General features: G+C 38.8%; 4 protein-coding genes across 14 annotated transcripts in view; 1 reads left to right on the top strand and 3 right to left on the bottom strand.

The window, feature by feature from the left end:
* Positions 1-6,286: 6,286 nt before the first annotated feature.
* On the bottom strand, positions 6,287-18,348 carry COPS5 (COP9 signalosome subunit 5). The gene is made up of 8 exons (XM_086740907.1): positions 17,929-18,348; positions 17,554-17,788; positions 14,823-14,951; positions 13,980-14,045; positions 12,449-12,534; positions 9,883-9,994; positions 8,913-9,061; positions 6,287-6,687 (listed from the first exon to the last, which is right to left on the bottom strand). The coding sequence occupies exons 1-8, from the start codon at positions 18,087-18,089 to the stop codon at positions 6,603-6,605; spliced, it is 1,023 nt and encodes a 340-aa protein (XP_086597033.1). The 5' UTR covers positions 18,090-18,348; the 3' UTR covers positions 6,287-6,602.
* Positions 18,349-22,911: 4,563 nt separating this feature from the next.
* Positions 22,912-83,019, top strand: CSPP1 (centrosome and spindle pole associated protein 1). 11 transcript variants are annotated; one of them, XM_086740917.1, is made up of 32 exons: positions 23,702-23,764; positions 24,043-24,110; positions 24,475-24,508; positions 25,112-25,208; positions 28,699-28,799; positions 29,488-29,511; positions 31,959-32,039; positions 35,081-35,182; positions 38,725-39,170; positions 43,345-43,443; positions 44,093-44,175; positions 46,046-46,139; positions 47,370-47,427; positions 50,462-50,634; positions 51,532-51,650; positions 52,810-52,888; positions 53,224-53,341; positions 55,229-55,376; positions 58,002-58,154; positions 60,444-60,556; positions 61,663-61,812; positions 63,071-63,226; positions 64,049-64,153; positions 65,246-65,312; positions 66,771-66,891; positions 68,160-68,305; positions 68,851-68,991; positions 71,922-71,962; positions 73,886-73,949; positions 77,867-77,976; positions 78,157-78,307; positions 82,187-83,019. In XM_086740917.1, the coding sequence occupies exons 4-32, from the start codon at positions 25,148-25,150 to the stop codon at positions 82,411-82,413; spliced, it is 3,531 nt and encodes a 1,176-aa protein (XP_086597043.1). In that variant the 5' UTR covers positions 23,702-23,764; positions 24,043-24,110; positions 24,475-24,508; positions 25,112-25,147; the 3' UTR covers positions 82,414-83,019. The 11 variants fall into 11 exon arrangements, with proteins under 11 accessions (XP_086597035.1, XP_086597036.1, XP_086597042.1 ...); XM_086740909.1 differs by lacking the exons at positions 24,043-24,110; positions 24,475-24,508 and adding an exon at positions 22,912-22,931 and having other exon boundaries at positions 23,660-23,764; XM_086740910.1 differs by lacking the exons at positions 24,043-24,110; positions 24,475-24,508 and adding an exon at positions 22,912-22,931 and having other exon boundaries at positions 23,660-23,764; positions 68,163-68,305.
* A 1,579-nt stretch (positions 83,020-84,598) lies between these two features.
* Positions 84,599-182,477, bottom strand: ARFGEF1 (ARF guanine nucleotide exchange factor 1). The gene is made up of 39 exons (XM_086740920.1): positions 182,339-182,477; positions 150,136-150,166; positions 145,566-145,722; positions 144,338-144,484; positions 133,389-133,568; positions 131,682-131,955; positions 131,026-131,139; positions 130,228-130,400; positions 128,983-129,116; positions 126,027-126,261; positions 122,439-122,538; positions 122,179-122,318; positions 121,967-122,075; positions 120,748-120,949; positions 119,574-119,685; positions 118,146-118,351; positions 117,963-118,047; positions 116,986-117,157; positions 115,650-115,801; positions 112,036-112,164; positions 108,666-108,824; positions 108,142-108,292; positions 104,616-104,706; positions 103,387-103,427; positions 103,117-103,286; positions 102,325-102,476; positions 101,991-102,163; positions 100,789-100,949; positions 99,982-100,112; positions 98,279-98,408; positions 97,495-97,630; positions 97,269-97,407; positions 92,325-92,394; positions 90,255-90,384; positions 89,273-89,412; positions 88,795-88,963; positions 87,818-87,956; positions 86,762-86,879; positions 84,599-86,043 (listed from the first exon to the last, which is right to left on the bottom strand). The coding sequence occupies exons 1-39, from the start codon at positions 182,460-182,462 to the stop codon at positions 85,879-85,881; spliced, it is 5,541 nt and encodes a 1,846-aa protein (XP_086597046.1). The 5' UTR covers positions 182,463-182,477; the 3' UTR covers positions 84,599-85,878.
* Positions 182,478-202,290: 19,813 nt separating this feature from the next.
* The window catches only part of CPA6 (carboxypeptidase A6), an 89,210-nt gene continuing 3,142 nt past the window's right edge, over positions 202,291-288,358 (bottom strand). The window contains exons 2-11 of the mRNA XM_086740921.1: positions 250,566-250,641; positions 237,009-237,133; positions 233,163-233,277; positions 232,110-232,211; positions 231,129-231,233; positions 216,320-216,430; positions 215,979-216,069; positions 210,431-210,633; positions 205,270-205,354; positions 202,291-203,673 (exon numbers count right to left, since the gene is read on the bottom strand). Of these exons, the coding sequence (XP_086597047.1) occupies positions 203,486-203,673; positions 205,270-205,354; positions 210,431-210,633; positions 215,979-216,069; positions 216,320-216,430; positions 231,129-231,233; positions 232,110-232,211; positions 233,163-233,277; positions 237,009-237,133; positions 250,566-250,641 (1,201 nt within the window). The 3' untranslated portion in view covers positions 202,291-203,485. The remainder of the gene's footprint in view (positions 203,674-205,269; positions 205,355-210,430; positions 210,634-215,978; positions 216,070-216,319; positions 216,431-231,128; positions 231,234-232,109; positions 232,212-233,162; positions 233,278-237,008; positions 237,134-250,565; positions 250,642-288,358) is intronic.

The raw sequence follows: 288,358 nt of genomic DNA on the forward strand, positions 1-288,358 counted from the left end.
AAAACTACAGCTCATAAAAAATGCCCCGAGGAACAAGATACTTCATTAATTCCTTAAAGGCTTAGCATAATTGTTTTTAACTCCAGAAAAATCCTTCAACTAACTGGAGGCTCTCTGATGTTAGTTCTTCAAGACTTGATACAAGAAAAAAAATTGTACATGCATGCAATTAATCTTATGTATTATCACCCCATATTTTAATAATTTTTACCTCTTAGGGACTCGCACTCTTAAAATGATGCTAGCTCAGCTCTGTAGTATTTAGATTTTGTTTGGTTTTGTACCTTTGAAAGTATTTGTTTTTATAATTTTATCTTAACCTAGTTTATGGTATGATATGCAAAATATTTTATATTGGTATTTCAGTAAATACTTTAAATACTGTAAATAGACTTATTAATTAAATGTTAGTAGCATAATGAGAGTTCAGTTCTGATTTGGACTTTTTGGGGCACAGCAATAAAACCAGATAAATAGTATGTTTATCAAAGAGTAAGTAACATGCCAAGCTTATTTTAAAACACTGACCAAAAATTTAAAAATCTCCGAAATTTAGCAGAAGGGACAAAATAAGTAAGATAATTAGTGTTTAATTATATTTAGTATATTTTAAACTTGATAAACAAAATAGTAACATGTCAGCAATTAGCTTTACATCTTGGATTCTTGCATTTTTAATAATCAACATCAAATAGACAACTGGCATTACAGTTCGTAATAAATGGGGCAGTACTATAGAAACACTGTGTGTCTTGGGGAAATTTACTACGCTGTGCGGGAGTGATCCAATACCCACGTTCATAGCAGCCTTCTACAGCTACCGTATCTGCAGGAATAGCCTTCTGCACTGAAGTTTCATGAAACAGGACAGGCTGAGGTAAAAACAAAATATCCAAAACCAGACGCGGTTGAAACTTCGTAAAGGCACAAGTGATAGAAATGCAAGAAAATGATGGTTCATTTACTGAACAGCAAGTTTAGAAGAGCTCGTGGTATTTAATCTGAGCTCGTGTGCATGAATTGCCACCAAAGACAAGGAAAACAAGAGAGTCCCTTGTAAAACAGGGTCTTAACAGAGGCATTGTGGGCGTAAGGGGATTTTTCCAGGGAATATCAAAGATAGATGGTGAACAGAGCTGCTGCAGCCAGCTCACAGCTGCCTGTTATTCCAGTACTAGAATCAAAGATAATTTATGAAAAGTTCAAGGAATATTTCTTCTGGCCCAGCATAAATGTGAGGTAAGGGACGACTGAAGAACCTGTGATGCTGCTCAAAAGCAAAATATTAAGGTTAGCCTTTTTATTAGCTTTTTCTAAAGCAAAAATATTGCTTGACCTCTGTGAGGTTGTTCATACAAAGATTGCTAATAAAAGTAAAGATTACAGAGTTTGTAACAAAATCCAGATACTGGTGGCTACAATGGCAGAAAGTGTTTTTGGGAGCGAAACATTTTCTAAAATTTGGCTTTTTTCAGTGCATCGAGATATTGCTTAAAACTCCTAATTAGGGCTAATCCTTCAGAAAGGCTCAGCCTCCAGTATACCTCTAATGTAAAAATAGCTAGGGAAACGCTTAACATCCAGTAACTCCCATTTTCACTCTGAAGAAGTGTGAAGTTTTTGAAAATCTGGGTGCTTGGTGGTACAAGTTGGGGCTGCTGGATGCAGAATTCTTTAGAGAAAAATTTGCCCTAATAGACTGATCATCTAATTTAGCTTTTTAGAGTTTTGTTAAATGCTATCCACAAACATTGCTAAAGCAAATGCAACCAGAGTTAGTTAATTTTAAAATAATCCAGGCATACAATTTTCCAAGTTTCTAAACCGCTTATTTTCAGTTGCATATACATATATGGCAGTGAGATACAGTGCAGGCATATGCAAGATAAATGAATAATTGTGCATGCATGAGTCCTACGTCTGCACCTCATCATTTATGCCCTAGTCCAGAAACCATCTACTTCTCCAGTGTAGAGCCTTTAGAGAGCAAAATATTTCTCCCCAGAGTCACTGCAATTCAATGTTTGTTCTCCAGTGTGCTTACTTTCAAAAGTTTGTCTTTTAGTTGAGGTACTATTATCTGTGCAGTATTCTAGATATTCAGAATATAAAACAATGGTTAGACATTGTACTGAATTATAAAGACAATCCAAGCTTGAATTTTCTTATGGACTGCAGAGTATTTTGCATTAGACTTTAGTCCAAAAGTACAGCAATGTATTATCAATAACAGTTAGTATTGTTGGGGTAAACTCCTCTCCAAAATGAGAACGTCAATCAAATGAAACCCCAAGCACTTCAAGATAACTAAATATCTCAAAGTTCTCAGCTGGTAACTTGGATTTTCCAAGTAGTCAATGCTGATGGTGAGGAACTCCAAAAGGATCTTACAAAACTGAGTGAGCAAAAATGTGGTGGAGGAGCTTCAATGTAGAAAAACGCATCTCGGGAAGACCTGAACCATGCCTACCTACCTACACCATGCTTTCCAGGGTTGTACCTACCAATTCAAGCTTAGGCAGTTTTTAAAGATTTTGAAATCATCAGCTAAATGTGCAGCAGCAACCAAATAAGCTAACAAAATGCTGGGTGTCACCAGGAAGGGTACTGAGAACAAGGGAGAACTATTTTGCCTCTCTGTAAAACTTTGGTCACCCAGATCTTAAGAGTACAGCTCTGGGCTCTGTGTGTCAAGGTATTCTGGTTTTGTTGGGTGAGGGGGAGGGTCTAAGGTGGTAGCTTCTGTAGAAAACTGCTAGAAGTCGCTCCCCTTTGTTTAGTGGACTCGGCCGGGCCTAGGGCGGACCCGCTGCTGGCCAAGGCCGAGCCAATTGGTAGCAGAATGTCCCGTGATAACGCCTCTGCGATAACGTATTTAAGAAGGGGAAAACAAAAAAAAAAAAAAAAAAAGAAGAGAAGATGTGAAGCAGCTGAGCGGGGGGCAGAGAGGGGGAGGCGTGAGCCTTGTGGGCCTGGCAGGCCTCACCCTCTGGCCTCCCACCGGGCGGCCGACTGGGCCCAACTCTGCCTGGCCTGGCTGCAAGAAGTGGAGAGGAGATGAGAAGTGAATAAGATGTAAAAAGGATCCTGAGAGGCATCTACCAGCCTGTTGTGAGGAACAGCTGCAGACACCAAGGTCAGTGAAGGAGGGGGAGGAGTAATGCGGCTCCTGGCCAAGATTCCCCTGCAGCCCGTGGTGAAGACCATGGTGGAGCAGGTTGTCCCCCTGCAGCCCATGGAGGTCCACAGAGGAGCAGAGATTCATCTGCAGCCCATGGAGGTCCATGGAGGGGCAGAGATCCACCTGCAGCCTGTGGAGGACCCCACGCCAGAGCAGGTGGAGGCCTGAAGGTGGCTGTGGCACGTGGAGGGCCCGCTGGGGCAGCCGTTCCTGAGGGACTGCACCCCGTGGAAGAGATGACCCACGCTGGAGCAGTTTCACGAAGGACTGTGGCCCATGGGAGAGACCTCACGCTGGAGCAGAGGAGGAATGCGAGGAGTTCTTCCCCTGACCATGAAGCAGCGGCGTAAAACATCGCGTGATGAACTGACTGGACCCCCATTCCCTCTTCCCCCCTGTGCTGCTCGAGGTGGGGGGAAGGTAGTAGAGCTAATGTTAAGCCCGGGAAGAGGGAAGGGTAGAGGGAGGTTATCTTGTTCCCTGTCTCGTTCTCCTGCTAGTTTTAGAAATAAATGAGTATTTTTCCCCAAGTCGAGTCTGTTTTGCCCGTGACGGTAACTTTTAAGGATTTTCTCCCCGTCCTTATCTCAAACCTCGAGCCGTTTTTCTTATATCATCTCCCCCTGTTCTCTCGGAGGGTGGGGGGAGCGAGAGAAAGACTGCGTAGTCTGGTCCCCATCAGGCCTGAACTACGACACAAGGGCAAAGCAGGATGAGACATGGTATGGAGGGCAACTAAAATGATCCAGTGGGCAAAGTGGCAGCTTTATAACAGCAGCAGGAAAAAGCTGAAACATCTCTATTTGGAGAGAAGGTTGACGTAATGATACGATAAAAGCTAATAAAATCATAAAGGTGGTGGGTAAGGCAAACAAAACTCTTAATTGGCACATCCCATGGTATTAGAACAAGGAACACTCTATAAAGCTACTAGATCCATTCAAAACAGGTTAAATAAAAGTACTTTCTTAAACTGGAGGTGAACTAGAAATTGTTGCTGCAGGAGGTTTTGGAAGCAGACAATATCAACCTCATTGAGGTTCAACAAGGCCAAGTGGAAGGTCCTGCACATGGGTCAGGGCAACCTGTGCTATCAATACAGGCTGAGGGATGAAGGGATTTAGAGCCACCGTGAGGGTACTGGTGGATGAAAAGCTGGACATGAGCTGACAATGTGTGTTCACAGCCAACATGGCCAACCACATAATGGGCGGCATCAAAATAAGCATGGCCAGCAGGCTGAGGGAGGACATTCTGCCCCGCTATTCTGCTCTGGTGAGACCCCACCTGGAGTACTGTGTCCAGCTCTGGAGCCCTCAGTACCAGAAAGACATGGACTTGGGGGAGTGGGTCCAGAGGAGGACCATAAAAATGACCAGAGGGATGGAAGAACTCTCCTATGAGGAAAAGTTGAGAGAGTTGGGGTTCAGCCTGGAGAAGGCTCCAGGGGTACCTTATTGTGGCCTTTCAGTACTTAAAGTCGGGCTTATAAGAAAGATAAGGACAAACTTTTAAGCTGGGCCTGTTGCAATAGGACGAGGGGTAATGGTTTTAAAGTAAAAGAGGGTAGATTTAGACTAGATATAAAGAAGAAATTTTAGTGATGAGGGTGGTGAAACACAGGAACAGGTTGCCCAGAGAGGTGGTTGATGCCCCATCCCTGAAAATATTCAAGGCCAGGTTGGACGGGGCTCTGAGCAGCCTGATCTGGTTGGAGATGTCCCTGCTCCTTGCAGGGGGGTTGGACTAGATGACCTTTAAAGGTCCCTTCCACCCCAAACCATTCCATGATCCTATGATAGTGAGTGGAACAATGACTGTGTGCTAAAATTTGAAGTCTCACAAACACCTGTGGAAGAAAACGGATAGGAAAAGTTACTGGCCAGGTACACTTGCTGTGTCTTCCTTCAACTTAAAAGGTACTGCTGTGAGCTTATGTTCTGCGCTTGCTTGTACAGCACTCTGCTGCTGCCACTTCCAAGAAAATTAATAGCCTTGCCTTGCATATTAAAATACCACAGCTTTTCTCCTGCCTCCCCACCACCACAGGCATGCTGGAAGAAGCATAAAATTGTTCTCCTATCAAACTGCACATCTAAGTATCTAAACTTTACTCACTCCAACTAAATATATTTTTCCTATGCTGTTGGATGCTGCTGCTTTAAAACTCTTGATGAATTTCTGCTTCAGGGTATCTACAGTTCCCTGCTGAATGAAATTTCCATTGTATAACTTGCATTCTAGCTTCAAATACACTGGAACACATTTGGATGGAAAGCCCCAAATGAGTAATAGCTATTAAAATTTCCAGACCAAAACAAAAACAAAATCCACATGAAGGCAGAGTTAAGGCTGAAAAGGAATATCAGCTACTTAAGGTATAAAGCATAATGGCATATTGTATAAAGCATGTTATAAATTATCCCAAAAGTAAACATTCCAGAAACCCCAGGAAACTCAGGATTAAGGATAAAAACGTAGAAGAAATCCAAACATCTTGAATTATTGAAATGCAGTATGAAAGTCTCCAAAACAAACTTGAATCAGCCCTGCAGCAGCACCATGTTGTAAGGCAGCAATTATGATTAATGCATTTTAGTATCTGTGGCCCTAAATTAAGCTAATGCGTATTTCAGATATAAGGATTTTTCATTTGGTTCCTTTGCATGCAACAAGTGACTATGACAGGCAATAGAAGGTGAGCAGGAGAAAAATATAACATATTATTAGTTTCACTGCGTAACTGGTCATTAGGTGACTACTTGGAAATATAAAATGTCCATCATAGTGTGAAGCTACAGGCAAAATACTGTTGTGTCATGCACGAATGTTTCATCACTGGGAGAAGAAATAATTTCTGGCTTGTCTACTAAAACCAAATCAGGAAAGTCTCCATTAGATTTAATAAATTTTTAAAAGATAAGCAAATGAGATTTCATATCTTAAAATTAAATACAGAAATGAAAGTCTGACAAACAAACTTCTTATACCACATAGGTAACCTATCTAATCTAACTGAGTGGACAGAACTTTTCTATGGAACAGTAAGAAAACGAGTAAGAGGAGACAGATGTTTCCAAAAAATTCAAGCCCCAAAACATTCACTCATTTTCAAAATTGTTTTATTGCAGTTGGATAATAGAGATAAATACCTAAGAGCAAAATCCAGTAAGTCACATTTATTTTTCTTTTGGAACAATTCTCCAAACTGGTTGTGTTTTATGCTAAAGAACAAAGAGTTGCACTACATTTCAGAACATTTTGTTCTTTAAAACTGGTCAGACAGGTGGGAAATATTAAAGTACTACAAATTAAATGAATAATTTTCCACTCCAGCTTCATTTCCCAAATTGAACAAGTCCAAGCGAAAGAAACCATGACTTTTTCTGCTTTGCAGATGCATATCAGCTGGTGATGCACTTCAAGCTATATTAATTTGATTAAAAAGTTTATCCTTAATAACCTGAGACATCAATCCATGTATAGCTTCTATGGTGGTCTTGCAGCTGAAAAACAAGCATAAATTCAACATTGGCCAAACACTGAACTGAACTGTCATTTTATTTGAAGATATTCAGCTGTTTTGGAAGTTCAGGGTGCCCATAACCCCATGAATCTTAACAACTGTCCAGAAAGGAAAAGTCACACACAGCAATTTAACCATTGTTGCCAAGAGCTTTTTGTTACTTAAAAAGCAAACTGATGAGCACTATACACACAAAGACCAATTCCAGAAGACTTCTTTGTCTGGCAATTTAGGACATCTTACACTAACAACAGCAAGTGAGCTCTATGGTCATCTGAACCAAAAATTAAAAAAAAAAAAATGCCCAGGAGAGGGAACTACCACCTTTTATCAATACCTAAAGGCTCTCACTGTTCTCTACCTTATCTCCTTCGCCCAACCCCAGGCCAGTAGCACACAGTAACCATAGCTCCTCTGACAAACCTTACAGAGAATATTAAAGGAAGAGTTTACAGAGCTATTCAGTTACTAGTTGAAATATGCAATATATATATATATGTGCAAAACCCCCAGATAGCTGAGAGGATTCCTATGGATCCAACTTTCAACCAGTGTGCCTGGCTTAGAGGGATCTCACACCAAACTAACAAATAAAAATGTCTCAAAACAATATACAAATGCAAAAGATGAATCAGCTCCGAAGGCATGGAGAATAGGGACAAATTACTACTAGACAGATAGAGGAATCCTAGGCAAAGGAAGCTATCCTGGAGCACAATTTGGCTAATGCGTATGCACTCTTAGAAAACTGCTCTTAGAGATGTGTACGTAGAGTAACAGAAGATACCATGTAGCCAAGTTTAAGCACCTTTATGCCAATGTTTTACACTATTGCTTTTCCTGAAACAGATACACCCAATAATCCCTTACCAAACTTTGCAGCCTTATTTTTTGAAAGTAATTTAGCTGCCACCGAATCAATTGTCCTGGTGTCTGCACCAGTCTTCTATTGTCTTTTGTCTTTTCTTAGGAAAGATTATTAGCTGAATAAAAACATGCATCTGTAAAAGGGTTACAATCCATTCTGGGTATTACAGTAGCCTCTGTTACATAGGAAAGTAGAACAGATGACAGCAACAATCCCTTCCAGTCTTACACTTTATAAACGAACTACTAATGATGACTAAATAGAAAATAAAAATCTCTAGAAACACTGCAAGAAATAGTAGCATGATCAGAGAAGGAGATAGTTCTTAGAGTAACTGTAAGAATGTGAGAGTAACGTAAAAATAAAATGCCATCAGTATTATAGGACACTAAACAGGGATCAAAATCAAAGTAAACTTGTCAGCAACTCCATCCTCCTCATGTCTTCAAAGCATTGCTGTTGTAACTGTTTCACTAGATGAACTGGGAGTTTCACCTAACTTGACTGTTCTGAGTTAGCAACAGCCTTAATTCCATTGCAAATGTATTCTGCAACTAAAATAGTCTAAATTGTTATTTCCTTCTATAAAGTCAACTCCTTAAAATGCTTGATCAACAAACATATAAGGAACACTGAGGGAAAACATTACAACTTCTTTGAAACAATGCCGCACGCCCAGTGATTATAAGTTCATTAACTGATAATAGCAAGTATTTGCTAACAGCCAGGGTGGCTAAAGGCCAGAATTTCTGTAATCTACTTCTTAAAAACAAAACAAAATACAAACCAACAAAAAAGTTTCCTCATTTGTGGAAAAAGGATTTATTATTTGAGAAGCACAAAAAAAAAAAAAAGGAGTTCTTAATTTTTAAGTGAGTGAAAGAGTTATACAAGTGTAAATTAAACTTGCTGGGCTGGTAGCACTAGTTCTTAAAATCATGTTCTATATAATAATTTTATCTACTCTTAGTTTTAACCTGATTAACCACATAAAATATGCTATTTTCTAGCAATAATACCATTTTGCGTTTGACAGAAAACATCTTTTTTGGTTTGTCATATACTGATGGAATTTAACAAGGATTTTTTTGTTTAATAAACTATAGAGTTGAATTTATTCCAGAAACAAAGACTGAAAAGCCATTGTAGGCTTAATAAAGGCAAGATTTTCTTAAACTTTCAGAAATAACTATCATTCCTATCTGTAATCTAATAATTCTTATCTGTAATCTTGGTAGGTTACAATTTAATTGGTAGGTTACAATTAAAGGCATGATAAAAGTTTAAAACAAAGGAACACTTTTTACAGGGAACAACACAACTACGCATTATCTTACCTGTCTCTTGTTGCTTTTGCAAGTTTGTCTTCTGATTTCTTATCATGAGTCTCTAAACCCAGCATGAAACTGCCCCTTCCAAGCTGAGCTTCTGACTGTTCTAATTTTTCAGACAAATCAAAGACTTGGCCAGTGGTGTAGTCAGCATTCTTAGGAGAAAAAAGGCAATAAACATATTGAATTCGAAGCTATAAATTCACACATCTATAGACAAAATATACAAAATCTGAAAAGAGCCTACAGGACTGCAGTATGGCATATGTTAACCTGTATCTGCAATTGAAGTGACATAGAACACGAGTGGCATGAGTGGTGGCAGAGAGAACAGAAGCCGAACATCTGACAAATACTCAGTACCTAAGGCCTGAAATGGGCACTCTTTATTGCTTTCCATTCATGCCCTAAGTTATGAAAGAGTAAGTAAAACTCAGTTGCTTTTGACCAAGAGAAAAAGGTATAAAATTAGCTTTTGCAGAAGGAAGGTTTTGGCGCTGAGCTGAGCTGTTATACTGAAGGTTTACCTGCAGTATTTCTGTTGCAACCTTGTTTTAACAGTTCTATTAGTTTTTTGAGGTTTTGTTGTTGGTTTTGTTTGTTTGCTTTCTTAAAGTGTTTAATTATTCAATACCATTATTTTAAGGCATACTACTCATTACAGTGCTGTAAAGAGATATAAGGTTAAAAGGTGTTTAAGACAAAAATCTAAGCACATATATATATTTTTTTTCTTTATCTATAAGATATAGAATAACCTAAGTTATTCCCACCTTCTACTTTTAAAGAGCAGATATAAGGAACATTACAGTATTTATGATTAGGAAAACCTTCCTTTTTTTGTTTAATCTGACAACACATTCTTAATGTGGGATCTATATCTATCAGTGTCCCATTAAACATTTTACTGTAGAAGGTCTGTCTTTCAGCAGTAATGAATTAATATATGCACATGATAATATACTATGGTACTTACAGTAAGCAAACTAGAAGAACTGAGAGTGTTCACCCAGTACTTGTTCCACAAAAGCTCAAGCAATTTGCGATCCAAAGATGATTTAAAGTAGGAGACTTCTAAAGCATAATACCTTTAAAGGCAAACATGCAAACAAAATAAGCTTCCATCTAAATATGTTCTGTTTGGCTATGATGTGTACACCAAAGTACATGCATCTCAAAAAATCCTTATCAATGGCCAATACCTTGAAAAATTCAAAGCACTGAACAATAAAAAGTTACCCCCAGTTCCAATTCTAGCTCTAAAAGATTTTCCCTAAGTATTTCATATAGAGCTTTAATACAGGTATACATAATCCCCACACATACCGATGTGTTGTGTTTAATGAGATTGCAAGATTTTTTTAAACTATTCTCTTAGAACTTCCTGTGCAATGCAATTCAGTTAGGAATGCTTGACAACAGCAAACATTACAAACAGGCAAACAATCTTACATTCTAAAGCCAGGCTTTAGTAGTGCTACAGAATTCACAAGAGATGATAAAGCAGATAGAGAGCTGAGCTATGCAAAGTCATTAGTGTAGCTGAATTACAGCAACATTAAAGAGCTAGATTAAACTTCATTTTGATCAGGAAATTCTTGAACAGGTCATCAATAATCCTATTATCTCTTTATTTCCCTGGAAAGTTATTTTGCTTGGCATTTCTGTACGAAATTCCATCTGAGATAGCAATGCTTTAAAATCCACCAACACACCACACTTTAATACTTCTGTGATAGAACAAATACCCTTATTTCACGTATGCTAAGAAAAATGAGGTACTAAGTTCTTCAAAGAGATGTGTGGCAGATTCAAAATCAGAAATCCAAGTTGTTTGAGGAATAGTGTAATAACTTACTGAAAAAGATTAAATGGAAGCAGTTTCACATTGGGCACTGAACACCAATTAAAGGAGAGAAGTTTGACCAAGATTATCCAGACAATTACTATGAAGCAATTAGTAGTCACTGACATTCCAAACAGACAGGATCATTAAGGGTCTAGAAAGCAAGTCTTCCAAGGAACGGCCGAGGGAACTGGGGTGGTTTAGCCTCGAGAAAAGGACGCTGAGGGGAGACCTTATCGCTCTACAATTACCTGAAAGGAGGTTGTAGTGAGGTGAGTGTCAGTCTCTTTTCCTACATAACAAGCGATAGGATGAGATTAAATGGCCTCAAGGTGGGCCACGGGAGTTTTAGATTGGATATTAGGAAAAATTTATTCACCAAAAGGGTTGTCAAGCATTGGAACAGGCTGCCCAGGGAAGCGGTTGAGTCACCATCCCTGGGGGTATTTACAAGACGTGTAGACGTGGCAATTAGGGACATGGTTTAGTGGTGGACTTGGCAGCGTTACAGTAACGGTTGGACTTGGTGATCTTAAGTGATCTTCCAACCTAAATGATTCCGTGGTCCTATGATCATCATTCAAGTTCTCTAAACTTTTAATTCTTAGACTGCCCATACTACTGAGAGGACACCACCACTCTAGTCTTTGTATTATCACTAATTCAGTAACGTGACGGATTTCTAGTTTCAATTCCCTCTCTTTGCCTAACTGCTGTTTCCTTTTAGGAAGGACTGGAAAATATTTCCTTGGTTTGGATGGAAAGAAATGGCTTGTACAAGAAACCAACCTCCAGAGACAGAGGTTATAGCGATAACTATTAAGCACTCAAAAAAAAAGACCAAATGAACTCTCCCAGATCTACCACCTCTAAAACAAAAAGGATAAAAGGTATCCTGTCATGCTTAAAAGCGTGGATTTATGGTCAATGCCAGACTTATAAGGACTACTCTGAAATGACAGGAACATTGCAGTTCTACAAAGATTTCTGTGTAGCTACTGCTCTGGATTTTTCCTCATAGGAAGACCAATTCCCAATTGCTCTAATTTTTTCATCTCTTCAGGGTCAGACTTTGCATGCAACTATAAATGCACTGAAGAACAGATATCCATGCGTCAAAACCAAGAAAAAACTACACAACAGCCTACAGGACACATTGGTGTCAATGAAATCTTCAAGTTCTCTGTACACAGATGCTTAAGCTGTAGTAGGTAGAATTGAAACCAGGCTGTTATTGAAAGAAGTGGTCTCATCTTTCCTTAGCTGTTCTTTGCAAACACTGTGTCTCCAACATCTGTCTCTACTTTCCACCTCACCTTAGCTTAATCAGCAAGAACATAAAGAGATGTACAGCACTTGCCACTACTCAGAAGAGCAGACAGATTACAGTCTCCCTGCTGCTAAATCTACATCTGACCCTTTCCTCCCTGCCCTAGGAAAGCACCACTACTTAAAGGTGTTCAGGAATCAACTGCTAAAGGTTTTAACCAGGTTCGTTTTCATCTAACAGTTCTCCCTTAAAATACCTCCTGATAAAATGACACAAATACTTTTTCACAAACCCAACAGTGCTAGAGCAACAAAGAACTTCAAGATTTGAAACACTCCAAGAAATGTACTTTTCTGTACTGAATCATTAACCTAAACATAAAAAATGAGAACTTGCGCTAGAGTTAGTAGTTTTTATGTTACTTACTGTTTACAATGTACACCAAAGTCTTCTATTTTATTAAGTGGAATAGTCTGGTATTCAGAAGGACCTTCATCTGGAGGTTTATAACCCTAAAAATTCAACAAATGGCAAAGATAACACAGTATTTTTGGGACTTTTAAAAATGCCTAAACTCTTTCAAAGCACTTAACAAAAAATCCAGTTTATGCAATTCTAGTTTATTTTTCCTAGGAAAAATGAAATTTCCCCCAGTAGCCTGAAATTTGGGATTTTCTTGGATCTTAGATTTACATTTGGCCTTACTAGTAGTTATTACCTTTGCAGGTCTATCAAAAAGCATGTTGCAAGCAATCTACTGGTCATAGTTGACATTTTTCAAACAAGCAAGATGATCACTCTTAGATCAAAGAAAGAGCAAGCTTCTTCTATGATAATATTTCTCCACCTATTCTTGGAAGTTATTTCAATCCTCTTTTGAGGGAAAATAGGAGAAGAGGGAAGAAATATCCGTGCCTTGGATATGCCTTAGGGATACCTAGAACTTATTCACCTATTTAGTCTGATTTTATTTACTTATTTAGCCAAGATTTAGCCGCTACTGACAAGCTATTGACAAGGCAAGAGCTGCCAGCAGACCACTGTGAGGACTCTCTAAAAATACGACTCTAATGTGCATTTTCTATATATGATTTGGTTTTCAGGTGTAGGATTCTTTTCCCTGCTCAAAATTCTGAAAGTATTTATGAGGTGGTTTTGCCTACAGAAGTAAATATTCTCCTGAATCACAAACTGTTCTAAGAAGATCTCTTGTCAACACAAAATGCTTGAATGCAACTGGGAACCTCTCACAAACAAGTTCTTGATGCGTCAATAATAACTGGAAATTTGAAGGATATACCTGAGCTTTATTAGATTGAAATTAAATAGCAGTTATATCTCTGCTAGAAGTCTAAACAAAATATTGCATTTGGAGATACAGATCTCCAATATTAATGTGATTTCCTAGTTTTTAGCCTAGCTTTTTCATGTTGTTTAATTAACTTGGGTTTTTTTTACAGTATTTTACAAAGATTTATAATATTTATTTGAAAGACTTAAGTAGATAGTTTCGAAACTTGCTTTTCTAGAATGAAAAGCAAATTACAACATATAAAACATGATATTAACATTTGGTTATTGGTCTAAAAAATGACAGAGAACAATTAACATAAATCTGTTCTGATGAATGCTACCTACAAGTATATCAATTTAAAAATTACTATATTGATCTATAAAATTTTAGGACAGCTCCACTATCTAGACAGTCTATTTGATTTAACACTGACAAAAATCTATGAAAACAAAACTAGAATTCAGACTTTGTAAATGTAATCAATATCCAAAGACACACAATAACCAATACATCAGCACATCCTTCTTTTAGAATGAACAATGACATACAGCACAGCACAGCAGATCGAACTGTCAGATGATGAAACTGCAGTAATCTTTAGAACCAATCTATTAATTTAAAGACAGTTTACTGATCATGCACTAGATAACTTTAACTCTTTACCTTAGGATATGTCCTAAATGCTCCAAGATTTACTTTTCCTGCAGATATTGTTCTTGTTGGATCAATCTGTAGAAACACAGATAATGCTTGTTACATGCATTTTATAAATTATTACAGGCATAAATTAACTTTATAGTAATTGTATTTCAGAAACATAATTAGTGCAAATTGTGTTAGTTTTGTCATAAACAGTACTTTTTTCAGTTGGCACCTGTTGGTATTCTGAATAATTTCAGTCTTTTTTCTCCTTTATTTCCTTCAGTAGCAATGGTTACACAAGTAGTATCTCAAATAAGGCTTACTTTTGATTTCAAATGTGATCTGAAGCCTGGAAGACCCTGAAGGGCCCAAAGAGTTTCTTCAGAGTTTTTCTTCAGATAGATTTCCTACTGTATTTTACCTTGTACTATGCCATTGATTTAATTTAAAAGGCATTTTACATGCAAAGTACCGGAACTCTGTGAACATGCTTTGGTCTATTCCAACAGAAGAAGCAATGAAGAGAACAAAAGAAACAGATTTTTGTTGTATTGCAAGAGGTTGAATATGGATTGCTCAATACATATTTTTGCAAAAGTACCAAGTAGAACTTTAAGTTAAGAGTAACATATGGATTTGTACAGAGCTACCACGCCTGGAACAATGTAGTGAAAATGGCCTCAGTAAGCAATACTACTGGTTTGATCAGTATGTGACCAGCAAACCAAACAGTGCAATACTCATTTAAAATTTGGGTCTAACACTTTCATCATGCAAAATGCACACTAGAATGCTGACAGAAATCTAAAAATTATTCCTCCTCAACATAATTTGCAGTTTTATCAACTATCAGCCAGTACTTACAACCACCGCTACAAAGGGTTCTTGAAATTGCTGATTAAGCATCTGGGTACTGACGTCGATCCCAGAGAGCCAGCAGCCATAGCCAGGGTGACTGTGATACCAGCCAATTGCATTTTCTAGACGACCGACCTAACAGCAGTGAAGGAACTCAGTGTTAATCTCCATTCCGAAAGTAACAGCTGCCCTCTATTGGGCCTTCCTCATACTACAACACGGTGAGAGGATTTAAAAAAAAAAGAAAAAAGAATACACACACAGCCCGTGATGCTAACTTACTAATATTAAACACACACCTTATTTTGCTAAATTATTTTCTAGAAACCATACAATCTGTAGTATTAGCATTCTCTGTTATAGCTACTACCTCAGAACAAAGAACTTCAAGGAGCCAGGAGCTCCTTCAATGACAGCTGGGCTACAGATGAGATTCCACATGGTGAGATGGCAAGCAAGCTGCGACTCTTCAGTGTGCAAGAGGTATTTCTTAGGGTGGATAAGACATAAGTATATATAATCTCATATAATGTATGGTATGTCAGTAGAGAATGAACATTCATTATTTAGTACAGCAACACATCTCAGAGGCATATAAAGAGATTATTGCTAGGTTTCAAAAATAACTTCAGAGGCATGTTTTAGGATCAGAAAAACTCAAAATAGGAGTTTCCAAATAATACCCCTGGCTACCTCTACGAATACTGGAGGGAAAACAAACAAACAAACCAAAATACTGCAGGAGAACAAACACCCATTGCACCTAATTTTGTAATACTCTCTCAGGTTGCTCCATACTGAGTTGAATAATTTTGGCACAACCCTATATGCCAGTTCTTAACTGAGAGCTGTGTGTTTGGATGCATGACCTGGTTGCTTTTCCTAAATACTGAGTATGTCAGGAAGGTTAAATCAGAAAAATGTTAAGATAAGACAGAACACACAAACTGCCTACTGAATGGAAGATTTATTTTATTTCTGAGTAATATGTTCTTTACATCTCCCATAACAGAGAAGGAGAGACCAACGAAATACTAAAGAACATGTTATTTTTCAAAGCTAAATAACACATTTTGACTGTATTGACACCAGATCCTGCCCATGGAGAAGCAAATAACTGGAACGCTGGCATCTGTAAAGTACTCATGCAGGGGAATATATCAACTTGCAAGCTAATATTAAAAAAAGAGTTATTCTGGGAACAACTGCTTGCCAAAATAAAATGTAGAACAGCCAGCATGCAAACTCTGCCAGAGCACCAGTAAAGCTGATTCATTGTATTTGCACACAAGTTCAATTTCAAAGTTGTGAAACCAACTATAGACAAAACTGTACAATATAAACAACTAGAAAAAAAAAGTTTCCTGCCATATGAGTACTCCTATATAAACTTGGACTGTTTTAAACATAAACCAAACTAACTACATACAAAAAAATACTAATTTTATGCTACATACTTACTATTTTGAAACTCATTATTTCTACCTAAGAACTGGATAGTACGAATATAACTTTAGATAGACCTCTTTTAAAGTTATCTACTTTTCTGCAACAACAGTATTAGCATCATGACATTAACACAGTTTCCAGATAAATGGAACTACACTAAATAAATTATTTCTAACTTTTCCCCAAAACAGGGATGAATTATTTTAAAAAGTCCCAGAATATACCTACTTCTGGATTATGTTTACTCTTTTCTGATGTTATGATCCAGCCTAATTCACATCTATTTAAATATCTATAACTGTGTATAAGGCTGTGAACAGAAGTACAGCTCTCCAGAATAACCCAAATACCGTTCTGTTTATCTCCAGTGAATAAGTAAGGGGCCTCTAACTTCAGCTGGCTTAAAACATTTCTAGGATTAAAGAAAAATCAAAACTATTTGAGCTTGGAGAGTTAGTTATTTCAGTGCTTATTTGCAGTATAGGATTGCCCTGTATTGGAAGAAGCACGTCAGCAGGTGCTCTGATGCGCTGTGCTGGTTTCTACACCAGCCACAGAGCAGATTCATATTTCTGCTGTCCCTCTGCATGTGAGAATTTTACCGCATAGTCAGGCTTAATATGACATGGATCTCTGAATACAGAGTGACAAAGAGCGGGAACAGATATCTGAGTCAGTTCATCTAAATTTCCACATTACAAATATGAATAATTAAGTAGCACTGGAACTTATTATTTATTCATTGGCCTTTTCTTGACAAATGTATTTTCTTTATTTTTGTGGAAAACAGCAGCATGGCTATGCAGTAAGTCTTCAGAAAGCGAGAAGGCAAGAGTAAATGTCATATTCCTCACCTACAAATAGTAAGTATATCTGACACACATGTATTCTATATTTAATTTTGCATACTGCTTTTAGAAACATGAATTATATCAGTTATTTTAGAAACACACTCCCTCCTTGTTCCCCCTTGCAGCCACAAAAACACTTCCTGAGGAGTGAAAATAATTTATAAAGGAAAGGAGGATCCAATATTTGATCACCTCCTGCAAAATCTGGAAATATACAGGTGAAAACGTTTAAAATGGTCTGTGTTCTTTGCTGCCAACACAGGCATCTTAGCCATGTTTGCAAAGAAACAGGGCAACTAGGCAGCCACTTTATCACTGCGGGAGGAGGGAAGGCGGGGAAGCCTGCGCACCCCCGAATATGTTCCCGTGCGACTGCCTTACAAGACCCACAGCCTCACCACGGAGGGAAAGAAACACCCTCTGCCACGTCTGCTTACCTGCTTGGCGTTTTCAATGTACGCAGCCATGTACTCGTAGGCGGCCGCCTGAGCGTTGACGCGAGTCTCGGTGCCCTCCACCGGCAGGGCGAAGCTGTCCATGATGATCATGGTTTCCCCGTCCACCTTGCCCAGCATCAACCCCATCACCTCTAGGTTGCCCCCCGACCTGGCGTGCATCACCATCTTCAACAGCGCCAGCGCCGAGATCTTGCAGTACTTGAAGTAATGGTGGCTGCAAAAGAGAGGCCGCGGAGGCCGTAAGGCCCCGGCGCCCGGCCAGGCCCGGCCCGGCCCGGCCTGCGCCTCAGGCCCTCACCGCCCGCCCGCTCGCCCTCCGGCGCCCGGCCCGGTCCCGCTTCCGCTCTCGCTCACTCTTTGGTCCAGGGCTTGGCCGCCAAGATCTCCTGCTGCTGCTTGCGGTCGTACTTGTAGATCTCGTCGATGCTCTGCGCCTCCTGCATATTGTTGGCCAATTCCCACGTCTTCTGCGCCATCCCGCTCCCGGAGGCGCCGCTCCCCGCCGCGGCCGCCATCTCCCTCCCGTACCGGGCCGGGGCCCCACCGCCGCACCGACGGAACCAAGCGAGGCGGCGGAGAGGAGGGCGGGGGGGTGCGGGGGGGAGGTGGTACGGTCGGCGCAGGCCCGGAGCGGGCGGCGCTGCGCCCCCAGCGGGGGCCGTGGGCCCTGCGCTTGGGTCGGCTCAGTGCTGGCGCTGTGGGAGCCTGCGGGTCAGTGCGGGGCTGCTGCGGTCACAGCATGGCCTGACAGGAGCGTCCGGGGGCCGCGGTGCGTTCTCCCTCGCCGCCGGTCGGCCGGCCGGCCCAACGGGCGAGCCGCTGGCAGAAGGGCCGCCTCGCGCCGCCCTCCCGAGCAGCAGGGGGCGCTGCTGGGCGCCGCCCGCCGGTTTCCGGGGAGGCGGTAACGCGCGCGGGACGCGGAGAGAGCTGCGGCCGCCGGCGCCGGTGAGCGGTGCGGCCGGGACAAGCGCTCCGGGAGGCGCCCCTCTGCAGCCCGCTCTGCCCGCGCGGAGGCCGAGCGGCTGCCTTGTTCACAGTCTGGGGTGGGCGCTGCCGCTCTCGGCGGCGGGCAGGGCGGGGGCGGCTCGCCGGGGAGCGGGACGCGCGCGGGGAGCGGACCCGGGCCGGGGGCGCGCACCGGCCGGTGTTCGAGCTACGGTGCCGGGCCTGGGCGTTCCCGCGGGGGGTAGAGGGGCTCCGCGAGGCCCTTCCGGCGGGAGCCGTTTGTTGTGCGGCCGTTGCCTGACAACGGCGCCGCGCTCGTTAAAGGGAGCCGCCTCCCCTCCCCTCCCCTCTCCGCCCCGCCCGGCCCGGCCCGGCTCGGCGCGGCCCGCTCCGCTCCCTCTCTGCGGCCGCCGTCTCGGGCGGGCGGCAGCGCCCCACACCTGGCCCGAGGCAGGTCCGTGCTTCTGGGGCTGCCTGAGAGGTGCTGGCAGGCAGGCAGGCAGGGAGGGAGGCGAGGGCGGGCGCTGCAGGCCGGGGCCGGGAGAGGCGCCTTCCCCGAGCTGTCACGCTTGGAGGACTAGATCTGATCTGGCCCTGAAGGTTTTCCGAAATTATCGTCGTTTTAGATCAGAGTCTATGTTCTGGAAAAGTAGATAAGCCCTTATGGCGAAGGGAAGTAACCCACGAAGCTTTTTGGTTGGTTGTTTTGAGAGTTCGTTGCCTTCATGGTTATGAAAAAGTCGTGTTGTTTTCATCGGAGCTTATTAATTGTGTGCGTCCAGACCCTGACATTTTTTGTGCTTTTTCAGATAATATTTTGAAAGAAGCGAAGGTGAAAGGTACAGGAAGCTTGTCTCTGACAGCCAGAGCTTATTCTAAATGCCATTCACGGGGTAGAGAAGCAGCCAGTACTGGCTGTTATGAAACCTTAGGAAGTTTGGGTGAAACTTTGAAAAATATGGTCACATAATTGTGTTGTTCAGAAATATGATCAGTAAATACAATTACTAAACATGACATATAGCTGCTTTTTAAAAGCACTTCCCTCCTTGCCACCCTTGCTGCAGTTCATATGGATAGGAATTGCCATTTTTCTGGATGTTATTTTAGTATTACGGTAGCACAGAAGAGGTGAAATCTGTCTACTTTCACATGCTAATTGTACGTTTTGTGCCCTATTTTCCTGAACAAATAGGAGGGGAAGGGAAAAAATAAAAAGGAACGAGTGTCATGCTTTAGGTGATAGATACACAATACACAGCTAGATTTAATACCTATGCTACACTACATCTGCACATAGATGTTTTGAATATCTTGAATACAGAGACATGCATTATTAACTGTATTTAGGCATAGATCAAATAAAATCTCATGTTCAAACTTGATGTTTTCTTGACTATGTTTTCTAATGCCTGATGTATTTAATTAAGTTGAAGTCTACCTAGCTGACTCTGTAATAATTCAGAGCTGCTTTTGCGAAAATTTCCAGTTTAAAAGGGAAATAAGATTATGAAATCTCAAATTTTCTTAAAAGTAAAAATATAGGAATTTTTTTTTTAATGGGACATTTTCAGACAGTAATTGAGTATATAGCAGCAGTATGTTTAGTGGAATTTCACTTTGAGTAATACAGTGTTTTGGGAATGCAAATACATCCAAGATTTAAAGATGCAAGAGCTAAAGGAAAGGCTGATAGGTCTATACTATCAAACATTTTTAAAAAACGTCCCTGGAAGGAGCAGGGACATCTCCAACTGCATCAGGTTGCTCAGAGCCCCATCCAACCTGGCCTTGAATGCTTCCAGGGATGGGGCATCCACCACCTCTCTGGGCAACCAGTTCCAGTGTTCCACCACCCTCATTGTAAAAAATTTTTTCCTTATGTCCAGTCTTAATCTACCTCCTTCTAGTTTAAAACCAGTACTCCTTGTCCTATCACAACAGGCCCAGCTATGAAGTTTCCACTCATCTCTCTTGTAAGCCCCCTTTAGGTACTGGAATGTTGTTTGCACCTTGTAATTTTGGGATGTATGGTTTATCCTTGCGTTTTCAGATGTTTACAGCATGTTCTGACTTTCCCTTTTGCTCTATGCACGTGCCCATGGAGCAGTGTCTCCAAGCTTAGTTCTGTATCTGCTACTTTTATTTGTAATTTCAAGGGTCTAGAAATGCACCAAGTGCATTCAGACACATTGCTAAACTGACAATAGCTTGTTTTGTTTTAAATTGAAGTGGTTTTGTAGTGGCAGGCTTTACCTTGGTGCGTGTGTGCAGTCACATGAAGCCAGTTTGAAGTTATTGGTTTGCTGTGAGTCTAGCGCTGTCACCTTTGAGAGAGTTCATTGGGTAACTAGGGACTGCGATAGCACTCTTTTCAGATAGAAATGTAATGTTTCTTTATTGTGATTACTCATGATCTCTTCACTTGAAACAGTAGATGATAAAATTGATTAATATTCAGTAAGATATTTACTTACATACTGGTACATTTTCTGAACTTACCAGTGTATGCTTCACATTCAAATTGTTAGTCTTTTGCTTAGAATATGCAAGAATTCTTTTTTCTTTCTCTTTCAGTATAATTTACTGTTTTTGCTTATCTCATAAAGTTTGCACTCATGCATATTTTAAGCAGATCAACTCATGTATATTTTAAGAAGATCAACACAAATTGTCTAGCTATTTTGTAAGAGGCATTTGCCCACTTTTCCTGGCTGTTTAGCTGTGTTAAAGGTATGCTGAATCAACAGCGCTGTAGCATTAGTTGTCTTAGTGCTCTCCAAGGCCTGGAGTTCGTGAGATTACTTCACATCAATTGAATTGCCTGTGGAGTTAAACTGTAACTGTTTTGTCTTTGTTTTTTAATTAATTATGTTGCCCTTTTGAGCGATATGATGGGAGCGGAGAATGCTAGAATATTCATCGTGTTCCTCGCACTAGATAGAAATTATACTGCAAATATTCCTTTCCTTGTACTGTGTCTCAGAATAGGTTTTGGTACCATTCTGATACAGTGATTTGAAAACAGTTATAGAGTTTATAAATGTTATTGTAAATAGCGGTAAGAAATACAGATGTTACAGTCAATGAGCTTTTGGAACGGCTTCTCACAGTGCCTCCTATGTGCTGTGATTTTTCTCCTGGTGGCTGTGCAGCACTGGATAGGTGATGAGACCGACTTTTAAATTCTGTAATATGACAAGTTGTTTCACCCATTCAGAATAGTTTTTTCATTATTCTTGTGTAACCTAATAGGCTAGATAAATTTTATCAGTGCCTGGAAACTTACCCTCTTTTAGATTTCTTTTATCCTTTATTAGTGTGCAAAACTAATGAGATTAAAGATTTAGGACAAATCAGGTAGGGGAATTTATTTTTGGAATTGCTTGTCCTGTATTACCACTAGGAGTTGTAAATAGATTGTCCTAGTTCTACCTCCTTTGTATCAATATTATAATTTTAAATTATGAATCAAAAAATGGCATTAATGTAAGAGAAAAAGTTTAAAGGAATATGTTTTAAGAAATACATCAAGCACATGTATTCCTTCCATTAAGTTAGCATGCGATTACTTGAACTTATGTGATGTAATTTTGACTTTTTTTTTAATCTTAATTTTACTTCTACTAAGTATATATCTCAGTCTCTCTGGACACGTTATTTTATGTTTACCTATGTAGTATCTTATTCTGCTGGTCTTTGATGTGGGTTTTTTTTTTCTTTGTCTTTTTATAAAATTCTTTGATCCTCTTCCTGAAAGTGTTTTTTAATATACCTTTATCATTGACCTATTGTTTACTTCGTACAGTCTGTGAGGCTATAGAAAGATACTGAATTAGCCTCAACAAATCTGCTGTACAATCTGAGTTTAGATATCAAATGTGATGGGATTGCTTAGGAACCTGCATAAGCAATCCTATTGCTGAAGTTGTGTGGGTAGTACTGGAGGGATTTGAAGGTCATAATTTTGTTCTCAGTTTCGCGCTTCCTTTAAGTGTGGATTGTAACATATCATTTTTTTTTTTTTGTCTGTAGGCTTGGTTTTGCAAAACATCTCCAGTGGAGTTGGTAGAAATGCTGAGTGGAGATTAGGATGAGTAGGCTTACATGCAGTAATTCTTCTTGGTTTTGTATTTCTTCTTTCCATGGTTACTTATTATGCAGCTTTGCAGTATTTTTAGTTCTGATAAGACTATTGTAACAAAGAATATTTGAAGTCTGTGTGCCTTAACTTCTGTACAGTTCCATTGTCATGAATTTGATTCCCTTTAGTTTTTATTACGAGGTTATCTAGGAGCAGCAATATACAATAAATTGCACAAATAAGATGCTAAAATTTCTGCTCTGAAGAGCTTTTAGTTAAATAGGCAAGATGCACAACTAATGGAAGAGATGTAATGAGCTGTTCCTCAGTATGTGTTTTCTTACAGATGAGTGGCTTGTCTGGTTGCAAGTTAATGCTGCCCGATATCCATGATCTTACAATTATTGCAGAGTTGTAGCTATTCTTACTGCCACTGCTGTTTTATTGGTACGGGAGCTAGTGGTACACCGTTGGCTCCAACTCCAGAAACACTATGCATGTATTTTGTGTTTTGTGGTTTTTTTTGCTTTGTTGTTTTTTGTGATTTTTTTTCTTTTTGTTTTGAATAAGCTTGATGATTTTTAAGACTTCTAAGTTAAGCACAGAACTGATGGTATGATTTGGTCCTTATTTTAGAGTATATATGTATTTCGTACTTTTTTGTCTGATGATGCTTTTATCCTGTTTATTTTTTAATATTGTCTAATTTTGATTTTGTAATTCACTAACAATAAGCTTGTGCTAGTGTTTAGTGAAGGGCCATTGGTAGATTTGCAGTTAAAAAAACAACCCCAAAACACTTTAACCAAGTTAGAAAAAAACATCAGAGAGGTATCTTCAGTGTTATAATCTGGAATCTTTGAGTTTTTTCTCTAGTGAAACTTTAAGTAATCTCCTCCATGGATGAGTTTCCTGAGTCAAACATCTTAAGGCTTGTAGTTCTGAGGGAGAAATTTGAATATTACTTAACTACTGTCTTAAGCAACTGTAATTGAGCTTTAAATTTTTGAGGTTCTTATGTAAAGACAATGTTCTATGTCTTTTCTATAACTTTAGAAAATGATGGTGGATGATTTAGACAAATTTATTGAAGATCAGAAGGCCAAGTTGGCACAAGATAAGGCAGAACTTGAAAATGATCCACCTTACATGGAAATGAGGGTAAGAATATTAAATAGTTTTTCTGAATTTAAACACTTGTGTTGCTTGGATCTTGATTAAAACTTGCTGTTACTGTGTTTTTAAAACTGTATTTGTTGTTAAAATATATATTAAAGATTTATCTATTCAAAGTAATTTCTAACTTAAATACTTCATATCTGTATTTATGCAGATTTTAAAAAATCTGTTTGCCAGCAGGCATACACAGTACCATTTGTATTTTACAAGTGAGAAGACGCTTGTAAATAGTTATTGTTGTTCTTTTCCCCCCTTCCTAGGGATGCTGACTAACAGGGATCTGCGCTCTGCCCACTCCAGAGCATGGTTGTTGGGGGGGGGATGGAAGGTATAAATATCCTCAGAATTTCTGTTATGGAAACTAGGAAATATAAAAGGCAAATTACTTAATCCATTCAATTAAATAAAATCTGTTCTTATCACCATTTCCTATTAGAAATTTTAGTACTTAATTCTAAGCTATAAAGATTTTATAATTTGCAGATCACCATTAAGTTGTTTAATAATGCCAGTACCTGTCAAAAAGCTACATCTAAATAATTGAGGCTAACTAAGTGTTCTGGTAACTAAATAAAGTCCTAGTAAAAAAAAGGAGTTTTAATTTGCCTATTTGACTTAGAAAGCCTCAAACAGCTTCAGCTTTTGACAGCAATTATAATACTGAATTTTCACTCCCTTTTTTGTTTCATCAGCAGGTTATGAGAATTCATCTTTCCCCTTCTGTGGGTAATATATTTCTACCTAGTTATAATAATTATCTCCAGAAAGTTTTATTAATTCACTCCAGAAAGTTAATTGTTAGGGAGCTATGAGGAGTTGGGCTTCCTTTATTTTTACCTTCTCTGCTCAGAGCAAGTTTAAAGAGGAGAATGTTTCCAGCCTATAGTTCAACTAAAGTCCTAAGCTGTATGAAGAAAGTTTAACACCAAGCAAGAGGTGTTAAACTTGTCCTGTAATACCCTGTAATTCTTTCATAGTTTCGAGGAGGGTACAGTCAAATCGATTCCCATAAAAAACCAGAGAGGGTATATGTAAACTATGAAACAATTGTGGGTTATGACATAAATCATAATGTATATTGTCAACATATTTCTTGACATGAAAGATATTGAATATATTGAAGTACATGGAACTAATAATTCCTATGTTGTAGAGGAGACCTACTTTTTTGATAGTACTGGTGAAATGTATAACTTGCTTAATGTGTTAAGCCAGCATCATTTCAATCTCTCTCTTATCTGGTGATAATAATTACGTTAATAAAGTTGTTGTTATAGGTGATATTTCTTTTACCTTGTGATGCAGCAAAGTGTTTTGCTTTGTTTCCAGAATAAGGAATTGGAGAAGCTTTCTGAGACTAGCAAAATGTTCATCTCCATGGCTAAAGAAAATATACCTCCCAATAGTCAACAGAACTATTCTTTAGGTATAGTATATTTTTTTATGCTGTGTCTTCTAGATTTAAGTGGCATTTAATTACTTTTGAGAATTTTTGGAAGGGAATTACTGTTTTGGATTTTTAATTATAAGAAGATCCTTGTAATTCAAGTGCATACCAATTCTTGAGTCTTCCAAACGTCTTGGGATTGTGTGGAAATTTTTTTTATAGTTAAGATTTTTTTTGAATAAGGAAAATACGGCAGGCACTTTCTTTTTCTTCTTGTAAAGGTAGCTCCGTTTAAAAAACAAAACAAAACCCCAAAACAAAAAGCTGCTTGCCAGTACTTGATAGATGGTCTGTTCTTTCCTGTTGTATTCGGGTGGAGCAAAATGTAATGTGCCAGCTTTCCTTACTTGTCCTAGCATCTACTTTCTGTAGGCACTGCTGTTTTTCCTTAGTTACACTTGTTCAGCTCGGGTTTGTCTTGACAGCTTTAGAGCTTTTCTGTGTCCTACTTCTTGTCGGTAGGTAACTCTTCATGTGTAGACACTTTGGTTTTGTACCTCATTAATTTTCATTCTGTGCTTACTGTAATTCTGGTGTAATTCTGTGGCTTCCAGTGAGAGTAAAAACTATCCTTTTCTTTTAAAGAGGATAGGTCAATGGATATTTGATGTTGTTTACATAATGCTAATCTAATCGATCTTTTAAATAAATACTCCTACTGTGCTTAACGTTATGTCCCCTCTATAATTTTAGCAGAATTTGTGAACAGAAAAGTGCATGTCTTAAATTAAAAAAGGAACCTGAGCTTGTGAATCTGGGAGCCTGGACTGATCTTGGCTGCATAAATAAAAACATGGTTTTTATAAGTATATTTTGTAAGTAGAACTTCCAGCTGTCAGCAAGGCAAGCTCCTTTAAAATCTTTACAGAAAAACTTCACTAAACATTACCTGAAATGGCACTTGAATATTGCTTGCTGCCAGAAGTCATAATGGATAAACTTGGTTAGAGGACAGCGCTTGAATAAGTATTTACCTCACATTTTTGACAGTTGATGATTAGCAGGTTAGTCCTGGTGTTGGTAATTCTTTGCTTAACTCTGGAAACATACGATACAAAAAATAGAACACAGTAGGTAGTGTCCCAGTGGCTGTGACAGACCATTGCATAACAGTTAAGCTATTTTAATATTAAAATAATTTTATGTTTTGTTGGAGAGCTATAATAGCACATTCCATGATGTATTTATTATTATAAATTGCACTTACAGTTGACATCTAAATATAGTAACATGCATGTAATGAAGTATTACAGATGAGAGGTGTTCAGATGGTCTTCAGTGAAAAGCAACAAATAGATATTGCTGTAATAGTAATTTGGGCACTGAACACATTTGGGTATCAGTGATGTTTGTTGATATTATTGGCTGGTTCTGCTTTAAAGCAGTGTCATTTCCTTTGGATTAAGTTAGGCAGAGACTTGTTCCTTGGTAGATGCTAAGTATATTCTGTACTTCTAGCAGCACTGTTGAGAATTAAGCTGAATGAAGTTATAGTTATTTCTCAATATATTAAATACACGCAAACTTTTATGTAAAAATGCATTTAAAATTTTAACTTTTTTTCTAAAAAAAACCCCAAAACCAAAGTTGTCCATGTGATTGTGTGTGATTAATGGAGTGTGAAATGTCAAATAAATACAGCAAATTCATAATAAACAAAAGCATAAAACCAATGAAAAGGAAACGATATCTCTTATTCTGATTTAAGAATTTAGGCAGATTGTGCACAAAATTAGGATAAATGTATGTTAACTGGAGGATTTTTGTCCTATAAGTGAGTTTTTGAAGTAGGTAGCTTTCAAATATCTCCTAAATTACTACCCATAATTGTTTTCTCAGTGCTTTTTTGGTGGCCAAAAAAGGGTCTTCTGTAATAAAATTAATTTTAAACTCTTTTGTTTGAATACTTCACATATTTGAATCAAAGCACTTGATTCGCACTGATTTTTTTTCGGTACTGAATTTTACTGGCTTCTCTGAAGTTACTGAATGAATCTTCACTCTGATGTGTTAGTTGCTTTTGATTTTTTTCTTGGTTTCCTATGGCTAATCCAACAATCATTTCATGTGGAGGTAAAAAGCAAGAGCAAGTAGCTGAAACAAACCATTTCCTCTTGGGTATTCTGTTCCTCTTTACACTTACCCCCTTTTTGAGATGGTACATTATTTTTTTAGCAGAACTCACCTTATGTGCAAAATTAGGAGAAAAGTAACTTGCAGATTGGAGACTGGTAGTAGCTGAACCTGTCCCATGTAGCTGGTTAGTAGCTGAACTCTGCAAGCTCTGTCAAAATAGTGTATGACATATTTAATCAGGTATTAGGTCCTTTGGTTCTACAGAACAGCAGACTGGCTCCTGTTTTGGCTCGTAAGGATACATTCTCAAGCCCAGCCAGCTAAATGTATTTTAACTACATATGTTTCAATCTTTTATCTGCTCAGTAGCAGACTGATTCCCAAGTTAGCAATTTACATCATTTATATAATGTTATTTTTACTGCACAGACACTGGTTAATGCTGTAAACGTTTAAAACCAAATTACTATGCAATAAATCGAGACTGATGTAAATCTTGAAAATTCCTCTCTTCCCTCTTACTCCTTGCATAGACCAGAGGATGTAGAAGCGCTTTCAGAGAAAGAATAAGAAAACTAACCAGTTGCAATCTATGTCTCTTACTGTGTGGTTCTGTGGAATTCACTGGCTTTCTGTGGGGAGTGGTGAAAGTAGCTGCAGAGGTGGGCTTCTGGGACAGAAAATATATCTTATAAAGTGCTTTAGAATGCATTTTGGGAACAACAAACAACTTGCATAGCATTATATTTTACAGTGCAGCTGTTATAAGACCTGACAGTAATCTTAGAAAGGTACTAAAGGTGTGTTTTGGGTGCACTACAATTAAAAACACTGAGGTGGAAAGAAAAAATTATTATGATACAGTCAGGTTTGTTTGAGTTGTGTGGAAGCCAACATATTTTTCACGCGCTTCATGCTAAACAAATAGCTTGTTGCTATCTAGTTACAAAGTATGTTCTCTATTGTGTGATAAGCACAGCTTAAAATATCAGAATAATTTAGAAACTAACATGTCAAAGGAGATTCCCTTTTAAACAGACATTGACAAAAGAAATAATCTAAATATTGTGTGTTTTGTCAAACTATGCAAAAAAATTCAGTTTGTTGCTTTTTTTTTTTTTTTTCCTAGTGGGGAGAAAAAGCACAAGGGCTAGAGGAAAACTAACATCCAAAACCCAATGCTTTTAGAATGCATTTTTATAGAATGCTTTTCACACAACTACTAATACAGAGAAAGTGGTTTTTATTTCAGCTGGTTTGTAATTACTGATTGCATAGTTAATTTTTTTTATTGCTAATGTCTAATAAAACTCCAGATGTAGCTTTTGCAGGATATGGTTTATATTGATGCAAAATAGTAGAATAATAATATTTAACGGTGTTAAACTTTCAGGTGACTATGGCTTGAGTTTACCTCTTGGAGAAGAATACGAACGAAAAAAACATAAACTCAAAGAGGAACTTCGTCAGGATTATAGGCGATATCTTTCTCAGGTAAAGCTTCTTGTCTAGTTGCCTGAGTTTGGTGAGTCTTTTAAAATGACTCTCTCATTTTAACTGAGTGAAAATTAATAAAATCTGTGGAAAATCTTTATAAGAAGGCACTAATTGTGAGTAATGGCTGATTTCGAAGACCCGAGTAAAAGTAATTTCAAAATGTTGCTACTAGGAAAGGTTATGTATTTTAGACTTCTACAGATCTCATTGCCGTGAGACCACGTATTACTTAGTACATTTTATTCTGAATACTTTTATTTAATTGTCTCTACTTCTTTCATAGTTTCTTCGTAAGCATTTAAAATATAATCTGTTACTTCCTTAACTACTTATGTATTTTATGGTCTATAATTCAGGTAAGAATATCCCTATAATTAACTTGACTCCATTTGACAGGTTCTCTTCAATTTTAGAAATAAAAAACTTTTATGTTCTGCTTAGCATGAATTATTAAATGTCACAGTAAATTTCTAATTGAAGTAATATGTATGAAATGTCATAATCTTGGAAATATTCTGTATCCCTTCTTAGTCAAACAGGAAAAAAGTCAGGAACCAAATAATTTCTGTTGTCTGCAAATGCTGATTGTCGGTTATTTGCCTTAAGAAACAAAGTCTTTTTTGTTAAGTCAAATATTTTTGAACAAAAGACTCTTTTTGAATAGTATCTTTTCCCTGACTTTTAGGGTATTTCACAGGCAAAAAGAAAGGTAGGGTGCCTGCAATATCTTTTTTTTTTTCTTCCTTCAAATTAGTTGCTTTTTGCTTTGTTTGAAAGCTTTGCGCTTTTTGAATTAAAAATAAAATCATTACTTTATTTGTGCTTTGTGTGTTTCTGCATGCTGTAGTGATTAGTTGTGATTAACAGCATTGTTTGCTTCATGCAAAATGATTGCTTATATTTATTATTTTCCATTAGTAAGATTTTAAAACACTTGTTGGTTTCTTCTTTCCTTTGCAATTGCTATTGTTGCTGTCTAATGCTGACTTTACAAAAGTTTTTATTTTAGTAGACATTTGCTTCAAGGCTTATCAGTTACATAAACGTTCTGAGTTCAGATAACTTTTTTCTTGATACACATGCTATATAAAACTGGAATAAAATATTAAACTCTGAAATATTGTAATATGTCATCAGAAGCAGAGTCGGGACTTTTTTCTTTCCTATCACTGCGAAATCTCGTCAGTGGTACTTAGGAAAGCAGCAGAGCCAGTTATTCAGCACCTAGTGGCCAGAATGCAAGAATACAAGTTTGAGGAAAAAATAGTACCAGAGGCGCATCTTTGCAGGCTTTATTCAATTACAGGTTTTTTTTTGTTATTTATATCATTATACTGTCATGTATATATAATTTTCAAATTTAACACTGCCTATCCAGGTTGTTCAAATTAAGCAACTTCAGTAAAAGACCAGGAGCTAACGTGGTAGAAATACAGCATTCTGGTTTTTTGGAGACTTTGAATAACATGCATATGATACAAATTAACTACATTAACATGCACTAGAATTCCTGAATAACAATAGCAGCAGCAGAATTAACTGACTTCCTAACCTCTAACCAAAATGATGCTTAAATAATTGTTACTTCATGCTTAAACTTCAGATTATTTTTGAAGTTACAATATTGTCTTAAAACTGAATGTTTCATAATTCTCAACAAAGTACCCAAATAATATAACTGTTGCATTAATTTCTAGTTTTTTATTAATTGAACTTCAGTTTTACAAAGTTAGGTTTACAAGGTTGTTTGTTTTTTTTTTTTTTTGTGTAGTACAAGTTAGCTACATTAAGCTTGTAAGGCCTGAGGAAAGGTAGGATAACAATCTCTAATTTATTTTACCTACATAAAGAGAGAGTGCAACTTTTATCAGCTTTCACAGAGATAGTATTTTGGTTAATAACTTGTTTAGTCTCACTTATGTAGAAAATGCAATTTCCATATCAGCTTCTGATTTTCGGCAAATACCTCTACAGATGTGTTCGAAGTGTGAAAAGAATTACATAATAATTAAGATTACATTTTATTTACTTCTGCTAGTAAAAATAACTTAGTTCTCCTTATTAATCCAGTTATCTCAGTGCTTGAATATCAAATCCCTTAAATCTTTTAATGGGTAGGTGTGAAATATAATACATAATGATGTGATTTTGTACTGGAACAGGTAGAACTCTTACCTGTTGACATTCCTCTAAGCTTTTAAGCCACGTTATGACCTAGATAATGGAAAGAAACAATGCCTTATCTAACCCATTCCCCTCATCAGCCCATGCCACACTCTAAATAGATTAATTTTTTATTAAAGGTAATCTGATTTATAAAACATAGGTGATTGAGAATGACTTGGAGATGCTTTTAGTAAATGAGTGATGTATGAAGAAGCCGCTAGACCTGGAAGCTAAGGACCTATTCCAGCATTGGTGTTTGATTTGAAAGGCTGATACTTTGACTTGCTGTGCAGCCCAGTTCCCAAGCTGTGGTCCAGGGAGCTGTATGGAGCAACAGCGTAGTGTTTTCAGAGGAAAGTTCTGTTCTGGAAGTGGCTGATAGTCTGTAATGAATTACAAGATTTGGTGATGGGTCATTATCCTGAAAAGTTTGGGGGACTGCTGTTGTGGAAAACAGATAGTGTTGTGATGCTAAGTGGTGACTGTAGTAGCGTTGGCATGGATTCAATCTATTAAAATAAGAGGTAGACAAATGTTTTTTTTTGCAGTTAGAAAAAGCAATTTTTCATCTTAAGTAAGGTAGTGTCTTGGAAAATTCCTCTTATGCTTGTACAGATACTTGTGCTCATGCTACTTGCTTACTGAATTGAGTAATGGTGGGAATTTTTAAATAACAATATACTTTTTTAATATACAGAAACTAATTTACATAATCCTTGAAGTAGTGTAACAAAGAAGACGTAACAAACACTTTCAAACTCAAGCTTAAAGCTTGACGAAGCCCTTTCCTTTCTGCATTCCTTGACTTCACTTCATTTGTATGTTCCAAGAACATTCTGCATTTTCAAAATGTGAAGGTTGTCTTCAGTCTTCATTTCATTAACTTGATCAGATTTATTTCAGAAGATATAATTCCTAGCAACTATTTAACAAGTAAGATTTGGTAATTTAAAACATATTGAATTATTATTATTATTTTTTTAAATATAGAAAAATTATCTGACTACTGGTGAAGTAGATCCGTATACTCAGGGATTATCTCTTCCGATTGATGAGCGAAGATCTGCCAAGGTAAATATATGGAGGAAATTAAGTGGTGTACAACTGGAAAATGAACCTGGATGTTTAAACTGTTGTGGAAAAATTATTTCCACTTAAGTATTTTTGTTCGGTTCATTTTTTTTTTTTTTACACTATTTACAAATGAACATTTTTGGAGGTGATAATTTGAATAATTTTCAGAAAAGTAAAGTCTTTCAGTTTTGTTGATTTTAAATTTTTAATCCTAGGTTACCTATACTCTTAAATTTTAGATAATTAGATGTGTAATTCTATACTGATACTAGTTTCAGGTTTGCTACTTCTAATTCACACCTGCAGGACACTTGGTGTGTTCAAAAGCTGTAGTGCTTGTGCTTGGGTTTTGTTCAGCAATAAATATTAATCTAATAAAGAACATTGTTTTTCTTTAATTATATGTATACTTTCCTAATTTATTACTCTTCTTACTGCAGCCTGGCGATAATTTAAAAAATATTTGCTTGTACTTGTTTCTACAGTGATAGTCTTATCAGTTCCTGTCAGAACTGAAGGAAGTGTCCTTTCTGCTGTACACAATTTGTTTTGATGTCTTTGTGTATGCTTAACCTACCTGCTTATCTTTTTGTGTTGCTTTGTTTTTGCTTTATTTTGTTTTGTTGGTTTTTTTTTTATGAACAGACAAATCTAGGAATGTAAACAAAAGCTGATCTCATGTTTCACATACTGTCTGCTGTTAGTATAGGAATCTTCCCAGTTTCCAGTCTTTCTTGGAGAGTACAGCTACTGGTGTGTTTTGTGATAGGAGCACATATTCTCTCTCTGCGTTTAGCCCCTTTGATCTCCCTGACGTTTCTTATCTATGTTCTTGCTTTCATATGTTGGAGAAAGATACCAGCCGTAACAGTCTCTCTGCTATTGGAGGTTCGTGGAGGCTAGAATGTGAAGATGCAACATGCATACATGGATTTTCTTAACCTCTGACTTGTTCCTCTGATGCAGTGTAATTCTATGAAAGCCTAATTTAGTCTCTGGGAGTCACCTCTCCTCCTGCCCTCATGATGTTGGCCTTATATTCTCTGTTCCTTTCTTATACTTGCTTCTAAATTGATCCAGGAGGTTGCATCAGCAGAAACATTGTAATTTAGCAAATATTTTTCCTGATTCAACAAACACCACTGATTGGTTGTTAGGATGAGTCAAACCCCAGCAGAGATGCAAGGCAGGAAGAGGAACTGTGTTGCTGGACTGTTGCACTCTTGGGGGTTTTATTTGTTTTTGGTTTTTTAACCTGTGTTGCCTTGGAGTTGCATTGTTGCTCTGTGTTTAAGGCTACACTATCGTTATAATTATCACAAGACTTCTGCTATGGAATGTGTTGGTCTTGTCCTTGCTATGCTTACCTATACTTTCTGCCTCTCTTGTGCTGACAATAATGTTTGACCATATGAGGAGCCAGGTGAGAACTCAAATAAGTGAAAATTGCTATTATTAAAAAGCCCCAAACTCCAAATCATACTAGTATTTAAAAAAGGGAGGCAGCAGGAATAAAATGCTGAAGAAGGGTAGAGGACTCCTCCTCAGTGGCAGAATGCATTTGTGCTGAGTTTGTTAGTTTCAAGTTCTGGTGAACTTTATTTTAACCCTTACGAGTATGTGAGCTGGAACAGTGGAAGATAAAGTATCTTTGATTAATTCTGTGGAAATTAAAGACTTATCTGAACTGTCTAATCATTGATGGGTTTGTATCATAGCAGCTCAACGTTTGTTGAGATTTTCTCAAGTGCTGTTGCAGAACCTAAAAGCTGCCAGAAGATGTCACACTGTGCCCTGCTAAATGGTTCGCTTCTGAGCAGATAATGATTAGAGGTTAACGTTTGCATTTTGGGTTCCTCTGTTAGGTAAAATGTGCAGTCACACAGCGTGTTGAATTTTCTGCTGAATGTTAAAGACAGTGCTATTTTCTCAGCTTTGGAAAATACCCCTCAGGCAGCTTTCATAGCTGTCTGCAAGTTTTATATTGTCACTGTCAGAAAAAGTATAGATGCAAATTCTGGGAAAAAAAAAAAAACCAGTTTTGGGGAGCATTGGTCTCATTTGCAAAGCTATTATTAAGCTGGTATTTCCATCGTGACTAAGATATAAATTATTTTTGTTTTTTAATTTGTCATGGGAAAGAAAATTTATAGATAGTATTCAGATTTTTCAATACCTTTTAATTTAATTGGAAAATACTGCAGTGGAGAAGAGCATGATTTGTAAAATAATTATCTTTTTTTTTCATTTTTATGATGACTTGAATGAGGTGGTATAAGAGGTGACCCATGCTCTAAACATAAGGTACTAATATCAGGAAGTAATGCAAATTAGAGTTTGCTTTATCTGGATACTTTTTAAAAAAGTATTATATTACTACGCTATTGATGTACAATTCCTGCGTATTTTTAGACCTGAGCAATCTGGTTATAAATGTTGTCACCTTGCAAAAGCAGCTAGGACAAAGTGGATAGGTCATGTTTTTCTTAGTTTTCCTTGCATTCTTTGTGCTTTTGATTCTTTTTGCAGTCTGCTTAACTGCTTTTTTGAATTTGTCAGTTCAAGTTATAACCTAAGCTATAATTGACACATCTTGTCTATACATGTATTTGTTGTCCTGTTTTACTTATGTTACAACTAACCTTAATGCACACACAAAAAAATTAGATGTTTAAAAATAATCTATAAATACATTTAGATTGGAAATTAGAATGTGATTTCTAATTGCCAAAGGAATGAGGCTTTGGAACAGTTTTGGAATAGCAGGAGGAAACCTAAATGGTTTTATGGCAGATACACAGTAGTGTTACTGGGAACTAGATTTCATGCCCAGGAAGCTGACTTCTACTTACAGATTTCGGATTAAGAGAAAGTACAGAACAAAAACCTCAAAGCAATTCAAGCCCTATTTGTACATCCCAAAGAAGGGGGAGGGCAAACACACAACTTGCATGTGTTCGTTGAATACTACAGTTCTATGAAGTTAAAAGCTACTCAAACATGCAAAATTATGGTATTCTTTTCAATGCTTGTTTTAGGAGAAGCTGCGGCTTGAAAGAAACAAGGAGTACAATCAATATCTCAGGGATAAAGAAGAATGGAATGAAAGGCTAAGGAAATTAGGGAAGAAAAACACAGAGGTAATACAGTTTTACTGAAGCTGATACAAAGAAAAACATAAATGATCTTGTAAATTGTTTTGTCATTGCCTGTTAGACAAAATAAGCAAAGAACGTCATTTAATTAGGCCATGGTTTTATTAATATATCTAGCAAGTCCTGGTTATGAGTCGTACAGTACAGTTCTTGCTTCCTAGTTCAGTCATGTCTATGTACAAGGCTGTCATTCTTCTGTGTGTCTGAAGCAAGTCCCTGGATGGTTCTTGGTGACAAAAGTGGTGGCCAAAAAAGCTATCTCTTTGGACAAGATCTTGAGCTCCACACAGTGTTCCTTAGCATTTATTTGTAGCTGCTTTTTCCTTGGTCTGTGTTCAGTTAATGAGAAAGCAAGGCAAGTGCAGGCAGCTGTCCAGTATATGGTGCTGTGTGTTTGTGAACTGAAAAAAAAAAAAAAAGTCTTTACTACTGAAAGTGAGCTAGACACATGCATAATTGAGCTGAGATTCTGAGCTGAGGCCTTTGATGTGTATGGCAATAAGCAACTAAGCACCATGCAACTGCTTGCTCACTCCCCGCCTGCCCTGGTGGGATGGGGGAGAAAATCAGAAGGGTAAATGTGAGAAAACTTGTAGGTTGAGTTAAAGACAGCTTAGTAGGTAAAGCAAAAGCTGCACTTGCAAGCAAGACAAAATCAGGAACTCATTCACTACTTCCCACTGGCGGGCAGTTGTTCGGCCATCCCCAGGAAGGCAGGGCTCCATCACGCGTAGTGATTGCTTGGGAAGACAAATGCCATAACCCCGAGCACCCTCCCTCCCCCCACTTTCTCCTCCTTCCCTCTGCTTTTATCGCTGAGCATGATGTCATATGGTATGAGATATGCCTTTGGTCAGCTGGGATCAGCTGTCCCAGCTGTGTCTGCTCCCACCTTCTTGTGCACCCGCAGCCTACTCGCTGGTTGGGCAGCATGAGGAAGCAGAAAAGTCCTTCATGCTGTGTTAGCACTGTTGAGCAGTAACTAAAATATCCCTGTGTTACCAATGCTGTTTGCATCACCAATCTAAAAGATAGCCCCAAACAAGCTACTATGAAGAAATTTAACTATGCCAGCCAAAACTAGTACAACAGTCAACAGGGGATTTTTGGGTCTAATTAGCATTGTTGTGAGACCCTTTGTTTTAGTAATCTGGAAGCAATATATTGTTCTGAGAAGGTCTTTCTACTGCTTGTTAATTGTAAAATCTTGGGTAGAATGGGTGAATTTTCTTTTTAAAATATTGTTGCCTTAGTTTAGTGATGGACTGCAGTAGTGTGTAACTTTCATCTAATGCAGGTTTGATTTAAGAAGGCCTTCCACTTTTTTTTTAATATGGAATTTCTTAAGTGTACAGTAGGGTGAAAGCTAGATCCTTCTGTGAAGGGACTTCTATTTGTCCTCACAACAGTTGAAAGTTTATTATCTTTCTTATAGTGGTCACATGTGCAAATGTTCATGTATTTATAAGTTCTATCTAGAATAATGTTTCTTGTCTGTCTCCAGAAAGATTGGTTTTTTTTACGGGAAAGATCGTTTCCTCTAAGTGCATTGGAATGTCATATTGAAAACTATTTTAATCTGTGAAGACAGCTATAAGGCAGTACTCAGGCATCCTTTAGGTGTTGGAATTCAGTATCTGATTCTTATTGGCTTCTTCAAGGGGTTGGAGTGCTACACAACAGTGATCCCTAGGGAATACATAGCAACAATGTAGCTTGTGTTTGTGTAACTGAGTCTATAAACCTCTAAAGATTTTTCTGTATGTTTGGGCATTTATGTTTCCTCAGGTAACTTACCTAATGACATCTATTTAGAGAGTCAAGGGTTTTTCTTTCTGCTTTGTCATCTCATTGGATCTTTACATTATATTTTTATTATTCTTGTGTGGAAACAATTGTGCTGTCATAAAACAACAAACAAACAAAAAAATTGGGAAGGATTTGTTGAGGTTCTTTCACCTTTGAGGGATATTTGACTTGGAGTGAGAGTTGAACGAATGGGTCTCATGATTAATATATGTGACCTCAAAAGTTTGATCCAACAGTTTGGATAATCATAGGATGAACTTCAGTTGCAAGAAACCTCTGGAAGTCATGTAGTACAATGGCTTGCTCAGGGGTTAACTTCACAGTTAGATCAAGTGGTCGGGCCTTATCCGGTTGAGTTTTGAAAGGATGGAGAATCCACAGTTCCTCTGGGAACCTATTCCACTTTAACTGCTTGATCTGAACTTTCCTTCTGTATCCTATTGGAATTTCCTTTGCTGCAGCTTGTGACTGTTAATTCTTTGAAAACCAACATCTTTCTGTCATCTCTGTAATCACCCATTAGGTCGAGACTGCAATACTAGTTCCTCGTGCCCCCATACATACCTTTCTTAACCTTCTTTTTCCAGGCTGAACAAACTCAGCTCTGCCAGCTTCTCCTTTATGAGCTGAAGTGCCATCTTCTGCACTTTCTCCAGTTCCTCAGTAGTCATGGGGAGGGGAGGAAACTGAGCAGACTACACGAGAACCTGGATACTGAATAAATACCGAACAGAAGAGAAGGATCACTTTCTTTGACCTGCCTATGACACTTGCTAATGCAGGCCAAGATGTGGTTGGCTGTCATCACTGCAAGAGTGCTCTGCTGGCTCATGTTCAGCTAATTGCTCACCACTAATCCACACCTTTTTCTGCAAAACTGCTCTTTAGACAGTCGATGCTCAGCCTGTACTGGTGCATGGCATTATTCTGTCTCAGATGTAGAATTCTGTATTTGCATTTGTTGATCTTCGTGAGTGTTTTGTCAGCATATTTCTCCAGTTTGTTGACACCTTTCTGAGTGGCAGTCATACCCTGTAGTATGTTGAACCCTCATCCCAGTTTAGGGTAATTTGCATCTTTAATTTATTTTCATTACGTTTTGTAAAGTATGAGTTACTGTTATCTTTATTACACACATGAAAGATTAGTGCACAGAAATACTACAGGATTTATCCAGACCCATGTTGTTTGCTAGAACTTTGTGTTGAACACTGGTCCAGTGTGTCATAGGTTTGTTCTTTATCTACTAAACTATCCTTTCTTGTAGTAACATCTCCTGGGGAGCAAAGAAATAGATTAAGAAATGGTCAGGTTAAAAGGTTGTGCTCATAGGTAAGAAGTATTACAGACCTGCCTGAATCTGGATAGAATAAAGGTATCAAGTCTCTTGATGAGGTGTAAAGTTCAAAGTGTGTTTTGATTCTTTGCACCTCTGAATCTGAAGGTCAGATTGGAGTTTGTAAAGGGCCTGTCCAGGATTGACAGCCATCATCAGATAAGAGAAAGAGTACTTTTTTTTTTTTTTTTTTTTTCCTTTTTCCCCCTAAAGAAAAAGAAATCCCTAGCTTTTAAACCCTCCTTGAAGTATTTTTCTTGCTCACTTTTTCTATTTTCTTCAGTACCTCCTTAGGGATTGTTTGAAGAAATACAAACCCAAGTTTTTGCTCAATGTGATTTGTTTATATTCAGATCTTTTCATATTTTTTTTCATTAAACAGAATGAGATGGACAGGAATAAAAACCCTATTGCTGTTACCAGGCTCCAGTCAGAACTACATACAGAAGTACAGCCCTGTAATACAGGTGCAGAACCTCCCAAGAAGGATGCCTTTACTTCTACAGAAGGTTATGAAGAGCTGCTAAATAAGAGACGGCTGGAGGAAGACAGGTATCATAGGTTAGGCGATGAGGTTGAATTAAGAAGTCGACTATTAAATGAAAGACTTGATGAAGATTTGGATGTTCCCAATCGAAGACATCATGGATTTGCTAGCCAGTCTGTAATTCCTATTAGGAAGCATCACAGACTTGATGAGGATCGTGATTTTGGTAGAAGATACTACAGAATGGACTATGATCCTGAGATAAGTGAAGAAATGGACCCTAGATTTAGATGTGAAAGCACCTATGACAGAAAAACTCCTCGGGTTTTTTATGCTGAAAGGTATTCTTAATTGCATTTTCTCCTTTATTTCAGTAGTGCTTGTTGACAGCCATGGTTTGCTCTCACTGAAAATTAGACAAAACACCTGTGAAAGCAGGATTTTTATACTTACTTTAAAAAGGAACTTTGCAATAATTTTTAGAATAAATATTTAAAAATTAGACCAGTACCTAAGACTATACATCATACATTAGGGAGCATTTTATATATTATGTCAAACCAAGGATACTAGGGAAATTATCCCAGAAAAAGAAAGCCACTGTTCATTTATATGAAGAGTAGTTTGCCAGAAAATATTAGTATTGGAGAGCACACCCCTGCACTGGGAACCCAAGATTACATGTATTTTACTTGTAATATTTATAGCAAGTCAACTTTCAATTCGAATTCCAAAGTTGGTTTGAGCTTCACTTTTTAGTATGTGCCACTACATACTAAAACGTATTAGAAATGTAAAAATGTATTTTTTTTTACATAATCTTTTTTACTGCATGTCCTCCTGCTTAATGGCAGACTTTAAACATATGCATAGTTGAACCAAATCCTGATGGTGTTAATAGGTGCAAATCTCAGTAATAACTACACAATTTGAATAAACATTTAAGAAAACCCAAACCAAATAAAATAGGATATTTTAGATAAATCATTCAGGAGGAAAACTGATATTACATACTATTCATTATTAAATAGTCATTACTGTATTAACTGATAAATCAGTTTGGTTACTTTGACATAAATTGTTAATCTTTCTTTTCTAGCTTAGTCATCTAAAAGCAAAAAAAAAAAAAAAAGTATATCCTTCCCAATCACTTAGGGTTTGGCAATCTGGCCAGCTTTGGTTATTCCAATGCAAGAACCAGTTGCTTTCAGAAACAGATGGGCTGTGGTGTGAAACAGTACCAAACTTGAAACAGATGTGTTTTATACAGCTAAATTCAAATGAATAAAGCAGTAAAGTTTCTTGTAAAGAAATTTTCAAAAGGTGCTTGAAGAGTGTTCATTTGTTCACTTTACAGATCTTGGAAATGTGAGTGCTGTAGATGCCTTTTTTTGTTATTTTTTTCCTTTTGTCTTAAGCCTGTTGCCAAAATTATTTTACTGCAGTTGCTTCAGTGAAGGAAACACCACTGTCTTTCCCTTGTTAGGCAAAATAACCACTTTTTTTCCCCCTAGAATTAACACTTCTAGAAAAAACAGAAGGCAAATTGTACCACTCTCACCAGTGTTAAATGTAATGATCGTGTTTCGTTGTTAATTGCTGGTGGACTGGTTAAATGATCTTTTGAGTCATTGTTTACAGGGATAATTTTCTGGATAGTTCTGCAAATTAATAACTGGGAAAAACAAACCCTAAAATGCTATTCTACTGCAAAAGCACTTTCTAAATTGAATGAAGTCATGCTTCTTCTCCAGTTTCAAATACCAATAGAGTTAAAATAACTTCTCTACAAAAATGGCTTTTGATATTTTTTCTCAGCCTCTTAAAAGAAATCATAAAAGAATTAAGTAACTAAGGAGAAGATGAAATGTCTGGAAGCATCTGGGAGATGCAGACTAAATAAATGGGTTATTTCAGAGTTTCAGATTGTACGTTCAGATGTGCTTCTAAAAGCATATATTTATTCATCTAACGTTTGTGAAAACAACTAGCAAATGGAAACAGTGTTTAAATAGATGGCAGGAAGAAGATCGCCCATTTTCTGCAGAATGAGATTCAGAGGATGAAATGCAAAATACAAAAATTGTTCCATCCTGTAGTGTAATATTGGCAGAAATGAGCAAAGGAGGTTTTAGGGCTGAGTCGTCTTGTTCTATAACTTTTCAGAAAGAAAAATATTGAGGCTTGACTCTAACAAAGATAACCAAAATGTCTGTACTTTTGAGACTAACAGCAAGATTAATCCTCTATGTTAATTAACACCCAGTAGAATGAGTATTTTAATTTTACTAGGTAGCTGTTTGCCACTGTCTAATGCAATTGGACACAGAGTCTAATATTTAAATAAAAATGTCTGATAAAGTTTGAGGGTTTACTTTATTTCTCAAATAATATATACAGAATTATATATGCAAAACGTCAGCAAAAATAGTGTTTGAAACAGCAGTAGACAGTATCGTGTTGAATAGAAGCACACTAGTTCTTAGTTACTCCAGAAACAGCTGAGAGTGCTCATGTAAATGTCTGTGACCAATATATCACTAGGCAATTCATTGCTTATTTGGAGAGGCTTCTGAAAAAGTTTCAGTTCCAGATTTCTTTTAAATAAAGTACAGAAGGTAGTCAGTCTTATCGTTGTTATTGGCAAACTCGGTGCATCTTATTAAAAGTAGTTGCTGAATCATCACCTGAATTGCCTGAACTTAAATTTGTACATAGAAATAAGGTTTAGTTTTTTGGTATGTATTTTCTACTTTGCTGAATTTTTATTGAAAATTAGTTTTAATTGTTTTAAAATGTACTTTTTAATTCATACTTTTTTTTTTTTTTCCTTCGCAAGAAGCTCCAGTTAACCTTTTGTGGACTATATTCAGTTTCTCTTCAAGAAGGAGAAACACATCTATTAGATAATGACAGCTCAACTTCCAAAGAGTTAGCATTTTTTTCTACGTTTCAGGCAAAGTCAACCTTGTCAGAACACATTTGATTCATGACAAAACTAAATTCAGAAGGAGAAATATTTTTATTTGCTGTACTAAAGTTTTTCTGTTTTTTAAATGGGCTTTATTAGTTTGGAGAGGGAAGTGTTTGTAACAGGACTTTTCTGAAAAGGTTTCTGTTTTGATGGAGGCACAAGGACTGTGGCATATTTCAGCAAATAGAAATGGTGACAGGAAACTGAGAGGAAGTGCAAAATGTTTTGGTTCTTATGAGTGGAATACTTTAGTCCATCCCCAGCAGCCAAGTCTGTCCTATAAGCACGATACAACAGCTTCTTGATTGAATTGGGCCAATGTATCTGGGCCTGCAATGCTAAGCTTTGCTGCTTTTTACAAAGAAGGTTGCCTTTTGAATCCCAAGGTTTTTTTTTCTTTGCTTCCTCCCTGCATCCTTTCATCATGCTAGGGACTGGGCTTTCTATTTCCCAGCTGTTTCAGTGACCAGCCTTGTAACTTGCAGATTGAGCATTATCAAAACGATGATCTTGATAATGAAAGAAGATCATGTTATGCCAAGAGGATGGATGTCAATGTTGTTCTTTCATGTTGTGCTTGTGGTTTGTTAAGATGCAAAATCAATGTTTAATAATTTGCTTGCATCCTTTTGCCTTTGATTATTTGCTTTTATTTAAATTACAGAGATGGGCTGAGCTGTGGATCTTTTTACATAAAAGAATAAGTTGGTTTTTTTTTTGTTGTTGTTTGCTTAATAAGACATCTGTGGCTCTGTCCAGCTCTGGAAAATATGTAACTTTGTTAGCATCTATTTGGTACTTTATTTTTCATTGAGTACCTATTCTTGCCTTATTTTATCAAGATAACTTGAAGTCTTCATTAAAGAGTGGTTAATTTGCAAGGCAGGAATAGCCTGTAAATTCAAATACCCCACATTTTTTCAGGAAAGATCCATTGGGTCCGTACAATTTTTGGGGTCTTTGGAATTATTTGAACTTTCAGTTAAGTTACTTTGCTTCATATGTAGATTATTAAAATTTTAGTTCCTGAATTTTTGTGTTCACCGTGTTACCTGTCTTTTATCTTGATCAAAAGTCACCTCTCTCTTTTGAATGGTAACAGGTGCATAGTGAAGGGTAGGTTGCCATTAAAGAAACTTTTCATATCTGAATTAACTGTTTCACCAGACTTGCCCAGTAGCTGTGTGCCGAAATCTGTTGTGGACTTTGTTGGCTCCTGGGGATTAAGAGCAGCAAGACCTGTTTCAATTAGTGCAGTGCAAATGCTGAATGTGCTTCAGCTCTCAAAACTCTTAACCAGGCTCGATAGATAAAGGCTGCATGAAAGCAGGCTTCGGGATTCAAACTCTAGAAAGAGAGCTGCCTTGACAACGCTAGTAAAACAAACTATTTCTAGAAATTTTGTGTGATATTTTCCGAACTGGTTCTGCCGTCCAGTCTGTAGTCAGCCTAAGGATCCATTTGCTTGGAAATGCTAGACCTTAAATTTCAGATTGGATGTTTTTAGGCAAGTATAACTGAATATTTTCTATTTCTTTAAGGCCCTATCTGGATGGAATAGTAAGAGATCTACCTGCAGATTATGAAGAAGAGTTAAAGGAGAGAGCACATATGCAGATCTCAAGAACTGGAAATTCTAGGTGTGGTATACAGTGAATTTTTCTGATATTTGTACTGCAAGACCACAGTGAAATGAAAATGTTTGTTTAAAATCCCTAATATGTTGTCTGAAATGGCTGGTAGTTTTTCCTGCAGCTAGGATATAGTAGAACAAGAAAAACATATTTCCTTTGAGAACAGCTATTGAAGCTTGCATGCCAGTTTTCTTTTTGAAACAATAGATCACCTGTTCTCCAACTGAAGACTTTTAATGGTTAAAATAACATTTAATCCTTTTTTGATAGTAGTTTTAAAATTCCTTTTTTTCCCTCTTGTCTTGATTTTGCGAGTCCTGAAGTGATCTAAGTGGATGAGGCAGAAGCAGAACACTTGTAAAGCCCTTACATAAACTCTTAACTGACACCACTCAGTCTGTCAACATTGTTGAACCGCTCAACTGAGCCAGTGTTTCTGATGGCTTCAGAAATCACAGGCAAATGAGAACTGTGAGAAATGCCTTTTTGCCAGGTGGTTCCTTCTTTTGCTTGTGATTTTTTTTGTTTGGGTTTTAGGAAAGCTGTTTGTCATAAATGTATCAAATACTGATGCAAGTACATCTATCCTGTTTCACACAGACTGCAACTAAATTCTCGAGTTTGATATTTCAGTTTTCTTTTTTGTCTTTGCCAGAAATCGGGTACAGATTAGTTCTTCAGCTAATGAACAGGCCAAGTCTGCAGCTGAAATGCCGTATGGAACAGGCCTTGTTCTTGGTACGTATGAAAACCTAGCTAATGACACTGAGTTAGCCTTTTTTTGCATATTTTATTTTTCTTTGGAAATAATTAAAACTAGAAAAATTAGTTTTTGTTTGTGCTAGTTGTCCCCAAGACTGATAAATAAATATTATACATATAAAATATATACATACATATAAATATATTTACATAGAGGAAAAGAAAGAAAAATATGTTCCTTTTCCCCCTTAATGTAACAGGACTTTCTAATTAATTTTGAAGAGCCCAAGTTTCTTCGTAGATTTCATTAACAGTTTAAGGTGCAGATACATTCTCAAGTTTTTTTTACAAAGTGAGGTATAGGAGAAATGTTAACCTCTATATTGTTAAAGACACGACTTGGTATTGAATTTTAATTGCAGAAATATGGGTAATGGTACTATTCACAACCTTGTGCAAGAACAAATTATTCTGATCATTTCTTACTGCTTAAATATAGCCATAAAATTTAGCAGGGAACATTATTGAGCGTAGTAGAGAGAAATACTGTTGAAAACATAGCATTCCTAGCGAAATTTAGAAAATTATAAGGCAAGAATAAAAGAACTAGTAGTTCTTCAGATGGGAGCCTTTGAAGGCAAGCAAGGTTTGAATTGTAGAAAAAATTGACTAACAGTTGTCAGAATAATTACTATTTATTTTTACATTTCAGCTTACCTGATCTTCAGTGCTATATGTGGCAGGTCAATTTTTTTTGGAACTGTTTAAAGGCAGCATTAAAGCAGTGGTGTTGTAATGGTCAGTCTCTCTGATCTGTTCAGTGATCTCCTTTGTAGTAACTTGAGTACACAAAGTTGTGAATTTGTATTCCTAGCAGTCCTGGTTAGGAGAAGAATATTGTTAACTATGTTGTATACAGATTAAGTAAATTAAAACTTGAAGTTTTTGGAAATGAGAAGTGATTTCAGACTCCCCAAAAACCACAAAACATGAGGTTATCTTGCACATTTTGGTCACTTTACATTCCCAGCACAATACTTGAATAAAAAATACAGTCAGTCATGCATCATGTTGGATTTTTTTGTTGTTGTGTTTTGTTTTGTTTGTTTTAGTTTCTCTGGAGTTTCCTTCACTTTATTGTTCAGATCTACTTCACTGGAGAGCCACAGTGACTTTGTGTATGGAAATATGTTAGGAGTCCTTGTGTCTGATAGTTATACTATGTAGAAAGTGGTGATGATGTATTTTTCGGTTTTGTTTTTTTTTTTGTTTTATTTGTTTGTTTTTTAAATCATAGAAGACTCCACACTAATTGTGGGGAGCTACCGCAACTTGAAAGTTTTTTTTGATTCTTTAAAATCTATATGAGATGTTATCGGAGTTTCTTTTTACATATATATATTTGCCAATGCTTTGCTAATTCTTAGTAGTCATGAGAACCATCCTAAAAGTGCAGCAATTTGCGTTCCTCCCTATGGGTTTGACTCTCTTCAGTTTTAACTTTCATTTTTATCCAGAGCAGTGCCTCATAATTTTGCAGTGCCATAGTGTATCTTCCTTAGTTGAGCATTAGGGGAAAAAAAAAAAATTAAGTAACTTTTTTGAGTTTCTGTTGTATCATGTAGCTTTGAAATTTGTAGCTTCCTGACTATACAAAACCAAGCAAACCAGGAAAAAAATAATGAAAATTTTAGTAGTTTTGATAATCGTATTCCAAACAAACTGTGTATTAAAACTAGATTTTTTTTTTTTGAGTCAGTAAAGGTCTAATGTTCTTATGCATATTCCCAGATCATTTACTCAGCTGTGTTTCATGTTTTAAATTGACTGAAATGCAATGTTTTTATCCAGTACCTTTTATGTATTTTGTGGAGCATTTATGCAAATGTATGGTCATGTCCATCAGGTGGTCAGGACCGAGAACTTCTCCAAAGGAAAAAAGAGAAATACAGGCAAGAACTAATAGAACAGATGGCTGAGCAACAGCGAAATAAGAGACGGTAATAGAAAGTTACTGTATTTTAAAAAGATAATGGCTGAAATTTAAAGGAATTTCATTAATTGAATGTGGTAAGAATGATTTTCATAACTAAGCTAGGTAATATTGCATCCATTTAAACTCATTGACATGAGAGCTTTAGTTTGTAATAAAAAAAAATCACCAGCTTGCACTGGAATGAAGGAAAACTCAGATTTTTCTCATTTTTAAAAAATAATTTTTAGTTTCTTAGAGGGTAAGGGAGCTTTAACTGAAGTTTTTTTTTTTTTGCTGGTAGAGGAATGTCTAATTACTTTGCAAAGTTGAAAATAAATCTTATTTTGCCCTCCAGCTTAGGAAAGTAACCTTTCACTTTCAAAGCACTTGACTATCTGGCTTATGCAGAATAATAAAATATAAATTTCTTATTTACCTGTTAGTAGCTGCCTTCTGAATGATAGTATGGATACATAAAAACGCACAGTGAAAGGGATAAGGATTTGAAAATAAGTTACTACTGATGGTTTCGCTGTGATGAAAAATTGTACATGCTGAAAAAGCCTGAGCCCTGAAATTGCCATATAGTACTTATTGCTGTACTTTCGAATCATTATTTTAAATATATTTATTATAAACTTCTTACTGTAACGTGAATTAACATCAATTTTTAAGAAATATCCTGAAAGGTTGTACTAAAAAGCAATGTAGTGATTTGTCCTTTTCTGGTAGCTGGGTTTTTATTAGGGGGAATGGATGATAGCCAGATACTTCTTGCGAGTTCTGTATAATTACAAATAATATACAGTATCCTTCTTCCCTGACTCCAGAAGAAATCATAGAATGGTTTGGTTTGGAAGGGACCTTAAAGAACAGCTAGTCCAACCCCCCTGCCATGGGGAGGGACACTTTCCACTAGACCAGGTTGCTCAAAACCCCATCCAGCTTGGCCTTAAGCACTTCCAGGAGTGGGGCATCTACAGCTTCTCTAGGCAACCTGTTCAGTGCCTCACAGTAAAAATTTTTTTCCCTAAATCTAATGCAAATCTACCGCCTTTCAGTTTAAAACCATTACCCCTTGTCCTATTACTACATGCCCTTGTAAATCAAGTGGAATCATATCTTCTGTTATCCTGTATTTTCAGACTTCTTTTAACTATGGTTGTGAGGTCTGTGCTTTGAAAGAATGAGTGTAGTTGTTACTACTTTTTAACTTGGTGTCCCCCCTTTCTTTTTCTTTTTTAAAACAAATCAGTGAGAAGGAACTTGAGCTCTCAGTTGCTGCTTCTGGAGTTCGAGACCCAGAAAAGAAGGTGAGGAACTCAAATTTTCTTTCACTTATATAGATCTTTTTTTTAATTACATGTGTACTGTGGTTGCTCAGTCACAAAAGTCTGTAGGGCTTTTATAGAATGTTAAATGTTGTGATTTTTTATAATAGGGCATTACTGTAGAACAAAATTGAAGCCAAGGATGATAAGGCTGTATCTCATCACACATTCTTTCAGCTTAAGAGTATTTTCACAGAGTTTATGGAAGTTATTGAACATTTTCTTTTGCCGTGACCATGTAGAAATTTTGTGCAAGCAGTGGCTATTATGGAAAAAATACTTAGTGTCCAGTGGTAACCTTCACATGCACACACTAGTAGTCTTTCTTTGGGAATGTAAAGTATGCTGCAGAAAGTTTTTGCTCTTTTTCAATAAAAAAAAACCCAAACAGTTGTTTTGCTCATGAGTTGATCTCACTGTAGCAATTTTTATTTTAAATTTGTAAATTTTTTTTGAAACTATCAAATGCAGTGTTCAGGATTACAAGCATTTTTATATGGTTTTGTAAAAAGCAAGATGTTTAATATTGTGTTCCTTGTAAGACTTAATGCAGAGTTACTACTGTCTCCAGTTCCTTAGCAAGATGATTATTGTACTAAGAATTTTGATTATTGTATACGTAGGAGTAGATTGTCAGTACTAGGAACACTGGTGGCGGACTAATTGTCACATAGCTAGTATGACTTGCATATGTATGTTTGCTAAGTGTCTGAAGCCAGTGCATCTTGGGTGCTGTAGAGGTCTGCTGCTGGAGATGTAGCACGGGTAACTTTCTTAAGCAAGGCTAAACTGGTTAATAATTTAACTGGTTACCAGTTTAAATTATCAATAGTGCTGGTTTTTTGGGGGAGGCTACAACGTAGAAAGAAACTTGTGCCATTTCTGGAGAGTTCAGCAGAGGTTAAAGAAGCTCATATTGTCTAGAAAATGAAGATGAATGAGTAGCTGTAAGATGCTGTTAGTCAGCATGTGAGGCAGGAGACTGAGAATGCATGTAGGCAGGCAACAAAGCTGAATCAAAATTCTTACTCCTAAATGGGGAGGGAAAACACTGACAAGTGGGCTGGTTGTGTGTTCCTGCCCTCTCTGCTTGAAGTATCTGTGGCTTATTTGATCCCTTTTGTGAACTGATTCAGCTTGGTTAGCTGGCAAAAGTCTGAATCTTTTTCACTTCTTTAGTTGGCTTAGAGAGGTCAGTTGGCTAACCAGAGATTCAGATGGTGAAAGGGAGAGGGATGGAGTGTACAGCTGGGAGCCAGGCAGAAGAGGAAAAACTGAGCAGAGGATACTGGTTCTTTTGGCACAGCAGGCTGTGAGGTCAGTGTAAACAGCTTGGTCTAATCAAAGCTGACTAGGCGTAAGCATGCTGTGCTGCAGCACTCCATATACTGTACGCATCTCAGTCAGAGACTGAAAAGTGCCTGTTGTAGGAACAAAATTATATCCAGAGCAAGTCCAGGGCATGTATAATGTTTTAAAACCATTAATTTAGCTGAAAGCCTTCAGTTAAGTAGAATTGCTACATTCATTAAGCAGCAGTCACTGTTCGCTTTAAATTGCCTCTTGGGAAGGGATTCTAATTAGGTGGATTTCTTGATTAATTACAGGTTGGTTAAATACCAATGCCTGATTAAGAGTCTATAAAAGTAGACTGTTGTAGATACTGCTTGTTTAAAAGAAAGCAATCTCCAGGATGAATTGAGTACCACGGGCACATCTGAAATTGGCTGCAGAGCTGAAATCTAGGGCACTTTGGGAACAGTTCACATTGAACTGTTAGTGAGAAAGGCTGTTTTAAATGTTCTCCTGCTTAAGACACTGGATTTGAAAAGACAAGTTAAAAAAATAGTCTGTAGACTGCTTTGTAATTTCAAAATGCTGTAGCTCATATCTATTATCTAATTTCATATTCACATCTAGAAATCTGAAGGTAAATGTTATAAACAAATAGCCATGTCTAGTAGCTTTTGAGAATTTTAATCCTAATACTGTAATTCATGATTAGTGAGTACTAACTGCCTTATATGTACTGTCTTGCAGCTAAGTGATGAGGAGGTAAACATTTAATATTTTACTGAAATACTTCCATATTTATTGTAGGGTGTACAGTTTGCTGTTAGATATTTAATATTTAGCTGGCTGGTGGTACTACTTTCTCTGAATGCATGTTAACTGAAGCACTACAATCTTAGGACTAGTAAATTTGGAAACAAAATCTGTTTTCAGTTAAACAATGTATGATTTTTTTTTTTCCTGATCTTCTATTATGTTGACTCATTTAAACAAACAAAACATTTATGCATAGCAGCTGGTGGAAGGGCTTTCTGGGTGTGATTGAGTGGTTCTGAAACTGACTTGCATGCCTTTGCATTACTTGCATGTTGCATTGACTTTCTTCTGAGGCTGCCAGTTATCAATAAACATTTGATACTTTTATTTAAAGAAAAAAAAGCGCAAAAATTTGTAATTATTGTGGTTGCCAAAGCTAATAAAATCAAAGGAACTCAAAAAATGAAATAACAGTATTGCAAGGAAATGTTTATTGGAAAAAGTCTCAGTGTATGTTTGTTTTTATTTTTACTGATTATGAGCTATTCTAGTTTTGGGAGGCAAGGGGGATATGTATTTTAGAAACTTTTTCTATTAATGATATTGAGAATACTGTCAGTGTAGGAAACTGATGGCTGTAGATAACAACCTATACTACAGACAACTGTGTAAGTACTTCCCCGCGCCCCCCCCCCCCAGATAATAACTAAAACAATATACTTTGTGAAACCTGCCATAAAGGTTGAGTTTTGTAAATCCATGATAAACATGCTAGATTTCCTTGTAGTATTAGATTTCCAGTAATTCCTTTGGAGAAAAAAAATGCAATTACTAGAGATTTGAACAACTAGTTGGGACCCAGTGAAGTGTTTAATGCAGCCCAAATAGAGGTTCAGAATAGTTCCTAGTCATAACAAAGTAATTACGTTTTTTCTCTCTTGTTCTGTTTTTTTTTTCCCCTCTTCAGCCAAATAGATTGAATCAGTTTGGCTTGACAGCAAGAGCTTCTGAAGAGAAAGTACCTCCCGAAAGGCCTAGGGTGGCCTTCCAAACTCCGGTGCCCATCCCTTCAGCCTTTCCAGAGAATGAAGACTTTCACAGGGGGCTAGCCAGCACTCTTGGTGAAATAGCCACACCCAGGTGCTTCATCGTCACGTTCATTTTGCATATTAAATACGCTTGGTGTTAAGCATGTTATTACAGCTCAGTCAGTGGTGGTATAGATCCTTCTCTGAGGAAGTAATGCAGATAGGAGTAATATTTTGACAATTAAGAAAAAGATAACAGACAAATATACTACTTTGCACTGAAATAAGCTTTTAATGCCTATTTCTTCACAGTTTATTTTGAAAAATCTGAGGAGACTGGATTGTCTGTGAATACAGCTCTCAGTGGGTGTTTGTGTAGAATAAGAGTTGTGCTGTAGAATTATGTCCGTGCCTGTAATATTGAACCGCACTGCGAGAGTGCTCAGGCACGTGCTCAGCAGTGTCCGTATTGTCAGAAGGCTGATACGGCGTGAGTTTGGCCCCTGTCAGCTAAGCAGTCTCGCAGGGCTGAGCTCAGGAGTGAAGGGTAGGCAAGGACAGCTTCCACTAGACACTGCGGTTGAGTCTAAACTGTTTTGGGAGAGAGAAGGAGCTTTAGGCCTGTGGCTGAAGCTGTGCTGTGCTACTTGCCCTTTGACCAGAGACTAATCCTTAGCTTGTTTTATTTACTGTTACTGATGTAGCAGTAAGTATCGTTAAATGAACCAGTTAAAGAAGACGTGCTTGTATTACATTCTTTAGATCTCTGGAATAGTGTAGGTTCATGTACTACCCCCTAAGGGAATGTTAATTCCCTGCTGAGGCTTACTGTATCTTGTTCCTGCATGGCACTAATGAGAGGTCTTGAGCTGAGTTAAATCTAGAATTTTTCCGTAGTGAGTTCTTTCTCTCTCTTTTTCTTTTTTTTTTCTTCTTCTTTCTTTCTTCTTTTGATCTTCTCTTTTCAGTTGTACAAAACTCAAAGAATTGTGTTCCTTTTTTCTTTAAGGCTTGCACCGATGCCACCACCTCCACCACCAGTTTTAATAGACAACTATAAAACACCTTACGATGATGCGTATTACTTCTACGGGGCTAGGAATCCTTTGGATCCCAATCTTGCATATTGTAAGTTGATGATTTTAGCTGGATTGATTGTTAGAGTGATACAGATGACTGCTTTTAATCTGTTTAAAAGATGAATAATGTAGAACTAGTAACAGCAATTTAAACTCATTTCTTAGATGTGCACTGAATGAAAAGTAGGCTTTTTTCAATACTGGTTTTGAAGGAAGTAATTTTCTCTGACTGCAGAAGGGGCTATGGCTTCCAGAAATCTTGTTTGTTTGAACAAGCTCTAGTCTCAGCTACTTAACCTTTACTCCTCCTAGATAATTTTCTTTATGGTTTTGATAATCAAAATATTATTTTCTAAAATGGCTTAAATCATATCATAATTGATTACATGTTTAGTTGTTACAATTTCAGATATAATTTTAAATATTTTTAAAGGAACTACATGAAGTAATCAAACTTTATATTTATGAGCTTTTAAAATCTACCCTTTGCTTCATGATGATTTCACAAGAAAAGAAACTGTGATGTGTGTAGAGAGGGACTAGATTGTGTGGTGTTTGGTTTGTGGTTTTCTTTTGTGTGTGTGTGGATGTGTTTTTGATGTTGCCTGGTTGTTTTTTTTAGCCTTGTATCAATATAACCTATTCACATACAAGAGTTAGGTTTCTTAAAGCTTATTGTCACAAACTGGAATATTGCTAAGTGCTTAAAATTTGAAAGTGTGAAATTGTTTTAGAGATGCATCTCTTACTGTCTTGAACACAAGCAGTAGCATGTGCAGTAATTTCGAGGCCTGCTGTGGCAGAGTGCTGCAGGTCCTATTTTGAGTACAGATGCCAAATGTACTGTAGTTCTGCAGAAGCCAATGGGGTCTCCTCAAAACAGAGGACAATTTGGGAAGCATGAGGACAAGTGTAACATTAAGTGAGTTATTTGGTTTTGTTAGCTTGTGGTAGACTATATAAATGAAGATATTTGTAAATTTTAAAGGGATTTAGTTGAATTTAAGACATAGATTGGTACTTTGGCATTGTGTTTCTTGCTTTAGGGGGCATTAAGGGTTAGCAAAGTTTGTTATAGAAGTTGAAAGTCCTGTTTGTAATTCTACAGTCACAGAGTTTGAGCAGTGAGCTCTGTTCTTTTAAGTAATGGCAAATGTATATTTTTGAGCATTCAATGTTTAAAATAGTAAATTTTTTTTACAATGTAGATGGTACAGGTATGATGGGAATGCAACCCACACCTAATCTGGATCTTCCTTTAGGCCAAGCCCCAGCAGAGCAATCTGTGTAAGTATTATCTATGCTCATTTTCTTTGTTTGGGTTTACCTGTACTGATACACTTCACATGTTGGGAGTATTTTGCTGACAACAGATAAGCCTTTGAAATAAAGTGTGTTAAAGACAACTCTTCAAACTTCTAATTAAGAATTTCTGTCTAAACAATAATTCAGTGAAGTCTGTTTTTTATATGGATTTATGAAAATGTTTGTGATTATAAACTGCCAGGCTGTGGAAAACAACAGCTCTTAAATATTTCAGGGAGGAATTTTTTTTTTTTAAATTTCCCCCCCATCTGAACCCTATAATGTTCTCCTTTCATATGTGTGGTTTTCTAACTCAGAAGTAACAATGGACAGAGGAATACAGGAGACAGACAAAGAAGCATAGGAGTATTTTCTGAAGAAAAAAAGTCTTCCAAAGTGGCAACGTTATCTTATCAACAAGAATTACAAAAGCAGGTACTGAGTGACAAAGCTGATGCTTTCTTCTTTTACTTTTTGATATGTAATGATTGTAACTGTAGTACTCTTTCAAATATATTTATTTCCTTTAAAAATAAAAAGCTTTCTTAACTCTCTCCCTTCATCACTTCCTTCTTCCCATTCTTGTGACCCTGCTTTAGCTCATTTAACTCTCCAAGTGGATGATAAGCTCTTCAATTTTTTTTGTCAGAGGCAGAGAGAATGTTAAGACTGACAGCAAACAGATTCGTTCCAGGCATGGAGTTTTATGTAATTATTTTCATAAACATAAGAACCTGCATCCTAAAAGCAATAAGTTGTTTTGCTCTGCTATTCCTATTGAAAGATGGCTTTGGAGCATTATTCCTATAATTATTAGGAACAGTAATTTCAGTAAGTTCTTTGTGATCATTTGGATACTAATTCAAAAGCTTCCCTAATGTTTACTTCCAGTGTGTTTGTAGGTGGTGCCTTATCTGTTTCCAGCTTCCTTTTTGATACACAAGACAAATTTACTGAGTCTCCTGTCTTCTAGTAGACGTCCTAGTTCCCTACTCATTTTAGTCGCCTTTCATGACTGCACCTTGTGGGAGTTTGTCTTTAAAAAATGTATTTGATCATCGTAAGACGTGTTATCTCAGAAGAGGTTTTGCTAGAACCTAGTTCAGTGTCACTCATGTTTTCTTATCTTATTCTTCTTTATGTATTTCTTCAGTGAAGGTAAATAATTGCTATAAAAATATTCTAGTTCTAATTGTTCTGCATAGGGATAAAGGATGGACTGGCAATCAAGGTCAAATTAAGAATAAAATAAACGTTTAGGAATAGTGTCTGATATTGCACTTATGCTTCTCTGAAGGCATTTTCTCACTATAGTCTTAGAATCATAGAATTGTTTAAGAAGTAAATTTTATCTTGCCATATGGGAGACTACAAGATTTGATATAAAGGTCTCATAAACGTTGCACCATACAGTCTTTCAAAGTTGTTATACTATTTACGGTTGAAAGCTAACAGAATGTATTCTGCTTTTTTTTCCTATAGACAAACCTGACTGACCATTTTTGTAAACAGTCAAAGGGGCTAGATGGGTCTTTGTGTTGACTCATTATATCTTACAAAATTGTCTGGCTGCTTGATAAAGGGGAACATTTATCTGATGGACAGAAGAAATAAACTAAAGAAAAATGCAGTAATATAGTTCAGCTACATAAACAGTAGCTAGTGTTTTAAAAGCTTTAAACAGCTGTTCTCATTATAAATGCTACATTAAATTATTAGGTGACTTAGTGGTATAAATTTGACCTGATTTTGAAGAAAAGGAAGAAGAAAGCATGTGAGCAGTTCTATGTTATTTGCATACATAATCATGTATTACTGCAGAAAACTATTTCATGAATGGCTATAGAATTGTGTAGCGTTTTAATAGGTCATTTATTGTTAAGAGTCTTTCTTTATCTCATGTCATCTCTAGTTTAAGTTTTGGTTAAACAAAATATACTAGGTTGAGAGAAGCAAGTGCTGTAATATTGTAGAATTTTTGCCTGCTTAATTTTCAGGCAGCATAAATTTCTGTGTCACAAGATCCAAGGATATGGGACTTTTGATCTACTGCGAGTGTGTGATGTGAGCACTTCTGGAACTTGGAAGTCTTATGCTGCGTATCTGTATGTTTCTCTGTGATTATGCACAACTGTACGTGCATGTTTTGACAGCAGCATTCAGTGCACTGTCTGCAGTACAGGCAGTGAGAGGTTTGCAAGTTGCTTGATATAGATGGGGGAATGGGTAATGATAGCATTCAGCTTGCTCCATTAACTTTTAATTAAAATTATGTTTAATAGGATATTTTCATGCAACTGACTTTGGTTTGTTTGGTTTTAGATAAGAGAGAGAGAGGAACGACGCAGACAAGAGAAAGAGGAGAAGGAACGCTATGAAGCCAAGTTAGAAGCAGAAATGAGGAATTACAACCCCTGGGGAAAAGGTGGTGGTGGTGCTCCTCTCAGAGATGCAAAAGGAAATCTGATAAGTATGTTTACCAAAATTATGGATTGTCTTTTTAAGATGGATATTTTCTTGTTCCTGTAAAGGCTCTATTCAGAAACGTTATTCCTTATTATTCAGATACATGATACCTGCACTGATAGCCCTTTATTGACAAACAGAAGTACTTGTTTCAAGCAGATGCACTCTAGGAATATTTAAGTGAGTAATTATTTTGATTTCAGTAGGATCTTTCAAAGAGTACAAGTTGAACAAAATGGAAGACACAGGATATGTCAGCTATAAATGAATTCATAATGCAGTAAGGGAGAAGGAGGAAAACAAGCTGTTAGAACCAGCTGTAATACAAATATGCTACAGTTTGTTGTGAAGACTTTTATTTAAACATTTGCCAGGAGTAGGTTTTTTTATTGTTTTTATTTTTAAAAATTATTTCTAGACTGAGAAAGCTCTACTTGTGACATGGAAAATGAAAACATGTTTGAATAAATATATAAAGCTAAGTGGAATATTTAAATTTCCCCAAGTAACACTACTGGTAAATGGCTATATAAATAGCAGTCAAACAGCAGTAATATTTTTTAAGATTTTTTTTTTTTTTTTCAAGTGATGTTTTATACAAGATTGGACTGTAGTGAGCTGGGAGATAGCTATGATTTGGGCAACTTGTTCATCTACCCCTCCAGTAAATTGGAGGTAGATGTAAGATTAAAACTCAAGTTCCTGATTCTGGTTCCTACTGAACCCTACAGCAATATTTTATCTAGAATACAAATAGTACTCAGTAGCCACAATTAGATTTGTGTATTTCAAAACAAAATTATTGACACTAAATTCACTTAATTGCCACAGGTCCTCTTTTGTTGAACACTCTCCCATGTAGTCTACAGAATAGTCTTGGAAATTGTGTTAATGGTGACCGTCTCGTTTCAGCTAAGTCAAATGGACTTGAAACTTTTTGCTCTTTCTCCCACCCCCAGGAATTTGAATGCTTCCAATTAATCTCTGAAAAAAGAGAATACTTAATGAATTACCCAGAGGAAGTGAAGTGGGGTCTGAGACAAGCATCTCTCATACGCGTCCAGGGGTATCAGTCAGTTTTCTCTTGTGGAAAACTGAATACACTAGTGGGAGCGGTAGTAGTTTATAGTCTAAAATTAGTAGAAGTGATAACATTTAAAGTGAGTCAGTCTCACAATTTTGATACTATTGATTTCTGATGTGAAGCAAATTACTTTTCTTGTTATTGGAATATGATGATGAATTCAGATTAGATTTTTCAAATATTTTAAAATACTTTAAAATAGGATAGTGTTCAAAGCATGGAACACTTACTGGATAACAGATATATATATAAATAATTAGTTCCTGACACCTGAGCAACATATGGCTAAATTTGCAGTGTAGTTTGAGGGTAGGGAGTAAATCTTAAATGCTTTTTAAAGATTGTGTGCCTAAATAATAAGTTTAGAAAGTTGTGTGTATCCCCAGAGTGGACAGAGGTGTTCACACTGCCTAACTTTAGGCACTGCATGTAAGTGTCTGGCTTCTTTCTCTAGGCTTTATAATGGTGTGAGAGGAGTGGGCCAGAGTATAGATTGCTTACGTTAGCCTGAACTTTGTATATACCTCCCAAGAACCTTATCTTCATCTGTAAACGAGGAGCCAAGAGAAAGGAGTTTCTTAGCCTGTTTTCCCAAACTACATACATAAAGTTATTTTTTTCCACCATAGTTAAGCAGCATGATGGATAAGTTATGAGTCAAATGTCATGAAACATAACATGCTGTTTCTGCTCTGTCTCTTTTTTATGCAGTGTGACTTGTCTTTTTATCCTCTTGAAAATGTCTGTAAATAGCTTTTGAGACTCCAATGTATGCAAAGGCTGCTTTACAGAGAGGGATGTAATTTGAAGTTCTTGGAATCTATGTTTAAATGACTATAGTAATTCATAATTATCAGAAACACAATTTAAAAAGAATGTGAAAGCTGTGTAGTACTTTTTTGTTTTGAAATGGGCCTTCTAGATGTAGTATGGTGAACACTTCGGAATAAGATGAAATTAACATCAGGATTTTTATGGTAGCTGAGAGGCATCACGTAAACTTCGGTGAAAATGTTGAATGACATTGTTTTGCTCACATACAGGAATCTGCGTCTGGATTATTACTGAAGACATGAAGACCAAAATACACTTTAATGGTTCATTGTTGTTACTGCCTTTAATAGTAATCAAGTAGAGATTCAGTACTTAAAATACCAGTGCTAAACTCAGAAGTATTTTGCAACTTTTAAGGAAATAGAAGAAGGGCTGGTTTCTAAATACACGCTTGTCAACACAGACTTGTCAGATTTTTATTTTTGAGCTCTTTATCTTTCCATTTCATAGCGTTTTTGGGTGGTGGAGAGGGGAGAATCATTGCTATGAAGAATCATTCCTGGCAAAAGAAAACCAACAAAGTATTTTAATCAATTTCTGATGACTAGTATGTTACCTACAGCTTCTAAATTCTTGTCTTTGCTTAAATATTTTATTCCCATAGTGGGTATGCCCAGCTGCTCAAAAATACCTGTATTTTTGAGAATCTATGGTGAACATGTGTTTTGTGAGGATAAAATACTATAAACAGTTATTTCCCCTTTCCTTTAGCGGACTTGAATATGATGCACAAGCAAAACGAAGATGCATTTCATAATCCAGAGCCAAGACTGTATGAAGATAAAAGGGCTATTGTATCTGTTGACCTAAGTTTGGCCTCCCCAAGACCTGAGAACACAGAAGCATCTACAAATAAAATAGCAGGTTTTTAAGAACACTGTATTAGAGCTCTTATGATTTATAGGTTTTAGTGATCAAAATTCTCTAGTTTCTTTACTCCTTTCTTATAGTGCTATCATAGTGTTAGTGCTCTCTACCTGCAAAGTCAGTATTATACTTTTCCAAACTTCTTCATTGCTGTCACTGTGTGCACTGATAGTATATTTTCTTATCTGTCTTGTCAGTTGTGATAGATAACTTTTAACACTGAACAGTCAGGATCAGTACATTAGTTTTCCAGGTTCAATGTTATATGATCAAGTCTTTGTACGCATTTGTTTTACTTTAAAATAATACAGTAGAACACAAGAGTACTACTGTTAGAGAAGATGGAATAAAAAAGGAGGCTCTGCAGATGTATGATGTTATAGGTTAAGATTAAATTGGTACAGCAACTAGGTTAACAAGTTCTAAAAAGTTACAGATAAATTGGGTACATATGCAACCCTGTGCACTGTCTTAAAGTTTTAGGGTTTTTATTTTCTTTTACTATTTAAAAACTAGTGCACCTTTCTCTCTATTCTTATGTTTTGTGAGACATATAAATGAGAAAACTGTGGTACTTCAGACCTGTCCCTGGTTCAGGATGGGCAAGGGTCAGGATTGGTGATGGTCTCCTCAAGTCAGCTTAGGTGCTGCTTTTCTCCTGTCTAAACTGTTGCACTTCTGTGTAAAGAATTACATGGTGTTTTGGGCATGGATCTGCTTCATAAGATTGCAATTCGGTGTCCTGTCCACTGGCTACAGAATCAGGTTTTTTTTTTGTTCCCTCTGTCCTCCCTCTTGCTCTTTCTCCCTAGTACACTGTGTATTTAACCACTTAGTAAGAAGTGAAACAGGCAAGGTTGATAAAGCAATAATGCAAAATAGCAAAGAGCCCCCTGGTTAGATCACTTATTTTGGGATCAGAAGGTGGTACAGATCAGCAATGGCAACTTCAGAGTCTTGCACCTTCCAGTTGATTAGTCAGGCAGTAAAATGACTTTGTGTAGGTTTTGGTGGTTTGGTTTTGTATGTGTGGGGTTTTTTTGGTTGGTTGGTTTTGGTTTTGTTATTTTACACCATCCCGTTAAGGAGGAACTTGCAGGTTAGTAGCTGGTACACAGTGAGTTCATTCCTTGATGTGTTCTGTAGTAACTTGTCTGTCTTGTGTCCATGCCTTATAAATGGTATATTAACTTTATTCTGACTTTCTCTATGGAATATATCCTGAGTGAAGTAAATCCATCCTGAAAGAGCCACATACAAATTTAATTGTACCTTGGAAGGGTTCAAACAGTGATTTCACATACGGAAAAATAATACTTAACCTCAAAGTGTACTCCTCGATATGTGAGCATATGCTTTTAAGGCTAGGCTGTAGCAGTAAGCATGTTAATTCCTATAGGAATAAGTGTATGTATTATTTCTGCTTTCATCTGAGCTGGGTGGTGTCACTATACAGGGAAGATTAGAGGAGAAGCATGAGAACGACGACAGCTGTGTTCATCTCAGCTTAATGGAGCAGACATGATATAAAGAACACACTGTGTCAGCTGAAAAGTTAACATAACTTACTCTACTTTTCCTTTACTTACTTCCTTTCTCCTGTGCTTCCTGTAGGGATCCTGTTCTGCAAAACCTGTTCTGTGTAGTATCTGACTTAATCCTCCTTTCTACAGCTTTTGGGACTGTGTGGTTACAATGCTTTTGTAACTTGGGGCTGAGAATAGTTTAGTAACCTCTCCCCAGTGGTGTTGCTTGTAATACAGGGGAGGAAGTGGTTGAGCTCAAAGAGCTAATTGCTATTTTATCTAAAAATTTGTTCTGTTAGGATGTTTTGTTTTTAAAGAGTGAATAAACATAAGGAACAGAACTACTCTGATAAGTCAGAGTAATTGCAAGCAGTAAAGTTATGAGATGTAAAATCTTTGCTATTCTAATTAACTTACAGGTAGCATTTTTAGATATTAAACTGTAGATTGGACAGTTGAATATATGACTTTTATAGGTGTTACTTTGTAAAAAGACAGCTGAGTTGAACATTGTTAGTTGAGCAGTTAAAACCTGCTCAACTAACAGTTGAGCTGAACTCAAAACCAGTACTCTAGGCAGACAATGAAAGAACTTTTAATCACAGCTATTGTTTTCAGCTGTAGCCTTGAATTATGGCTGTCCTAAACTACCTGTTGAAAAGATGTCTCAAATTCCCACTTCTTCTCTCTGTCTTGCTGTCTTAAATTTGGTTTGATTTTTATCTGTAACTTTTTTTTTTTTCTTCTTCTCCCCCCTTAGGTTTTACATTTGCACAGACCTCTCCTTTTGCTCGAGGTAACGTGTTTGTTGAACCACCATCTCCACAGCACCTTAAGCGACAAGAGTCGTACAAGAACTTTCTTCGTCTACAGGTGAATGCACTCACCAGTTACCATCTTGTTAGATAAATTTTTTAAAAAGACAGATTGTAGTCAAAGTAAATAATCAGATACTGCTGGCGTCATCCAATCATAGCCAAATTTTGTACACAAAAAGGTGTACTAAGAGCTATATGGTATTGAGTCTCGGATTTTTGCCTTGCATAAGAAATGCCTATGAAAGTGATGCTATTAATAGTTGACTTCATTAATCTAGATTCTCTCTTCTTTTTTTTTCTAAGTACGGTTGTGTGAATACTGAGCTCTCAAAACTGTGCTGCAGTATGAGTTTACATACATAAATATGTAAAGAAACAAAGGTGATTGCCCTTGGAAGGCAACATGATACAAATGCCTTTTCATCAGAATGAAATGGTGATCAGTGAGACATTAATAATGTAGTTATTGATGAGTATATAAAACATGATTGTTGTTCTACCAGTTTGTCTTCTGCCCATAATACTTTGCATATAATCTTAGATCACAAGATTATTTATTAAAAATAAATTTAATTAAATATCAGTATGAGGGAAATCCTAGATAATTTCAAAGAGTACTAATATCATATGGTAGTCTGATGTGGATCTCTTAAAAAGAAGAGATCAAGGCTTTTTCCATATTTAGTGCTGCGAAAAAGAATAAAGAATGGGCAAACCTTTGGCTTCAGTAAGTCAGTGCTGTGTCTAAAAATATTGTAATTGTGGAAAAGAAAAAGATAATTGCTATGCCTTTTTTGTTTTGGGTTCTCATCTTCCATTATTTTATCAGTGAAGGAAAGCATTATTACAGCACATCCAGAGTAGAGTAAGCTTTAGGAAATATTTAGGTTTTATTAGTAGCATTTATAATTCATGTTCTCACTGGAGAGTAGTTCAGTAAAGAGTGGTCAAAAAGAAACAGTAAAATACCAGCTCATTTTAATGGAATTCTGAGACTGAAATGTAAGATACACTCTGGAATTCTTTCACTTGCTCCATGCAATCTTGCAATTGTGCAAGTAGATACTGTAAAAGTCTTTACAAGATCATGACGGTAAATGTTGTTTGTCAGATTATTACTGGTTTATTGACAGTTGAATACTTCTTTGCTTTATTTTCTAGATTGAAGAAAAGAGACGTAGGGAAGAAGCAGAGCGAGAAAAACTTAGAATGGAAGAAGAAAAAGAAGAAAAACGACTAGCTGAACAGAGGATGAGAATTCAAAAAGCATATGAAGATGAACAAGAAGAGAGAAGAAAGAAAGAGGAGGAGGTATAGTATTTTGATACTCTCTTTTTTTTCATCCTAAACTAACCTTTTGTAATATTTGTCCTCTAGATTAAGAAGGTAAACTGAGAAGTGTCCTGTGAATTGGTCTTTGTTTTTAAATGGGTCTACATTACCCAGAGGAGAGGTACAAAATTGTCAGTATTAACTAGCTCATTCTTCTCACTCTGTCTGGTATGCTACCAACTGTTAATTCTTCTAAGAAAAATAGCAGTTTTATAATCAACTATAAAAAGTGCTCTCTTTTTTTTTTTTTTTTAAAGGAAATTTTTTGTGAGGCCAATAAAAAGCTTTGTCAAATTGGCGATTATTTTTTTTTTTTTTAAACAAACCAACCAACCCAATTTTTTTTTTTTGCTAGCCTCTTAAATCTACTTCTCATGGAATTATTTGTGTTCTGAATGTAGCTATACAGGAAGATTTTTGTAAAGCCTTTGTTGAAGTGGCCAAGATGTGTCTTTGAGATAAGAGTACTACTTGTTCTGGAAGAATGGCAAGCAGATCTAATGAATGCTTTTCATGGAGGTAGATTTGTGATTTAATTCAAACCCAAAAGCTATATTTATCAGATTTGGAAAACTGAATGAATTTGCATAATTCAGAATCTCATAAATAATTGTAGGAAAATGACACAAAGCTGTCAGAGCTGGAAAAATCTTTCAGTACCCTGTGGGATTATGTTAGATCTGTTTAGGATGTAGGATTTAGGATTTCTAAGACAGAATACTTAGTTTATATGCTAGATTGTCTTCTCTAGTATGAGCAGGTTAGTTGGATGAGTCTTACCTTCTGGCCAGTAGAGCCAGACTAGCATAGAGTAGGGAGCTAACTGATATTATCACTTTTCACAGATCTAAGACTGAAATCGAGACTGGATGATAATTTACTCCATCGGCTTGTGATAGGGTGATGCATGTTTGCAGTATGTTTTGTTTGAATCTGAATTTTTGGAAACAACTCCTACAGTTTAGCCTTAAGTGGCAGCAGATCTGGAGACACAAACTGGTGTTTACTGAAGTTTTCAGGAATTCTGTTAAATGGTGTTAGCAGAGCCAGGACTGGAGATGTTTAATATTTCTATGGCATGGTTTTTAATTTGAATATTTGAAGTCAGCCTAATGAAATATGCTTTTCATTTCATACTAATCACTTTGATGTGTAATTTTAACTTCTCAAAGAAAATCAAAGCAAAACTTTAATAATGTTGAGTCTTTTTTATGTACTAATGATGTTTATGTTACAGCGAAGATTGAAAAATAAAGAAATAATTCGATTAGATGAAGAGAGGCAAAAAGATGCAGAAAAAAGAAGAAAAGAAAAAGAAGAAAAGCAAGATGAACAACTTAAACAATATTTGGAGAAAGAAAAAAATGAAAAGATGGAAGAGGAAAAGAAGAAAGTATGCTTCAGTGACTTTCTAAGATATAAATACTTTCTCTTAACTTTAAAAAATAACTGAATTTTAAAGAAATTGCTTGATTTCCTATATCTCTACCTCCCATTTTCCCCTCTTAGTTTATCAAGCTACTGCACACCTAGTGCACACAGAGAGCAGCTGGTTGAAAAACCAGACATACTAGTGGAAACTTAATTTGCTGCTTGAATTTGCATTAAAAAAAAAGTAAAAACAATATAAATAAGAGCACATTGCACTCTATAGTTGATTTTTATATCTGCTGTGAAGTACCGTGGCCTGCTTTTGCTGAGGTCCAAATACAAATAAATATAAAGTTATGTAATTTACAGGATTGGAAGACTATTAATCTTTTAACAATTATATTCTCTGTAATTAAGTTATTCTGTTTTCACCTGAATGATTTAAGAAGTCCGTCACATACAATTCTGATGGATAAAATCTAAGTAAATTACAGAGCTTTTTCTTTTCTAGAAATTTCTACATATCATTTCTCTAAAATGGACAAATACAATGGAAGTAGCTAGAGGAAAAAAAGACATGTAACTAAACCATAAATTTTAAAAGCTACATCACAGGAAAAAAAGTATTAAAATTACTGTAGGTAGAAATTAAAATCACATTAGATAATTTTTGCAATAATTTTATGGAGTTAAGAGTTGAAAGCAAACCAAAATACTTCAATTAAGATAAGCAAAAGTGTTTTTCTGTCAAATTAAAAATACTAACCAAACTCTTCCTGTCCAAAATAATATTTTATTCAGAATCTATACAAATGTGATTTCAGTCTTGCTTTCCTCCTTGCAGTTTTCAAGGCAACCTTCTCCCATCGTTCCAGTACTTCAGAACAAATCACTAAGAAAAGAAGAAAGGATTCCTTCTGCGGAGAGCCATATATCTTACTATGCGCAAGTATGACTTTTATACTCAACATTTACTGGTTTATTTAAGACAGTGCAGTGTATGAAATTCTAGTGAGTTTTTGATGTTTGTCAGTTATTGCTGGAATATCACAAATAACTGGAAACAGTTTTTATATTAGCCAGTCTTGTAGTTCTGAAATTTTATTCAAAGTATTGAAGACATTTTTTAGGGGTGTGTCATTTTAATTTTTTCTTGCATGCATATTTTCTGTAGAGTTGAGCACCTGATTTTTGAGTATAGATACTCTGTCCAGCTTACCAAGAGTTTAAGAATGTCAAGGTTTAGGATAAGGAAGTTTACATCTAATCTAGCAACTCATTGTGTTCACTCAGAGAAGAGCTTAGCTCAGGCGTGAACTTTAATGTTGATTCCTAGGTACAGACATTCTTGGTTTATCTTTATGTTTCTGAAGGTACAAAATAATTATAACTCCTAATACATTTAGCTTTCTTCTTTGCATCATGAATGAGTTACAACAGAGGTCCTGAGACCACTCATTTCTTTCACTTGATTTAATCTTCCCTTTGACAATTTTTTTTTTTTTCTAAATAAATTTCTCCTGTGAAGCATAGATGAAATAATCATCTGTGATATTTGAATCTCAGGCTACACTTCTGACTTTTTATTGGAAATGTTTTTTTACCAACTGTCTGTATGAACTGGGCTAAAAATTTGAAAAATGAATTTGCTATGAAAATGATAGTTCGGCAAAACACTTTATAGTGCAGTTTCAGAAAATGTTTTAAGTAAGACTTTATGTAAAATGTTGCTTTCCCTAAATGTAAAGAATGCTCTGGAGGAAGGTTAGTTTATTTCTGTGTCTTTGCAGTACTTGGTATAGCTTTATCTAGGTCTCTGAATAGTGCATTATAGGTATTATCATAGTAATTTGGATTATACATTTAAAGATCAGATTTAAAAAATCTTACGCATTAACACCCTGTGAGGTTACTGTTCTGTCTTCCGTTAGTAGTGGTAGTTAACATAAATTGGACATAAACTAAGGAAATAAAGTGTACTTATGTCTACTATATTTTTTCCTTGGACATATTAACATTTTGTATTCATTATATTCACTAGGATCCTCCACAACCGAGAGCTCCTTCTCCACCTGTTCCTGCTAGAAGAAATCAATTGCGTGCATTTGGTAGGTATTGTCTTTACTGCAAGTTCATTTTCTATTACAATGAAATTGTTCTCAGTTACAGTTCTCTTTCTTCCCTGCAAAGAAATAGTCCCACAAACTTTGCATTTCTATGTGGGTATTCTCTCTGTCTTAGTATTATTGGTGTATTATTATGGTATCTCTGAAGTATTAATCAAAAATAAAAATGTGTTTATTATTTGTCTTCATCAGGAATTTTTTTTTTTTTCCTAAAATCTCTGATAATGGAGTAGTCTGCGTGGGAAGTGCTGGATCTTTTGGTCAGGACAGTGGTAACTGCTGTGACCAGAACATTGCAAAATGGGAGAGTTTTTGATTGGCTGAGCAATGGATTAGACCAACAATGCGTAGAGCATTGCAGTCCTACCTCTTAAATTCTACTTTCCTTTGTTAATCTGCCTAATCCTCTGCTCATTCCTTTTAGCTTTCACTGATGGTTTTAAAATTCAGACATGCTGGAAGGATCTCCTTTGCTCTTTATATATTGGTTATCTTGGCAATATGTGGGTAGAAAGCAGTCATTTTTCTTATTTTTTTTTTACAAGCATGACAGAAACAACACTTGGAATGTAACAGTGGATGATGTCCTACAAATGCTAACCCCCAGCAGTCAGTACCTGGGTTCCTTCTGGGGAGTTACGGCTCTTCCACTAAACAGAAGGCAGAGTGGTTCTTAATGCAACTCCTGGAAATTGATTGACTCAGACCATTTGTCGGGAGAGAAATAAAGACATGAGTTAAATCTTGTGTTTGAGGATTTAAGTTAGTAAAACTTGCTTGCCTTCTAGGTTCTGGACTCAGAGTAGAAGTCAGTAAAATACAAAATTATTCAGCATGTTATTTGCAAAATAAGGAATTTATGAAACTGCTTTAACTTGTGGAGGAATGCTGTCCTGACCACAAAAAAAACCAGCTTAGACCTCAGGTCGAAAAAGTCAATATAAGTACATACTGAAAATAAGTGTTGAAGTTAAAACTCTTGAACACTTAAGAGAGTGTGCACTGAGCAGGCAGATCTCCCACTTTTGAGTCAGGAAACAGAAATGAGGTTGTGTGCTTGTTGATACCACCTCAATTCCTGTCATCTGCCTCTGGAACTCTGAGGACTGTGTAGATTTGCTGATTTCAAAATCAGACTATTTACTGGCAGTGTCCACTTGCTGGTATTTCATAGCTTTTCCTTTTTAAATACAGCTAAACATTTCAATTGAAGTTTGGATGCTTTCTGCTGTTCAGGGAATCTGCTCCTTGTGCTGTCTCAAAATACAAGCTCTGACCTAATTTCAAGTGTATGAAATGCTGCAGTTCTTGTATTTGTATAATCCTTGTTTTAATTAACAGTTCATTATCTCTTTTTTTTTTTTTTCCTTGACCTTACGAGGTAGGCAGAAAAGTGTCTGTGACACTCTCTGTTTTTAAATTATTTGTGTTAAATTCCAGAGGAAAGAAAGAATGTGATAAATGAATTATCAGAGATGAGGAAACAGCTTCGTACTGAAGAGAGGCGACTGCAGGAACAGTTGCTAAATGTGGCCAGTGATGATGATGTACCGATTACACGGTAAGAAAGTAATTTTCAGTTTTAAAAGTTAGATTTTTGCACAGGAACTCAAAGCTACTGTGTATATTAGTAGCCAGTATTAATTGGGTGATATACATGAGTGAAATAAAAATAGAAGATAAACTTGTGTATAAAATTTTTTAGATTTTTTTTTTTTTTAATGTGTACGGGGTTTTTCCAAGAATCTTAGAAATTTAGTGTAAGAAGGGCTGTACTGGTAAGGCTGGAAGCTGCAATACTCTGTCTTGGAGAGGGGTCCAAATCAGATATCTAAGGCAGAATTTTATCTCATTACCTTTATTCCTAGGGCGTAATTTGTGCCTGTAACCTGCAGTACTACGGCTGATGAGTGTGCTTATGAATAGCATAGTGCTGTGGTAGTACTTTCTTTCTGTTGTGGTTTAACCCCAGTCAGCAATTGAGTACCACACAGCCGCTGACTCCCCCTCCCCAGGGTACGAGGGAGAGAACTGGGAAGAGAACAAAACTTTTGGGTTGAGATAATGACGGTTTACTAGGATAGCAAAGGAAAAGATAATTTTTTATATGTATAATAATGATAATAATAGGAATAATAAAATATACAAAACAAATGATACACAATTTCTCACCACCTGAGAACCCAATGACCAATACAGCCTATCCTGAGCAGCGAACAAAAAAACTGAAAATGATCCTAGAACTATTCAAAACGGCGGGAGAAAAGCGAAGCCAGTTCACGGGCCCACCCCCACTTATATACTGAGTGTGATGGAATACTCTCTTTGGCCAGTTTGGATCAACTATATTGGCTATACCTCTCCCAGCTTCCTGTGCCTGCACATTAGTGAAACCTGGGAATCTGGAAAGTGTCCCTGGTCTCTTTAGCAACAACTCATAACATCAATGTATTATCAACAACTAAATCCAAAACAGAGCAGCTGAGAAGAAAATTAGCTCCATCCCAGACAAAACTAGGACACTTTCTTATTGATAATCATACCCTTTTTATTTAAAAAAATTGGTTTACTTCCAGAATGTATTAGTTAATCATGCCAATTAGTTAGAAAGGACTTATCAGGTCATCAATCTTAGTTCCACTCCACAGAGTATGAGGGTTTTTTTTTGTTTGTTTTAGGGAGGTTATCCCTTTTCATAACACAAGAAGCTGTGTCCTTCTTTTCAAATTTGTTTTCCTGTTTTGATAACTTTATTTAAGGATGAAAGTTATGAGCTTTATATTAATACAATGTTAAATTATATTCTGCTTGTTTTACAAACTTTTCAAGCAGGAGGAGAGAGAAGAATCCAAAGGACATATTTGAGATGGCCAGGCTTCGTCTGCAGGCTCCAGTAAGGCGACCCTCGTCAAAGGAGGCACAAGATCCCATCAATATACAGAATATCTTGGAATTTAATGAACTTAAATACAAAGGCAGGTGGATCTTCTTGTTATTGATGAAGAAAGGTAGTGAAACATCTGTTCTTTTCCTCCATCTTCCATGCCACCCAGGATTTAAAGACAAAAATCAACTTCTTCACAGCTACTGGCCATACCCAGCATACTCTGTGAACAGCTTTTTGTATGTGTGTATATCTCTGTGTGGCCATTTCTACAAGAGCACACAGTTCACAGCTTTGCAATATGGAGTTATTACTCGGAGCGCTCACCTAGCTTCCAGGCCTTGCTGTTTAAACTTCTTAAACTTCTTGATATTATGATGTTACTGAAAGTAGAGGGTTTTTTTACCCACTAGCAAAAACATGATTCTGTGTAACTTTCTGTTTCTCCTTTACTAGAAAATATATTTTTTAATATAGTAAAATTGTAACATCATTGCTAAAGTGGTTCATCGTCTTGGCCATTGTCACCATTCTTTTTAATATTTTTATGACTTTATATCTCTAACTAGTTCCTTAAAAATGTTTCTCAGAAACATTGATTTAGGGAAAAATTTAAATTTCATATCTTTGCTCTAGATTCTGAAACACGTATGGGCTTGAGGCACATGTACCCTGATCCTCCAAAAGATGACCAGGCTCTAGAGATTCAGCAGCTGGCACTGTTGAGGGAGCAGCAGAAGAAACTTGACAGAATGAGAATGAGGAGAGAAACAGAAGGTAAGGAATGAATGGTCTGAGATAATTTAAATGACTTTTGTTTATTTGTTTTGTCTTTGATAAGAATTAAAAACAACCAGCTCTAGTTTTACTTCTTTCAAGTTCCATGTTTACACTGCAGTATAAAAGACTAAAACATTGGAATGCTGAAATTCTGTCATAATGTAAAGCATAAAAAAGGGAATACTTTTTTTTTTTTAAAAAAAAAAATCACTGTGACTATTTCTCTTTGATTTCCTGAAACTAATTTAAGTAGTGCTTCATACTTCAGAAAAAAATGAAAGAGAGAATTAGTTTGGTTACTGTTTCTTAAAGAAAACTACAGAGCAGTAAAACTCCTCAGCTGATCTGTGATAAAAGCATTAGCAGGTAAGTTCCTTGTGGCGTTTCTTCCGTTCTCACCGAGGAAGTAGATGGCTTTGAACTGTGATTTAGTTAAAATGCAGCCAATGTGTCTTCACCTTGGTCTCCTTGTAATGGACTAAGTTTCTTTTATTTCCATAGCCTTGGGTGAACTATTACAAAGTTTCAGAAATCTGTATCTGTAAACAGGCTTTGTTTTAGAAACCACATGTAAGATATCATAATTAGTTTGAAGTTCCATAATGAAAATGCTGCTTGTATCACTTAACAAAGGTAATGCTAATATAGTAAAATATTAACATCCTAACGTAGTAAAATATTTTGTCTGCATATTGCTGAAGCAGTGAAAACTAAATGTAATGCCCATTTTTTCCATGCTGCACTTAACTTCAGATGTAATGTTCATTCAGATATCTTTTACGAAGTCATGAAGGAGCAGTGTCTTATTTTAGATGTTACTTAAAAATACCACAACAGTTGCTTCAATCTTTCCAAAAGTTACAGTTGCGACTATACAAATGAACTCAATTTTGAGTGCAAGATACAAATTTCTTATAAAAGTTTTTGTCTCTGTAATTCAGACCAGCCTAACAAAATTTTTTAAGAGAAAGTAACTTTATTTCTGTGATGGGCTAGCCTTGCCTAGCAGCCGAACTCCCAGCTGCTTGCCTGCTCGTGTCCCCTCACTCATGCCGCTTGGCAAGATCATAGAATCATAGAATCATTTGAGTTGGAGGGGACCTTTAGAGGCCATCTAGTCCAACCCCCTTGCAGTGAGCAGGGTCACTTTCAACCGGATCAGGTTGCTCAGAGCCCCGGCCAGCCTGACCTTGTTGAACGTCTCCAGGGATGGAGCATCCACCACCTTTCTGGGCAACCTGTTCCAGTGCTTCACCACCCTTATCCTAAAAATGTGTTCCATATGTCTAGTCTAAGTCTACCTTCTTTTAGTTTAAAACCATTACCCCTTGTCCTGTCACTGCAGGCCCTGCTAAAAAGCTTGTCCCTGTCTTTCTTACAAAGCCCCTGTCAAGTATTGAAAGGCCACTGTAAGGTCTCCCCAGAGCTTTCCCTTCTCCAGGTTGAACAACCTCAATTCTCTCAGCCTTTCTTCACAGGAGAGGTGCTCCAGCTCTCTGATCATTTTTTGTGGTCCTCCTCTGGACCTGCTCCAACTGGTCCGTGTCTTTCTAGAGCTGGATGCAGCACTCCAGATGTGATCTCAGCAGAGCGGAGTAGAGGGGTAGAATCACCTCCCTGCTGACCCCACTTCTTTTGATGCAGCCTAGGATACAATTGGCCTTCTGGGCTGCGAGCGTACATTGCTGGTTCATGTCCAGCTTTTCATCCACCAGTCCCCCCGAAGTCCTTCTTGGCAGGGTGCCTCTCAGTCCCTTCATCCCTCAGCCTGTATTGATAGCAGAGGTTGCCCTGACCCAAGCGCAGGACCTTCATGAGGTTCACATGGGCCCACTTCTCGAGCTTGTCCAGGTCCCTCTGGATGGCATCCCATCCCTCAGGCGTGTCAACCACACCACTCAGCTTGGTCTCATCTGCAAATGGTGTTGGCAAGAAAACTCAAATACTTATGCTATGGAAGGGAGGATAATCTTTATTATTTTAAGAAGGCCATCAACTTTGAGTTCTTGGGTACACTTTGGAAAGTAGGTTTCTATTTAAATGCTGTTTCATCTGAAGGTACTTAACTTGTGTTTTCTCAGTACCATGATCCAGTTGCATTAGGATTGAGCAGTGTGCAGAACATATGATGAAAAAAACATTTCTTGATAGCTGTGTGACTGGGTATTGTTTAAGATGCAGTAATTCAAATAATTAAGATCTTAGGGTATCAACAAACAAAACACAAGAGGGTAAAAGAGAGAAACCAAGTATTCATGCAGCAACCTTTTGTGCCCTGATGTGTTTGGCCCTGATGTGATGGCTTAAACCATGCTGCCTTCCCGCAAACTGCTATTGTTACATTATTCAGTCAACACTTGGACATGACCTTTCTATAGGAAGTGTTTACAGTGTTGTTGTAAACACAGCACAAAAGTAGTTCTAACTGTTGCAGTATAGAGAACTTTTTCAGAATTCAGCACAATTTAGTGCAATTTTAGCATTTAACGAAGTGGGATCTTAAAAAAATTGGTTTTCAGTAGCCACAAAAATAGTTATGCTTCCTTTTGCTGGATAACAAATCAGGTTTTGAACAAGATGGGAAATGGTTGATTTTTATTAGCGAGGAACAACATAGTTCTGAAATGAGAAGTGTGTTTGCTCTTTGGGAGAGACTGATGAATCCAGCCTTAGAAATAATATACTACTGAATTCTGTTTGAATTCTCTGATTCTACTTAAATTGACATAAGGAAACTGGTATAAACATTGTATTCAAATGTTTAAAAAACACACACTTTAATGAGTATAACTTTAAAGTACTAATATATAGTGGTCTTCATTTTTATAGTAATATGCTGATAAAGCTTTTAATATGTTTTACTATTAACTGGTGTTGTGTCAATACTATTGTTTTGTCCCTTGTCTATGTGGCTTTTGTTGATGAAGATGATTCTGCTTCTGGCGATAATCCACAAAACATGGGACTGGTAAGAATAAACCATTTTTTTTTTTAATTATATTACTTTGCCCTGTTCAAGTGTGAGAAATACTGTTTGTTATAAATGAGTTGAGTCCCAAAACAGGATTCCAATTATAGTTTCCAATTTATTGAATAGAAGCAAGCAAACAGCGCTGGGTGCGCCGGGAGTCTTTGCTCCACCAAGACGCACACCCCTTTGTTTACAGTTACAGTATTTATAACCTCTCCCGGTCCCCTCATCGTGCCTGTCTCCTTTTTTTGGGGAGCTCACAATCTACACTCCATTGGTTACTCACACCGTTCGTGGCAGGTACTGATTGGCCAAGAGCGTATCACTAGCCTCTATACAGGTGTTAATTGGCTAAAAGTACAGAAGCGGCGGGTCCCATCTTTGGGGTTGTTTACGTGCCCGTGGTCATCAGCCCCCAGCCCGCCTGGCCTGCCTTTTGTTCGCTCCATTGTCAAGTGTCCTTCTTATGCAAACAGCGCTGTTAAGCAGGTAAAATACTTAATTATGTCGAACTACTAAGGCAGGAGTGTATCCTGCCAAACACATTTTTAATAACTTTAAATAAACCTCCCAAATACGTTTATAACTTTAAACAAAACTTATAGAACTATGTACATATCTTCCTGTTTCCCCTAAGCCTGTGGCTATATAAGAACAAACAGGATAATCAAAGATTCCATATACAGAGAGGGTCACATTTCACCATGCAACCCTAGTATTGTTTCACATTAACACGAATCAGGTGAACATATCTCACACTGTTTCTTTGGATTTGGAGAAAGGAATTACACTTAAGTAACAAGACAGTAGACTTACTTCTCTTGCTTGTCAATACAATGAGTAACAGCTTATTTAAACTTGACATACAAGTTGTTTATCTTTGTGTATAGAGATGATTTGATTCTTTAATTCCCTTCTTTTTATATTCATTGATACTTATTTTATATTTAGATTATATTAGATTGATGCTTGGGGTGGAAATTAGTAGAAAAAGCCAAGCCAGAAGCAGTTGCTTTGAATTTGAGTGGCTTAATAGATGCACACGACAGTCAATAATTAGATCTGTTGTCTCAAATGGGACATTTATTTTCTGAGTTGGTGAAAAGAGCGAAATACAGTGCTATCAGATTGGAATTCTGCACTAACCCAGACTACAGAATACCAGAGTTCAATTGTCTCATGGGAATGTGAAACCATGCAAAATGGAAGACTGTACAAGAGCAAAGTCCTTAGCCTCAAGGATAACAGGCAGAAATGAAACATTCTGTATAAAGAAAAATCACCTTAATGCATTTTGTAGTTGTAATTTATTGCGTGGAAGTCTTCTTCAGAGCAATATTTTCCAGTAAAGAATTTGTTTTCTCTTGTTCTGTTTCCTCTGATAGTTTCTGCTGCTTTGATTTCAGACTGGTTTTCAACACAAATTATTCCGTAGTAGAATTTCTGTAAGAAATGGTTACAACTATGCATTATTACTCTTACTGCTTGTACTTACTATGAAGAAATTGGTTATTTTAATGCTTTATTATCGAAGATTGTATGTGGTGGGATAAGTGAAACATCATTCTTCATTTGATTAATACTTCACACAAACCTTAGGTGCAAAGCTCACTTCTAGTGCTGACTGTTTTGAAAATCAAGCAGAGTGACGAGGATGTATTTCCTGATGGCAAAGTCTGTGTTACGCAAGTTGCCACCACAGTTGCCGTATGTAGGCAACTTCAGCAAATAGGATTATTACAGAGAAGTAAAAAAAAAATGCCTATTGCTTAAATAGAACATGAATTATATAAAAATACATAGGTTTTTTTATACCCATAAAGTAAGCACTGTAGAGCTGCTGTTTGCAGAAGTTTGGCAATTAATTTACATTGATATTGAGGCATCTGAATCTGCATGTCTTCTGTTTCACTTTTGTAGGTCAGGAATGAATCAGATGAATTTTTTAAAAATTCACTGTTGGAATCGGATAGTGCTTTTATAGGTGAGTTTATACCTCCCCTTCACCATGTTCTGAGTGTACAAACATGTCACTTAATCTCATAAAGTGTCTCTAAAATGATTATTACTGTTTTAAAAGTTGCAGTGGGTGTAGCTATGGTGATTGTTTTAAAGTATTAGAAAATTATGCCTCCAAATTAGATGCAGATCTTTATGGAATTGTACTGCAATAAATTTGGGTAGGTCACACCTAAAATTAATGATGCTGCTCGCTTACCTTATACCACTTTGCATCTTTTAATGAGAAAGCATCTTTCCATGCTCATTGTGCTCTGACTGTGATGTTTGCCTTGTCAAGGAGCGTTTTTTGACATCTTCCCAGCTGTGAATAAGGAAAAGCTAGTATTTGTTCAGCAAATGTGTTACAATGGTAGAACATGCAATGCTCTTCTATTCTTCTGCAGCAAATAAAAATTTATTAGCAATCACAACTTACAATTACGAGCTGTCCATAAAGAAATATAAAGGTGTTGGGCAGCCAGTGATTTGTTTCATTTTTATTGTTTTGTTTTACAAGCATGCTTCATTTGAAGTATGATTATATGGGTATAAAATAGTGATTCATTCTAAATTACTCACTTTGCTGCTGCTTACACATTACTGCATTTCACATAACTTGCAACACCATACTTCTGAACATTGTCACTCCTTAATCATCCGAGGTAAATAATTTTTAGGCTTTTTAAGAGTCTTATATAGAGGACTATGTCCCACGTTGTCTCATGTGTCTCTTTCCAACCCTTACATGCCTGTATGTATCAGTGCTGTTCCAGATATTTTCTTTTCAGTCCCTAGAAATAATAAGGCTAAAATTTACCTTCTCTTTTTTAAAAAACCCAACCAGCTCAGGGCTCTATGCATTGTTTTCCCTTAGTCGACATTGCAGTACCTTGACGTTCTCTTTAATCATCTATGGGAAATAATCTTACAAGGTTTTATTGTTTGCTGTAGGGGAGATGCAGTAGATCCTTGCAAGTGCTTACAGTGTTTCTGTATAGCGATGATTGGTATCTCTGGTTTTGGTTAAAAGCAGAATTTTTAATTTCAAATGTATTTAAGCTCATTCTGTTAACGTGCAAGTCCTGGAGCACAAGAGAGAACCTGGTGTTGGGAGGGGCTTTCAGGCTTCTTTAATGCAGTTGATACTCTCTGTAGTCTGCAACACATTCTTCTTCTGGTTAGAAAACACTATTATTGGTTAGAGCCCAAATGGTGGAAGGATGCTTTAGGAGAGTCCATCATCCAGAACCTGGCCAAATACGCTGTCTCTAACAGTAGTCAGAACAGGTGCACAGGAAGGAATACTGGGCAGAGGGCAGACGTGCAGCCACAATGCAGGGTGCTCTTCCAGCCCCCAGTGACCTGTAGCTCAGAGGCTTCCTGACTCAAATGCTGTTTACATTTAGTGAGTCTTGCTAAGCTGGGTCTTTAATAGGTTGTCTTTTGTGAGTTGGAATTAGCATTTGTGAAACCCTCTAATTGTTTACCATCAGCAGTATTGTGTGGATAAATGTCCACGCTGTGCCCTCTGTCAACTGTCTCCTTTCATCTGCTCTGAATCTGCCAGCTGTGTAATGGGGTGCTCCTTGGTTTTATTCACTGCTTTTACAGGGTTCATGGTATTTATAGTCCTCTCTCCTGTTTACTCCTTATCCCCATCCAGCTTAGTGAGGTGATGAAGTTAGCTTGTGATACGATTCATCTCCCTTCATTTTCTTTTTCTTTTTTTCCCAGATCATTTATGACTGCGGTGACAAGCATGTTCCCCAATACTGAGCTATAGGCGCTAACTAAAACTTTGTTACTCTTTGCATTATTTGGGCTTTATAAATAGCTATTAAAATTCAGAATATGAATCTGGTGACTTCCATCCCTGAGACGAAAAATAAAACCTCTCATTATCTGTGGGCTGCCTCCTCTGTGAATTGTGCTGCTCATATTGTCTGAGGGTCTTTTGTGGAATACTTGTAGAATATTTTAACAATGTTTTTCATTTCCTAAGAAGAGCATAATACTACCCTCTGTTTTGGTTTCTTTTTGAGATGGGTTTAAAATCTAACTCAATTTTGTAATAGATGTCTGCATTACAAATGAATTACTCTTTATCTCATAGGGCTCAGAAATTTTAAGGCAATTAGCAATAAAGAGGTTTATCAATTTCTTTTTCCCTTTTTTGTCTCACTTGAAACCCTAGAATTCGTTAGTGTTATTGCAGTGATTTGAAAGCATGTCTGCATAGCAGTATCTGAATGATAGATGCTGAAACACTGAAGGTACAAATAAATTCTGCCTTAGCTTGTACTTTACTTCTGTTGTGATAAATTCACATGATTAAACAATTTTTTTTATTCTGAATAATAGCACTCTTTTTAATATAATGAAGTTCAACTGATCTTGTAACTAGAATTCCGGTGAGTGGATTGTTACCCATATACCATTTCAAAATTATACTTGGATTTTTTTTTGCTTGAAGCATTTGTGATGACAGCATGAGTATCTTTGGTGAAACTGGGGTAGGGAAAAGAGGAGAGGGGAATAAAATTTTTATTTCTAGGGAAAAAACAACAGGTAATATGAAATAATTTTTTAAAATACATCTTTGTTTCTCTGAACTTCCTTGATGTCAATCAAATTTATTTTTCAAACCTGAGTGTTTCAATTTTCAACCAAAATAATAGTTTATTACTTTAAAAATTTCATTTTAAGATCTTTGAAACTTGTGAATGATGTAAAATATTTAATTAAAATTTATTTTCAAGTTGCTAGGAAATTAAAAACGCATTCTTTCCACGGCCATGGTTTATTTTTAATGTCACAGTATGTCATTTCAGACAAATGCTGCAGAAGTGTTCAGTACTCTTTGTGTGTATATAGGTATTTCCACTCATTTATCTTTGTTTGTTTTAACTGAATGTGTCATACTGCACTAAGAGCCTTTCCAAAAGGTGACCTCATTGTCACAAAAAGTAGTTGGTGGTAGTGGACTCTGTACTGGTTTTGCTAAGCAGAGTCCTTTCTTTTTCTGGGAGGCTGTGTTCATGGAGATACTAGAGGGACTGAACTAGAAAACAGAGCCCACTGTCTGCACCAAGCCAGCAGCAAAGCTACAAACCAGTCCCCGCGCAGTAGTTACTGGTCCTGGAGAGAAAAAAAGTGTCTGTTTGAAACAGTTTATGTTCGAAGCAGTTTCCAGAACCAGCAAAGGGAGGGGAAAGAGACAGAAGAAGTGTGAAGCAGAGACATTGCCTTAGGGTTCATTTATAATATAAAAATAGATGAAACTCTCCCCACTGTAATGTAATAGAGGTATGGTAAAAATTTTATTTACTTATTTTTGTATGAACAGATTCTAACACTTTATTACACGAAAAGGCTGAGATATGAATATGTGATTAAGACATGGATTATGTTGTTATAGTCCATGTAATGTTACTATATATACCATGTAACATATCTACATACATAATTTATTACATGATTGTATGTTTTTATGCCTTCAATTTGCCTAGAGTTCTCTCTTTCAAGCAGAGGTATTATACTCATTAGAGTACTCATTTTCTTTAAAGGTGTAGGTATAAACAAGGTATGTGAAGTAAGGGTGGTGGATTTGCAGGATGTGAAATGCCTTATCCTCCAGATAAGAGAGATCTCAATATATATCTTAAGATATTCCTTGCCTTTTCTTGAAGTTCATCCCTTGCTGCTGTTGTGGTACCTTGTTCTTTTGTCTGCATCTGGATTATTGCTGGCTTCATGCAAGATGCCCTAATGAATACATTGTTTTGATTCCTGTGATTAAATCAAGTACAATATATTGGCTCATTTCAAAAACATAAACAGGTTTGCACACAGTCTAGTATTTTGATTTCTCTGAAAATGATTTCACCTATGTTTTTACAGGTGCTAACGGGGAAACATTTCCTACCTTAGGAGAAGTTAATTTACCACCACAGCTTCCACTTTCTGCAAGGGAGAGGAGACGAATAAAGCAGAAAGCGTTGGAGTGTGCTGTATGTATAACTGGATTGGCTTAAATACCAAGGTAGACCACAGATGTAACGCTGTCAGGCAGTTCCTGTGGTTCCTTAGTGGCTAAATGCCATGGATACTGAGAGTGCGCATGTATAGCTATTTGGCCTTTTTAAAAGGATGCTGTTTAACTAAAGGGGTTGGTTTTGGATTTTCTGCAGGAGGATGTTCCACCAGGCCAGACGCCGTTGCTGCAGCCTGACAGCTTTTCTTTGCACTCAAACTTCAGCCTTGATGTTAATCAGTTGAAAGGCAAGAATGAAGAACGATTGCGCAGACTGACTGAGCTCCAGCAGAAATCTGCTTACTTGGGTATGCTCTGTGTAGTAGAGATGATGCAGTGATTACTAATATAAAGTAATTGCAATAATTACAGGAACAAATATTAATAGACTGCCTGTAGTTGAACAGTGAGCAACTGGCTGAAACACAGGAATTATTTATAAAGTTCTGTAGCTGGTGCAAGAGATTCCCCAGCAAACTTCAGCACAGCTCTTTAGAATAAGTTTAGAGGAGAGTAATAGGAGAAGATACTCAAATTCCTGGCTGATCAGCCACTCCTACTTGTCCTTTCTCTACCACTTAGAATCATAGAATGGTTAGGGTTGGAAGGGACCTTCAAAGGTCATCTAGTCCAACCCCCCTGAAAGGAGCAGGGACATCTCCAACCAGATCAGGTTGCTCAGAGCCCTGTCCAACCTGGCCTTGAATGTTTCCAGGGATGGGGCATCCACCACCTCTCTGGGTAACCTGAGAGTTTTAATATAGCGGTGTGTCACTGCTGGCAGTAAGATGTGGATACCCAGCTGCACAGCTGAAATGTGAGTGGAAAGAAATGAAACTCCTGACTGATTAATGTTGATGGTGTGCCTGTGTTTATTGGCATTCCAAGGAATCGAATGTCTGTGGTTCAACCAGCACGAAGATATGCCAAAAAAAGTAGTGTATAAAGAAGTGCTTCAATTTCTAGTTAATTTGGATTTTCTATTGGTTTGCTAACATAAGTGATCATTCAGTATTTGAGGTTGATACTGATAGCTCTTTCACTATACACACCCTTGAATTTATTATGTGTGTCTTGTGACCATGTAATACATCAAACTCTGGGAGTTACCTCAGAGCTGCCTGCCTGATGTAGATCCATTTTGTCTAGGAGGTACCAATTATGGCAACCATTAATGGCCTTTAATTTTTCACATGGATTATGACCCAGTTGATACACTCTGTGCTAATGATTCTTTCATATGAGTCTGAAATATTTTTTTTAGGAGGCAGTTGCTATGCTGTCTAGGCAATTACAGTATCAGTATCCTTTTTATAAACTTAATGAGAGTACAGATGCTGACAATTTTTCTGAGTCTGTTGCTATGGGTACTCTTACAAGCACTTCATCCTTTTTTTGTTTATTTTAACCATCTCACTGTGATTTTTAAGTCGGTAAAAAAACCCACCCCATTCATATTCATTTCTCCTACAATCTAAACAGATGCTTTACTAATTTTACTCCACCCAAACAGTTTTGCTATATGAACTTCTTTTACTTCTCTGCCCTTGTTCTATCTCGCCTCTTTTATCATTTCACCTCATATCGTGTGAACGACACTTTATATTTTGTTTACCTTCTGTTTGTCATGATCTCCAGAGCTTCATCCTTTAGATACATATAATTTTTGTGTGTGTGTGAGTACATATATATATATATATATATATATATGTGTCTGTCTGTAGCTTGTTCCTCGAAACACATGGGGACCATCACTCATCTTTAGCGTGTGTGCCTCTTGGAAATGTAACAACAGATCCTCTTGCTCAGCTGTGGTCGGTAGGGCTGCACGACTGCCTGTGCTCCTGTTCCATCCTCATACTCGGTGACATTACCAAAAAAATTAGTAAAGCCAAATGGTTTTATTCATTTTCTCTAGCAGTTTGACAGAACCTTCGTGGCATCCTTTTGCTTTCCTAACAGCTAGGACTGTTATTTCTTCTCCACCCTCAGAGACAGTGCTGGGAGAAAACAGCACTGTCATATAAATAATAATATATATCTCTGTCAGATACATAACTATGGGACTCTGACTGGTGACCTGCCCTTTAAATGACTAGGAGATGGCAATTTACAGGCTTTGATAAATTTTAAGAGCTGATCCTGTTGGCACAGTAAGGAGGCTCTGTTCACAGCAGTTCAGTTTCCCTTCTGGGACTAATGTGGGAATCCTAAAGCCACCCTAGAATTATTTTCTTAATTTGAAAATTAGTGCATATTGGAGCCAGGCCTCCTTCTCTGTTTTTACCCATCCAAAAAAAAAACCATTCCCATCAATGTGGACTTGGTGAGTATGTTGGGCCATGAAGTCTCTGCCAGCCAGCAGCTGCTTTCTCCAGTGGGCAGTATCTGTGCATTCCTCACTGCATAAACAAGAGCAGACTCGGATACAGAAGAGAGAATTCTCACAGCTTTGAGCACATTAGATATGTGGATCAGACCCTGCTATATGTAAGAGAAGTTGTGTAAATTGCTGGGGACATTTTAGGCATTCCTCTGTGCCTTTATGTAAAGGAACACTGGAGCCTGCGATGATCTACAGCAGGCAGCAGCACCGATTCCTGGTAAGTGCAGGCTGACAGAAGACAAACACGAATCTCCACTGCAGGGCGCTGGAGGAGCTTGTTCTCATCTAGGGGCAGGATGTGCTGCAGTCAGTGTTTGTTGGGAATCCAGACTCCACTCAATTTCTAAATCAGTATTTCATGCGAAGGGAAGAGCTCTACTTATCCCCAGCCTGCAGGTACAAACTGAATGATCAAGTGGCAACTCCAAAGAAATTTTTTTATATGTGGCCCAATTAAGAACAGGGTGTTTTTATGAAGTTTACAAAGTGTTGAAGTTCCTGATGAAGCAAGTTTTGTACTGTAACTGATTTGTTGTGCTTTTCTAAAAGCAGCACCAGATGAGTCTGACACAGTGATGTGCACTATGATCTGATCTCTGACAAAACAGTTGTTGTTACCTCTGACTGCTGGAAGACCGAATGCCTTTGTCTTTGAAGGCAGTGGTAGTTAAACTCGGGGAGATGCAGCGTTCTGGCCTGAAAGTACACTGTCTCTAAACAAATATATTATTTTTTTTCTAAATATCTTAAAATCTTTAAAAAAGTATCAAAGAGAAAATTAATTTTCTTTAGGCATTGTTTTTCTTGCCGTGTACAGCTGTTAACCCCACCGTAACTTCAGTACATAAAAACTGCACGTTCCAACCCGCAGGAGAGTTCATCTGGCCCAGGATTTAGGAGACAGAGATTCACTCTGCCAGCTTTAAACCCAGCATCAAGCAAGGGAGATGACAGGCCCTAGAGAGGGAGGTCTGTTTACACTTTTAACATGTACAGAGAAGTTTTGTTTTAAGCAGACTGAAAAGGCTTGGACAATGATCAGATCACCGTCTGTATGATGTGACAGAACTAGTGGATTCACTGCCAAGTTCTTTTTTAACAAAAAGTGTTTGGCATTTTGGTTTAAAACCTGCATCCTGCCTTAGGCACTAAGAGGAAAACTGAGCCTTTGCTCCCCGTGTGTGTGGGATTGTGCGGTTTCTGTCCTTCCCTTCATGTCTGCACACCTGGCTGCTGCTTCTGCAAGACTCCTCAGGCTCTTACACCCATGCTGAGACCATCAGCTTTCAAGTTTTAATGAGAAATTTCAGAGAAGCTTTAGTTTAAAATCAAATTTTGAAAAGTTGTCATTTTTTTCCCCAGAATAAAAAAATGGAAGTTTGGAAAAATCATCCAGATGATACTTAAGTTACATGACACTTGCACTTGCACATTTCCACTGTGCATATATGCACTGACAGATCTGACTTCTCCCTGTAATAAGAGGCTTTGGGAAAGCAGGAACCTGCTACCCAGTCCATCTCAGTTTGCCTGTATCGCCCCCTTCTTGATTTGGCAGGGGGAGGAGCTGTTGGTGTTTGTTAGACATAAAAAGCTTGGAATCTTTAGCTGTTGGCTCTAGATGGGTGCAGGCCCTTGAAACTTTAAAAAAGCGTGTTAAGTAGCAACAAATGTGATTTAAAAGCATTATTTGTGCATTTATTGCAGATGAGTAAGCCTGTCCGATATAACAAAATGTGGGAAGATGTGGTGAGTTTTCTGCCGGCTTTAACATATGTACGTTGCTCTCCATCTCTCTCAGGGGATACCGTTTCCTTAGGAGAAGCTGATGACCTTCTGAAGCGCGCTCCATCCAGCGCCGGCAGACGGTGCAGTTCTGTTGACACAGTTGCAACAGAGCCCTGGCTGCGCCCAGGAACCTCAGAGACGCTCCAGAGGTTCATGGCTGACCAGTCAAGCCCAGCAAAGCTTTCACCCGAAAACACGTTACCGCTTGGTTGGCAAGGCCTCTCCACGGCGCACGGCTGACTCCAGCCCCCTGCGCCTCACCGGTGCCTTGCAGCAGCGGAGGGACCGCTCAGCACGGCTGCACTTTCCAGGCTCGCTCGTCGGGGTAGTTCTCTTCCACGGCTGTGGTGTGGAGTTGTGTGTGTCATTTAAAATAGCAATAACAAAGTAACAGAAGCTGCTGTGCGATGGAGATGTAGAGCAGGGACGTTTTGGATTACGTGACACGGGAAGTGGAAGAATAGCTTAGCGGTTTTTGCACTTTTTATACAAGTTACGTTTCAGCCTCAGAGCTGGGCTTACACAAAGAGTGAGAGTGTGTGTGAATTTGATATTAAATTGAAGTTAATTTTTAGCTTTGTTTATAACCAAACGGTCTGGAACTAGAGTAACACAACAGCAGAGGTGCATTTTAAGCTTTTACCAAAAGAGTAAATAACTTGGAGAAGGGCACTTCTCATACAGTGATGCGTGTTATCCCGCATGAAAGCTCAGCAAACAGTTTAATGGAAAAAATGACTATTAGCAATGTTACATTCCCTAACCTGTTATGTGCTGGAAATACAGAGTGTTGCATATATTTAATTTATGTTTCTGATCTAAGAGGTAATAAATTATTTTGTTACTAAAAATGTGAAAGCAGACTTCAATGTTTTTTAATATATGATTTGCTTCAGCCTACATTTACTTGTGACAAAAACAATGTTCAGAGCAGGAAAAACACACGGAAATGCTGCTGAATAAAAGCAAGAAGGATGTGTGGATGGAAGCAAGAATTTAGGACTTCAGTGAACTGAAACACAAAGGTGAAGCAAGGGAAAGGCTGTGACTTTCCTCATGGTTAGGAATTCCCGGCCAGAAGCCAAAGCTTTGAACAGCTGGGGGGGGGTGGGGGGTGTGTGTGAAATAGGGAAAAAAAAATGGTAAAAAAAATTTATTCTTACTAAAATGTCTTCTTTAAGCTTATGTCTACCTACTTGGCAGTCATGGCAGTTCTGTGATGACAGCAGGTGCTGAGATAAGATGCTTGCTGAGACAACACACCAAGGTTGTGTTGTTTAGCTGCATCATGGGTTTAGCCTGTTTCTTCCCAAAGAGGAAAAAAAATTCCAACGGCCTGGCCAGCAGGGAACGCAGGCATCTTAGTGCAATCCCAGACCTAGGCTGCAGCATGTGGTAGCTACCTCAGGGCTGCTTCATCTTGCGTTTCCCAAGGCCGGGAATGTCAAAATAATTTTAAGCAGGCAAAGGTTTTTATAATACAGTTACCACCCTACCACAGAACCTCTCCTCCTGAAGCCCACCTTTACGTATTTCACACTTTCCTTCAATTTGTCACCTGCCAGCCTTCCCTCTGTTTTTGATGCATGGTAACTTTTCAGTGGCTTCATGAGTTGAGTTGAACTCGTCTTTTTTTTCCTCCTCTGGTGGCCGACATAGTTGATTAAAAGTTTTAGCTCCCAATAGAAGCATAAATTTAGTGTTACTGTAAAACGCTAGCCCCATTTAACTGCAAGTTCTGTACATGTCATGGACCATCACAGGCTGGCATTTGTTTCCTCCAGTTCAAGACAGCCCTCCCTTTCAGTGGCTACCTTCACCTCTGCAGTGACCTGAAACCACTAAATTATTTTAACCTCACTGCTCAACAGCATTTAGCACAGTCAATTACACTCTTCCTTACACCTACCCTCCCTTTGGCATCCAGGCTGCTCTTCAGTGTGCTCTCAGTTCTTCACATCTTTCCTTTTCCAAATCTTTCCTTCAGCTTTCTCCGCATATCCAAAGTTCATCTGAGGGCTTAGCTGGCTGCAGGTCAGCAGTCAGATGCACTGCAGTCCCAGCCTTTCCCTCCCATGGCTCCTCACGCCTGGTCTGTATCATATGAATATTTTAATCCCCAGAAAGCAAAATGCAGTATTTGAGCTTCTATGTGTGCAGCACTACATGGGCCATTTCACTGGTCCACCTACAAGCACTTTTCTTCTGGATTTGGTTTGTGTTTTTTTGTTTTTTTTTTTTGTTTTTTTTAAACTTAGAATTCTTTTTCTAAGTTTAAAAGAGAGACATATTCCAGTCAACCAAAGGGCACCCACCTTTCTGTCCCTGGAGGCTGCAGTTTGTTCCTTAGAAACCAGAGCATGAGAGGCAAGGGGAATTGTAACACAAGTAGCTGTGGATTAGACGGGTTTTGATTGCACTAATGAAAGAGTTCAAAAACTTTATTGACCTATAACCTGATTAGAATATGCCAGATGAGAACCAAATATTGTACAGAAAGTTGTACAGAATTTTTTTTACATAGAAAACTTTACATATCTGTACCATATACATTTTGTCCATCTGAAAAAAATTTCTACATCCATTGTAATACAGAATGCTTGACAATCTTGTCTTTTAACCATCAGAGCACAATTCACAGTATGAATACATTTCCAATAAATTTAACCATCCCCAAACCATGCCAGATTTGTTACTTGAATATATTCAACATTAAATTCTGTACATAAGAGTGAAATCTACATCAAACAAAAAACATGTGACAGCAGACACAACCTAGACTTGTTTGCAGTGATTCAAGTTCCAGTCCTCAGAGGATCATCACTTCAATGGCTCGTTATAGTTCAAAGCCCTAAACCAGGTATATTACAGGCAGTTATGTCAGTCGTGGTATTTCTACCTCTGTTCTCGACAAAAGTCAGCAACACTAACTTCTGGGCTACAACGAAACCAAAGGGAAAAAAAAAAAAAAAAAAAAGGAAAAAAAAATCACAACGCAAAAAAATAAACCCAAACTTCTAGTGCATATGGTAAACAATGAAGTGTTATGGGTTTTCAGCAAATCAATAATACAGAAATAAAACAATTCAGGAAGAACTGTATAGTGTTAAAGAGTTTATATTACAGACCTGCATCTCTGTACATTTTTCACAGAAGGATGATTACCAATGTCTCAGACAGCCTGAGTGTGCAAAAAAATCTTAGAATATCAGACATAGTTGCTAAATATCTTTTACCATGAACAATAATCTCCATTTTCTTTTCGCTATAAACATTTTATCCTTCAAAATACAGCTCTCCTGAGTTGTACTTCTTGCAGAAGCTCAAACCTTTACATATATAGTTCTTTGGGTACAGTTTGCTTTCACACCCGCCAGAAACATCCGTTGCTATACCGCTGTCCAGGACAGTAAAGGATACTGCAGCCCGTGCTGACAGGAGGACTGTGCTAAAAACTGGCTCTGTGCTCAGCAGGAGCCAGGTAAGAGAAACTGAGAGAGATAATCCATCAGGAAATAAAGGGACTGGAGTGTTGCAAGCCTTAATTACAGTTGTAAGCATCTGTACTGTTAACCCTTGGATACACATCGCCATACAAAGAAACCATTTTAATGGATATCCAGGCAGAATGGCTCAGCTACCTGGTCCTTTTCTTCAGTTGAGGAATATAAACTTTTAAAAGGAGCAATACTCAGTCACTATCTGCTACTGCTTGCTTATTCCAGACTCCTGTTCTGGTGGCTGGGATATTTGGAAAACCACACCAATCCGCAGGAAAAACCGTCGTAGAACAGCTCGAAGTTCAGGAATAAGGTCGAACTGCATGATTTCACACAACAGAGGATAGTAGAATGAGGCATGAGCCTTGAACTGAGGAAAAAAACAAACAGAAAAAGTTATTCTATTATGTATCGATACAGCATGTTGCAAGTGAAGAATTTTAAGTAGGGTCCCAAGTCAAGGTGAGAAACCCACAAAGTGACAAGCTGAAACATCTTTGTAAGTGAAGCCAGCAGTGCTAGAATAAGGCTAGGACAGCTGGGATGTACTCTGACTGAGCTCACTAGCTACACACAGCTCCTTGCTAAGGCTTCTTCTTCAAGAGGAAGAATTTTCGTATTATCAGCTAAGCTTTTTTTTGTTGGAGTTGGTCCCTTTCACTTAATATTTCAGCCAAGTTTTGTTAGAAATAGAGGGAGATCTAAATAATGGATTTAGTAACTGCAGAATTGCTTTGGAGAATGTCAAGGTGATGTACATGTAGCACTGGAAGCAGAAACAGGAGTTATTTCTTTGAATAAAAGTATCAGCCACTAATCCTCTTCCTCAGCAGCAGAGGGGTAAAAGCAACTTAACACACACTTCTAAGGGATTTTAGCATCTTTTAAATTTTCTCAGACACGTTTTATTTTATCACTCTCTGCACCCTTGTTCTGCATTACTACTGTCAGTATCTGTCAAGTGCAGAGCATCTGCAGAGCAGCAGGAGCTTTTAAAGTCAAGTATGTAACTGCACGTGAAGAACCGGTCTGGAACGACTTCTTACCTGTAAATGTTGTCTTAAATACCGTTCCAAACAGGTACTTACCCTTTCATCACTTATCTTCAGGACTTTAGTCAGAAATAAGAGTAATAGATTAGTCCAGGCTTCCCGATGACTTTCTGATGTAAGAGTGAGGAAGTAACTCAGAGCCTCACTGCAGACACTACAGAGAAAAGACACAAAAAACTGTAACTAACATTTAATTTTGAGCTCTGCTGCAGAGAGGGAGCTTTCGCTTTGCAGCTATACCAGCGCAGAGCCTTGGTGTAGAACAGCATCGTTTTATGAAAGCTACTGTACGCCTGATCAGTAATACAAAGCAGTGATTTTATTCAACTCAAAGCCAAAGACACAGGACTTTGCTGACAAATAGGCTGACAAAACACGATCACGCTGTTTGTGCATATATTTAAAGTGTATCAAGTGCTCTTTGAGAGGTATTAAAATGTATGTGACAAAATGATATGTAGACTTTAAAAATTAATCTCATGCTGATGTAACAAGGTAGTTTTCAGCTCTGCTCCCTGGTCTATAAATCTTAAAATGTGTTACTGCCATGGTTTTAAGCCCTCTATTATTCCAACAATTGCTTGAACAACTTTATAGACTAAAAACATTCAGGTGAACCTTAGTATTCAGAGTAATGAATAATCAAAAAGCCAAAAGCTTCTGTATGCCCACAGGCTCCACAAGCTCAGTGCTCATTTCTGCAGAAGAGAACAAACAGCATCGGTTCCCTAAAATATCTCAGGCTACTGAAAGAAAAAAGCAGGGTTTAGATGACAGTTGCTTTTCTTTTTAAAGAGGAGCTGTAACAATCACCCATCTACACATATGCTACAAAAAAAAAAGAAGGTGACAAAACCTTTGTTCTCTCCTGCAAAACATGTAATGAGAACAAAAAGCAGAAGTAGCACCAGTAGCTGGAGGCACAGCACTCTCCACACACCATAAAAACTCGTAATATTAGCGGTGATCACCACCGTACTGTGTTAGCTCTGGCAAGTTTATTGCAAACAGAGGAAGTCTATCCTTTTAAATAAAACCAAACATTTTTAACATCAGAAATAACATTAACAGGTTCAGCTACATGGACCTTACTTTAGTAGCCTTTGCTGGACTTCCTCCCATGCACTGGTACGGCTTTCATCCATGTACATACGGAACAGAATGCGCAGCCCACAGGCAAGACTACTCGTCTCCTGTTTCAGAAGATTAGGCTTCGATTTGCCTTTGAAACCTAGAGAAATTCCAAGCATCCATTTAGATTTTTGTTTCATCTGACATTTTTCCTTACAGTCCCCCCCTCCTTCTAAGCATCTCCTGCACGTAGACAGTTAGAAGAACCACCTTATGTAATTAATTTCTCACACTGGAGGTCCATACTAGCAAAGTCCAGTTGCTAGTGGAGGTCCGTACTAGCAAAAACATACCCATAAATCCTAACACTACCTCATGCAAGCTGTAGTGGTTCTGTGGATGCATACATCAATGCTTGCTTCATTTTCACACTAGGCATTCAACATTAAAAATACTAAATATAGCTATTTTGGTACAAGGAATAGGTTAAACACAATGCTACAGGGAGTCCATTTTCCATTGGTTTCAGAAAATTACATACACAGAAGGTTTGGCTTGGAAGGGACCTTTAAAAGTCATCTAGTTGCACCCCCCCTGCAAGGAGCAGTGACATCTTCAACTAGATCAGGTTGCTCGGAGCCCCAAAAGCCCCATCCAACCCAACCTTTTATTTGACTTACACGTTGGTAGGTAAAACAACCCCCCCAAAAAGTTCAGGGGTTTTGCACCTGCAACTTCCAAGCACAGGACTCACACCTACAGCCAGGGATCAGCTTGGCAGCAGTAACCCAGTGAAACATTAAATTTTAGGAAATTTAAAAGATATTTGCACCTGCACAGATGAAGTCTCCTCCCCTCAGGGATTCTAGGGTTATAAAGTTACAGCCTGATATTCAATTTTACATCTAGCATCAAAGTACTTTTGCCCTATTTTTGGGTCAATTCAAAGCACAGTTAACACATTCTCACAAAATATTTCTCCAAGGTGACTGACTCACCTGCTTTCCAGAGAGCAGTTCTTTGTTCATTATTTGAATTAAATGCTTTAGCAAATCTGTGAGATTCCAGCAGACAATCAAGAAGTTTGAAAAGCTGCTGTGATGTTAGAAAACGATACATCCCTTGATCTTGTGTATCCACATGGACATCGAAGTCTACTGCATCTCTCTATCAAAAAAAAAAAAAAGATACCCCATTTTCATCTGTACTTGTATTTAAACTTACAACTGGATTAGAAGTTGTACCCACATCCCAGTTATGTAAATCCCTTTGAACAACAAATGTTTTAATCTCTGCAGTGTGCTGCCCAGCACAGCAAATGCAATTTAATGCGAGATGTAAAAGATGTTGACAGTCTGCTGAAGTTCTCAAGTGCTTCTAAAAACTGTAAATTAGAAGATGTTACCGGAGTTTATGAAACTTTATCCACTACAGAAAAAGCTGTTTAAAAGAGAGATACCTATCAGCTCTACTTACTTGTGCTGCTGCTAGGTTCTCTGCGTCCTCTTTTTTGCTAGTTGCTGGGAAGAACACAATATTGTCGATAGTCTGAATGAGTTCCAGTTGTACAACACATTTGATCAAAAGAGCAGCAAATAACTTCTGTTCTGGAAATTCTTTTAAGGAAAGAAAAAAAAAAATGTTTCTTAACTGAAGAAATGCAATACTTTTTTCTTTTTTGAGCTATTTTGGGGTAAGTTGAAGAACAGCTTAACTTCAAGCACATTCACAAACCAAACCTGGAATCTACCTATCTGAACTACTCTTCTAAAACCAGGACTGATCACCATGTTAACAACTGGCAGGTTTTTAAAAACTATTTCCTAACTTTAAAGTCACCTGCCATATATTGGACAAATATTCAATGTTACCTAAAAATCACCAAAACGAGTGGATGTTGTTGTTAGCATCAGTGCAACGGCAAGAACCAGAGGCTGAGACTGTCCACAGGCAGAGGTGGCTTCAGACAGCACTGGTACCACTGGTGCCTGTTTGTGGCAGGTATTAATACCACCAGGCACGGACATTTCAAGCACCAACGTGTAACTCTGCACAAGTATCTGAAGGGTTTGATACACGCTCTTCAAATCACTTCAAATATACTTTTTCAGCTATTGCTTCTGTGGTATTCTGCACAGAAAGAACTTTGCTCTTAAGAAAAAAATATTACTAATTTACATAGCATCATAAGGAGAGTACTATTTTTAATATTTTGCTTTGGGTAAAAAGCCTGCAAGTTAGCAGCCGAACTCTAGATTTTTAAAGCACAGGTGAAAAATATGGACCGACAAGAGTCCAACAGAATTCTATCATACTACATGAAGACAAAAATTTAACCAATGTCATTTTCTTCACATATTTCTAAAGGTATAGCTGGGGCTATAACTAAAGATATCCAACATCTGCTAAATACTACTCTTAACAGATATTAAATGCCAAATCACTATGAAACACGCACTTGCAGTTGGCCTGGATTTACTCATTTCTTCACCTACTGTGGACCCTGCGCTGGGTTGATACAGACGTCCATCTGAAGATCTAGGCTGAACAGAATCATGAATATCTACTGACTTCTGTGAGATTGTATCCTGAAAAGAAAGAAAGAAGAAGAAGAAAAAAAAAAAATCAACTTGCAGAAGACTTCTGTGAGCTAATCGTCGATAGCGTTGTGCTCTTCATAGCTTAAGACATTTGCTATTTCTGCACTGCACTTTTCATTCACTTTAGTGACACTTGATATTAGCATTCAAGAAAGATGTACTAAAAAGATGACCTATAAAATAAGAATTGAAAATGTCACAAGCAACAAATACTTAATTACATAGCAAAGTGAATGAGCAGTATTTTGCATATAGGTTTTTTGTACGCCATCCATGCATTTAGCATGTCAGCCAATGGTTAGTTTGACTTTCACCAGATTAAGTGAATGAGGTTTGCTACAGGGTTATCTGCCTTGATCTACAACAAAAATCTCTAATAGCTTCTGTGAGAAGCTATTCCTTTTCTAATGGGTGAAAATGAGCACATAGCTCTTAAACAACAAGTCCAAACAATAAGACATTCTCAAACTTAAACATTTACTTGCCTTTACTTCCCAGAACCTTCTGAATTATTTCCTACTAACATGTTTGTAGGTATTACAGGAATTTACCACAGTAAAACAATGAGGGAGGAGGATATATGCATATCAAGAAAATGCTCTAATTAAAATCCTTTTGCCAGAGAGCTGCTTTTTTTTCTTTTTTTTTAAATGAATATCTTCCTTCTTGATCAGTTGAATGCAAAGTATTAAAATCAGCTGTAATACCTACTTTTTCATTTTCATTCACTGAAAGAGGGAAATGTAATGAATGTAATTAATAACAAATATGTTATGATTAACTGCAAAGCAGTTATATATAGCGATTGCTGTCCCTTTCAATAACCCAGCATTTCTATTGGCATTTGTTCCACAAGGGCTACTGGCAACTATATGTTAATTCCCTGCACTGTGGTGTTAAGCAAGGTTTAAATCTACACACACAGTTCCTATAAAGCACGTATCAACTTCTCATACCAATCAAGGTTTTAATCTTGATTAAGTATAAATGTACTTCTAATAGGTATTATGTCTATAGATAGCAGAATGCTTCATTATATTTGAACTCTCTGAACAAAAACTAGATGGAAATATCTAAAGCCTGCAAAAATTTTATCCTACCAGAGCAAAGGATCCAAAATGTATCCCCTCAACAATATTTATTACACAAGTTCTGTTAATTCTGAAATTGTAAAGCGTCCTTTTACACAGAAGACAAAAAAGATTTTTGAGAACATTCATGTTAAACTATTTCAAAGAGAAAAGATCTTTCAAATTTATTCATGATTAAGACATTTAATATATTTGCCATGTTTGCATGCTTTTATATTTGACATAAATGGATCAAAAACATAGCCAACATTTAGGTCAAATGTTTTATACATCAAACCACTACAAATAAGTGAATCAAGCTACAGTAAGCACATTCAGTCCCATGAATGTAAAGTACCTGTGTAATGAAACTGGCCCTCAGAAACCTGACACTCTGCTGTAAGTAAATTACGTTAGCACTCCATAAAGATAAATGGAGCGAGTCAGTCTCTCTTAGTAGAGCTGTTTTGGGACTGTATCTTGTGTTCTCTTCAAAGAGAATATTTAGCAAAATGAAACAAAACCCATGCCCGAAACCAGAAAAACTCAAGCCCTAAATACTGTAGTATTACAGACACCCCCAGATACAGGACATTACCTAAAACATACACAGATAATGACCTACAGCCAACTTCCGGATGCCAATTTTGAAAGCTGCAAACACATACACTCTTCTCTTTCACACTTTAATTCCTTGCCAATTTTAAACAGTACTTTATCTGGAAAAATTTTTTCAACTAAATGAAAACTAAAATGTGAGTTTAAACTAACCATACTTTCTACTTATTCTACATCACACAATATTTGTATTAATCTACTGAAAGCTTTTGAAGTAATTTTTTAATCTCAGCAGCTTACCAGTTTTTCTTTTGCATCAGAGGGAGATCCAGAGCCAAACTCCCCACTGACTGGTCGCCAGGTCAGCAGCCTTGAAAACACAAAACCAGCAAAATTCAGCAAGTTTGAAATACAAATCAGAACGGATATTCTAAAAAGGAAGCCACTTAAATATGGTGGGGGTTTTGTTTGTATTAATTTAAATTAATGGAAGCCAAACATTAAAAGAGTTGGATATAGATACTTCCATAAATTAATAAACTAATTTCAGTTTTAAGTATATATTTTGTTCTTTTACACATACTGAAAAAATTAAGTATTGTGGTTTTTGAACTTCAGCATTTCTGCCAATTGCCTATCATGAACAACTGGATTCTGTGGAGGTGGATTAATTTTTCTCAGAAGTATTGGATGTGGCAACAGGCAGAATGCCAGCGCTCTAGTGCCATTAGTGGGTCTTGTTCTCTGACACTGCCTTTACCTGGAATAATGAACGGATCTACCCCAGACCAAATGAACATGAACGGCTGGAGATGTTTTGCATTCTCTGGCTGGGTTTGTTCCAGCATTGCGGTTCTATTTCCACTTAGGATTCAGGTACCAAGCCACTGACAATACTTCTGATCTCTTCCCTGCTTTTTTCCTATAGCATATTGCTGTCTTGAGGCTCTTCACCTTACGCACTAAAAATTTCTACAAGGATTGTAACTTGCCTGCCAAGAATTGAGGGAAATTGGATTAAATAACTTAAGTGGTCCCATTATCTTCTGTTCTATCAAAACTATTGCTACAAAGTAAGACTAAAGTTATTTGTCATTGTTAAACTCTCAAACTATTTAGCCTCAACCTGTGTGAGGTAACGCTTGATGGACGACGTGTTGCATTTTGTGAGATCTTTCTCATTGTGTTAAGAATCCTAAATTCACATATCACTGAGTTCCATACAACTAAAAAGATAAGAAAAGACAAAATCTTGAGGCATGTAACAAATGAAAAAGAAGTAAGAGACAACAAATGAAGTAGAGCAAAGAACTTAATTGATTCTTGAAAGCTGCCAGGACATAAATTACAGGTTATTCTAGATCAGAGGTTGTTAAATACAGTGTAGTTTATTTTGGGCTATAAAGTCTTAAATTTCCATCTGCCACAGGACATACTGGAATAATGATACATTATGATTATCTGGCCTCTGCTGTCTCATAATTTGCGCAAAGAACCAATGCTGATTCCTGAATTTCCTAAACAAAAGAGGGCATTCACCCTGGCTTTCTCAGCACCAACAAACTCAGACTTTCTCTCACTAAGCTTCAAAAAGTTTCAATTAAAAAAAATTATAAACAGAATAGAAATTACATAAAAAGAAGAATCACAGAAACTATTAAAATGATCTAATGAAGCTGGATGAGTAAACAGTGAGGTGGACTGAAAACTGGCTAAACTGTCAAGCCAAGAGGGTGGTGATCAGGGGCACAAAGTCTAGTTGGAGGCCAGTAACGAGTGGTGTACTGGGTCAAATCCTGTTCAACGTCTTCATTAACGACCTGGATGATGGGGCAGAATGCATTACTCGTAAGAGGGAGGAGTGGCTGATAGGCCAGAGGGTCATGCTGCCACCCAGAGGGACATCGGCAGGCTGGAGAAATGGACTGATGGGAACCTCTTGTCGTTCAACAAGGGGAAGTGCAAAGTTCTTCACCTGGGGAGGAACAACCCCAGGCACCAGCACAGGCTGGGAGCCACCGAGCCGGAAAGTAGCTTTGCAGAGAAGGACCTGGGGGTCCTGGTGGACACAAAGTTCAACCTCAGCCAGCAACGTGCCCTTGCTGCAAAGAAAGTAAATGGTATCCTGGGCTGCATTAAGAGTGTTGCCAGCAGGTGGAGGGAGGTGATCTCTACTCAGCACTGTGTCCAGTCTTGGGCTCCCCAAGTACAAGATAGACATGGACATACTGGAGAGTGTCAAGCAAAAGGCGACAAAGATGATTAAGGAACTGGAGCACCTCTCCTATGAGGAAAGGCTGAAAGAGCTGGGACTGTTCAGCCTGGAGATGAGAAGGCTCAAGGGGAATCTCATCAATGTCTACAAATACCTGAAGGGAGGGTACAAAGAGGACAGAGACAGGCTCTCTTCAGTGGTGCCCAGTGACAGGACCAGAGGCAATGTGCACAAACAAGAGGTTCTCTCTGAACATCAGGAAACACTTTTTCACTGTGATGGTGATTGAGCACCGGCACAGGTTGCCCAAGGAGATTGTGAAGCTTCCCTCCTTGGAGGTACTCAAAAGCCATGTGGACATGGTCCTGGGGAAACTGCTCGGTGTAGCCATGCTTTGGCAGGAAGGTTGGACCAGATGACCTCTAGAGGCCCCTTTCAACCTCAGCCATTCTGTGTGATTCTGTGAGATCATCCTCAGCTATTAACACCTCAATGACTTGCTGGAAGCCTGGCAAAAGTACAGCTTGGGCTATTCCAGTAAGTGATTCTTCCTGAAATTGGTAGGAGTAAATATTCTAGTCCTAAGTTTTCCAAACAAGGAAATAATATGATTGTCTCTCTTTGCAAAATGCTAACTTGCCAAGAAAACAGCAAAGGCCAGTACTGCAACTAAGAATTCCTGCAGCCAATGCAACAACTTTTAAATTGAAGAATTAAATTACACAATACCTGGAAGATGTTTTATACAAATGCTAAAAAAGAAGAGATGTAAAACTACTGGATCAGATTAATAATAACCTGATACTTTACTCTCCAGAGATTCATAGCATCTGAATATTTAAAGATAATTAGCAATAAAGTACTTGCCCATAAAATCGTCATATATACCACTGCACAACTTGTCTCTGCCTTCATTTCAACATAACTATTGTGCCACTTCAAGACATGGGAAAACAAAGGTAAAAGGAGTGTTTGCCACCTTCTATAAGTACTAGGGCAGGCTCCAGAACAAGCTAGGCATTAAAAGTGCATTGTCAAAAAGAAGAAAAAAAAATATTAAGGCTGGGAGAGCAAGAAAAGCTCCAGAGCAAAACCAAAGCTAATAGAGGGACTAGAAATACAAGGAAGAAACGCCAGCCAAACGAGGAGTCACAGAAGAAGAACTAAACCCTATAAAGAGAGGGAGGGAAAAAGGAGCTGTACAGAAGGAGAAAGTACCACCCTCCCAGAGTTCAGAAAGAGAAGGAAAAAAAAATTACAAAGTCTCCATTAAAGATACAAAAGAATAACTGTAAATTGTTATCATAATTTTTTCTTACCCATCTATAAGGCTTCAGCTTTAATCAAGTATGGTCAAAGTGAAAAGATGGTTTTGAGCAGTTTGTGTCACCCAGCAATTGCTTGGAAAAGAGCAGGTGTACTTTCACATATGCTCAAGGGATTACTCACTTATAAAACGCACGTAAGATTTACTTTACCCTGCAAAAGTTGGGAACCTCCCCGAAATACAGGAAGGAATAATAGAATGAAGTTCTGAAAGACAGCATAGAAAGATTTAAAAGGAGATAGGAAGTAAACAATGGAAATCTACGGAAGGAGTCGTCAGATGCTCTCCTAGGAAAAAGAAACCATTTGAAAAGCAGAAGTGCCATGAACATCAAAGGGAGTGATGCACATATTTCAAATCAGATACAGCTAAAGGCAACAAAAGTATTTTGAATGTGTCTAAAGATTAAGATATAAAAAATGCTGCTCTAAAAGGGTTTCTAATATTCAACTTTAAGAATACTCAGAAACCTAAGCTTGGATCATATGTGGAAACCAAAGCAAGCGTTCTGCTAGTCAGTATTCACTTAAAAATCTAAGTACAGGACATGGTAAGTTAGGGCCAATTCAATTGGAGTTTTACATTCAGAGATTTCGTTTCAAATCTTATTTTTGGCAGTTACCAAAATGCCAAAAAAAAAAAAAAAAATCTTCCTAGCTCTTAGATATTTCAGCCTTATTTTAGTATTATTATTTTTTGCATGCAATGACTTCATAGTCACTCACATAGAAAAGTAGGTGACACAGTGACATATGGATTACCTTATCTTTTAAGCATGAATGAAGATCTCTTACAGTGCTATCTGATAGGTAACTTTAAAATGAAGGAAAGACAGATACGCAAATGAGTTCCCTTTTGCTTGAGTTTTCTTCAAGTCTGAACTAGGTGATACCCAGACACAAATGCTGTGAACTAGCTGCCAGACGGAGGACAAGTACTAACATAACAGTTCAACATTAAGACTCTTAAGTTTGAAAACAAGCAGTGTTTCACCTCAGTTTCGAAAGGTCAGGAGAAAAAAAAAACCTCGTCTTTGGTATAATGCTGGAAGTGATTTCTTGTTATTCTACTCTATGTTGTAAAACATACTACTCAGAATAGTACAGTCTTGTTACAAGAAACTTCACATAGAGTTATAACATGAAGGGAAAGACAGTTACCAAATATGCAAGATAACTTTCATAAAAAGATTAGGATTGGTAGAAACATATGATGGAAGTTAACCATCAACCACAGAGACTTAAATCCCTAGGACTGCTCCAGTATTTTAGCTAGTATTTCGTGGAAAAAGCTTCCCACATAACTACAAATTGCAAAGTCTGTGTATCGACAGCATTCTTCCATTATAAAAAGAAAACGACCAAAAAAAAAAAAAATCAGATAGCACTTCTCAAAAAAATTTAACATTTTAAAATTGAATCCAGTTATAGTTTGAGGTGGTTTTTTTGCTTCCTTCTCACAGGGTACTTCTAGTTTTTAACATTTTATCATTTACAACACAGAAAAAGTATATTCAGCACCTAATCTATCGTGTTCCAAAAAAGACTGCTTCTATTTGGTCCACTATTAACTAAAAAGCCAGAAAAAGCATAACATAACAGCGTTTTGTTCACCCCACCAATTACATAGCTAACAGTCTGAAATCAGTTAAGTCATCTAGCTAAACTATTTTACAAAGTATAAATATTAATAGTCTTCTTACGCATGAGGGATTGTAGTTTTGAAAATATCCAGCATGCAAGTACAAGTTTTATCCCAGATTTCTAGGGTAAACTTTTCACCATTTAGGATGACAACATTCTCCAAACAGTTTGTACCAGACCGTGCCAGTTGTTCATTGTCTGGAAAAGACAAACAGTGGATTTGTTTATTCACATTCAACATAGTAAAATGTTAACATTGTTTAACACAACTTGGTACACTCCTACCTTGCTGCACACACCAGTACAGCTGTGCAAATATATCATCCAAAAGAACATCACTAAGTACTTCTAAATATTGTGTGAATACATCACATATTGCATAAAGTGCATGGTTGCAAGTAGTTGTCATCCATTCAGCTTTCTAGGAGGGAAGGAAAAAAAAAAAGTAACAACTTTAAGACGGAACTTTTAGGATATACATCCCTGAAGACAGACAGATATACATATTTACTCAATTTGAACTGCTTTACAGTGACATGCAATTTCCTTCCATGTCTCAAAACCTCCAAAACTTGGAGCCCCACTTTTTAGAATCATAGAATCATGGAATGGTTTGGGTTGGAAGGGACCTTTAAAGGTCATCTCGTCCAACCCCCCTGCAAGGAGCAGGGACATCTCCAACCAGATCAGGCTGCTCAGAGCCCTGTCCAACCTGGCCTTGAATGTTTCCAGGGATGGGGCATCCACCACCTCTCTGGGCCACGAAATGACATATCAGATTTACTGTGTGTAAAGGCTGCAGTTCTTCTTACAAACCCTCAATATGTTGCATTTTATGCTATTCTTCTATTGTTCATAGTGTAAACTACTAGTCCTTTTACAGATGGCTTAAAAAATGGGAAGAACGACAGTACCTCCAAGAGAATGCTAATAAAACAAAATAAGGCTACTAGAACCACAGGTCAACCATGCGAGTTTTGAGGTTTGCCTTACGTTACTTGATAAGCTAATCAGGTTTTCTACTGTAACTACAGAACTCATGTAAACTCTCTTCCCCCACTTTTTTCACCTCAGTCTGCTGTTCTGGCAGTTTCATGTTGTCAAATATCCTAAAGACAATTCGAAATAAATCTTGCCACCAGTGTTTTTCGTAAGTATGGCCGTATGTCTTCATTATTTCAAACATTACTGTTAAGCCCCTGAAATGAAGAAAGAACAGCATATATTAAGAGCTGAAAAAAAGACCTGCACTAGACCAAGTATGTCCAACTGCAACTGCAGTAACAAACTCAAACACTGTTAAGAACATTACACATTGATCTGGTATATGTGTGCATCAGTCACACTAGTACACTAAAATTAAGCAGAAAGTTTGTAAAGCTGTTAAGTTACAGGCAATAGCCAGAAAATACTTTTGGTAACTGTGGTAATTTCAAATAAAAACAGGAAAAAAAACTTCTTTACAAAGGACCACAAAAATGAAGGAACCGGTATTTCCGGACACGAAATACAGAGGTCTCCAAATGAGTATTAATCTTCACCAGCTATAAAGGGAATGCAGATGCACAGCTCTCATGTGGGTGTATAGATTTAAAATGACTTGTATACAACCTCCCATATTTAGCATTAGAGATGCAACCGAATACACTTTGTAAGGGAGAAGCCATAAGGGAAAAGTCATAATAAAGGAAAATAAGCAGGTTTTACAGGAAGCCAGAATACAGCTTTCCTTTTTCAATAATTTCTGCAATCCTCAACCAGTTAATGAATCTTGGTATAAAAAGTTTTTAAATCCTCAGGGCATGATGGGCAAGACACAGGAAGGTAGACAAGAATGGGGGTCACAAGTTCAGTTAAAACCAAAAGCAGATTCCAACAGAATTTTGCTGTTGGGCTCTACTAAAACAGAATCTACTCACTGCATGGAGCATTTTACCTTTGTTTTAAACAGAGCAAATGGAAATGTGACACAAGGCTTACCCAGGTCAACTATGACAAATCACTAAAGTGGAATAAGTAACAGGAGTATATATCATGGAATCAAACATCATACATTTATATTTACTGAGGAATAGAGAGGATCAGTATTAACACTGGAAAAAATATAGACTTTTGGTATTAATCCAATGTAACATCTTATTTAAAAACAGAAAGGGATTTACTGCATATTGACCATCTAGAGTTGATCTTCCACGTTAAAATAATGATTGTTTGTTATATATTAGTAAAGTTAAAAGTTGACTTTTACAATTTACTGCATTCTATGCTTAAACTGCCTCCACCCTCATGTGACTGTAAGTTGAGTTGAGCTGTTTTAAACAGTTTACAGGTTCTATAATAAAAAGAAAACAGTCACTATATTTTAATTTACTTAAGCTTTAATTTATTTTCAAATGAACTATTTAAACAGTTCTTTATCTTTGTGATTTCACGGCTACTGATCCTAAACAGGCACTGAAAATAGTTAGAGTATTTGACTTTAAGAAAATGTAATACTTACCTCTTAATATAATGCAATCACAATCACATAAATTCACTATTTCTTATAACTGAAGATTAAAGTTTCTTATGTAAAGAACATAGGCCTAATTTCTACATTCCAACATTTATTTTAAAAGTGTTTTTAAAAAGCCTGGTGTTCTCACAGTGGTATCTCCTAAATTAAATGCGTAAGTCATTATAGACTGGTTACATTCAGTAACAAGAGTTGTTTCTATTCTAAAAGTGTAAAATAAGCTTTTTAAAATTTTAATTACAAATACTGATTGTTACCTGGTTCTTACATCTAATTTGCATCTATTGATGATACAGGACAACTCAAACAGAATTGGGAACCATCCTCGCACCCACACTCTGTCCTCGGGAGCTACATTCATATCATCACTGGTGTATTCCTTGAATGCCTTTGGAAGCAAACACAGGGTTATACAGAGTCCTAAGAGATAGTTTCTTCAAAATAAAACACAATTTGGACTGGAAATAACAATCTCTGCTGTACTAGTATTACACTCTGAACACACTCTGAATTAGGTGAGCTGGCAATCAAAACAATAATACTGAGAAAGTGAAGTGTTTTTCAAAAGTTATGCTTAGTATACTATAAAAAATAAACTAAAAAAGCCCCGAGATGATACATTCAAGCATTAATTTTTGCTTGCAGTTCAGTCTGAGCCTCTTACTCTCTTTTTGAAAAGAAAGCACTGAAACTGAGGATCTACCAAAACATTTTGCGGATATCAGATGTCTTTTACTTATGCCATTACTCATTCTTCACAACATTTCTCAGTAGAGAGCAAAGCCTGAAATATGTTGACCTCCAGCAGCTCTCAGGAAAGCCAGCCACCAGCTGAACTGGGCGGACGAAGGTGGGCAGGGGGAATAAAATAAAATAAAATATTTAAATTGCTGATACTTTCAAAGTCTGTGGTATATTATACCTCTATTGCTTCTGAATAAAGTACATTTCTCACTAATCTCTGGAACTTGAAGGAAAGCCAATAAGGTTAGCACAAGTAATCTTTTCTTTATAAAATAATTGTTGAATAAAGCACCTATAATTTAGTTTAATACAGACTGTACCTGAGGTCTATCAGATACGTATTTTGCACAGTGGCGAATGAGGCGGATCGCTTCCATACTGGTATCTGGAAATGCTGCATTGCAGGCAAATTCAGACAAGCACTTTACTGCATCCTGGAAAGAATCTATGGTTGCTGGGAAGTGTTTTTCGAATACAATTGCTGGGAGAAAAGTGTTAACAGAAAAAAAAAAGTGTTATGCTTTAAAATCTATTAATTCTAATATGAACTGATTGTAATAGAAGTAATGTGAAACTGCTTTGTTGACTGATGCTATCAAATGCTAGAGTATTAACAAGAACTAAAAAAAGAATGTTCAAGAAAAAAAAAAATCACCTAGAGGGCATTCTGTTTTGATAGTAAATAAGCATCTGAAATAAATAAAGGTACTATCTAAAGTCTAAAGGAGGCAAATTTTACAGTTAAGCAAGAACAGAGCACTAGGTTTACTGCTTAACTGTATGGGCGATCAGAGCTTAAGAGGGCTATATAAAGCACTGAATTTTGTTTACAAAAGGACCTCTCTTTCCCTCAGCAATATGGTCCTGTTGCTTTGATTTTAAATAGTCACTCATGAGGCAAAAACCCCAAACATTCTCCATCAATGCTGAAAAAGTTTAGCAACTTGTAGAGACTGAGACAGAGTAAGAGATCCCTTATGGCACTTAGAGCCTGACATCTAAACTACAAGGGAGGGGGGAAAAAAAAAAAAAAAACAAAGAAAAAAGAAAAAAATAGTCCCACCTAGCTCAGCACTTTCTCCTAAACAGAGCAATAGACAAGCACAATTCAAAAATAAGGAAAAATTTAAGAAAACAACATAAGCATAAAGTGACTACTTTTTGGGGGGGGGGGGCGGGGGGGAAGAAAAAAAAAAAGTTACTCGCTGACACTAAGTAAATAATGTAAGGGTCGACTTAGAATCATAGAATCATAGAATGGTTAGAGTTGGAAGGGACCTTAAAAAATGCTACAGACAAAAGGGTTTTTTTTAAAGACATAAAGGAAGACAGATGACAATAATCTCATTGAATTATTTTTGTAAGTATTTTCCCAGAGGACTGTTTGAAAATTGTAAAATATTTGTTCTAAAGCATGAAGGGAGCTTTACTATGCAGGCTGCAGAACCAACAGAAAAACAAAGCTTCTCAGCCTCCAGAGTCACATACACTTTCATGTCGGCTGAAGATCATCAATACTCACTGACTATGTGTCCTGTAGTCTGGAATGCAAGTTCCACTATACTTTCATCCTGATCTGAGGCAGCGAGATGAAATACTGAAAAAATGTTTTTCCAGCCAGAACGAATGTTAGCAGCCTGGGAATTTACCATCTGTGCAATACACCGTACCACCATATCTCTAATAGTAGGAGACCTAAATTAAGATAATAAACAGTAATTGTTTAAACTAAATTACATAATCAATTAGAATAGCATATTTCTCCAGCAAATGATTTTACAAAAGCAATTTGAAACACTAATTGCAGAAGTTGGTGCTTATGATCCTAGGCGATTCAGAGAACTGTATGTTATTACCTGTTTCTCTTCATGATATGTTCAAACGGTCTTAGGAAGTCCTTCTGGAATCGGAAATTAGCAAGTTCTCCTTTTTCCAAAAACTTCATTGATAATTGCCTTAACGAATCTACTGCAAAAATAGCTACATCTTCATTGGGATTGCAGCCAACCTGGTAATGTAGAACAGAAATGTATAGTAAGCTTGCATCAGCATTCTTACAGATTCAGCCCAAGTTGCCTTTACACTTGATAATGGAGAACTAAGCAGTACTAGAAAATTAACAAAATTAAACAGTGGCCAATTCCATAAACCACATGGTTAATGCAATTCAATAATCCCCAACCACTTCCTGCTATTTTCTACATTATATATCCCAGCATTTAAAACTTTCTAAAAATAAGCAAGTTGTCTAGAAAGACTTCAACATGCTGTATTAAAAACGCATGTCAAACATTCACCTGATAAAACGTCAGTTTAGACTTGAAGAGAAAATAACCTCTTATCCCAAGGTTAATAAAACATCCCCAAAAATCAGAACACATAACTAAATGCAGCCAATTCTCGACTCAGGTCATGGCAAATAACTTAATGTATACTCCTGCTTTTATTTATTATATTGTGTAACTCTGCCTTCTTGCAGGCCTTTCCAGCTTTACAATTTTTGTTGTGTTTTAAGCTACTTATATAGAAGTACAGAAAAAAACAGTGTAATTCAGCTGAGCTCATGCTTCTCCAACAAATCCCTAAATAAAAAATTCAGCTGTATTGATAATTCAAGCATTATGCAATATAATCATTAACAGGGATACCTTATTAAAATGATCTCCGATAACTTCCCAGATTCTAGACCACTGTAGCCTTATCCGACCCATGTTGTAGTAAGAAATCTCTACAATCTTCTGCAGACTAAACATTCGAGGGTGGGTAGCAGACAGTAGTTCATCCATAGATACAGCACAAAGCCAGCGAACAAAATCCACTGTTGAATGACCACAGATTTTAATGCAATATTTTTTCAAGGTTTAAGACAAAGTTGCTTTGTAGTTTACAGAGAGGGGAAAAACAAAGATAAAACCTACCAATAGCATTTCCATCCAACCTTGTAGATCCCGTAAATATTCTGTAAAGTGCAGTTTAAGATATCGTTACAATTTCTTTAAAAGGCACCTACTAAACATGTGTTCAAGATTATTTTAAATATATACAGACAACCTCTGACTACTATTACTTATTAAAAAAAACAATAAATGTGGAAAAATACTGAGCTTTGACAATAAAATCAGAAATATTTCAACTATTTTGAGTATCTAGAAATAACTCCCATAAGCATGTGTGGAGACTGGGAGGTGAGCATTGTTTCTAATGCTGTCCACTCACTGGCAGTGATTGATGAACAATGTCAGCAGTTTATAAACTATTCAGCCCTGCTCCAAGTACAGAAGTCAAACTTCTCCAGAGTGCATGACTCCTATTTGCTGTTAAAAACAGATACTTTAAACACTTCCCATTATTAAGTGGGGAGAAACACTGCAAACCTAAAAAGCTATTATGTGCTTGACATTAAGCCTCCCATTTGCTTGATGTGATTTTCCTGCAAGGCAACTTTCACTGAACTGACATCAATCTTGCTGCCTACACTCAATCACAGAAATGCTTGTAAGCCTTCAGAATGATACCACTTTGTGATTGTCAGTTTTGACAACCATTAAGAAAATGATGTTTTCTGCCTTCTTACATGCTGAGAGCGCAAGACCCATTAACACTCCAGTCTGATCAGCACTTTATGATATAAACAGAGAACGTTTATGATCGGTACTATGCCTGATCAAATCCAGTTAGGATAAATATGATTCATGAAAAGGAAGACTGGAATAATAATTTTGGTAATTTCAGACAATATCTACACAACCTAGAGGAAAGCAGGGAGTCAGTAATTACATTTAGGAGAAAAAGGGTCTGTCAATAATGGTCTGTGTGCTACGGCAAAATGATATTTGCTCTACGTTATTATACATAGCAAATCAAGATTCACCAGATAGTACAGCAGTCTTTATTCTGCAACTCTCCTGTAACAATTCTGTATCAGTAAAAAAGGCCTCTTGTCTAATCTTTGTTCCGTTCCTTCTTGCAAAAATACTTCTGCCCCATAAAAAAGTAAAAAATCCACAAAACCAAAAGCACTTTAATATGGTATATTTATGTAGTTATTTCCAAATAGGGGTAAACTAATAATGTCCTCTTATTAGCAGAGGGTATTCAAGTATTGTTTAAAAGGCTTGAGAGGGCAACAGCAAATTTAATACAATACCTGTCTACAGCAACGACAACGCTTTGGGAGCTAGTTTCACCAATGGATTCCTGAATACTTGCAATCTGCTTCCAATCCACGTTTCCACCAACTACAGTGAACAGAATTTGAAAAATGGGTATGAGATAACACAGAAAAGGCTGGGAAGAAAGAGGAAGAGAAGTTGTGCCACTACCAGTATAACTACGTATGGTTTTTAATTCACAAAACAGAGAAGTACATTATTAACTTCCTTTGCATGAACTGGGCATCTCAGTAAACAGCTGCATGCTGGTCTAAGCCATAATTATTTAGATTTTCTCTCCATGTATAAACTATGTTAGTCCCAGAAAAAAATTAAAAGCACAAGAACCACTTTTTTCTCTCCATCTTTCAATGGATCTTTGGTAATTCTGCTACTGAAAATACACAACATATGATAAAGAATACCGCACAGAGGAGAACTTTTCACACTTTATTAGCAGTGAGTAAATCCATCCTAATAGGTTCTCTTTTTAATAATTCATAGGGAAGACCTCCCACCAAAACTCATTCCTAAAGCTACATGTCAAGTACAGCAAAATTATCACCTACCAATAGTGAGAAAAAACCTGTAAATAAAAATAGTAATATTTACTTTGGAGGCTAGAAACTGTAACCCACACCTGGGAAAGTGCACGTTAAGAAAATGCTGACTTCACAGAGAGCAAATTTCTGAAACTTCTGGCAGTCCCTAAGCCCCCCTCCACCCTCACCCAAAAAAAAAAAAAAAAAAAAAGCAGGAATCTCGAAACCTTTCTGGGTAATTCCACCTACCCTGTATTTAGGGGTTTTTTTTCTTAGGCAGCCTATCAGAAACACTGGGGAGAACAGAAAACTGAAAGGTCAATTCTCAGAGCTCTACAGAGATGCAAAGTTCTCATGTTTCAGACTGCCTCACTGAAGCCTGCCTCTGAGTCTTGCTGTGCTCCACGCTTGGAGGCGGCTGGAGATGACTGACTGTCAAATCTAGATAAATTGACCCATCTGAAGTAATTTTCTTGGGCATTTTGTACATAGATGCATACATACATAACCTTATACTAGTACATAACCTTACACTAGTACTTCAGCAACTTACAATACTGTTGTGTTTGATCAAGAATTCTCTTCTAAGCACACAAGCTGCCAGTAGCAATTAGCTTGATCTTGGTAATGCGTCAGCTAAGAAACATATCAAATGAGCACCTGTGTACAGTGAATTTGAAGGGCTATTTCCAAGAAGTCAGGTAACCCTAACCCACTCTGGTAGTTTACATTTGAATTCCTTATTATCATACGCTTTATAATCAATGCTGGAAAACCTAAACAGAGAGTAGATTTATATTCCAACAGTTATGAGATCTTTTACAATGAAACAAAGAGTCACCTATATAATTCTTCTTTATGAAAAACAGATTCCTCAGATTCCTATTTCTGATTACTTAAGCAGTACACTTTGGCCACGACCTACTCACAGCAGCAGGTTTTGGCTTCCAACTTTGTAAACAGAATTTAGAGTAGAAACAAGCTGAACTTCACAGTTACAACTCCAAGTAAGACAACATTCCTACCAAAGAAGCAAAGGAATATAAGCTTATTTGTTTACTTCTAAAACCCACATGCTTCTGATGCCTTGAACTTTCAAGTAAACAAAAAAGGGCCTCAGCAGGAAGATAATGCAAGAGCGATGAAGACATTCACATGTAGATGCCTGAAGAATGCACAACTTAATAATTGTTCTGGTAGTAAATGAGCAAAGGGGTTTTGGGAGTTGGTTCTGTTTTTTAAAAAAACACACGCTACATCAGGAAGAGTGAATGCTGCTGTTGCTGATGTACATTTGATTTAGCAAGCAGGTTTGAAAGATGAAGCTGTAAACTATGTGTCTGTATATATGGATGTATACACTATGGGTTCTTCACAGGAATGTAGATTTCTAGGGAAAGCCATAGTTCCAAAGGATACTTGAGAGTCATCACAGAAAGAAAATTAAAGTACCTGCAACACAGCATTTGTGGAGAAAAGTGAAAAAACTAAAAGAGCTGAGAAAATGACTATCTTCTAACAGCCCCTAAGTGCATGAAAACCAAACTCCTTTGAATTGAGCATTTTCCTGCAAGACTGATATGATATTATTAAAAGAAAATGCTTAAGTTTCCATATGTGCACTGTAACAGGCACTCCAGAAATTAAACTCAGAGAAACATTTTATGTATTTGGGCATAGACTATTTTCCTTAGAAATGTAGTTGACAGACAGGAAAAAAAGTCTTTACGAGCTGGATCTACACCAACTACTAGCAAGTATGATTTAGAGACACCTGACTACAGTTTACATTCTTGAGCTATTGGGACTTAAAATTTTTAAAGGCCAGTCATTTCAGTGTAGAGAAACTGCCAGCATTTGGAAATAGCAAAGCTGGATAGGTCATCAGGGAACACTCAACTGAAGGATGCATATTAGAAGGGCAGGAAGAAGCTCAGTATATGAGACGTTGGCAGACATTAATTTCCAGGCATAAGGTTTCCCTTCAGCAGCTCTTGGCAAGGTGAGGGGAGTACAGACGCAGGCCAAATGAGAGCACAATGGAAAGAAAAGGACTGACTGCAGAATAAGAAAAACTGTCTGAGGAGAACACAAAGCCAGACAATTAGGATCAGTCGAGGGCTAAGATCAGGGAAATGTAAAATAATCATAACCTCTCAAAAAAAAAAAAAAAAAAAAAAAAAAAAGCCAACAAAAAAACTACACAAATCCCCCCCCAAAAAGAAAAATTGAGGGAACACTGACTGTGGGTGAAGCTGTTCAAAAGGGAGGAGATACTGAGCATCATACTAAAACTGAAACTTTCTAACAGTCAAACGGAGTTATATATACTTCCTTGATGTTTCCACAGTTTCCTACTACCCTACAACTGTATGTCTTTAACTGCGTTCCTATTAAAAAAAAAAAATCAACCTTTTTAAGATACTTTAAGGTAAGATTGGTATACTTTTCTAGGAGGATAGGAAACATCATCTCATCTATGGTGTAAATTTTGGCTGTCAGGCCAACCTAAAAAAGGCACTTATTCAGTACCAAAGTAACCAAAAAAGGAGGAAACAGAATTTCAGAACTGAAGCTAAATTAATCTCCCATTTGGTTTGAATACTGTGTATTTCTCACAAAGTTTCACAACAAGATGCTTAACACACAAACCTGCTTGTTTGGTAAAATACTTGGTGCACTATTATTAAATCTGGTCATACCATCAGCAGTCCGTTCTTACTTGGTCAGCTATATTTTATCAGAAATTAATAATGTCTCATTTTCTTACACTTCCCCCTCTCCAATCCTAGCAATAACACTCAGCAGAGCAAAACAAATATTCCAGGAATAGGAACAGGTCTATTCAAAGGCTAAGACAGTTTTACAAGGACTACTTCACAATCTCATCTCTGAACCTCAACAGAAAACTAAAGATAAGCTTTAATATCTGTCTGAACAAAGCCAGTTAAACTAAATACTTCATATCTGCATTACTTACCCAGACCCAGTCCCACAAATTCATCAGGTGCCTGATCTTTTGTTCCAGTAAAAGAACCTTCCCTGCCACGCACTGTCCCTGAGATGTAGCGAGGTTTTACTCCAGTTCCTATTAACTGTGCCAGTTCAAGTTGACTGATGCATTTCAGAATCTATTCCAGAGAATAAAGAAGTTGTTTATCAGTAAAAAGCAGGTTGAAATAGTAACAAATAAATAAAAATCTTTAGGCAGATCATTAGAAGAAAAAAATTCTAACACTCAAGATCAGACAAGTATTTCTGTTCTTCTAAAATGAATATTAATTTAAACACTATTGAATTAGTCTCTTACAATTTTATTCTCACTTGGACAGTTTTGCTCCTTTGACTGGTTGCATAACGTGCAATTTTACATAATGTATACACAGAAGCATATACTTGGCACTTATCTAAAAAGCACTGTATTTATGCACAAACAAGTACACTACTGTGTTCAAAATCAGTACATGTACTTTCTTACAGTTTAAGTACAAATGACTCTGGTACCTCATGCCAGGAATTTCCTAAATAGTTTCCATCGGTATGAGCCACTGTGATGAGAGTTTTAATTGTGTCAATATTCTTCTGCTTCATTTCAGTAATACCAGAACTCACTGTAAGTAACGTAAATCTTGCTAGTGCTTGGACATAGGCGTCTCTTTCGAGCTACAAATGAGAGGGGGGAAAAAAAAAAAAAAAAGTATTTTCTCAGTTTCTTCTTCTTAGTACAATCCGTGTGATTTCAGCAACTGCATCATTTTCTTGCTCTTCCTAGAACTAGATCTCCAAAGCATTCTATATAGTGAAATTCTATACAGTGAAAATATCTCCTGTTCTTCTGTAGTAAGCTGTGGCATAAAATTGGGCTCCCTCTATTCAGGAACATGAAGTGTGATGTCTGACAGCACAGAACACGTAGGTTGTTGTTAGGTTTCTGGGTTTGGTCTTTTGGGGGGGCTTTTTTGGGAAACAGGATGCTGTTACAGAAGAAATTGTGGGTCCTTAGCTAAGCTTTTAGTGTTGTGGTGCTATACCTGGAACCTACTCTGAAAATGCTGCCTTAGCAGACTCTCTCAAGTTGTAGGATTTTTTTTTTGGCAACAGAATCTAAATAATATATCTAAAAGACATGTTTTGCCAATTGCACAAAACTGTTCAAAACACATTTGATTTAGTCTATGCCGTCTGGAGCACCTCACAGGCTTGTGAGGTGAGACTCATGAGTGGGCAAACAGCAAGTGACCTATAATCTAGGCAGAAGAACTCAATCTCACAAAAAAGAATGTTCCACATGTAGGTACTCTTATCTGCACACACCAAAGGGAACTCCTCAGATCTCATAAGAACCAGTTACAATGGTAAAAAAGGGATTACAGCTGAGCTCACAAGTGCATTTTACTCTCCTGCTGTGTATGATCCAAAGGCCATAAATTGAAATGGTTGTACACCAGAGAAACAAATATCAACCATGAAATATATTTAACTATTTGTATGTGTAAGTATGTTTTGAAATTTAAAAAATCATTGAGTACATACTAAAACCAAATATAGAATATATTTTTAAAAAAACCCAGGAAGAATGTCCGTTTCATAGAGAAAACATGACCACCACAACAGTGGGCAACGATGGAAGGATGGATTCCCACAGAGCCACACAGTATGGCTGCCACGTTCAAACCCAACTACTGCTACAGGGTACGCTGGCAAAGACACAGCAAATGTATAAGCACAGAAAAACAAAAGTTTTGCCGAAAGAGTACTAAGCAAAGAAGCTTTAGAATCTACAAACTGTGTATCTTTCTGAGAAGGAAAGTGTTTTGAGTTCTACCTTCCCTCTCTGTTCCATACAGACATTCCCCCTCTGTCCCTTTTTCTAAGCCATCAAAGTAGGAGAAAAACAACTAAACAATGTGTCAATCAACCAGAAAGTAAAACCAGATGATATAAGCAAATCAAGTACATCCTTTTGATGTGTATCTTCTCCCAGATGCTTAAAGACAAAAGCCAGACTGTGTGACACTCTAAGATTAAAAACATAATATTGAAAACTGGAATCTTTAATTGAGGTTTTAGAGGTGAACAAGCATAGCTTAAACTATATTGTGTACTTTGAGAATTTTCTTAAAACTAAAAGCTTGCAGTTCCCTCTACTATCTCTCAAGGTGTGTAAACTAATGTTAACTGTTCTTAGACATCAATCTTAACTTCTATGTGTTTATTGAATGAAACAGAAAAGTTGCAAGCACCAGCTAAGCGCAAAAGGAAAAACTTGGTTCCAACAGAAAAGATCTCCAAGTCAGCTCAAGTACAGATTTGCCAGTCCCCTTCAAACCACCAAAGCTATCTGGCATCTGAAGTCAGAAAACACTGCCATCTAATCAGGATCTTGTGCAATGGAATCATCCTGTAACGTACTGAAATCATCAACAAACCAGTATTGTTTTTAATGGTATCAACAAAACATAATTCCCATAAGAAACCAAGAAAGAATATAACTTATATTGAAAATATATATAAAAAAAGTTTTTACATTTCAGCAAATGAGAAGTGAGGTTTTTGAAACATCTCCAGTTCCACCAATTTTGTCCCAAGCCAATGGAAGAGTATGACTTATTCTGGTATACTCTTGGAGCATGGGGATCTTAGAGCAAACATGTCCTTGCCCTCCCCACCCAAGGGAGACCACTGCAGGACTGCGAGCTAAACTCTGCAGCTGCTGGAACTGATAGTTGTACCAGCTCCATTTTTGCAGCTTAGAAACAAAAATAACAGGAATGTGAATTTCATTGAACAGCTGCAGGCTCCAGGGAAGGCTTTCTTAATCAAATTTTTAACTCTGTTCAGTTCAGGGTGGGGAGGGGGAAAAATGAAGTGGAAAGACAGCGGAAAGAAATCTTACATGATCTCAAATAGGCTTTTTAAAGCAGCTGTATCAGAGGCCCCAAAGTCCCTTTCCACATTAGTGATAAAAAGTTATCTAATCTGCTAAATACAAGTGCAAGGGGAGAGCGAAACAAAGCTTTCACTATTATATGACAGTTAAACAGCTTTTACTTAAAAGTTAGTCTTACAAGGTTGTTGGTTTTTCTGAGTGGGTTTTCTTTTTTTTTTTTTTTTTAAAGTTTTCGATGTAAATATGAAATAATGCAATGTCAAACATATGAATTCTGCTTCCCTGTCTTTTCAGCTATCCCTGCAACGGACTTATGGCACTTATGGACTCCATTTATTAACTAATAGCCTGAAATAACATAGTAGTATGTTCACTACTGATGATTTTTAAATGGAAAAAAAACCCACCAAAATAACAGTGCCCAAGTTTAATCAGAATTACCCTCTGGAGCCAGAGAGTCTGGAATTGTGCTTAATGCAATCTTGGCATTGTGCTTAATGCAAGATACATTCGTGTACTACATCAGGAATGACATTTCCAGTGCCATAACTGCTAAAATGGTATTCAATTATAGAAGTCTCACATTAGTATGATCTCCCTGAAGCTGAGAATAGTATTTCAAACACAGTTCACAGAGATAGTATTTTACTTACGAAACAGGATAGAAAGACTCATTTTATGAAACATCACAACAAAGCTGAACAGCTTTGTAACAAAAAGAAAGTACTTTGACAGAAAAGTAGTCACTTGTGAGGAAACTAATTCAGTACATAGGCATGGCAGCACTTACACAAAACATTAGGAAAAACAGAGGTCACTTTAAATAAAGCACTTTAAGTAAAAGATCAGATGAAGTAGAAGTTGCAGAAGCAGGCAGTCTCTAGGTATTGCAGCACATAGCTTCAGCAACAAGGACTTCTGAAACCCCACAAACATTTTTTTGGTACATAAATCAAAGTATTGGCTCAGTCTTAATTGTTTTACCTGAATGCTGAAAATGCAAGCAATCCTGATTGCACATCGTATACCCTCCAAACAAAGAGAGGCAACTTCTGTGTCATCACAGTCCTGTAGACCCACACTGAATGCAGCCAGGAAAGGTGTCCAAGCCAACTGGAATGTATGCAAAATAAAAATTACATTATCAGCTGTTAGCACTTCAAGGGAATATTATAGTTTCCACATCTTGCTAAAGTGTAAATTCAGTCCTTAACTCACATCATTAACCTTGAAATTGCCTTTTGCCAAAAAGGAAATGAAATAGAATAGACATGAGACAGAACAGGACAGAAGTATGGTTGGAAAAGATATGAGACACAGGACAGAAGTAATGCAGATTGACACTCCCCTCAGAAGAACAAACTCTCCTCTAGCAACAAACACTCACAGCCACTTTCAGATAGCTAGAAAAAAAAAAAACAAACTCCAAAGCTATGCCAGTTAGGTGTGTATTGGAGTTTTGGTATTCCTGGGATAACCTTCATCTTTGCACAATGAGAAATAACGATAGAGTCAACAGTTACTGCAAGAACCAACACAGTGTACAATAGATTCCTTTATGATTAAAAGTATGCACTTAAATAGTTTGTCCTGATAACACCAAAGGGGGGGGAAAAAAGGTAGTGTAAAATAGGGCAGCAAACTTTATTAATTCTGCTAAAATTACAGTAAGAGAACAACAGTAAGAGACAAGACACAAATCTTTCCTTGATCTCTCTGCTCTTAGTTTTGTTGCTTTCAGCCCTCCATCTTTTTGTATCTAAGCTGATGTTTTCCATTCCTCTTGGCTTAGGTGGGACTGAGAGGGTAATACACTCAACAAAGTTACTGCAGGAGAGTTCACATTGTCCTGTTTTTGTGGTCAAGGCTCCCTCTCCCACAGGCAGGAAAACAAATCAGAAGATGCAAAGGATCTTGCCATAACTACAGGTGGTTATGAAGAGGAAACCCTAGGGTACCCAGAATGACTTTAGAAATAATTTTACCTGAAGTCACCCCAGATGAAATAGAGAGTCAGTGGGCACAGCAAGGAGCAACAGATTTCACACTTAATTTCATAATAAAACGGTACACCACAGAGCTTTGTTATAATTTAAGCCAGCAATTCCAAAAGCACTACCTCAGAAAAGTGTTTAACACTTGCACACACCAAACCATAACTCTGGGACAGTACTAAAGACACCAAATGAATTCCTACTGCATGTTCCAGAAGTGTATGTTTCTTTTTTTTTTAACCCCTTCCTAATTTTTCATTCCTATTGAAACCAAAATTGATCTTAAAAATCACAAAACTGAAACACTATGTTAAGAACTATCTAGAGGTCTGCACAGTATGCTTTATACCTAGATTTACACCGTTGTTGATAATAGATTTGTTTTGTCATTAAAAGTGAAAATCAAGCCTCTAAAATAGACAATAAATTTTGAGCTGTTTAGATCGGTGCATAAAGTGAATTTTTGTTTTGCTTTAATCATTTAGCAAATATTTATGTAAATATAATGCTAAATTTTACTCTGGCATCAATGGGTGAAATAGACTTTATAGAGTTTTGTTGAAATAAAAATTAAAAAGTCTAAATAGAAAACATGAAATTAAACATTTAACTTCCACAGTTTTCACTTTTTTGAGAAGACAGCTCTCTATTCAACTTATTACATTGTCCTCAGTACCTTAATTAGTTTATAAACATCCTCAAGACGATTTCTAATTGTTGACTTTTGACAAGATGTTTAGGATGTTAATTTACCCCAATGCATCATATTTTGCTCCTTCAAAAGCAGATTTTGCAAATGTACTTTTCAGATAATAAAGGCTAGAAATGTTATAGAATAACAGGAATTTTATTTTATTTTATTTTAAGGAAAAATAGCCTACGCATTTTACAGATGCCTGCATGCAAGTTATTTAATTTCAGCCTTAAAAAAGTCAACAGAGAGATATTACAGTACGCCTCTGCTAAGTGACACTGACACCCTGAAAGTAGATTTTAAACAAGGGCATCCTTTAGTGTCATTCTGTACAGAGTACTAACCTACCCTTATTAATATGGTGATAAAGAAATCACAGGTTTGCCTCACGGAAAGCAATCTTACAGCTAGAACCCCAGTGTGCCCAGGTGGTCAGGAAGGCCAATAGCATCCTGGCTTGTATCAGAAACAGTCTGGCCAGTAGGACCACGAAAGTGATCGTCCTCCTGTACTCAGCACTGGCAAGGCTGCACCTCAAATATTGTCTTCAGTTTTAGGCCCCTCACTATGAGGAAGACATTGAGGTGCTGGAGCGCATCCAGAGAAAAACAACAAAGCTGGTGAAGGGTCCAGAGCACAATTCTTATGAGGAGTGGCTGAGGGAACTGGGCTTGTTTGGTCTGGAGAAAAGAAGGCTGAGGTGCGACCTTATCGCTCTCTACAACTACCTGAATGGAGGCTGTAGGGACGTGGGTGTCAATCTCTTCTCCCAGGTAAGTTGTGCCAGGGAAGGTTTAACTTGGCTAGCAGGAAATATGGCTTCACTGAAAGGGTTGTAAAGTACTGGAACAGGCTGCCTAGGGAAGTGGTTGAGTACCCCTGGAGGTATTTAAAAGATATGCAGACGTGATCCTTACGGACATGGCTTAGTGGTGGACTTGGCAGTGCCAGGTTTACAGTTGGACTAAACGATCTTAACGGTCTTTTCCAACCTAAACGACTCTACAATTCTACAATTCTTGACCCTGGGCCTGGAGCTCAACCTGATCTCAGAACACATCTCTCCAAGGAACCATTTCTTTATTGTAATGGTAGTGATCTGAGACATTACCTTGCTGGAGCAGTTCAAAAGGGGTTGTATGAGCACCACTGCTTGCACAAGGGCAGTAAATGAGAGCACATGGTAAGGGCGCAACAATTTCTTTCAGTGGCAGTTTAATCAAAATGAGTTAGTTATGCCAAAGACCGAATCTCCAATAGCATACTGAACCATAATACTCAACATAATCTGTATCTACAAATCTGAATCACTAGTACAGAAAAAGCATTTGGGATGCAGGTGGCTTTGAACCTACACAAAAGTGAAGACAAGTATTTAGAATAATGGTTTAATACAGGTCTAGCTACGCCACCCCACCCCCCTAAACTAGACGGCAGGCTAAGCTTTTCTGAAATACTAATTTGCAACAGACAACATTAGACAGAAGTTTGTTCTGATAGTTGCTCCCCCAAAATGCAATGAAGTAATTTCCCTTAGAAGCAGTAGGAGGAACTCAAACAATGAACTGGGATTAGTCACTTCTCAGTTTTAAAAATCTGTTGTTTTGACTACACCTCTATACCTAAAAATAAAAATCTTATTTCAAGTCTTTAACTACTCTTCATACTTTTGTCCCCTCAATATACTTCTCGTAATTCCTCCACTGTATCAAGATGCTGCTTCTATCAGCATAGAAACTTCTTAAATCCCAGAGCAAATGAAATTGGAGTAGAAGGATCAAAATCCCTTCTTTCCTGTAGCAAGTTAAGTAACTTACAAAATGATGAGGCAGAAACAAACATTTAGTATTTTCAACAAATTCTGTCAGTCAGTATTTATCTAAATGTAACTATCTAAATGTGTATCTCACCTTAAACATGGGTCTCACATGCTCCAGGTGTGTTGCACTAGTAAAAGGTGCCTGAACGTGGCTCACTGCCTCCATAAGAGCTTTAGCTGTTTTAGCCATTTGTTCCATTTCCAAATTATATAGGAGTCTTCTCTGCTTTTCATTAGCAACACCTGTAAATGCATTTTTACTCTTATTTGTGCATCTTTAGCAGCAGTGTCTTCAGTCATGTAATAATTTTAAACTTTTAATTAAGTGCCATAAACAGATGCATTTTTTTGTATTATCTTTACTTACTGAAATCACCACAGAAGCATGATATTTCTTTTACAATATAGATACAATTTAACTTAAGGCAAACTTATGTATGAAATATAATCTAATTTTAAACCTTCACAGAATTTTAAGATTTGCACAACAAATATTTCTTTTCCATCACCTCAACTGACAGCATAAATATCACATCCACTAAGCTAAATTCAAAGTGAACAGAAGTTTCTTCGCAATCCATCAGGACAGAAAAGAACAATAAAAAAAAAAAATGGACATCTTTTTTTCTGAGGGAGAACTATATTAACCACCTTTTCATTTCAGTAATGGAACCTCCATCTCATCAAGAATGTGAAACCCAAGCAGAATGTAATAATCAGCTTCTTTAAAATTACAATGAAAACATTAAGTTAATTGAACAAATATTGAAAATAAGAAGCATTCTTTTTTTTTAGATGCAAATTTCCTGTAATCAACCTGTTCATAAGGCTAACCTAGGACAAATCTGACTATGTTGGGAAAAGGTCAAGTCTCTCTTAGTGGTCTCTGCAGAAAAGCTAGAATGAATAGCATCTGAATTGTCGCATTGTGCAAAACACAAAAGTTTTTCTTTTGTGTTTTAAAAGTGCATAAGCTAAGCTCTACAAACCAAATATTGCAAAAGTTTTGAAGATGACAGACTGGTTATTGCAGGAAAACACAATGGTTACCTTAGAAATAGAAGGCACAACTACTGTGTTTGTTCTGCACTATGCTTATCAGCAACACTGCTACTTCATAAAGTCCTCAAATGCATTTCCCTATGTTTCTGTTCGGCAGCAAAACCTGTCTTCTCCATGGCCAATGCACCGAATACCAGGAATTCAGATGTAAAGGAAAGTGAAAATAAGCAGTTGCACTTATCACAGATTTGAAGGCAGCATCATGCACTTATGTTAAAAGAGAAAGGATACGAAATTAAAAGTTGGGACTCATTATGAGTTAAATAAGTGGTGCTTGCTTCATTCCTCTCTCATTTTAAAAAGGAGATTGCTTCATGAAACTGAGGAGCCACACTCTGAAGAGAGCTAACATTGCAACTACTTACTTTGTTTACTGGATTTTGTGGGTATTGTTAATTCTTTTGTTTCTTTCATTGAAATCTTCTTTCCAGCTATTTCATTATAGATAGCAGACAAATATTCTTCAGGGAGATCTTTACTGTCATTGATACCTCTATTCATTTTAATATACTGTTCTTTTGTCATTTTATTCTTAACCTGAAACCCAGAAAGAAGTTATTAATATCAAAAAACGAGGCAAGCTCATAGCAGTTACAATGCTGCCTACAAAGCAGCTAAACAGATGAAAAGTTACCGTCAAGTACAAATCTGCTGATTCAGAAGAAATTTTTAAGTATCTAGCATATGGAAGACTACACTGTCAAATCTACAAAATAATGCAAAGCCACGTGGACATTACAACACTCAGGCATTCAGTAGGATCTGCACATCAATTAGCCATACATTTAAAAAAAAAAAAAGTTAAAAATAAACATTGTTTTATTTTGTCATACAGACCAAGCTATTTATTTTAAACATAATCCCGGAGTTCATTAATCTTTCCAGATTTTGTTTAAATAAATGATGATGGCTAATAACTACAACTCTGAATATTATGCACTGCAGAAATGAGCTGTATTTATCAAAATAAAGCCACATTATTTTTTCAAACTGACTGAAATTAGGAGCAGATTTGTATTAAAAATCAATGGGTAAGTAATTACACAACTTCCAGCTTTAACTATAGGTTAGTTAGATCTAACTGCCAGAATATGAAACCAAATCCATAGAATTCCTATTCAACACAGGGTAGGGAAATTATATCTTGCAGAAAGGTCTAACCAAATCAGCTTAAAAATCTCAACACCCATGAAGACACAACACTGTTACTTAAAAGACACACAAAACTTAAGCTACCATATTTCTGACACACATGTTGAACACCAAGCTTTACAACTACATTGCCACAAAGCCTGAAAGTTAGATGTCTATGGATTACACAAATATTTTTCTAGCAACATACCTGGGGACTGTGAAGATCTGTTGTCAACATGATAATTGAGTAAGCTAAAACATATGCAGTATCTGCACTAGCAAAAAGAGTTTGCCTGAAGGGGGAAAGGAGAAAAAGAACAGCAAATTTCACATATTTGGATTTTTTACTTATTCAGCTTTCCAAAAATTCTGAAGACAAAGTATGGCTTACCCTTGATTACATTCTAAATATCTAGCAGCAAATTTCTCCATTAGGCGATCAATTTTTTGAGCCTCTCCTGGAAGACGAAATCCCTCTAGAAACATGCGCAGAGCTGAAACAAAATCCTTTCCTGAAAAGTCATGTTGGTCTACATATGCATACATGACTTCTTTGTTAAATTTATCATTGTCTCCCAGGAACTCCCCAACCTGAGTCTAAAATAAGAACAGAAAAGACAAACTAGTGCATTTTACACTGGAAAAAAAACCAGTAAGTATAGAGTCATACTGCCTGTATGGCTCACAAAGAGAGGCCTGTAGGCAGTTAACCAAGACATATTCCTGCTTCTCTTCTGCTCTCTAACGGAAAGTATTTCGGCTACATACTCCATCATAATGCTCTTACATGCTCCTATCTGCCCACTTTCCTCCTTCTCTGGTTCTACTCATGTACCATTTCTTCTATTAGATGAATTCCACATGTGCACAAGACAAAACTAATATTACCAATGATTGATTGTTCTCTGCTGTAATGATTTTTGTCATTAGGAAACTTACTATGGGAATGAAAAACTTACTAAACTAAACATTATTCCCAGTAGGGTACAGATCTCAAATATATGTAAAATGATGCTCAAATATAAATAGCTGGTACTCAAATACATCCAAGCCGATCACTGTCAATGCAACATAGTACAGTAAAAAATACTGCGCATTCAGATAACGACTCCTGTATATGTAAACTGAGATTAAAAATTTGTTTTGATGGCTGATTCTAAGTTCTGATATGGAAATTTGTAACTTCAGTCACGGCTGCAAGCACAGGCATACGCAAGCCTTTCCTTAGAAAACAACTGGGGTGGCTACCAAGCACAATGGTGCCAACTGCCGTTTCAGGAAGCTAAGTTTTTCGCGACAATATCAACATGAGATATTCCTGCTCTCCTCAGCCAGATATTGCAGGACCCTTTCAAGTCCAGCAATAGCTGCTAGCTGTAAATAAAATCAAAGAACTAATCTAGATTAAATAACTTTCCTTTGGGAGGCAGCAAAAATGCTTTTAACTTTGTTGCACCACATTATTTTTTAGCTGTCTCTGAAGGACAGTTACTTCTGGCAGTTCCTCCCTGGACTAAAGTATGTACAGTTTAGTAAGTTGCTTCTAGATATACTAGCAACTAAATAAAAGCTTTGAGTCAGCTGAAGTAGGCCAGTCTTTTCTTTTACACTTTGCTGAACTACAGGACGCATGTAGTACAGGGCATAGCTCACGCATACTCCACGTTCCTTGAGCTTACAAATTTTAGAAGAGAGAAAAGTTTCCTTTTCTTCATTGAACAATAATGTCATACACTTTAAAATACCATCATGTGATTCACAATTGATGTAAAAACATCAGCATGAGCAAAAACAACCATCAGGAAAACAGTTTTCTTACTGAATCTAATCTTTCCTCTTGATGCAAGAACTGAGCAATATCTTCAGGGGTAGTGCCAAGCATTCCTTGTTCTTGCAGGTACTGAATTCCCCTCTTTGGTTTCTTATTGAACCTGTACAATCAAGATCAGGATGGAATGAGAGTTAACCTTTTTACTCATGCACAAAGCCTTACCAGCTTAAGTAAAAAGATTCAATAATCTTGGATAAGACATCAAAAATCTATGTATTACACACCTTTCATCAAACTGCATTAGACAGGAATGAATGATTCCCTTCTATGATTATTCCCTTCATCATTGGACAAATTTATGTCTTTTATTTCCCCTGTAAACAGCCTTCTCTTCCTCTTTGCTACATAACTGCCAGTATGGCATCCAAGCAGCTCCCAGTAAAGACAACTTAACACTATCATTTACTCTGGCACTCGTAAAGAAAAAAATATTTCACAGGAATAATAAAGTCTTTGCTTGTAAAGGAACAATTATGCTCTGTTGCTTTTTGTTTTCATCTGTATGAAACAATCAAGAAATACATGAGTTGTCTGTAAAAATGGAAACGTACAAGACAGGAACCAGGTAACTGAAAGAAACTGAAACCCTAAAGGACTAAGGCACCTCTGTTCAGGGTCTGAGAACTATGCTACAGAAAAATTTTATTTTTGCATAAAGGGACCTCACTGAGGAGGTGAGGTGACAAGGCTGAACTCACATAGAAGATTCACGTCAGACTGCACTGAGAAGTTACATTATCCTCCAGTTCCAATTATGACAAGTTAATTAAACAGGAGGGAGCATCAGCTTAAGCATATAGGCACTTTCATTAGTAAAGCACACACTAAAATGAGTTGTATTTAACTGATCACATGAGTTCAATGTTCTTTTTATCCAAGTATTAAAAAAATCTTATTTTTAGACAAGCAGGTCTGGAAAAAAAAGAACAAACATTCAGAGTACTCATCTTCTAGCTGTGAGGAATTAGGTTAACACAAAACACTGTTGACAGGCTCCAAAGGGGACACCATTCAGCACTCTTTCACCAGAGGAAGTGCTGTTACATCCAGAGTTTTTTTCCTAACACAAGATGAGTATCTATGAGGAGAAGGAAGAAAAACCCAGGAATCTTCATAGCTCCAAAAGAATCCACCCTCCCATGGGTGATAAAAGGGCACTCACAAGTCAATTCCTTGTTCTATTATTTCCTTTTGTTGCTTTAGGACCTCAAACTGCTCTGGGTTGTCAGTGCCAGACATCTGTGTGCTGTAACTGCCAATTCCTGATGAAGCGGTAGAATCCAAGGAATTCAAGCTTCCATATCTGTTAATAGTCTCAGGGTGTTTGGTTTCATTGCTGTCCTGTTCTGTGGGTTTTTCTTGGCCTATAAATTGGAAAGGGTTACATATATACAGAACACATACAGTGAAAAGAAATTAAAATTACAGGTTATTCTTCAAATCCTCTCTGAAGGCTTCTAAAAGGAACTAAGGTTATCTTCAATTACCTATTTATTTTTATATAAATATTTTGCTTTTGCTTTGGTTGGGAAAATAACAATCCCCCCCCCCCCGCCCCCCCCAACCCTACAGTGTATTAAAGAGGATTTTTTCAGTCCATTACATACCTAAAATTTAAGCCTTAAGTTACAACTGTAATTTCTAGCCACTTGGAAAAAAAAAGATAGGACGCTCTAGAAAACCAGTTACAGAACTTTCCTTTTATTTTAAAGTCCAATGTTACTTTTGACCTGAAGCAAATAACACTATCCTAAGTTTTTGAAACAACTGTCAAAAAGCGTTTATGATCTCTCTGTTCACAAAGACAGCTGTGCTAACCACCTGTAAAAAGGTTATTACTTCACCTATTGACTTTAAGTGCTTAATGTGAAAACTCTGCCAATAACCTTAGTACTTTTCATCTCAGGTCAAACGGAAACAAGATTAAAACGAGAAATTATTTATTTACTTCACTGCTTACAACATTTAAAGTTCTGTAGCCATATATTAATAAATATAAAAATGCTCCCTGTCCAGCTTGCTTCAGTAGTAACTTAACCAGTGTGAAGGAAGATGAAACTAGGGGAGTTTCAAAGTAAGTTTTGTGGTCCCTTTAAAACTAAAAATACAAAAAATAACAAGATTGTAACTTTCAGTGTAGTTTTCCAGGAATTTGTGCAATTAATAAAAGACAACTTACAAAACTTCTTCAAATGACATCAATCCAAATTTACCAATATGTCTACCAAAGGGAAAAAAACAAAAACGTTTATCCTCTCTTTCTTTTAATGTAAGAGGTTTTACAAATCTGGACAGTAAGAGTATCAAAATACTGGAAAAATACACTAAATTCCTTCAGCATCTCTTTACTAAAGCCAGAAGAAACATGTCTTGTATCTTACCAAGTGTTGTCTGAGAATTGGGATTTACATATTGATCCTTACTCCACTCCACCATGCACTTCAAGATCGATACTAAGCATTCCAATCCTTTTTTTCTCAAACTTAATTCCTAGAAAAGATTTCAAAAGCAATACATCAGTGGAAGGAAGAGTTTACTCTATCCTATCACGTCAAGAAACATGAAGCTTCATAAAGTTTGGTGGAGTTCTTACCTGAACATTGGACATGCCAAGTTCTTGGCTACCCCTTCCTTGAGCAATCTTTGATAGGTCATTAACCAGCCTTTCAAATATATTTGCCGCATTTAAATCACAGTCATAGTTCACGTAAATGTCCACTACACTCTGGGCATCTATAAACAAAGTGACATTGTAAAACTTGTAACAAAAACTAGATCATTCAATGAAAGGCAAGAACAGTTTTGTTCTTTAGCATAAACATGTAAAAACCAGAACCAAATGGTCCTTAGTACCTGCACATATCCTTGTCAGCGTTTGTATCACCATCCATTTATGATCAAATGAGCTAGTAGAAGTTTCCAAGATATACAGGAAAATTTCTTTGAAGAAAACCTAACACATATTCCAGGAAGAGGGAGAAAAAAAATAAAAATAGTTTACCAACACAGTCACTAACTTTGATGGCCAATTATCTGACATATAATTTTACATGCAGCACTTCAGGGGTATAGGAGACGAAAGGAAAAAAAAAAAAAAAAGGGAGGAAAGGAGGAAATACAACTTATGCTCAATACATTCAAATTAGGAATTTGAGTCATTACTTATGTACTTCTGGAGTTTTGTCTAGCTGAAAAATATGATTTATATTCTGATCACTCAAAACCAGAAGAATCAGGAATGATGTGAAGTCCTGAAGGACAACTTAACCTAGCAGTCTAAGCTGCTGTTTGAGTTCATTTGGGATTTTGAAAGGAGAGGTATTACCTCACCACAGATTTATTTTTTTTTTCTACAAGATGATGATATTAAGGCACAAACATAACAAACAGCCACTTATGCCAATTTAAAGTATCAGACCTTCATTAGAAGGAAAGCTTCCTGACACGAAAGAATCACTCTACGATATTATGTTATTAGAAGGGTACTGGTCAGGCACAGCATAAAACACACAGCAGGTCCGTTAATAGGGAAGTTACTCTTCCCTAAAAGAGGTATTTTTTTCCCTGAAATCACTTTAGTACAAGTGCTTTTGTTTGGAACAGAGATTATTTCATCCCTTTTCAATTAGTTCCGCACCAGATCCATTAGTTTTATAGAATCATAGAATGGTTAGGGTTGGAAGGGACCTTTAAAGGTCATCTAGTCCAACCCCCCTTGCAAGGAGCAGGGACATCTCCAACTAGATAAGGTTGCTCAGAGCCCTGTCCAACCTGGCCTTGAACATTTCCAGGGATGGGGCATCAACCACCTCTCTGGGCAACCTGTTCTAGTGTTCCACCACCCTCGTAATAATAAAAAAAAAAAATTCCTAATGTATAGGCTGACTATTTCAGCTGAGCATGCTTAGCAGCTTGGGCGGGCTTTTTCTCACTTCTTCCCACAGCAGCAGCAACTGCTGTAACAGCATATGAACTCAAAATGAGAACTGCTACACGGCATTACATCACCATCCTACACAGTACTACATCACTGTTCTGCACTTCTGAGAACTCACCTCTTCCCAGCCAGTTGTGGCTACTAAATCCACCAACATATGTTTGTTCTACAATGCTGCTGAGTTTCAAGCCATCCAGCTCCTCTTCTCTGATAGCAGGATGCAAATAGCCAAATACAGAACTACTCTCGTTTTTAATATTAGATATTCTCCTATACCACAGAACTTCTACAGATATTTTTATTCTATTAGCCAAGTAGAGATAAGCATAAGGGTAATTTCGTTTTAAGTCATGTGATAAGGGAAAAACTGCAACGCTGATTTTTAAGCAACATTGACGGTAAGCTGTTTCCTCAAGCAAAATATGCAAATGATATTTCCATTTTAATGGCATCTTTAGAGAAAAAGAGGCATACAGCAAAATCCCAGTTACAGTCTTAATAAGGAAAGCAGCCCTATGAAACATAAGGAGTTCAACACATAACAGATCAAAGACTTTCAAGTGCTTAAATATACTCAAGAGTACTAGACTGATTTTAGCCACAACTTTATGTAATCCAAACAGAGGAAGACATAAAATTTTAATAAAGGTCATGCTATGAGCAATCCTTAGTTACATATTTGCTATTTTCTAATTTTTTAGTGAAAGACATTAATGTTATATACCCTCTGGAATCAGGAAAATAATTCTTTTCTGGTAGAGAATTTTAAAAAAGGAGTCACTGATGGGCACACAGAAAAAAGTTTCAAGTATAAAAATTAAACAAAAATGTAAGCTAAATGAGAAATTAGCTGGAAGGTCTGCATACTACAAAGACACTTCAGATCTCTGTGCTTCAGAGACAGAGCTAACTTCTTGCTTCTGGTGTCACCTTTGAACAAGCATATCTTGGAACGAACAGCCTCTCAAAACTGTACTGATTATTTACATTTCAGATATTTCAAAATGCCATCTATCACTCTGTTATTTATTGCAATTCATGTCACAGAGTTGAGACTTTATTCCTAGCTTACGGGAAGAGCTAATTATTTAGTTTGGTCAACTGAAAGTAAGAGTTTCAAGGTAGCTTATTCACAGTTAGGAAAGCGTGGCAATGATAAGTATAGCTAAATGACACCCCAAATCCTGATACCTAGTACTTAATTTTCTGCAAATATGTTCAACTGCCCCGTTTAGAAATACAGTTACAATACCATTAAGGTACAACTCACACTATTTTCACTGTCAGAGGGCAGTGTTAGCTGAATATTTAAGTAAAAGGAGCAGGGAGGGTCACTTTCAACAGAATCTGAAACTATTACTTTAAAATATGCCAAAAATTTCTTACACAGATGAAGAACGCAGCCTCAATCCCAAAATATATAGATTTTGCATATTATAAATCAGAGCATATGGCTCTCCTTACAGCTCCAAGACACAAAACTGAATGTGAAGTTATCTACTTGTCTACCCACATCTTCTGAATAACCTTTAGGATCAGTAGCTGAAAGGAGATAAATTCTTAGCTCACAACCAGGAAAAAGAATAAGTTTCTGGAAATTGCTGTCCCTCATACTTTGTAATAGATAGATACTTTGGCAGCAACAAGCTTTTGGTTTTCATATTTGTGTGGAGAAAACGCAGTCTGCTATGTGGTGATGGTCCTAATTTAGCATATTCTAGAAACTGCTACAATAGCGTAGAGCATCTTATAGCCAGTTTTCTTCAGATATGTCTTCATTTTCTGTTTGGAACTTGCGGAAAGGATGGCAGCAATGGAAGCTCATCAAATTTCTGTCAGGGAAGCTGGATGGCAATGCGTTTACCACCTACACACTGACTTGCAAGCTCTGCGAACACATAGCAAGTCCAGCACTTTCTGGGAAGCGCGCTGTGTGACTGGAAGAGCAGCTCGGGCCAGTCTGTCTGACGTGCTGAACACTGTGTACACACTACAGTCGTCTTGTTTGTCTTGAAAGTCTTCAAAATCCATCATATTTTCAAGGCACGATCAATCAATCACCAAACATGTATTTCTGTCCAAGCTATGCTCAAGGAAATACTGGAAATCCTATAGTTTCTTTCCCCAAAAGGCATCAAAATAACCTGATAAGTGCTCAGAACCTTCTGACACAGTACTGGTGAAATTAGGTCCTTCCTCCAAAACTGTCACAACATACCAATATATACAATGACATTCATAGATGAAGAAATTCAAGGTCCTTAGCAACATTATGAACATTTCTCAGCATCTTTCCACTTAGTAAGAGGGTTTTCAAGGGCATTGTTGCAAGCAAGTCCATTGCCACTAGGTGAAAAAGAGCTTCTATGCATGGGGAGATCTGGGAAGTCTTACGCAAAAGCTGAGATTCAGAAAGGAAAACACATTTCTCTAAGCAAGACAATATAAACAAATATTTGCTTAACAACCCTCTGCCCTGTAAATTAGAAATTTATGTGACATACCTCGATCTGCATCTTTAGATGAGTCTTAAAGTTTGAGAGGAGGGTAAGAAATATGGAAAGTGAAAGTTCAAAAACTTCTGGAACTGATGAGACTCCATTTTTTGACAGTGCAACACAAAGGTACTGCTTGATAGCATTAATAAACATCTCATTTGTCCTGAAGACAGGTCCTGCATTTTGCAGAATGGACAGAAGCAACTGCAACGAAAGAATCTTTGATCGCAGTTCATGAGATCTAGAATAAAACAATACAGCATATCAGCTCACTGTAAGTCACAAAATAAAATATTCTCTTTAAAAGTCAATACACACCACAATGATTTTGCATGTGAAATGTTCATGAAATAAACTCGAACTTGACACAATCTGGTGAAGAAAGAGTCATAACAAGATGCTGATCTTTTTTGTTGAAGTGGTAACTCTTCAGTCAAGAAGATGGGCATGAATAACCTTTTCCAGTTACTGTTTCTCTCCATTCCTATTGAGTCACACTCTCTTCTGCAAGCACAGCATCGCAGAACAGGAGCGAGAGCAGGCAATGCTGCCCATCTTAGCCAGAGGATGAAAGAAGCATTCCTTCCTTTTAACGGATTTTTGGAAGATCCTACCTAAAATATCCAGCCCATGTACAGAACCCTGACTACCAAAGTGAAAATTCCTCCCGCTCCTCTATTTTCACCAGCATGGAAAAAGAGCTGAACAGCCATAAAAACAAGAGCTGTACTGTCTACTTCCCCAACACTGAAATCTTTTCTCAAATATCGTATTTTATATTGTTTATCAGTCACTGGCCTCATCCCACTCCAAGAGCAACTCAGATACATAACAGGCCTATTTTAAGGGTGCCAATAGCAAAGTCAGGCAACTGCAGCGTTGTCAAATGCTCCACGGTAACATCATACTTCTTACAGACTGAAGTAAGCTAGAGTTTGTGTCATCACAGTGGTACTATTTATGCTTTTAAAAAAAAAAAAAAAAAAACAAACCAAACAACAAAACCTCAAACCACATACACAAAAAAATTGTAAAGGAAGCCTGCATATATGAAAATATAATGCAATTTAAATAGCATTCTGGGTGAAAGCATTCCTTCCTCAGACTCCTGATGTTCCTTCCAACTTCTGATCATCTGAAAAAAGACTTCAGCTCTTCTGAAGAGCAGGTACAGACACAAACAGCTTCCCCAACAGAAAGTCCACAGCTTTCATTGAACAACCACCCGCTGTCAGGGGACAGTTATGAAACATAAGGAACAATGAAAGGAAATTTTTCATACAGTACAGTCCAGACACGGTAAGGAGCACTTCAAGACAACATGTGACACACGCAATAGTCAGATATTTGCTGTATGCTGCAAAAATACAAGCTTAATGAAAAAGAAGTAATTCCAGTCTAGCTAAAAACAAAAATGCAAATTAATAACAGTTATGTTGCAAATAAACTCAATGATTGCTGCACACTGGCAAACAAAGTGGGATGGGAGAGGGATCAATTTGCAAACATTCAAACTCATAGAATGTAATCCCAAGCTTAGATGTTTTGTCTGAATACACTTTTGAGAGGCAAAACATAGCCAGTCAAATTAAGTGAGGACCCTAATGAAGGGCAAGGTCAAAGTAAATGCCCCAAAACGGCTCTCTGTAGGAGTTCTTCAAGAAAATGCCTGGCTCTGGACACTGCACAGCTGCATGGAACCTAACATAACAATCTCCTTACATGCAAAAGGCTTGAGTTTTGCATCAAGTTGTATCAAGTTTGCTGACAGCACACGACCAGACCATATTTTGCTATGAAACGTAAGAATTTAAGTACGAAGAGAATTTAAATCATAAATAAAATATTAAATATCATCTACTTCCAGCAAGCATCAGCTTACAACTGAAGTCCTAACTTGTTGGCTTTACCAATTCTGTATGATGTGTAAAGCCCACTTAATTTAAAAAAAAAAATAAAAAATTAAGCACTAAAATTTAATAAGTGAACCTTCAAGACATTTCTCCCCCATCTTATTTCATTCCAGGGAAAAAATGAGATAAAGACATTAAGTAGATTCCCAAGAAGCACAACTCTGATCTCAACTTCCAGCCTTGTAATTTTAAGCTATCAGCTCCATGTCCAGTTACCTAAAATTTAAAAATATTCTCATTAAAGCCTTCATAGCTAATTTCACTGGAAAGATTATTTTTAAACAGGCAGACAAGACTTTTTAAAAATGCTGTAGATATCCTATGCCTTTTCTTCCAATTACAGCATGTTTATAGTAGTTCAAAAAGCCATCAATGCCTTAGAATTACCAATAAATTCTAGAACCTTCTCCAAACACAGGATATCTTTGAACGCCTTTGCAGCAAATTCTTGTTGCTCTAAATGCCGTTTCTTCCAATTTGTTCTATATGAAGAGCTTAATCAGTTCTAATACAAATGTAGAGGACTCCATGGACTCGGAGAAGATGCTCCAAGTACCTCAATAGCTACTGCTGCTCTTCTAGAGGGAGTTAATCCATTAAAGCCTTTAATAAATAGACAGTCTTAGTCTCAGACAACTGACAAAATCACGAGATTTTTATGACCTTTCCTGGAAGACAAATTCTCAAAAATAGTGAGGAAAAACCTCATGCCTCAGTCTTCATTCTTGAATGTCCTAACTTCCCATAGTGCCTCACTAGGCAACACTTTGAAAATGGTTCTAGACTAACCCTTCAAAACCCTTTCTACTGTATCGTATTTTCTTCAGCTTATTAAATCCACAACACGTATCAGTGACTCAATTAAACAGTCTTAAAAGTTACCTGGTTTAAGTTAGACCTTGGAACAGTAAAGCTGATTTTATTTTGAAAATATTGGACCAGCAGCCATTATTTTCTCCATAACTGAGGACTCTCAAAAATATTTAAATACTGTATTTTTATTTTCAAATAGAAAAAAATTCATTCTGAGTACTTTTAATTCTACTTACTTTGGATCTGGCGGTCCATCTGACAGGGGCTTCATGGAGAGTTTACACAGTGACCTGAATACAAGGAAGGCATCCTTTTGTAAAATGTGGGAAAACTTAGCACCAGGGGTAGGTCCTGAAGAATTTCCAGATTCCTAAAGAAGTTAACACATTTCAGTATTCCACTTTGCATTAACAGGGTGTGTAGGGAAATCCCCACCTCCTAGCAACAAGAAGTTAACATATTATACAAATATAAGCAATTTACTATTGCTTTATGGTCTCAAGACTAAGCTCAAACAAATCAAAATATTCTGCCGTCCAGTTAAAACGAACAAATCCACTAACAAAAATTGCCATTCTCAGTAAAAAGTCGTAATTAATTAAAGACTGTCATGAAATTAGGTAGGTCAAGTTTAAGTAAGGTAACTTGCAATGAATTGCCTTCAGACATTTTGAGTAGAAAACTAGTTAAAAAAACAAACAAACAAACTTGACATTTTAGTAGAATGTGAATAGTTACATACATGTGGAAAGATATATTTGGGAAAATTTCTGTGGTACAATAATCACCCCTATTACTAAATTCTTGCAAATCTGTATTATTGTTCCCTATATAAGCAACAAGTTTAATGTTAATCTTCTACTTTTATGGCACATCTGACTGGAGCTTTTTAAGCTTAAAATCTATTATTGCCAAACCTAAATACTCAGTACATGCTGACAGCAAATACCCTGTGTCAGTTGATAGTGCATACATGCTGGTATCTGACACGACAGAGGGAGTATACTTTCACATCAAATCCTCTCAGATATGAAACTTTTTTCCTGAAATCATTGCAGTAAGGTTGTGCTACAGGCTTGAAATTTCTATTTATCATTTGAAAAAAGAACATTGAAATTATACAAGAAGGTATACAATTGGCTATATTCTTCACTATGTATATTGAATGCTAGTTTTATAGTTTCTCAGGAGCACTTCAAAAAACAGTGAACTGATCTCTCTGATCTTGGGAGACTGTACTCTGTGGGGTAGCTAAAAATACACTAGGATAAAAAAAAAGTATCACGTGCAAAATTTACTTCCAGAAATTTAATTTAAATAGTGCATTAAAATAGAATAATGCTTAGAACATGACTTAATACTTGAAATTCATCTGAGTAACTTATTTTACGGAATTACATTAAAACACACTCTGCACAAGTGTTGATCAACACTTAAAATATATTACTTTTTAGTATTTCCTAATTTATACCTGCCTGTACCTGAGTATCATTGGAAGAGACAGATAACCTGTCATCAGGTAAAGATGGCGTATAAGCAACAGAAATTGGAGTCCCCGGAATTCCATTTGCCTGAATGTTTTCACTGTCACTGCCATCCTCTAATGTTACTATCGTGCCATCACCACTTGCACTTTCAGCAGTCCCTTCCACATCTATCAGAAAAGATGTAAAAATTACAAACAAATATTACAAAAGAATACAAGTTAAGAGCTTTTAAATCTAATGCTTAAATACTAAAACATTCAGAAACAAAGTATCATAAGGAGGAGAATTTATATGGCATTATATAACTAAAAAAAAAATCCACTCTTAATTTCCACTAATGAAAATGACAATTAAAAAAATGACTTGTAACTTCACATTGCCAGGGTCATCACTCTACCAAGTTTCCAAGAAGTACCAAGGGGAGAAAAAAAAGTCACTGATTTGACACACACTTTCCACAAACTGTAAAATGGAGTGCTATGCTGCTACTACAGAGACAGGCCCTTTTGTTAAGTGTTTATGTGGAAAGAAAAAAGAAAAATAAAAAGAACAATAATTTGTATTTTAAGAAGAACATTAGTCTCCAATACAGAGAGCGTAAACTAATGTATGAAATCTTGTCCATTTTAGTGTTAAATAATGCACAGCTAAGGTCAGACAACCGAAATAGTTTTCTTCAGCGTGTGTTATTTAAATAATGACATATTTTAGTTAAATATTCAGAACTGTTAAAATAATTCTTAATGTCAAGATTCAGACTGCCGTTGCTATTGACTAGATACATATCAATACCTCCAACTACTATGTTCACCATTTCCTGCACAATACTTTCTACAATTTCTTCTGCCTTCTCTTCACACTGATTGCTTTCACCATCACATGTTCCTCCATCAGCTTTAGAAAGATCTTTAAAAAGAAAAACAAACCCAAACAAATATTAATGAGAACATCAGAAATTAAGTGGGTATTTTACTTGCATTTCATATATAAAATTCAACTACAAATCTATTAATAGGAGAGTATACATTTTAAAAAGCTGTGTTTGGATGCTTTGAAAACAGTGTTTGCAGAACATAAGCATTCCAGTGTTTAACCTGTAAATTGTAATTAATTCACAGGTCTATGCCAACCAAAGACATAATTTTGTATTTTCATGTATATTAAACACTGAAAACTGAGATGTTATTCTCAAAAACTTTCACAATATTACATAGGTACAAAGAGGAATCTTTGCTACAGTGACTACAACAGAGTGTAGGGCTAAAGGACACTCGTTATAAAGTTTAACAGTGGTAACAAGGACAACAGGCATTTTGCGTTAGTCAGCTGTTTGAAAATATATGCCTGACTCCAGATTTAGGAGAGGAAAAAAAAAAAGACAATCCTCCAGTCTTCCTTTTTACAGACCTTTTCCCTCCCTCCATGAAACAGAAATACACACTGATTACTTTCTGCTGCTGTGGCTTGGTCGGCTTCTGTCTGTTCGTTTTCAGCACTAGAAATATCAGATCCATTTTCTGCCTCTATATCTTCTTGAAGGTTCTTGTCCACATCATTTGTGCTGTGGTCAAGCTCTCTCTCATGCTCTTTGTTCAACTGATCAGTCTGTGTTGGAATATGTCTCAACTGAGGTGACTCAGGCTCATGATGGCTTACTGGAGACTGCTGTAGAAGGTGTTGCTGTCTGTGTCTTTCCTTTTCCATCTGTTTGGCTTCCTGAAGCTACAAAAATATTGCAATCACACAAGAATTTCATTATCCAAACAAAACAATGAGCTGTATACATACTGTATACATTGTTTTATCAACATGAAATCCCTATTGTTTCTGCTTACACAGTGCCTTCATAAAGCTGCTAGTTTAAGAAAACTAATACTTTGTATTACTAGAAATAATTTTAATATCACAGGATAAACCTTTGCAAGAGGGCTGCTTCCCAGCTACGCACATTACACTTAACCATACCTTCACTGTGAAAGAGGGACGACTAAACTACACATAGTTTAGGAACAAGAGTTGTCTGTCTGCCCTATAAGGAAGCTCAGCCAGAAGATGTGACAATATTCAAAGACTGCACAGAGAAACAACAAAGCAGATTTTTTTTTTCTTTTTTGAAAGCTCTCACAAAGCGAAATACATTGGAGAACTTAACATCTCCTCTTACCCTACAAGCATGGGGTATTAAGGGAAAGATTTAAGAGGAAAAAAAAAAAAAAAAAAAGGAAATTGACTGAATTTAGTTTTGTAACTCTTTATATTTTTTACTGTTTTACTATAATCTCAGCCCTTCACTCTTCCACTTAAATCTTTCTATACTGTCTCTTCTGGGGTGCTACAGATTCCAAAATAGATACTACTACCTTTCAAATTACAGCTCAAACAACTCCTTTAGCATTTGTTAGCTATCATGTTAAAATAACTGCCCTGCTTGTAATAATACAGCAGAATTACTTCCAGAAGTAATCAGTAATTTAACCAGTTATCAAATCTGGGCATCTGCTTTTTTGTTTGTTTGGGTTTGGGGTGTTTTGTTTTGTTTTGTTTTTTTTTTAAATAGGAATTAGGACAATTACTTGCCTTACTGATCTTTGCTATCAGCGGTAGAAGGCACAGGGCATACACTGGGGTCCCTGCTGACAACTCACAATAGCAACTTCAGTGACATACAAGTATCTCTTAGTTACTACTACACATTAAAATGTCAAAAAAATGTAAATTATCACATAATTTGAAAGGGTTTTTTGTTTGGTTGGTTGGTTTTTTGTTTTGTTTTGTTTAAATAATGGATTACTTCTTTGGTGTTTATCATGACAACATCATGAGAGCATTTCACCAACACCAGTGTATTCCACATGCACTCTTACGCAGGTAGCATGGCACCTCTTGACAGCCTGACAACAGGAGCTGAAGTTGAATACATCCATGACATAGAGGACCACTAGGAGAAGTTTAAATCCTATACCCTACAGACTTCACACCTACTTCAGAGCACAAAACACAAAAAGAACAATATAAGATACCAGTCTTTTTTTTGCGTTTCCAAAAGTACATAATTTAGGAAAACCAAAAAGCTTTAAAAATAACGACATAACAAATCTCTCAAGTTGGTTTGCTTTCAAGAGCCATCTTCTATACAAAGATACCGAGATACTCACTGCTTGATTTTCCATACGTGCAAAAATGACATTCAGCATTTGTGTTAGAGTGGCCTTGGCTGTAGTTTGATTTATGAGATTTTTGCTTGCTAGATAGATATTGTAACATGTTCTCACAGCCTGTAGCACTGTTCCTTCGTGGATTTCTATATGTTGAGATGTTACTGCAGTGAGCAAAGCCTAAATAAAGAAACACACACATATGTATTTTCCAGTCAAAACTTTTCTTGTCAATCAAATAGTTTGCAAATGAATAAATGCCAAATTTGGATTACTTCTAAAATATAACTAAGTACATATCTTGAGCTGCAGTTTAATGAAGTTTTGCTATGTACTCTTGTAGCCATATCATAACATCATATCTACCAGTTATGTTAAATTGAGGGTGTTTTTAATCAACACCTCTAGGAAATACATGTTTCACAGCACATAACAGCAAGAAGTAACCAATGCGGAGTTATCAGGTAGTTAGTAAGAGTCACGCTAGAATTTTCTTGACTCAAAACAGGAAAAACATACTACCTGTTAAAATATGGAAAGCAATCCAGAAGGTCTAAAAGCTGTTTTACAAAAAAAAACGTAAAGGTGAAGAAAAAAGACTAAGTATGAGATTAGGCAGTTATAAGTGGGACAACTACCCTTTCTAAACGTTCTGTTTGGGTAGATGCTATAATAATTGTGTTGCCCTCTGTAGAAATTAACTTCTTTCTTTCCATTTGACCTACTATCTGCTTCTCTCTCTTTTTTTTTTCTTCCCCAAAAGAAAAAAAAAAAAAGGCAAGTAAGCGTATGAAATGTCAGGTAACACAGAAGTAAGCAACACATTATCTTTATGTGAGGCAGAGGTAGGCTGGATTAAAAAGCATAAATAGAGGCAGATGAAAGCTGAGGGTGGGGTGTGAAGACATTGTCAGAGGTGTGCGTTGGAAAGTGGAAGGAAAGGGGAAGAGCTTAGTTCACAATAGAACAAACATGTTTATATTGATTGTTGTACTCCAGTAGAAAAAATTAGGGACTTCTATGCATTAAAAACCTAGAAAAAGTTAATGATTTAATGGGATATTTAGGGAAAGTAAGAACTGGAATCAACAGAAAGCTCATACTTCTTTTATCACAATTAAAACCAAAAGTTATTTCCTAAGTGTTGTGTAATTTACTCATCAAATCACGCCTCATTTCTCTTACTGACATTCTCAGCACCTTTATCCACACATGTCACCAGCAAGTAGACCAAGAGTACCCATTGCTTACTCAAACACTTGAAAAATAACTGTAGAGCTTAACAGGAAAATCAAAGACCCACCTCACTAAGCTGCTGCTGAAGAGACCTGAATTCTACTCCCAGATAAGCAGTCCGTGTGAGGTCCCTTCTTATGGTACCCACAGTGCCTCAGGTCTCTCATCAGTGGACGCAGGGAGGTATATATATGGATGACTGTACTTACGTTTCTTACTGGAACATACATTCTTACCTGCACGACCACTAAACAGCATCTCGCGCCTTAACTACAAAGTTGGTATGGCCTAAATGCACATTAGAAGTCTTTTTTATTAAAAATCAAAAGTAAAAAATTCAGAAAAAAACACCCTACCAAACAAAGAAAAGAAATCATAGAAGAAGGCAAACTGTAGACAATGGCTTTGTTAAAGGAACATAAGTCTCTGAACAATGGTACTGTTCTTTTTTTCTTCCCAAAATTCAATTTACATGTCACTGGTCTCCTAAAAACCAAGATGTGCTAAGCTGAAATACATACCACCATCCTAATTCTTACCCTCTCTGGGCAATGATTCAACACTTCCACAGAACTTTTCAATACCCTGCTTCTGCTAATGGAAACATCATTCAGGGAAGAGGACATATAAAAGCCACAACACAATCCAGTGCCTTATCTGGATGGACAAGTGGTGTCCCTCAGGTGTCCAATTTGCGACCAGTACTGTTTAATATCTTTATCCACAACATAGACAGTGGGATCGAGTGCACCCTCAGCAAGTCTGCAGATAACACCAAGCTAAGTGGTGTGGTTAACATGCCTGAGGGACAGAATGACATCCAGAGGGACCCAGACAAGCTCAAGAAGTGGACCCATGTGAACCTCATGAGGTCCAACAAGGCCAAGTGCAAGGTCCTGCACATGGGTCAGGGCAACCCCTGGTATCAATACAGGCTGGGGGATGAAGAGATTGAGAGCAGCTCTGCAGAGAAGAACTTGGGTGTACTGTTGGATGAAAAGCTGGACATGAGCTGACAATGTGCGCTCACAGCCTAGAAAGCCAAATGTATCCTGGGCTGCATCAAAAGGAGCATGGCCAGCAGGTCGAGGGAGGTAATTCTGCCCGTCTGCTCTGCTCTCGTGAGACCGCACCTGGCTGTAATCCAGCTCTGGAGCCCCCAACTTAAGAAGATGTGGACCTGTTGGAGTGAGTCCAGAGGAGGGCCATGAAGATGATCAGAGGGCTGGAGCACCTCTCCATACTATGAGGAAAAGCTGAGAGACTTGGGGGCGTTCAGCCTGAAGAACAGAAGGCTCTGGGGAGACCTTATTGCAGCCTTTCAGTACTTGAAGAGGGCTTCTAAGAAAGATGGAGACAGACTTTCTAGTAGGGCCTGTTGTGATAGGACAAAGGTTTTAAACTAGAAGGAAGTAGATTCAGGTTAGATATAAGGAAGAACTTTTTTTTTATTGTGTGTATGGTGAAACACTGGAACAAGTTGCTCAGAGAGGCTGTATATGCCCCAACCCTGGAAACATTCAAGGTCAGGCTGGAGGAGGCTCTGTGCAACCTGATCTAGGTGAAGCTGTGCCGGCTTATTGCACGGAGTTTGGACTAGATGACCTTTAGAGGTCACTTCTAAATCAAACCATTCTATGATTCTATCTATGACATGATATCAATGAGTTTGCCACCAAAATCTATTTATATATTTAAACAAACACCTTCTACATTTGCCTGCCCATGTGATTCTGTGTGTTGTATCTTCACGTATCTTTCATTAAATGTTCTATATTCCACCTCCACCTTACAGCTAGGAATTCCCTGGGGGTTTGCGACACTTGCAGGTACTGAGTTAAAACATGTTGAACTCCATTAATTAGAGCTGCACATCTCTTCTGACCAGGTAATATATCTACATCCCCTACACCACAGTACTCTCACACTCCAAAATTTATCCCCAAAGCTATTCCTATCAATTATGGTTCTGCTGACTTCTCCAACTCTTCCCTACATGTTTCAGGAGTAAACACGGTCACCGTGAAGGCAGGCAACTCCTAGTGATTAGATTCTGCGTTTTCAACATCTGGCTGGAAAGGCTGCACACCTGTATGTATTGTGTTATTCTGCTTTTTCAAGTTTCATGCATCATTAAGTCCTGAAAAGCCAAAACAGAAAGATCCCTTAATCTTTCACTAACAATTCTGTAACAGAATTAACCTTGCAGAACTTGTCTGTGCTAGGTTTAAAAAAATATAAACTCAGTAATTCTTGAAAACAAGCCAAACGAGTGGAGCCGAGGCATTAACAGACAGCTATTTTTTCCAAAGCACTACTGCTTGGGCCCAATACAGTCGGCAGTGAGATTTAGTTAAGATTTCTTTCACTCAATTCCAAAAGATAACACTGACACACACGCACACACACGCGCGCACACGCACGCGCGCACACACGCACACAATACATCAGTTGAAGAACCACCTACAATTTCTCACTTGAAAGATAAGGTCTCTTGCTGTCTAGGATTCAGGACACTAACAAAAAGGTACAGGGGGGCAGGGGGGTCAAGTCTCTCTCTCTTTTGTTCTAGATACATCATTCATAAAGTTACTCCTTTGTGTCATTTTCCATACCCCTGTTAAATTTAAGTGATTAAGAATTTGAGAACGGAAAGTCCAATTTTAACTTCCACCTCAGTTCAGTAAAGCCTTGTGGGCTTTTTTCCCCCCAGCTTTTAATAATAGGATACAATGTCTGCTAGTAGAAAAAGGTGACAAGGCTACAGATGGATTATGTGCACTTTTGTTTTAATTAGCTTAACAGCCTGAATTCCCTAAGTTTCCTCAGTATGCTTGTTAGGACGACTAGAGCTTGGTTCTTTTCACACCACCTGATTGGGGTGTGTGGAGCCCAAGAAATGTTTACACACACAAACAGAGAGACCCACCTCCTTAGCATACTAATGCAAATTCTCTGAATAACTACATCTTCTATGCACTCTAAGAAATCAGTCTTTCCAGCAGGGCATCTTCTTGCAGATATCTAACTATTAAGGAGTTCAACTTATAGAGGTCCTGACAGTCACTTCTTTGGGTTTCTTTCCTGCTCAGGCACTAGAGCCAACAAATCCTAATAACTACTGTCCATGTTTGTAAACAGATAAGCATTTTTAACTTTGATCTGTTGCTAAAATCTTTCATATTTCTTCCAATTTAGACCCATCTTCAGGCTGTTAGTCATGCTTACTTCATGTCTCAATGCCTCATGTGTCTCTTCCTCTACTTTCACAAATCCAGCAGAAATGAGAGAATAAACACGAGACAGGAAGTATTTTACAATTACTTTCTGACAACATCCTTCCCTCTTGGTAGCTTTCACTTCGGGCTCAATTTGACTGCATGCCCTAAACAATGCCACCTTATTCTGCATCATAAAAAGAGTACATCATCACCACAACTGGCATGGCAACTAACCCAGAGAAACCACAGGTTACAACCAGGAGCAGCAGTCCTGCTCCTCTGAAATCCCTGTCAATTTAGATGTTCGGAAACTAATCCTTCCCTTCCTTACTTTAACAGTTTTCAACAGATTACGCCCCAAGCTTACTTTGGAGTCAAACTACTAACAGGTCCAATGCAAGAAGGAACAGAGGGGAGACAGATGAGTGCAACACAATCACCTCAGCAACAGTCCTCAGTTAAGTAGGATTACACAAAATCTCAAAATGCTACACAGCAATGCATGTCCTTGAGAGGTGGAACAAAAGCTCCACCTTCCTTCCAGCCACACACTCTTACTGCTTACTTTGCAACAGTTCTGGGGCACGAAGTCGCCTGTGCTATTTTAATGACAACCTATTAATACAATTAAAATCAAAACAAAACAAAAACAGGCACATGTGCTTTTCTGGTGTTTGGTTTTGGTGATTTTAGTCGATTCAGAGTATTAAATACATACCAGGGCATGGGATAGGGTAGGACAAAGTCTGGGAGCAAAGCCTGGGCAGAAAAATGCCTCTCTGCAGAGGTCAGAGCAGCAAGGTACTGCAGCAGCTCTACTGACTGGTGTCACAGAATTAGGTTGCTCTTTTCTATCATGGCAAAGTTTTGCTGCTCAAGGCTTTCTGCAGCTGAATTCCCACTTCTGGTCACACTTAGCTCATCTGTTTTCACCCAAACATCTTCAGCGTGAGCTAAGGAGAGATGATTAAAAACAAAAAGCCTACTTTACTGTACTCCTCCCCTTCGCTGTTCTTCAGGCATGGAAGGAAACCTTTGTAAAAACGTTGCTAGCACTACCTCATTATGCTTCAAGATCCTTGCACAGAAGCTTTCTTTGTCACAAAGCCTGCAAGTTCTCGCTGTCCTGAAACCACTGGCTGCCACCCTGACTATGAGACTGTTTCCTTGGGCTTTCCTTCTAGTTGTATACAGCTATTGTTCTGTATTTGAGAAAGAGGTTATTGTTCTGTGCCTCTACCTAGTTACTAAAGTTTATTCATTTTTATAAACAACCATCAGATGGGTTTGGGAAAGGAGAAGAATCTTCAGGATCATTTATTGAGTTACGCATTATCACATTTTTGTATTATATCTTTTTTTTTCCCCTTTAGCCTGAACCATATTTACATATTTAGTGCACTTCCTAGTACATAAAATGAGTGTATTAAAACAGTACAGGAAGTATTGTGATTTGTGAGGCAAAACTGACATAGTTTAAGAAGTAAACTAAATTAACACTCCCTACTAAAATCATCAAGCATCTATCTGTACCTGTAAACTTTTCATTCCTCTCATACTGAATATTCTGCAAGAACAGAATGGTTATGGTACAAGAAAGTACAAACAGAAGAAATGACTTGAGAACACACAGGAGGCAGATGCACCTACATACACACTGCTAGGAATCCTAGGTTGCAACTCAGGGTCATTCTTTTCTTCCTCTCAGCCAACTCTGATCATCTAATCTTTGGAAGATTTATGACACAGCACAGCTATCATCTGAGCAGCACAGGCTTACTATGGGTAAAATACCCGTAATTCAGTTGCTTGGTAACTCTCAACTACTTGAGACAGTGGCCCTAATCTCTCTCTCTAGTGTATTAGCTACTGGAACCACATAATTCCATTTACTTTGAGAAGGGCTATAGGGTTATTTTTAATAATAAGTTTTTTAAAGAATCAACTTGAAGTCTGAAAATTAACTTATCATGAAATAATGTCTTACTACTGACTGACTTTTGGAAAAACTTAGGAGACTTAAGTCCTTAAACCACAAAGCAGCAAATGTATCAAATAAGTTTCACAGATAAATTATTTTTCAACATAAGTGACACTAAAAACACCATACAGAATGAAATAATAGAGTTGTTCAAGGAACATTTTCTTTGTGAGCTAGTGATGATTATCTCCTGCTTTTTACCATTTCCAAATTATTCAGTCATTTAAGTTACACATTTACCATAGCTTTGAAAGACCTATGTTTACCTAACTTAGTTTACCAACTTGAAAGACCTATGGAAATACACAGTAAGGATATGGAAAATAGAAAAATAATGTGTTTGCTTCGAGCATGCTTTCACACTCAAGACAATGATTTAAATCAAGTGTCATATCCTAGATTCTACACCAGATTTCATTAACAATGGATCATTAACACCTAGTATTTAATTTAAAATAGTATTTTTCTATTTAACATCAATCTTATGAAAAAATAATCCATATCCACAAGCATGTGGTCAGTTACCAGCCCTGAAACACACTGAAGGATTACAGCTGTGGAGACTGCAGAAAGAACAGAACTATGTTCCAGTTTCTCCTATGGAAGGGAAAGAACATAAATTATACAAGAATATAAAGTTTTATTTAGTTTTATCACTGTGCGTTTCTCAGAGTGAAGAATTACAGCAAGATAAGTCACTTCCCAACAAGGGAGATGGGAGATAAGGGGGCACAGAATGAGCTGATATCAACAAAGATGAGTCACTGTATGGTTGCCGGAAAGTAATCAGCATGATGAAAAACACCCACCCACCCACCTCCCTACCCCCCCCCCCACCCCGACCCCCTGTGAGGAAAACCCTACATGTTAATGTCCGGCCACCTTTGTATAACAAACTAATCAGTAATCAGGACCTGCAAAGAAGTCAAAGAAGTCGTGCACCATTTACATAATTAAAAGCTGACCTACGAGTAAATCTTGTGCAACTTCTCCTATGTTGTAACCTGTATCAAAAACCTGTGAACACTCCAAAGTGGTGTGCTAGATTTGCGCATTATCCCCTTTCTGTACAGAACAGCATTTAGAGTTAGAAGGTGGGGCTCTGGCACACCGGGCATGTACCTATTTTCAGATTAAGGGACAACTGGAAAGTTGGGTGTTCAAAATGAAATAGAATCTAATACGGAAATAAACATATTTTACAAAACAGAAGTATTTCATGTCCAACTCTGAAAACGTATATCCTTCTCTAAAAAATAAAATTCCAAACTGACAGGACAGCATTTTCAGGTTAAGTAACCAGTCTTAGCCATTAATTTAAGATGAAAGCCTCAAAAAACAAAGATTGAAGAATAAAGCCTCCTGCCTCATTATTTCAATTCTCAAATCATTCCATAATCCACAGCTCCTTTTAATCTCAGCAGGAGGAATTTAAGCTTTCTACAGTCTTTTTAGAGGAAAAAATAACTGCACTACTACATGATATTGAAAGATGATTAAGTTACTTAGATAACATTCCACACTGCTGAAACACACTTGGTTACGGAACTAAAGAAGTTTGTTCTAAGGGTCTTCTCAATTTGGAATCTATTTTCACACAAGTTTTGTTAAAATTCTTTCAAATCTATCATTCTCCTTATTCCTCAGAGCTAGTTAGCTTTTACAGCCTTCCCATTCCGTAATCCAACAATGAGTTGTCCTCTAGTTTCAGTTGGTTTCAAAAGATGACTTCTGCAAGCAATGTTTGATTCAACTTTCCTTCCTCCATGGACACTGATCATCCTGACAGCATGACCAGTTGGAAAAAGACAGATATAGGAGCTGACCTTACGAACAGTCTATTGCACATGGAAGACTCGAAAGCAGTCACTCAAATAACATTCAACTTTTCAAACTACAGCTGTCAAGTGCACACAAAAATTCTTCTGTGCCAAACATTAACAAGTTAAGCTGTAGAACTATCTAGACAATAACAAATACTTACTGTACAGCACCCAAGGAAAGAAAACACAGATGAGGACAAACAGTTAATCTCATGTCCCATCCTTCCTCCTTACATATATTCTTTACAGATTTTTTAAATCTACATTAAATCTACATTTTTAAAACTACATTGTAGTTCTTCAGGAGCAAAAAGGCCAGGCAGAAATGTAAATAGAACTTCAACTAAAACCTCTGCAGGTGTCAACAGGAAGTCTACACACACACCCCCCACAAATGCCACAGTATCTCTAGCAGAGCAATCCTGAAGGCAAAAACATTCAACCAAGGCAGGCTGCTTCAAACATAATTAGAATAAACAATTATCAACGGCAGCAGCAGCCTAATGACATGCTTTCTTTCTCTCCCAGCAATCCCCACCATAACAACTGAACAAGAATTTGCACATCTTCCCATCAAAATTATAGCAAATCAAACCAAACTACAAGAGGAAGGAAGGAAGGAAAAGGCCAGTTTCCCAGTCTGATTGATCATGGAGTCTCCAGATGAAGAATGAGAGGATGAGAGATGAGAATATGCAAGCACAAACAGAGGCAGAAAAGGTAAACCGGCCACCAACTGTCAGAACTATGGCCAGACATACCCCTAAGCTTAGATACCTAAAAAGAGACAGATTACATTCCTCAGTCTCAGCAAGATTTTCTCCTTAGTAGTCAGCAGAAAGATATTCTCAGAACGTCTAAATGGCTCTGGTTGTTGGGAACCTGCTTAAGATGATTCCATCACTGGAAAGTCACCTAGTAACTAGCAAACAGCACTAGGAGCAAACTCTTACCCAACGCCGGCTCCCAGACCTTAGACTGAGGACAGCACTCTATGTAAAGGCTGTCCACTCAGCATGCAAAACCGAGATAACCTTCCAGGGAGGAAGGTGCCTGAGTGATCATGGTTCTCAGATTTTACTGTGGTGTAAAAAAAATTGTACTGTGGTGCAGCTGTCCTGCAGGAGCACTGCTCATGTTCTGAATAATGGCCTGGGAGTGTTAGCACTGAAGGCGGGAGACCCAGGTCCCCTACCTTCTATCTCCCTGATGGAATTAAAATTCTTCAGAGAACATATTAATCACCAGGACCACAAAATAGTCTGAAAAGACACATGATGCATCCTTCAAACCATACTGGAAAAGCAGAGTCCACTCTCAGCTCAAAAATGAGGAGTTATGAAGCCTAAGAGAATACAACTGATGTAGCGGTTTCATTATTTCCCGAAAGAAACTCCAAAGTTCTGGTCTTTGCTAAGGTGATTTGTAATTTTGATGCTTTTTACAGTATCCAGTCTACTGGACAAACATGGAGTCAAAGCCAAAACAGTATTCTCCACTTTGCCAAGCATTCTAACATGGCAACTAGCCAAGTCTAAACAGTCAAAACATGATTGCACTAAACAAATTTACACACTTAATGCATTTTACAGGTGTTGAACAATTTACTTTCCCAACTATTGTCTTGGACAGAAGGAGTATCAGCTCACAGATAACCCTGTTCAAGTGAGAAGGACGGGAATAAGAAAACATTCAGAGAGAAGGTATTAGAGTGACAGAGAGATATAATGGTTTCAAGCCACTGAAAGTTTAAATCAAGAAAAACTTTCCTTTGCAAGAAGAAAAATGTCTTAAATGCTTGGGCACAACAAATCTAGACAACAGCAGCATAAACCAACATTTGTAACAACTATCTGCTGGAGAAGTGGAGTGTCAAGAAAAAGAAAGAGTTGATCTACGAAAAGGAGTAGGAGAACAAACTACCTTCTTTGCAGTAAAAAAGTAAATGCAATCTGCAAGAAATGTCAACGCACAAGAATATGAGGTAACAAACACTCCATTCCTCACAACTAACTTGAATTGTATTCTTCACTACTGCTCATCATCACAACCATTCAAAGACTAGTGTTACGGGAGCAGGGTATGGCATTTCCACTAGGTGGCTAACTTCCATCATTTGGCCTAACAATTTTCCGTAATAAAAACCCATAGTTAATGGATGCAATCAGAAAACTGCTATGGTTATCCAGAAACACTGATTTGTACAAACTCCACATGCAGTGTTTATATAAGCTATGGAAAGAAACCCTAGAGCTCCTTCAAGCAAAAGTCTATGACACAGCAGCACAAAGCTACCATGGTAACACCTGACTGCCAGGTCTAATTGCATTTCATAAAATAATTCCAAAATGGATTTCAAAATCTGCTACTTAATTACCATCTTCCCCACTGGGAATGCAGGATTACTTGATAGTAATCCCTCACACTTAGAGAGCTCCACTGATCTGCTGTGAATTAAATTTCACCAAGTGGTCTGTGCACAAAACTTCAGGTCACAACCATGAACTTACTCAAAATGCAATGGGAGAGAGTAGTGAAAAGGGCATAAGATAGGGAGTTTCCATCTCAAACAAACAGGATCAAGAAAATATTTTAAAATCACTATTACATTTACAAATTAAACACTTCTGCTTTTAAATGTCTTCCAGCTGCTACCACTATACATACGGAAAGTATTAATCATATTACCTTTATTATTTGTAGCTGAACCCCTTCGTCTGTTTGAGGGCCTTGAAAACAGCCACATATTGTCTCAATAATTCTATCAATTAATTTCTTGCCGGGAGCTGTACTGTCTGGAGCATTCCCTGTCAAGTGCCCATATGCTATAAGTTTCTGGAGAGAAGGGGAAAAACAAAAACAAAAACAAAAACATAAACAAGAGCTTAAAAAATAAGTCAGCTTTTCATTATAATAAATAAATCCACTTGATAGCTCTAAATGGCACAGAATAATTAAAACAGTACATTTTACCAAGTCTCATAAAACATCAAGGATTTTTTTTTAAATGTCCTCCAGATTTATTCAATTTTCACTCACTAACTGCAATACAAAGTTTGTCAGCAAGCTTAACATTAAAGCTTTTGTTCATCAGTTAACAATTTTTTAAAACAAACAGGATTCTAAAAATCAACTCACATCACAAAAGTCTTCATGTGTAGTTAGTACACAAATGTTTTTAGTACCAAATAAACCAGCTGGAAATGCTTTCTATTTAAGGTACTAGCTAGTTTTCTGTTTTCACTATTATCCCTTTCTCTCTCTAGGTCTTCAATACTTTGAAATGGAATTTATTAATAAATTAACAAAATCCTCTTCCGAACACTTCAGGCACGAGAGTATTTGTAAATCTCCACCGCTCACCTACTTAAAAATACACAGATCAGCAAGGCACCATAGTGTCACAGCATGCCAGGCATGCACCTGCCCGTGAATATAAATCTATTAATTGAGTTCACTTTTGGGCTACTCAGGAGAAGCAAATGGCTAAATTCCATGCTGTAGAATTTGTTTTGAAAACATTAAAGGAACCTCTGAGTTTTTTAGAGACTAGACATCTCAAACTGAAAACAATTTACTGCAATTATAAATAATATACACTTAATTTGATAATATTATACCTGCTGTGTTAGTTCAACTCATGTACACATGAAAATTAGCAGCTGTACAATAACACAATAAAACTGATCCAAACATGTAACTGTGGTAATACATATACACACAAATAAACATACAACTGCACTGCATAATAAGACATACATTCACTTTTTTGTGAGAACTATGTTTAATTTGGTTGTGTGTGCAATAAAGTAAAATAATAGAAAACCAGTTATATTATTTGTTATATTCAACTATACTTCCCCCCCAAATCAAGGTAATTTTATAGTTGACAGTCAAAGCTCATCTTCATACATACCTGTAAACAATCTAGAGATGTACTGACAATCCTGGGGCACTTCGACTGGCACGCCAATTCAAATGGTAGGAAATATTTGTCCGCTTCAATGAAGCTCGTCTTTGATTTCACAGGTGGAAGAGTGCTTGAACCAGGCTTTGCTTCTCCATGAGGGGGACTAAACAGAATGACTGTGTTACATACTGTAAGCAATCACACAAATAGTTCTCACCACCACAATGTTTATGAATGAAATAACAAGAAAATTAACATTAGGAAAGAGTAACTTCTATGAGGTTAACACAACAGTAATATGGTAGTATAAATATTCTTAACAACTTTCATACTTCATCTGTCTCCTTTACAGGTCAGGCAAATTGACCCATTTGCAACTAAGCAGATATTCAGTGGTCTCTGCCGGTTTGAAGGCATGAAGATTTGTTTCCTCTGAAAACAGGAAAAGACTCCCCTTACTTGGTTGGTGAAGGCAGACGGGAAGAAGGGAAATCTACTCATTATCATTTCCACATTAAGTGATAACTCAGAGAAATCTAGTCTTCTAGACAAAAATACAACTTTCCAAAAATGTTAATGACCCTGAAAGTTAAGAACTATTCAACTACCGTTTTACGATACGAGTTTGGTTCAGTACTTAGAGAAAGTACATCTATTTTGGAAATTAGATCATATCTGAACTGCAATCCTGGGTATACTCAGGGGAAAAACAAACAAACATCTATGAAAAAAGCCCCCAAACTTTGCTTTATTTGTGCTTCAGATGATACCACAGAATTTAAAAGTTCAGTGGTTATCGCTGTATCTGAAATGACTAACTGTACAAAATTTGAGAAAATTATTAGCTGTTTTCATTAATACTTAGCTAAAAAGGACAATTAAGAATGGGTAATTTTTCACTAAATTGTGCGCATCCATTCAGTTTGCCTTTGACTCAAAGCAAGATGTTAGTATGTTTCATTTCACAGAATTGCTCATCCCCTTTATATAAAGCATTCCTGACCTTTTCTGTGCACACATCCGTATCTTTACATAAAAGGTAAACTACATTGTCTTACACAGACTGGATAAGTTGTATTAAAAAAAAAAAAAAAGGAAGAAAAAAGGGAAAAAAAAAGAAAAAAGAGCACAACTTCATGCTGTATAGCAAAGACAAATAGTTTCAAATCCAGGCCTTATGCATTTGTTGCAAATTAAATCAGATGTTTTGCAGAATGTAGCTGGTAGAAAATAGACATTTTTCACACTGTTGAAGTAGAAGAATAAATTCCTAAGAGTTTATTATAAACCCAAAGAATAAATGCAGTCCCAAGCATCATGGAAAGAGCCTTAAACTAACCAATGTGATAAATCATCAGTTTCAGTTTTTCAAGGAGCAGGCTGGATTGTCCTTGAGAAGATGCTTGGTACCATATTCAAACAGCCCTCCTTGTTTAGGCTGCTTAAAAGGGGCACCTAAATTCTAAGTCTTAATAGTGAATAGCTGGTGTTAAGATTTGACTTTCTACTATATAACTTCTCTTTTGAAGGTTTAAGGATTTATCCCTACATACTTTTTTTTCCTGAAGAAGAGCAGACATTTGTTCTTTTGTTGGATGTGTAACTTTATTTATTGCCCAATACTGTTTTGCTGGGAACAGAGCTCATTTGGACAAAACCTAAATCAGATAAGTTGCAGAGGAAGCACATGATTCTTCTACTTTCTTAAACCTCTCTGAAATTCCTATAAAAGCTTTTCTCTGAGGAATGGAAGGGTGGTAGCTCTTGCTCATGTCTTATGACAACATTGTTCTTCATCTAGTGATTCAGTCTATTGAAGCCATTAAAATTAGGTTAAAAAAGCACTCCGGAAATAAAACTAGAATTTTTCAGAAACAAGAAGCAGGCCATGGTAAGATTCCAAAAATGAAGAACCCATGCCACAGAAAGCAACTGCGGAAGCCTGAAGCTTCTCTTAATTGCAAGCTATTAAAAACGCTCAAAATAATAAATACGGAAGGTGATGCTCCAATTGCCTCTGGAAGGAGAGCAGCAGACTATGAAACTAGAAACTGTCCCTAACAAAACTTTCATAGAATCACAGAATAGTGTGGGTTGGAAGAGACCGTTAAAGGCCATCTAGTCCAACCTCCCTGCAAGGAGCACAGACATCTCCAACCAGATCAGGTTGCTCAGAGCCCCGTCCAACCTGGCCTTGAATGTTTCCAGGGATGGGGCATCCACCACCTCTCTGGGCAACCTGTTCCTGTGCTTCACCACCCTCATTTAAAAAAAAAAAAAAAAAAAAAAAAAAAAAAAAGCTCTTTCTTATTTCTAGTCTAAATCTACTGTCCTTTAGTTTAAAACCATTGCTCCTTGTCCTGTCGCTACAGGCCCTGCTAGAAAGTTTGTCTCCCTCTTTCTTACAAGCCCCTTTAAGTACTGAAAGGCCACATTAACTTTCTTCCATCAAGGGATTTATCAAGCATGAGAATTATGAAATATGCTGATATTTACGTATTAGCCATAGAAACAGGGTAAGGTATGTATAAAACAATGAATTTTTAAAATTATTTTGGCAGCATTTGTTGTGTAACAGTTACATAAATCAGTGTGCCATTTCTAATCCATTCCTCTCCGCCCCACTATCAAAAAACAGTTCTGTATAAAAAACAAACAAACAAACAATGAAACAAAGGAAGTCGTTTTCCCTGCAAAATTTCTGGGAGATGGAAATGATCTATTTTTCAATGCATCCCAGGTTAACTGTGGGATCAGTTTCCTTGATCATGGACCAGAAGAATTCAAAGAATTATCATTAGAAGTCCCTTGTTAGGATATTCAAATCTCAATTACAGAAATAAGAAGCTGAAAGTAATTTGATAAACTAAGAGGTTTCTCTATTCTAAGGCCTAGAAAAACAGTCGTTTCTACTGCACCTAAAAAATTTGACTCTACAGTAAGAACAGGGCAAATCCATTCACAGTTTCCAAGTCCAGCAATGCCTTCATAGCAGCAAAAGGCTACTGTCAAAATACAGTACTGAAGAAAATAAATCAAAATCTATTTAGAAAATGTACATAAGCAGGTAAGACACACACATTATACCCCAAAAATCTAACTTCAAATATTAATAGGACAGAATTTAAGCACCCAAAGTTCAGAAATGACTGAACCATGCTTATATAAACCATTATAATTCAGTGCTCCCATTAGTTTTAGCACGGTTTTTAACTACGGGATCAGATATTACTTTTCCTTATCCAACACCTCAGAACAAATAACCCTCACTGAATATTTAACATTAAGCATTTTTTTCTTATAATGCTCCACAATGTGGACTTCTACTTTATTTATACTAGTCTAAGTAAAACCTGTATAAAATCACATTATTACTTTCTGTCTGAGACTGTCTTGTGGTGCTTGCTGCAACATTTTCTGAATACTACACAAATATTACATCTATTTTTACAACCTTCCTATAAGCTGATGGTATTGACTTTATTTTGCTGGTGGAAAATGCAGCACAGTGACTCAGTCAGATGCACCCACTAATTCTGATGTGCCCAATTTGACAAGCTGTGTGGCCAAATTGTTCAGCATATTTGATATTAAATTATCCTTCACATCTTCCGAAACAAAGTTCCCACCGGCTTCCTTTCCAGCTAGAAGTGCTTACGCTTTCCAACCCAAAACTTGTACATTTTAGCTCAGATACCCAGGACATGAAGCAGAAACAATTAGCAGCCGATTTCGACAGCTGTGGTTTGAATGATTTGCCTAAACCAGAAATTCAGTTACAGGGCAGAAAGCAGGTCCCCAAGTAGCACTCGTCTGTTTAAGCCATAAGAACACTTTCATCATCAGTTTCACCCACTGATCCGATTCTTTCAACAAGTGGTATCAACTGTCTTCACCACACAGCCCTGACTCATGGTTAGTAACGTAAACTGAATGAGGAAGCTGAATGTTTCTGTGGAACATATACTTAAATACAAAAAAATTGATTCCACAATTTACTAATATTTAAAATATTTACTTATTGATAGCAGAAGAGTGCTGAATGTCAATTTTTGCTTCTACCTTCACTTGTAGAGGAATTGCCCCCATAAATCTACACCTATTCCCCAATAAGGTCCTTTTCACACATTATCTTTTCAAGTCATACCAGTCTTCACCCATTCCCACTTCCTCACTCCAGCCTCCTCCCTTTGCTCACTCAGTTCAAGTCTCTATTTGCATTTCAGGCTCTTCCCCCTCCTCTGAAGCCACTTCAGGATGCTTTTAAGCTCAGGCCCCTCCACCAATCTTTCTGCACCACCCAACAAAGTCCTTTTCTAACCCTCACCCCCATTCCTACCCTCCCAGGCCAGTATCAGCCCACTCCCTCTGGCTTCTGCCTCTGCTCCTGGGCCCCATGCCTTGCACTGTAACAGTCAGACACAGAAGCAGCACTTGTAGGATGTTTCCCAATACCACAAACCTTACAACATACATTGAAAATGCTTTTCAGAGACAGCCCGTACTCCCAGTGCAGAATGATACAGATTTTAAGAAGGTAAAGCACTATTGCTTAATATGATGAACTATCACATACCTTTGCTTTTCTGTTTCAGCCTTTATTTCCTCTGTAAAATGAAACAAAGGCACAGTTATGGAAATGGTACCGTAACTATAAATATAAAATTAAATAATCGAAAATCATTGGAAAGCAAAATTACCTGAAACCAGGATTAGTTCAAAATGGAAAAGACATGTTTATAAGCAGTGTCATAAGAGCTTCTACTCTTCGTCTGCATTAGTTGCAAAGTGTATCAAAATTACATCACAAATTGATATTCAGAACTTAATACTTAAACATGCATCCAGGCAGGCCAGCCAAACACCACATCCTTAGAATGTTTCTATCAAGACACTACACCAAGCTCTTTTCACAGCTTATGTATATAGCAATACTGAGAAAAATGCAAATATTATTAAAACTATTCATCTACCCATAAAGGATACACTGCTTGTTAAACATGGATTATACAGAAAAACAACAAATAAAACACCATTGCTGACTCTTACATGAATCCTTGATGACTAAAAATTATCTTTGGTTTTAAACACTGTTGGACACCACAGTAATGACTAGAGGGGAGGAAAAAGTCTGTAGTGCCTCTATTTCATACTATTAAAAATTTTATTAAAATAGAAGGACTAATAGTTTAATCCTGTTGACAATACATTCTAAATAACTTTTTACAATACATTTTAAAAGTAATTTTAAATTACTGAAACTAATTTTACAAAACATCTGCAATTTCAAGAGTACCTTTGTCTGTACGCTTACAGGAAGTAAGTCCATAAAGAGGCGGTTTTGCAGTGTTGTAGGAATATAATCTTGAAATAAGATGTACAGGATCAAGTATGAATATACATCTTTTAAGAAATCATCTCAGGAAATCCATTCTAATGTTAAGTCCTGCTCAAACATGCAAGACCACAATCAACTAAATCAACACTTACATTTTTGTGTATGAGCTTTAAACTAGCAGCGTCAATCACTTCTGACAAAGAAAGAACTGAGTATTTCTAATTAAGCCCACATGCAGCAAAAACTAACTTCATCTGTGTCCTATCCCTCATTTACCATTTCACAAAGTCGTACCGATTCACTTACTTAACACAGGTTCCTAAGTTTGATATTTTACCACAAATCATTAATATAAAATATATTTACTAATAGACTCACTCAATATAAAGAAAAGTTAACATAAGGAGTGCACATCAACCCAAAATTTAAGTGTTATTTCTGGTATGACTGGTGCTCCTGTTTACCCCCAGTAAGACCCAGTGGTTAGCAGGTCAGTGGTTCATCCAAGAAACAGCTAGTGCACAAGTGGTTCAAATCTGTTATTCAGGACCACGAAAATAATGCTATATTCCAGATATTCAATATTCCTCAATAAGTAACAACAACAAAAAGTCTTATAGTCAGCAACATTTCAGGAAATTATGCCATCCTACCAGGTTATGACGCTTCATCAATTACTCACTTGAAGACAAATACCTGGCCAACAGGAAGGAGAAGAAACTCCCTTCCTCCCTTCCAGCATCTTCATACCTTTCATTATTTTACCTCCCACCTTAGCATTCATGCCCAAGAACACTCCTGCCCGAGATGCTCTGAAGTCTGTCCAACAAACAGCATTACCAACCAACAGATACAACTGCAGAATGGCATCTGAATTTGAAGTTTCCAACTAAAGCAACAAAACTGAACAAGTTCTTGCCCAATATCCAACCATTTGGAACACAGAATGAAACATCGTAGACTATAGAAACCAAGAGAATCCTAATGCTCTGCACAGATAGTAGTCTGATTAATAATGGCAATGAAATAGTAACATTTTTTTTTCCTGTAAAATGACAAAAGATGTGTCATTAAAAAAGGGGAGCAGACACCCAACAAAAAGTACAAATCCTGTCTTACTGAACTTGAATTAGTTTGAGTGAATAAAAAGAGTAATACTACCACTCCTTTGAATCCTTTTTGTATGAAGGTCTTGTCTAAAATTATTGACACACGAATTCTATCATCTATGATCTTCTATAGAAAACAAAAGTTTGAAAAACTTCTTGTTTTCTTAGAAGAGGAGTGGTAGGAGGAGAAAAAGCAACGAGGAAAAATAAAAACAGAAAGGTTGACTCATTTAAAAGGGATAAATGAAAAAATAAATGAAAAAGAAATCAAGTGGTTTTCATTCTTCTCCAAAAGCACCAGAATGTGAAGAAGTTCTGCTTCACATCCAGTTCTAACCGCCTTACTCAGATTGTACCATGCCACTGGAATGCTAAATCCCTTAGGCTAACTGTTCACCCTTAGGGAAGCAGCAAATTATTGTGGAATTTGTTCATGGTTCAGAACAGAAGCAGTTATGATTAGTGACTTAGTGTGAAAATTGCTTAAGGAAGTGCAAGTATACCAGTTCTCTGCTCCTGAACCTCTCCCCTTCCCCATGAACAACATTTTCCCAGTAAAAGACATCATGTGTCCTAAGTGCAAATATTCTTCCAGCACTATTTACAGATGTGACAGCAGGTGAGTGTTCAGGCACCCCAGTCAGCTTTGCAAGTTCCAAAACAGTGGTTAAACTGTATATTTAAGCAAATTTCTTCAGCTGAAAGCATTGCATGAACCAAGCCAGTCCCAGACAAACATAAACATTAAACAACATTCAGGAAAATAAAGGTCAGAAACAGTGGTTCCGCTCTGCACTAACTCATTTTATTCCTGAACTAAAAGAATGCAGCAAATCCAGCGAGCTGTCATCTTACTGCTACATCAGATTATCTCTGAATTTATTCTCTGCTGTCAACTGTAACAGTACTTGCAAAGATTACCGAAATAATAAAAATAAAAAACCCCAATCAGAGCTACTTAAGAGCCTGCATTGTGCTGCTGATTTGCTACCAAATTATCACTATTCTTTCTTAAAAGATTACAAGAAATCATCTTCAGAATAGGCCACAACTCACATCAGAAAATAAAATTTTCTGTCATTGAATGAAGTATACTACAATTACAAGGAAAGATCTTATGCAAGTGTCAATCTAATTAAATGTTACTGCCATTTTGAGCAGCACTGCATCAGTCCATTAGTGTGAAAGTAAGCATTTATAACCTTTGTTAAATAAAAAGAAATCTTCATACAGTGGCCGACAAAAATTATTTTAGGAGACTAGAAGGTTTTAAATGGCAGATAAGCACATGATATGATACCATTAGTATGAACGAGGTAGACAGCAGACTTAAACTTTATTTTTACCCCTGAGAACTGTGAAAATCTAATTTCCTTCACTGTCTGATTGCTCCCTCTGCTCTCCAAACCAAAACACAAGTTCATCACAGTACAATTTCATGGTCACGTAACAACCGCATCCAGCAGGAAGCATATAAAAATTCAAGAAGCATTATCAGAAGAAAAACAGATTTCAATAAAGGTAACCAACGATTCTCACACTAGATAAATAATCTGTTAAAGACAGAAATCAAAATACTGACTGATTAAAAAAAAAAAAAAATCAGCATTCTTTTACATGGGTAGAAGTAATTCCTGCAAAACTAAAGATTAGCCAGAAAAGGGACACGAAGTCAGGCTTGAAAACATAGGCTGCTTCATTGTTTTGCTCTCTCCTTTTCCAAAACACACACCCAAAACCAGAAAGGAGAGGATTCAAGGGCTGGAAAAGCTTATCGTCTCAGCATTACCATTCATTTTGGGAAGGAAGAGTAAGAGTAAGAGAGGATGCTGGAACAGAGGAAGACAACTGTAGAAAAGTACTACAGCTTCCAGAGCCTCTCTCTGAATATCTGGGATGTAAACACAGAATTGCTGTGCAAAACAGCTCAGATTATTCTATGGCACTGAAAGGAAGATGTGTCCTAAAACAGAACTAACTGGGATATATTTAGTACTCTTAAATAAAGTGCAGCAGAAATAACAAAATAAATCCCTCCTGAACTCTTTCACACACAGCTCCAGAAGATGACGTCTTTACAGAGTTCTATCACAGAATTAATGGAAATACACGTGGCTTTTGCACACAAAGATAGCACTGATCAGCAAGATGAATTATTTTGCAATTTTACAATGGCACATATCAACTGTTTCACAAAGCAGGTAAAATTAGTCATGCACATCAGTGTCAACACACTTTTAAGTTTCATCTACACTTGTACAGAACATCATTTCAAAGAAATCTCTGACCTCTGTTATACAGCTGTACCGTTTTTGTCTGGGACAGAGCTAATTTTCTTCATAGTAGCTAGTACACGGCTATGTTTTGGATTTGTGTTGGAAACGGCATTGAGAATAGAGGGATGTTTTAGTTACTGCTGAGCAGTGCTTACACAGAGTCAAGGCCTTTTCTGCTTCTCATATCACCCCACCAGCAAGTAGGCTGGGGTGCACAAGAAGCTGGGAGGGGACAAAGCGGGGACAGCTGACCCCAGCTGACAAAAGGGATATCCCATACGGTATGGCGTTGTGCTCAGCAACAAAAACTTGGGAGTGGGGGAATTTGCCTGCTGCTGCTGCTTGGGGAATGGCTGGGCACAGGTCAGTTGGTGGTAAGCTACTGCTTTTAGTTTTGTTTTTCTTTGTTGTCGTGTCCCTCTCTCTCCTCTCTCTCTCTTTTTTTTTTTCTTAACAACCTGTCTTTATCTGAACCCAAAGTTTTTGCACTTTTACCCTTCCGGTTCTCTCCCCAGTATTTGCCAGCAAGCAGCTGCATGGTGCTTAGCTGCAGTCCGGAGGTAAACCACTGCAACAGGTATCCATAATTCCATCCTCACCTCTCCAACTTTAATTCACTATTTCAGCATGTCATTTGAACATTTTTCCTTGCCCTCTTCAGATTACTCACAGTTTCTACTAAGAAAAAAACTAAACTACTTTCTAGTTTTCTTTTTCTCCCTTTAACACCTTATAACCAGCAAATATCATTTGCGACTATAAAATTAACAACCCTCTCTGTAATGACAACAGGTAACACCCAAGCAGCACGGTCAAAATGGGCCAAGTAGGTCAAGCAGATGCTGTGGGCAATACTGTCTTAGCTGGTCTATAATGCTGATCAAACTCCAACTTAGAACTAATTCACTGTTTGCCCTGCTAATCCGATTCAAAGGATGATTTAAACCTTCACCACACTGAAGGGTATTTCTAATTCCCACTTTAAATTTGTTCATGACTAGATTATTCCCCTGGCTTCTATGTCAACATCTGAAACAGACCCTCTTCTCTAGGTTACCTTCAGGCAATGCTTCCTTCTGCTTACCTGAATACATCATAATGTCACGTAAAGGGTAAATATTCTATGGTTGTACTTTGGCAGAAGTAAAGGATAACTTTCTCATAAGGTAAGGGGTAACTAAATGGTTACCTTCAGGAATGGTACACAGACCTAAGTTCTACTGTATCAGCTCAACATCAGGTCATACATTAGATTACAGGGAAAAAAAGTTCTTACAAAACTTGCTATTGGAAAAAGAGCAAACTATTTACCTTGAAAAGGAAAAACACTTTACAAGTTCATTAGACAGTATGATGTTAGGAAAAACTCCACATACTTATAAGCATTTAATACATATTTTATGTTTTATTTTTCCATTCTCGCATCATAATTTGTGAAAAAAAAAAAACCAAAAAAAAAAAAAGAGAGAGCAGGTATTTCCACAATACTGTATTCCAAACAACTGACATTGCCTGCCAAAGAAGCACATGGATAAGTCTCAATTCTATAAGGATCTGCACATCTGAAGACTCATATTCAGAGTAAATGTCACAATTAAAGTTTACTTACCTAACTGAAACTAAGTATTTTGGAACACAAAACATCCTGCATTTTCACTGGACAAAAAATAATTACCTCATAAAAATTACATACAAAATATATAAGCCTGTCCCTCTCATTGGGGGAGAGAGCAGAAGAAGCTATGCTTCCACTTAGTATTGAAAAAAAAATTGTATTTTCCAGTTGTTCTTAATGCAAAAAACGTATCCAGATGACTAAAAATCACAACCATATTACACCTTAAAAAAAAAAAAAAAAAAAAGAGTATTAAATATATAATGAATTCAAGGTAGTAGGCAGAGGCCTTTTAAAAAATTGTAACAATGCTGGGTAATCAGAAGGTAGAACCAGTCAAAGCAGCATAGGATGCAACACTATTCAGGAAACAAGTCAATGTTTGGAGCTCACACTACTTACACCATAGAAGACCACTTTCAATTTTCAGCAATTTGAATTCAATTCTTTCGAGTCAAAGCAGATGGATGAGATCCAAGGAACATGCATTGAAGAGGAATTTAAACTATATCAATTTTTTTTTTAAATGTTAAAGCCTATTAGAATGTTAAAGGTTTTGCTTGAATTGACTTGGCTTGCTTCCTTCCATCCAAGTATTCTACTGACTGTCTCCAATATCATACAAAACACTGTGGCAACAAATGGATTAAAACCCTCAAATTTTTCGTCATTAACAATACTGAAACTGTCCTTCGGTCCCTTGCATTCAGACAATGATGATCCAGAGATGATCTCTGTGGGTAACTTCTGCCAAGTCAGTATGTCTTAAAAAAAAAAAAAAAACCACCCAGCAAGTTTATGTAAAAATACATGCTGCAGATTTGGCACTTGTTCTTACCTAAACAGTGTTCCTAATATCTAAACTCCTTACAGGTCTTCCACAAAGCTGAGGATTTGCTAAGAGACAAACAGTGTCAAGCGCACATACTGCACAGACACTGTCTCCAGGCTTCCAGCTGACCACTCTTCCTGCTCTCACAGAGCCTCCGCCTCACTCACTGCGTCTAAACTGTGAACCACTCCAGCTTTGGAGAAGAGTAACTAGCAAATTTAGATTACGGTATTTTCCTCTCCCATTTCTGCTTTAACTGTAGCAGCGTAATTAACTTTCAATAATTTTTAACGTATCTGTCATCAAGATTAATCCATATCAGTGTATGTAAACAACAAACAGATTAAAAAAATGAAAGCTTTATAAAAAGCCTCACTGGGATCTCAAATTACCAGAGAATATTTAAACAGTTTAGTTCAATACTGTTATTCCCCTAGATTATCAAATTAGGTTGACTTGCCTAAAACTGGTAACAGTGCATGTACATTCACTATAGGAAGATAGTACTGAAATGATCCATACTTTAGGAAGCCTGTAGGAAAAAAAAAACAAACAAACAAACAAAAAACACATTCACTTTGAAAGCTGAAATTGTTCCTCAAATGGAACTCCCAAGATGCATATCACAGCACTGTGTCTTTCTGAAAACCCTATAAACAGCTTTATCCATCATACCTTCTAGGATGCACAGAGATCTATTCTCCCTTCCCTCAAATCCTCCTGAACACAGTGACTCTAAGATGGACCAAAAAATCCTATTTGTGGGAGTCCAAGAAGAGGCTGATAGCAGCACTGGGCCTTCAGGGGTGCAGGTTTTGTTCTTTGTTTTAATCCAGAAAGCTAACCTAAAGAGAAACAGGATTGGAAGAAATACAGATGCAGGCTCAAACACATATAGCAAAGTGTGAATTTCACCTAGGTACATTCTCCCTATTGTAGAATATCACGAGTGCTTCTTTCCCCTCAAAATTCCTGAGCCCAGACTTCAGCACAGACCTTCAGTTATAGTTTGTTTACACACTCGATCTTACGACTGCTGTTATTTGCTGGGGTCAATTAACCTTTCATTCTACTTAGCTTCCTCTGTCTGCAAGATTATCGCTCACAAAGCCTTGGCACACAGATGGAAAAGAGTAAAGCTCCATGCAGATTTTAAAAAGTATAGTATAGTATTTACATAATAGCAAATAATTCTTGTACAGACAAACAAAACAGCCTTAAGAGTATATTTGGACACTTCCACTTGCTTTCCATTCTGATGTATTATGCTGCTGCAACTGCATGTTTATCGGTGCTGAAGGAATAACTAAGGAAGCACAGACTAATCACAGTATTTAAGAAGCATTCCAAACAAAGAGCAGTTATATTCTAAGTCTGACAACTCTTGATTAAATTCTGTGCAGATCCTCCTTGCTGTGCTTCACAAAACCTTGAAACCCTCTAATCAACTGAAATACCAAGTCACATTTCATTACCTTTAAAAAACCACATAGTAACCTTTGAAGCGTGTAGAGAAATATTTATGTGTATATATACACAAAGTAAAAAAACAAAAGCCACAAATACAGGCTCTGTACAGGTGAGGTGCTTCAACTTTAGATTACACTAATCCTCTGAAGAGAGTGCTAACATAAGAAAGAAACATTATATGTTGTTAGCTCCCATGCCATATTTTCTGATATGCTAAAGGTTTGCTGCAAGTACTATTGAAGTATTTCTCTACTTTTATATCTGCAGTTCAAAAGACAATAGCTATATGTTTGATGATCCCTGTTGAACTTTATATCTCTGGAGCATTCTTCTCACTTATTCTTAATTTTCTTTTTAGACAGTCATTTATACAGAGCTACAGCTTCTCCCCACCCCTGCTCACAATATAATATCATTTGGGAATACACAACTCCGGTGTAAATTCAGAAACTTAAATGCACAGCCTGTCTCCACTCAGCCAACCTTACTACCTGCTCCTTCAGCTCATTAGGTATGACATTTTCAAACAGAGAATCATTGGCAAATCTACTCAAAAGAAGAAACTACTCTACTGGCCTCATTCTGCTTAAAATTAACTCAGAATCATTCAGTCCAACGGGGTTTTATGACTAGATTTTCTGTAATAATCTTTCTACTTACTAAATCAAGTCAAGACTACTGTCAAGGTGGTTCACTGACTACCTGGGAAGAAGAGGAGGAGTGATACACATAAAGGTCACATTGCCAAGAACAACTGAACTGCAGTCATTATTAGTAACATTTGTATTCTAACATTTGGCTGAAAAGCTCATTTTCTGCAGCAGTAAATCCCTCTGCTTCCCCTCAGTATATGGGTCTCCATCCTTTATTAAATCTATAACTCCCAACAATATTCAAACTTGTGTCTTCACTCCTTGAAGACATTTCTTATACTTAGATCAAAATCAAAGAATGGAAATAGACTTTTTATCTACATCTTTAAACACAGTTGCAAGAAGAGGACAGCAATGTACATTTATTTTAATCAAGCAGGGCATACCTTTCAAATGCCTTCTTCCAGCCTTTTTTGATACCTCCTCCCACTACCCCTGTATACTGGTTTCACTCTTAGAGCTCATGGCACAAGGTGCTGAAAAGCTGCATTAGTATACAAGCAATTTGGTTGCTTACCAATGCACAGCCACCTAACCAGATTATAGAAAGGATCTTGCCTAGAGTTACTGTTTTCCAATATGCTTTAATCCAGTCCAGCTGAGGGTGATCACAGAAAAAAGTAGTTCCTCCTGTACCACGTGTCTCTCCGTGCTTATTTGCACACTCCTTACACAATCAGTGCCAAGGCACAAAGTTTCAACACGTTGATAATTTTAGTTTTCACCGGGTCAGCGAGCCATTTCAGCTCACTGTAGAGCTGCATGACGAGGAGCTGCCACACCTCATGTCTGTCACATGTTTTGGGCAGAAGAGCTGGAACAGAACTGCCCGTATTAATGCTGTATTTTTTGTAATGAAGTAACTTTTTCTAGGACAATAATGTTTCTTCATCAGGTAAGGTGCGGGGGAAGCCTACAGCTGTATATTTATTCCTCTTCATATTCACAAAGCGTATAGTGTTTTCTGACTCCTCTTTCTTACGTCCTATGTTGAAATTCTTGCAAGTCATCTAAATCCTGATCCTAGAGGCTAAAACCCCAGCATATAAACACAGCAACAGCTATCCAAATAAAGAAGCACGTAGCATAACATTTTGAAAACAGCATAAACTACCTTCACTCAGATATTTTCACTGTTTTTTTGTATTTTTTGCTGCTTAAAGAACGTAAGTGGCATATACATCCTTTTCAGACAGATGAGTCAACTACTACTCAGAACAAAGACTACTCAGCAAGAAAAAAGAATGCTGTTCAATGTGTTAAACGGTACAAAGCTTTTTGCTGTTTAACATCCCTTTCCTCCTGACTGCATCGTCTATCTATGATCTAGTAGATCTAGCCAGTACAACTGTCTGTGCGTGCCTACTGTAAAACTGCAGAGGGACGGATGTTACCAGTTGAAAAGTCACAAAGTAACATTGGATTAAGAAAGTAAAAGTTGACATTTTTAACTTAAAGCTTAGAATATTTTTTTAAAAGTACGGATCAGTTCCTTCATCCAGTTTTACTATGCGGCTAAGGGTAGGATGGAGGAAAAAAGCAAATGCTTCAGCCAGGTTTACTGCTACTGCTAGGGTGTTAATTATAACAGACTGGAATCACAGAAAGAACAGAAAATTAAATTCAACATGGAAACATGAAAATATGTGTCAAGGAAGGTAGTTTATTTCTTTACTAAAGAATATGGTAGGACAAAACACTGCAGAGAAACAACAAAATTAAGACAGACTCCCAGAAGAGTCTGATCAAAGGATATGCAACACTTACTCAGATCAGAATAACTGTAATTTACCGAAAAAGCAATTTTACCAACAGAGTGCAATGGTATACAGTACACAGATCTGTATACAAAAGGCTTGTTGCCAACCGTCTGTCATGAAAATACCAACATGCTGGACTAAGCATCACAAGTCTTTGGAGACAAAAAACCCCAGTTTTTCTGCCTCACTAACTGATTTTTCAAATGTTCTTGCCAAGAATCATAACTGACATCGAAGAAACCCGTAACAAGGTAAAAGAAACTAATTCCCAATTACAAATTCCATAATACAGGGATTACAACCAGAATAATTCTTTACAGAAGTGAGACTTTGTATTCACATCCCGTCTGTCATTGCAACCCAACATTACAAAGCACACTATGTGTGTGAAGTTCCTGGGACTACCTGTAACTCCCCTTGAAAGAGCTAAAAATCTACTAATTGAATCAGGTTTCCAATTTAAGGGGGAAGGGGGGAGTAAGCCTTGTGGCATGACAAATTGTAATGGTTTGAAATAATATGTAACTCCTCCGTTTTCTCTAGAATAGTTTGAGCAAGATAACTGGACTTTTCCCTCCCCCCTCATGTTGTTCACCTGATTCAACCAACGCCACACATTAGTTTCTCAGCATATTAATCAAAGAGAAAACTGTGAAAAATCAGGACAGACAGAAATTCTCAATAGGCTGTACTGAGGAGAGACTCAATACACCCCGTCCTCCTCTCTATCAATTTTCTCAAATATTCACTAGTTTATTGAGTGAGTATTTGCTTCAGACAGAATTGTAGCTTGTACAGCATGTAAGAGCAGGACTGCAGACACTGAGCATGACACATGACACTTTCCTCAAAGCCACAAGGAAACCACTAGCTCTTTTGTTTAAGACTGTGAAATGTGTTTCCCTAGTTCTAGAGATGATGAATCATCAATAACTCTTAAATTTGCCACAGCAGCTTGATACATTGCTCTCTGAAATTTAGAGGAGTCAAAAGCAGCCTCAGTTCTTCCACAACACTTAAGAAATTAACTTGGATCCATGTCTTTTTATTTTTCCCTTTGAGCACTAAATATAAAGTAGCTATTTCATACTCATAGTAGACACTAGAAATTTAAGACTATGCATCTCTCAAAAATGTTTATTTTATATATATTTATATGTATCCATATGTGCACACACAGTGAACATCTCCACAGATAACGTGATTTCTACTCCCTAGATCTAATCTATAACTTGAAGGGAAAGTTTTAACTCAGTAGAACATAGGAAACACCACAAGCATTTAACTAATAGTTTGAATCAGAAGACAGGTCATGACTGAAATGGCAGTCAGAATACTAATAAATTTCCAGCATCTACCACCATTTCAGACATCCTGATAAGAGTACGTCTTATGAAAAGTTCTATCTACTCAAACATAACATGGATTCATCTTAAAATCAAAGCTCATTAATACAGGTGAATAAAATAATTGATTACATACAATATTTCTGGTGAAAATGATCAGATATGAAAGAAGTGTGGCATAAATTCTTACAAAGAAGGCATGCTGCTGGTAATGCACATTGTCCCTCTTCACGCCAAGTTGGGCCTCCCCCCTCTCCCCATAACACAGTAGGTTAGTTTCCCTAATTTTTAAGATCAGAAACTCAAGAATATCCCTCATATTCTGCTTGGAAAAGTGTGAGTTTCTGCCAAAATACAAAGATGACAGATGCAGAAAAAACTTTTGCAGACACAAAATTACATCTGAAATAAGGAAAGCATTTTCAGTCAAATAATTTCCATCTACCTGAAAAAACATATCTGAAATTAAATCTATCCAGAACAAAATCCTGCAATTCGTTAACTCATGTGAAAGGACACAATGAGCTTCTCTCTGAAGATCATCTTTAAGTCTGACCTTTAAGTTCAAAGCAGGCAAACATGAGCAGCCTGATTACCAAAGACCTGATAGCAAGAAATTATCTCACCCCTCTGCAATATAATTGCTGGATTCTTCCACCATATCCATCCCTGTAAGAGAGAAAATTCTGGACAGTCTGATGTGCTACTGCCTATTTACTACCTTTGGTAATATCTAAACAAGGAACAGGCCACCCAGAGAAGTGCTAGAGTCTACCGCACTGGACTTACTCACACTGCTTGACAGGGCTCTCAACCTCATCTGAGGCCCTGCTTTCAACAGATGATCTCCATAGGTCCCATTCAATCTGGACTTCTCCTGACTTAACTCTACACATTTCCGAAAGACTTCCATTACACAAGAACATCTCTTCAGTATTCACTTGCAGTCAAACAATGTAATAAATACAAGGCTTAAAAGAAAAAAGTCTCTTAAGTGTCTGAGTAGCTCTTAAAATTTAATTAACATTTTTATTGTTTGCACTGACAACTGAAAAAGCATCCAAACATTCAACAGAACCAAAATCTAGACACAAAACGTCACACTCAAGGTAGGATTCAGTTTGATATATTTGATATATAAGAATGTTTGAACCTTTGTTTTTCACACATGCTACCTGCCCGACCTCTTGTAACTGCCAGCTGTCAACGCAACCAACAGGAGGAAGCTGTGGAGCAGGCCAGCCGGGAGGTGTACTTCAGGACTTCCTCAGGCAGAAAGCCCATCAATAAAATCAGTGGAACAGAAGAGATGTGATACATATAAAGGCCTCTAACCTTAGGCATCTTACTTTGAGTTCTGTTTCAAGAGTTTATGCTCCCGTGATAGAAGCAACAACCTAGTAACAGAAGAACAAGTGACAGATAACATGAATTTAAGTCACAAAGCCAGTTTCTCAGTTTTTCCTCAGCACCAACACTCTCATATTTTAACAACAGTATTACTGATGTAAACAAAGTGTTATATTTACATAAATTTTGACAGAAACTCAAAGAAAAAAAAGACGATATTTTCACTCATGCACTTGGATTATTTATGAATCAAATTTTTAAGGCCTAACCAAATGTCAACTGGAAAAGCAAGCTGCAGCATATTTTGCAGCAGTTGAGCTCTCCTTGTGTTACACAAGCATTCTGTTCTTCCTGCTTCAGATACAACACAGCTTTTTACACCTACATGCAAAGTTTGGTTTCAAAATTAGTGTATCTTCAGTTCATGATGCCGTTCCCAGAAAACCAGTATTTTCATCATCATTTCATGTCATATGATACAGATTTGCATGCAGTAGCTCTAGTCCATTTAGTTAAAAAAACAATTTTTTTTTCCTTTGTAGTTAAACATGCATTTTAAGAAATTAAATTAAAAAACCCAAAGATAATTTAGCACATACATTTTTTAACTTTTGCACTACTCAGCTCAAAAGCTATTTCGACACAGACTGCAGACATAATGGAAATAAATGACAATAAATCTCAAACCAGGAGGAATGAAGGCAACTGATCAAGCCTGACAGACAACGAATGTTTCATGAAATATATAAGCAGATCAGTGTCCAAAGAAGCAAATAAAACCAGAGCATTCCCACCCTAGATTTTTAAACACAGTTCATGTAGACTTTGAGAACTGGTGAACAAGCCCAGAAACCAAACTTAAAAACATCAGACTGTACTGGACAAAAAGATACAAGAATGGCAAATTTTGCTTAAAACTTTGATATCTAGCCTGTATTTTGCTTCCACAAGTGGCCAACAGCATATTTTGCTTCCAAAGTGGCCAACAGCATACGCTTAAGTAAATGCAAATTATAAAAGCAGAGCAAGAATGCTGCAATAGTCCCCTCCTATGAGCATCTAGCCATCCGTGGCTGATACTCTTCCTGTACAAAGTCTCTTCCTGCAGGTTTGACAACCCTTGCTAAATTTTCATTTAATCACTTTTTAAACCATTTAAACTTTTGGGATCAATGTAGTTACAAGCAGCAAGAAATTATATTTTTGCTTTATTTTAAATAAGCTGAATTCTTCACAAGATCTCCAGATCTTCATTATGAAAAATTACAATCAATTATTCTCTCTTCATATCTATGCCACTGAGAATCTTACAAACTTCCTTTACTTCCATCTTCCTCATTTTTCCCCTCCAGAGAGCAGGAGGCATAGTCTGCTTGATCTCTTCTAGAAGACACTCTATACTTCTCAATCATAATTTCTGACTTCCAATGCATCTGTCCTAAGCCCACGGTCTCTTTGAGAGGCAGCAGAGAACCAAACTGTGCATGGAATACATGATATCTTTACAAAGTAGTGCAAGAGCTTCATTTTTTTTTCTCAATTGTTTTCTTATTTTTCTCTTTGACAAAGGAATCAATATTTTGATGGAATCATTCACTGTAACTCCAACTATTCTCACTCCGATGGATAAACGTCTTACTTCGAGCCCCTGGCTTAGTTTGCCTTTATCAACACTGAATATCTGCCATTTTGTCAAGAAGTGGGTCAGTATACCACAACTGAGGTTTTTAGCAGTTTGTTTTCACTCTGTCAAGTATTTTCTTTTGTCAGTCTTTGTCACCTCACAATTCACCCCAAAATATCACAAACCTCTACAGAACTGAAATATTTCTTAGCTGGGAAAGCAGAACACGTACTCCTTGACATCTCAGTACCTTCAGGAACCTTGGGTGAGCAACATGGTTGAGGTTTATTGTAAAACTGGATTACCATATGCTTATCTACACAATCAACGACTCCGCCTTACAGATTTGCAACGGTAAGTTTCCCTTCTGCAAAGCCTATGTCGATTCTTTCTTACCACAGAACACACCTCCATTCTGTTCTCTACTAGCTTTACTCTTTGCTACAGCTCCGACTCGCCAGTCTGAAGTTCTTGAGATTTCTCCATATCTTATACCCTTGGCACATTTTTGGTTTTAAAACAAACAAACAAACAAACAAACAAACAAAAATTCTAATGCTACCCACATTTACTACCTTTCGTTCCTTTGTTAGCAATCAATGAAATTTTAATATTACATGCTCTACTAAACAGTTCAGCATTTTCAGATTAGAGACTCTTTAAAAACTCCTAATCCTAACAAGTTAGTACGAACTTTGACTTAAACTTCAAATTGGAAATTCTTTTCCGACACATTCCTTGTAATTCCACTATAAGAAACTTCCTCAGCTTCCACATACATCAACAAGGCAAATAATGTATTTTGGTCTCCTTCAATACCTTCACATTCCCCAAATGCTTCTGTGATATCATGATCATCTACAAGCCATACAGATGAGTGTGTTTTCTTTGCCATTTGTTCATACCGACTTTATCACAGGTTTTTCCATAAGCTTTTGTCAACAGCTGGTATACAGTGTAACTGTTAACAAAACACGGACAAAGAACGACCACGTTACCTCCAAGCATAGTGCTCCCTTCAAAGCATCCTCAATCCTGTATTACTTTTTTTGAAATAAAAAAAAAAGGTGCTTTAACAAGTCTTCTCCATTACTATTATGAAGCTGAATTTAAGCATATGTTTGAGCATTGAATGATGAGAATGCTCACTCGTACAGATCAGCTCTTCAGTTTCTACAGCTTAAACCAGTTCTTAGGTAGTGCTCGAGATGGATTCAAGAGCTGCTCAGTACATCTTAATTGAATGTTACTTGTCAACGGAGTTGATTTATTTAGCTAACATGGCTAAGCTTTCTGTAAAGAACAGCTAATAAAACATTCATACCTGCGTAATTAATGCTACGGAATTAAGACTTTTCCACAGATTATCCCTCCTCATTCCTGGCCTCAGCAGGCAGCATCCTAATTTTAAAACCACTGATATGTCAGCTCACCATTTTTAAAGACTTCCAGCATTTCTGTATAAGCAAGCATACATTTTTTTCACGTGGTTACCTACTGATTAAACTGCTTCTTGAGACTTATATGTTATTTCCTCGTTTGTTTGGTTGGTGACAACTGAAGACTGAAGGTGTTTTACTAACGCTTTGTATTTACTCCGGCAAGGACAGGCTGCTGCAGAACAAGACTGTCACTACGTTTCCCAGTCTTGTTTCTGGATCGTTTGACAGTATGAACAAAAGCTACACGTTCACTTTTCACACAGCCCACCTCTTCAGTAATATTATAGAGTCATAGAATGGTTAGAGTTGGAAGGGACCTTCAAAGGTCATCTAGTCCAACCACCCTGCAAGGAGCAGGGACATCCCCGACTAGATCAGGTTGCTCAGAGCCTCATCCAGCCTGGCCTTGGACGTTTCCAGGCATGGGGCCTCCACCACCTTTCTGGGCAACCTGTTCCAGTGTTCTATAACTCACATCGTAAAAAATTTTTACCTAATCTCCAATCTAAATCTACCCCCCTCTATTTTTAAAACCATTACCCCTCGCCCTACTAAACAGCCTTTCCCCATCTTTCTTGTATTTTCTCATGTAATGCGATCCTTCAAACATTCTTATTTTTCTTTAAAAGTTTTTTTTTTTTTTTTCAGGAGTAAGCACACATGCATAGCAGTGGTGTTGCATCCATATTCCATACTTTTTTAAAGTATAACCAGATACTACAAACTCCTGTTACATACATTGAAGTCACTCGAGTTTTGTGGTTTACTCAAGGTAAGAAAAGCAATTATACCTCTGCTGTCCCCTCCATTAACACAAGCATATGATATATTCAATAGATGTGATACACAGAAGAGACTCATGGAATAAAATAAATTCTGGCATATAATGATGATTATTCTAAGCCAGGCATGTGAGCATATTTATCTCAAAGTAGGTGTTTATTTTGACTGCTAGAACCGTTTTTTGTTAAATAAAATCCAGAGTTAAAACTGACTGAATCACGTATGTAGTAACCCTTCCTATACCCTGTAAAAAAGGAACATTCATGCTTTTTATTATCATCCTGACAACAGGGGCAATCACTTGCTATAACATTTTCAGCATCCATGAGAAGTTTTCACATACATTTTTGTTAAGTAATCAGTACTGTGAATTGTCAAAGACTAGATACAAATGAGGACAATAACCTCTTACGCAGTGTGAGGCTCTAAGAACAGAATTAGATCAAAAGATGCCTTTGTAATATCTGAAAATCCACATTTTATTTTTAAGCTACATCCTTACTGTAGATACCTGACTGCAATTAGTTTTTTTGTCCTTTTGGAAATGGGTATTTTAAAAGGTAATTTAAAAGTTGGAAACTACTAAGCTTTATTTCAGACTTAAATACAAGATCCTTATAACTTCACGATACCTCGAGAAATGGCCAACCCCTCCCGCCATATTCTGATTAAGTAGCCTGCTCACTACAGTAACCTGGAAAGCAATCTGCAAGTATGGATGAAAAAATAAGAAGCAAAACACATGACACTGCAAGACTCTTACCTATTTCAAGCACTAAAATTTTAAAGGTCACGTGTAAGTCTATACATGAATTACACTACTGGTAATCTTCTAATTAAAAAAGCATTATGCCACTTCCCTCTTGCCGTAGCTCTGAATCCTAAGAAAACAATAATATTTTACAGATATAATATAGCCAGGAGACTACAATTCAATGATCAGCTATAAAATTCATCAAGCTACATTTTACAGAGAAAAAAAAAACCACTGGATAACAAAAAAGTACGGACTTGTTTATTTTTGTGTCTATGGTATGCCCCCCAAAAAGGTTACAACTGTATCAACTTTGTAATTTTCACTCAAACTTGTATTTGTAATTGAAAGCTCAAACTTTAAATCAGACGTCCTGATGCGAGATCTTCCAAATGCAACTTGCAAAGTGATCACACTGTTACTAAAGTCCTGTTTCTTCACTAGATTCTGATAGAGCAAGCAGCTCAGACTAAGATGTTCAAATGAATACAAGAAGTAAGAGGATGACTATTACATTACTCTGAAAGCTCCAGTGTGGCTGCCCTCATTACAGCACTAAGACATCAGACTACTAACACAATGAAACCTTTCTTTTCCATTTCCTATCTTTTATTCATACTCAAAAGAAATATTTTTGAAAGTTCAGACTGCTTAAATTAAGACAACCACTCAAATGACAACTACTCTTTCTCTTCTGAGATGCTAATCAGAAGACAAGTGGAAGACTACTTTAAAAGGTGACAATTGCACCATGCTGTCAACTCCACCCGCGTTGCACACCGCGTTACAAGGAAGTGCTTCCTTTCCCACTGCTTACAAAAGCTGTGGAGAACAAGATAATTAAGGTATTCAATTCAGTATATACTGGATCCATGAGTCCATAATAAACCATTATGAAAAAGTATACTTGCCTTGACTACACAAATAGCTCATATATACACACACACAATTTTTATTTAACAGTAATTACTTACACTTTCTACTGCACTGAGATCATGCCCCTCCTATTTCTTCTTTAAGAGTATTTTAGGACATGTATTTATTTTAGGATTAAATAAATGCTGTTATAAACTACAACAGTCAAAGAACTCTCAAAATTACCTTCTTTGTTATAAAAGGATACTTGGTCTTTCTAACTTGTTATCAAAGTAATAGAAGTTTCTTTATATTTCAGAAGCCAGTGTATAACTCTGTGGCTATTTCTAGGCAATCTATTTTTGATCAAATGCAAACATCTTCCACCACCAGCTAGTGCTCAACAGGCATCTATTAAATTACATCTAATATACCTAATCTGTGCTATTCAAAGCTTTTATTATTATTATTAATAGTTACAATAATAATAGTTTTATTTAAGTCTTTGTTATACAAAACTATTTTGGCTATATCTACCTCTATGGAGGTCAGAGTAAGAAATCTTCTATGTAAACTAGTGTTATGAATCATTAGTGCATGTACTGCCACAGGTACAAGCTGTATAAGTTACACGTATCGTTTAAGTTTTACAGATTTTGGCAATAAATAGCAAAAGAGTCTCCAACTTTGTTTTAAAAGGTCCTCAAAACGACACTTCATTGTTCTTTAAAAAAGACATTTAAAACCCATCTGTTCCTTGTGAGGGAGGGTATTCCACCCTGGGCCAGTCCTCTCTCTGGTCCAGTTTCTGACAGCAGCTTTGGGCAGGGGTAAGAGGGATTTTTGTTTTGGTGGGGGATGTTTTTAAGCGAACTCCTACAAAGAAGCACAAAAGAAACAACCACCCAAGGGGGCAGAGTTAAGAAACAGTACCATGCCACCTGCCTCCAGTTCATCACTGAAAGGCCTGGAAAGCAACCAACCAGACAAACAGTAGCTTCTGCTTTTATGTGAAAAGGAGGCAATCAAGGAAAGAAAGGCCCAAGTGCTGTTCTACCTTCAATGTAAAAGATAGTGTTAATAATTCAAACGCAGAATTTTGTCTTGAGCTTAAGAGTACAACATAAGACTCAGGGATGGATGTCAAACTTATCCACTCTTTCTTTCTGCATCTAAGATAAAAACCTAAGGCTCCTCCAAACATTGCCAACTATCACATTCCATTTTTCCCACAGTGTTAGAGACAATTTCAAAGAAGAAAACTATTTCTCTTCATAGCAAAATCTGTAAGCATTCGAGATCTATTTATACGTGTAATTATGCACACATAATCACACCAAATAAAGTGTCATCTCTTAAATCACAAGTGGAAAACATTCAAGTCTCTCATTTCACTGCAGGTGAAGAAAATTTTAATCATACTTCTCAGCCACTTCGGCAGTCTTTATCCAGCTTTCAAACTTTTATGCAAATGCAGCTGTCCTATTCTAGCAGTTTTACTTACTGCTGTTATAAAGCTCTGTTTCCATTTCAGGATAATAAAAACAGAGGTTAATTTATTCCTATCCACTTTCTCATGCACTGCACAACATCCAGCTTGGCATTCTTGTAGACATCACAGTCCATTAGCCAAATGAAGCGAGCAGAGTTAGGACTCTCTAGTTTCCAACCTTCCTGAGTTACAGAAAAAAAATTGTGATGTCAGCTGCTGCACTCTCAGTCCATGCAACAGTACCACCCAGACCTTTATGCACCCTGCTATAATCTGCGATGTTGCTTGCCAGGCATTCGCAGGTGTGTTAGTTTTACACACAACAGAACGATGCCTTTGGAAAAAAAAAAAAAATCTTCATTTGAAAGTGCATTCCCATTACTCTCTGCTTATGACCTGCATTAAAAGTACACTATTTTGTGCAAGAATATCCGTGTTAATTTGTAGCACAGTTTTAAAATTAAAGTATGATGGGAAGCTACCAAAGAAATCAAACCAGTGCCACAGTACTTATATTTACTGTATAGATCTGAAACTTTCTAAGTGTACCTCGCCCTACACAGCTAGACAGCTGAGCCCTGTAGTATAAAATACTACTTAACATCTATAGTAAAACCCAACATTTTAATCTCAATTTCAAAGTCTAAAAATACCTCCTCCTCAGTTTCTCTCAAACTGCCAAGCTGCACATTGCAATGTTCAAGCATGCTGGTCATTCAAACATTCCTGATAACTGACTGCAACATAAATTGATGCTCAAGAGTCCCACATTTCAGTCAAGTAAAAATACAAAGCAGTAAAACACGCCTGTATCCAGCACTGACTAAAATCTCTTGACATGAAATATTTACAAACCTATTTCTAAATTAAAAGAAAGAATAAGATTACAAAGTCTGTTACAATTATTAGAACAGGAAGTGCTAAAGACAGCGAGTACAGAATTTCTATTATTAATGGATCACCTGTTGTAAACCTACCTCACCCTGTGTTTAAGAGTATACAGAAAAGAGGGCCTGAAAAATCACATTTATCTCAAGGGTGGATATTTTCAGTTATCTTTAAAATATCTTCATGTTTTTTTCTGACACAAGAAATAAATGAAATGCAAAAACGCCTGTCGTAGTTCAGCCCCGATCAGGACCAGACTACGCAGTCTCTCTCTCGCTCCCCCCACACTCCGAGAGAATAGGGGGAGATGATATAAGAAAAACGGCTCAAGGTTTGAGATAAGGACGGGGAGAAATCCTTAAAGTTACCGTCACGGGCAAAACAGACTCGACTTGGGGAAAACTATTCATTTATTTCTAAAATTAGCAGGAGAATGAGACAGGGAACAAGATAACCTCCCCCCACCCCTCCCTCTTCCCGGGCTTAACATTATCTCTACTACCTTCCCCTCCTGAGCGGCACGGGGTGGGGAAAGGGAATGGGGGTCGCGGTCAGTTCATCACGCGTTGTTTTACGCCGCTGTATCATCGTCGGGGGAAGAACTTCTCGCATTCCTCCTCTGCTCCAGCGTGGGGTCCCTCCCACGGGCCACAGTCCTTCGTGAAACTGCTCCAGCGTGGGTCATCTCTTGCACGGGGTGCAGTCCCTCTAGAACAGCTGTCCCAGCGGGCCCTCCACGGGCCACAGCCTCCTTCAGGCATCCACCTGCTCCAGCGTGGGGTCCTCCACGGGCTGCAAGTGGATCTCTGCCCCTCCGTGGACCTCCATGGGCTGCAGGGGGACAACCTGCTCCACCATGATCTTCACCACAGGCTGCAGGGGAATCTTGGCCAGAAGCCGTATTACTCCTCCCCCTCCTTCTTCACTGACCTTGGCATCTGCAGCCGTTCCTCACAACAGGCTGGCAGATGTCTCTCAGGATCCTTTTTACATCTTATTCACTTCAACTTCTCATCTCCTCTCCACTTCTTGCAGCCGGGCCGGGTCGAGTTGGGCCCAGTCGGCTGCCCGGCAGGAGGCCAGAGGGTGAGGCCTGCAAGGCCCATGAGGCTCGCGCCTCCCCCTCTCTGCCCCCCGCTCAGCTGCTTCACATCTTCTCCTTTTTTTTTTCTGTTTTCCCCTACTTAAATACGTTATCGCAGAGGCGTTATCACGGGACATTCTGCTACCAATTGGCTTGGCCTTGGCCAGCAGTGGGTCCGCCCTAGGCCCGGCCGAGTCCACTGAACAAAGGGGAGCGACTTCTAGCAGTTTCCTACAGAAGCTACCACCTTAGGCCCCCCCTCACTAACAAAACCAGAACAACGCCGAAAAGCACTGCACAGCAGACACTACTCATTTGAACAAACCCAAGCATTAAATAGGATAACATCAATAACCACGTAATCTCGCATCATATTAGCATAAGTACCAGAAATGCTGGGCGGGAAAAAAAGAACTAAAACATTCTGAACTGAAATCAACAATTAAAAAAAATAAAATTAAAAAAGCTCACAGTAATCATGCCCTAGACGTCCTTGTCCCTACACTGGAGAGACGTGGAAGCCTAGAAAGCCAACCACATCCTGGGCTGCATCCAAAGAGGCGTAGCCAGCAAGTCAAGGGAGGTGATTCTGTCCCTCTACTCTGCTCTCCTGAAACCTCACCTGGAGTACCTCATCCAGCTCTGGAGCCCCCAACATAAGAAGGACATGGACCTGTTGGAGAGAGTCCAGAGGAGGGCCACAATAATGATCAAAGGGCTGGAGCACCTCTCCTATGAAGACAGGGTGAGAGAGTTGGGGCTGTTCAGCCTGGAGAAGAGGAGGCTCCGGGGAGACCTTATAGCGGTCCTCCAGTACCTCAAGGTGACCTACAGGAAAGATGGAGAAACTCTTCAGCAGGGCCTGTTGTAACAGGACGAGGGGTAATGGTTTCAAAATAGAGGGAGGTAGATTCAGATTAGATATTAGGAAATCACTTTTACAATGAGGGTGGTGGAACACTAGAACAGGTTGCCCAAAGAGGTGGTGGATGCCCCATCCCTGGGAACATTCAAAGCCAGGTTGGACAGGGCTCTGAGCAACATGATCTGCTTGGAGATGTCCCTGCTCCTTGCAGGGGGGTTGGACTAGATGACCTTTAAAGGTCCCTTCTAATCCAAACTATTCTACGATTCTATGTCTTAATAAAAGACTCCCTTGATTTTGGTAAAATTTAGTTAAGCTGCTACCATGTGTATTCAATTCTGAAATAAAAAGCTGAGGTAAAAAACAAAACCCACAACCAAGTATGACAAAACAGCTAGTTAATAATACAATTAGAATGAAACTGTTCAGCAGAAAAATTAAATCATCTTAGAACAGAGCAAGAACAGTATGCCTGCAAAAAAAAACCAGAATCTGAGCTGGTGAAACAGGCAGCCATGTGAGTTTATCAAACTAGAGAGGGGCTACTGTCCAGTACTTTGGTCAAGTGTAAATCTGCTTTTCAGGGACCAGTTTGTTATCTTATTTAAAATCTACCCGAGATTATACTGAAAAAAATATTCTTTGTTCAAGCTCAAAAAAAAAAAAAAATAAAATCACAGGATGAAAAGAAAAAGCTTAAAACAATGGAACAGAAAGATATTTTGGGAATCTGATCAAACATTGCAATCAAATATATTACTGCTTTGGGATCCTTCCCTAGCATGAGTACACTTGATCACAGATTAAAGAAAAGCTAGAAGTAGCCCTCTCAGAAAATAAGCACCATCAGAAAGCAGGAATGATCACTCAGTTCAGGAAGTTTTGGCAACTCACCATTCCTGAAGAGGGGGGGGGGGGAATATCCAAAAAACAGTGGGCAGGTGACCAACGTGGAGGAAGTGAAATTCCCTCTCAAAATGAAAGCTCTATTTGTCATTTTTGGGTTTCACACACACACAAACAGCACTTCCACAACATATTAAGTACACAAGCTTCTTGGTATAAAGTTTAGAAGTACAAGCATAGTTGCACTTACAATTCCTACAAAATCAAGTGTGACTTTTTTATTAAAGGAATTTCCAAAATAGAATCATCCTTTTTGCCGTTTAAGAGGAAGCATCCAGTGTGACTGACTGCCTTTTACAAACTCCTGAAAAGCACAGCCAGATGTAAGACATCTCTGAAACAATTTCTGCTTTAATTAAAACACATTTTGGAAAATTTCAAAGGAGTGATATGAAGATTTGCAACATCTGAGAATAAAACCAGCCCACTGTTTTTCTACTTGTGTCTAAACAGAAGCAGCAGACTTAATATTGATTCTTGTGCTACTTTTTTCATTCTCTAATTAGCATGGCTCTTCAAGCATGTCTCACTGATAATAAAACCCATACACTGCAGAAACCAGGGGTAACACTACTCTGAAAGTTTTATCAGGTCTAGAGTTAGTATAACCTTCACATTGCCTACCTAAGCTTCAAATCTGCTCTTGACTACAGCATTATACTAAGAGATCAGATTCCTCAAGACTTCAAGTTCTTTTAAGAGCTCCCACTTCCCAACTAAAACCTCATAATCTATTACTACACCCACACCGAAAACTAAAACATAAGACAGCAAATTAAAGAAAAACAACAAACAGTATCAAACACAGAAACTCCCAGAGAAACCCAAGTAAAACCTCCACACCAAGAATACCTAAAAGCTAAGACCATGGACACAGTGGAAAGAAGCAACATGAAAAACAGGCGGAAAAAACCTCCCAAATTTGTCAATATTTATCAATTCAAATGAAATTTTATCATGCCTTTTCCTACCAGTTTGGCAGTTTTTACTTCTAGTTGTGTAAAATTAACAACTGAAGAACAAAGGAGTTACAGAAGACTAAAATGTGGGGAAAATGCCCTATAATCTATACTAGAAACTTTAAAAACAAACAAAACAACAACAACAAAAAAACCCTCTCTCAAATCCTTGCTGACTGGCATTTTTGTTCCCACTCACATCCCGTATCAGCTACTCTACTACCTTACCTGGGATCCACATTAGGCCAATACACTAGTAATTATGTAGGTCAACCTATTCATCCTTGTAGCAATGTTGGCACAGAAACAGATGTCTTCCAGTCCTTTGGAATTTTCTCAGTGTTCTAAGATTGATTAGAAATCAATAATGGAGTTCTGCCAGGTATTTCAAACTCTTGGGACTTGACAGGTCTATTTTTAGCAGCTCTTTTACATTTATACTCAAAATGGGAAGCATCATATAACAAGTATCATCTACCATGTCCCTCAAAATATATATTTTTATTTAACACTTATCTGCATTCCATTAAGATATCTATAAAATATATATGCTGCAGTTTTTCTGCACAGGTTGTGTTTTGTTCTGTTTTTCTTAATTTTAAATTCTGACATTAGGTGGTTTTCCTACAGAAAAAAACACACCAGCTACCATTTGTTCAATTGTCCTTGTACAATATTCTCTTTCTGTAAAATCCCACAAGACTATTTTATGTTTTCCCTGGTTGTTTGGAGACTTCTCGTATGTATGTGATTTTTCTTAAACGTTTGGTTTGCCTACCAGTAACCTATAGTTTCTTCTAATATTTACTCATGGAAAGGACATGCTAGTAACTGCCAACTATGCATAAATACTTCTTGGTCTGTAACCATCTGACTAGCACAGCTAGATCACATATTTTTGGCTTTCAGACACACACAACAGAGTTCTTCCTCCTCTAACCAATAAAAACTACTAAGCTTCTTACTCAATTCTATTTCCTTGACACCTCCCTCCTTCCTCAAAATTTGCAGTTGTGTTTCCCAGATCACTTCAGCCTCTGATGCTCCACTGACAGTAGCTATCTTTCCCAGGCAAAAATATTTTCTCTCAGCAAACCACCAATTTACACATCACACAAGAAAGCTCTCTGGCTTGACGTAGAAAACACAAAATTCCCTTCCCCCTGTCTATTTGAGGCACTGAACTACTGTTGGCTGTTGCAAAACTGAATGAGAGTCATGTACTAGTTTGCTGGTCTTGTTTGCCAGGCTCCTGGCAGCGCTTGTTTACTTCAATGAGTTTACTAACTAATCAGTAACTTTATAAAAACATCAACAACAATGAAAAAAAAACAAAACTGACAGGTAGGTGCCCCAAAAGAAGACAAGGCTTCCTCATCTAGTTCTTTTTGAGTCCATTATTTCAGCTAGGAGTTTCACCAAGAGCAGGGAATGACAGAATTACCAGATCACCACTGGCTCATGCTTCCCTCTCTGTGTCCCACCCACGCGACAATCCTCCCTGAAAACTAAGTAAGTCAGCATATTTAACAACATATTATCAAAATACTAGCTCAATATCAATTATTCTCTGAAAGACTCCAGAAAAAGTCTAGAATGCACATCTGACACCAACAGCCAAGATATTTTTTTCCAATTGTATACGAAGATGCACAAGTACGGATAGTGCTGTTGTCCTGAAAAAAATGAAAGAGTAGTTAACTGAGGACAGGAACCAAGACAAGAGAGAAAAAGATGACAATTACAGGAATAATAAACTGGAAGAGGCTACAGAAAAGATAAACTAGAACAAAAACCCACAAAACAGTAAAGATATTTCATTATAAGACCCAGATGCACCCTGGTTACAAGGCAACAACTTTTCGTTTTAAGCTTCAACATACCAATCAATGCTCTAAAATACACAGCAGAACAGAGATATTTAAAACTTGCTCTGTGTCGCAAATATGCACTGAAGTGTTTCAAGATTGGAGTTTTTTTTAGATACTGAAAATCAATGTTAAAACTTTCAAAATATCAAAAGCTTTAACTGAGGACACATTTCAGGACAAAGTCAAAGTTCCACCTGAAAAAAAAAAAAATTTTTTTTTTCCTTCCAAGACAAAAAGCAAATATTTGATACTCATTCTCCATTAACTTTTTTCCAACCTACCTTTTTTTCCAATCTACCTTGTTTTCTACAAAAGTGTTATGTGCACCCTGCCAACCATCCCCTTTCTCAAGGGAGATTAAAGCTCATCACTGTTGCCATTCTACAGAGCCAAGAACTGATTACATTTAAAACAAAAATTCCCACTATACACAATTTCTCTTAAATTAGCTCTGTAAATTTGACATAAACACCACTTTACACCTCAAATGCAAAAGGCAACCGGGAAAGCCGTTTATAGGGCCAACCAAACCTTAGCGTTACCAAGCCAAGTTTTAAATCTTTGCAAGCAAAGTAGATGAGAACTTAACCGCACTGTAACCCTGCTAGGTAAGTCCAAGTTTAGCAAAGTAAGCAAGAGGAGGCAAGAGCAGCTCCAACTTTTAGGGATTTTTTTTTTTTTTTAATATATCTTGGTTTGTGCTAGCAACAAATCTCCATCTATCCTGCTCGCTTACTTTGAAACAAGTGTTCAGAAAAACAAAACCAGAAAATAAATACTGTATGGACAATGGTGACTTGTATATTGTTAAAATAAATGCCTATAGTACATGCAGACCACAAACAATGGTACAATACCAATCTCTTTGTATTCAGCATAGAAAAGACTGAAAAAATTCTAGGTTCCAGCTTCCAAAAAAAGACAACTAATTCTGATGAAAGACAGAAGGTGGTCCAACAAGAACAGTATTATCCAAAATATAAACAGAAATTTAGCTCATCCAACACTTCTCCAGTAAAATTAATTCCAAAAGAGTAGCATGATAATGGTCTTCAAAATGCATTTTTAACTCTTCCCAATAGTTTAGGAAGGTTGGTTTTTTTTCCAGTGCATCCAGCATTTGCAAAACGAACATGCATTTCTGTACTGACTGTTACCCTAGCTTACTCTGATAATAGAACACAACTATCTATATAAGCAAAGGACACCAGAAAACGAAACCAGAACAGTAAAAAGACAGACAGAAAGAATTATGCAGGCGAGACTTTCCCAGGCCATTTTCAAATCTGCACACGTAAAGATACAGATGAATCTTCCCACCTCTGAGGTGAGTCCTACTCCAAATGTTACCTGTTTTCAGAAAAACTACAATTCAATGCTTCATTATATCCTGCTGCTTCGTTACCCCACGTGTACATGTAATGGCAGCACAAACTGAAGGGAGCTGCTATTTTCACATTGCATGAGACCTACATCATCCAGCAGGATCTCTGCATGACAGATGAAACAATTCAAGGAGCACCGAAGAACCTTTTAAAAAGGAATTTCAGCCCTCTTCAGTCAGTACTTCCAGAGTTCCAAGCAGCATATGCATGCTTTTCCTTTAAGCACATACTAGGTACATATCTGCATCATTTTACATTATTTGCAGTATGGAGTTTTAAAGAAGAGATGCTTGACTCCCGATCCGCAGTTGAACTAGCAGCCTTTATGCAAGCAGGGAATTCTGGTTTGCTCAGCTTGGTTTTCTACAAACTGCTTTTCCAGGCTGATAAATCCACACCCTGAATTCTGACACAAAGCACTAACAGTTTTTGTTCAGTCTATTAAAATCTTTACATTCAGATGAGGAGTGTTTTTTTTTTCCCCAAGACCCTTTTATGGACTATGCATAATGCAGTATATTTACTGCAAAGTTTCCTAGACTGTACTACAGCTGAAAACCAATACAGAACCAGCAATGCAGGAACTGACTGGGAAGGGAACCTGTAAATCTAACCCTGCTGTCAGTTTGCTCTCTCTCTCTCTGCAAGTGGACAATTTTAAAGATACACTCATTCCTTGCATAGATTAAGAGTAGCTGCTATGCAAGTAAACAACACAAACTTCTAAATCAGCTGTATTTCATTAGCTGATTACAGAAAGAAATCTTAAAATTTTACATACAGACAATGTCTTTCCGAAGGACAATGTTACATGAAAAAATACATTAAACTTGGAGTCAACTACTCCATATGAATCCAGACACAACCTGGTGAATCATTACATACAGGATGTGAGCGTTAGGCTTAATTTCATCCCTGTTAAAAACAAAATAATATCTATAATTCAAGTTGCAATATTTAATTCATATTTTGCTTTCTTAACTTTGAATAGCCCAGGAAAACGGGCATACTAGAAGGACCTCATCTTAACACCTGTTCAGAGGTCAGAGTGCCCCAGTAACATATACCAAGAATGTTGTGGGTTTTTCCTCCCTCAGAACATGCAAATCAAAAATAGATGAAGTATAATCTTAATGGAATGCAACAGCACAAGCTTATAAGAAAATATACAGAGATTTAAAATGACAAAAGGATATTCCTAAAGATTCTTAAAATACTAGTTGTCAACCTGAATCTAAAAACCAGAGTTTAAATTTGTTTGCCTAGTGTGTATAGGAATACCAAATTTCTGGTCATTGATTGCTTGTTTCTGAGATACTTCAGTAGCAGCTCATCTTATATGAACAATGTAAGACAATGTAAATACTGGATTTAGGGGAAAAAAAGAAAATATTTCAAAAAATAAAACAAAAAAAGAATCCGGATTAGCAACAACTACTAGTTAGAGTATTTGATACACTAATAGTAAGCAACATTTTGCTAGTCATGCAGTTGGGAAAAAGAGATCTTAATAGCAGAGTTTTGTATTACATCAGATAATTTCAGTGAAAACCAAGCAATTAAATATTCAGACTTAGAAAATAATGATGTTGATTTGAGGATGTCCCATTACTGCCATGATTTTTAAAAGCTACTTTTTATTTAACAACCATTAAAAAAAAATTAGAACTTTAAAGTTGGACTTTGACAGAGTTAACTCAAAACTGAATTTAACTCTAAATTACTATTTTATCATTAATGCTGTTGCTCTCCGAAGTAAACCAATTTCTCAGGAATAAGAATTATGTGCTCCTAGCTTAAGGCAGCAAAGCAGCATCCAGTTGAAGAGCATTTTCCAACAAAGAGCTAGATGGAGAGAGCACAACATGTGCATCCTGTGTCCAATTCTGCTATGAAAAATCACAGCTCAGCTTTAACACCCAGTTGCACTACACATGAAATAAAGAGGATATTTACTTTTCTCTGAAAAGCTTTTTTACAGTCAAATGCAAGCACTACTCAAGAGTTATATATTGCCACTTTTGAATTAGGAGTCTGTCACACACAAAACCAGACAACAGCTGTGTAAATACAACATACTGTATTTACAATTACCAACTACATTTCATTGTGCCACAACCTAAAAAAAAAAAATTTCAGTAAGGCTCTATGATAATTAACATTATGTCTGATATTTTTCAAGTTGATGAAACCCTCCTATGTACATTAGCCAATAAATACAATCTTGTACTTCTTTTTTGCCGCTTTACTGGCTTTTACACCCACACACCGTATCATTTTCCTACTTAAGCCCAAATCACACAATCAGATCCACAGAATGCTTCAATGAAGCTGTAGCATAGAAATGACTGGGATGTGTGCTTGGGGGTCTCCTTGCACAAACCGGTTTATAAGATAAGAGATGCAGGCTGTACAGTCTAGAGGGCTTTCTTTAGAATCTGTGTAACACAATGGAGTCATGCTTGGAGGGATCTGGATGATACTTAAAACAGATTGAGCTACTGAAATGAAGTACAGCAGAAACACAAGATTAATACCAGTGTCTGATTCCGTGGATGACACACAGGCTGGATATAAATTCAGCTTCACAATAAGAAAACATGTTTCTCTTATTTCTAACTTGAATACGCAATCTAAAGTCAACGGAAAGGCCGAAGGGATATCAGTTTAATCCTATCTGCCTAAATCACAAGACTATTATTAATAATTCTAGTGGTAAATGAGAAATGCAAGTAAAAACTCCTCCCAATCTATCTGAATTATTAAGAAATAAATAGTTCAACTACCACCATCTCTCCCCCTCCATTTGTCAGGATCTTTCACAAACAAAGAAAACAAGAAAAGGATTGATCTTTTTTTTTAAAACTAAAAGTATTATAAAAGATGAATGGAAGGACAAAAGAACAGAGAGCTTGAAATTACTTATATTCATTTTTAAAACAAACAAGTTTCAGATCTCTTCAAACAAACCCATTTAAACAGATGTTATTACTGCACAAAGTCAAGATCATTATCTCCAAAACCAGAAACAATTACACAAGAATGGGAGGGACATAATCCATTTATGTATTATTTAAATAAAGCAGGCCTTCTTCCAGAAGTCTTTCAGTAAACACGACAATATTTTGCCACATAGGTTCAAACCCTGCCTGTATTCCTCATGCCAGAATTTTAAAGCCCAAGTTCTCCTTTTACGCCGCCTCTTACTGAAGGTGTACGTGTATGCTTTGTACCACCCAGCCCCGGTACCTCCCTCACGCTTCTGGAGGAGGTGGTGTTGACACAGCTGCACTACAAACCCAACACCCCTGTTCAGCCCCAAGCAAGCAAACATCCCCACGTCCTCCGTGGCACCAGCTCTGCCACGCAAAGAGGAAGCTCCCTTCCCCATCAGCTGTTTCTCTGCCAGTAAGGACCCGGCGAAGGCTCTCTCTCGCACAACCCCTGGACCATCCTCTCCCTCTCTAGCCCTCCTCCCTACAGGACAGGGTCCCGACTGCGAAGGGCCACCAGCTCCAGACGTGGCCTGTTGTCATTGTCTGTCGCTTTCTGCCCCCCCCACCCCCCCCCGCCTGTCACCTGCTCCCTCCCCGCCGGCCGTCTGCTTCCAGGTCAGCTCGGCTCAGCTCGGCGCCTCCGTCCCTCTTGCCTATTCATCCCGGGAGCGGGGAGGAGGAAGAGGAAGAGGAGGCGAGCCCGCCGGGCGCCGCAGCGCCCTCACCGCCGCTTGTCAGCGAGGGTCACTGCCGCTCCCGGCACCGGGCGCAGCTCCCCCCACGCTCAGCCCGCTGGCCACCCGCACGCTGCCAACAGGGCTTCGCAATTAAGGCGACGACAGGGCCTCGGCCTCTCCGCGCACCCGCCCCGAATCTCACGCCAGCTACCCGGATCCTCCTTCGCTCGATCCCAAAACCTGTGCAACGGCTCAGCCCGCAGCCCCAGCTCCCCCGGCCCTTCAGCCCCTCTCCGCCTCATTTCCCCGAAAGCCTCAAAGCGCCTCTTCTGCCTGCCCCCCCCCCGCCCCCCCCCGCGACCCGCAACACAAACGCACACCAGGCAACGGGGGAAGGGGTCCCCGGAGCGCACCCCGACTCCCCTCCGCCGCTCCTTCCCGCCCCTCACCTAGGGCCACCTCGCAGGCTTTGCGCAGCTGGGAGTGATGCGCCTTCTTCACCTCCTTGTCGGCCAGGATCTTCTCCAGGGCCCGGGTCAGGAACATGTTTTTCGTCTTCTTCCCTTCATACATGGGCGCGATCGAGCCGGGAGAGGAGGAGGAAGGGTGGGGTGAGGAAGGGAGAGTGGGGCACCGGCCGCTCCCGCTGGGGGAGGGCTGCGAGGGGCCGGGGCAGGCGGCGAGGCCGGGCCGAAGCAGGGGCGGGGGCAGGGCTCCCTCGGGGAAGGGGGCCGCGGCGCCCCAACGCCCGCTCGGAGGCTCCCCCCGAGGGGAGGCTGGGCTGGGCCCGGGCGGTGGCGACAGCCAACCCGGACGGCTGAGGGAGAACGAAGCCTTCTCCTTCCTTCTCCTTCCCCTTCGCCCTCGCTGCGGGTGTGCGCGGACGGCGCCCGCGACGCGCTCAATCCCCGAGCCGCCCCCGGCCGACACCCGCCTCCATCATCATCAGCGGCGGCGGCAGCAGCAACAACCTGCCCTCGCCATGTTGGAAGGAAACGACGTCAGGGCCGCGGGCGCACGGCTGCGGTGCGGGAGGAAGCGGCGGCCGTGCCCCGGCCGGGCGGGCGGAGGGAAGCGGGCGGGCGGGCGCTCGCCTTCTGCCCGCCCCGCGGGCGCGCTACAGGTGGAGCAGACCCGCGGGCGGCAGCGGAGAGGGGAGGTACGGAGATGGCCGCTGCCACCTGGGAGCTGGCTGAGGAGGAGGAGGAGGAGGGGCAGGGCTTCCCTTCCGGGCCACTAGCGCTAGGAGGGGGAGGAAGGCTCCCCCGAGAAGTGCCACCGGCCCCAGAGGCGGGGGGGTCCGTCGGGGGTAGGGGCAGAGGCTTCCCCGGAGGGGAGCTGACACCCTTTCCTCTTTCCCGGCCGCGGCTTCCCGTGTCGGGAAACCCCCGGGCTTCTACCTCACGGGGTGAGCGAGGGGAGAGCCACTCTCCGACGCCGAGGGAGGGAGGGAGGGGAGCGGGTTCGAGTGCAGGACGTGACCGGGCTCTCCGCGCACCTTCCCGGGCAGACGGGGCCCTCCCTCAGCCCCCTCTCCGCCTCGTCCCCGCCCTGCAGGAGCGGCGCTGCCCGGCGCGGCCTCTGTAGCCGCCTGCCCTGCTGCTTGCTGCGCTCAGCGGGCCTGGCCGCCGCTCTCTGGCCTTGGGTGAACGCTTCGCCTCGGTGTTTTCGTGGTGCCCTTTCTGCTCGGGTGCCCTGTGCCTGTCGCCTTCATCCTCTGCCTTTAAAACACAGTCGTTCCGCATTTCTTCCCCATGGTGTATGTGCACAAGGAGTACAAAGCACTTCAAAAGAATTTGCACCTTCACTTACAACTAAACAGTGGCTTCTGTGGTTTTTTTTATTTAATTAAATTGTTACAAATTTTTGTAAAATTGTTGATTTTTTTTTTGTTTGTGTTCTTTGGCCTTTTTGCCTCCCGGAGTGCTAAGGGGTGATTTCCTCAGGCTTGATTTGGGACTAGGAAAAGCTCAACTCTGGCTAACCAGTAAGCGGCAAAATAGGGCAAGGTTTTTACGCTCAGAGGTGGTACACCAGTATTCAAAAGTAGAACATGGCACTAACTGAAGCCAGATCTGTTGTAGAAGATTTTTACTTTAAACAAACAAATATTAATTAGAAATTAATCTGGAAATGAAAGGGCTGGATTTCTGGATGTACCTTTCAGGCAAAGCAGGACAAGGCTGTAGCATCAGCATGCAGAAAGCAGAGATGGTTGTGGAAACCAGGGGCCATCTCTGACCTAGGAGGATGGAGAGCCAACATACGGGAAGGCAGTTATCCCCAGCTAACTTTTCCTGTCTGTCCTCTGTTCCTCTGGTCATGCCGCATCAGTCAGGACAACAGCCTTCCAAAGAAGTTAATCCCGATCCCCTCCTCATGGAGAATTTGAGAGAGCTTGCTCAGGCTATTACGCCACCATGCTAAGGCCTTGCAAGCAGCCTTGCATTCTTTACTGAACAGTTTATTTGAGCACCTCTGTTTCTTTGTCTAAAACAGAGCAGTTGTAGCTGCATTAGTAAAGGTACAGTGATCCCATCCCTTTAATGAAAAGGCAGCTGATGCTAACCAGCATTGCTTTAACCAGTTTCCCAAATGAAAAATTATTTGTGCCAAAATGACTTGTTGCCTTATAGGTATCTATATTTGGACTTTTTAAGGAATACCCTGGCATGGGCAATTCTGCTAAAGGTATAGGTGAGTGCTAGGCCTTACTGTTAAAGCAAACCATGTATTTTGCTGAAATGAGTTGATCTGCACCAGGGGCTTTTTCCAGTCACTGTCAGTTAGAACCCGCAGGCTATTCTATTACCCAGCTGATAATACTGAAAATATTAAGAGGGTAGACCTGATTTTAGCCTTATAACAGCTTTGTGAGAGAGTTAGAAATCACATTACCAAGCACATTGATTCTTGAAAAAAAAAATACACAAGTTTTTTTTAATGACCATATTCAGGTTGTGTTGGTTTATTCAAAAAACTGCATCTTGAGCGGCACAATTACTAAGCATAAATGAATTATTTCTAGTACATATTTAGGGAAAAAAAAGCTTCTGCCTGTTGGTTAAATCTCAATTTTTTTTTATACACAGATGCAAGTTCAGAAAATGACTTTGGTTTGTTAAAGCTGCCCACTAGTGACCACATGGCAAGAGTCAAAATTTCCATGGAGTTCTTGCTGGTAGTTTTACACAAACAACCTGAGTCCAAATTTCCTTAGCCAAGTCAGAGCTTGCAAGTGTTAATGTAGCAAATGGAGTTTACTATTGATTTTCACAGTCCATTTGGCAGAAATAGACTTGCAGTATCATGAAGACAGTGGGTATCAGTATGTAAAGAACACTGAGGACTGCAGTTATCTGTTTTGTTCATATTAATGATTTTTCATATGCAGTACACAAGATGATTTTACATGTAAAATACATTTTAGTTGAGCGTATAGAATTGCTGCTGAAGCATCAAGCTACTGGAGGAAAAGACCTGTCAAAAAGACACTTGGTTCCTTGTCTTTCGTTCCTGCTCTAACACGAATAGATTAAACTGCTTGGTTTGTCTTGTTTTGTTGTTGTTTTTTTTTTCCATGTGGTTTGAATCTTCAATTTCTGTTCTCAGGTTCCAGCAACTGCTGCTTAGTTCACCAAATTTATAGCTTGGCACAGCTGCTACTCAACATCTACATGCTAGTCACAACGCAACCCCTGCTTAAACCCCGCAACAGTGTAGAGTCTGTATGTTACCAAAGGACTGCTTCTGAAATTGCATGGGAAGATTTTATTGTAAATCATCTGTACAGTAGGTTGACATCCAGTTCCCTTCCAAGAGCTGAGACAATGAGGATGGAAACTATGATGTAAGCAATGGAGATAAAAAGACAGTCCAGTGCCCCCTTTAGGGCCAAGATAGGAACGGCTGTGAGCTTGTGTGCTCTCTCCCAGTGCTTTGAAGAGGGACAGTTGTTCTGTCAGCTTTATTTGCTAAGGAATTAATGTATTAAAATAATGTTTGGTCAGTTATTAAGAATTTTATGGACTTTCAGGAAGCATTTTGTGGGCAGATTTTGTTACAGAGACTGCGGACCATAAGGAACATGTTTAGTTCTTTGATGATTACTTTAAAAGCTAGGGTTTTATCTCTACTGAAAGGAGAATAAGAAAATTCACAAGAAAAAAAGGGTGAAGATTTAGAACATTTCTATCTTACATGCGTTCCTAAGTAAAGATAGAATCACAGAATCATTGAATCATTTAGATTGGAGAAGACCTTAAGATCGAGTCCAGCTCTTAACCTAACACTGCCAAGTCCACCACTAAACCATGTCCCTAAGCACCACATCTACACGTCTTTTAAATACTTCCAGGGATGGTGACTTCACCACTTCCCTGGGCAGCCTGTTTCAGTGCTTGACAACCCTTTCAGTGAATAATTTTTTTCCAATCTAAACCTGCCTTGGCACGACTTGAGGCCGTTTCCTCTATTCCTATAACTTGTTACTTGGGAGAAGAGACCAACACCCACCTTGCTATAACCTCCTTTCAGGTAGTTGTAGAGAGTGATAAGGTCTCCCCTCAGCCTTCTTTTCTCCAGAGTAAATGACTCCAGTTCCCACAGCTGCTCCCCATAAGACTTGTGGTCTAGACCCTTCACCAGCTTCGTTGTTCTTCTTTGGACGCACTCCAGCACCTCAATGTCTTCCTTGTAGTGAGGGGCCCAAAACTCAACACAGTATTTGAGGTGCAGCCTCACCAGTGCCGAATACAGGGGGACAATCACTTCCCTGGTCCTGCTAGACAGACTGTTTCTGATACAAGCCAGGATACTGTTGGCCTTCTTGGCCACCTAGTAATACTGCTGCCCCATATTCAGCTGGCAGTTGACCAACAGCCCCAGGTCCTTTTCCGCTGGGCAGCTTTCCCACCACTCTTCTCAGGCCTGTAGCGTTGCATGGGCTTGTTGTGACCCAAGTGCAGGATTCGTCACTTGGCCCTGTTGAACCTCACAATTGGCCTCAGCCCATTGATCCAGCCTGTCCAGATCCATCTGTAGAACCTTCCTTCCTTCAAGCAGATCAACACTCCTGCCCAACTTGTTACCCACAAACTTGCTGAGGAACATGTTGGTATGTCTGTGCTAAGGCACAAAAGCGTCACTGCTTTATTCGAGCCTTTACATTCAACGTAAAACAGCACAAGAGAAAAAATGTGTTTGAGAAACACCCCCAAAATTACTGTCTAGTACTTTTTTATTTACAAGTTAATTAGAGTATTCTGAAAGCCATTTATATTATTTCATCTGTTTAAAATGTTTTCAGTGAGTATTAGGTACTTGTTTAGTGAAAAACTGTGGAGAACTTTCTGTGTGAGAGGGAACAATTAGCACCTGCTTCTGATGGCTTTATGTACAACAATTGTATGTAGTGGTTGCCTGAAAATGCTGGAAAGCTAGGACTTTTAAGCCTTTGCTTCCATCTGACAGTAAAAGGTGATAGTAGAAGTGTAGTTTCATGCTTGGAACAAGCCGATGATCTATGGCTGCACTGCCTTCCGAAGGGAACTCATATTCCTGTATCAGTTCTCACCTCTTTTCTTGTGTTGGTGCTGTGCAACTGTACCGTCAGTCAGTTCAGCTCAGTGGTCCAGCCAAAAATCAGCCTTGCAAAGAAGTGAGTTTTCAGTGGGATCAGTGAGTTGATCAGACTTCCGTGTATATTCAGTAATTCTTGCACAACAACGGGAGTGGGGAATTGTGGTCAGGGGTAATGAGGAGGGTCAGTCTACTGCTCATGGTGGCACTGCCTTCTTACATCATCTTGATGAGCTTTGGAACAGCACAGTAGTAGTTAGACTGTGATCACTTTAAGCTAGAGTAAGACAGAACTGCCGCTAAAAGAAGCAATCCTTCTTCCTGGTCCTACCTATATGTTTCTTGCTTCCTTCCTCAGCATAAGAATTTGCATTGTCATGTGAATTATGTGCTGAATTATATTCAGGATTTAGTTAGGTTGAAATTTACCTGACAAGAAGCAGAGGATTTCTAATCTGATAGATTCCATATCCTGATTCATCAGGCAACCTCACAAATGTTTGTGTTAGCTCAAGGGAGGGGGCAACACAAGGACAGGAACAAGAAAACGGGCAAGAGGAGGGCAGGCTTGCATTTTTTGGCAACAGTACCAGTTTATGCCAACTTAAAGTATTGTCCAAACTACTGCTTTTAATATAAATTTTCTTTGGTATTTCCGTTGTGCAAGGAACCACTCAACTCTGTCTTTGTATGTGACGCCATGTATAGGATGGATGGGTCAATAGATAGAATCAGTGTACTAGTGCTGGTGTGTATGATCCTTTAATTGTGGTGGCTCACTTGTTGGCACCTTCTTTAGCTGCAGTATAGTACTTTGCATTTGCTCCTGTTCTGTTTTCATGTACCAGATACAGGTAATCAGTGCGTGATGGATCAGAGTCCAGATGGATCCGGCAGATGGGAACCTGGAACAGGAGAGAAGCTGTGATTCTCTTCTGCAACTGCAGGCACCTTGGTGGAGAAGTTTCTAAGTCTGTTACTGAATGCATAAGATTTAACAGGTCTGCTGCTGGTGCTTGGTCATGTAATAGTGAGGCACAAAGAAGGCATTTCGTTCTGTCCCTTTGTGGAGTCCTAGGCCTGCCACCCTTTTAAAAATAAGTGAAGCATAATTCAAATTATCCACTGTATCCATTATGCAAAGGATTGCAATCTTTCATCCAAACTGCAAGAGATACAGTCACTATAAATGTACTTTAATATTTTTAAGAGGTTTTTTTTTTAGATAAATTCAGGAGCTGAAATTAAGAGTTCATTGTTTGTAGAGTGAGTATTCTAAGAGGTTAAAACAGGCTGCAGTATATCCGCTGCTGCACTGAAAGAAAAAAAAAAATGTTTCTTAGCCCAGGGAATATTAATCAGTAGATAATTCCTAGGTTGCTTCCAAACATTTATACAAAAGTGTATGACACCCTGGAGTGACCAATAACGAAATAAACATCCGTCACTGTAAGGAGGCTCTTGCAAGGTGACAAATTTATTCCTTAGAGCTAAAAAGTACAGGCTCTTGCTGTATTGAAATACATTCTCGATACTACAGTTAAGTGAGGATGCATACGCCTAGTAAAGCATGATATTTGTCAGTTTGTGACAGCGGCAGGAAAAATGTCAGATAAAATGTCAGATAGCTGTGAAGAAAAAAAGCCCACCTCTTGTGGGTGATGGAATAAAGTTTTGTATTGTGGATGGAAACTGTGGAGAATATCAAACATTCTCAGCTGTAGCTTGCATTTATGTGCTGGAAACTGTGGAGGATATCAAACATCCTTGTCTGTAGCTTGCATTTATGTGCTGGAAACTTATACTGCTGCATTTGCTGGAATATGATCTCTTTTTGCTAGGAGTTTTTCTGTAGGAATACATTTTCTTCTAGCTTATATGTAAGTTTTCAACAACTTTCTTCAGCATTTTGCTCCTGCTGATACATGAATAATTCAGTTCCCAGCTTCCATGGCACCTCAGCGTACCATTCCCTAATACTGTGAATGAAGAAGGAATACAAATATCCATCTTAAAGGCAGAAGGAAGTATATTTTTTGAAAAATTGGTTATAGGGGTTTTTTTTTAAAGTTTCTGTAGCAGTTTTTCAAACTTGAGGACCTGATTATGGATGTATCAGCCATAACTGTCCGAGAAGGTGATTTTCTGGCATACTTTTTTTGAGAAAATACTGAGCCTTTATTTTGGGGAACATGCTATTCATAGAAATGTATAGCAATTCTTCACCCTAAACCAGGAATCTACTATACAGATGATGTTGTATGTGAGGCTTTGCAAGTGCAAAGGTAAATCCAAGCCAGTATAGTGACTTCTTCATAATGGCAAGTATTTCTTTCTCTGAATACCAATAATACAAAATTCTGGCTATTTCCTGAGAACCTTGCACTGCAAAAGAAGATGTGTGGAGAATGTATGGCAAAGGTGGCAATAAAATCCACTGATTTATTGCTTCTCCTAGCCAACTCCAGCAGATAAAATTGCTAAGGAACTGTTACTGGATTTTAAGGAGAAACTATTGAAGGTAAGAAGCCACAATATGATTGTCCTCTTTCTTGGGAGGTGCTGTCCCTACTGTTATGGCTTTCCTAGATTACTCTGTGGATGTGAGCCTGGTTAATTAGTTACCTCCCCAAACATCTGTAATAGGAAGGACTACCATGGTGTATGGTTATCCTGAATACTTAAACTCCAGTTTCAGTTTACAAAATGGAAATATTCTGACTTGTAACAAACCAGAAAAGTAACACATTTACTGAAAATGATGACTCTCCTACCTTTACATCCTAGCTTCAGACTCCTGCAGGTCTTTGTAACTGCTGTGCTATGACCAGTGTAACGCATGCTGAGTTGTCTTAGAGATTAGGCATTAAGTAGCCTAGATACTGGGAGCATGAAGCATTAGTTTTAACCTAATTTTTACATGCTGAATGACTCTCTTGCCCTTGATCTGAGGTGAATTCAGCGTGTTGCTTTAGAACTTTTGCATTTTCAAAGGCTTATGTAGATCTCTTTCAGTAAGCTCATAATAACAAAAGAAAGGTTGAAAATGAAAAGGAATTGAGAAAAGTTGAATGGAATTCAGCTGGAGAAAAATATCCCTTTAATCTGTGGGCAGGGTAAGTCAAATTAATAACAAGGATGGTTTCCAAGTATTTTAATATCTCTGTTGAAAAGCTTAGACAGAGAGGTCATAAAAGTCATGTGAATTAAGGTGCGAAGCAATGAAACTGGAGCAATAACCACTTTTAACTGCTGTTAAGTGATCTTTGAATCTGCCTGATTGTTTCCTCCAGCAACTGCAGTGGGTTATTTCCTGTCAAAAATGCAATAACTGGTATTTCAGCATATACGTTATAAACTGTAGGCTTCGTGGCAGGAATGAAAGATTTTGAATATGAATAGCTAGAAAGATAAAATCGAATGGGAGTTATGGATATTATTGCCTAGAAGAAAGACGTTAAAGAAGCACTGTAATGATTCATTCTAGTATCCCAGTTAGCTCACTGTATTTACTAGGCGTGCATTCACTCAAATATCTTTACAAGACATTCTGAAATAACTATGACAGTTTTGATTAGACTTCCAAGATGTTTCTATTTTCAAGTCAAGTGTCAGAACTGACGTGCAGCCTGATCATTAAAAACTGGACTGACTGGTTCACAGCATGTATAACGGGTGGTTTCTCATGACATGCAAACCTGCTGCTCTCTGGGTTCAGAGCCAGGCAAACCGGGAGTGTTTCATTTTGATGTCTGAAAGTGTGTACTGTGTGCTGTTTCTTGCTAAAAGCTTTGTAATTTTAGATCTTCTCATACAGGAGTAGGAACAATGGCTATTAGAAAATGTTGCTGTGCCACTGGTGGGGCTGTTGAGGTGCAATTTGTAATTGTTTGTAGCTGAGAAGACCAAACAAACAAATGTTGTTGGGCTTGTAAATATCTCATTTATCATAGTTTGTGAGACATGCAGCAGATAATTCAACAGGGCCAAGTTCCTCTGAATCCGTAGAGCCATTACTGATTTTTGTGATTTCTTCTCTGACAAATGTGATTTGAGGTAAGTTGTGCTTACCAGTACTGCAACCCTTTCCTAAACAAGGAGTCTGTAAAGAGGAGGCTTTACTCAGGGCCCTTATAATAGACAAATAACAGTCACAGAATAGCTTAGGTTGGAAGGGACCTTAAAGATCATCCAGTTCCAACTCCCCTGTCATGGGCAGGGACGCCTTCCACTAGATCAGGTTGCTCAAAGCCTCATCCAACCTGGCCTTCCACACTTCCAAGGATGGGGCATCCACAACTCTGGGCAACCTGTTCCAGTGCCTCACCACCCTCATAGTGAAGGATTTCATCCTTATATCTAATCTATATCCACCCTCTGTCAGTTTAAAGCCATTACCCCTTGTCCTATCACTACATGCCCTTGTCAAAAGTCCCTCCTTGGTTTTCTTGTAGGCGCCCTTGAGTCTGCTATAAGGTCTCCCCGGAGCCTTCTCTTCTCCAGGCTGAACAGCCCCAACTCTCTCAGCCTGTCCTCATAGGAGAGGTGCTCCAGCCCTCTGGTCATCTTCATGGCCCTCCTCTGAACTCGCTTGAACAGGTCCATGTCCTTCTTATGTTGGGGGCTCCAGAGGTGGATGCAGTACTTCAGGTAGGGTGTCACCAGAGTGGAGTAGAGGAGCAGAATCACTTCCCTCGACCTGCTGGCCATGTTTCTTTTGAAGCAGCCCAGGATGTGGTTAGCTTTCTGTGCCACAAGCACATAACTGTGCCACAAGCACACATAACTGGCTCATGTTGAGCTTCTCATCAACCAACACCCCCAAGTCCTTCTCCTGAGGACTGCTTCCAGTCCACTTTCCACCCAACCTATATTTGTGCTTGGGATTGCCCTCACCCACCCGCTGTTCAGGACTTTACACTTGGCCTTGAACTTCATGAGGTTTGCATGGGCCCACCTCTCCAGCCTGTCAAGGTCCCTCTGGATGACATCACTTCCTTCCAGAGTGTCAACTGCACCACAAAGCTTGGTGTTGTCGGAGAACTTACTGAGGATGCACTCTATCCCACTGTCGATGTCGCTGACAAAGATGTTAAACAGAACAACACAAGTCAACACTAATGAGAATTTTTATGGTGTTTTATATATGCACAGGACCAAACCTGCTTCCTTGGCTAGCGCTGGGACTAGGCACATCTTGCAAAAAAAACCCTTTATGCACATGAATTTAATAGCAGATTTTGGCAGTGGAGCTTGAATTGGTCTACTTGTGTATGCATGGGATGGGGGTCACACCTCTGGATAGCTGCATGTGTCATCCTCAAAATGCTCACTTGACAAACAACTTCTCTTTGTTAGTTTGTTCATCCTTAACTTTTCCTGGATTAAACTCTTGTCAGCATGTTGCTTTTCCTTTGCTCACCATTTTAGAACAGAAATAACACGTGGGATATTATCGCACACAAATGACATGGACACAGATGTAAGAAGGAAACAATATGGTATGGGTTTTTAAAACCAAGTGTGCTAGCAATAAGCTCTTTCACATCAATGAGGTCAACCCAAATCTGGATACTTAGAAACCGGAACATTCAGTGTGGGCAACTGGAATTTCTGCCTTTTTTTTGTTGTTGCAGCAGTATATATGGCACCTGCAAGATAGCTTCCTTAATCTTAAGTCATAATAGTTCATGGAGAAATATTTAAAGGAGGATACACAATTGTGCATAATTTTAAACCGTGTAAGAATGAAGTTGTGTCCTTTGAAATAGGTATGAGCCCTCTACGGAGGCTGACTGCTCTGTTTCAAAAATCCAAGAAATAACAGCAATGTTTTATAACCAGGCTTTGCATATTTGTGCACATTTGCTAAATGTGGTCACTGTGTGAAATGTAATATTAACGCATGCTGGTGTATTTGCAAACCTAAATGTTATTGCAATAATTGCAAACATTAATTTATTTTTAAAAATCACAGAGCACAGAAGTCTGTAGTCACTTTCTATGCATAAATTCTATGATTATTTTTACTACGTCATTTACTAGAAAGCATTTAGTTCACTCATACAGTTCTAATAAATGTTTTATCATGAAGCTATGACTGCATTTTGGTTTTCTTGCCCATAAAAAGCTCAGAGGAGATTTTCTTTCTCATGAAAGTATTGGCTTTTGTAAGAACACGATTAATTTCTGCAGTGGGAGGCTGAAGAGGCTATAGCTTACTGTGAATATTTGTTTACTTGTCTCATTTGCATCAAACATGAAGTTCTTATACATTCTTTAAAAAAAAAAAGATAACATTTTGACTTTAAATTCAGGGAGTGCTTTAAACTCAGTAGCTTTTAAATATCATATAATGCCTGCTAGAAGCCGGAAAAAGAGATAATTAACAGAGGAGACTGACTGCATAAAGGGACATCGTGTATGGATTCAGCAGGCAGCTGGCAGCTGATCAGCTGCTGGGGTAAAATCCAGAGTCTCACCAACCCTGGAATTTGCTATTTTTGGTGACTGATTTGGAGCTGCCCTATGATAGATTTTGAATACTCTGCATGGCTTGATTATTCATGTACTGGTATGTTGTGTGTCTTTGGTATTTTTTGTGTGCTAGATAGAAGCATTTGTTTAACTGGTAAAAAATCTGTGCAGGAAAAAAGAATGCATCAAGCAGCTAACTCAAAGTTAGACAGTAAATTGTTATTAATGGGGGCTCTTAGATTTTTGGCTCCCTCTCCAGCAAACTACAAGGACAAGAAATGAAATGTGAATGTAGAGTAACAAAAATAACTGGCAGGATTAAAAAAGACATGAGAGAGAGGGACAGAAAAGGAGAAGCATTCATGGTCCACAGATTCTGAAAGACACCAGGCTTCACTTGTGGTGGCTGAAGAAATTAGGTCTGTCTGAGTTATAGCTGAAGTTACATGACAGAAATATATTTAGACAGTTTGCTGGTTATGTGTACATTATTTTCTCATAGATAAATATTTACAGCTACATTTATTTTTAAGAAGGCTGTTTGTTCCCTGAATGCCCCATGTGCCATGGGCAAACCTGAGAGGAAGAACTTCAGGCGTCTGAATTCAGCTGGAACTGGTGTGTAAGCATGGTTGATGTACTGGAAGTTAAAGGATATGTCTCGTCCTAGGGTGGAATTTGTCTTAATTAATTTTAACAGTTATAAAAAGCAGGCATCTAGTCTAAACTGTCATCTGAACTCCTGCTATGCAAAAAGACTAGCATCTAATGAGTAACGCATGCAGTACCAAGTCTAAGATAGATGTGACCTGTCATCCTCTACATCCTTTGTTTTTCTCTACTGACTACAGAGGGAACCAAGTCAATTTAGTTTAGGTGAATAGCTTTCATATAGTTGAAGTCAGACGAGTTAAATCCCACCTTCCGAGCAGAAGGACTGTGAAATTCTCCTCCCAGAGAGGTGAAAGTTGAGGCCTGCCGCCCCAGGGGATGAATGCAGAAAAAACAGAAGGTGAACGGCGCATGGGTAAGCCTGTAACTCTAACACCTCCTTGTTCCTTAGTGCCCTGCACTACTGTCCCCCAGGAGGGGATACAAGGGCTGCCTGTTTTTTTTTCCAGACATGAAAGAATGGGAGGATTTACTGGGGTATCTCAGAAATCTCAAGTAACGCTTTTGCCTGTAGGATTATTGCCAGTTGTTGTCAATATGCTGAATAACAGTGGCTGGGCTGTTAAAGGTTTGGATCTTTTTCATGGTGGTGTATTTAATTGTCAGGGAACACCTAAGGTGAAGCACGGAGAGATTTGTAATTAATGTGTGTGAGCCTTAATAAGTAGTACTCTTTTGTATAACAAAGAAATTTGCAGAGTTTAAAGATCGTTATTTATTTATTGTTCCTTTTTTAAAAGATGTATACTAGGCAAATAAACCGACTCTGGCTGTGTTAAAACAATTTCCCACACTGAATGGCAAGTAAAATGATACGTACCCAACAGTTTTCCCTTTCATTGCAGCCTTGACTTCTGTACTCCAGTGAATTTGTGCATAAAGTGTGGTTTAAAGAGATACACAATGTCAAGATTTAGTGAAGCCTAGGAGAGCCTTCCTTGGAAACATTCCCATATAGGTCTCATCTCCTGGGTTCCAGTACTGCTTTTTGCTTAGAATTTATTGCAGGTCTTTAATTTCACACTGTATATTTGTGCTACTGCAACTTTATCCTTTTCAGCTGTGGTATCAATCTAGTCTTGAAAAGCTGTGTACTTATGAAATGTATTACAATGCAGAAGAATAGAGAATAATCATCACTGCATGGCATTATGGATGTCTAATGAAAAGTGGAAGAAGAAATGCACTTCTACCATGCAATGGGATCAATATTTTGATGAATTTTCTGACAAGTGAGGCTTTTCATAAGGGAAACTAATCTTAACCCTCTTTACCTTTTGGTCTCCAGTATCTTGAAGAAGATACCTAGTACTTTTTACACTTACACATGTTCTCTTGTGGAAATACAGCCCAAATACAGAATCATAGAATCATGGAATAGTTTGGGTTGGAAGGGACCTTTGAAGGTCATCTAGTCCAAACCCCCTGCAAGGAGCAGGGACATCTCCAACCAGATCAGGTTGCTCAGAGCCCTGTCCATCCTGGCCATCGATGTTTCCAGGGATGGGGCATCAACCACCTCTCTGGGCAACCTACTCCAGTGCTTCACACGCTCATTGTAAAACATTTCTGCTAAAAAGTTTGTCCCCATCTTTCTTATAAGCCCTCGTTAGGTATTGAATGTAGACAACTTTTGCTGCCTCTGTATGGAATCGCCACACAGCAGGTATCCATCTGGTTTTGCTGTGTTAGGCTTTATCCACATGTGTAGCTGGAAAGGTGGAGATAAGGGTGCCAACATGCATGGAGTGGGAAACACTGTCATTGCCTGGGGAGGTAGTAAGCATTACTACCTTTACCTCTTTGCTAATATCCACATACACTAAAAATTAATTATGTCACAGGGTTCCTGAATATTAATTAACAATGTTCCCATGGGAGTACTCCAAAGGCAGGTAATTTTTTAGGTAGGAGAAGCTTGAGTGTGGACTGTGACATCATCAGATGTATGGAGAAATGATTCTCATTATTTTAGTGTCCATTTAGTCTTATCTGCTTGTTACTTTTAGAAATAATCCCAGCGGTGTCTGTTTACTTTACTTAGCTAGGATGAAGATATTTTTATACTTCTCACAGAATGTCATTTAATCTAAAATGATTAGTCTCTGATTGTTTGCCAATTTTTTTTCTAACTTTTGTTCTTCCAACTGTTTGTTTAGTCACAGATAGCTGTTCGCTCTCCCAGTAGGCCATCTGACCCAGCCGTCCTCTAATTATTCAACACTGTTGTTTTTCTTTCATCTTTCTCAAGTATTGGTGCTTCAGCAATTTTATTCCTGGTTAGAAATAAAAATACCTTTTTTATACAAGTCCTAGTAATCTCTCCTGCTTTTGGTGCTTAGAGTCTTGCTATTTAATTTGGACTTTTTCCACTACTCCAAATTAGACTTCTGTCCTTTGCCTTTATTTTTAGTCCACCTGATAACATGTGAAAATCGCAAACATGCTCCAAATGTTCCACCTTTGGTCTGTGCATTCAGACTTAGAGTATGAAGATGATACGTACTGTACTTAGTATAGTTTTGGATAAAACTTTTCACAAATAATGTGCCTTACAAGGTTTCTCCCCCTCCCTGTACGTATAGGGAGGTTAGTTTGTCTGTTAGTTTTCAGCAGAATGGAAATTGCTGAATCCAAAAAGGAATTTTCAAGAAATCATCTCTTTGTACGTCCTTCAGTAGACACCTAAATGGAGGAGAGGTATTCTTGTGCATATTCAGGCTTTAGCACTGATGGGCTGGGTGTCAGTGGATGTGCAGCCATGCACACCAGTGAAGGTGCCCTTCCCCTGGTGCTGTGCAGAGGAGAGTGAAAAGAATGGGGACCTTCCTTTCTCTGTTAAAACTCTGATACAGACTTTAGTGTTTTTTTGAAAAGTGTAGTCCTGACAGCTGTGGAAACACGATGTTCCTATTCTCAGCTCAAGAGGAAAGAGTTGTAGACAAGCTTCCCAACATTCATTAGCCAGTCTGCATCAAAACTGCGCTCTGAGGAGTAGCCTGGTCTTCAGACACGTTTGCTGCGAAGTGTCTGCTGAGACATCTCCTGAAGGTTGCACTTATTATCTAGAGTCTTGGTAGGTATGTGTTTGACAGGTAGTGGACAGTATCCACTGACTCCCTAAACAGCCTTCAGCATGACAGCAACTTCAGGTTACTTCTACCTCAGCTTCTTGGAAAAGAGACCTAATTTCTTAGAAAAGAAACCTTGTTAAAATAATCACAACAACTTTAACAGAAAATCTTTAAAATGTATTAAAAAGTGGGTTTTTGTCTAAAATTATTGTTTTAAAAATGACAGGCTGAGAGAGTTGGGGCTGTTCAGCCTGGAGAAGAGAAGGCTCTGGGGAGACCTTATAGTAGCATTCCAGTACCTAAAGGGGGCCTCCAGGAAAGATGGGAAGAAACTCTTCAGCAGGGCCTGTTGTGGTAGGATGAGGGGTAATGGTTTTAAACCAGAAAGAGGTAGGTTAAGACTGAACATAAGGAAGAAATTATTTACAATGAGGGTGGTGGAACACTGGGACAGGTTGCCCAGAGAGCTGGTGGATGCCCCATCCCTGGAAACATTCAAGGCCAGGATGGACGAGGCTCTGAGCAACCTGATCTGGTTGGAGATGTCCCTGCTCCTTGCAGGGCCTTTGGGCTAGATGACCTTTCAAGGTCCCTTCCAACCCAAATTATTCCATGATTCTATGGTTTTATTCCTGCAAATGGCTAATATGTAGAAGAATTGTCCATGGATTGAAGCAGGCCAAAAATCCTGGGGGCAGCTGGTATGGGCCTGTAGGCTCTCCAGCGCTCTCCTTAGTTCTACCAGTCTTTCCAGGAAAAGCCCCAGACACCCCTTTGATCATTCTGGGCAATGGTATAGGGCCTTCTTCATAACCCACGAGGTAAGGAAGGCTTTCTGAGATGGAGTCAACATCGGGAGTTGAAGGCGTAACACCTTCTTACAGCTTCTGCCCTAAACGTTTACAATAGCAAAACCTGACCTTTTACGGTGCAACACACAAAGGCCTTGGCCCATGATCTGAGCTTGTAGGTGGTGTGTTAGTGGTAGCAGCGGATAACCCACAGAAATACGCAGCAGCAGCCCCAGGAGAACTCCTTGTGTTGCACTGGTGAAGTAGTGTCGGGGGCTTTTAGGGGACTGGCTGAACCAGCTGCACTTGCCTGTGCTTACAGCAGGCAGACAGAGATGCCGAACACATGCTGCCTGCTATCAGCAGCCCTGTGCCTGCCAAGAATTGCAGCTACACCATTACGTAAACCATCGCACAGTACACGTTGTGCAGACAGACACCTTGTTTGTGTGTGAATGGATCTGCGTAGGTATGTGGGGAACTTCACACATTTTAACAGGTTCATGATTTAAATTTAGTACCAAAAGTTAGGCAGTTTTATAGCCCAAAGTTGTCACCGACAGACAGTATTCACTTCTTTTTTGAAATGGAGGAAAAGAAATGGAGATGCATGCAGCATGATATAGCAAATTTATCCTGTTAGATAAGGCTCAAGTGTATTTTGTGTTTTTGACAGATTCTGTGCTAACGAGGCCAAAGAGCAGCTCTGGTTCTCCTACCGCACTAGCAGGCATTTCACTCATTTAACCCTTAGAAAACTAGCTGGCTGCCAGGAAAATAACAATACATTGTTCCAAACGATACTAGGTTCTGTAAATGTGATAATTTAATTCAGAGTAAAGCAATTCATCTGTATAAAGAACTTAAAATATAACAAGTTGCGCTTTTTTTTTTTAAAAAAAACCTAGCTATTTCTAGCTCATTAAGCACAGAAGAACCCTTTACACTCAGCTTTTTGACTGCACTCCTTCAATTCAGCCCAATCAACCCAGATTTTCTCAATCTGGAAACAAAGTGAAATGAAACAAAGGAAATTAAACAGTAAGTAGATCAGTCATTTCAGCTCAGCTTTTCAGGCTGCTATACTGTTTTTTTCAGTTACGACATGCTGAAAACAATAAGCCACCTGAAAACTCTGGCTGTGATTTGAACAGATGCGTTATTTTCAAGAAAATTGAAAATTCTCTTAGAAAATGAAACTTTCTCAGACTCTTTTGTGTATATATATATCTTCTCAGACCTAACTTGATATTCTGCTCAGATTTGGTAAAAAAAAAAAAGGGATCTTTATTTGGTGAAAAAAAAGGAGACAGTCTTCCCAGCACTGAGCCATCCTGGTATGCAGAAGAATAGCCTGGCACACAGTAGTCAGCACGAAAGACTAAAACACCTGCTCTCAGTCATTCCACAACATTTATTTCAGAAGCGGTTATCTATTATTTGAGATAAAGTATATGCTCCTACAGGCCTGGGGGCGGATTAAAATATTTCATTGTTATGGCTATTCTGCCGCATGTCTTTTTCAATAACACCGAGCAGTGCTAAGGTGGCTGGACTCTCAGAGAGGGCAGGACGGATGAAATATATTACCCCACGTCTTTATGGCAACGGATGGATTTTTCTTTGTAGGAAGGCAAAGTGCACTTTCTGCATGGCTGGGGACAGTGGCAGATTTTTTAAATTAACATTTGAATCTATTATTTATGAGTGCATTCCCCGATGTCTAAATCCAAGGGCAAGCCCTGCCGTGCTTGACTTGGTCTCTCAGGAGAGGGCTCGGAAGGATCTGCAAGCGGAGAGAGCTGAGACTGTCTGCTTGACCGCTCCTGCCTGTCAGATAAGGACCAGCATTCAGGGGCTAAAGATTTTCCTATTCTAAATGTCCTTACCCCAAACATAATTTGCTAAGGAGAACCCTGTGTTAGCTCACCACTCTGGGGTGACTCTGGGTTATCTCAAATTTGCGGACATTAACAGAAGACCTTGTTGTTGAAGCAGGCCCTTTTGGCACCACACACAGCCTCAGGCAGTGAATTTCTGACAAGCTGCTCATCCAGCGCATCGCGCTTAGCGCGACAGGCACGTTCAGCCGAGGACTGTGAAAACCACTCTGGAGTAGTTCGCCTTCGTCCAAGAGAGACCTGCCAAGAGCATCAGTACTCCTGACTTCATGGTGCTGATAAGGCTTGAAAGCCTATCGATGCAGTCAGCCAGAAGGCAGCTCTCTCCGCACCCGGCTTTCCTCCTACACAGCTGAAGGAGGAAGCAATTACAGCTCTTGCGGACCTTAGTTTTTCATCCTGAGTGAATGTGCGAGTCGGGCATACATTAACCATGCGAAATGGTCTACATTGTCAGTGGACAGAAGATTTACAACTCAGAAAAGGTATTTTGAGTGGTAAGCATTTAAAAATGTTTTTTTCAAGAAGTATAGATAATGTCATGGCATTTATATTTTAAGTCTCTCTGTAATTTATTTGAATTTCTGTTCTCTTGTCCTGTTTTCTACAGCAGACGGGTAGTTGTATCTCTACACATCTGAGATATTATTCTGGTGTTTTAAGAACCGCATGAAAATGGTAACATCTGGCTTTTGATCATGTAAGTTGCTAGCTCTACCCATGCTAACAGAGAGACCTTTTACACTTGTATTCAGCTATGGGGCACTAAATTACCCTGCACAGGTCTTCAAAACTCAGCTCAGGGTTTTCAGTTGCACATAATAGAGAGGATTCACGCTGAGTCCATCCAGATCCCAAGATGTAGCTTTACTTATGGACTGGTTTTGGTATCAAGTACTTCTAAATGTCAAAGCGTCTTAGATAAATGTGAGGATACTTGCAATTATTCCTGTCCAAGAAGGTCAACTAGATCTACAATGCTGTTAGATCCTTTTAGTAACTAAAAGGGGGTCATGAGTTTTGTTTGTTTTTTTTTTTTCCCTCTTTCTTGGTCAAAGAGCTCAATGACTTTTCAGTACCAGGGGAGATGAGATAGTATGAAGATAAACCTGAAATGTTTCATATGACAAACTGCTGGATTATGAGCAGGAATCAAACTATCACATCTGAATCTGGTTTCTCCTGGCCCACACTTGGAAAGATTTATACTGTAGCAATGCAGAAGTAAATTTGCCTCATGCTGATTAGACATTTCTCATGCCTTCTGTCTTTCTCTTATGTCCTTGTAGTTGTTCAGTCTTGTCACCTAAATCCAGAATAACAATTGGTCCTAATATTTAATTTACACCACTCTCAAGACCATTGGTGAAGTATCTGTGCATAGCAAAAGACAGTTATTGCTGTCTTCAATATCTTTAATGATTATGATCATAAGCAATTGGAAATGACTAGTGGATAGATATTCTGAAAGTGTCTGTCGCCTAGATTTTTATTAAACCAGGATACAAACTTGTATTACTCAAACAAATCTGAACTAATCAAATCATAACAAGCTTTCAGAAAGCTTGTTTAAAATATATACTTTTTATTAACAAAATGTTAAACAAGTAGAATGCAATTCTGTCATCTTTACTCACCGATTGCCTTTTGCAGTCCTGAAAACAATCGTATTCTTAATCAAATAAAGTGCTCCCTAGTCTCATAAAGGTTGCCCATTTGCTAGGTTCAAGTATGTATTTAGAGAGGATGTAGGTTTTAAAAAATATCGCATCCTTGGTGTCGGTAATGTTTTACAGATAGGTAAAATTGTCACATCCTTGTACTAAAGTTTAACAACTAAATGAAATATGAAGAATACTTCAGAAGCCTTTAATGATTTTTTTAAACAAATATGTTTTATTTAACATGATATGGCATAAGATTAAACTCAATAAAGTAAAATATGTGCTTTTGCAGATATAATAAGATCAAAAAATACTATTTTAAAAGTACCAAAAAACCCCTCAACAAGTTGCTATACTCTCTGTGCTTTCATTACTGTTCTTTCAAATATGGTGCTTATTCACTGTATTTCAGCTGTAAAGCTTCTGCTTTCACCTCCGGCTCACTTAAGAATCTATTATTAATTGCTTTAAAACATGCAAAAAACATGACTTCCAAGAAGAACGGCCACAAAGCCATAGAGCTACAGAACTCACTGCAAGAATACTGATAAATAAAACATCAGTTAACATCAGTTAATTACAGTTTAAGGCTAGCTCCTCAGCTGGTGGAAATGGGCAGACACTGACTACAGCAGAACCCAGACGCACCAGTTAACTGCTTGCTTCCAAGTTCCAAGTCATGGCAAGTTGCTTTGTCAGCTATGGTCTCTCCATAAAGCGGAGCATTGTTCATCTCAATAATATTCCATTATCATTCTTACACAGCTCTAGGAAAGTTACATTTTTCAAAGGCAATATGTTGATTTTGAGTCCACCCCAATAGATATATTTGAAAATAGGTTTCTCCGAACAGTTAAAGGAAACCTTGGGTCAAATTATTGTATTATATGAAAAAAAAAAATCACAAAAGTGCATATACATATGTACGTATACATGCAGAAGGAGGCCACGTTGCCACTTGCAGTGTGGCCAGCCGCAGCTATATGCCATTTACTGCTACAGACACGGCCTGTTTTGGGTCACAGAGTACATGTACATGAATGTAAACTTTATCCCTTGATTCGAGAGATCCCACTAAGGGAAGACTTCCTTAGTGGAAAGGAATTAAGGCCAGGGACTGTCTGGAAGTGGAATTTTATTTCAGGCACCTCTGTGTGGACTTGGACCTGCTCCACTGAAGTTGCAGAATCAAAGCTTTATTGCAAAAAGAACAGACTATTTTACACCAAACTGGTAATTAAGTTAGTATATCAACTTTATGGACTTTCGTAGAGCAGATATTAAATGATTTTTTTTTCCATTTCCCACCAAATAAATCTGAGAGAAACAATACAATGTTTCCCATTAGTTTCTATAATTGTGAAGTGGCCAAGCTTAGAATGGCAACTGAACAGCACTGCGAATAAAACGCTCACTTCCAGCTCCTAGAAATAGCTCTCAATGACATTTCTTCAGCAGATGAAGAGTTATATTTTTAACTGCAAGCATAGTCTCTGTGCAGGTTGGTTTGATCAGCGTCTCAGGAAGTAAAAATCCAAAATGGCCGGTGTCACGCAGCTCAAACGCAAACGCGTAGGGGATGCCATTTTTGTAGGCCCAGTCCATAGAGCTACCAGAACTCACATCTGAAAGAGGGAATTCAGAGAAATTTTTAAAACTTGTTGAATGCAGGTCATGTTGAAAGCCTGAGAGGGTTCTTGTGGCATTTTGTCTCCAAGACTCAGTAAATACCCTTGCAACTCCAGTTGTTACTTGTCCTGGTCCTGAACACCCTTCAGAGAAGGACATGGACACCCAGCACGTGGTGAAAGGTGCTCAGCACAGTAAGGGATCAGACTCTTGATCTTCTCAGGAAAAAATTAATAACTGACTTTTTTGTGTAAAGCAAAACTTTAATAAAAGAGAGCATTTAGAATAAAGCCTCAAACTGTTCTTGTCTTCAGGCGAATGCAGTCTAAAGCTTTGCTTCCACAAAGATCTCCCAGTCGGACTGGAGCTCTGCATGCTCCTAGGTTTAATGTGGGGTTTTTAGGCAATTGCTTTGCAGGGCGAAAGCTGAAAAAAATAATCTACATTCTCCTTTTCAAAGTGCTTTAAAATTTATTTTCTCTCAATATCTGTCTTGTTTTCTCACCATTTCCTTACAGCATGAGAGCATTTGCATAGGTGGTGTCTAATATTAACAAACCTTCCTGAGGAAGTGTGCTTCTTATGCTTTCCTTATCTCCATATGTTGATTACCCAAGACACTTATATTTATATAAAGATCCATCTCTCGTGTGGCCTGCTGTCTTTTTTTTTGCAATTCTGGCATTAATTTGCATTGCTCTTCCTTTGACACAGCGACTGACTAGGCTGTAATGAGCACAAGATGATGGCTGTGCTGTGAGATGGAGGCCCACAATAAAGTGGAGCTCTAGCCAAAACACAGCAACAGCTGAGGAGATGGCAGGAGGTTACTTGTGATAAATCTTGCTATTTACTTAAGCTTCGCACTTTTGCAATTGAGGCCTCATAGTTTCAGTTAAAAAGAAGTGTTTTGTTGAAACCTATTGAACTTCTTTTTCTCTTACCTGTCTAGTGGAGAGCTTGCCTGACGAGTGTTGTTGCACATTTTAAAGGCCTATTTTAAAGATATTTTGTTATAAGGAAAAATGCATTTGAAATAACTCTCTGAAAAATGGAAGATGTCCAAATAAAGACACTGTTGCTATCATTTATCATCATCTAGACAAAGAGACATTTGAAACCTGGCTTTTAAAGAGATTGTCCTAAATTTTAGAATGAGCTCTATCAATAGCTGTATCTATCACAATTGCATAGACAGAGAGGCAAAGTAATGGTGAAAAATAACACATACTTTGAAATATTTCCTCCCAAATATTTTATAACTTAGTGCATTTACAATATCTGATAAAGAGATGCTTTTTAAGATCTTGTTTTATCTATCTTTAAAAAAAAAATCTGGTTTTACATGTTATTTGCTGGATTTTACCACTCAAATGCATTGCATTTTAATCTCTCTTATTGCATCAATTGAGCTAGTCATACTGCAATCAACTGACTGAATCAGTTACAAAACTTCATTTTCCGCCTTCCTCACCATCCACAATGGGAACAAAGTTCACTTTAAACAGTGTTTGCTTTCTTTCTTGCAATAAGGGTAATCTCCTTCTTACTACAGGTAAGTCAAAGTCACAAACCTGTGCCAGAAGACTTACACAAAGTGCTAGATGCAGGACCATATCTGTATCTTATACCGTAGGCTGACTGAAGAGCATTAACAGCATTATAGGCTGCTAATTCCTGTGTGGAGGAGAAAAACAAATACATAAATTAGACTTCAAATTAAATACTGTAATGGGATTGGGTCATTGTCTTCCGGCGCGATGCTGTGTTCTGTGAGTCCGTGGCAGCTAACTTAAAATTATTTTAAAGGATAAATGCATTATTAATTTTTATTGAGAGCAATACCCTAATTCCCTGAAAAACACTGAGCATAAAGAAGCTCAATGCACTGTGAATAATCAGCCATTAAGTATTTGTAATTATAGGTATATGTACCAATGTAGTGACACAACAAATGTAAGCAACATGTGAGACCATGAGATGAAATAATCTTTTTATGCAGTTTAAAAGCCATCCACACATTTTCTGCCAGTACCTATGGATGTGTTTCCCAGTTGACTAAACCTCATCTCTGCTGGGACTGTGAAGGAGAACTGATCTCTTGGCGACACTCCACAGCGGCTCAGTGAGCAGAGTGGGAAGAAGGAAGGAGGCATATTCCCCTCCTGAATCTCTGATGGACGGATGAATGTTCACTGATGGCCTAACTTTCTCTGGGGCCAGATGATGTAGGCTTGGAGAACTCTTTAACTATTGCAGAAATGTGATTTCAGTACTGTATGGGGAAAGTCAGCACCTACATTTCAGCATCCATATGGCTGCACACTGTTTAGGAGGTTCATGGCATCCTGTGAAACTGGGTGCAGGTGGTCTGGCTCATGGCAAACTCTGAGGGTCACACGTGGACAGTGCATGTATTCAAAAGAAAAAGGAATATTATGATCCCAAAGAAAAGGATCCTGGAGAAGGTACAGTGAAGGCGGGAATATCTAGGAAACCACAGAGCCATCTCCCTGTAGAAAGCAGGAAATGAACACCCTTGGAACTAAAAACTGTTGGACTTTGAACCACTGGGTAAAGCTGCAATGGTTGTTTTAGTTGTTTTATTTCCGTGAACTGAAGAGCTGTAGGTTTCAGTTTATGCAAGCCTTCATGAACTTGATCCTTACCTTCTTACTCTTCAGGAGGCACTGGGGAAGGATTACTCTATACTTGCCTTTCCGTTTATACACTTTCCCATACCTTCTACTTGTTTGCCATTGTCAGGAATTGGGATTCTGGCTTAATCCTCCATCTGACCTGTGCAGGCATTCTTGCTGTGGATCTTTGTCCACCCAAGTAGAGAAGCCAGAGAAAACTGCTTTAAAATGTAATTCCAGAAAGAAAAAAAAAAGTTAATTTTCACTTACTGGCCAGCAAATAGGGCTTTGGAGGGTTTATTTTACACTGAGAACTGCTCTTAGCAAGTGGAAGAGCACTTTTTTACTCCATTATAAAAATCCATTAGGCACAACTAGATTGTTTGTTTGTTTTATTTCTCAGTGTGGGGATTATAGTGCCAGAGACTCTCACGTTTTCAGCTTGCTCCTTCTCTTCCTCTTGCCACCTCCATGAAGAGAGTCCGTGGAGGCAGGGACTGCTGAAGTCAATGCTGCTGGGAGCTTCTCCTGGGTTGGGATGTGGTTGCCAGCCGGGGCAGAGGGCTAACCTCTGACTCGCCCTAACACCAAAAATCAGGAGGTGGGAGGAGGTCTGAGGAAGAGGGAAGTGCTGTCACTTGGGACTCTTCCTCCTCTTGCAGATGCCTCAACTTCTGTGAGTCATGACACACAAGACCAATGACGGAGTTGGAGATGTCAGACCTTGTGAGGGTGGTGAGGCGGCAGTGTGAGGCCGTGGCATTGGTGGCAGTGGGGCCTTGCAGGGCTCTGGGGAGTGGGGAGCTCCAGCTGCAGCCCAGGGCTGTTGTCTGGTGCCTGCGCTGAAGCCCCAAGTGCCAGGCTCAGTTGCTCAACAGAAATTTGGCAAGGAGCTGTGCCTGGCACTTAACCATCCCAGGGCCATGGTGTGGACCTGGGATGGCCTGACAACAGGCCTGACGCCAAGGGAGTGGGAGGCAGGGCTCAGCTGAGGGAGCTGAGATAGATGGAGAGCAATGTTCTGGTCAATGCACCATGGAAAGGAGAACATAGACACAAAGGAGAAGACTCCCTGTGCGTGAGTTACTCATTGTACAGCAATGAGACAACAGAAGCGAGCCTGTTGAAATCTTTCTGAAGAAATAGTTTGGCAATGCCCATCTAAAAACAGTACTGGGATCTGTGCAGAGGCAGTAACTGTCTGAAGGCCAGCCTGGGAGTGACCCAAGTCCATGTCCACCACGTAGGCAGGTATCCCTGGGCACTGTGAGCTCGATGCTCGTAGCCTTGAGTGGTGCTGCTTGGTTCCACTGCTGGAGTTATGTGCCCAAAGAAGGGGACAGTTCTCAACAGCAGCATATCGTGCAGATTGGATCCTGAATAAATCCAGGCAACCAGTCTTTGAACATCCTCAAAGAGAAAGCTTCACGTAAAATTACCAGATTTTTACAAAGACATACACATACTCAGTTGTGCCATGTAAGTTCACTGCAAACACTAAGGCAAATGACTGTACAGGAAGAAAAGGGATGAAAAGTGAAATTTAGAACTCTCAAGGAGGATGAATGTTTCTGCTTGTTTTTTTCAGTCTAAAAGTACATTTTAAGTATCTTAAAAGAACAGATTTCAGGAGACTGTTAATAAGAGAGTTGTGCCTAAATTAGAACAGAATATGCATGTTACGACCAGTACACAGCTCTCCAGTTTCAAAGCAACTCTGAATAATTGAACACTTTAATTGAAGTGGTAACTGACAGCTCACCAGAATGATACGACCCAGAGAGAAACATCCTCTCTTCTGCTTAGGATTAATTGTGGCCCCCTGTTAGCACCAAATGTTATTTATCTGCTATGCATGTGGAGTCCTACAGTTGTCCACTGTACGCAGTCCGTGTAGACCAACAAACTTGTTCCATCAGCAGCAGGAAACAGAGATCTGCTGCTTTCCAGCTCACGGTAATTCTCTGACGAACTGACGAATATGAAACCTCAGCCTAAATCACCATTTTAGACACTTCAAATATTAAAGACTATTCATTTTGGAGCCACCAGGGGACAGAGCCTTTGGCTGCAGGCAAATATTAAAAAACACAAATAAATGAGCAACAGTATTCCATTCATCTTCACTATGATCCCCGTAACAAGCTTTCTAAATAACAGGAAATTACTTCAGTTTCTCGTTCTGACCGCCTTGTTCTTTTTGACTTACTGCAATAGAAAGAAGTATAGAGTTCAAATACTGGCAAAATATTTAGAACTGGGATTTGGCTTCCATTTGTCCAGAACTGTTGTCTAAACCAGTGTCTTTCTTTGTCCCTTTAGGCCTGTGCTCCACTTCCTCTGATGAGAAGCCTGATCCACGGTCTCACAAACTGGGGGAACACCTACTACTCATCAAAACCTGGGTTCCTTTGGTCTGAAAGCTGTGAATGGAGACATGGAGTGTGTGTGCTGAGGGGCACTTACTCCCTGTCTCAGAATGGAAATAGCCCTTGAGCAACAAGAAGAACATGTACAGAAGACTTACTGATATATGTGAAACTCTCAGAGATTCCTTTTCCTTACAATGAATTTCCTGCTACTGCCTTGCATTACTCTGGGTATTTTCACCAAGATACCCAACAGTGATCTTCTTGCAGAGCCGATGCTCATTCTTCCTAACACTATCTCTTTAACTTCTGCTATCTTGTCTGTTCTTTAAAAAAAAAAATGTGCTTGCACCTGCTGGTCTTCAAAGGAATGAGATCCCATGGTTTTAAATTCTCAGCCTATGTTTTTTGGTAAGTATTGATCACCAATTCACGTGGGGAGCTTTTCTTTCCCTTTGCCATGCCCCAGAAGAGGGTGGAGAAGGTAGAATAAAAAGAAGGCTCATAGATTTATTCACAGTCAATGCAAGGTTGGATGACCGGTCCCCACAAGTCTCATATTTTTAGCTCTTCTGGCTGCTTAGTTAACTACTCATTTGCTGTGTTTCCCAAGAATGACATCAGACAGAAGAATTTTTAGTAGCTGCTGAAATTAAGTTTCTTAACAGAAATAAACCCACAAAGAGAGTTCAGTTTGTGGAGTGCTGGCTGCTCAACCTCCTGAGAGGGCAGCTGAGTCCTTCAGCGAAGCTTCAAGGATTAACAACATCATTTATTCTGCACAGGATAAATCTAAGGTGCAGTTAAGCTCCTTTTGGAGTAAACCAGCTTAAACCAGTAAGTTAAATGTCACTGCAACTTTCAAGGCCAAAATGGGAGACAGATGGACAACGTAATTTTACTAGGGACTGAGGGTGAAAGAAAGAGGCTTGCTACTGGTTGGTGCAATGTGTGTCTGCGAGCAGGAGTAAACAGAAAGGGAAGCCTGAGCCACATTTCCCTGAGAAAATAAGCCAGAAGGGTTTTATGTGCAGGAGGCTGGCTAAAAACAGACCTCAAACTGTGAGCAGAGGGAATAGTTCTCCTGCTTTTGGATAAGCATGGTATACAGGAAATGTACATATCTGTAAATCAATAGGCTCGCATTAAAAAACTGTACTCTTATTAATTTCTAACAGACAAAAACTCCAAAGCACCCAATGTTAATTAACTGCCTGTCTTAAGGGGTTAAAACCACTGTGTCTGGGCAGGACAATACATAAAGCAATTGAAGCTTTACTTTTGGTGAAATCTACGAGATTTCTCCTCTAACTGAGAAACACAAGCCATTTCAATTTTATTTTGTTCATAACATTGAAGATGATCTTTGTACTCCTAATGTATAAGTTCTGAGCGTGAAGGGACAGAAGTTCAGCTAGATGCCCAAGGACTTAACTACATAATTCCCATTACAGTTAATTAAATAAAATGAGAATAACTATAATTAAAACCCAGAGATTTATCCTATAAGGTAATTTAAAGGGACTGACGGATGGAAGGCACTATACCATTTTAATCATATTACCGCTGACTCACTTAGAGTGAAGGTTATATACCAGAAATGTGATTGCAAGTGGATCTAGAATAAATACCGCTCAATATTAAATGTATGCAGAGTATTGAAGAAACAAATCTCCTCTCAAAACAAAACATACCAGAAAATATTATGTAGGGAAACATATTCTCCCCAGTTTTAACGTACTTACCACACAGCTGAAGTTTGGAATAGTTGCATATTTGTAAGAGTAAGGGTACAGCAGCATCTGTGCATACGCATGGAAGGACAAATAGGCTTTTATTTGTTTCCGATGTTTGCGGAGAAAATGAGCAACAGCCTTTACTTCAGGCTCGGACTCAGGAAAGGGACCACAGTAGGTGTCATCGCATGGGTGAAATGAAGCACCTTCATCTAGAGATTGAAAGAGAGATTTGATGGTGAACGATCACAGAGAATTTCCAAGAGTCAGCCTCTGGCTCAGTGTGGGTTTGTGTGCAAAAGTGTGAAAAGCAATGAACAAATTGCTTTCTTGTGACTAATGGGCATGAGCCAGTCCCATCCCATTGCTGACTGGTGGGACCTCAGTACAGCAATCTGCTTGCTCACCTAGTAGACACACAAAGTTGCCAGTTGGCCAACTACATGCAGTTCTCCCCAGAGGACGTATTTTTAACTCAACAGAAAAAGGAGAGTCTGACTTCATTGTATTTTCTTCCCTGGATTTCCATATCAGCTGCACTTTTTATGATAGCATTCCAGTGTTAAAATTATTGAAGATTCTCAACTGCTCTATTTGAAATCAGAGAGCTACCTCCTTCACTAATCACTGCCAAGCCAAATCTAGCCTTTAAGAGCATTTTAACGTACTAGCTACTACAGTGATGGTTACAATGGTAGGTAGATAACTTCAACAGACGTTATCTTAGAGACTGGTTTAAAACATAAGAATAGTTCCTGGCTACTGCCTATTTTTACTCTTGCAAACCTTATGGGAAAAAAAATGACAAGCCACATGGGATGATTGCTCAGTTAGCTAAAACAGAAATCATCTCAGTTTGCACAGGGCTTAATTTTCCTTCGAGTTTGGGGCAGGGGTTCAGTTGTGAGGATATGTTTCACCACGTCAACCGCTCAGGTGGCAGTAAGCTGCAGAAGTGTAGCCTGCCTGTAATAGCCCAGGAGGTACTGAAAGATGAAACTCAGAAAAGGAGATGTGGCAGTGGCTCCTTTATCATTTAACAATTCTGGATCTAAGCCACCATCTCATTTACAGCTTAGAGCCTGGGCCTAGAAGAACAATATTTATGCAAATCCACGCTGCTCTTTTATCCATTGTGATTTCAAAATGCCGCATGTTTTACACTGACCTGCAGAATAATAATGGTTTGTTTGTGACATTCTCTGGTGTCATCAGGGACTTACAAAAGCAGTGTTTTATTAGCTTTCCTTTGTATAGTAAGTACTGCCATCTTCAAATAATAAGAAAAGAGCAGTGTGTGAGAAGGCATAATGATATGAACTAAAACAGGGTTATGCAATCAACCTAATGGCAAAAAAAAAAAAAAAAAAAAAAAAGTGGAAGAATTTCATGCTGCAGCTTCATTGGTAATATGAAAACTGAGGCTACCATTCAATGGCCACAGGTGGGGATTTCAAAAGGTATTAGTGCTTAGATTGCAGTGAATATGGAAGGGTTATACAGAGGGCAGATGGTCTCCTCCCTGCAGAACAGATGGCCACCAAGTCATCCAAATCCCAAGAGCACTCTGCCTCGATATCTTGTCAGATAATATAGCTAGAGGACTGCTATTTAATAGAGCCTCCGGAGCCTTTACTTTTTTTTTTTTTATGGATACTTCATCTCCTGTAACAGCGTTGTATACTGAATCATGAAAATGGACATCACTGTTAATAAACAGCAGGATCCTAAAAGCTAATGGTAAAATGACCCAATAGTAAAATATGACTCAATTTAGTGACTTTCAGGGAAGAAAAAACTCTCTAAGCTGTCCAGCCTACTATCCTGAGCCATTTGCAATACCAGCTGTAGTTAATGTTTTTCCTTAAGTGAAGCTGCCTGGTGGTAAAAAAAGAGGGTTTCCATGGTGGCCTTGGATAATGTAAGGACATCCTCAATTTTCATACTGGAAGTTCTTTTATAGTAACACAAGAAGGAAAAAAAAAGACACAGTACATATCAACTCCTGTGAAATGTCTAAGTTACAGTCATGAGAAGAAAATGGAATTGCATAAAATGTTAACATGCTGCCTGATTTTTGTACCTGATAGCATACCGGGGCAGGACAAGTATCCTCCAACATCCATCATGAGATCAAACGTCCAAAGGAAACGTGTGCAGAGACTGACAAAACCAATGCTTTGCTACAGAAGGAAGACTGGGAGGATGGATGAGCTGGAGCATGATTCTCAAGCTTCCTTGCAGCTCCTTCTTCTGCCAGGATGGGGTACTGTCCTCAGTGAGCAATGGGGTGCACTGGAAATTGGGATGCACTGGAAATTTTAACTCCCACTGCTGCGGTCTTGGGGCCTTTGGATCCAACCTCCTTTAAGTGCATTTGCCCTATGATGTAATTTAGTTCTAAGTACCTCACTATTGGCTTTAAAGTTATTTAATGAACATGAAACCATTATGCTAGTTATTGCACATAAACATATATTGCAAAGAGCATTTCTACCCAGAGATCTTGCTGTCAGTATTCACCTGGGTCTGTGTGCAATCTCTGCACTATTTTGGGTACAGGGCGTTGCAAGGTGAAATCCACCACAATCAGTGATACGGCCCTTTTCTTGGTCCCTAGAGAGTACAGAAGCAACATCACAAAGCCTACATCAAAGTCCTACACTAGAGGGGAGAGGAAGGCGGAAGGGATGCTGTGTTATCTTTACCAAGCACCTCACTGCAGCTGGCATTCAGCGGCATTGCTGGGGCCAGATTCTGCCACAACGCACCTGCCTGGAAGCCCCACAGTGAAGTTCAAGCCTTGTCTGCAAACTGTGCGTGTGGCTTAACTGAATGAAAAGTTTTTTCCGAGCATACGCGGTATTAAATGTTAAACACACCATGATTATTCAAGCCTCAAAGTGTGATATGATCCAGATTCTTCCCTGCTTCATTTAGCGACAAATTAATGAGAACATGGGGTGCTGGATGAGATCTTCTGAGCACCAGTCAGCCCAGTTCATGAAAGAGCTCTTTATTCTCTGGCAAAATAGAGAATCAGATGGAGTTTGGGGTCCAGTGTGGGAAGCAGAGCATGTGCTTGGTGGGATGATGAGCAACCTTGAACGAATTTTTATTTTTTAAACTGGGGGTGGGAACCTGTCTTTAATGTTCAGCACAGGGGAGAAATGTAACAAGTAGTGGATTACAGCACACAATGCGTGTGTGTATTGTTTAGTTTCACTCAGTCTAGAAAAAAATGGTTTTTTTTTACTGAAAACTAAGCAAACATTTTCAGGACTGAGTAAAACAGTGTACTTAAATACCATGGCTGGGGAGCAAGAAGAGGGAGGAGCAGAAAGATTTGAACCCAAAAAAGATTCATTAGGATTAGAAAGAAAATGCAATGTGTGAGTATTAATGTTGCACTGATAGGTAACTATAATGATATGGCTCTGAAGACTTCGTTCATTCCACCCATGTTTGTGGCTGTCTTCTGAACAGTATATTTATGTCCCCCAAATACTTGCAGTTGTGACTTACACACTAAAGTAAAAGATGGTAACAGTGATGCGGGACTTTGGTTCATTTTTACATTATTTTTGCAGCATAAAATTGCCTTAAAGATCATGATTGCAGCCCTGGGACTATTTTCTGTAGTGGAGGCATTCTCAGCTAACATAGGCTTTCTGTAACTGCTTCTGTGTCAGTCTTCTTACCGTGAGTAGAGTTGAAAAAAAAGGGAAATGTATCTCACAAGTCCGTATTGTGAATGTGTGCTTCTGTTCACTCTCACCTCATTTGTAATCACCCTGGGCAGATTATTTGCACTCATTTTTATTCTTACAGTTCTCAAAAATCTACTTAAAGAATCCAATCACTGGAAGCCAGACTGCACAGTGCTTACTCCTACAGCAAGCAATAAGTATTGTGGAAACATCTAGAGACTTCCAGTGGAATGGATGGGCTGAAGGGAGGGCTGTTGCACTAATGCTATTATTAACACAATTTCTGTATTTACCAGGTTATAATGAGATGCTCAACTTGAGCTGGCAACATGCACTTGCAGCCCAGAAAGCCAACCACATCTTGGGCTGCATCAGAAGAAGCATGGCCAGCAGGTCGAGGGAGGTGATTCTTCCCCTCTATTCCACTCCTAGGAGACCCCACCTGGAGTACTGCTTCCAGTTCTGGAGCCCACAACATAAGAAGGACTTGGACTTGTTGGAGCGAGTTCAGAGGAGGGCCACAAAGATGATCAGAGGGCTGGAGCACCTATTCTATGAGGACAGGCTGAGAGAGTTGGGATTGTTCAGCCTGGAGAAGAGAAGGTTCCTGGGAGACCTTATAGCGGCCTTCCAGTACCTAAAGGGGGCTTATAAGAAAGACGGGGAGAAACTCTTCAGCAAGATCTGTTGTGATAGCACAGGGGGTAATGGTTTTAAAATAGAGGGAGGTAGATTAAGACCAGACATAATAAAGAAATTTTTTACAATGAGGGTGGTGGAACACCGGAACAGGTTGCCCAGAGAGGTGGTAGAAGCCCCATCCCTGGAAACATTCAAGGCCAGGTTGGATGGGGCTCTGAGCAACCTGATCTGGTTGGAGATGTCCCTGCTCCTTGCAGGGCCTTTGGACTAGATGACCTTTAAAGGTCCCTTCCAATCCAAACCATTCTTTGATTTTATGGTTCTATAATGTAAATAATGAAGGTGGACAAATACTGGAGGAGAAAACAGCTGCACAGAGAGGTGAAGGAAGTTGATCAAGATGGGAGAGCAGGTCAGCAGAAGAACCAGCTATATATTGCTGTATTTCACAATGAAGTGCTATCACTTTCTGCTGCACCAGACCTTGTATGGCTGCTTACTCTTCTGTAAGTTGCGCTGTCTTGATGTGAGATTTAATAAAATATAATTTCTTCATCAGTGGACCCATTCCAAAACTTCTGCTAGTATTTCATTACTGCTGCATTCTCTATGCAAAATTGAGGTCAATTTTTATGAAAGTATTTACAGAAGTGCTGGGAGTTTAAAATTGGATCTCCATGCCTTTAGAAGCACCTTTCTTTATTAAATCAATAATAATAATGTCCTTAAAATATTCTCAGGCATTCCTCTGTGAGGCCAACAAAGCAAGTCTGACATTTCCAAAGCTAAAGCCATTTCAGAGAAATGACTAATTAAATAAAATGAAGTCTGAAATGTTTTTTTAAAGCTGTAGTCAGGTAAATACTGAAATGTCATGGGCCAGGCTCAACACTATGCTTCAAATTATTTACGTGGTTACAGAAATACAGAATAGCTGTATGTGGGGTTTTTTACTTTTGTCACACTCACCACGAAAACTTTTTACTTGTGATGAGATGTATTTTTCCAAAGTTCAGGACTTTTATTTTTTTAGAAGCTAGAAACAAGATTTGAGCCCTGGCTTGTGGCTTTATGCGAAAGTAGCTTCAACTTTAATTATGAAAAAGAGAACACTTCACAATGGATGTGACCTAACCTACTTACTCTGCTGGATAATTAAATACAGGGTAATCTGAACTGGTGGACCAAAGTATCTCCAGACTTACCACACCATTTCACTTTCCAGTTGCGATTAGCATCAACCCCATGACATCGAAACCTTGTGTTCTTTGATCTTGTTTTTCTCCAAAATCGATCCTAACATAAGTTATAAAATAGTTAAATACCAATATTGCTACATTTTGGCAAAAATCTATTTGTAAACATAACAGAACAACCCTGGTAAACACATTCAGTGTTACAGTTTAACTGCAGGAGTTTACTTCTATTTTGCATGCTACACAGTGATGGACCAGATTATACAGAAAGCCGCCTTTGAATGATATAACAACCATTCAATCTTTCCTGTCTGAACAATTTTTTGAGCAATACTACTGACAATACTTACATTTGTCCAGCTAAAATGATATCCATCCACATTAAATACAGGCATGATGTAGAAATACAGCTGCGTTAGCATCTTTCTCATGGCAGGATCGGTCTGGTATGTCTGAAGAGCCTAAAGCAGAAAAGCCAAAGAAAGTAGTTTCCAGAATAAAAATAATTTCCCGATCAAGTATAACAACAAGCTAAGACAGTTACGTGGCCTTTGGCACCACTGACGTCCTTACAGCTGTACTTGAAAGGCTGACATCTTCCTGCAAATGTGATTAAAGGCACCGTGTGAACATGTGAAGAAAGTGTTCAGAAGACCCTATTCTCTCTGCTTCTCAGTAACTTTCAACAGCCAAGAAAATACAACTCACATTACAGAGAAGCAAATGCGTACAAAGTGTTTCTTGACGTAGGAGCTGAAAGTCAGTAGAATAGATTATCAGTTGAGGAAATGAGTTTAGCTCCTGTAAGACAATAGAGTGCTGTTGTTTCCACCACTGATGGATTTTGTGAGGTCAGAGCGTGTCTTAAAGCGTTTAAGGTTCACATTATATAAGCTTTTATTGTATTCCACGTAATTCACTATATTCACAATCATCAATGCAGGCAGCTTATTCCTTTATAATTTAGAGAACCCTCTATTTCTGGAGAACCTGAAGTATAAAGGTTAGTAGAGGAAGTCTAGGTAGGGAAAGTATTTTTTTTTTTGCATTCTACATCTCAGAAAAAAGCAGGAAACCAGAGGCTCCTCAGCAGTTCTGTTTGCTAGTACCAGAGATGCTCCTTTCAGGAAGCTTGGACTCCACATGCTGTATCAAAACCTGACCCTTGTTATAGCTGGGCATCCAACTTGCATCCTTCAATGTTTTGAGTCTTGATTCTGTAAGGCAAGGAATCAAGTGTTTCACCTGGCAGGCGGAACGCCCGTGACACTGACGGTGGCTTCAGAGGGATCCTTGAGGCTTGCTCCTCTCCTGGTGCTGTGATTACAGCCTTCTGCTCTGCTGCATAGGTGTTCAAAGAACACATAGATGTGGCACTTTAAGGACATAGTTTAGTAGACATGGTGGTGTTAGGTTGATGGTTGGACTTGATGATCTTAGAGGTCTTTTCTAAACTTAAAAATTCTACGATTCTATGATTTCTGGCCCTCCAGATCCAAGAAGTGGCATGCATTTTGGGGGACAAAGGGAAATGTTTGCTCTGAAATAAACTAAGCTAAAAGCTTTTCAACTGACAAATGCCAGGGAACAGTGTGAAGTACAGGATTTGGATACGTCTGGACTCCTAACCAGGCAGCTATTTGGATTATTGAAGGAGCTGACGGATGCTTTTTGTGGAATACCTATAAGAAATATCCATACAATTGGACATGCTTGGGGCTGAAATTTACTCATGGAGGAGTCTGAATATTTCTTTTTCTTTACTGAGGCCCCAGTGAGACTTCTAAATGCTTTTTCTGACCCATTCATTAACCACCTCTCAGTCATGCAATGCTTTCCCTCACCCAGCCCCAGCTTCCCTCCCAGCAGTGCTCTGCATGGGCAGGTCCTTCAGCCTCACTTGCAAATCCAAAGCCACGCACCATCCCTGTTCAAAGCCACCGAGCCACCCGGTGCTGCTCCACACCAGGCTCCTCTTCCATTTCACCCAGGCAAGAGAAGAGGAAGGTGAGCAACAGGGGGCAAAGAGGGCACAGCACAGAATGCAATGAGAGTTGGCAGCAGCTGGGACAGCATGGTGTGGAGCACCTCAGGGTGGGACAAGATGCTGAGGAGCATCTTGTAGGGGGGAAGAGGACAACAGTGTGCTTTTGAGGGGAAGCTTGGTGGAACCATGGGCTGCCTGAGAAAAAGTCCCTGGCCAATGCAGAGGTCGCAGGTTCGCTCGTCCACGTGCCAGAAATTCCCCAAAGATTCTTAGCTGAAATGGTGCCACATTTAAATTCAATTTACGTGTGTTAGGAAGCCACATCAAGGCTACAAATACATTTGGATAAAAATATTGGTATTCAGGGAACTGCAGCTATGGTAAAAAGTAATTTTGTCAAAACAGAATGCAATGGTTACTTCAAAAATAATGACTGTGAAAACAAGGGCTCTGTTTCATTGAGGTTCCACATGCGGAAAGCACACACTGAAGTAACCTGGACTACTCTGTGCATTAAGCTAGCCCTGCACTTAAATCTTCACAGGATTAAGAGCCTGTATGGTAACGATGGAGGTGAAATCTGTAAGACTGTTCTTACAGTGGAAACAGAACCAAGTCGTGCTCCGAAATGTGAGTCAAGGAAAGTGACCATTTTCGTCATGCTTATTTCAGGGAGAAGTAATTTGGCTGGGGAGGAAATAAGGCACCACACACCACTGCCTTGACTTTCTAATGCTTTTCTCTTTTTAGACAGCATTAACAAATTAAGCCCAGGTTGTGTCTCAATGCTGGGTATTTACTTATCAGTGAAAATAAGACCGGCATATTTGCCTGTATCTTTATTTATGTATGCAATTCTTTTGCTGTCAGTTACATCTGTAATTATGCATTTTGTTACACTGTACTGTTATAGACTGTATTTTAAACTGTAATGCCAAAAGATTAAACTCTTTAAAACATTTAATCTTGATAATCTCCTTAAAATGACTACAGAGAATAAATTAATTTAAGGTAATACACTCCATAAAAATTGCATGAATGAGCTTTGCAAATTTTTCACAGCCTTTCCTAATTTGCAAAAAGTGACATAATGAAAATATTTGAACTAAGATTTTTTTACTCTTCATTATGCTTTAAATCCTGTGAAGAAAATATTTTTCTTGCTAGGTAAAAGCACCACCGTTTAAAAATGGGAACAAAACATAGACTGCAAAATGCCAAGCACCCTTTCATTTCTTAAAGCTACTCTGTGTTATTTTAATGGCTGCTGTCATTGACAAAATACTAGGAGAGACTTCAGAAAGCATTATAGTCCCCAGTAACACTCTTCAAAATTTTACGTCTTAAAGTTGATTTAGAGGCAAATTTGTCAATCATTCAAATCTGTTCTTTAAAGCATATATGGTTTATCTTAATAACTTGGTTACCCTTGTAGAGTAGCATTTCATTAAAAATGTAATGAACCTGCTGCGGCTTTCTTCATGCAAAGCAAGAGTGTAGACGATGTAACCTGGTGTCAGTGAGATCATATTCACTCTTTCTGCTGAAAATATTTTGTCCCTCATACTGTTTTTATCTGGCAATTTTATTTCATACATGTAATCAGGCAACACAGACTGTAATCTTGTCTCCCTTAACAGGGAGGTCTTTGGCAATGTGCCTTACCATTACCAAGGTGTGTCCTTGCTGGAGCAAAGCCCACAACTTGCCTTTTGTGACATGACTCTCAAACCCGCCGAACAACGATCACGCGACCCACCCTGCCCCGGCAGTTTTGAAACATTTTCTCTTTGCTATGACACAAGCGAGACGAATATAAACCATTAGTGAATTAACTGCATTGTAGTTTGCACAGAGCTCTCGGAATACGAAGTAATATGACTTTATAGGGCTTGATTCTGTTTCCCCATCATGCAATCAATAGCAGCTTTGCTGCTGAATGTGCAGAGAGGCAGGCTGGCCCAATAAATGCTGAATAGTGTTATTAGTGAAAGAACAGATGATACAGGAGCCCTGCCAACACCATGCAAGCAATCTGCCTGGGGGATGGGGGAAAGCACCAATGATTAATAGGAGGGGAATTGATCATCTGGATCAGCAGCGGTGGCTGTTGATAGAGCTATGCCAGCTTAGATTGAGGATCTGGTCCACAGGAAATTTAATTTGGGGGACCAAGTGAGCAAAACAGCTATATTGTAAACTGCCACGGCAGTAAAAGGCAAGAGTTTAAAATGGATTTAGGATACAGTTGGGCTTTTTATAAAGTAAGGGGATTGAGTGAGAAGGACAAAGCAAGGAGACCGGGTTGAGAGAAACTCTGAAATTGCAGTTGAGCTTAATAATGATTTGCTGTCACACAATTAGTTATCATTAAATTTAAGGTAACAATCAGCTTTTGCTGTTTCTGGTTTTGAATTAAACAATCACACTAAATTAAACAGTTACTATTTTAGCACAGGGAATTGACTCCATTGCTGTTCTACCAGAAATTGCACAACACCACTTCCAGCAAAACAGGATTGACTCTTCCATGCAATTATTAAGATATCAGTTAAAACATCCTTTCTGTAACATACAATGTCTTACTATGGTCTCTATATCTCAGATTTTAGCAGGGTGGCACTATGATCTGCCATTCAAGCCTTTGTTGTCACTTTATCAGTTTGGCGAGTTAACAGTTAGCTCTGTCTCTGCACTTGGAAACAGTATATATTTTTATCTCCGTTTTCTGTTTTACTGCTAGTGTCCTGCTTTGGCACTCAAATCACAAGCCAAGTGGTAAGCCCATTATTAAGGGTAAGATATTACTGAGTATCTAAACCCAAATGTCAAAAAAAAACCCAAGGGTCAAATTTTCAAGGCTGAAGCTTGAAATGTGTCTGATTTTTTTTTTCTATCAAGCAAAATCTTCCCTCCTCTTTGGAAAAATTTCCCAGAGGAGGAATGCAGAAACAACAACTGAGAAATATGACAGCGTGCTGCAACTACTCTGCAACACTAAGAAGAAAGTCCATAAAAAGAGTTTGAAGAGAAGGACTTACAAGATCTCAAAGGCTTGCTTACGCTTATACTTAAGGATGCAAATGGAGAAGATGCTGAAGCAGAGAAGAGACAGAGGTACGATGGTATGATTGACATGTTAGAGAAGAAAACATCAGTTCCAGGAAGCTTGTGCAAAGCTGGGACACCCAAGCAAATGCAGGGTCTTGTGGAGAAGAAGCTGGATAGAGTTACACAGATCTTAGTGGAAACAGGACACACAACTTCTTGGTTCCACTCTGAGAGGTAGTACATTAAAAATCTCATAGGTCCCAGATAAGTCAAGGACTGCCTAGCAGAGAAAAGAACGACCTGAGTTATTCTGAAGCACTGTGGATACTCTGAAAGGTGCAACACACATTTCTCTACTAGTAATTTTATGAAACTAAAGCCCACTAAGTTAGTGGAGACCCCTCAAGATGCTTACCACATCCAAATTCTTGAATTTTACGTCCTAGTTATGTTGGTCTAGGGTAGCACATACTGAGGGTAACCCAACACAAGTCAGCTGAATACATTGTTTAATTAAATTGTTGAGACACAGTTAAATAATTAAGATTCAAGTCATTGCTTCTAATTCTATTTCTGGAACAACTAAATTGTCCAACACACAGAATTTTCTTTCACAGTCCTCTGCATATCAGTATTTTTACTGAGGCCCTGATTACTCAGCATCATCATACAGGAGTGGATTGCTAAAATAAAAAGCAGAATTTCTTCCCTAGGGGGAGTAATATGTTGGAACAACAATGTGAATTCTCTTCATTCCTTGAAGAAGAACATATCCAACAGCTTAAAAGCCTTCACAAGGCAGACTTTGAATGTCCCAATGATTAATACTTACACAGGAGTTTGCACTAGCAAGTGTCATTGAAGAATTCCTGCTACAGGCACAGCACAGCTGCAAGGTTACCTTTATTTTATCAAGATGTATTCACATTGTGAAAAACGAATAGCTGCAAGCAAAATGAAACTAATTTTTCCCTTCTGGGGACCATGGGGAGGGAGAGGGATGCAGCTGAGTAGTTGAAAGTGCACAGGAGAAATAATGCCATACTTATTTCCTCTGGGGAAAGGAAAACTGGAAACCTTTTTACCTGTTGGTTTTTTTTTTTTTTTGCCTTTGTCACAACAAAGGAAAGCACCTTCTCTAAATTGATACACTGCTGAATAGAACCTGGGAAAATCCACCATGGATCAAAAGAGAAAGAAATACTGTATAGGATAAAAATGGTTTACCACAGCTGCTTTTAAAACAATGCATCACATGCCTCGTTGTGGTGATACCACGGTACTGCACTCCATCTTTTTGGCATTGGCTTAGATTTTATCCATTAAGAAAAAAAAGAAACATCGCAACTGAGAGCCTAGTCTGGGAAATTCTTCTTGCTAGTGTTCACTGCTACTTTATTTTCCTTCCCCTCAGAAGTGGTGCACATTAGTAGCCTCTGTTTTCAGTAGCAAGGATGTGCTGGAGAGATACAGATACTCAGAGCGAAGTGGGATAGAAGATGGCTGCCAAAATAACTGAACTCATTGAGAACTGAACCAGCTGTAGAATGGAGGGGAGATGTTGAGTAGAAGCAGAAACTACATGCACATAGGTGTGATTACTGCACAGAAACTACAAATGGCAGGAACAGCATTTGGAGGATGAAAAAATACTGGAGATCAAACAGATTCTGCATTTGTACCAGCGCCTCTTGGTGTTGAAAGGCTGATGAATGAAGTACTGAATGAAGAGGCTGGAAGAGGTGATCTTGCTGATGGAGAAAAAACAAATAGCATTTCAGGCAGAAGCTCCTGACAGAGAAGAATGAGTTAGCTAAAGATAAGTAAGGCCGAGTGTTTCAAATATAGATGCTGCAGGATGAAACAGATGGATTTTTCCTCCAGATAATGGATATACAGGGAGCACTCTAAGAAGTCAATTTTTTTTTTTCTGAGGTTGGGCAGTTAAAAAGACAGCTGAGGAGACCAGAGTCTGGCAAACAATAAAAATTAAGCTCCAATGATTGTATTCCATTTACTGAAAGAGCTGCAGAGCGTTTGTGGAGAGATCTGTCACCAGGTGACTGATCCTTCAAGGTGAAAAAAAGCCCAGTCCTTACGGTGCCATCATCACTGGCAGCTGTGAAGGAGGCTGCAAGGTGGCAAAATACAGCCCTTAGAAGTTTCTGGCCTTCTTAAAACAAGGGTGAACTAAAAATTGATGAACAGGAGGAAAACCCAGATAAGAAGATTTCATAGGGAAGAAGATGTGATGGATTAAAGAGCAACAAAACATTTCAGGTCAAACCAACATCAGCTGAAGAGCTTTAGCTGAAGGGAATGGACCTTGGAAAGAAAGAACATATCCAGCTAAAGGGTGAAAGGAAAAAGCTACGGGTACAGTGTTTGTTTTGGCCTTGCATGCCTCTGATTCACTTTGGAATATTTCAAATTATTTCAGCAGTTCTTCAAGTTTCTGAGAGCCAGCACTCAAAGATATGTTAAGTACCAGAAAGCCAACTGCATCCTGTGCTGCATCAAAAGAAGTGTAGCCAGCAGGTCGAGGGCTCTGCTCTCCTGCAAACACACCTGGAGTACTGCATCCAGCTCTGGAGCCCACAACATAAGAAGGATGTGGACCTGTTGGAGCGAGTCCAGAGGAGGAGCACGGAGATGATCAGAGGGCTGGAGCACCTCTCCTATGAGCACAGGCTGAGAGAGTTGGGGCTGTTCAGCGTGCAGAAGAGAAGGCTCTGGGGAGACCTTATAGTGGCCTTCGAGTACCTAAAGGGGGCTTATAGGAAAACTGAGGAGGGACTTTTGACAAGAGCATGTAATGACAGGACAAGGGAAGTAGATTCAGACTGGATATAAGAAAAGCAATTTTTACACTGAGGGTGGTGGAACACTGGCAGAGGTTGCCCAGAGAGGTGGTGGATGCCCCACCCCTGGAAACATTCAAGGCCAGGTTGGATGGGGCTCTGAGCAAAGTGATCAAATGGAAAATGTCCCTGCTTCTTGCAGGGGGGTTGGACTAGATGACCTTTAAAGGTCCTTTCCGACTCAAACCATTCTATGACTCTATGAACAGTGGTGTATTGTTCCCCAGGAACAAGACTGGCATAAATGTATGGCTTATAGGGAGAGACAGTCAGGTCCTTGCTTTCTTTCCTCTATGGCTGAAAACTTCTGCTTGGAGAACTCCAAAAAATGGAGATGGAAAGCCTATAATGGGGGGTGAACTAACTACACTGTCTCAAAAAATAACTAAATATGAGTGTAATGAGCATCCCTTAAACTAATATTAGTCTGAAATTCTGTACCTGTTCAAAAGACTTAAGTCTATTGACAAGTGATAGGTCAAGTGTATGTTCTTTAACATAGTGTATTGTTTCACATAACTATCTTACACATCCCCAAGATCAGACTATTTCTGAAGTGGGTGAAAAACTGGTATCTGAATTTGATAATCAGCCAGTATTCTGAGGCTCTGGTAGTTATGGATAGCAAGGAAAAATAAATTTTCTGACTCCTAAAGGATGACCAATTTTGATGGAGCTCAGCAAGACCAAGAAATGATCCAGAATGTGAAGCTGTTTTCCTGACAGTGTGGACTGCAGGCACTGGAATGAATTACTGAGTGCTGCTCTGACTGTCGATGCAGCATATTGCAGATGTTTTGTCCATCAGGACATGGACTATGGAATTTTGCAGAATGACTGTAAGTGCTACACTGGCTTTCAGCAGATCTTAAAGTAGGAATACTTACAGCTTTAAGGCCTTCTGACCACATGGCCTGCACGGCACAGAAGAAGAGCCAACCCTTTTTTACACTGACGCTGTCTGGGTCTCCTACTTGGACCTGCATCTGATTGCACCGTTGTCCTTATTCAGTCCTGTATACGTGTATGTGCCATTAAGTATCCTGTCTTTACAGTCAAGCACTTCATAAACATTCCTGAGGAAGAATCTGAGGTCTTGAACCCTGCAAAATTCCTGGTAAAGTCTGGTCTCTGGGGCCTGGTCCACAAGCTTAATGGCTGGCTAATTGGCAGTATGCATCCCATATGCATCCCACAAGGTGCCTCATAAATCAGTCTCAAGCTTAGAATAGTGTGGGCAGGTGTTGCCATTTTGCATCTTGGACAGTCTGTGCGTCTCTCTTAGCTCATTATTATGGAGTGAAAAGATGGGATTCAGGCCTGGTTTTGGCAGCAATCAATACCAACGTCAACATCAATACCAAAGAAACCTGCCCCCAGCCTTTAATTTGTCTGGAGTTACCTATCTGCTCCCTGGTGCAAGATGAAGCACAAACACATCATGCTGAACAATTTGGGAACTCTAACTGGGATCATAGAACATCCACATTTCAGATTTTGGACTTTTGGCCATGCATCTCACAAATCAAAGTACGCAGAGCATACTGATACTGTTTTCAGATTCAGGATTCTTCTGTGACAGCTATTACAGCCCATCTTTAAGGGATGGTACAGTGCTGCAGGATGAGCAGAGCTTCAGAGGTGTGGATTTGTATCCCTCTACCGTACAGCTCCTTTCCAGTGGGCCTGTGGATAGGGGTGAGGGAATATTCATGGGCAGTCTAGCAAGGTCAATGCCTGAACCAAATTTATCAAGTCACCTTGATCAAATCCAGAAAGTTCAGAAGTTCTGAACAGTTTTTCAGCAAAGACCTTACATATTGGCTAAGTTCAGTCCCAGAAGAAGCAGATGGTAGCGCTGCTCATCGGAAGAAAAACCCACGACAGTCTCACATTAAAGCAAAGTGGCTATGTGCACTGCAATGTAAGCTGACTGACATTCAAAGAACAATAATATTATTTTGAGGAAAGCCCTCAAGATTTAAACATTTGAAAAAATGTAAGAGCCTAGGGATTCTATAGAAGAGCATGCCACAGTCCACATTTGAGATGCAGATATACCGGATCTGGTCAATATATGTGTTTTCCTTTTTTCCTAAAAAGACACACTTTTGAGGATGGGAGAAGAAGGTGATGGGGGAGGTTATTGCATTTCCAAAGTGTGAGGCTATTTGCACCTTCATCTGAGGCCCCAATGAGGCTACTCACTTTGGAGGATGCACTTGATATTAATGGGTGTTTCCCTTACAGTTGCCATTGGATTCTTAGAAGATTTTTGTCAAAAAGTAGTACAATCAGTGCTTGCTTCTTGAAAGTTTTTAATTACATTTCTTGAATTTTCTAATCTTGAACTACAAATTCCTGCATCAGAAACAAAGAATAGGGCACCTTAAAGTCACATCTCTTGTATGTTGCTTTCTGAAAATGTTGTATAAAGGACATTTCAAGGTTATACATCATTGGCATGGATCAAATGCAGCATTTATTAGAGGGAAGAAAGTCAAACCAGATGTAATGGGAATCCTCATCTGCTTCCACTAAAACTGAAACAGAATCTAGTCTTGATGTTAATTGGAATAGCAGGCTGTGAACCATATTTCAGATTTTTAAAACAATGGTAAAATCCTAAATTGGAGGTCTGGATAATTTGATATCTGAATTCTGCTTCTCCTGTCACAATTGCACATCCAATGAAGAGGAGTTAAATGTTCTTATTTAACACATAAACATATATAATTGTACTTTCGCAAAAAATCTGTAGGTTTTGCTTCTTTCTTTCTATGGGGGCTATTTAATTTTGGATAAATACACGTTATGTCTGATAGACAAATTTTATTTCTAAAGTCTACTGCTTTCTACAAAGTACTAACACATAATAAAGTCCCTTTCTTTCCAGTTTGTAGTGTTTACTAACACATTTTAATGTATGATTAGATCGTGGGCACTCTTTTTGAAAATCTAGGCTAAGAAACCTGGGGGTTTTTCGCCCCCCTAAACCTTTTGCTGTGGACACAAATTCTGGGTTACATTAGACTCATTTATCTTTGCAGGTTGCCTTCTAAGTAGTCCACAGGTAGTCAGTTCCATTTTCTTTTACAGTTCCTTTTGCTTCCCTACTCCACCACAGGTCTTTCAATATTTCTGCTGTCGGGGCCTTTTCTCCACCCCTTTCCGGCTGAGTAAGGCTTCAAGTTGGGTGGGACTCCACTGTAACCTAACTGGTATTCTACCACAATATGAGCACAGACACTTCTATGTGGCTAGTTAGCTGGTACCTAAAGCTCTGATCCTGTGCATGTAGGGTGTCCTCTTTCTTGACTTGAAATCCAATGACCATGAAGTAGGGTTTGTCAGAGGCCACCAGTATTGCTAACCCTGGTAAAACATCTGATTATCTTTAGCTGAGAGACTACAGGCATTCAGGGGCGTCTTCTACAGAAACAAACAGTGACGTTATTAACACCAGACCTATGGAATACAGAGCCAAGGCTAGACCTCATGTTGGAGTAGATTATAATTAAAAAAACACACAAAAAACCAAACAAAAACCCAAACTCCCAAACCAAACAATAGTCTTTGCTCTCCTTTTGTTTGTTTCAAAACGTGAGTAGGCTGGTTTTGTACTTTCAGTTATATTATCGCATAACGCAACACTCTTCCCTGCACATTCTTTCTCTTTTTACTCTTAACTTCTACATCTTTCTCCCTTTTTCTCTAGTTCATCTGTTCTTTTTCTCTAAGTATTGTATTTGCCTGAATACAGAACAAGCCTGCATAGCAGGCAGCCTCTTGCCTTCCCACGCTTTAGCCTCACATCCTCACTTCCCAAGTCTGATCTGCCTTAGTCTGCTTTTCATTTTTAGGTAAATGAGAGCTGGGTCCTACTCAGATGAACAACTCCAGATGCTTTGTAGAAAGTGGGGAGCTGCTGCCCATACCCCGGCAAGCCACACTCGCAACCAGTTGCTCAATGGCACCTTGGTGCAAGCAAGGCACCAAGAGTTCCCAAGCTGTATGGGAATATGTGATCAAGTTTGCAGCACCCAGTCTTGAGCTTGACTGTCAAGTGACATTCATACATAGAGGTTGTTGGCTAAACTAGGCTTGAAAAGCCTAGTTGTATATAGGAGTATGGATACTTCAATAAAAACAAGTGACAGAGCTCACAGGGTGAAGTGAAAGCTCGGTAAAATACTTCAGGCTGCCTGCACAGTAAATGGATGCACATATGCTGTTCCTGCTAGAAAAGAAGCTAACATCACGTAAATCCAACATTTCCTCTTGCTTGCCTTAAATCAATGGGCTTGTGGTGCTATTCCTTAGTCAACAAACATGCCAGGAAAAATCTGTTTCCAAGATGACTGCCCTTTCTCAGAACTGCCCAAGAGTGCCAGGGAGGATGGAAAGTGGGCTGCTGGGCCGCAGAGGTGCTTGAGGGAGGTGTTTGCCAGCAAAAGAGAATTGCAGAGTTTGAAACACGGACAGACCTTCAGTTTCTTACTAAAAATGTCTGATTCATTTAATGAGAAAAGCAATATCCTAAACCAAACAATCTAATAATCTTGCCTCTCCTCTTCTCCCGGTCATTTTTAATATGATGATGGAGACTGTGAGCATAATGTATTCTTATCCTGATGCTTTTTGCTTTAATGCTGGATTGAAATATTGCTTCAAGGAAAGAAGAAAATAAATGTCATTTGTGGGTTGCCCGAGATGGGCAGACAAAGTTGGCACATTCTTGTAGTCTCAAGGAAATCTGCAGAAACTTTCTTTAATCTAGGAAAATGCTTTTATATTGTTAGCGAAACAGTCTTACTAGCAAGCTACTCTCTGAGGATCTCAAATAACAACCAGAAGGTTTTTATATAGACATATCCAGCCTATATTCTGCCACAATCTCTACAGAGAAACCTTGTGATTTCTACCTTGCTACCACATTGTAGTGCTTTACGGTAAAACCTTGGTAAGGAAGATGTACTTGGGCAATAGGCTTTCCCACCAGTGCCTGTCTGTCCCAAACATCTCCCTTACTGCAGCCTGTTCTCCTGGGTAGGAAGGAAAGCTGCTCAGAAATAGTTGCAAGTTTGTTCATCTTTATAGTAACAGAAGTCCTAATAAGAAGACACACCATCACTGCACACTGAACTTTGGAGATCAGCTCCTGGATCTGGTTTAGCCTATCCGTGCATCAGCAGCAATGCTGACAAGGTCACCCAAATTGTAGTGGCCTTATTATTTCTGTACTTGCCCTGTATGCTGCTGTGACTTCTGAGGGAAGGCCACATGTGGTTATATGGTCATCTCAGCTAACACATTAGGTTGTTGATGATGTAGGAGTTTACTCTTATGAAGTGACTTATAGGGCCAGGATCTTTCTGCTAAGTGGACAGAGCCCAGAAAATAAAAAGCAGATCCTTTAAATCAGAGGAGGTGTTAATACATTGTGTGAATCACACAGTGACGGGGCAGAAGAGAAGTGAGAAAATTGTGTGTTTGTAGAAAGAACCTTGCAAAAAAAAGTTACATCTCTTATTTTGTGCAAAAAATACTATGCAAAATAGTAAAAGCACATCTGTTTGTTAGTTTTTTTGAAACCTTCTTTGACTTCTGTAAATTGCACTGCAAGATAGTGTCCACTGTGTAGCTGGTATCTCATCTTGAACAAAAGTTCTTTGCTAAGGGGAAATGTCAAAAGGCTGCAAACATATCATGCATCTGAAATGAATCCCAAACTAGAAGAGATTAAATGCTGAGATTAAAAAAAAAAAAAAAAAAAAAGAAATATGTACTGGACAAGTGGAAAGCAAAATTCCAATTCCATTTGATTTCACTGATCTTCTGAAAAAATGGCAGATGGATGAATATGAAGGCTAAATCCTAGATATCAAAGACAAAGGGAGCATAAATCCAGTAAGATAGGTTGAAAGAAACATTGGAGGAACCACTTGATATTCAGAGAACACGAAATCCATCATTTTTGGTAGCTAGGTCCTTTGGTCTGCCATCTCAGTGGTGCTAGGGGATGGAGATCCATGCAGTAGCAAAGATGCAAGGGTTATTGATGTGTTAGAAACCACGGAAGTGCCTGAGAATGGTCAAGTAGGAACTAGGGCTTCTCCCCCCAAAAAGGTGGTGGGATCAGTAGCCTAACTGAAGTGCATCCACAGTAATGCATGCAGCGTGGGCAACAAACAGGAGGAGCTGGAAGCCATTGTGCAGCTGGAAAACTATGATATAGTTACCATCACAGAAGCATGGCGGGATGACTTGCACAACTGGACTGCTGCAATGGATGACTATAAACTCTTCAGAAGGGATAGGCAAGGAAGGAGAGGTGGTGGGGTAGCCCTGTATGTTAGGGAGTATTTTGATTGTCTAGAGCTTAATGATGATGATGATAGGGTTGAGTGTTTATGGGCAAGGATCAGGGGGAAGGCCAACAATATGTTATAGACCACCCAACCAGAATGAAGAGGCAGACAAAATATTCTATAAGCAGCTGGGAGAAGTCTCACTATCAGTAGCCCTTTTTCTCATGGGGGACTTCAACTTACCAGATGTCTGCTGGAAATACAGTACAGCAGAGAGGAAACAGTCTCGGGTGTTCCTGGAGTGTGTGGAAGATAATTTCTTGACACAGTTGGGGAGTGAGCCAACTGTGCCAGTTGCTCACAAACAGAAAAGGACTTGTGGGTGATGTGATGGTTGGAGGCCATCTTGGGCATAGTTTTTAATTCTCAGAGAAGTAAAAATTGTTTAGTGGTGGACTTGGCAGTGTTAGGTTAACGGTTGGACTTGATGATATTCAAGCTCTTTTCAACCTAAATGATGATTTTACTCTGCTTCTATGATTTTAGCTTCCTGTTCCTACGGAATTACACAAAAGAGAAATGTCTTTCTCAATCTAAATCCTTAAAGCAAACATATTGCTGAACTGATCTGAAGCAGTACACACCGGCACCATTTTATTTGGACTATTACCAGAATTACAATCTTCACATTTTTAAGACTTGGAATAAAATCCTACTTCATATCTCTGCCAATATGTGTCTGGCATATTTTTGTCCTGTGCCTAGCTGTGTCTGGCTGTCGCTATCAGCTTCGTTTATCAAGCACTTAAGTGTTCTACAAATTAAAAAAAAAATACAGTGTAATAGCTAGTTATTTTTCTTGTTAATAATATGTTATCTTGGTTATAGCAAAACTACAATATTTATAGAACTGAAGGAACTGCATGACTGTAAATCATTAAACACTCACTTCTTTCACGAACCACTGGCAAAAGGCAGGGCCAATCCATTCTCTTGCATGAATCCCACAGTCCATCCAGACAGCTTTCTTGTAAGGCCGTGATCTTATACCTAACTTGAAGTGTGAATATTCATAGAAATATCAATAGATCTCATCACATTAGTGAGACACAGTAATGAGAAAACAATAGAATATTTGAAACACAAAACCATTTTTAATTTCCTTGCATGAAGGAACATAAATTTATTGTTTTGAAAGGTATGGCCAAGATAATGATACACAGGTATGCCAAGATAATGAAGCTGATCTATGGAACAAAAATTACGGGAAAGGTGAGATATGTCAATTCCTCTTTTATGAGGAATGATATCCTTAAATATCCCATGGAACAGGGCGAGGAAAAATGATGCTACAGGAATAGTCTGATGCAGAATCAAATTTTCAGGACTCTGCAACAGCAGATGAAAAGAAAATACATTTAAAGTAAAATTGGTTTTGCGTCTTGCTGACATCCTCTAATTTGTGGTCCTAATAATGTGAGTTGACAGCACACAGCCCTGAAATTTTGTCAGTAGCTAAAGAGTAAGCATATGTGGCACATACTGAGAAGGGCTCCAGCGTCCTCTGGCATCCCTCTCCAACATAACGGCTTTCTAAGTTGTCTATAAACACATAACGGCTTTCTAAGTTGTCTATAAACACAAAACTTTCTGACTCCCTTAAATCCAAACCCTGCTAATTGAACTTGTTCTGTAATCTAGCACCATGCATATGCAATCCAAGTGAATAGGATTTGGCTTTTAGTTTTCCAGCCTTTAGGTTTTTTTGTTCATTAAAGATGACATTCAGAGAGATATGTAAAATCTTAGCAACTCATCCTTAGGAAACACTGTTAACCTGCGTCTCCAGTATACATGCTATAACATTAGTAACAAAGTGTCTGTCCCAGATTCCAGATTTTATTCTGATTAATTACTATTTCATCTTTACCTTGAGTACAAACAGTGGTCTCCCTTCATAAGATTTTCCAACAGAGAACATGTGAACGAGATCTGAATGAGTTTTATTCAGATCATGCATCCAATCCTGGATCTGCAAATACAGAAATAAAAAATGTTGCTTGGATCTTTGCATTTCATGTGAAGCAACCGTAACACATTTATTAATCTCAGTTTTCACTCCTCTCTATGTTTTTGGATTTCCCTGTATTTTTCTTTTTGTCTTTTTTTGGGGTTTTTGGTTTGTTTTTGTTTTCACACTTGACCTGTCATTGGGCTCTCATAGCTCTATTGCCAGAGCCTGGATGCAGCCTTCAGTCACATGGGATTTTTCTCCCATTTTATTGTTGGATATTACTGGAATGCATTAGCTGTCCATTGAAAATCTGGGGATGGAGCTAATCCGCCATTTCCGCTAAGTATTAATGGAATGAAAAAGAAAGTCCCTGATTCTGCCTGCCAGGACACAAAATGGTGAACAGACTAACCTGCAGGATTCAATGCTATCTGCAATATTGTTTCACAGGCACCAGACCTTGTTGAGCTGCAGCATCCTCCACGCTCAGCCTAGTGACTTTGCTTTGGTGCAGACTGACACTGTGTATGTGAGCACGCTGTTTACAGAAGTCAACAGTGATTATTTACCCAGCTATCATCCAGGATAGTATCCCTTATACATGAGTTTGTATCTAAGTGCTTTTAAGTCTTTGGGCCTCTTGTGCAAATATTTAAGCATTTGCTCATATTGCTTACTTAAATGACTCAGTGAGATTAATCACTCACAGAAATCTCTTACTCCACTAGAGTAAAAGATCTACTTTAAAAAATAAAACCCAAAAGCTGTCAAATATAGTTACATGTAAAGATAAGCCTTGAATACAAATATTAAAAAAAAAATCAAGAAGGTGCCTATTTTTGAAGAAGAAACATTTAGAATACTTCTGAAGATGAACAGGTAACCATAATGTGTAGAGAGAGTGAAATATTAGCCTTATTAAAAACAAGAGTGTAGCAGATAAAAGGAACAATATGAATTTTCACGTACTTCTTCCAGGGAGTGATAGACTTCATAGTTATACCCAGAGAGCGACCTTCGATTCCTGTATGGCCTCAGTCCAGTTTGGTTTTCTATTGCTTTCTGTAGGTCTGATATGAGAATCCTAGACAAAAAACGATAGCGGAATTACTGGAAAACTAGTAGAACACACAGGCTAAAGCAGAACAACAATCACATTTAGAAGAAATATAGCAGGAGTTAAACCATCCTGATGTTACCTCATCTGTTGTATTTTGACAATAGAGTGTTTCAGGCTTACTTGAATATATGCTGCCAAATAAATACTCCAGCTGCTCTGAAATGTAACAGTGCCTTCAAAAAACACAATGAGCTTGTTAAGCAAATAAAACAGAATGATGTAAATAACATAGCCGATGTGAAGAAGAAGCCACTTTCATTTGTCTACGGAGCAGCATTTGCTGTCTTCTTTTATAACCCAATAATACTACGTGATCATGGATCTTCAAAAAATGATTACAAAACCATAAAAAAATCTTTTTAGAAAAACATGCATACACTTTCTCTCAGGAGTTACTGTACTGACATTGAACATTACATATACCTACAAGTTGTAGGGACAAAACAAAAAAATTAAGAACTTGGCAGCATTATCATTCTCTCTGAAACACAACAAACAACAAAGAAGAAACCTTAAGTGTAGTTTGTTGTTTACACTATCTACTCTGCAATAGTTGTTTGCCAGTTATTTTAAAATAACTCAGGAAAAACATGAAACAATACTAAATGAAAATTAAATAAGCTTGCATAAAAAGTGAGAGGCTCTGCATTAAGAGCAAAATGCAGAAACAGTGGTGTAAGCCTGTTTTATGGCAAAACCAAATAATGATATAAGAACATAATACAGAAAACATCTGAAAAGAATTATACTGGAGCTTCTATCCTTTCCATCACACAGTGGCAGGAACTGGGAATATCATCACTGACATCAGTAACAACATCACTGTAAAACTGAGAGGCATCCTTGTATACCACCTTCTCCAAGAGCATGGCAATGTGTAATCACCATACCACCCATAATTCCTGTAGAACAATGGTCACATTCAATCTTTCAAAGTTTTATAGGCATTAGGCGCAATGATTGGAAAAAGATGGAAAGAAACTGCATTCATGCTGATCCTAACTCAATCGTGCAGCAGGTACTTCAAAGATAATATATCTATCTACATCTAATATCAGAGTAAAGGCTATGCCCATCTTCAAATATATTAGTGAAGCAATTGTACAATCAGGAATTACATTGTTCTACATCAGCAACTTTCAATAAGTAACCTAAGGGCTTATAGTCTTGACTTGCAAAGCGCTGTACACTCTAAGACCAGTACTGTAAAGCATTTAAGCCTGTAGTTAGATTAAAGCAGTGGTTCTATTCAAGTCATTAGGACATCTAATATGTTAAAAGAATACTTGCCGGCTTTGTTGACTTCCTACGAGGATCAAGCTCTGTTTGTTCACTTTTACAACAATAGATTTAATTTTGCAACTCGTGATTGTTCATGTGTACGTACTCCAAATGAGATTTGATAATCTGTCTTTACTTTTAAATGACTGCATACTGTATGTGCTTAAACACAAAGGCTCTTAAGTCCCTCAGGTCTGTATACAACCTAAGTGGCTTTGTTGCCAGAGAACTTACAACTGAGGCATCTTAGTGACTACACTAAGAGTTTATCTGATGCCTGGCTTGATTTCATGACAGTCTTCTTGTCATAAAGTCAAACACTGGGATAGATGCAAGGGCTGGTCACCTTGTTCATTAGCAAGGCCTCTTGTGATAGGATAAGGGGTAATGGTTTTAAAATAGAAGGAAACAGATTCAGACTGGACACAAGGAAAATTTTTTTTACAATGAGAGTGGTGGAACACTGGAACAGGTTGCCCAGAGAGGTGGTGGATGCCCCACCCCTGGAAACATTCAAGGCCAGGTTGGATGGGGCTCTGAGCAAAGTAATCCAATGGAAGATGTCCCTGCTCCTTGCAGGGGGTTTGGACTAGATCACCCTTAAAGGTCCTTTCCAACCCAAACCATTCTATGATTCTATGATTATTAGGGCTGCTTAATGCTTCCTTTCTTTATAAATTTGTCACAATTTAGGCAAGCGTCACTCTGTCAGATTGAAGTTTTACATGGCATTTGCCTCAGATTTTCCAGTTCCAAAAGGGATGTCGCAATTTAACTCCTTTGTAAATAGCATGTAAAAAATAAAATTTTAAAAAAAAATTGTTAAAAACAGACATGAGAAAAGGAGCAGTATGAAACCTCGTCTGGTGCCTCAGCCCCTTGGCTGTGGAGCTGCATTTCAGCTCAGGGTCCATGCCTGTGCCCGGCCACCCTGGCAGCCTGGCTCTTGCTGCTTCCTAAGTATAGCTGTTGCTGCTTTCATGCCAAATCCTGCCAGCTCTTGCGGAGTTACAGATCTCAGGAGGCTGGTCAGGACAAGCACAAGCTCGTCCAAGGCTTTGCAGGGTTCTGCTTCTGACGGCTGAGACCCAGCGGAGAAGGAGTCCGAAACAGGCAACGGGGAGATGGAGAGCAAAGGAACAGCCTGGAGATGACAAAATCCTGCCCAGCTTCCTTCTAAGTGCCCACAACTTGTGTGCCAAATACCAGAGAGGAAATTTTCCTTGTGGAAAATTAATGTAATGTTGTCTTGCTATTTGTAGCACGTTATTTCAGGTAAACTGCAGAGATCCTTCGCTCTTGCAGTTCTTGCCCTTGCACACACTGCTCTGCAACCCAAGTAAAGGTCTCCAAGTACAGGGAGTGTTTATAACACGTATAAAATGGCCTTCTGTCATTTCATTAAAGGTGATTACTGTGAGCAGGAACAGCAGCAGACATGAATACAACTGCTGAGGCACAGTAATTAGGGGACATTTTTTGTTTAATCACAGGAAAACAGTTACAGAAATCCCCATCTCATTTTTAAACACAAACAAAACTGAAGCAGTGTTGAACCCAAAAGAAAGTCACTCTGAGCTTCAGCTACTGCGCCTGTGTAATTAATTTCCTTATGTTTGTTTTTGTATTTTTAAATGACCAATTAATAAGAGACCATTGTTACAATAAAAATGGAATTCCGATAAGAGTACATATAATATACAATGTGATTTGTGCCATCCTTTTCTCACTGGGAAATAAATATAAATAGCCTCACGTAGGGCTTTATTCAGCCATTGTTGGAGAATTCAAATAACTCATCACTTGATTATTCAGACGCTTCAGCATTTCACTGAAAAGACTTTAATGACAAGATCATTACTCTTGTCTAGTGTATCACTGATAAATTTGAAAATATAAGTATACTCCAAAACTGTCTTGAATGCTTTTAAGAAATGCTGTAAATGATGTGTGGTCCTTAGTGTGTATTTGTTCTATATGACTTGCATTGGGTCACGAGGAATGGAGAGTTATAAAGCAGAACTAGTACATTCCTTTATAATTCATGAAGAAGGCTTGCCTCTGCGTTTGCAGCGCACTTGTAAACAAACCTTGCTCCTGTTAAATACGGAGAGAAGCAAAGCAGGCTGCAGAATTAGTAATTACCATCCCTCTCTTAACAGATGTGATTTCATATACATTGAAAACACTTCAGCTTGACTCCAAAGGAGGACATTTAATTAAAACTGCCTGCCTGTGGGAGAGTTTCTGTTCTCCCATTAAAATGGTTGTTTTGTTGGCAACGTCTAGCTGTCTGCCAGTCTAATTGCTATGATGTGGAACGTATTTTCAAGTGCACTTGGCTTGGTAGACGCAGACCTGCCTTGGAGGCCAGATCTCTGGAGCGAGACAGAGAAAGCGAAGCACAGGCTTACGTGTACTGGATGTTTGCTTGCTGGAGGTAGAGCAGCAGACTTCGGGATGTGTTCTGCGGTACTCGCACGTCCGTGACGGTACCTTCGACGATGTGGAAGGTGCTGCTGGGCTGCCACAGGTCCACCTGTAGTGCAGGAACCAACCTGTAATTCATATGCATTCAGTGTAGGTGGGGAAATCCAGGAGATGGCATGTTTGAAGCTATGCAGGCAAACACTCCAAACATGGTATAGACAATAAAAACCGTATTGGCTGGTCCAGCTTGACATCTATGTAAACGGAGCAGATTTTGATGAATGATTGCGTCCAGCTTACCGCAACTCTCGGGGAAGATTTCCCAATGGGAAGAGGGAATGGTCTCAGGAATGGGCCTCCTCCAACAGCTCAAAACAAAAGCTACCTCCAACATCGTGCGCCTCCTCAGACTACTGTACATTCCCTATGCATTGGCTCCTATGGAGTCCATGAGTCTTTTTCATTTCACAGGGTATTTTCTATGTTCACTAGAGCAGTGAAAGAAGAGAACACTGAAGAGAGGTAGGAAAGCCTAGCATATACCAGTGTTGTTCGAGAAATGTACCCAGGTTTTGTTCTTGATAAGAAGCACATCTGAGGGCACTAACCAAAGGTCCCCAATACTGTGATCTACCCAATAATTTTACATGAAATGTCAAAATAACAGGATTAAGATAATCAAATTATTACAGTCTTGTAAAAAACAATAGCTACTAAAGGATACCACATTATTAATGTGCTATCTATATCTGAGCATACCTAAGGGATGCTTCTTGGCCATTTTTACTTTGTTTCCAAATCTGAAATACACTTGGAAATTTTAGCCCAAAATATGAATTTTCAAGAAAGCAAGAAAGTTTACAAACGGGGATTTGAAACTGAGTGTTCTGCACCCTGTAGCAAAACGGTGTCACACTGCTCACCATACCAACACCAGATGTACAGACTCCTAAACAGAGGTGAGAACGGTTCCTCCTCAGCCACTGTGAGGCCAGTGGCCAGAACACAAATCAGCAAACCTCTTCCCAGAGCTGCTGAGTAGTCACGGGAGACTCCAGAAAAGAGTGTCAGCAACAACCTCTGTGTCAATGCGACAAATCTGCATGTCAAAATCCACAAGTGTTAAAAATACGTGTTTGCGAGTTGAATACAGAGAGGGGAATTGATAGGGACTGCCATGCCTCCACATTTCTTAAAGAGAATTTCAAAGGAATTAATCCTTGATAAATATCTTTTGAAGTTTAGTGCAATCAGCTGTGCCAGGCTGCACTGATGAAAGCCATGGGTACAGCTCATGAGTGTACCTTGCCTTACTTGCTTTCCAGGTTTCTAAGGTTTTTATAATCTATATTTTAAAAGCTCTTGACTTCATCTATGCCACACAAGCTATTTTGGAAATACTTAACACATTTCACCTGGTCTTGCTAGAAACCTCATTTGATCAGAGTACAATCTTCCCACAGGGGTTTAGTTCCCGCCATTTCTCAAATGACCCTGAGTAAGAACATTCTAATTACGAAGAAGGCATCTGATGCTGAACCTGGTGCTACCTCTTCAAGCTTAGTCCACTTAATGCTTGCTACTTTGGAAGGAGAAAAACTGAGACACAGGGGCAGCCTCTCCTATTCCTGCCAAAACCGCTCTTCGTTTCACGCTGCCACAATATGGTCTGTGGATCCGTGTGATAGCAGTGGGTGGGCGCAGCATCTTTTGAAGTCTAACACCAGGACTGGCAAAGTTCACGAGGTTTGTGAAGCTGACAGCAGCTATGACAGATGGTCAGCAGAAACTGAACCCGTGAATTAAATGGTGCTAAATGCAGCTTACAAATAAAGATCCTCTCACTGCACCAACACCTTATGTTTGTTAGTTTATCTATCTTTCGTATTTTGATTAATTATAGGCATCCAGTGAAATTCTCCCCTAATTCAACATGGTTGATTTCACAAGTGGTTAATTAGAAATGTGCATTTGGCTTTCAGGATTTATCCCTAAAAATACACATCACAGAGGGTAAATTTGTTGTTCTTGGAGTAACAGTACATCAATCAAGTCAGCTTGAGCCACCTTTATAAAAATAACAACAAATTGTTATACACAAAGAGCAACTGACGTGAAGTGTCTCCTGGTCAACTGCATTATCTAAGCATGAAAAACTGGAAATAAAAGTTACAAAATGAAAAAAAAAAACCCCACAATTGAGATACACCGGAAGCTTGTCTTTGTTCTTGATAGTTACTCATTTAATTCTGGTGAATTTCTCCATCATTGTAGAGGGGATAAACCAAGCAATATTCACACTATTGGCTACAACATCACAGAGCTTTTTAATTTCTGAGGTATTCTAATTGTCCCTCACATTACTGGCTGCAAGGAAACATTAAAAGCAGAAGCAATCTTCTTTTAACTAATAAATCAGCTGTATATTGCACAGCGCTATCCTCTTTTGGCAAAAATGCAATATTTCACTTCTAGCATTGTCCTGAAAGTGAGACCAAAAAAATCCCATTTTTAGAATGCAAATCACTCCTCTTCAACTCAGTTCCCTCTTTGGGTAGTTTGGTTTCATCTGACTCCCACTTCTTACCCTTTGCAATGTAAACAAAGCACTCAGTGCTCATCTGGGTGATGTCACCTGCGCTGTCCGAAGCACCATTTAATTGCTGACTTGATTCTGCTTTATAACGCATATAACAAGAAACACATTTCTCCAACAGACACCTTATTTATATTGCAGCTTTCAGCTTGTCCTTGGCATGACACAGAGATGAGGCATGTAAACTGACAAACAGAAGATGGATTTCAGAGCAGGCATGTTTGGATTGAGCATGTCCAGCTATCCTTTACTCACTGTCAACTTTAAGAGACTTCATCTTTGCATCTTCCATGGATACTGAGGGCTCCACCAGAGTCATCACTCTTCTTTCAGCATCATTCCTCTGGCAAGCATGCCTTGGATTTCCACGCCGGGCTCCGTTGGCTAGATAGTGGTAGTGACATTAATTGTTCTCCTATTCTCTTTACTATCTGTGATGGGATGTTGTTGACCCCACACATTACACATTAGCTATTACATAGTATTTTGGATGGTGCACAAGTCAGTGCCAAAAGACAGTTATCTGCTGTGTGGGTGGTGGGATTTGCAAGGTAGGGGGAAGATTATCCAGCTACCAAAATGAACAGATGCAGAAATCCTACAGAACACCCTGTAGGGTGAGGTTCAAATATCTGAACCTCAAAATTCACTTGGAATCTTGAGGCTAAAGGAAAGGAGATATGCTTCAGAGAATGTCTGCAAGCCTAAATATTCTCACCTCCTTTGACTGGACCTTGCAGAACTGTCTCCTTTTGATGTCCTTTCCTATCTATCAGGCAGCAGGTTGCCTTTAGATGGATATCTTGGGATATTTTAATCCTCTGGACAATAAGCAGAGCCTAGCCAAGATTTTTCAGCAGGCTCAGACTTGACACCTGGGGACCAATTACTCAACAGCTGCTGCTGTGCTCAGGTGTGACTCCAGGTACCTGTTCCCGGGGACAGTGGTGGCTCTGCAGATGCCCAGCGAATGCTCTTTCCCAGAATCTCACCAGAGACACGAGCATCCAGACTTGCTTTCTATGAGAACAAATGGTATGTAAAAGCATACAGAGAGCTGCCTTTTCCCAGAGGATTTGAACACATTATTGCTTTATTTAACAAGGAAAGCATAAGAGATAATTAATTGTGACTCCACAGTAAGTATTCTTTTTAAACCGCACATTCTTTTTTTCAACCTCACTCGTCCCATAAAAGTCCCTGGGATTCAAATAGTGCTGAGGAAAGCTGACACTCTTTGGGTTTCTTTGTTGGCAGTTTCTCTTTAAACTGAGGTGTTAAAGTCAGCTGAAGAGTATAAATGTATCAGCTCTTACCTAGACAACTTCCAAGCTACAGCAACCCTGAGCTCATTAGTCATGTCTCTCGCTTTTGGTCAGCATGGTGATGAAAAGTCAGCACAAGGCAAAGGGTCCAATATTTTTTAAACATTTGGGTGCTGAGCTAGGATAATTCAGAATTTATTTCAAAATTAAAAATGATGGAAATAATTTTCCAAGAAGACACATATTTCCTTGGTGTAATCCTATGTATCACAAATGGCGTACAGAAAGCTCTGTTGCCCTGCCAAGACAGACACCAGAGCAGGGTTTCTTCACTAGTTCCAGGTTTTCCTCCAGCTCATTCTGTGGCTATGGAAAGTGGGCCCGAGAGGAAAAGAGTCTCCTTGCCTTTCCCCAGGAATATACCCATAGCTGCACAAATCCCACACTTCTTTCTTTCTTTCAAGTCACTGAAAGAAATCCCCAGCTTCTTTAGACCACAGGGCTTAGCCTGGCACATACTTTGTAATTAAAGCCATTTTCTTGGGTAGTAGCCTCCAGTTGTTCCTCACTACCCTTTCATAAACTGGTGTTTAATTTCTTCTCTTTAGCCTGAAAGGAAGATGTTTAGCACTGTCATCAGGTCTGCGATTGTATATCAATCAAAAGAGATGATTGATGCTTGCCACTGAAAATAACTGCAATAACTCTGCCATAATTTACATTTAGTATCTGGGAAGAATTGTTTATATGATTTATCTGTGCTATACCCCATGAAGACAGTAATTTTGTTATGCTTTATTACCTAGCAATTCCAGTTTTTATACTCATTGAGTTGTATACAGCAATACAAGTGCCAAAGCTGGACTTGTTGTTAACATCACTATGGACAGATTTCTTTGAGAAGCGTTGTCAACTGTAAAGTTCAGAACGTAATTATTGTTATGATGCCATCAGTTGAAATGGCTGGGTGTTTCTCAGCCTCTTCTAAAAGGGAATGTGCAGTCAGTAATGCAAGCAGTGATGCTGTTTGCTCATGGGCTCTCTCAGGATGCATGGGTTTTCCAGTTACATCCATATGCTTGTGTATAGATGCATAAACACCCTAAGCAGTGCTGAAATTCATTAGATATGTATTCAACCAGAAATCTGATAGGAGAAGATAGAGAATAGGAGTAGAGACCTCTGCAGCCTCACTAATGTTGTCAGAGGTGTGACCATCAGGGGCTTCATCACATAACAGGAGAAGCATACTCACATATATGTATATACACAAACACCTTTCGCATGCACATATATAGTGGGCAACAAAATGACATTTTAGCTTTCTTTCAGTACATTTGCAAAGAACAAATGAAGGAAGAAAGACTCCTGTTGATGCAGACACTGGTGGATAATTATAGCTGTGCTGTAGTTCACCTGGAAAGAGCAGAACTGCTCCTCTCTAATGTCTTCACTCTTGCAAATATTTTCAGCATCAGGACTGATTTCATCCTCACTTGCTCCTGCCAATTAAGGAACTTAATTGACAGTCCTGACTGCAGATTTCCTTCAGCTGCCATTTATGTGCAGCAGAATAGCCCAGTGGCAATTAAGTACGAGATTTCCTGTGCTTTCTAGAAGGACTTACAAGGTAGTCCTAGTCGCTGGTGCAAAGTAATTTAAATTTCTGATGGAGCACGCTAGGCATTTAATTGGCTCTAACTTTTCAGTATTTATTTGCTTTTCAGTGAGGCTGCTAAGAATAACTGTGCCAATAAATTGGGATTGATTCACGGGATTGCAGCAACCATAACAACACTGGCAGGAACAGAATGCGAACAATGCACAGCTTTAAGTTTTGAGTTTTGTAGATCTTTGTGAAACTGTAACACAGTAATGGTTTTGCCACTCTACTTACACTGATATAATTTTACACTGCAGAAATAAACTTGTAGGCTATTCCTCAAGAGAGTCACTGAGGAAAAACTCATACACAATTATACGGTAATCGAATATCCGTTCTTACAAGCACAGACGCCACTGGGCTAGGTATATGTGAAAGACGCGAAACAGTCTTTAACAGACTCATTTAAAAAACCCCACCAAAACCCTATTTTGTTTCTTATTAAACTGCTTATGGCTTGGTTCATTTTGTAGTTGTTGCTGCAGTACAAGAGAAATGGAGTGGTAAGCCCTGGGCCTGATCTTGCTCTCAGTGAAGCAAAGGGGCTGTGCTGACAACTCCACTGACCTTGGACTCAGGCTTCCACACCAGTACAAGAGGATGCAGATTCCTCCCATCTCAGAAAGCCCAGGCTTTCTGCGTCTTATGAGAACAACACACTCACTATCTGGGCTCTCCTGTTTTATCTTGCAACTTCCTACTAAAGTTTTCCTGGAATAACATTTTCCTTCTGAGCCTGACAAATGGTTTACAGAAACATATTCTGATATACTGATGAATAATCAATCTCTGCTGTCACCTAATATTCTCTCTGCATCTGAAACATTCTGCGCATACCTGTCTGGAACCCTAACTATGAGTTAGGGTAAAATCTGGACTGATGACTAAAGCATCTGGCTATATAGACATATTTGCTGTACGTGCAGAGTAAAATGCACACAGCCCTGGCCATTGAACTAATTCGTTCCTTCTGCAAAGCAGGAATAGCTCCATTTGGGCTGACAGGCTTTCTTACTGCATTTTCAGATGGCCTTTTGTTCTCTGAAGCCTTTTTCAGCATCTGCCTATGGAGCTGTAAATGATCAGATTTATAGCCAAGTGATCCTTTTCCCCTATGAGATATTTTTCTGATTCCCTGAACTGCAATGACAGGATCAATTCAGGGATTACAATGGATAAGCAGCTGCTGTAGGGGCTGAAAAACAAACAAAAGGGAATGGAGTTGTGGCTTCAAGGCCAGCTAGGCTGGCTCCTCCCAAAGTTAAAGAGTGCCTGGCTGTGCCCAGGAATTTCTTTTGTAAAAGCTACTGAAGAATGAGTGGTCTAACTCTATTATGCCAGGAATGTTCACAGAGCAGTAGCTTCTTTGCTACCTATACAAACATCCCTGGTCCCAGTCAGGCGTATGTGATAAAAAGGGCTTGTAGACCACCGATGGAGAAGAAGTTATCAGTCAAAGCTCAAATGAAGTAGTGCTTCAAAAATAACGCTTACAAGGGAAAATTCCAGAGCAGATAAACAAGATCTACTGGGTCCGAGGACCTGAGCAAATCCTGGTTTCTTTGCAAAGCGCTTGGGAATGTGAAACTTGTTTCTGTCAGTCAGGTCCAACAGAATTAAAAACACGAAAAGGCTCATAAATCAGCAAGAAGCTGCTCAAATTGTCTCCTAAACAAGAAAGAGCAGGAGACAATAGTCAGTCATTGGAGAGGTGTATGAGGCAGAGGGACAATGGAAAGACAAGAGAAGCCCTGGGTGACAGAGCGTGGGCAACTCTGTAATACTCAAGTCACTGTGGTACTATGATCCTAATAATTTTCTTTTGTTTACTGATTACTGTAACAATTTGCAAATGATAAATGTGAATTAATCATTTGTGAACCTGCAAAAGGTATTTCTGGTCTTAAACACTGGGTCAGGAATAAAGATTTGTACTGTATTTATAAAAATAGGTACTATTTACAAGAGCAAAGGGCTGCAGCAGAACACCTAAGATTTAAGATCAGTGCCTGGGATTGCGTTAGAGCAGCAGCTAACCCAGAAACTGTGACAGTGATCTACAGCCAGAAAAATAAAGAACTCCATGAGTTTGTACTTGAACTGCTAAAGAATTTGCTGGATTTTAGTCTACCACAACCATAAGAAAATGTTCCTTATCACTGCTATACAACATATTTGTCATCTTACATGAAAGCTGGAGGAGGAGCTCTACCATCATTCACCCCTGCCATACTCACTGTCATATCTGCTCCAGTGGTCTTTGGCACAGGGACTGTGCAAAAGAAGTTCAAGGGTGTAGGGTGGTGCTGCAGATGGGAAGCAGAGTTACCAGGCTCTTATTTTTCTTCCCCAGAGAAACTGAAAGAAACTTGATGTAGAAACATGCTGGAGACAAGAGATACATACTGCTGTATCCATACCGATGGAATCCCCTAGCTGCCACTGTCTTTGTCACTTAGGGAAAATCAGAAACTGGCATCTTCTGCCTTGAAAGAGAGTATGACTCTCTGTTCCCCACCTGCCTCACTTTTTACGACCTCAGACACGTGTTGCCCTAAGTAACAGTTGCAGACATGACAGTGCACAGTGCTTAAGAGCTTTCTGAGAACTTGCTCTGGAGAGATGCTGGTACTGTGGTCCTGGGGATGGCGCTGGCAGGGGGAGCATGGGGGACCCTGGTTTGCCTGGATGGGACAAGAGCAGTCAGAAGCAGCTGCTTTGCAGGCTCAAGTGGTTGCTGGTCGGCTTCTTTTTTGCTTGGATGAATTTACTGGTTGAATACATGCAAGTTTAAGCAACTTTACAGAACTCACAGCAGACAGACTTTCATCTGTAAGGCTGGCTATTTTTACTGGCAGTGCAGGTCTACATGCTATGTTCACCCCATCAGGGAAAAAACCAATATTTTGTCACCTACAAGTTAATTGAACCAGGCAATGAAGGAATCAATTTATAATAATGATTAATAACAAAGAACTGTGGGCAATGGAGCTACAGACCAAAACTAATTTGTGGAAATTACTCAGCAAGTGATTATGACTAATGTGATTTGCCTTTGGGCAATTCATGAACCAAAAGTTAAATGTGTGCAATGAAACATTCATTATCCATTATTCACTCAGTATAGGCAATGGCATTTGTATTGTAGCAGAGCCTATAGACTTCAGGCAGGTTTCAGGGGTTTATTACGCTAAGTATTACATGGATTTATTTTTTTTTTCTTAAAAAAAAAGTGGCAAATATCCCTCCTAAGGATCTCCAGATGCCAAGTTTAAAAAGTTTGAAGGGACTACGACTTCTGCAAATGTGTGTGAGCTAGCCTTACAGCTCAGGTACTGGTGGCAGAGCAGTCCTGTTTGAGATCAAAACGCTTCCAAGTGGACAGAAGCCCCTGGCTATTGATCCAACTTCTGTGAGTTCTGCCACTCATGCTGTGGCTAGACTGCCACTGCTGCCCAAGGTAATTACTGGGGACATATTCTAAGACATCTCAGATACATCCAGACATATAGCCAATTCCAAGATGATCCTTCCAGGATGTCTCAGTGTAGGTTTCTTTAAATGCACATTCAAGAAAGGACTCCTTTTGTGTCTGATCCTCTTCCCAAAAGGGACGGACCTTGCAGCCTACTGATTCCTATGGCACTGGCTTCAGCACGGCTTATGGCAAAGCTCTCTCCACTTCTTTCCCCATTACCCTGGTGTTTCCCTCTTTTCCCCAAACTGGGTGAGACAAACAACAGCTAGTTTAATTCCAGAAGGATGTAGCAGATCAATACCTTCCCATGACTTTCCTGTACTGGGCATTTAAAAAATGTAATCTGCCATGGGTTTTCCTTAAGCAAATCTGTCAGCAGTGGGCTCACTTTATATTATTACCAAGAAATACAGGGCCCCTAGATGTTGAGCAGATCCCTGTAACTTAGCAGAAAGAAAGCAACCGAAAGAAAGCAACTAGAGCAGACTGTAAATTACAAAATCTACTCAGGAAAAATCAGTGGTAGGGGCAGCCATTAAGAAACAGGCATATCAAACAAAATGAGTGAAAATATACATTGCCACTCTTTCTAGTGACAGTTTATTTTCTTCCCAATTGTCTTCCCTTTGTCCAAATCAGCAGGCAATAAGAAGGGGTACCTTCGCATTTGCTTTATTCTCTGCCTGACACTGAAATACACTGCTTTGTGTTAGGACAATCAGAATAATTTTCTCAAAATTCTTTGTGGTAAGGGTTTTCAGAATGACACACACATTTGAACTGGACAGAGATGAGTTTTCCTTTTAGTTCTTTGGATTATGAAAGACAGGCCAAAGGCAAAGGCTAATTGCCTCTGCCTTACAAGTGCAGATTTTAAAGGCAGAAGGAAATGGCTGGAATGAACACAGAACACCACAAGTTTACAGCCAAGCTCCCTGCACCAGACACAGTGAGGAGGGAGCCTGGGGCAGGAGGGTTTGTCTCCTCTTTCCCTTGCCAGCATAGATGCTTTGTTGTACACGAGGAAATCCTGCAAGGAGAATACGATCCATTTTTGCAGAGTCTATGCAGTGTTTGCGCTGTCCTGGGAATTTATTAAAAACATTTAAGTTGTGCATGGATCATGCTGGGGGCAAACTGGGCCGCCCAAACTTGACTTTTGCACTGCAGTTCCTGTGTTTGTTTGGGCTGACTAATGGGGACTAATCCTGACATCACTAGGGAGCATAACTTCTGGTACCTTTGAAATACACCTCATCTCTAATAGACCAACTTGACAGGCTAGAGAAACATATGTCTGAATTTAAATCCAGGTGCAGGTATCCTTCCCACTCCGAGAATGAAAGTGATGTAACTTTTCTTTTCACCAGCTTTTCTTGCTTTTCTAATTCTGACAATGATGGAGAATACTACCAGGCCATATCATTACTCAGATTCAGCTGAAGTCTTCAAATGGCTTTAAATAAAACATTAACGTTAATCTCAAAATACTTTCTCTGAAAAAAAAAAGTGGAATTGGTGCTATTTGATGGGTTATGTAGGTACAAAATTGTTGTGTCTTGAAAGGATCCCGGTTCCAGCTTTATTTTTCCCTCAAGGAACAGAACATGTGAGTAGTATAGCAAGTTGGTATTAATATACTGCTCAAACCAAAATAGAGTCAAAGAAGATGTGTCTTCTGACTCTGAAATGTAAAAATCCAAAACCCAGTACTTGTAATTATAGCAATTTGTGTACCTCTGTTGACCTCTCTGTTCATGTCTCCGTTGTTTGTCAGGTATACTGTGTTAAGACAGTAACAGGACTATATCTGGGCTTTGTTTGTAGCTGTTTTTGCACTATTGGGGTTTTTTGGTGCACTGTCTTCTATTTTCTCTGGAGCACATTATCAGCATTGTGCTTAAAGATTCATGTTTAAAAAACTGAATGTAAGTAAGTCCACTGTCAGTTGAGTTTCCAACTCTGGAAGTCTGGGAGTGGGGAAAGGATAGGAGAGACCAACATGGAGACTTACGAAGTTGCACAACTCTAAATACATGGGTCTTCAGAGGGGCTGATGACTTGCAGTCGCTACTGACTTGTATTGTGAGTACTTGGCATTTCTGAGAAGTGCCGTTGTTGATCCACTTCTTCATGAGTGAATAACTTGAGATTTTTTTGGTAGGAGGGGGGAAGATAATGGTAAGTTAAACATATCCACTGCTTGTTAGCACCCCCAGGTATCTCTTTCCATGTGACCCCATGTCGATGGGCAGTGAAGCAGCTCCAATGGAAGAGCCCCAAGACACGAAATGTGGCCAAACTCAGCCTGTTTTCATGAAACTGAGTGTCAATACTCTCTTTTTTTGAAGCTTCCCTTCAACCTCCTCTGCTTACTACCTCATCAAAATCAATCACCTTCTAATTAACTAGTCAGATTCCGATGCAGTTTGCCAAAGTTTTATTATCCTGCTCTCAGAGTTACAGCATGCAATTATTTATTTGGGTTTCTACTGCTCCCACTTTGATGGAATTGGATAAAGGAATCTCCTTCTGGGAGCCTAAGGGAGCTCTGTAATGAGAAACAGTTGCAGGAAGGTGAGTAACCCTTTTGCTTCGCAGGTTTTGCAATATGAGGAGAAAGGAAAAAACACATGTGCTCCCTCTTTATGTTCCAGCATCCAGAGGGAAGAAATTAATGCAAAAACCAGCTTCCACATGTATTTATTGGGTTTATGGTTAGATTTTTTTTCCTAATTGGGAGTAAAACAATTATCCTTTTGGGGGTATTACAGTAACATTCACAGCTTAGGGTCAGGCACTTAGTAAGCACTGCAGAAACAAATAGAAGACCATATCCTTTAGAAGAGCTGGGCATTACAGTACAAAGTGCTAGAATACACAGCATTGAAGCACAATCTCTGGTGAACATTGAAATTCCTCATGCAACACATGCACAGGTTGGACGTCTCGAGAATGGGATTTACAAAAGACAGCATCTTTTGTGGGGAACTAACTGAACATATAGTTAAGAAATGCAGAGGTGATGAAGAGAGCCTCAACCTTCCTACTTAAAGCTAAGAAGGCATCAATGTCTTGACTGCTGGAATATTCACAGCAGTGAGCCTTTTCCTGGGCTGAGGTACCTAAGGTAGCTCTGTCCACTTTCTTAAAAAATGTTAGCAAGAAAGTTTTATGATAACTGAAAGATGGAATGCCTTTCATGAGGATGTAAGAGCTCTTATATTAATTAATTAAGCTCTTACGTCATACTTTTTTTTTTAATTTGGTCTGCTGACTGAGATTTTATTTACTTGTACCCCAGATGTTAACTATTGGACTAGAAAATTATATGCACCTTCATTCTTTGCCTCAGTGAGAACACAATCATTTACATGGGATTTCAACAAGGGAGACAGAGATACATCACAGACTGCCTAATAGTTTGCCAGACCTGAAGGCAGTGAGCAGCCCAGAGGTTTTGCACATGCTCCCAACACTTTGGTACCACCGGCGTTCTGCTGTGACCCAAACCTGTATGTCATAAGACTGCCAAAGTTACTGTGCTCTGCTGTGTATGTCCATACAGGTCTTTTCAGCCAGATACCAAAGAAAGTTTGAGTTCATGGTTCCAAATGACTTTAGCTTCTGTCTGTGCTGTCTTTAAGGCTGTCCACCAAACTCCTTTACCTTCAAAGGCACTGGGAGAAGTCAACCATTGCCTGCCAGGCTCAAGCAGACTATGAGCTAACACAGGTGAAGATGCAGAGTCTGGGACTCACCTTCAGCTCCTGGAACAAACTCAGCATAGTGATCAAGTTGTTACCTCCCTGGCTCTGTTTTGGTTAGGCTGTGTTTTGGAGACTATTAATGATGTCTGTCCCTACCCCAGTTCCTGAGGTCACTGCATATGTGTGGTGCAGTCCTTTCCATGCTGGAGGACTGCCTTATGGGTCCTCCTCATTATCCTCTGAGATAATGGGCCACACTGTTGTGGAAAGACTGCCTGTGCCTTCGTTAGCTGTACTGGCAAAGCAGCATGCGGTAGAGCACTGTGTGCTGCTACAGTGGCACCATTGCTTTTCATTTATATCTGCAGGAAAAGGCCATTTGGCTTGCTAGTGAGTCTCGCAGACACCTCTCAACTGCCTCTAGAAAATTATTCTGCCAGAGAAGTTCTCAAACTGAAGCCACTTCCTTTTTTTCTATTCCTGTGTGTGTTCACATCTTGAAATAACTCAGTGTTTTAAATAAAACCATTAGCTAGATAATGAACCATGCAACTATGTATGCTAGCAAGAAGTGGAAGAGTGAAAAAACCAAATTTGCAAGTATGGCACTTATATTATTTTAAGGCAATAAGTGTTTCTTGTTAAAATTGTCAGGCATGATGAATCCAATTCCTACGCTATTTTATTGGGAAATTAGGAATTTAATGGGCAAAGGCTGCTTTCCACAGTATAAAATAGCTTGAAGTAAAGTGCCAAATGAAAGGCATGTCAGTTAACCTACAACAGTCTTCAAGAAAGATGAGAAAAAGATGAAAATAATCAAACTCACCTTAAGCCTGTTAAATGCAGCCTTCAGGATCTGCGTCTCCCTCTCACTCTCAGGAACAACTCGTATGACTTTATCCCTGCCAATAACAGAACATTGAATTGACACTTTAAGGCTCTTTACAGCAGCACAATACAACAGATAGCAACTGTGCTTGCGCCCTTTTTCATCATCTGCAAAATTCAGGTGAACTGGAGCTCTGCTTCCAAACTTGCTCCCTGGATTATGCACTTCCATGAACCGATCTGCTCAGCTTGCCCCTCCATTTCTTCTAAGTTAAACCACTCAGGCTGACATCTTCCATACTGAGTTTCTGCCTCAGATCAAAACAAATTTATGTTTTCTTGTCAAAACAGATAATTTGTTTCTGAGGACAAGATTGGGTAAGATACAGTGCTTTTGTATGTTTAAACATTTAATGGGCTTTGAAGAGCACAGTGTTCTCATGCATTAAGGAGGGGACTTGACTTTAGAAAAGAGGTGACCTTCCTATCAGCCTTTTGCTTTATCCATTAAAGCTTGCCCGAATGTTGTGAAGTAAATAGCTGTTCATACAGGCTCAGAAGGTTCTAGATAACAGCAGCTCATTTTATGCACTTTCAGCAGACCTCAATGAACGTAACTGCAAATAGGAAACAAGAAACTGGATAGCTGTACATTCAATGACCACCATCCACGTAATGAACTATGGGAGGCTGGAGACCATAGAAAATACATGGGGTTATCATGTAACTAAGACACCATCATCATAATCCATACACAAGCGGGCTGAAACAATTTGCATGACCAATGCTAATTCTAGCATTTTTCTACATTTTGAGGTTTTGACTTTGTACTGTTGATAATCAGTACTTCCCCTCTTCCAAGAGCCCTTGGAGATCATGCATATCTTTATTTCTAGAGCCAGAACCCCCTTTAGAAAAACTTCTGTTATCTCCAGTTTCCTCATTATCTGGGAATTTTATGCAGCAGAATTTCCCTTGACATTGAGTGGAAGTTTTTCACTTAAATATATTGTGAACTCTCTTACCCTTCTGAACCTTCTCAGTCTACTCAGAAGATATTTGGCTAACTGGACGCAACACTGGTGAGCGTGCCTTTGCTGTTTTAGGAAGGCTCCCAAGCTCCTGCTGTTCCCAGCAAGCAGGCACCAGGTCTTGCCTTTGGTCTACTGCAGCTACAGCTCTGACAGGACTCACCTTTGTTGCAGGAATCCTTAGTGCATAAATAGGCAGGCATTAAATATTGTCAGTAAGTGGTTCAGAAGAAGGCACAGGTTGTTGGGTTCAGTACTACTAACAAATACTGAATTCTGAAATGGCTTACTCTGCTTCTTTCTGGCAACCATTTCCCATTTCCCTACTCTTTAGTCTTTTCTCTCCAGCCAACATCTGCTCCCCTTGGTTAGCCTCTGATCTGAGCTCTTCAGTTTTGGTTGTCACCTCTGCTGAGCTTTCCCTGTAGACAGGTCTCAAGCCTTAAAACTCCTAAGTCTTCCAGTAGCTTCATGGCCTTAAAGTTTTTGCTCCAGTTAGTTAGACTCCAGGTTATAGCTGCAGTAACATGGATGTACCCAGAGATCTGGACCTCAGTCCATTCTGCTTGGCTGCTCTTGACCTTACCTGACAAATGGTCTATGCCTAAGCAGGAAGATTTCTGAGAGCACTCTTTGTTATAATTTGGCAGCTCTAAAATTTTAGGGGAAATTACTGTGCTTCCAAGCCAACCATAGGAACTTACACAGAAAGGAGTAAGTCTCTACTGCATTTTTACAAGGAAAATAGATGCTTTTAATTTATCATGCATACAACAGTAATAGTCTTTCTCATTACTCATTTCTTTCAGAGTATTAAATTGCTATTAAGGAGGAAATGGGTAAAAAGAAGCAATAATTGCCCAGGACATGTGAAGGTGAAGTAAATAATAAAGATTCATTGAACATTCCTGGAAGGACTGGGACAATCAACATATAAAAACCAGATTTTAATGAAATAAGTAGCTAAGCATGTGTTACGCAGCTGTAATGGAATTTTGAAGGACTGGATATCACTTAGGTACGGTCTTGAATTAAAAGACATCACTCCAAACTGTCTCGGATTAGCTCAGCAACTGTAATTTCCAATGTGATGAAAGACTTGCCTTAAAGAAGAAAATATTGGTACTGTGACGGATTGATCCCTTGACACATTGTTGGGAAATGCCTCAAGCTGTGGCTGGGTCTGCTGCTATGGAGCTCATAAGCAGTTTAGCATACCTAGTACTGACAGTATTTTATGAAAAGATGGTTAAGCCATTATGACAAGGCAGTTTCATTTTTTTTGTGCATGCAAGATGCAGGAACACCCTGAATTCCTCAGACCTATCTGCTGACACCCACTTCTGTAGGCTAGCCAGCTGGTGGATAACCATTATATGTTCTTCAGAAAAGCACAGATACCAAATCCGGCTTTACTCCTGATATCTACCAGTCAAATAACACAGTCCTAAGGTTATTTTATAGCTTTACAATTCTTCTAGTTACACTTCACACTAAAGAAATCAAACTATTACCTTAAATGCTATGCAATACCCATTGAATTTAGGGTAGAAATCCAACAGCCTACCCAGTATTTAAGAGCCAACAACAAAATCGACCAGGTCAGGGACTACTGTGGCTGCTAAACGGCAGCTGTACCCCAAACACTCAGAACCTCCCCCTGGTGAGGTCCCCTGCCCTCCCTGCTATGTAGCTGTTGAGGAGAAAGAAGAGAGTGATCATGTATACATCTAGGGAAAGTTGATTCATGTAGTCTTGCCTGTATGTCAGCACTTTGATGATTTATGGAGGCAAGGTTATTTTTCTAACCATAATGCCTCCAAACTTTTTTAAAAGTATATTTTAAAAAAATTCTAAACAAACAGCAACACGGGATATATTTTATAAAAATTAATATAGAACTTTACATCAACCACGATAAGCTTTCAATTTACCACTAGCAACTAGGCTAATGGAATTTAAAGCTAGGATTTAGTTAGATTATTTGAATTTTGTGTAAACACAGTTAAAAGCCTTTGCAAAGAGCAAGGCACAAGCTTTATGAAATGGACTGATCAGATGAGAGTGGTGAGCAAAGAGCAGAAGCCAGACCACGGGTGTCCCCAGGGACAGCCTTGTGTCTGAGCAAAATGGGTGACCAGCTGTTGGCTAGTCCTGACATGCAATGACTTTTTTTTTTTCCTTCATTACCCCCTTATACTTTCAAGAACAGCATGAAAAATGACACAGCTGCTTTTGAAATACAGAATATACTACAAGGGCCTGGGAAGGGTGATGTTCCCTGCTACCAATGTGGATGAAAACCTATTGGTTTATTTCTTTGGTTCTTTTGATTTACTTTTCTTCCATTTACTTCATAGTTTTACTCGTCTATGAACAGACCAGATGGATTCAATGAAACCATTCTGCAGCACATATACAAGTTCTTTACTGATGGAATTAGTAGTTCTCTCTCATGAAACTTTCCTGCTGAAGTCACATGGCATGAACTGCATTTATGTAAATTCCTCATTTCCTTCAGGAAAATCCATCTTATTATTTTATTTTCCTGACTAATGTGAACCTTAATCAACTCTCTCCTCTCCGATGGAATTCAATAAAAGTATGTTTACAAAGGCTTTACAAATATTTTAAACACAGTTTGAGGAATGGTATGTTATAAATCAAATACCTATTAAAAAAATCTGAAAAAAAAAAAATCCCCACGTAAAATCATCCATTCCTAATTGTAGAGGAAGGATTACAGTTCTTGAGAGGAAGCTGCCATAGCTGCTGCACTTAAGTGGTTCATTAAGGCTTGGGAACTAGTTACTCACTGAAAGACCCATCTGAAAAAAGCTACAGCATGAAAGTCTCTCATCAACTCCCAATATGCCATCAGATGCAATTTCTGATGAAAGATTGATTGCTACATTCCCTTTTCTCTGCTAAACTCTTCTACTAGTCAAAATGTTAGGAAATATCCAAACATTATTTTTTCTCTCTCTCTCTGTTACTGGGATGGAGAGTTTCAACCAGGGACTCAACACCGTTACAAACTTAAATAAGGCTGGGCTCCTTCCTGAGACCCGATAGAGACAGCTGGAGAGGGAACTTCACAGAACTTCCTGAGCCCTTCTGTATCATTTTCTGTATTACAGTAGATGCTGATCCAAACAGAAAAGAGCACCAATTGTATTTTCTAGATATCATTATATATAGTTTCTGCCTTTTAGTTGTTAAGGCAGGAAAACTGATGTTATTCCCGGTATAAGGAAGAGCTAGCTTATCTATAATTTTGAATGAAAAAGATTGGCTTGGGTAATGTAGGCAGGAATGCTGAGATGGCAAAACATTATTGCATACACATTATTGCATGATATTTATCAGTACAGCACAGATGACTTCTCTGAAAACTGAATTTATATGCAAGTTGCCCGCTAATTCCCAGGCACGGTATATCTGAGTTTAACAGACGTTTTGAGGTGCAAGAAGTATTCCTACTTTACCCAAGCAGGAAATTTTAGGGACTAAACCAATACTGTATTACTAGCACTCTTCCTTTAAACAGCTTTATTCCAGAGACGGATGGTCTGGAAAGGTGAATGTCTGCAGAAATTCCAGGTTTAGTTCCAACGTAAGGAACAATGCTTTTCCAAGCAAAGCTGGCCTCCAATGACTCCTGAACGTTGCATATACAGCTGTCTAGCTCAAGCACAGAAAGTGGGAACCAGTTGCTTTAGTACATGTCTCTGTCTTAGAACACAAAAAAAAAGCTGTATGTATGGTAATGGATACCATTTTGCACCACCAAACGTCATCCAGCGGTGTGCAAATAGAAGAGAGAAAGAAGGCAGTTACACAGGGTGTAAAATAAAATAAGAAGTAACAAGACAAATACACACTTAAAAGAAACAAACAGGCCCAAGTAAGAAAGAAGGCTACAAGGAGATGTGGTGCTAACTGTGCAGGAGCAAAGTATGTAAAAACCTGAGAGGTGTCGATTTTGACCCAAGGGGGAGGCTGCAGAAGTCTGCTTAAATGAAACACCATGTATACTCACTTGAATTAACTTCCTAAGAAACGTATTATAATACATGCTTGCATGAAATAGCTGATAATTGTTTAGCTTGGACGTAATCCTTCCAATGACATATAATATCAAGCACAGCTACTTTTAAAGAAAGGACCATGATCAGTCCACTAACAGATTACTGAAAGAAGCTTCTGCTATAACCCCAGCCCCTTCTTTATTTCCACAGCTCACATATTTCTTCAGTGAGTTGCTCTGCACTTTGTAGTAAGTGATGAGTAGGTGGTGATGCTGCCAGGGCTGGCATGGGCTTGACAATATCAGGACGCTTATCTGTCCATCTGGGTGCTCCCCTGCCCAGACAGGAAAGCCTCCCCCCATCTTCCCTCTTCATCCTGACTGCAGAGGCATGTTGGACTTGTGTGGTGTGACCGACAAGCTAGGTTTACTGTCCTGATTAGGTTGTAGCAGTCAAGCATAGGGTTGCCCAGCCAGTGCCCCTGGACAGACCTGATTATACCAGTTGCATATATTTTTATCCCTTTTCCTCTTTTTGATCCTCCCTTTCACTATGCTTGTACTTCACTTCCTCTGTCCACCTCCTCTCAGATAAACAACTCATCCCTAATTACTGTTTTCCCAATGGGTCCCAGCTGTGCTACATCTGTACCCAAATTTGGAATTTCTAGGTAATCTCAGCCTCATATGGTATTACTGAGAGGGTTACCTAGGTATTGTTGCCCACAAAATGTCCCCTTCAATTACCTGTGAAATTCAACCGTTTCTCACATAACTCGTCCCTTACCTCCTGCAAGATCCAGCTGTCCTTCACAGTGCTGGCTGAAATTTTTGTCAGCTTCTCACATTGTCATATCCAGCAATTTCTCATGTCCCATAGTTTATCCACATTCTGATCAGCTTAACCTCAGGCCAGGGTCTAGTCTATAGCCTAGATATGCCTTCAGCCCTAGCCCTCCTCCATGCTAAAAGTCCACACAGAAGCTCATAAACTTTTCTGAACTTCAAAATTGCTTCTGTTCATTCTAAGCCCCATGTATGCTTTCAGACAACTGCAGCAACTCTTTCCAAATTAAGTATCTTGGGACTCTGCACAGCAGATTTGCTCTTGACCTCAGTGAAATCAAAGAAAGAATACCAAGTCTGAAAGAAGGTTGTTACAGAATTTAGATATCCAGAGCAGCCTATCACATAGGCTGAAGAGGCAAACGGTTCAGCATTAGAGGTCTACATTAAACTTCTTGCGCTCCAGCTTCCTTTGAGACTTTGACCATCACAGGTCATCTACAATTGAGGTTAAGCGCAGGCTTGGCAGAAGGTTTCTTATACTGAGCTCCACATGCTTTATATCCACACTGCTGGCTGTCATTCGGTTGTGAAAACCACACGCTGGTATTTGCTGGTGGACCAGTTTGTTTGATTCCCTCTCTGCCCCGCCTGTTCCAATGGTCTGAGCAAGAGTCTAGGCTCTGTCCCAGCACTTAAACCATGGGTACTTGCAAAAGCACGGCATTCAGCCTGACTCTGTAGCTGAATGCACACTTGCCTGTAAAGCGTGATAGACAAGCTCAGGCTTAGAGCTATGCTTAGCTGACAGTGTAAACATGGCTCAGCTCCCCTCCCCTATAAATGAGAATGACAGCATCTTTTAAACTTGTGGGGGTATTGAGACAATAAATAATTCATGACTTTTAAGCTTTCAGATGGCTATGGTTATGGCAGCAATGCAGGGACCACGGATGAAAAGCAGTAAATACATATCGTAAAGAACAAAATTGTACAACTCGCTGTAAGTCTTTAAATATTGCACATTCACCTGGTAGACTTCAATTGTGTCACAAGCACTGCAAGAGATCATCTCCAAGTCTGGAAAGATATCAAACCTCCAATGGTCCATAGGTCCTACTTGCCATGTTGTTCTCAGTTTACCCTGCTTGCCTTTGATCTTATTAGAGAGAAGCAGATAGACACACTCAGACATGTACAACGCTGAGAAACAGTCCAGGGTTCTTCAAGCTCACTTTTCTGCTACAGACACACAGACACACACACACACAAGACAGAAGAGCACTTTATTTGTTCTAATGGTTGTATTTTCCTAGAGTTGGCAAAGACTGTACTGCATGAAACTGGACAAAGGCCCAACAGGTCTTACAATGCCTCAGAAAGACAGTAAATGCCATTGCTCACGATTCACTCATGGTGGGGAAATAAAAATCAGCGTTTCTGGCTGGTCACCTGAAAACTATATCCTTTCTCAGAAGGTTAAACCTCACTATTCCTTGACAACTTTGCTTTTATTAAAGCCAAAGTACCATCACACCATGTGGACATGGCTTTGGCTTTTCTCATAAATCTGCTTGAGACTGAAAAAATCAAAACTAATCTGCACAGACAGTAAGCAATGTTAAGCTACAATTTATGTCTTTTAAAAAAATTAATAGTGATGCCTTATTATTTGGTGCTACTCCTTTTTTTTTCAACTTCATACTTTTTTCAATATTCTATAAAAGCTTCTTTTCAAATAATCTAGTATTTTCCACATCTTGAGCTTTTTCCATACACGAGTCTCATGATAACACAGATAATTTACTAAAGTCTTATCCGTATGCAAAGAGGGTGTGCAGAAGATCCTTACTTTTCAAGGTTCAGTGAAAAATTAGCAGATGCTGTACTTCTTTCCTTTTATGCCTTTAAACAGAAAATGAATTTATATTTGTAAAACAACGAACAGCAGAGTCCAAACAAGAGATGTTGCTTTGGAGACAGCTATGAAATTGTGAAATATGGTTGGAAATAACCATCATTTTTGGTTGTTCAGGCAAGCTACAGTCCTGGAAAATATGAAGTATGACATTTTCAGTTAAAGTCGTCTTCTACAGTCTTCAAATAAAATTTTAAACACTGGTGGTTTTCTGATAAAATTGTGTAAATTGCCACCACGGCATACTAAATTGTAATATTTTACCATGAAAAAACATGGTAAAATTGATTTACCATATACTATTTTTTAAAAAAATATATTACAATAAAAGTTTATATTAATATAAATACACCCAGAAGTAAGTAAATACTGCAACATGGCAAGTAAGACCTACGGACCACTGGAGGTTTGATAAAAAGTACTGCAAAATAGCTTACCACACTCAAATGTAAGGTCTAAAACCTTCCTTTAGAATGGCTGAAGTTCATAGAAAATCCTGCATCTGTAGAACACAAAGTATGTAGACTTCCCTTTTTATGAGCTATGGTTTTACTTGACCTGCCACAACTGAAGAAGGGAACCTTTCAGTCGAATACCTGCACATTTCCAACTGTGTGACTACCACTGAATTGGTATGTAATTTATCTGCCTTGATGACTTTTTCTCAAGGACCAGACAATACTTCAATTTTTGAAAAAGAGAAGGGAAGAAATTGTTACTTTTATTTTCATGAGTCATGCTCTTCACCTAAATTTGTAATTACTTTTCTTTTTTAAAAAAAATAAACTGAATCTATACAAAGCCCATAAAACATGCAAAATTTATTATGCAGTTTCCTTCAACAGCAGAGAGGAAGATCTGATGACCAGCAGTGCTTTTCTAGTACTCTATTCCTCTCATTGTTTGTAATGAATTCAATCCAAAATTATTTCCATCTTTGGAGAAGTAATTTCATAGAGTACCAGAATAATTTTGGTCCACGAGATATCTGGAGATCATGTCATCAGACACCCTTGTAGCTCTTCTCTGTACCTGTTCCTGCTTTTCTGCTTTTGAACATGGACCAAAAGTGCTATGTAAACTTTGTTACTCCTTTGAAAAGTCTCTACTTCTATTAACTCAGTTTTATGGTCCTAACACACTGGAGCCCACAGTCATCCTATGGCTGAATACTACATTGCTATTTCTTTTCTCTTTGATCCAACCCAAGAATTTGCAGTTACAGGAGAAATTCCTGTATGCATGATCTTTAAATCTGAAGTACTGAATTTCATCCTCTTTCTTTTCATTCAGCCATTAAGTCCATCAAGTTTTGATAATACATGCCTAGAAGTTTACTTGAATAAATAACTTGAGAAAATAACTTGAGGATAAACAAAAACTCTTCATATTTTTTTTGTGGGCAATGGTAACTTAAGGCACAGAGAATGAGAGATAAAAGCATGAAGCAATTCCTGTTGCTGAATGGGACAAAGTCTGGAAGTATTTGGCTATTCGTGATAGTCAATCTCTTGAGCTCAATCTAAGATTGTGATACTGAAGCTCTTACAAATGCATAAAGGCTTTCAGCGTTAGCAGGAAGAAGTCTGTACTCATTACTGTACTTGGCACAGAAACACAAATAACTGGTAAGTGTGTGAGTTTGTAAGTGTATAAAAAAAAGATCAGAGGAATTGTCTCATACATATTTTAAAAAGTAAATGTCAAGATGGTGAGCTTAGTTTTAATTTAGGACTCATCATTAGTGTTTTCTATGTATTTATTCATTTATGCAAGTTACAGCAAGGAGGATGAAAATATTTACGGAGTAAAAAAAATATTATGGCATGAAATACTGTTGCATCAAGATGTCTGCAGCATGTTAAATTTCCCCAAACCATCCTGCCATGCCTTATTACCTAGTTTCCTCCCACAGAGCTGTTTTGTATTTTAATTCACTGAAAGCGGAATTTTAATGTCACTGTACAAATAAAGGACAAACAGAACATGCCTCTCCCCAGTATTGTAGGAGGACAGGATCCATAGATTTCAAAGCTGGGGAATATACCAAATTTATGGAGTGTAGGAAGGGAAATCTTGGGTCTACTTCTCTTTTTGCCAGTGTTACTGCAGTAGGCTAGCGTAATTTCATTGATTTCAAGGGATTTACTTCTTCATTCTTGCTTGGTTAAGCAAGAAAAAACCAGCAGGCTTTTTTTCCATGATGGAGCAATCAGTTATTCCTGTGTTTCGGATAAGGGTAATAGAGATTTGGACACTGAACTGTTCATTAACTCAGTATGTTATTTTAAAGAAGAAATTGTAAATTTGCAGGCACTAAGCTCAAGAACAATTATACACAATGTTAACTGGTAAACCATACAACAGCAGACGACTGAGAGTCTCACAGGGAGCCCTCTTATTTTCCCGACAGGGACACAAACAAGGTGGCGATGCTGACCTGAGACAGCAAAACTTTGTGCCCAGGTGGAGTGCCTCTGCCAACACAGCTGAGAAGCGTCCCTCTGCAAGTATTTAAACAGTATTTGCATATTTGTCCCTGAACAGTCCATATGGCAGAATATCTTCCCATCAGTTGAAAAGGATACTGCAGGAAAGGAGTGGATTAAATATATATAAAACAGAGATGTAAGGCAGAGTTTTTGAATTAAAAATGCCAGACAGTTGATCTCCATGATCCCTGGTACAGTGTCACTTTTGCTCTTTACCAACTGCCTTGAATAAAGAGACCGATGAGACAAACCAATCTAGCAATAAGTCAAGCTGCCTGCAAAAGCTACAGCTGTACCTGGGAGTACTTCCTAGTTTAACGCACAACCTGGATGTGTTTTGGCTTCAGGCTGAATCCTGAGTGACCGCATTGCACTACACTCAACCATCATTTCCCTGCGAAGGGATGCAAGGTGTACGTCGCTGATGGGGAGTCTGTGTGTGCCCCAGAAACAACCCACATCGTTGGGGAACCAATATACACAAATCCCACCAAACATGCTTTTCATTTAGCATTGTCAGGTTTTGTGCAATAAAATGTTTTGAAAAATGTGCAAATGTTTTTTGGATATTTAATTATGTAATGGGTTTTCTTTAAGTCAACTTTCAAAAATATCTTTTTAAATAAATACGGAAATAAAAATAACAGAATCATGGAGTCATGGAATAGTTTGGGTTGGAAGGGACCTTTAAAGGTCATCTAGTCCAACCCCCCTGCAAGGAGCAGGGACATCTCCAACCAGATCAGGTTGCTCAGAGGCCATCCAACCTGGCCTGGAATGTTTCCAGGGATAGGGCATCAACCACCTCTTTGGGCAACCTGTTCCAGGGTTCCACCACCCTCATTGTAAAAAAAATTTTCCTTATGTCCAGTCTGAATCTACCTCCCTCTATTTTAAAACCATTATCCCTCATCCTTTCACAACAGACCCTGCTAAAGAGTTTTTCCCCATGTTTCCTGTAGGCCTCCTTTAGGTACCGGGAGGTTACTATAAGGTCTCCCTGGAGCCTTCTCTTCTCCAGGCTGAACAGCCCCAACTCTCTCAGCCTGTCCTCACAGGAGAGGTGCTCCAGCCCTCTAAGCATTATTGTGGCCCTCCTCTGGACTCATTCCAACAGGTCCATGTCCTTCTTAAGTTGGGGGTTCTAGAGCTGGATGCAGTACTACAGGTGGGGTCTCACGAGAGCAGAGCAGAGGGGGAAAATCACCTCCCTCGACCTACTGGCTATGCTTCTTTTGATGCAATGTTTAATTACATTTTCTACGAATATGGAAATCAAACATGTGCGGCAGGAGGAGAGGAAAGTAATTTTCATGAAAAATTTTTTGTTTCTAATCAGTTCTGTCACAGATATCTAGAGCTTTGAAACATTATACATTGAAAAGTGCAGCTCCAATTCTGCACCACATATTCTTCAAATTGCAGTGTATTTACTGAACCATTTTTCCTTACTGAAATAAATCCAATTACCTGTGATGGCAAATTACATGTGCATGTGCCTGAAGTATGATGTGTTATTTTACTAACTATGATAGACTTTTAATATTTGCACTTCTCTAATTTTGAGATAAAGATCAGATTTTTTTTTTATCGTGAGAGTTCAAAACAACATTTTGGAGCTAGATGTAGTACTAAAAGAGAAACCTCATGACGCACAGCATGTCCTCTCTTGAGGACCACTTTTCTCTGGTGATGAATTTATAGACAAGGTTTAGAAACCTTCCACAGTGGGACATTTTTAGCACACAAACAAGAAAACACTTACCCAGCTACCCCACACAGCTTTATGGATGCATATAGTCTTTTGGCTTATACATAGATTTAAGCTAGTTTCAGGCTCTATAACTTATTGCCCGAGCCTTTTTGTCTGGAAATACGGGTTTTACAGTCTTTTATACCTTTTCCCATTTGTTTCTCATACCATAGGAGCTAGGTGATAATCTGTTCAAAGGGAGGGCCTGGCCACTCTGGAGAGTCGATGCTGCCAGCCCAGGCAATTCTCCGTGCCACACTCACTGCTCACAGGCCAGCAGCTATTCAGTTGACTGCTTGCAGCACTTCTTTCACTTTGTGAAAAGCATAAATAAGATAGATAAGAGTAAAGACAGATACATAAGAGTTCATATTTCAGTGGAACCAAATCTAGGACCTATGCGTAAATATACATCACTTTGCACATCAGTAAAATTAACAGTACATCTAATTGCTTGCAGGAACACATTAGGAGGCATTCGTATATATCAGTGGATTAAAAACACAACATGTTTAATGTGATCATCATAAATATGTTCTTCATTACTTATTTTAAAGCCTGTGAAAATCAGCACAGCAGCCACGTAGAAGTGCTTTGGCTTTGATAACCTTCATTTTGGAGGTTAAAAAAACTTGAATTTTGTTTGGTTATTTTTTAGGGAATGGGGAAAGTGCAGTTTTTGTTGGGGTTTTTTTTTGTTGTTTTAAAAGTAAGGTGGTTTTAAGGATCAGTAAGGGCCATCCAGATGCACCCACAGAAAGCTTAAGGTCAGCTGTGTTAGCAGTCGGGGTGTGGAAGCCAACCAGACTCACTTTGCTGGACAAGGGGCTGCCTTCATACAGTTGGCCATGCAAGACTCCCAACTCCCTTGCATTTGTCTAGCCCATCAGAATACTATATTTTATCCTTCTCATGCATTTTTACAGCCATAAATTTAGGTTCCAACCTGGCACAAGTTTTCTCAGGGGCAGACTACACATGCAACATTGCGATGTTTTTTTGTCCTTCCCAACATTGCCCGATTGCTAAGAGTGGGCAATGAATGGGAAGGAAGTGTATACCACAGTCATACATATAAACAAGACAGCTATGCATAATTTGATGGGTCTGAATCTTTGAACTTAGTCTTGATATGCATATATGCAATCTGACTCTCTTTTGATCTGGATTTTCTAAAATTAATTATTTTCTTCTTTTTCTTCATGGCACAAACCAGTCCTGAGTGTCCTACACAAAACCGACCTGAAAAATGGAACCTGTAGTGCTGAAAAAAAACAAAGCACACCAAACACAGAATACTATTTAAAAAACAAAATCAAACTGAAGGCTTGGGGAGGGAAATAAATATTTTAGTGGCAATGAAATTATTTATTCTCTGACACCAGTTTCTGTAAGGCAGCTGCACCAGCCATTAAGGCAATTATATTTTGCCGTTTTCATAAGCTGCTTGAGAAATTATTTTTCTCTGCTAGATTAATGCTGTGTCAGTTCTCTGCAAAATCACTTCTGACTTAAGGGAATATTTGAGATACATGTTGCATAACTATGGAGGTAAAAATATTGGGATTTATTTCTTTATTGTATTAATAGTTGCTCGGGCGTGATGACTTGGAATCCTACAGAAATGTTTGTGCCTCTTAGTTTGCTAATATCCTGATCTTAGAGGATGCCATCATGAGATTTCCCTAAGCAAAAAAAGTGGTAAGCCTGGTTGTGGTTAAAATAATAACATTTAGCTTAATTGCAGCTACCTAGCTGCTTGTAATTTCAATCCAGTTGAAATGAGGCCAACTCTGTAGGTCTTCCCTGCACAGTACTGTAACACTCCCACAACTTCTAGTAGAGTGCTGTGAACAGAAAGAATACTATTGTTATATTGTGACAGTCTGAAGAGACATGGGAGATCCTGTTTGCAGGTACCTACTAAAATGCTACCTGCAAACATGATCTCCCATTTTTCTACCAACATGAGTTCATGAACAGACCAGCCACAAAACCGAATTCTGAACTGCTGAGAGGAGGCACTTCGTAAAAAGAACTACCTTAGGCAGGTATCTTGGCAAAGCACCTCTTGAATAGCTGTCACCTAGCAGGTGTTCGCAGAACCTGTACTACAGGTCCAGGTCCACCGCATGTCTTGCTAGGCCACCCGACTCTACATAGCCCATAATGAGAGATGGGCATCTCAAGATTATTCAGACTGCTAAAGATACGAATCACCCTCTGGAAGTCCTCTCTCCATCATCTACACAGCAAAATATTTGCACAAGAACCAATACAGTGTAGAGCACAATATATTTAAGCTATTTTCTATTCTCTTCCTCTGGCAGCTTTTCCTTAGGGCTACCCGTTTTATTGCCTTTTTCCTCCCTTTAAGAAACCCAAACTTGCTGTTCTCTGATTCCAGGGACAGGATTGCTTTGAGCATTTTATTTTGTGCTTTGCACATTAACCTGACCACTCTGCACATTCTGACATGCTTCCTCGAATCAGCTGAGAATGGCTTTTTCCTGTTCCTCATTAGCAAAAGATAAGTGTATATTTTAAAAATAAAGGTGACAAATAAGGATTAACAAGCAATGAATCAATTTACAGGTCTTAGTGAGGTGATTTACCTAACCAAAGGGAGGTAAAATACTTCACCACGGAATAAATGCAGTCTGTATATTATAGCTGTGTTGTGAGGCTGATATTTAACTTCTCGGCAATCTGTGTTTATGACTCTAAGGAGAAAGATTTATATTGCACATTTAAATAATAAACTGTTTCTTAAAACGTATTCCAAAAGAACCTTGCTTTTTTTTTTTTTTTTTTTTTTTGGTGTTAATATACATTGTTTTATTCAAGTAAACGAAGTTACACCTGCTTGCATAAACTGAGAATCTGGTCTTGAGTTCTCATATCTGCTGACATCTGTGATGTGCAGACATTCGGACAAATTGTTCATTGCAGGATGTTTATTGCCCTGCAATTCTAAATTCATTATTGGTACTGATTTAAAAGATACCTACCTTGCACAGGCAAATAAATCTTTCTGTAGTACAGCCGTTACAGCAACATTTTAAATCCTGATGGCTTTCCTTTTTTTTTTCTGTTTAAAAATATCCTGATTGTAGGATGAGTTAGATGAAATACCCAACAAAGCTGCCAACACCAAAGTTCTCCCAATGATAACAAAAGGCTTACTGAGCTGAAGCACATCGGAATAATAGTCTACACCTGAAACACCATTTGACAATGGTGACAATTTTGGATGAGTGGAAAATGATGGGAAATTCCAGAAACTTTCCCATTCTGCACAGAGAGAAAATTAAAATGTTTCTATTTTACATCTAACAGAAAGACTCAGTAGCCCAGAATAGCATGGATATAAATCAGGCAACATGTGAAAACTTCTGTTTAGGTGCCTGGTCTTAATGACATAGTGAAGGCAGCTTACCATGTTGCAGGAACATCTTAAGTATAGTGTACTTTTTTTTTTTTTCTTTTCACTGTTTAGTTTTAGTTTGAAACTTCTCACAAGCTGTTTTCCTCCTATGTGTCAGAAAGGGGCTCTAGGATTGGGAATCATCCATACTAATGCAGTCTGCATGAAATAAGGAGTAAGAGTCTTCTGACTTCTCAGAAAAGAGGCTGTAGCAAGATCAGTGATGATTTGTGATGATCAGGTTGTACTATGAATGCTGGACTAACGCAAATGACTTTGTAGCCTGTTCCTAACAGATCCATATAGCTGTGCTTAACGTGGCAATTACATATTTTATGTAGTCTGTCAATACAGACATAAACAGCCTGTAGTGAATGCTACAATAAAGCTGTTCAGATCTGCCCATTTGCCAGAGAAAAAAAGAAGTCTACTTTTAGTAGCTGACTTCCAAACTTTTTAATACCACTCAACTGGAAAACAGGGCACAGTAGAAGTGAACAATGTAAGAAAGTAGGAGATTAAAATGTTCACATCAAAATGATGTCAGGTAGAAGCTGGGCAAGGCAGTTTCAGTACAACAACAGGAAACCACTGAAAAATGTGAAAGAAAATGGAGAAAAACAGTGAATTTTTTTGTTTATTTTGCAAACAGAAAATGCTGAGGTAGCATTTTAGCTCCAGGAGTAGGCTTGAACATTAAGAAACACATAGTGAATGACTGAATGTACAAATAAATATTACATTAATGACTACCACAGCACAGATCCAGTGAAGTGTTCAGTATCGCTGTATGAAGGACCAGATACCCGCAGCAATCCCACTTGCTCTGACCAGTTTCCTACCTCCAGCAGGAGCAGGCAGTCCCCCTGAGCCGCAAAATGAGCCGGCGGGGAAAAAGGCCGGCGTGGATGAATAGGGAGCTATTCTTGAGGCTCTGGGAGAAAAAGAGAATCTACCACCTGTGGAAGGAGGGATGGGCAACTGAGAATGAATACAAGGAAGTCGTTAGGATGTGTAGAGGTGAAATCAGAAAGGCAAAAGCCCAGCTTGAATTTAACCTGGCCACTGGGGTGAAAAGGAATAAGAAACTCTTTTATAAATACATTAACAGTAAGAGGAGGACAAAGGAGAATATCCACTCTTTGCTGGATGAGGCTGGGAATGTGACCACTGAGGATAAGGAAAAGGCGGAGGTTCTGAATGCCTTCTTTACGTCTGTCTTTAAAGGTCAGACCAGTTATCCTCAGGGTACTCCTCTCTCTGACCTGGTAGTCTCGGCTGGGGAGCACGCTAACCCCCCTGTGATTCTGGAAGAAACAGTCAGAGACTTACTACTCCAACTGGACTGCCACAAGTCCATGGGGCCGGATGAGATCCACCCAAGAGTGCTGAGGGAATTGGCGGAGGTGATAGCCGAGCCGCTTTCCATCATCTATCAGCGCTCTTGTTGACTGGTGAGGTCCCGGAAGACTGGAGGATTGCCAACGTGACTCCCATTTACAAGAAAGGTTGTAAGGAGGATCCGGGGAACTACAGGCCTGTTAGCCTGACCTCGGTTACAGGGAAGGTTATGGAACAGATAGTCTTGAGGGAGATCATGCGGCATGTGCGGGATGGCCGGGGGATCAGGCCTAGCCAGCATGGGTTCATGAAGGGCAGGTCCTGTTTGACCAACCTGATCTCCTTTTATGATCAAGTGACCCATCTGCTGGATGAGGGAAAGGCTGTTGATGTGGTCTACCTAGACTTCAGCAAAGCCTTTGACACTGTCTCCCACGGTATTCTCCTGCAGAAGCTGGCAGCCCATGCCTTGGATGGGTACACTCTTGGCTGGGTAAGGAGCTGGCTGGAGGGCCGGGCTCAGAGAGTGGTGGTGAATGGAGTTAAATCCAGCTGGCTACCGGTCACAAGTGGTGTTCCCCAGGGGTCGGTGCTGAGGCCTGTCCTCTTCAATATCTTTACTGATGATCTGGATGGGGGCATTGAGTGCACCCTCAGTAAGTTCGCAGATGATACCAAATTGGCTGGGAGTGTGGATCTGCCTGGGGGTAGCGAGGCCCTACAGAGGGATCTGGACAGGCTGGAGAGCTGGGCTGAAGCCAATGGGATGAGGTTCAACAAGACCAAATGCCGAGTCCTGCACTTCGGCCACAACAACCCCAGGCAGCGCTACAGGCTTGGGGCGGAGTGGCTGGAGGACTGTGTGGAGGAAACGGACCTGGGGGTACTGATTGATGCTCGGCTGAGCACGAGCTGACAGTGTGCCCGGGTGGCCAAGAAGGCCAACGGCATCCTGGCTTGCATCAAAAACAGTGTTACTAGCAGGAACAGGGAGGTAATTGTCCCCCCATACTCGGCACTGGTGAGGCCGCACCTCGAGTACTGTGTTCAGTTTTGGGCCCCTCACTGCAAGAAAGACATTGAGGCCCTGGAACGCGTTCAGAGGAGGGCTACGAAGCTGGTGAGGGGTCTGGAGCACAGGCCTTATGAGGAGCGGCTGAGGGAGCTGGGATTGTTCAGTCTGGAGAAGAGGAGGCTCAGGGGAGACCTTATAGCTCTCTATAACTTCCTGAAGGGAGGTTGTAGTGAGCTAGGGGTTGGCCTTTTCTCTCGTGTAGACAGTGATAGAACTAGAGGCAATGGTTTCAAGCTGCGCCAGGGGAGATTCAGGCTGGACATTAGGAAATATTACTTCTCGGAAAGGGTAGTCAGGCACTGGAATGCACTGCCCAGGGAGGTGGTGGAGTCACCGACCATGGGGGTGTTCAAGAAACGTTTGGATGTTGTGTTGAGGGATATGATTTAGCTGAGAAGTATTGGTGATGGCTGGACTGGATGATCTTTTAGGTCTTTTCCAATCTTGATAATAATTCTGTGATTCTGTAATGATTCTGTGGTCATCTTTATCAAAGCATCTCAAGGACAGCTCTCTATTTTGGACTGGTCTTTTAGCCTAGAGTTAGCAGGATGTACCTGTGGTAGGTGGCACACAGCCGGCGACACTGAAGTGCTTTGAATTGCCCTCGCAGAATCTGTTCACTTTTTTTCAGTAAACCATAAAACCAAAGTAATGTGGAGAACAACACCGTGTGGTGTGTAAGGGGAGGTTTTCCTCCTCTGCCCTCAAGCAAGAAGCTGTAATGGTTGTGCTTGGCTTACTACAAGGCAAGCTGCCACCGCCAGACAAGTTGGAGCCTTCTCTTAAATCTTCAGTTCAGCCCCAGTCCCTCTCCAGGGCTGTTGGGACTTGCCCTACATTTCTGAAGCCCACTCATGGCAATAAGACTCCATTTATAGTAACTTCAAAAGTGAAAGCCTGGTATTAACAACTTCTCTTATTGGAGAATTTGTATTCCTTGTTACTGATGTCTCGGTTTCTATAAAGGAAGGCTTCAAAAGACACCTTTTGCAAATGAATTTAAGGAAAAAATGTATACTGGGAGTTCATGCTTTGCTATTTTTTGTGTTGAGTGTGGTGTACCCATAGCTAGCATATATGGGGCTGGTTTATGGTGATGCACAGATGGCCCACGGCAGGAGCTGAGAAGGCAGAGAGCACCCAATGAGACAGTGCCAGACAGGCCTGCAGTGCGGTCACAGCCACAGACCCCAACACATGGTGCAGGTCTCCCCAGCAACGCATGACCTGTGGCCTAGGCCAAGGCTGGCAGAGCGTTTCTCCAAAGCCCACTCAGATGGGTGGCTCACACACACAGAGGTAAACATTTTGCTTCCTCCAATATAATTTTTTACTGAAGGACAAATATTGTTCACTCAATATGACTCGCTTCAGTCCTCAGCTAACAAAAGAAATGGTATGAATGATCCTGAACCGCCTCAGTAGTTAGTCAGCCAGCTGATTTCTAATCTCTGAGGACAGTGATTTGAGGTGATCTGGATAATTACTGGCATAACATCCTTCAGCATACAGGTCCCAACAAACAGATGGCATATGGCAATGCTTTATATTAACTACATTTCCTTCTACAGTTACCATGTCTGGGCCACAAAGCAAAGGAGAGGAAAAATTTTGCTAGTTTAAATACAGTCCTGGTACAGAGCAGGCAATGACTTAATTTTTAGGCAATACAAATCTGATTACAATGGGAAAGTATTCTTCTGAAAAAGAAGCCAATGGCTGAGTAAAGTTTTTGGAAAATGTGCAAGAAAGGAATAATGGATTGCTCTGGACAGAAGCTACTCCCCATTATACCCACAAAATGCAAAAATAACTATCACAAATACAGCAATTTCGTATCCTCTTCCAAGACACGTCAGAGATTTCAGTCACGACAAATGATAGAGATTAGAAAGAAACATTTGCTACAGGCACGTTATTTAACAGCTGCAGTGTTTCACACACCTTATTCTTTAGGTGTTAACACTGGGAGAGGGACAGAAGCTACATAAACATTTTAATTCAGATCACAAGTACACTTCCAAAGTGAACCTGAGTGTCCCTTCCTATCAACATGTGGCTTGCACTACCATGCAGCCTCCGGGTGCATGTCACACGATGGACCAGTCTGAGGGTGCATGAACTGGATTGAATATGAACGGAGAAATGCACTTGGGGTGCATGTAATGTGCCCCAACCACAAATGGGCTTTCAGCCCATGGGATCAGATCAGCCAGTCCAAAGCAAAATCCAACCAAATTCATGCAGTGTGGAGAAGGGCCGGTCCTCAGCACCAGCAGATCCAGACTTATCGGCATGTCTACACAGCACTACTTGCTAACATAGACATAACCTCAAAGGATGGTTATTTTGACTCTATATGCCAAGACTTACTAAGCAGGTCTTTGCTTAGGTTTACACTTAATCAAAACTCATAGTTTAAATTTACCAAAGGTGGTATAACTATCGGAGGGCATTTTTTTTCCTACAGAAGATCATTGTGTTTGAGAGCGTGGACGTATATCCAGTACTACTGCTTGCAGAAAACTTTTTTTCGCCCACTCAAATCCATGCCATTAACCCATGAACTACAAGTCATCCTGCCTTCTTGTGAGAGAAGTTTCACCCTCAGACTTTTGTCATAATTGATGTAAATCCTGATTTACCAACAACTACTCAGGAAATGTATTTATTTCCAGAGATATAATAAGGAAGTTAATGTATTTAGCTTCCAGAAGATTTTTATTAAAATATATTTTAAATACCTCTGCTGCCTCTTTTTGGGGAGTCAGTGAAAGCATGGAAAAGCTCTCACAGAATTTTCTATTCTGTTGAACGCGAATTTAATCAAAAAACACCCAGGGTAACTTTTGTTTTTAGCAGCTCTACTTGACAGATGTTTTCTGCCTACAGGGGCACTACGTTACACAAGTGTTGAGATCTGAATGCTATCAAAGTCAGTACACACTTAAATGTGTAAAATAAGCTTTCTCAGCTCCACATTAGAGTCTTATGTGAAATATTACAGTTTTAAGCAAGTGCCAATGAAACCGAAGCACTCTTCTTCAAAATGTCTCCATAAAATATTTTAATAATCCAGCTACACATGAACATAGCTTTCTAAAGGTCTTTTGCAAAATCATAAATTCTCTGTTCTTACAGATTTTAGAATCTCATGTCATTAGCTTAACTTTTAAAATTAAGTACTGTAAAAGTTTAACTACTAATTCAGATGCTTCTAGCTTCTTTCCTCTTTTCAGCATTCCTGTTTAGCTATGTTGGAGTAACATATAAATGTCAGGCTTAAATTAGGAAGTACTTGGAGCCAAAAGTGATGGATTTTACTAAGTGATTTGATAGATTTTAGAGGCTCCAAGGTTTGCATTTCACATTTATTCTGAAGGCCAATCGCCAAAAGAATGAATTGTGAAACAAAGAGGCTATCAGTTTGGTAGATAAAGTGAACAGATGCCTGACTCCCCGGGGCAGATGAGTATTTGGGTGCTATTTGTCCACAGGAATCTGCTAGAGCTTGGTACAGTTTGTCACAGCAGTAAGTGACATCCTGGTACTGTGTTATTAATGTTGTAAATGACTGTGCTATCACACGTGACCAGATAAATACAGTATAACGCAGAAACACACCAGGTTCATGGCTGTTTTAGGGAGCACAGCAGGGTGGCTGCTAGCTTGCCACTTGCTACCAATTTGGATGTGAAAGTGAAGAGATTCCTGATGCTGTAAGTTTCCTTAATGTTCACACTTAAAACTTGCCTTTGGGCATCCTTTAAAGAGCAGAGTAGCTGCTGACTTCCCTTGTCCCACTATGGTCCGCAGTGGGAAAACAAGGCAAGAAGCAGAAGCCCTTTTACTTACTCTGTCTTTGATATCAACATTATAAGTGAAACTATTTTAATGGTTTTCTAATCTGTTTAATAGCATACATAGCAATACCACACTACAATGTTTTATACCAGATTATATGAAAGATTCATTGGTCCAAGGTTCGAGGCCAGTAGTGCTTTCTAAATGAGCACTAAATTGGAAGAAAAAGTGGGGGCATCGTTATGACAAGACCAGAGAAGGCACTGAAGAAGACCGAGGCAGTGAAGAGAAAGGCTGGGAGCAGGGCTCAGCAGGAACAGATGTCAGGAAGCCTGGACATGATGTCAGGGAATCTGGACATGAAGAGGTGGGCAGTCAGAGGGACTGGTGTAAAGACAGAGGTTCCGCATCTTTATAGCGGAGGCAGATGGGGAAGAAGGTCTATCTAGAGAGGTTAGAAGGCATTTGTATGAAGACACTTAGACTTGTTGGAGGGAGTTCAGAGGAGGGCCACAAAAATGACCAGAGGGCTGGGGCATCTATCCTATGAGGACAGGCTGAGAGAGTTGGGGCTGTTCATTTTGGAGAAGAGAAGACTCTGGGAAGACCCTAAAAGCAGCCTTCTAGCACCTAAAGGGGGCCTTCAGGAAAGATGGGGAGAAACTCTTTAGCAGGGCCTGTTGTGAAAGGATGAATGGTTTTAAAATAGAGGGAGGTAGATTCAGACTGGACATAAGGAAAAAAATTTTTACAGTGAGGGTGGTGGAACACCAGAGCAGGTTGCCCAGAGAGGTGGTTGAAGCCCCATCCCTGGAAACGTTCAAGGCCAGGCTGGATGAGGCTCTCAGCAACCTGATCTGGTTGGAGATGTCCCTGCTCCTTGCAAGGGGGGTTGGACTAGATGACCTTTAAAGGTCCCTTCCAACCCAAACTATTCCATGGTTCTATGGTTCTATGACTGCAACTCAGCATAATGTACTGGCATTTAATAGTTTTCTAGAGTGCAGGAGAAGTCAGTGATGCCTGTGACAAATAGTGCACAGACCCAGAGAGGAGTGCCAACTGCAATCCTCTGGCCTCATGCTTCTCTGCTGTCCCAGTCAGTGCTGACTTTGAATACTCAAACAGCATGTACAGACTCTAAGAGACCATAGAATCTCTCTATTTTAAAACCATTACCCCTAGTCCTGTCACAACAGGCCCTACTGAACAGTCTCTCCCCATCTTTCTTGCAAGCACCCTCGAGGTACTGGAAGAAGTTTAAAAAATTATGAGTACAGGAAAACAAAAACATTAGGCTAGTTATCTGCCGGTTTGGAGTATATAGGTTCACAGTGGAGATCCGTTTTCCGTGTCATTTCAGATTAGTAGATATTCTTGATTGCATGATCTGAGCAGAAAAGAAAAAAGAAAATTAATTCTTAAGATCAGTATGAATATAACTGGCTCCAGGGCTCCAGAAGGCCTGACAATACGATGATCTTAGACCATCCAGCAGAGCAGGTATGTTGTACACAGACTGAAGCGTCAGATGTAGGGGGCTAGAGTACTAGGATGCTGTAATCATTACACAACAGGAATAGATTAAGAAAGAACTCTCTCAATTCCTGTTTCCTAGCTCACTTCATTTGGAAACTACTGATGCTCCTTTTAAGCAATTTTATGTTTTTATTAGAGTCAGAAAGACTCTGAGTTTGTTTTTATTAGAGTCATAATGCTCTGATGTTTCTCCCTAACAGCAGCTTCCCTCTACTTCTAAAACCAGTTAGGGGCTTCTTTGCAGAATATCTTAAATCAAGGTATACATAAATGAGACTATTTACAATCTGTGTTTCAGATTACATGCCCAGTTTGATCCTAGACCTCATTTTCATAACTGACACACACAATTCCTCCAGCCGACTTCCTCTACTAATAGGTTTCTGATAATCGAGCCCAACAGCAGGCTAGAAATTATTATATAAACTTTAGGCTCAGTTTAGTAAAGTAAGTGATTGAGAAACTTCTGAGCAGTCAATGGATGTATTAATGGTCTTGTGGTTGGGAAATCTTCAAATTGCTTCTTTTGAATGTCTGCAAGTGTAAAACGTCAGGTGATACACAGGAATATTCAGGATCACAATTCCTGTAGTACTGTAAATTTGTCCCAATCCTTAGAAAACCAAGTAGAAATGCATACCTAGAGGCATAGAGGAGCAATGTTGTAAGCGCTAAATATTAGGACCGAGTGCGAAGTTTTACCTGCGAAGTTGTGGAGATCCTCTCAAAAGAGAGAAGGGAGAGGAACAAGCCTAAACATTAAATGTTAAAGCTACGGCAACCAGGAACACATGGCAGTCCAGACAGCCCACTGTCAGTTAAAGCACATGGCAAACTCAAAGTTTAAAGCTGGCAATATAACGTCTGCGTAGGCTGCCAAAGAACCAGATGTCTCATGCCTAGAAGACTCTCTTTCCTTTACTGGCTCTTTGCTTATAGGTCCTAGGATTGACATCCCAAAAGGACAGCATAAAACATTCACAATCTGATGGGAGGTACTATGGTCACTGGTACACCTAAGAGCTCTTCCTTTTTTTTTTTTTAAACAAAAGGTTTAAAATCTTTCTTACCAATTTAAAACCCAAAAAACGACCCTTCAACTAGCTCACCTTACTACTTCAAGTGCTTTAGATTTATTCGGGCTCAGAATCTGTTAGCAATATAACTTAATTTATGGAGAAATGTTTGTAAGACGGAGTATGGAGTTTCTTATTTAATTTAATAAAGTCAGTTTATGGCTAGATAATACAAATATTTGTGTAGAAATGCAGGGTAAGGTTGGGAAATTCTGGTCACAACATGAATTAAAATGCATTATAGTTTCATTCACTTTGAAGAACTTTGTAACTTTTGGAGAAAACAGCTTGTTTCCTATCAACTGTCCAAAACGTGGACTTCTTGAACCAATATTCCCCAGAATTATTCAGGTTCCTGAATCAGTGTCTGCATCTTCCCCCAGCAATTCAATAGGTAACTAAAAAATCAGAAATTAAGGTGGCAGTGTTATTCATTTTATCTAAAGGAACAACAAAGCTTTAGCTTTGAAGGAAAAGTGTAACTTGAAAAACATTCTTTGAGCAGAGAATTAATACAGTAGGATTTGGGAGTCCCTTATGTTACCAAGAAAAGAAACACAATCTACTTTTTGAGAGCTCTGCTAAACAAAAAAGGCAGAGCTCTTATTAAATTGTAAGGGTTTTGCTTCCACTCAGGCAAAAAAAAAAAAAAAAAAGGCTTAAAGCTCTGAACTGAAACTTCTGAAAATCTCACCTATTTGACTGGTAATGACTTTTTTCCTCAAATTAAGAAGCAGTCATTTTTGGCTGGATTCTGATTTCACTGCTGTAACTCCATCAAAACTGCCCTGCAGTACCTTGGCTGCCCTCCCGGAACTCTGCTGGCAAAGCAGTGACTCCGTGTTTTCAAAGTTCAAGATGTAGTTACAACTGAGTTATGGCTTGGACTATTCACACTGAATGTGACGTGATGAGTTTGGCTCTTGTACGGGGAGAAGGCATGGAAGATGGTGAAGGGGCTACTTTGAAAGACTGAGCCCAGTGACAAAGCACGGCAAATCCCGTTAATACCATTCTCCACGCTGGAGCCGTGTGGTGTCTGTGGTAGCAAGCAGACGTTATATGCACTGTTATAACAATCTAAAACTGATTTCCTGAGATATGCCTCTACATTTGTTTATTACTCGATTGTTAAAAAGCATTTACCGCATGGATTATTTGTTAAATATCAATCTGGAATATAGTTTGCTAAACTAAGAAAAATCACAAGTGCAGAGAGCTTCTCTAAGTATTATGTCTTTGTCTCTGAAATATCAAACTCTCCGTTTGAGATTTTATGTCATTCATTTTGGTGAGGCAACTCACTGCTGTGCTCTTATAAGAAAACACTGCGTGCTGCAGAAGTTCGATTTATGAAACATGGTGCAAACATGTTCTGCCTAAGAGCAGGCAGACAGCAAATGCCTAGGGCGTTCTGCAATTGTCCTGGGAATACGGTTTCTGAAACATCTCAGATTTATTACTGTAATTTTCATCAGATACCTGATACAGTAAGTGTTTCTAAAGGTTTTATAGTTTTTATCTAAAAAAGACAGATTGTTTAGTCTACCTTACTGAATGACATCATGCTATTCATACTTTCTGCATGAAAGACAGTTACCTTTGTGTGTGCTGCTTTGACTTAACGGGTTTGGAGCTATAATGGACAACTTTCCCATTTCAGAAATGTTGACGCATATATTTGTGTGAATGTATAAAAACATACATGTAATTTTTAGTGAAAAAGGACATTGCTGTCAACTTCATCTAGGATGTGAGTTACCTTAGACTGAAAAGAACAGGGCAGATAATGGCTCTTAGAGCTATTGTTTATCACCTCCTGCTTACTTGCCTCTTTATTGATCACAATTTCCAGCTCTCACATCCAGAAGGCTACTAAAACCAAGCAAATAAACCATGAAAATCCAAACGGATTCAGGAGAACAAGATACCAAGTTCAGAGGGTGTCAGTAGAGTCTTGCATTCAAGTTATCAGCTATTTCTCAGCCTTGCTCATTCAACTCAACATGTTAGGAAATGGAGCTTTGTTTATTGATACTTGATGGAAACTATCAGTTTATTCCATATATTAAATTTAAGTTATTTCCTGCTACAGTAATTCACAAAAAAAAAATAACAAAATGCTGAAGGGAGGTGCTAGCTCCTTAAATCAGGATCTCATCAGCATTTGTGCCTTCTGTCCAACTGAAAATAAATCCCTAAATTGAAAGCATTCATATTAATAAAAAAATTTTAAGCATTTTTTTCACCTGTGTAAGACTGCTATTTATCGTACTGGCTGGATCCACTGTCCAAAAGACCTGTGTTAGAGCTGACACTACTATTACTTGATTATACAGCAGACACAAGACAACAAAGACCTGGTTATCTGCTGATGCAGCAGGTGGGAAAATGCCAGTCCCCACCCAGAACTGCTCTGCAGGCTGTTTATGACGCGACATGAGGACAATGAACTAGACAAGGTGGGGTGAGAACTGAGAGGCATGTACAAGGAAAAGGAGCAGGTTTTTACACAGCAGGCTGTAATCTCAGCTCAGCACCTGCACAGCCAGCAAAGGAAAGGTCCTTTGAAAACGACAACTGAGAAACTATGTACACAGGCCTTCTGTGAAAGAACTTTTGATGCCAAATGCTATTTCCATCAGAAAAATAGCTTGCCAAGATATTTCCCTCAAGCAGCATTTTCACTGAAAATCTGCCTCTGCTGCTGTAGCACCCAGTGATTTTATCACATAGAGCCTCTAATGTACTTGCTCCTCATCTCAAGGTGAAATGCAAGGGAAGAGAAAGATTCGGTTGGTCTATTTAATTTTGCTGAGTTTTTGGTAGCTAAATGGGATGTAGCTCAATTTGACTGAGATGGACTAGAAGAGTGAGATGAAATTTCACATGAAGAAATACATAATGCTTGTATTGTGTTAGGCTATCTTGAGTGCACAAATTTTGAAACCTATGATAAATATTGAACCTCAGCCTTGCTCTAAATTTTGTCCCAGAAGAGGACAGGTGCTCTGATATACCTGAAGGAATAGGATTTAGCGAAATTATAAACTGAAGGTTTTTTTTTTTAAATTAGCAGCAAGAGTACATGTCCACTTAACACTAAAATCAGAACACAGATACATAGCTGTGTTTATTTTTGTTGTTAGGTAATTTAAAAAAAAAACCCAGCTAAAATCACATTCTCTGCTTTTATATGAATATGCACTTAAAATTTAAATTGCCTTTTTTACATTGTACATCGAGATAAATTCTTAGGTGAATTAATTTCAATTTGCAATTATTTCAGTCTGTAAAGCTGTGATGTGCAAATATCACTGCGCTACACTTGATGTGTTACGTGAATTAATACCACACGCATTTAGAGCTGTATAAAACCATTAAATTGTCAGCTCCGTATTTCCGCAGCTTCTTTCTTGTTATACTCTTTTTGTGCCCAGCTATCCTTACCTAGAGTTTCCACAGAAAATGGAGTTGGCATGCTATGTGTCTAGGAACGAACTGCCAAAAACCTATATTATGCAAGAAGCAGCGCAATATATGAGGTGAAACTTTGCGTTTATATCACAATTTTGTTTTTTCCATCTCAAATGAAAAATACATCTTTTTGTTGTACTTGCACTTTTCTTTTGTAAAATAGAGAGTGGAGTGACCTAAGCCATACATAAAGACAATGTATGCACAAAACAGCAAAGGCCTCTAGGCATTGGCTACCACGCTCACCCAACAGGCAATGTTTCCTTCAGTTAATCCCTACCATAAGATAAGACAACTTCTACTTCTTCCACCATAAACTCTAATTTTAAACTTCCTGTTCCCTGTTTCATGTGTGTAATAATTAAGCTTAAAACAACAAAAACCCACAGGCAATGGGGACATGAGTCTTGAATGCAGTGAAGAGCATTTGGTGTCCTTGCACTGAAAGCAAACTTTCTTGTTTTATGAGCAAGAAGTCCCTACTAAAAGCGAGCATCTGCCTGTTCCTCAGACAACAGATTCCAGTCTTCTTCTGGCATTACTTCATTGTACAACATCTGGTGTTTTATAGCCATGCAGTTTAAAAATAAATACTCTACATGCAATTTGATAACTTTAAAAATATGACCTTAAATTTGCCCATTTATTTATTCTTATAAGCAGAAAAGTGCTTTATACAACAACTAATTAAAAAACCCTTCTTTGTTTGCTTTGAGTTTGTGTTAATTTTTTCTTCTGAAAAACGTGATGTTTTCCAGTGGGGCAGAGGGACTGTGGGTTGCTAAATACACCCTAATAATTATGTTTTCCATTGGCTTCTTTGAAATGGGTCCTCCTAGTGAGAACCCTGCATTTTCCTTCTGTGTAAAGTCCTTTCTTTATTCTGTTTATTTTATGTTTTAACAGAATGATTATTTAGCATTTTTATTGGCCAGCTATTAGCTGCTCCATCATTAAGACTGTATTTCATTAGCTCTAACAAGATAATTGAAAACTGGTTGATCCATTACACATACAGTAAACCTTTAAAAAGTTGCAACATGCTTCCCTCAGTTAAAGCCACTTCACAGTAGATACACCTGAATATTAGAACTTTCTTTCCTTAGACCTCCTAGTTTTCATGTCCTCTTCAACCATCCAGGAGAACGCTTTCTGTCTCCTGTTTGCTTCTTTTATTCCAGTATAACTGTGCAGCCTGCAGCCAGTGTGACTTGCTGCTGGCTCTGCGAGCAAATGCCTTCTAATTCAAGGACCACCCCCAGTGCTGTTGCCATACGTAAAAGCTCAAGTGTATTTTTTCAGCAGAGATAATGGATGCTGGATTGAAGAAAAACAATGCAGAAAGATCAGATTTCATAAAGCACAGTGTGGATCCATTGTTCTCTAGAATTATGTACCCCGGACTATTCTGTGGCACTGTTTCACTGTCTGCAAATTGGTAGGACTGATCTGGTCTGACAAGGTAAAGTTTGTAGGTCTCCTCCTCCTTTGATAGGATGGGGGGGTAATGGTTTTAAAATAGAGGGAGGTAAATTCAGATTAGACATCAGGAATTTTTTTTTTTTTTTTACAATAAGGGTGGTGGAACACTGGAACAGGTTGCCCAGAGAGGTGGTTGATGCCCCATCCCTGGAAACATTCCAGGCCAGGTTGGATGAGGCTCTGAGCAACCTGATCTAGTTGGAGATGTCCCTGCTCCTTGCAAGGGGGTTGGACTAGATGACCTTTAAAGGTCCCTTCCAACCCAAACCATTCTGTGATTCTACGATTCAGTCTTAACAGTTTCATTCTGTGGAAGCAAAAGATAAGGTTTTCCTGGTCCCTGGACCCCTCCTCCTGCCATTCCTCACTGGAGCTTTTATAGCATTTGGAGAGGTTGTCCCTCCTAAAGAGGAGGCATGAGGCTTAACCTACCTTGAGGCACTAGTCTATACTGACTCCTTAACATGTAGGAGACTGGCTTTACTTCACTTTGCCATCACCTCCCAAAGGCTTAACCTAATTAATCTCTCCACGGTTTTGTACTGTTTTCCCACCTGTTTGTGGGTGCTAATCAGTACAAGTTGTTCTCCACTTTGGTCAGGCAGTGGCAGCACATGCTGACTACCAAGCTTTTTGGGTGTCCTTTTGTCCATCACTTATCATATGACCAAAAAAATGCCACGTATCTTACAGAAAAGAGATGATGGATCCAAGAAGGAGGGATGGACATAGGAAAACCAACACGCTGGTGGGCTGCATGCCCACCACTGGCTAGGGCCTAAGTGTACATGGAACAGAGGTCCTGGATGCTGGGCTGAGACACTGATGGTCCTAAAGCCTCCAAGTCTGTGACACTTGCTAAACTGTTTCTGAACTGCAAAAGTACTTGAATTCACTGGACACCTATTTCCTCATTCGATATACAGGTGAGGCTAGATGCAAGGCCTTGAAGGACATAACTACCTCATGTGACAAACAGCATATGTCATAGAGGGCAGGAAAGGCTGAACGCCCTTAGTCCTCCCTCACTAAATCTGAGCCTGAGATACTCATATTTCTGTCTTCATGTAGGTCCAGAACTGCCCGGCAAGGGTAGATCAGTGCCTTTGTCATGTGCCTGTCTGACAGGGTCGATGATGTTGACCAGTTGATATTTCTTTTCCTGGGGCCTCTGAGAGGTGCAACACACCAAATGTACTCAGACAGGCCACGCATAGACCACGTCAAGCAGGCAGGGTTCCTCACAAGACATGGTTGCCCTTCTGCTGGGCAGAGGAGCCCATGGTTCCTGTGCTTCTCGCCCCTTGCAGCTGCTTCCAAGGGAAAACCACCACACTTCCTCAGGATCAACTTAGTGTTGAACAGAAACAACTCTTACAGTAGGGACCAAACTCGCATGATTACATATTTCACTGCAGTTACAATTCTAGGCTAGGCCTCAGAAAAGACATCAGGAATTACTTTTATGCTGTTTGATAGTGAATATGAAAGCTGTTACCCTTTATACTCCAATGTTTTTATTTCCTCAGAAGCTTTTTTGAAAAGGCCATGAGTTTAAGACTGTCTCAAAACTAAGATAACAGCTTTCGGTAAAAGCAAAACAAGAGTTCTCAGCTGAACAGACTGAAGGTGCAACTATTTCTTTTTGTCACAAAGAAAGCAAATTACTTAGACTTTATGTTCTATTAATGATCTCCATATATATTTTTAAGCATTGTCACTACCACAGGCAGACAGATCAGGTATCCAGCCTGTTCATAACACAGTAGGATAAAGACAGGACACGCTGTCTTTGTGCCACGGGGTATGTTTACACTGTGCACTGCTGGCAAAGACACGAGCTCATTCTGCTAAGACACTCGGCTCATTAGCCCAGAGTTGGCAGTGGGCTTACGTTGTTACTCTTGTTATTTGGTACAAATTTTAGGCAGAGTATGTTCTTGACTTTTTGTCCTATTCAGTTCAACTGATCCTAAGGTCTGTTTCCCTGTTGAAACAGCACTGTGATAAAAAAAAAAGCACAGCTCTTAATAAAATGTCCTTATTTAAACATCTTCTCTGTTTCTTTCCTCCACAAATACAGTTATTGTTTGCTTAACATCAACCTATTTAGTAAATACAGAGGTTATTTTTCTGTAGACACTAGGATGTCAGTCTCGTCTGTTATGTAAAGGACTCACAGCTTCTTCAGGAATGATGAAGTCCCCTTGCTTCAAAAACCCATGTGTGATGATGACTAGGACCAAGGTTAACTTTTCCTTTGTTTTTGCACTTTTAGGAGGGTGCTTATTTGAAAATAAGCATCTTGGGATTACTCCATTGATATTGGTCTGGAGAGGAATCTGGCCATCAGGACTCATCAGGAAGCCAAATTCAGCTAAGGTAAAACCATAGTGTGCTCCTTGAATTTCACACGTGGAATTAACTGGTTTCAGACAACTGTCTCCAGTGCACATGGACAGAGGGAGACTGAGAGGCTTGAGGTACGCAAGCAGGTACCGAAAAAAGAGCCATTCCTGCTCCTTCCTTGTGCCAACACTAACACCCTAGAGGCTCTGCAGCAGCCATATCACAGCCCGACAAGCTGAAAAGTTAGTCCAGGAAAAGAAAAAAAAGAACAGGGGAGAAAAGTGCTTTTTTGCTCTCTTTGCTCCTGGAATTGGCTCACTGTAGGCAGGAGTGCCAGTCCCCGAGCAAGGGCTGCACATCTGGAGCACTGGGAGCACAAATGCCTGTCCTGGCAGCAGCTGGCCTTTAGCAGGGGTTAGACAGGTGTGGCTGTATCACTGCTCTGCAGCTTTAAAGTAGCATCTGGTGGCAATCTTGGTAGGAGTACGGTGGAATGAATCAAAGGGTGCATCACTTTTTCATCAGACCTGCTAAAGTCATTTCTAATATCCGTCCTCGAGGTTTGACTTTCTTTAAGGGTCCTATCCCATACTTACATAATCCAACGCCTGACTTTAATGGATTAATCTGTTCATTTACTTCACCTAAGTTAACATCTTCAGTGCTTGGGAAAAAAAAAAAAAAAGAAAATGGCCAAAAACATTCACATTTAAAATCCATCTAACTATAGTTTTATCATTTAGGCTACCTGTCCCTCAAAAAAAAAAAAAAAAAAGTCCTCTAGTTTTCTGGCCTAACAAGCTGTTACGTTGTCTTGTATTTAAGATATACCACCTTTTATGCTGCTTACCTGAGGCTTTCAAACCTGTAGGATACTGTAATAATGAGTTATTATCCAAACACAACTCAAAAATCTCAATTAAAAATAAAAAGAGCCCCTTTTTTTTTTCTCTCTGAGTCAACCACGAGGTGCTGCTAACTGTATCATTACTCTCTGGAAGGTACTCGAAATATGGTATGATATAACAAACAGTAAATTTTTCTTAGACTAATCTTACGGTAATAACCCCCCTACAAACTGCACGTTCAAGGTCCTGCTTTGGTAGCCTCACCTGTATAGAGGCCTTAACTGAGCTGCAGAATGTAAAGAAAAGAAAAAATGTTTTGATTTGATAGGATACTTCTGGTTTTTTTCATTTAAGCTGCCTAGAATATCTCCTTCGCAAGTACCGTGTGTTGCTTTGCCTGGTAACTTCCCGGCGTGGCTTCTCTTTAAATAAGCACATTTGCAAATCTCATCATTCCCCAGGGGAAGAGCGGGGCTTGGCAAAGCCTTCCTCTGCAGACCATGCAGTCTGCACAGAGCAGATCCAGGCAGAAGGAATGGGTCTGCGCTCCCTGTATGCCAGCCTGTGTCAGGACCCAGCCCAAAGATCAGGCATCCTTGCTCCTCCTGGGCAATCTGCAATGCCGGGCTTTGACTTTCACAAGAAAGCAGTAAGGTCCTTGGCCTTCCTCCTCATTTGACAAGCTCAAAAGGTGCAAAGTATTAGACAGAATGGAATAGATTGTCCCCATCCATTTGTGGGTCTCAATATATTTTCAATTCAGAGTACTTTGGCCCACCTACCCTCAGGTGCCTTCCGCAAAAAGCAGGTTGAGAGTTTTCTTTGGAGATGCTTTCCTTACCATCAGTGTCTGTTTAAGGTCTGATTCTTATCTGATACACTGAGGTGTAAATTAGTAGCACCCTTAAAATCCATGCACTTTTGCTGTAACATCAATATCAAATCAGAATCACATCTTCGTACTCAACCATGTGAATAAAGCCTTTAATTCAGAATCAAAATTTGCTGAAAAAAAATAGTTTTTGGGCTTAATTTTCTCCAGAAGTCCGCTAACTGTAGGTCTGTTCCTGCAAATCTGAGACCAGCAAAAGTCCTGTTAAGTTCTGTAAGTTTTGCCTGCAGCAGGGTTTTCAGAGAGAGGTCTAATGCACAATTGTAATTATTGGTTCTCATTTTGCAACCAAACCTGCTTATCATTGCAAACAGAATGGAGAGTACAGGATTCAAAAGATGTTTTCTGCATGAAAAATAATATTGATAGCATAAATATGTAAGCTAGTTGGGCAAGGGACAGTAACAAAACTGTTTATATTAACTTATTTTTCTGTAGAGGGTCAAACTGCAGGAAAATTCTCCTTACCTCCTGCCTGGCAGCAAAACAAATCATTCTGCTTGAACAGTAAAAATACTGAATGGTGAACTACACTTCCTGTTTTCAGTTTTTGCTGCTTTATGCATACTTACAGCAGGTTTTGCTTACAGGACTACTGAACAGATGCCCAATATGTGATCGAAATATCGGTTTCTTTCTTGACTTCTTGCATGAACGTTATACTCCCGTCAAATACTATGCTCCACAATAGAAAAGGGAGTACAATAGTACAATTTCTGTTATGTATTCACAGGTAGAAAAGATAAGTGAAGGACAATTCTGCAAAACAGAGAGGACAGAGTTTACCTCCTGGAGACAGTGAGAAATGATTAACCATGGCCATTCACCTTCAACTGGACAGAGCGATAAACTTTTCCTATGGCATTTTGACCATGTAAGGCCATTTCAGACACATGGATGACATTTTTACAGACACTGGAATTTCAGGAGACCTTGGGATCCTGTTTATTGTGCAGTGTGGATACAGTCCTATGCAGTGTATGGAACTGGAGTTCCCTACAAATTATTAGCTATGTATTCAAGAAATGCATGACTTTTAGCTTCTCTTTTTCAAATTGGCTCCTTCCAGCACCGTGATTTTCCTTCTGGACTACAAGTAAGTTCCACTGTCTTTCATGTGAATTGCTCACATATTTTAGATTCCAATATTTTTAATAAATCAATCAGTATCTATGTAATTTATATAGTATCTGTCCCCTGTTAAGTGCTTGTTAAAGTCCTGTACAAAACATTCAGAGTTGAGAACTTCATTTTAAGAAGTCCATGAGTGACTCTGGGAGAGTGAATTCACAGCAGCAGCAGCTGGAAGTGGGTCCAGTGTAGAAGTGGAAGCTTTGAGTTCACTGCAACTGCTATCAGAAGCTCTGGGAAAAGCTGTATTTCTTTGACTGATTATGTCCTTGAGACAGTGGAAGCTGGTGGATTCAAAGTGGATGCCTTAGATTGAAGGTCTATATGTATTTGATATGTGAATTATCTTTTTTTTTACAAGTATCTTTGTCTTACTAGAACTTAAATATATCCTGCTTTTTTACAGAAGATAGTTGTTGAACTCAAAACCAAGCTTGAAGATGAATTTTCTTTAATAATATACCAAATACCATTTCATAACATAAATTTTTGAAAATAAGGAAAGCGTTTACTGGAATTATTGATTTTGCACTTCCCACAGAGTAAGTCTTACTGTAAGTCCGTAGGTTGCATCTAATGTAGGAAACCTAGGAAAGGTTCAGAGCTACCAAGTATGGGTGCAAGCTTTGCTCATGTCCTGATGTTTCTATGTCTTCCCTTACTCCCCATGCTCCCTACCCCTCGCTTCCACATGCAGAGGCCAGACAAGAACCCCAGCACCATCCAATGGGCTCCCAAGCTGAACAAGTATGAGACCAGGCTCCCGTAGTGACATGAACCCAGAGATCAGTTTAGGCACAGCCATAATGAACTGGGAGCCTCCTTGCCTGGCATTCACTTCACCTGTGCCATGTGTGTGTGCACTGTTGTTCTAATTATTTTTTTTTTAAAGTAAAAAAGGGAAAGAAAGAACAACTGAAATGTTTCATATTTCTCATTTATAACAAGGACAGCAGAGAGGTTTTAAAGGTAACTTTAATGTGCCTGGATTAGAGGAGAAAAAGAATAAAAATTTGGCAGTATTTTTTCTTTTCCTCTAGAAGAACATAAATGATATTGTGCAGTGGGAATATCAGGTGATGAGAAAGCACAAAATTAAGAGTTGCGGTGTTTGGACGGGAATGGATATAGATGGCCCAGAGTTGTGGATTTCACTGATCTGTGCTCTTTTTTGGAACTGGAGGTGCTTTGATTACAGAATTATTGGTTATTTGAAAAGAGCATACTTCAAATTGTTTGTGCATAATGCTAGAGAGCTCATAACTCTTCACCTTTTAGAAGCTCCCTGACACCATCCAGAGAAACACTAAGTGTGGTTTTCATCTCAATGAGTACGATTAATTTCAATCCAATGCTGGTGGTGTGCTTCAGGAGTTTTTTTGCCAGTTTTGTGTATGACATTTTACTTTGACTTGGGAGTGGGGAAGAAGAGCTGAGCAGCAAAGAGAAAGAACATTTTTTATACAGCAAAGCAGATCTTTTAGTCTCCGATTAAAACATTTGGAAAAAATCTGCAAAGGGGAATAGCACAGAAGGAGTTCCTTTCCACTTCTCAATTCCCTCAGCAGCTCATTTTTGTCACACTCCCATGTGTTTTTTTTCCATGAGACAGAACAATTGCCAGCTATTGTGTGTAAGGTATTGTGTGATCAGAGGCACTTAGCTATGGTATGTAGGGATATTAGCGGGCATTAAAATACTTGAAACGTGCTGAATGCTCTCAGATGTGCTATCTGTGCTTATCTACATGAACAATTGGTTTGTGCAGTTTTCAGGATGTGATGTCCCAGTAGCTGCAGCATATTCTATCTTGGATTACAAAACATTTCTTTACTGTTTTCAGTTTCCTTGTTATCTACCTCAGCATCACTCCCAGGTTATTTTACCTGGTTGTTACACAATAATGTCAGCATGTAGCATAGCCTTCACCTGACCAAGAGAAACAATTATCTGCAGCACTGCAATCCACAAAAAAAACCCCAACATTTTGGAGGAGTTAACATCTCAATCCAATATTTAAAAAGAATCCAAAACCTCCAAGCACAAACCATAGAGAATAACTGGCCAAGTTTTTCCATCCTTTGCCTGCATTTGGTTATGTGAGGTGAGAGCACACGTCAGAGGTGAGATAAGGCACACGTCTGAAAAGGCTTTGGAAGAACAGGAAGAGTGGTAGAAAACAGAAGGAACATGTCCAACCACCATGTACTCGTGGAGGTAGATGAGCTGGAGTAAAAAGATCTTAGTAGTGATTTTTAAAGAGCAAATGAGAGAGATGCTTTCTGTCTTAAGAAATCTTGACCTGCTAATGGGAAGCCATCTCCTTCACAGGACTCCTAAGAGTAGGAAGATGGCTACATTTGGTCAAAAAAACCCAGTACCCTACTCTGGAAACTGCGGAAAGACAGTTACCCAAGAAAGAGTAACAATGAGGCAAAACTGTATGATATTACCACTAAGTACTCTCCCAGTCTACAGTTACTTTCAACGCAGTGATCTCCTGGGCTGGATGTCATTTCAGTAGCATACCTAGTAACTTGCCCTTCCATGGATGTGTCAAGCCTCCTTGAATCCTTGTAAACATTTCACATCCTTCAGGAAGGATTTCCACAGGTCTCACACGTGTGGGGTGAAGAAGTTTCTTTTCAACCTGGTTCCTACTATATTTGTTTTATGCCTTCTACTTCTTATAACTGGAAGAAACAGTGAACAACTGATCTCTAGCCACCACCTGCACATCACTCAAAGCTTGTAGACATCTGTCATGCCCTAAATTGTTTCTATTAGAGACCAAAGAGTCCTAGCTTACTTGGTTATTTCAGGCACTTAAACCATTTTATACATTTGGTTATCCTCGTTGCCCTATTTTTAACCACCGGTAATGACCTCCTGGAAGATCATCTTGAGTATACTACATCTACTCTCTCCAAACCCTGATGTATCCTCCTGCTTGCCTATCCCCCCTGGAACCTTTGGAGAGAGCATGCAAATGGGAGAAGGAAAAATGTGTATGTATGTGAGTATGGTTTTGAGTTTGCTGAGAGGTAGCTGCTCTTGTGAGACCCCATCCTGGAGTACTGTGTCCAGCTCTGGGGCCCCCAACATAAAAAGGACATGGACCTGTTGGAGTGAGGCCAGAGGGCCACAAAGATGATCAGAGGGCTGGAGCACCCCTCCTATGAAGACAGACTGAGAGAGTTGGGGCTGTTCAGCCTGGAGAATAGAAGGCTCTGGGGAGACCTTACAGTGGCCTTCCAGAACCTAAAGGGGGCCTACAGGAAAGATGGGAAGAAACTATACAGCAGGGCCTGTTGTGAAAGGATGTGGGGTAATGGTT

Source organism: Chlamydotis macqueenii, chromosome 2, assembly GCF_036417535.1.
Source record: "Chlamydotis macqueenii isolate bChlMac1 chromosome 2, bChlMac1.mat, whole genome shotgun sequence".
NCBI classification, from domain to species: domain Eukaryota; kingdom Metazoa; phylum Chordata; class Aves; order Otidiformes; family Otididae; genus Chlamydotis; species Chlamydotis macqueenii.

What these genes read in the sequence shown, in the direction of transcription:
- CSPP1 (XM_086740909.1), top strand. An exon ending in GGATCCCAATCTTGCATATT is followed by an intron (nt 51,651 to 52,809) that starts GTAAGTTGATGA and finishes TTTACAATGTAG; the next exon opens with ATGGTACAGGTATGATGGGA. An exon ending in AGAACTTTCTTCGTCTACAG is followed by an intron (nt 60,557 to 61,662) that starts GTGAATGCACTC and finishes TTTATTTTCTAG; the next exon opens with ATTGAAGAAAAGAGACGTAG.
- COPS5 (XM_086740907.1), bottom strand. Translation starts at nt 18,089, where the DNA reads ATGGCGGCCGCGGCGGGGAGCGGCGCCTCCGGGAGCGGGATGGCGCAG. An exon ending in AACCCTTTGTAGCGGTGGTT is followed by an intron (nt 14,046 to 14,822) that starts GTAAGTACTGGC and finishes GTGTTTCTACAG; the next exon opens with ATTGATCCAACAAGAACAAT. An exon ending in TTTGGTGTACATTGTAAACA is followed by an intron (nt 9,995 to 12,448) that starts GTAAGTAACATA and finishes TTGCCTTTAAAG; the next exon opens with GTATTATGCTTTAGAAGTCT.
- ARFGEF1 (XM_086740920.1), bottom strand. Translation starts at nt 182,462, where the DNA reads ATGTATGAAGGGAAGAAGACGAAAAACATGTTCCTGACCCGGGCCCTG. An exon ending in AAGAGGAAAGATTAGATTCA is followed by an intron (nt 118,352 to 119,573) that starts GTAAGAAAACTG and finishes TTCTTATTTTAG; the next exon opens with ACTCAGGTTGGGGAGTTCCT. An exon ending in AAATTAGATGTAAGAACCAG is followed by an intron (nt 98,409 to 99,981) that starts GTAACAATCAGT and finishes TCTTCATTTCAG; the next exon opens with GGGCTTAACAGTAATGTTTG.